Consider the following 243,793-nt stretch of genomic DNA (forward strand, 5'->3'; position numbering starts at 1 on the left):
TATCGCCATTAGGGTGGGCCAGGGGTGACTCTAGAATGTTTGTACGATATGGGTATTAAATGAAAGGTGGTAATGAGTATTTTAAAAGGGAGTAATCCTTAGTTCTATATGTGGACGCCTTTTCGAGATATCGCCATAAAGGTGGACCAAGGGTGACTCTTGAATGTTTGTACGATATGGGTATCAAACGAAAGGTGTTACTGAGCATTTTGAGAGGGAGTGGACATTAGGTCTATAGGTGGACGCCTTTGCGAGATATCGCCATTAGGGTGGGCCAGAGGTGACTCTAGAATGTTTGTACGATATGGGTATCAAACGAAAGGTGTTACTGAGCATTTTAAGAGGGAGTGGGCATTAGGTCTATAGGTGGACGCCTTTTCGAGATATCGCCATTAGGGTGGGCCACGGGTGACTCTAAAATGTGTTTGTACGATATGGATATCAAATTAAAGGTATTAATGAGGGTTTTAAAAGCGAGTGGCCCTTAGATGTATATGTGAAGGTGTTCTCGCGATATCGACCAAAATGTGGACCAGGTGATCCAGAAAATCATCTGTCGGGTACTGCTAATTTATTTATATATGAAATACCACTAACAGTATTCCTGCCAAGATTCCAAGGGCTGTTGATTTCGCCTTGTAGAACTTTTTCATTTTCTTCTACTTAATATGGTAGGTGTCACACCCATTTTACAAAGTTTTTTCCAAAGTTATATTTTGCGTCAATAAACCAATCCAGTTACCATGTTTCATCCCTTTTTTCGTATTTGGTATAGAATTATGGCATTTTTTTCATTTTTCGTAATTTTCGATATCGATAAAGTGGGCGTGGTTATGGTCGGATTTCGGCCATTTTTTATACCAAGATAAAGTGAGTCCAGATAAGTAGGTGGGCTAAGTTTAGTAAAGATATATCGTTGTTTGCTCAAGTTATTGTGTTAACGGCCGAGCGGAAGGACAGACGGTGGACTGTGTATAAAAACTGGGCGTGGCTTCCACCGATTTCGCCCATTTTCACAGAGAACAGTTACCGTCATAGAGTCTATGTCCCTACCAAATTTGAGAAGGATTGGTACATTTTTGTTCGACTTATGGCATTAAAAGTATTCTAGATAAACTAAATGAAACTGGGCGGAGCCACGCCCATTTTGAAATTTTCTTTTATTTTTGTATTTTGTTGCATCATATCATTACAGGAGTTGAATTTTGACTTAATTTACTTATATACAATAAAGATATTAAATTTTTTGTTAAAATTTGAATTTAAAAAAATTTTTTTTTAAAAAGTGGGCGTGTTCTTCATCCAATTTTGCTAATTTTTATTTAGCACATATATAGTAATAGTAGTAGCGTTTCTGCCAAACTTCATCATGATATCTTCAACGACTGCCAAATTACAGCTTGCAAAACTTTTAAATTACCTTCTTGTAAAAGTGGGCGGTGCCACGCCCATTGTCCAAAATCTTACTAATTTTCTATTCTGCGTCATAACGTCAACCCATCTGCCAAGTTTCATCGCTTTAACCGCCTTTGGCAATGAATTATCGCATTTTTTCGGTTTTTCGAAATTTTCGATATCGAAAAAGTGGGCGTGGTTATAGTCCGATATCGTTCATTTTAAATAGCGATCTGAGATGAGTGCCCAGGAATCTACATACCAAATTTCATCAAGATACCTCAAAATTTACTCAAGTTATCGTGTTAACGGACGGACGGACGGACGGACATGGCTCAATCAAATTTTTTTTCGATCCTGATTATTTTGATATATGGAAGTCTATATCTATCTCGATTCCTTTATATATGTACAACCAACCGTTATCCAATCAAACTTAATATACTCTGTGAGCTCTGCTCAACTGAGTACAAAAAGAAGCAACTAATTCTATTGTGGAGTCTGATATTGTATAAATTTTTCAAAATTCCATATAAATGTATGTGCAAGTGTGTGTATTGCAATATTGAGTGCTTCATATATCACTGAAGCATGCGTTGGGGGCAGAAGCGGCGTGACCTTTTTCTATTTTGGCTGACAGTTCAATCGCACCGTTTCATCGTGAAAAAAACTTTAAATGCTTACGTTTTGGCAATTATTTATTTAAGTATGCAGAACAGCAAATCAGAACGGATACGTCGACTAGACGAAATCAAACGAAAGGAAGTTCTGCAATTGTGCGTAATTCACATATTTGCTCAAAACTGTGTTTATACAAAGAAAAGGTGTGGCATGCAATAATGTAGTTAATTGCAATAAAAATAAAATAATATATTATAAAGTAAGAAGGAAGGCTTAGTTCGGTCGAAACCGAAGCTGTGTGATCTTATCTATATATATAAAAAATAGGCTAAAATGTGTGTTAGTTGGTCGTCGGTGTTTGAAGAGATGCGTCGGTCGATTTTCTTCAAACTTTCAGTTAAGTTGCGTATATCTCACGCGGTGGTTATTACATAGGTTTGGTTGCCATCGATGCATAGGGTCTAGAGATATAGGCCAAAACGTGTACCCGGGTACCCCTAGGATGTATTTATAGAATATGGATATCAAATGAAAACTGATGAGTGGTTTAGTATAGGGTAATTTTCATACCTCTGGGTGACTAGGGTCTCGAGATATAGAGCAAAACGTGGATCAGGGTAACACTAGGATGTCTTTTTACATTATGGATATCAAATTGAAGCTGTTGATGTGTGCTTTAGTACAGAGTAAATTCTACACCGCTGGGTGACTAGGGTCTCGAGATATAGGCCAAAACGTGGATCCGGATAGCTCTAGAATGTGTGTGTATTATGGATATCAAATGATAGCTGTTCCTGAGAGCTTTAAAGCAATTTTGATTGTGATAATCAATTTAGTCGCATCAACTTCGCAAAACTGATAAATATGCATGCGATGCCGAAATAAAGACTTTAATTAATAATACCCACATACCTATTTACATACGTCCTATACGATTTGCCTGAAATTTGGTATATAAATTTCCCTAAATTAGTATTTACGATCCTTTTTTTTCCGGGAAGTAGACCAGAGACGGACTGGGATTGGGATAAGGACTAGGACTGAGAATGAGACGGAGACTCGGAATGGGACAAAACACAAAAACAAAATATATACCACCCTCTGGGACAGGCAATAAGGGACGAAGAAGAATGAGAAGAACTTGAGAGAAGAGAAAAGGGAGAAGAAGACTGAAGAAGAGATAGAATGAGACGATGATGGAGATAGATGAAGCGAAAAAACAGAGGGATGAGTGAATAAAAGGATTAGGAAAAACTGAAGAGGGGGGGAGAGTAGAGTTAGATGGAGAAAGCATATTAAAATGTATGCAGATAGACCAAATTTAGGGCAGAACAACGTCTGCCTGGGCTGCTAGTATATTGTCACGGATATTAGCATCACTAAGCTATACCATCACTAAGGCGATGCTAAGGCCGTGCCAAGCAGTATTTACGTCAATAATCAAATCATGTATACACATATATAAGGCAGCCGAAAGAGATGTCACACACAGATGCATTTACTTATACGCCTATGTGTGTGCGAGAGACTGTAAACTACAAACATTCACATCAATAATTCAATCATTATGTATCTACATAAACGAATAAATAATTGCGTCTACACATATGTACGTAAACGAGCAGCGGAGCGGTAATGCACAAACACATGCATATATCTTATCTGAGTTGTCACAAGAGAGAGCAATAATTTGTGCACGTAGCTGTGGCTGGCGATTTTGTAGCCGAAACAAATTAGTAAGTTCTGGAAATCGAAGAGCCTAGAAGTATGCAGCGTAAACTATAAAAGCGGGGCAGGCGAGTAAGAAATAATTCAGTTTGAGTTGAGCAACCAATGAGTTATTGATTAAGCACGCGATCTGGCGGCCAATAGTAGAGTTTCATTTGAGTTATCAATCAGTTTGGTTATTAAGCCAGCGAGTAGCAAAGTATAAGTGTTATTGTGAAGTACTTTAATAAAGGCCATTTTTCCATTATTCAATATTGGAGTTATTTATTCAACAGTTTAGTGATTCGAACTTAGCAGATGATTGCAAATAAGAAGATTTGCAGAAAATTCGTTACAATATTATATAAAAGCCATACATTTAAAGATAAATATCACGAACACTAAATGATATGCAGCTGAAATGTCCTACTTATACACATGAAGATATCGTCTGCCGTAAGAAGCTATAAAACAGTTAATGTCATATAAACAGGTGTTCTTAGTAAATCTACTTAAAACTTACCGCTATTTAATGGTGCTTCTTACAGGATCTTTATCCGACAAAGGACCATCAACATCCTCAAAATCATCGCTGCAACAACAACAAAAACCGTTGTTTCACCCGAGCTATGCCGTCATCCTGCACAGGCACTTGTGGTCATGCAAAGCATACCACCTGAAAACTGTTCTAAAGTGAGGTATCTGGGCACGTTTTTGTAATAATTTAATAAAATATGCACTCCTATTACAATAATCAGGTATGGTATGGTTGAACTGGCTGGTCAATGAATACCCCACATCGATTAAAAGTGGCATTCACACCATGCCAGAATTTATGTCATATAATGACTCCTTCCTCTTGGCAAATAATATGTAGAAGTTTTTTAGAACCTAGCTGCCTCGAGATCTGAGGCTCTGCGCCGCCCCTAATAGCTAGAACCTTCACTAGGCCAGCGCAGGACACAAACACAGAACTTGTGCAACTGTTTCTTCCTGCGGGTCGAACTTCCATCTTCTGTTACTGATGAGGCCTAACTTACAAGCATGTGACGCCAGAAAGCAGTATCCAATTAGTATGACCACCGTGAGCCTTTGTCTTCTCTCTTCAGAGATATGAGCATTTATGTGAGTCAAGTAATTGTAAGAGTTGCTCCTGTCTCTTTTAATCTTTCTTTAAATGCGATTGGGACGTCTACCGTCGATTCATTGAGTGCAGCACCCTGCTTTGCCATCTCATCGGCTTTTTATTATCATATATCCGTTTATGACCGGGAACCCATTATAGATGTATAGTCTGGCCTGAACGAAGCTTCTTTACATTCCAGAATACTTCTTGATGAAGTATTGTGTAAGATAATTGTCTTAATTGCCACCTGACTATCAATATATATATTGATGCGGTTGCAGCTTAAGCACGCTTCCTCCAGAATTTCTACAGCTTTCCTCGTGACTATAATTTCCACCTGAAAGACGTCGCTGTAATCTGGGAGCCTGTAGGATCTACTTACTTGCGACACAGTAAAGAAAAGACCCGACTTCTTCCGTTAATTTGCAACCTACGGCATACATGTGAATACTATGTTCTGCTATTTCTGCACGCCGGCACCAACCCTTCGGTGCAATTTTAGCCTTAAGATCTCTTTCGCAGCTCAGGCACGGGACCATATATTCCATTTTCCCGACACAGACGGCGCTATATTGCTATGGCCATACGGTCTGCATTCAACCTACCCCGAAGCCTTAAGCCTTCTTGCAGTTGCAAACGCGATATTTTTTGCCATTAGGTCTGCAGGCGCAATGTGTAGAATAGCATGCAATATAGCTGTCGGGGTAGTTGTTGTGTAGTGTAGGCTCCCGTTATGCTAGTCATTGATAATCTGCGGACTTTCTTTAGTTTTAGGGAAACTTCCTTTTTTGTGTAGCTGTCCACCAAAGAAGTACCCCATAGTAAAGTATGGGTTTACCAATTACCAAAGAGAGAGCTTGGGTGATAGGTCCCACGTGCATCCTAGCAAACTCTTACACCTGTATGCATGCCCGGAGGCTTCCTCCGGTCTCTCCTCCATATAGAATTTGCACGACAACTTACTTTTTTTAGGTTAACCACACCAAGCTTAAGCTTTGTCCAAATAATGCCCTTATATTTCCTAGTAAATAAAAATAGATTGAGTTTTTGTGCTTTGGCGGCAAACCCAACATCAGACGCCTAAGCGTGTTCATCCCGAAGTACCTGAACCATCAGAGAACTGAACTGGTATCTGCATATGCCGTAAGTGTGACTGGAGGACCAGTCGAAAGAGCCTAAGCAATTGGTAGATAACCAGGGTCTGCAGTATTAGTGGTAAAACCCGACCTAAGTTTCCAAAAAAAATTGGGAAATATTCGATTAGCTTAGTTCGCTAATAGGTTCATAATTAACTAGCATCAAATAACAGGGTTAAAATTTCTGTATGAAATTTGACGTTGGACGTTACCCACCGTATAAAAGGCTGTATAAGGAATGAAAGAGTGAGCTCAGCAAGAAATATTAGAATAATTTTCAGTATTTATCGAAATTTCTTTAAATTTTTATAATTTAACTTGTCTCCTTTTTATCACATCCCGACCACCTGTGCTTTGATTTACTTGGCAAATGTTACTCCCAGAAATTCTATCGCGGAAATCGATCTTACCAAATGTCTTTACTTTTTCACGCAAACATTTTTATGTTGAGTGCTTTTCTGTGTTATATTCGCTGTTTCTCCAATCTCATTAATTCCATCGATACAATTATTTATTCATTCATCTACAAGACTATTTTAACTTCCAGGTGAATGTGTAGTAAGCAACACGCGGGAATATCCAATGCATGACGTGTGTGGGAAGAGATATTTCGTCCTGTTGTACCTTTTGGATTGAATTCACTTAGTTGTTGTAACTGTTTAAACATTTTCTTTGTACATTTCTCAAATCTTTTTTTTTAGCGAATGTGCATATGTACATAAGTACTACAGTTTGTAGTTTAAACTGTTGCGGCTTTTTATTTCACGGTTATAAAATTTCACAAGTTTTCAATTTCCTGTAGATTGACATGAACGATAAGACTGGGTTAGTTGAAATCAAGTTCAACAACAATGAAGTTTTATGATTACGAATAGGTGAGTATTTAAGTCATTTTAAGTGCGATAGTTTTATGAAGAACTGGCAGTTGATGGCTTTAAAATACACATATTTAAATAAGCAAGAGATCATCCAGTGGTTGAAATTCAACAACTATAAATGTGACTGAACATGTCCCTTCCTATCCTTTGATTTCCTTTCCCTCCCTTCCCTTTCTTTTCCTTTAGTTTCCTCTCCTCTCTTTTCATTTCCACTCAATTTCATTATATTCCTTTCCCTTTCTTTGCCTCCTTTGCTTTCTCCTCAAAATAAGACAAGAGTTGCATATGATCCATCAAACAGGAAAGGCGTGGACAGAAGTGCGAGGCTACAAAACTTCTAAGGTCATGTGCAAATCCGATGATATTAGATTCACAAAGTGGCTCATATCTCTGAAGAGAGAAGATTTAAGGCTCACGATGTGCATACTATATTATTATTATTAGGCCTGGAAGCACTGCGACATTTGTGTAGATCTATTGTGCATGATCTTTCAGCCTATTTTGTATGTGGAGCCTTTTGATGTATCTAAGTACTTCTTCAGCCTTTTTACTCCATATCACATATGGATTAAGAGTCACAACACTTGGATGGGAGAGTCTCTGCCTTGTCAGAGTGACGCATGCGCAGAGAATGTGAATCGGCGTTTGATCCTCCAGCTCACAGAAAGGATAAATTTGAGTATCGTAAGTACCCAGTGAGAGTTCGTAGGGCCTCGCTGCTTAGATTAATGAGTTTGGCTTATACTTTCATTGCCTGAAGTCTAAACAGTTTGTTAGTCAATCTAGTGACGTCTGAATTGTGTTGTTCCCCAGTTACTTATGGTTTCCCTGGTGTGTGCTTTTGTGAGTCCACAAAAGGGCTCTGCGCCATAGAATTCTGCTGGAGCACTTGCTTTGCTAGGTAATCTCTGATATCCGGAAACCCAACCTAACAAAAACTTGTTTTTGGCTCCCAGGTCATTAAGGATTTCAATGCAGTAATACACTAGCTTAGATGTAACTGTGTAGGAATGCAAGGCTCCCAGGTCCGCCCGACATAAATTAGATGCTCTTCGAGGATGAGCCTCTTCGTACGCATTCTTTACTGCAGAATTCTACTGCATAGATTTCTGCCTGAAATATGGTCGAGCAGCATCCCATTGGCATCGATTTCTTAAAGCTCGGCCCATAGATGCCAGCCACTATTCTTCGGTAATCGAATTCGATGGACCATCCGTGAACAAGACCTCTGAGTTAGGGTCATTATAAGGATTCCCTGTTTCACAGTGGGTTCTGTCCACAATGAACACTTCAACGTTCCGTGAGACACTGAGCTTAGGTGACATTACGTCACGCAGTTGTAATGTGAGATTTCCTATGCATTTTTTTATTACTTTCATACGCCCAATTATGTTTCCAAGCTTCAGCTCCGAAATATTTTGAAAACCTAGTGCGCCTAGTATTGCCTTTTTCTCTATCAGAATAGGGTTGGGAGGTATTCCCACCTCTTAAAGCGCTAAGTGCATCAACAGGGGACTTTTCATCGCACCCGTTATGCCAATGCAAACTAGTCGATGCAGTTTGCTTAGCTTTGCTGTTGCCGTTCTTTGCGTGCCCTGCTGCCACCACCTAGCTAGGAAAGCCTATGTGGCTATTGGCTTTACAACAGTATTATATGTCTAGTATACCATTTTTGGGGATATCCCCTATGTTTTGCAGTAGAGTCGAGTACAGGCGAAGGAAGCTCTTGTTGCTTTGTTTAGGATAGCATCCAAATGGGCATTACACGTGAGGGTTCTATCCAGTGTGAACCGTAGGTATTTTGCCTCCATTGAGAATTGTATTTTAGTTCGACCCAGAGATGGTGAAGGTTGTTCGACATAGCTTGTAAGCATACTAACTGAACACTGCCTTCTGACGTTAAATTCTTATAAGCTAGGCCTTGTCAGTAACAGCAGAATATAAAGTGCGAACTTTGGGAATAAACGGTTGAGTATGTTCTAAGTTCGCGTCCTGCGTTTGCCAGGTCAAGGATCCAGCTATAAGGGGCGGTTGACTTGCTAGATCTCGAGGCAGCAATTAAGCTAGGTCCTAGAAAACTTCTAGTATTTGCCAAGAACATGCAGTTGTTTTATAATATAAGTCTTGGCGCCTGATTGGGGTTCTACCGTTTTGTCGTCAAACAAATTGGTAACGTCAAGAACACATTCAATATTTGTGAGGCCTTTATTGACCGGCCTGCTCTATAGTTCCTAGAAATTTTTGTACCAATCAGCTTTGGTATTTATGTACGAAGTCTGTCAGATCTTTCATCATAGGCCGAACAAAGTAAACCAAAAATATATTTTGGAACTTAAAATATATAAATAAATGGAAGGCGTGAGGCCGAGTTTCTCTTCCAATTTGCGTCGTGCTCCTTTTAATTTTTACTACAAATTGGCAGGACGGACCTTCGTGTTCTACGCTGACCCCGAACGGCGTCTGCAAGGAAGATGGGTTTGCACTGAAACGCTTTTTATGGCAGAAATATACTCGGAGTGCTTGCCAAATCACTGCCAAGGGGCCACCCCGCTTAGAAAAACCTAGTTGAAACAAGCAAGGAAGGCTAAGTTCGGGTGTAACCGAACATTACATACTCAGTTGAGAGCTATGGCGACAAAATAAGGGAAAATCACCATGTAGCAAAATGAAAGTAGGGTAACCCTGGAATGTGGTTGTATGACATGTGTATGAAATGGAAGGTATTAAAGAGTATTTTAAGAGATAGTAGGCCATAGTTCTATGGATGGACGCCATTTTGGGATATCGCCATAAAGGTGGACCAGGGGTGACTCTAAAATGTGTTTGTACGATATGGGTATCAAATGAAAGGTGGTAATGAGTATTTTAAAAGGGAGTGATCCTTAGTTCTATAGGTGGACGCCTTTTCGAGATATCGCCATAAAGGTGGGCCAGGGGTGACTCTAGAATGCGCTTGTACGATATCGGTATCAAAAGAAAGGTATTAATGAGTATTTTAAAAGGGAATGGTCCTTAGTTCTATAGGTGAATGCCTTTTCGAGATATCGTCATAAAGGTGGACCAGAGGTGACTTTAGAATATGTTTGTACGATATGGGTATCAAATGAAAGGTGTTAATGGGTATTTTAAAAAGGAGTGATCCTTGGTTCCATAGGCGGAAGCCGTTTCGAGATATAGTCATAAAGGTGGACCAGGGGTGACTCTAGAATGTGTTTGTACGATTTGGGAATCAAATGAAAGGTGTTAATGAGTATTTTAAAAGCGAGTGGGCCTCCGGTGTATAGGTGGACGCCTTTTCGAGATATCGCCATTTTTATACCGAGATAAAGTGACTTCAGATAAGTACGTGGACTAAGTTTAGTAAATATATATGGGTTTTTGCTCAAGTTATCGTGTTAACGGCCGAGCGGAAGGACAGGCGGTGAACTGTGTATAAAAACTGGGCGTGGCTTCAACCGATTTCGCCCATTTTCACAGAAAACAGTTACCGTCATAGAATCTATGCCCCTACCAAATTTCAAAAGGATTGGTAAATTTTTGTTCGACTTATGGCATTAAAAGTATTCTAGACAAACTAAATGAAAATGGGCGGAGCCACGCCCATTTTGAAATTTTCTTTTATTTTTGAATTTTGTTGCACCATATCGTTACTGGAGTTTAATGTTGACATAATTTACATATATACAGTAAAGATATTAAATTTTTTGTTAAAATTTGACTTTTAAATAAATTTTTTTTAAAAAGTGGGCGTGTTCTTCATCGGATTTGCTAATTTTTATTTATCGCATATATAGTAATAGTAGTAACGTTTCTGCAAAATTTCATCGTGATATCTTCAACGACTGCCAAATTACAGCTTGCAAAACTTTTAAATTACCTTCTTTTAAATGTGGGCGGTGCCACGCGCATTGTCCAAAATCTTACTAATTTTCTATTCTGCGTCATAAGGTCAACCCACCTGCCAAGTTTCATCGCTTTATCCGTCTTTGGTAATGAATTATCGCAATTTTTCGGTTTTTCGAAATTTTCGATATCGAAAAAGTGGGCGTGGTTATAGTCCGATATCGTTCATTTTAAATAGCGATCTGAGATGAGTACCCAGGAACCTACATACCAAATTTCATCAAGATACCTCAAAATTTACTCAAGTTATCGTGTTAACGGGAGTCTATGTCTGTCTCGATTGCTTTATACCTGTACAACCAACCGTTATCCAATCAATGTTAATATACTCTGTAAGCTCTGCTCAACTGAATATAAAAACGTGTTCCTAAAATTTTGATGTTGTTTTTCCCGGGGCGTGAACCTAGGATCTTAGGCGTGGTAGACTTAGTTAAGAAAAATGAAAAAACAAAAATTTTTGTTTAACTTTACATCCTTTTGCGTAGCAAATGCACTTTAAGTAGTTAATTATTAAATTTCTCAAAAACTGCAAACATAATAAACCAAGCCGATTATAAGAAAGAACTGTTGATATATTTTTTCCATGCTACTTTAATGTAATGCTGCAGTTTAGAAATAGGTTCACGTACAAATAATCTGTCTCATCAAAACTTTAAACTCACAAAATGATTAAATAACACGCTGAGCCCGCATTTAACTTTGACAAATCGTCCATCTAATTCAAACAGACAAAACAACTTTAAAAACAAAAAATTGAATTCAAAAGAAAAAGAAAACAGTGAAATAAAATAAACGCTGCCGCAACCACTCAAGTAAAAAATAATAATAAATGACATTTTCCGCACACTTACTTAAATGTAAGTGATTCAATCATCTTTAAAAGCAAATAAAAACCCTATAAAAAATGCAAATTTAATGCGGGAACAATATTTTATTTACATTTCAAAATTAAGAATGATAATCATACACATATGTATGTACATAAGGAAGTACTTAAGTAAATAAGCTTGTGCGAATTTGAGCATGTGAGCGCAAACTGTACTTTCAAAATTCGAACATTCGGGATAAATAAGTAAATATGTAACCATTGTCGAACTGGTCCCAATGAAACCACATACTAACACAGCTTAATGCTATACAGTTTACTATCAGCACATAGTTCCCGTTTCGGGGCCGAGGTGGTGTAGATGAAGTGTGCTGGCCTTATTAATCGAAGGTCCCTTATTTAAGGAATGTCCCACATAGATAAGATAAAAATATTTTAGAAACTAATTCTAAAAAAGTCTCGCCCCGCGGTAGTAGTTTGAACAACCCTTCAATTGTAAATCTGTTTTTAACAACAATTCATCTGCCGTAGAGATGTCGTTTGGAATCGGCATAAAAGTTCCGCCCGCCAATGTGTATGTAAAGAGAAAAAGCAGCGCATGACAATTTGTAACGCTTATTTGGTGTTTTGTAATACTAAAGTATTTGCTGATAACTTTCATTTTTGGTCTAGTTGTTGAAGATCAAAAGGAAACAAATCCCGAAATTTGTGATAAAAAGCTCAAAATTTGTCATTAAAAGTTATAATAAATCGGGTGTGCGCATTTAAAGATATTCAAAGGTCAAAAAATATGGGGTTTCACTAGTATCACGCTTCTGTGGCTTAATATTGTTTTGCTCTCAGTACGAAGTGCAGCTTAAAGTTTTTTGCGCGTAGTAGCTCGAAATTTGCATCGATCTCTTACTTACTTAATTTGCGCTTAACCGTTTAAATGGTTATGGCCATCCAACAAGGCGTGTCAGTCGATTGTTGTTGCTGCGGTTGTATTAACAGTGCTTCGCTCCATTCAATGGGCACGAGCACTCACAAATTGTCATCAAAGTCCTTTAACGGAAGTCCAAGGACTCTGGCTGTTTCAACAGGGGCGGACCATAAGGAGATAGGTGTTAGAGGCGTTGGTTCCACATTACAATTGCAAAGATGGTTGGTGTCATATGGGAACACCCAGTCGCTTCTTCGCTCTGCCAACTGGCGCCAAGTGGTCACAACAAGGGAGTTTAAATCGTTTTTAAATTGGTTCTTCCAGCGGAGTGAGCTTCAAACTCTTCTTCTGATGCCATAGGCGTTTTCCCATTAAAATACTTTCTTAGCCGGAGTGTAATTTTTCATTTGCATACAAGTTTTACTATTTCGAAATTATGGTTTCCAACATTGGAAGATGCCAAGGCGCAAATTCACAGACTTTCTGTTCCGCCGATCTATTTAGTTCGATGAAATCAATGACGTCAAGATTCGCCAGTAACTGTACGCTTTATATAGAATATTGTTTCAAAGCGGTTAAGCTCTGCAGCTTGTATAATTTTCTCCAGCATCAAACTGAAAATTTCGTACGATAGAGGGTCACGCTGTCTGAAACCTCGTTTGTTAGTTTCGAACGGCTGGGAGAGGTCCTTCCTAATTCTAAATGAGCTAATTGCTTAGCGTTATTTTGCAAACCAAATTGGTGCGCTGTCGAAGGCGGCTTTAAAATCGGCGAAGAGGTAGTGTATGTCAACCCTTTTTGCGCAGCTTTTTTTCTTGGTTGATTTGCAGGGTCTGAAGTCTTATTGAAAAGGTCAAAACAGCCCATTCATGGTGGGTTTCAATCTTTCACACCATACTCGTAACAGGACCATGTACGCGATATTAAGAAGACTGATTTCATTATAGTGAACGTAATCTGCAGGAACCCCTTTCTTTTGGACTGGGCAAAGAGCACTTTGATACCAGTTGTCAGACATGCATTCGTCCGACCATATTTTGCAAGCTGTCGCATGCGCCTTACCAACTTTTTGCTTTGAATCGTTCCGGAGGCAAGCCATTAGTGCCCGTGGTCATCTAAAACTAGTTATTGTTATTCTGAGTTCATGGTATTCGGGTTGGGGACTTTAATTCTATCATCATCGGTTACGGAATCCACCACTCCTTTCCGGTACGTCGCTGTCTCCATTTAGGGGAGACAATTGTACCCTACATAATCTAGGTACTCTCTGGATATCGGTTATAAGGTCGTCGTTTTGTTCTAACGTGACTTAAAACCCTCCGATAACTGACTGAAGAAATAAAAGTGAAATAAGATCGCGGGTTCGAATCGAGCTCAAGGCCTAACAGTAATTATTTTATTATTATTATTGTTTTGATATATTTTTTCTTAATTGAAAAAATTTTTAATTGGAATAGAAGAAGCAAAAATTTAGACAACTGCCAAAGCTCGTTATATAGATCCATTTCGGGAACTACTAAATTCCTTCATCGGGAACGTTTACGCGCCGCTGCTATAATCATTCAGCTATGACAACGGTTTCTTGTTGGTCTTGATTATTTCTACTTCCCTCCTGTTTCTGGCCAATTTATTTACACGACATCTGTTGGAGAAACGATGTGAAAATTGGACTTGTTTCATGGAAATGATGCCATAGTGTCATATTTATTGACACCTTTTACCCGTGCTCTGGGATGTATTAAAAAATTTTTTCATTTAACAAAAAATGTATCATAACAATAATAATAATAAAATAATTATTGTTAGGCCTTGAGCTCGATTCGAACCCGCGATCTTATAAATCAGTAGGTCGATATAACAACAAAAATTGTTATTAGAACTGAAATATTTCTTGAAACTTTGTACCAAACTTTTTGGAAAAATTAACCTTTTTTTTGAGAATTTTGTTATTAAAATAATAACTGGTTGCGCTCTTGCGAGGAAATGCTTGTAAGGACTGAGAAAGTAGCTAAGAAGTAAAGCTTTTGGTCGACAAACAAAGAAACCTCCGTATATGACACTCGTAAGGAATGGTTAGATTAGAACGGTTACCATTGCGAAAATTTTTTTCCTATGTGTTTTTAACTTTTTTGTTAAAATTCAGAACCCTTAATAACCCCATAAAAAGTTTATGGCATTAATTCTACTGATTGGTTAGCAAAATTATTTTGCGTCGATAGGCAAGGAAGAATTTATTTCTTTAACTGTAATGTAAAACTAGTCCAAGCCTACTTCAAATTCCGTATTCAATTCAGCTCATTGCATGTATGTACATATGTATATACAAGAATAAGAATGAGACATGCTCGGGGTACTGCTTATGACACGAACTGGTACACACACGCTCAGCCAAGGGTGTAGCTTGAAGCGCCGCATCTATAATGCAAATAAGGAGACGTGAATATGAGGCAAAGAGTAAACGCAGTAGCGTGCAACACAGCTTCATAATAGTTGGGCGTGAGAACGTGCGCTCTTCTATATGGCGTGTAAAGACAAATTCGAGCAATTTACGTTAAGAAATTGAAATGCAGTGGTGTTGAGGAAAAGCCAGATGCTACAGGGGAATAAGAGAAAAGAAAAGAAAACACCCACAAAATGATACGACAATGCTTTGAAAATGCTGCATGAAAAATTTGAAACGTGCAACAAACCACAGTTTTAACAACAATAAATGCGCTTCAAATGACAGGTCGCATAAAAACAAAAAAAAAAAAAAAAAACAAGTAAGGAAGGCTAAGTTCGGATGTAACCGAACATTACATACTCAGCTGAGAGCTTTGGAGAACAAATAAGGGAAAATCAACATGCAGGAAAATTAACCTAGGGTAGCCCTGGAATGTGTTTGCCATGACATGGATAGCACCCTGGAAGGTATTAAAGAGTATTTTAAAAGGGAGTGGGCCATAGTTCTATAGGTGGATGCCTTTTCGGTATATCGCCATAAATGTGGACCAGGGGTGACTCTATAATGTGTTTGTACGATATGGGTATCAAATGAAAGGTATTAAACAGTATTTTAAAAGGGAGTGGGCCTTAGTTCCATAGGTGGACGTCTTTTCGAGATATCGCCATAAAGGTGGACCAGGACTTACTTTATAATGCGTTTCTACGATATGGGTATCAATCAAATTAAAGGTATTAGTGAAGGTTTTAAAAGAGAGTGGCCCTTAGTTGTATATGTGAAGGCGTTTTCGAGATATCGACCAATATCGGATGTGCTCAGGAACTTGCATACCCAATTCCATTAAGATACGTCAAAATTTACTCAATTTATCGTGTTCACGGACAGACGGACGAACGGACATGGCTAAATGAATTTCTTTTTTCGCCCAAATCATTTTGATATATAGAAGTATATATCTATCTCGATTAGTTTATGACGTTACGGGGTGCCGTTATGCGAACCAAATTAATCTACTCTGTGAGCTCTGCTCAGCTGGGTATAAAAAGAATAAAAGGGCGTACAAATCCATGTATGTACATAAGCTAGCTTTCTCACATGCACGTACACACACAAATATGTTTATTTAAATTCACAAGCGCATAGAACGTGCATAATACATCCATGACATTTGTATAAAGAAAACAATTTGCCGTATATGATGAAATTAATAAAATACAAAAAAAAAAAAAAAAAAAACACTAACTTGCAACGTGCGTATAAAACAAAGCATGGATAATTCACAATAAAGCAAATATGTTGACACTTTGAAATCACCCCACGGATCTATGTATGTATGTATGTGAAAAAAAAAGAAATCAAAATCATTTTAGATGGCTCCATCAATGTAGCATGTCAGTGTGTCAGTCATTCTACCAGCTGGTGAATCATTAGGGCACAAGCCACATACAACCTTGTCATCACTCATCTCAGCGTACAATCACCCCGAAACGACTGGCAAAGTTTTAAAATATCTTTATCCTCTTAAGCAGTATTTTTTCATCTTGGTTCACCCACTTCCTAAATCATAAATGATAAGCTGTTAATGTGTGCTACAGTGGTTAAATTTAACATAGCTCATTTCTTAACTTTGCCTAAGCGGACAGGCATGGAATATCTTTACTTTAACTCCATTATTACTTAGCATACAAATTACTTTCTGTTATTAAGACAAGCACTGTTTACCAATGATATATATAGTTTAATATAAGGCTCAAATCGAGCAGGGATAAATCTCACAGATATTTTACTGCATGTAACAAAAAGGCAATATGGCATTGCCAGTGCAAAGCAGCAGATCTAAGTAGAAAGCGACTTGATGAATCCATCTTATAATCTTTCATTTAGCTACTAATGCTCGGGTTGTCCAAAATATGTAGATTTACTGCAAAAATTCCCTTTGCTACCTTTAAACCTTAGAATTCTTAAACAACTACTTCTAAGTTAGTGGATGATTGCTTTGGAGTCCTAAACTCTTTGGAAGCCAAAAACACAATTTTGTTAGAATGAGCTTTCGCGCATAAAGACTTGAAAGTAATGAGAAAGCAGACTACCTAGTCAAGCAGGGTGCTATAGCAGCATTCTATAGTAAGGGGCTCTCTTCTGTGGACTCACAAGGTACACACTAGGAAAACCATAACTAACTAGGAAACAAATTTTTACACCTCCTAGCAATGAAAGTATTAGCAAATCTAACAAATCTGAGCAGAGTAGGCCGACGAACTATCACACTCTAGTCTATGATATCACCTAAGTAAGTTAAACCAAAAAATCGATCGCTTTTGTTAGCTAGAGAATTATACGCCAGGTGATATTCTCAGCCTGATTAGGGAAAAATATATCCCAAAACGATGTTCACATTAAAAGAACAAAATAATTAAAAAAAATTTTAAGTTAAAAGGTTTTATTGAAAACAATATTTACATTAAGTAGTAGTAATACTAAAAGCTAGAAAATAATGAGGTAGGTCCTAGGTACTAATCATCACAACCCTCATCTATCTAGGGCGTTCATTAGACAATTAAATAAAAGGGTAGTGCGCGTGAAATTTCTAAAAATGTGAGGCGTAGCATAACCTGATTAAGGTTCAATTGACTATCAATAGAAATTTGACGCATCCAATGCTTTTATTTGTCGTATTGTCTGTCAATAGTATCTAGATCACCAGAGAACTCCAGTAAATGCACGCCTAGGTAGCAATTGGTGCGTGAACAACTTGGTCTCGCTGCGGAGGCTATCTTCAGTAGCATAGAACTGAAGAAATCGCACGAGGGGAGTCACTTTTCCTAAAACCTCATTTGATTACTAAAGGCTTGCTAATGGTTTTCCTAATAAATGCTGGTTTTGTTGGGCATCGTGATACGGCCAAGACAACTTCTTTTCGAGATATGAAAATCAGTTTGGAAATCGATAAAAAAAGATCAGGTCCTTCCTATTTTCGGTGGTATTTCTACGATTAAGCGCATCATGAAAATCAGTTCCGCAGGATTGATAGGGCCGAACCCGGACTCAGTTGTCTTCATGTGGTATACGCTGTTAAGAAAACTGATTCCGCACTTATAAGAACGGCCTACAATATCAGTGGTGGGGCAAAACTTACTCCTAGTTGTACTCCGAATTGAGTAACCAGGATTTATGTCACCTCTTTATGGCAGCAATGGGCCTAACGATGTTACTTTCAAAAACGTGTTATGCTTACACTTGCTGTTAAATTTTTTATGACTTTGACATTGTGGCGCCTTAAGTCTTATGGGGATGACTTTGAACTCGGCGAGGCCTTAAGTTCTTGCACATAGATGGGTTGTTACTTTGTACCCTCAAAACTCAAGGCCTTGCATGACTGATGGATGATTTGACCTTGTCGAGGCCTTAAGTTTTTGCTCGTAGATGGGTTGCTACTTTTTAGCCTCAAAACTCAAGACCTTGCATTACTGTGGAAAGAAAGCTCACCTTTATCTAAATAACAACCGACATTATGTCTTTGAAATCAGTTATGTTGCGTGCCCCCGCTATCCACTAATTTAGAAACTAAATTTTAATATCAAATCAAACTATTTTTAGAAGTACATTGCGGCACAAAGCCCACAGTACAGACTCGCTTCATTTTGTTTATCGTATGCTAGCGTACTTGATGGTATTTCACGCTTTTCATCACTGATTTAAGTTTTAAGTGCTTTCTTCAGCGCCAAGTACACATACGCACACACTAAAACATACACATGAGTAACAAAAAATATATTAATTCCATAGCTCCCTTCATTCTAACTTTCCTCAACTTGACTGCTCTTGTTTTTACCATTCGTCGGTGTTCATGATTTGTTCATTTACGAAATTGCGTTGAGCATTGAGCTAAGTTAAGTTGAGTTGGCATTAAATGCTATCCACACATTTGCGGTTATTTTTACCGCTTCAGCTAAACCATCAACAACTCTTACTCCCTCTCTGTGTATTTCTAAGTTTGTATGTTGCGTTTATAAATCCTACTTAAACAAATTCAAACTCACTTAAACCAGATGAAGCAGCAATTTTGGTGGTAGTAAAATCGTTCAAAACATTTCTTTGATACGGCAAGAACAGAGTTTGCGTTTTATCAGCGTAGTCGTTAGGTGACAACTTCCGACAGTCTTCACTTACTAAACACCAAAGTGATTTTTTTGCTTGCCACCATACGACACGCATTTTTTTTAACTGCTTCTTAGATACATTCATTCATTCTTAATGTTACTTTGTTTGCCCAGTGTTTGGATGGAAGTGCATGGACAACAGAGATATAGACTCTCCTCATACATGTACGTCTATTTGGGCTTACTAATTCATGCAATTAGGTATATTGTAGGATTCCAAAAATAGTCAAGAAGTGATCTAGGAATGATACAGAAGTTGGCCACCTTATGATACTTAAAATAGTACTGAAGTTATTCTGCATTTGTTCCAAATTTATTCCGAGGTAGTCTTAAATTTATTCAGAAAATAATCCCGAAGGGATCTTGAAAATCTTCAAAATTGGTTACGAGGTAGTTTTGAAATGATTCCGAAAATAATACCAAAGTAATCTTGAAATAATCCTGTAAGTATCCCTGGATGAGTACGAAATAAGAAGTTGTCCTGAAATGATATATAAAACAAGTAAGGAAGGTTAAGTTCTGGTGTAACCGAACATTACATACTCAGTTGAGAGCTATGGTGACAACATAAGGGAAAATAACCATGTACGAAAATGAACCGAGGGAAACCCTGGAATGTGTTTGTATGACATGTGTATCAAATGAAAGGCATTAAAGAGTATTTTATGAGGGAGTGGGCCATAGTTCTATAGGTGGAAGCCGTTTAGGTATATAGCCATAAAGGTGGATCAGGGTTGACTCTACAATTTGTTTGTACGATATGGGTATCACATGAAAGGTGTTAATGACTATTTTAAAAGGGAGTAATCCTTTTCAGAGATATCGCCATATAGGTGGACCAGGGGTGACTCTAGAATGTGTTTGTACGATATGGGTATAAAATTAAAGGTATTAATGAGGGTTTTAAAAGGGAATGGTGGTAGTTGTATAGGTGGTCGACTTTTCGAGAAATCGCCATAAAGGTGGACCAGGGGTGACTCTAGAACGCGTTTGCACAATATGGGTATCAAATGAAAGTTGTTAATGAGTATTTTTAAAAGGGAGTGGGTCTTCGATCTATAGGTGGTCGCTTTTTCGAGATATCGCCATAAAGGTGGACCAGGGGTCACTCTAGAATATGTTTGTACGATACGGGTATCAAATTAAAGGTATTAATGAGAGTTTTAAAAGGGAGTGGTGGTAGTTGTATATGTGAAGGCGTTTTCCAGATATCGACCAAAATGTGGACCAGGGTGACCCAGAACATCATCTTTTGGATACCGCTAATTTATTTATATATGTAATATCTGCCAAGATTTCAAGGGTTTTTTATTTCGCCCTGCAGAACTTTTTCATTTTCTTCTACTTAATATGGTAGGTGTCAAACCCATTTTACAAAGCTTTTTTCTAAAGTTATATTTTGCGTCAATAAACCAATCCAATTACCATGTTTCATCCCTTTTTTCGTATTTGGTATAGAATTATGGCATTTTTTTCGTTTTTCGTATTTCTCGATATCGAAAAAGTGGGCGTGGTAATAGTCGGATTTCGTTCATTTTTTACACCAAAATAAAGTGCGTTCAGATACTAAGTTCAGTAAAGATATGTTGATTTTTGCTCTAGTTATCATGTTAACGGCCATGCGGAAGGACAGACGGACGACTGTGTATAAAAACCGGGCCTGGCTTCACCCGCTTTCGCCCATTTTCACAGAAAACAGTTAACGTCATGAAATCTATGCCCCTACCAAATTTCAAAAGGATTGGTAAATTCTTGTTCGACATATGGCATAAAGTATCCTAGACAATTTAAATGAAAAAGGGCGGAGACACGCCCATTTTGAAATTTTCTTTTATTTTTGTATTTTGTTGCACCGTATCATTACTGGAGTTGAATGTTGACATAATTTACTTATATACTGTATAGATATTAAATTTTTTGTTAAAATTTTACTTGAAAAAAAAATTTTTTTTAAAGTGGGCGTGGTCCTTCTCCGATTTTGCTAATTTTTATTAGCCGTACATATAGTAATAGTAGTAACGTTCCTGCTAAATTTCATCATGATATCTTCAACGACTGCCAAATTACAGCTTGCAAAATTTTTAAATTACCTTCTTTTAAAAGTGGGCGGTGCCACGCCCATTGTCAAAATTTTACTAGTTTTCTATTCTGCGTCATAAGTTCAACCCACCTACCAAGTTTCATCGCTTTATCTGCGTTGGGATGTGAATTATCGCACTTTTTCGGTTTTTCGAAATTTTCGATATCGAAAAAGTGGGCGTTGTTATAGTCCGATATCGTTCATTTTAAATAGCGATTTGAGATGAGTGCTCAGAAACCTACATACCAAATTTCATCAAGATACGTCGAAATTTACTCAAGTTATCGTGTTAACGGTCGGACGGACGGACGGACATGGATCAATCAAATTTTTTTTCGATCCTGATGATTTTGATGTATGGAAGTCTATACCTAACTCGATTCCTCTATACCTGTACAACCAACCGTTATCCAATCAAAATTAATATACTCTGTGAGCTCTGCTCAACTGAGTATAATAATTCTTAACTAATTCCGACATTGGCAACAGTGAAATCCTAACAAGGCTCGCCGATGTTGATTCGACAACAGATTACCTCTCAAACCCATTGACGTTCGACAGAAATTACAAGATGCAGATACCCTCTAGAACGGATTGGTCGGCCGACAAAGTTGGCAGGGAGGGGGTCACCTCACTCTGCACTGACGGATACCAAAATGGACTGCGTCGTCGGGGCAGGGGTCTTCTCCAACCGGATAAAAATCGCAATCCCCATGCATCTTCCAAATACAGCTAGCATGTTCCAAGCAGAGCTGCTAGGAATAGATAGGGCCTGCATCTTCCTGCTGCAGAACCAGATAGACCCGTGAGATTGTCATATACTCCGGCAGTCAATCGGCGCTCAAAGCGCTAAAATCACCGTACACATCCTCTAAAGCCGTCGATAACTGTAAGAGGGTGCTACGTGAAGCAGCTAACCAGGCAGCTATCACACTCAGCTGGGTACCCGGCCACAGGAACATTGACGGCAATGAAAAGCGGATAAAATAGCAAATGCTGGAGCATCATTACACATCACGGAAGCAGTCGCGGTGCATCGGCCACTCACATCAATTATAAGAGGCATTCTCATCTAACTTAGAAAAATAGCAATCCGTGATTGATACTCTACGGACACCTGTAGAATCGCCAAACTAATCTGGCCAGAGTACAACCAGAAAAGAACCGATCATCTACTAAATAGGTCTAGGAAGGAAATATACAGAATCACGGCCACTATTGCAGGGCACTGGCCGTTTGGCCCGCATGCGAATGGTTATCCCCTACAATGAGAGGTGTAAGAGCTGTAGACAGTAGAACCGGTTACTCAATTCCTCTGCGAGTGCCCAGCCTTCGCGAATTTTCGGTCCCAAACCCTTGGCAACTATGTGTTTCCGGACTTAAGAGCGGTGTCAAACTGCCGCATCAAGGACATCGGTAGGTTTATTGTTTTAACCAGGTGGTTTGAGTAAAACAATACGCAGGGTACATCAGTAAAAATATAATTGAATCCAGGAGAAAGTGCATCAAAATGGCGACTACAGCGCTACTTGGGCCCGGCTCCATAGCCGGGCAGCACAGCAACCAACTAACCAACCAATGCCGACATTGTCTCAAACTATTCACGAAATGGGCTTGAAATGATCTCGAAGATAATACCAAAATGTTTCCAAAACAAGTCTAGAATGGATTGCAAATAGTCTCGCAATGACTCTAAAATGATCTCGAAGTGCTCCTGAGGTGATTTGAGATTGGTCTCAAAAAATTATCGAAATGATTCTGAAAATATTCCATGAATTATCCTCAAATCAATTAGAAAAAAGTCTTTCTTACCAAGATCGTCCCTCGGCAGTGATTTGGTAAACACCCCGAGTGTATTTCTGCCATGTTAAAATTTTCAGTAAAAACTCATCTGCCTAGCAGATGCCGTTCGGAATCGGCGTAAAACATGTAGGTCCCGTCCCACCAGTTTGTAGGAAAAATTAAAAGGAGCTCGACGCAAATTGTAAGAGAAGCTCGGCTTAAAGTCTCTTCGGCGGTTATCGCGCCTTATATTCCATGCCGAAATGTTCACGAAACCGTGCCGAAATTCTTCCATAATGGTCCAAAAATATACTATATAATTCCATCTTCTTCAAAATTTTATTGAAGTCCGTCAATCCTGGACCAGGGGTGACTCTAGAGTTTGTTTGTACATTATGGGTATCAAATTAAAGGTATTATTGAGGGTTTTAAAAGGGAGTGGTGGTAGTTGTATACGTGAAGTCGTTTTCGAGATATTGACCAAAATGTGGACCAGGGTGACCCAGACCATCATTATTCCAAGGGCTTTTGATTCCGCCCTGCAGAACTTTTTCATTTTCTTCTACTTAATATGGTAGGTGTCAAACCCATTTTACAAAGCTTTTTTCTAAAGTTATATTTTGCGTCAATAAACCAATCCGAATACCATGTTTCATCCCTTTTTTCGTATTTGGTATAGAATCATGGCATTTTTTTATTTTTCGTAAATTTCGACATCGAAAAAGTGGCCGCGGTCATAGTCGGGTTTCGGACATTTTTTATATCAATACAAAGTGAGTTCAGATAAGTATGTGAACTAAGTTTAGTAAATATATATCGATTTTTGCTCAAGTTATCGTGTTAACAGCCGAGCGGAAGGACAGACGGTCGACTGTGTATAAAAACTGGGCGTGGCTTCAACCGATTTCGCCCTTTTTAACAGAAAACAATTATGATCCTAGGAGCTAAGCCCCTACAAAATTTCACAGGGATTGGTAAGTTTTTGTACGACTTATGACATTAAAAATATCCTAGACAAATTAAATGAAAAAGGGTGTATCCAAGCCCATTTTTAAATTTTCTTTTATTTTTGTATTTTGTTGCACCATATCATTACTGGAGTTGAATGTTGACATAATTTACTTATATACTGTATAGATATAATTTTTTTTTTTAAATTTGACTTTAAAAAATTTTTTTTTAAAAGTGGGCGTGGTCGTTCTCCGATTTTTCTAATTTTTAATAAGCATACATATAGTAATAGGAGTAAGGTTCCTGCAAATTTCATCATGATATCTTCAACGACTGCCAAATTACAGCTTGCAAAACTTTTGAATTACCTTCTTTTAAAAGAGGGCGGTGCCACGCCCATTGTCCAAAATTTTACTAATTTTCTATTCTGCGTCATAAGTTCAACCCACGTACCAAGTTTCATCGCTTTATCTGTCTTTGGTAATGAATTATCGCACTTTTTCGATTTTTCTAAATTTTCTATATCGAAAAGGTGGGCGTGGTTATAGTCCGATATCCTTCATAAAAAATAGAGGCTCAGGAATCTACATACCAAATTTCATCAAGATACCTCAAAATTTACTCAAGTTATCATGTTAACGGACAGACGGATGGACGGACATGGCTCAATCAAATTTTTTTTCGATCCTGATGATTTTGATATATGGAAGTCTATATCTATCTCGATTCCTTTATACCTGTACAACCAACCGTTGAGCTCTGCTCAACTGAGTATAAAAACCATAAACTGCATTTTTACTGCCTCTTTTTACCGCACTTTTACGGATATGCTTATAAGTTTCGCTTTTATTCGCTGTCGACCGCTCAAATAAGATTTGGTAGCATGGTCATTCCAAATAGGCTTTGCAAGAAATACGTCAAAATTCACTGCCACACAGCACATATGGTCATTTTCGCAGTGTATCGAGGAGGAAACTCTCTTACCGTTATCTTTTCAAATATAAGAAGCCGTCTAGGGACAATCCTCCTTGCGCACTTATATGTGTTCTTCCAGTATTATCGGGAGCTTTGATCAATAAGTTTTCTACCATTTCTTCTTGTATTCCAAACATTAATCATCTATCTGGTGTAAGCGATGAGACTTTTACCACTGGGTCGAGAATATTGGTTATAAATCAGTTTTTTTATTAATTTGATGGGGAAGTTGTTGTCCTCTAACGTCTCTTTAATTATCTTTATTTTTCTGTTATGGTACATCTTGTCGCTCATGGAAAGAACCCGCCGCACAAAGTTGTTGGCCGTATTAATAATTATTTTCGTCTCGTGTTGCGAGTTGAAGTTGATGAGTCTTCCGGGTGATGTTGGCTTCTCATACCAATCCATAGTGATCATGTTGTTTTTCTTAATAACAAGAATGTCCAAGAACGGTAGCTTTCCATCTTCTTCCACTTCTATTGTAAATTTGACAGCTCTATGGTTTCCATTTAGAAGTCCCAGCATTACTTCCATGTCTCCGTTCTGACTATGGCGAATAAGTCATCGACGTATTTTGTGAGCAATCGTGGTTTGTTGACCGAATCCTCCTCGAATCTTGTAAGCAGCTCCTCCATTACGATATCTGCTATAACGGGCGAAGCTGGCGAACCCATGGGCAACCCCGAACGTTGCTCATATATCTTTTCATTGTATTTGAAATACCTGTTCTCTTTTATGCAGAACTTCACCACTGTCAGAAAAATCTGAATCATTACTATTTTGCCGTCTTATGTATTGATGTTTTCCAATATTTTTGTTTACAGAAACTGTTTTTTAGCTTGTTTATGTTTTCTGTTTTATTATGTTCAATACCTTTGTTACATATAATTAGTGTTAAACGATTTAGTCTTCTAATCACAGTTAAAGAAGTAAGTAGTGATGTTTTGTTTTAAAATTTTTGTTTGTGTATAAAAAAGGGCTTTTTTCGTTTTGTGTATTTCTAGCTCCTGTTGATGAATTCAGACTGAATTCCAAATATTGAGTGAAAATAAATTAAAACAATAACATATTTATTTGTTTTATTTAAAACCGGCCTTGAGCTCAATAAAATTTTAAAATATTTTATATTAACGGCCAAAAACATTCTACAGAAAATCTACAACTAAAAAATCAAACAACCATTCTACCCGTACTTAGGCTTTTAACGCATAAATTTTTACTTTTTTAAATCGAAAATAATCACCTTTTAATCGAAAAGAAAAAGGCCAACTCTAAGATGCTTTTGAACCTAATTTTTTGTTTATGAATAAAAAGGTATTGATTTCTTTAAAAAATCTCATAATTACTTTGATATCTGAGTAAATAATTAGGAGATTTGTTCATGCGTGTACGTTACACGCTTTTGTGATAGTTAAACAGTAAAAGCACTAAACGCACACACACAAGTAACACTGTTCCTATCTTTATAATTGATGCATGTCCAATTATAGTTACGGTAATTACATGCTTCCTCGGCCGCAAAACGCATTTCTAAATTCACAAACACACACATACACATTCATTGATCTCAGAATTGGTAACCACGCGAATTATCAACCTTCACACACATATAAACATGCTTTCATATCTGTGTATCTATGCAAGTATGTGTAAGTAGTCAGCATCCCATAGTTCATAGTACAATGAAAATTGACTGCGCTTACTTTTCCACTTAAAAACCGCACAACGCCGGAAAGTACGCTACAATTTGGCACTAAACTTGCAATTTACGTTCGAAAGGTCAACGGAAAAGTGTCACAGATATTACTTAATGTTTCCTTGCGATGAGCGCACATCCATAAATATATTTATGTCTGTGAACGTGAAAATGAATTGCGCTCAAGGTCTTAGTCCCAAAGCTATTAACAGTTACGAATTGTATGCTGTTTGTTTCAATGAGCACATAACCTCTAGAAGTGTTTCTACGTTCATGTTGGCAGACTAATACAAAAACAAAATACCAGTAGAAAATTCGTATTGAAAATACCTAAAAGGACGTTGTCTCTAATGCATAACAATATGTTTTAGTGTTTGTATCTTGTTACTTTTGTGTTCACACATTAAAGGGCGGCACGTTTTAGCGTTTTCCACTGTTGTGTCTAGGTAGGTAGCTACTCGCTTTAACTGTAATTTGTTTAACCATGTGAGAAATATGTATTTGAAATTGCTGTATAGCGCCCAGTTTTCTGTAGCTTCCAAATATGTAACTGTGGATCTTAAGACTGCAACCTTTGACAAAGCCAAATGAAAATATATAAAAAATGATACACACGCCTGTACTCCAGAAATTACAATAGGTACGTCGAACCACAACGAAGGTAACATAATCAAAATTGCAGTCATACCGTCTTTATAACATGCCGATTTCACCGATTCAGCCGATAAATTGCCTATAACACCTTAAAAAAACGATAATATATTGATAAGAAATCGGTAAGGCAAGGTTGCAAAAGGAACGGCCAAAAAGAAAAGAAAATAAAAGAAAATAAAAAAAGAAGAAAAGGAAAGAAAAGAAAAGAAACAAGTAAGGAAGGCTAAGTTCGGGTGTAACCGAACATTACATACTCAGCTGAGAGCTTTGGAGACAAAATAAGGCTAAATCACCATGTAGGAAAATTAACATAGCGTAACCATGGAATGTGTTTGTATGACATGGGTATCAAATGGAAGGTATTAAAGATTATTTTAAAAGGGAGTGGGCCATAGTTCTATAGGTGGACGCCATTTCGGGATATCGCCATAAATGTGGACCAGGGTTGACTCTAGAATGCGTTTGTACAATATGGGTATCAAACGATAGGTGATAATGGGTATTTTAAAAGGGAGTGGGCCTTAGTTCTATAGGTGGAGGCCTTTTCCAGATATCGTCATAATGGTAGACCAGGGGTGATTAATGTGTTTGTACGATATGGATATCAAATTAAAGGTATTAATGAGGGTTTTAAAACGGAGTGGTGGTAGTTGTATATGTGAAGGCGTTTTCGAGATATCGACCAAAATGTGGACCAGGGTGACCCAGAACATCATCTGTCGGGTACCGCTAATTTATTTATATATGTAATACCACGAACAGTATTCCAGCCATGATTCCAAGGGCTTTTTTATTTCGCCCTGCAGAACTTTTTCATTTTCTTCTACTTCATATGGTAGGTGTCACACCCATTTTACAAAGTTTTTTTCTAAAGTTATATTTTGCGTCAATAAAACAATCCAATTACCATGTTTCATACCTTTTTTCGTATGTGGTATTTTTCAATTTTCGTAATTTTCGATATCAAAAATATAGGCGTGGTCATAGTCGGATTTCGGCCATTTTTTATACCAAGATAAAGTGAGTCGAGATAAGTACGTGACCTAAGTTTAGTAAAGATATATTGATTTTTGTTCAAGTTATCATATTAACGGCCGAACGGAAGGACAGACGGTCGACTGTGTATAAAAACTGGGCGTGGCTTCAACCTATTTCGCCCATTTTCACAGAAAACAGTTATCGTCACAGAACCTATGCCCCTACCAAATTTCACAAGGATTGATAAATGTTTGTTCGAGTTATGGCATTAAAAGTATTCTAGACAAATTAAATGAAAAACAGCGGAGCCACGCCCATTTAATTAAATTATTATTGAAATCATTACTGGAGTTGAATGTTGATATAATTTACTTATATACTGTAAGGATATTGAATTTTTCCTTAAAATATGTCCTTTAAAAAATTTTGTTTAAAAATTGGGCGTGTTTTTCATCCGATATTGCTAATTTTTATTTGGCTCCCATACAGTAATGTGTGTAACGTTCCTAACAAATTTCATCATGACATCTTCAACGACTGCCAAATTACAGCTTGTAAAACTTTTAAATTACCTTCTTTTAAAAGTGGGCGGCGCCACGCCCATTGTCCAAAATTTTACTAATTTGCTATTTTCCGTCAAAAGGTGAACCCACCTGCCAAGTTTCATCGCTTTATCCGTCTTTGGTAATGAATTATCGCACTTTTTCGGTTTTTCGAAATTTTCGATATCTAAAAAGTGGTTGTGGTTGTAGTCCGATGTCGTTCATTTTAAATAGCGATCTTAAGTGAGTACCCAGGAACCTACATACCAAATTTTATCAAGATACCTCGAAATTTACTCAAGTTATCGTGTTAACGGACAGACGGACGGACGGACGGACGGACATGGCTCAATCAATTTTTTTTTCGATCCTGATGATTTTAACTCGATTCCTTTATACAACCAACCGTTATCCAATCAAACTTAATATACTCTGTGAGCTCTGTACAACTGAGTATAAAAAAAGAAAAGTAAAGAAAATAAAGGAAAAGAAAAGGAAAGGAAAGAAAAGGAAATAAAATAAAAGAAAAGAAAAGAAAAGGAAAGAGATGAAAAGAAAAGAAAAGAAAAGAAAAGAAAAGAAAAGAAAAGAAAAGAAAAGAAAAGAAAAGAAAAAAAAGAAAATGTGTTTCATTAGTGTGTAAGTTATAGAAGCGATATCGGTTATTTATCGGAGTGTTATAAAACAGAGCTTATTGATAGGTTATTGATTCTTGCTATCGAAAAGTCATCGATTTACTACCGAATATTGTAGTCAAAAATTTATAGATTTGTTAACGATTATTTTATCGGAGTGTTACCCGTATTTGATTGAAAATTCTTGTTATATTACTTTTTGATATTTCGATTTTGTATCGAAAATTTGCGGAAAGGTTACCGATATTTTATCCAAAAAAAATAACGGCTTGATATCAAAATCAATTTATCGATTTGGTATCAATTTGTTGTCGGCGTGTTATCGATTTTTTATTGAAAAGTTACTGGTTTGTTTTCAAAATGTTATCACTATTATCAGTTTATTATCTATTTTATATCAAAATTTATCGATTGTAATTAATTGTATATCGAAAATTTTATGAGTCCTTTTAGACCTTTGTTATTGATAGCTCATAATTTGTTATGAAAGAGATACCGTTAAAACCACATTATAAAATCAAAAACTTATCTTTAACATGTTAATACCAAGCCTATACGAAACGGATAACAAGCCGATATCAAATCGGTAACTTAACGCCAATAGTTTACTTAATCTGCGGAAGAGAGAGAGAGAGAGAGAGATTGAGAAAATATGAGCACGAAGATAAATACAAAGAAAAAAAGGTATGCCGAATGCGAAGGCTATGACAGGGGCAGGCGAAAATAAAGGCAAGAAATAAGGAAAAAAACTTAAAGTCAGTTAACGAAAGAAAGAAAAGTCTAAGCGCGAAAGTGTGTGCGAAAGCTTTCCCACACATGGATGCCAGTAGAAAAAAAATTCATCTAGCGGAATGGGGGCTCAGAATACATCCGCGGCAGGTATGTTTATCGTAAGGGGCGTCTAAAATACCCAAACGATATAGAGGGGTTACCAGTGCAAATTATAGCTTCTCCAACCCAAATGTTAACCTCACCTACCCCTGGTGAATCCTGTTTCTTTAGCAGACGAGGCTCTGACGACCTCAAGCTTCTCATGAAAGAAGAGAGTTGGGGGCTGGATGGCCCTAGATGGTCGGGCTGGTAACTTACTGGTGCTTGTTACCAGAACGTACCGAAATTGTATGTATCTGCCAAAGGACAATTAACATTGATGAAACTCCCCAAAACTTTCTGGGATTTTTTTTGTCGCTACAGCAATAAAAACCACAGAGAAGGAGGACTCGCTGTAAATGCGCGTGTGCTTACCAAATCAAAACTAGGGCATCATTTCCGGAGCTTGGTCCTAGAAGGTTGTAGAAAATATCTACTAGATATGGAAATCAATGCAGTGTATCTAAGCGGAATAAGTAAGTGTGACCAAAGCAGTATAGATAATGGACGAAAATAACCAAGTGGAAAATAATTAAATAATCTCGCATAGCTCAACATCTTAAACGGGTATTCGAGTGCAAAAAATCTCTAGAAAGAATGAGGATATGGGTCACGTATGTATATCTTCAATGGATCCACTTGCATATGCGAAATGAAAAAGCGGAAATAAAGAAGGAGATGAGCTGGCTAAGAAAGGCGCAACCCTTGCAGCCTGCACCGTAGACGTCCAAATCAAATTTGGCGAGGTAAAAAAGGAGAGGCGTGGAACCAAAAGCCGAAGAAAAAAGCATGTGCATGTTAGACGGTAACGCAAAGTTAGTCTTATCACTAAAAGGAACTGACTGCAGGTTCATATTGGCATTCAGTTGTGGTTGTTGTTGTTGTAGCGATAAGGTTGCTCCCCGAAGGCTTTGGGGAGTGTTATCGATGTGATGGTCCTTTTCCGGATGCAGATCCGGTACACTCCGGTACCACAGCACCATTAAGGTGCTAGCCCGACCATCTCGGTAACGATTTATGTGGCCACATTAAACCTTCAGGCCATCAACTCCCGCCCTACCCCCAAGTTCCATAAGGAGCTTAGGGTCGCCCGAGCCTCGTCTGTTAGTGAAACGGGATTCGCGGCGAATAGGTGAGGTTGACAATTGCGTTAGGAGAAGCTATATATTGCGCTGGCAACCTGAAGGGTTGCCCTACACAGCCCCTAGAATCTGGTATTTTAGTCGCACCTTACGACAGGCATAACTACCGCGGGAATATTCTGACCCCCTAACCCGCTGGGGTTTGGCATTCAGCTCGCCAGTGATGGTAGAAATATAAAGACTATATCGCAGGACGAAAGGATAGAGCAAGTCCTATGACCAGGCTAAAACTCCAGTCATGAAGAGTGCCTGATATAACCGGTAACTGCATCTAAAAGCAGCAAGCTGTGTAGGTCGTAGAAACTTTCTAGTATTTACTTAACTAACACAATTTATAGCAGCAAACCCTTATATCTAGCTATCTTAATCCTTCGGCATGACTTACATAGCATACTTTCTCGTCTTCAATTATATTTATCCAACCAATAGTTTTTCATCATTGACTTCCTGCTCCATGGAATTTAATAGTAAACCATATTACAATTGAAATTTACACCACCTTCCGTGATATTGGGAATTTTATATTAAATTTGATTGAAATCCAAAGGAATGCATATCCACATCTGCAGAATTGATGCCGTCACGCCAGTATTACCTGGACCAATACACCGTGGAATTAATATGCAATAAAATCCGTTACCAATAGGCGTTACAATTGCATCTACCTACAACGCCGGCTAGCACTCATTGTGAAGTTATTTTGCTTTGTTTGTTATTATTGTTGTTAAATAGCGGTGCACAGTTGGTACAAGGAAATATAGTTGTAATGTCATACGGAAATTGCATTGATTAAATTGTTTGGCTGCTTCTGTTTATTCGATTGATGCCTAAGGTGTGGCAATACCAATAAACGTGATTCATGCGGAATTGACGAAATTGTTGGTAAAGAAGCAATAAAAAAGTTAAAATTCATGGTGGTGTATGCAAATGTGAAGTATATGTATAATAAATAAGTATACGAGAGTAAATTTAGTCGTTATTTCAATTATGCCTGAAATATTTAAAAATAGAAACTCTTGCAACTGTATAGCGAAAGTGTGTGCCTCGGCGTATGAGTAATAATTTAAGCCTGTATGGAAAATCTCCATTTAAAAACTTGTGCGCTTTTAGTGCATTCGGAAGCACTAGTAGTAATTCTTCTATCGCCTTTACATGCCTTCAACTGGTGAATTTAACATTTCGATATTTTAGGCGGTAGAAATCGTCCTCGCCGCATTAGCTTTTCTGTTGTTCCGAACTAGATACAAATTTCCTTTTTAGACCTAGTTGGTTTGTTGCTACTATTTCGGAAGTTCAGAAGTAGTTTGAAAATTTACAGTTTAGAACTAGTACTTTTGTTTGTACTATTTATTTGCTTCCGAACAAAACCGAAGTTCTATATGTTGCTTCTAATACGATGTTATCCCATTATTCGATAGTTCCGAACCACTCCATATATAAAAAAAAATAAATAAATGTAAGGCGCGATAACCTCGTAATAGATCTAAGGCCGATCTTCTCTTCCTATTTGAGTCGTGCTCCTCTTGATTTTCCCTACAAATTGGCCGGACGAGACCTACATGTTTTATGCCGACTCCGAACGGCATCTGCAAGGCAGATGAGTTTTCACTGAGAGCTTTTCATGGAAGAAATACATTCGGAGCGCTTGCCAAACACTGTCGAGGGGCGACCCCGCTTTAGAAAAATTTTCTTCTAAAAGTCTTTTTTTCTTCTTCTTAAAAAACCTTATTTCTAAAATTTTGATGTTGCTCTGCCCGAGGTGCGAACCCAGGGTATACGGTGTATACACGGTGGCCGCCACTCCATATATATCTGCCCCCATTTTAAGGTAGTTTTATCCAGACGAAAACTTTAAATATTTTAGCTTTAAATTTTTCAATATTTTGTATTGGAAAGCCTATTTATCTGTGCAATGTTTCGGTTTCTCGAAATTGTAATGTTTAATTTGAATTTACTCAAATATAATTTGCTTGTCATTGTCTTAATCTAATATATTAAATTTATCGGGAAATGGTTTCCTTGGTAGAACCCTTTTCCTGCCAAATCGCTTATCTATGTATGTGCTATGGAATATGCGTATGCGAAAGACTGTGAAGTATGGTGAAAAAATGCAAACTCAACGCCGAAGCTCCTTAAAGCTTGGAGCAATTTTTTTGTACCTAGAATATTTGTCAAATACTAATATCGCGCGGAGTCTAAAATTCCACCAATCCGATTTCTTAGATAACGAATTGATAATAGAATTTCATGAGTGCACACTTTCTTTTGAAAGACTTTCTACATTAGCAACAGTGAATAATGGTGATGTAGATTCCGTGGTTACAGATATAATGAAGATTTGAATTTTCGTTATTATTATTATTGACAGCTATATCAAGTTCTAGGAATATGAAATAGTCGGGTCAAGATACATGCGATATAGAAATCAAAATTGTATGGGAGGTGCCAGATTCCCTTTTTCTGTCTTGTAAGTATCATTGCACCGGTAATACAGCCCTCAGAGATATAGATTTTTTCATTTATTTCTTTGTATATCAGATGCCACGCTCCCTACATACCAAAATTACCACTGAAAAGCTCTATTTCCTACAAAGCGGTGTACACTTCATCAAAATCCGCCAAAAGGTGCGCCCAAGAAAGGAGTTGAAAAATTTACTTTTGGCGTATTTATATATAGATAGAAAGATATTTATACATACATATTTAAACATACATATGGGGTATTCCATCCCATTTCGACCAATTTTGAACCCGACCCCTTTAGAATTGGCTGAAAGTTTTTCTTCTTTTTCTAGCTTACGAAAGACGTTTTTCAGAATTGTTTCAAATTTTTTCATCCAACTCAAAAAAAGTTATGAATTTAAAAAAAACACCGTTTTTGTTTTCAAAATGCTATAACTTTTTCAAAAATTGACCTTTTGGTATCTTTTTTTTTTAAATTTGTTTTTAAATGTACTTTTCGGAAAAAATACAAAAAAATTTAAGAATTTTTTTTTTTTGATTTTTCTGTTTTTCGAGATTTTTCGAATTTCGCTTTTTTTTACATAACCAGGATTAATGACTGACACAGTAAACATGTAAGCTTAATCGTAGATTACCATAATATATAAAGAAAAGAATACTTAAAAATCATTTTCTTACATTTTTTGTTATATAAATAAAATTGATAAAAAAAAATTTTTATTTTTTAAAATTTTTTTTTTTCAATTAAATAAAAAAAAAAATATAAAAAAAATCGCCCATTTCGGGATTAGTGGGGATGATTGCAGAATTGATTGAAGTTTTTTATGAGAAAAAAAAATGGCGAAATTCGAAAAATCTCGAAAAACTGAAAAATTTAAAAAAAAAACTTTAAACATTTTTTTTGTATTTTTTTCCGAAAAGTACATTTAAAAACAAATTAAAAAAAAAAGAACCCAAACGGTCAATTTTTGAAAAAGTTATAGCATTTTGAAAACAAAAACGTTGTTTTTTTAAAAATTCATAACTTTTTTTGAGTTGGATGAAAAAATTTTAAAAAATTCTGAAAAATGTCTTTCGTAAGCTAGAAAAAGAAGAAAAACTTTCAGCCAATTCTAAAGGGGTCGGGTTCAAAATTGGTCGAAATGGGATGGAATACCCCATATATAAATACAATCTAAGAGTTCTGTGGATGTACACTTCCCTTGCTAACCACTTTTCGTCAAAAGTTTGATAGAATCGGTAGAGGCATTAGCACCAAATAACAGTGATTTAGCTATAGTAGTTTTGAATATGTGTGATACGGAAATTGGGGTTTGTATGGGATGTGCCACGCCCCTTCTTCTATTATTCAAAAATTTTTGTTACAACTTTGTCCTTAGGAATTTGAGTAATGTGATTTAATCGGTTCAGGAAATATGTGATATGGAAGGAAAAATTTGTATGGGAGGTACCATACTTTTCCTTCCACTTCTCTCAATTGATATAATATCAATTGGGCATCTGTCTGCCAAGTATTATTTGTTTTGTATTAATACTCTTAGAGATAATTGATGTTTCAAATGTTGGTATATAAGTCAGATGCCACGCCCCTAATTTTCAAAAATACCGCCTATTTATTGGTGCATATTTTATCCAATGCGGTAAAACGGTGCGTTCAAAAAAGGAAATAAAAAATTTGCGAGTGGCGTAGTTATATATAGTAAGATGTGTATAGTATTAAAAACGAAAATCCAAACTATCGACTTTTCAACTAGACACAATCTAGTTAGTATCGAAGTGGTACTTATATACTTTAGAACTCGCTCTGAACTAGAAATTTGTATTGACATCCCTACAGGGTTAGTATTCTTTCGTTGGTTCCCAACCAGATCGAAATTCATAGTATTGCCTCTAATACAATTTTATCCCCTTTTTCGATAGTTCCGAACTAAATTTCTACATTTGAAAGATCGATTCCTATTTTGAGCTATTTCTGATCCAGGCAAAAAAACCTAAGTTATAGACTTACGAGCTACAGAAAATCTAATTACTATCGTACTAGTACTTATTTGGTAATTTGGGTCTAGTTCTGAACCAGAAATTTGTAACAATAGTAATTGATCACGCTACAGGGTATATTTCATAAGTATTTGTATTAGTACTTACTTTTATATTTATTTATTTACTTTATTACTATACGAAGTTTTTGAATCAAAAATTTAACTCTATCCGAAATGCATAACTTTTAATGACTACCACTTAGTGGTAAAATTGTGTTGAGTGACATTATAAAGGCAATTTGGGAACTTTTGTAAAAAAGAATAAAATATTTACTTAATATTTAAAGATGGTTCCGTCTTCGGTTGTGTGAAAATCTTATAGCGCTCATGAATATAACTGAAATTTAGTATCTTCTGCCTTCAGACAAAAAGTCAGCGCATTTGCATTTTAGCAATCACGTCACTGTTGTCATCAATAATTTTGTAATATTTAGTAAGGCCAGGATAGGTTATCGTAGCTGCCCACGGCAAGGTCGTAGCTTACACTAAGGCCAGCTGGCCGATTTACCATATGGCTAATTACCATACCTCCTTTATATATATAAAAAGTTTGTACGTTTTGGAATGTATCACACAGGATACCGTCAATCTGAACTGAGCCGAGCTCCTCTAAACAGTTTAATAAGTATTTTTTCGAACATTCCCTGCGTGTTCTCATACAGCTTCGGCAGAAGCCATTCGTTGGGATTCACAAGCTTTTGTCATATACTTCAATCAGAAAGTTTCCCGTTAGTATCGCTATTAATGATTTTATCGAGAGATTGAGATTGATAAGAAATCTAGTTCCTTTCTCATTAACCTCACAGGAGGCTTTCAGTGCCCATCTGACATTTTCTTTCTCGGTATATGTAGACATGATGATTTATTTGTACATAACAAGAGGAGGACCCTTAACTTAATTATATCGATCTGTTTAGTGGCTTTCCTTGCTATTTCATCAGCAACATAGTTGCCAGGTACACCATTGTATCCTGACGCCCACATTATGGTGCACTGGCTAGTTCGTTGAGCGACTGTCTATTGCAACCATTGCAACTTTGGTTGGAGTAAAAAGCAACGGACGTAAGATTTTTAGATACAAGCCATCGAGCACCCGCCTCTATACCAAATAATTTGCTGCCTTAAACTTTAAACCCGACATTTTGCCCACGGCTGCTCCACATGCGTTTAGGGCAGCAAAGGCCTTTCTAAATCTGTCTTCGATATGCTTTATTCAGTTCAATTTAGTGTTTAAAATAACTCCGATATATTAAAACTCTGGTGTGAAGTCGAGCCTTACCCTGTTTAATTTTGGTAGTTTATAAGGTAGTATTTTGTAACGTCTGATGAGCAGAACCATTTCAGCCTTCGCAGAATTATTTTTGTTGACGTTGCAAGGGATCATACCTCTACGAGGTTTGATATGGTCTGCAGTTGCTGTTCCGGAGCCTGAAAATGTTTTTCGGTTGCTGGGAAACAAGGAATGCCTTTGGACGCGTGCAGTGTTTTGGAGGAGTCTTCCAAATATAATCGTTTAGTTTTTTAGGTTAGAGATTACTCCACACGTTTCAAAAAAAGCCAGTTCAATTAGGATTGGACTTCGGCCTGTGGATAGATGTTAGGAGCCTTCGTTATGTCAAGAAAGTTGTCTAAAGTGAAGCGCTTGAAGGCAATTCGTTTCTCCATCTTAGTGGTGACAGTGTGTAAAGCTGTCTTGACTATTTTGATCTTTGGTTTATGCGAGTTAGAAATCGGAAAGTTTTCTTTGTGCATAGTGTTACTAATGTCCAGCAGCCTTTCCAGGTTATTGAGGAGAAAAGACATAAGACTTTTATAGTCCTGAAATCATTCGGACTTTTATGTCAAGTTCGCATTCATTCAGTGTATATGTTAATGGAATTCCAGTCTTTTTGCAAAACTTCAAAAAAAAAAAAATTACAGATTTTAAGTTCTTTCTTTAACGTAAGGCAGTTCTAGCTTCAAGTTTCTTATATTCCTTTTTGATTTATCAAAAACTCTTAGGCGACTTTGAAAGGAGTTATTCTACAAAATATAGTTTCTCGAGGATCCTCCTAACAGAGCAATCGATTGTATAAAATATATATTGTATTTTTATAAGAAAACCTAACAAGACATATAAGAGAGATGACAGCAAACTTGTAGGAAGAAATGGCGTTGCACGCTTGTGCTCATACCCTGCGCTTGCCAGGCTAAGACTCCAGCTATTAGGTGTATTAAAGCTGTCAGATGTAGAAGCAGCAAGTAGCATAAGTCCTAGAGAGCTTCCAGCAGTTGTCAAGAGGACGGAGTTATAACATAGGTCCTGGTTTTTGATAGAGTTTTTTTCAGTTTGATCACTAAACAAACTTCTGGTTACATTACGGACTCATTCAGCCTTTGTGAAGTCCTCGGCCAGTTCAACTTTACCTTAACTTATAGCAAATTCAAAGCGAACCAAATGTATAACACAATATCGTGTGGCTGTAAGGTATAAAAAGATCTACTTACATATGCATGCAAGTGTACTTGTTGGAAGTTAAGTCCCTCTCACTTCTACTAAGCCCAAGCTGTTTAGTCATTGTTACTCCTACGCCTAGAGTTTCATATTCGGTGTCGAAATGAAATTGCCAAATAAAATGTAATTAGAATTTGTTTGGTGTTCGGTGCTCAGTGCCCGTTGACTTAACGAGCATTTCAACAAGTTTGTGGCACGCAACAACAACATTTTTTAAGCATGCTTGTAGGATACGCTTCATGTGTGCATATGTGGGAAAGTTTGCATAACTTTTAAACTCCGTTGCCAAGACTAAGTACATAACTGCGTGAACTGAAGTGGAGTATGTATGAAGTTTTGCATTGGAGCATTGGAGGCTGCATTTTACTCTGTATTTATTTTTTGTGGGACTAAGTGTTATGCTGGCTATTTAGTATATGATGACCTACCGGCGTATTAAGCTGTTAAATATGAATACCGATTTTATACCAAACTTTGCTTGTATTATGTACATCTGAAATATATCTACAATACCCGTTACTTACAATTGCTTGTGATTTGGTTTATCTTAAAAGGTAGGCTAAATTTAATCTCCAATAGTAACCAAAGTAGGCGGTGCCGCACCGTCATCCAGGAAAAGGTTTTAATTAGATACCCATTCAATTAAAGTATGTAAGACAGTGAAAATTGGTAGACGGAGAAAAATTTGAGGGTTTAAGCGGAGTAAGAGGCAGAGCCAGAATAATAGCTAACGGTTTAGTAATAGAAAGATGACTAAGAGAAGTTGCAGAAAAGTGAGTTCCCTTTAGCACAGATTGAGAAATATTGCACTGTAAGGTGGTTTTCGTCGAAGGCTGAAGTAGTACTCAGTCAATCCAAAAAAGGCACCTACATATTTCCTTTCCAAATGAATACATGTTGTTATGTTGCGGGTATTTGGTTCAAACGTACACACACACCGTTGCGAAGAGCTGTGACCTTATAGTTACTTTGGAGGGGAGCTGTAACTTATTTCTGGAAGGGATGCCAGGTGTAGGGTCGATGGATAACGTCCAGGCGCCGCTAAAATCGCTGGATGGGCGACGGAACAGTTGAACGGTGTATCGGTTGACGGGCGCCTAGCGGTTGATGGTATAATCGGTGAACGGTGATCTAGTTTCGGTAAACGGTGTGCCGGTTGACGGGCACCTAGCGGTTGTTGGTATAATCTGTAAGCGGTGATCCGGTTTTGTAGCAGAACCGATCAGTGGAGGGGGTTACGATGGCTGAACAGGCGGTTGATGGGGTCATTACGCAGCGAGGTGTAGATGACTAAGCGCTGAATTGGTGAATGTCGCTGTGTGGGATTGTTGAATCGGTTAATCGATTCCCAAAAACCCAGTGGTTGATGGAATTGATATCGGGTTAATTGTAGATGATGAATTCGTGGATTGTTGGATGATGGTGAATCGGCGATGACGAATAGGTAGATCGATTCCCAAGCAACCGGTAGTTGGTGAAATCGTTTTCCAGCGAATCGTAGCTGAAGTATTGGTGGGCTGGTGGAAATATACACAGGTGATTTATATGCTGGCCTAGGCTCGTAGGTACTCTGGCGATGGACCCACCTGTGTCTAGGAGAAGAAGACGGTAATAATTAGGTTCCTTCACAACCAATCCCCGGACACCCTAAATAGCAGTTATATACGAGAGAAAAAAGGAAAATACAGTAGAAAAATATAAATCCTCTTCTTATATAATAGAATTAAATTGATATATGGCGGTAACTGGATATCACTTATTTATATATTTATGCTTTATATGCTATTTGGCTGTCGGCGACCACCGTGGTGTGAGGGTAGCGTGCTCCGCCTACCACACCGTATGCCCTGGGTTCAAACCCAGGGCAAAGCAACATCAACATTTTAGAAATAAGATTTTTCAATTAGAAGAAAATTTTTCTAAGCAGAGTCGCCCCTCGGCAGTGTTTGGCAAGCGCTCCGGGTGTATTCCTGCCATGAAAAGCTCTCAGTGAAAACTCATCTGCCTTGCAGATGCCGTTCGGAGTCGGCATAAAACATGTAGGTCCCGTCCGGCCAATTTGTAGGGAAAATCAAGAGGAGCACGACGCAAATTGGAAGAGAAGCTCGGCCTTAGATCTCTTCGGAGGCTATCGCGCCTTACATTGTTTTTATGCTATTTGGCTGTCACATTAAATGCGCATTTGTGGCCCTAAGCAAAATTTAATTGCGAATTTTCGTGGTTCATTTAAGTTCTATTTTAAATAACTACAAAACAATAAACAATATTTACATAAAAACAACTTTAACTAAAATAACCGCACTTACAGTTAGTCATTGGACCTGTAATGCTTTTTGCGGTCGACATGTGCTTGTGAAATAAATGGGCCATTCCAGCTAAGCTTTGCCTTTTTGGCCTCTTCAATGTATTCCATGAGAAAATGACTTAAGGCGTGTTTTAGTCATTTGAGCAATTGATTAGCCCTTTTGACTGTGCCGCGTTTTGTTCCATTTCTTTACTGCTTTGTCGATTATGTCTAATCCTTTGCCTCTCTTTCATCTCGCCGAATGTAACTTTCTCCCTGTTTTGATTCTTTCTAGATTTGCTTTCATTCTAAAACCTTTTAAGTTGTTTCTGCTTGGCTTTCAATATAAAAGGTGACGCGTCATCAGTCTAATCTGTTTTCCTGCTCAATTGTTAAGCTGTTTTCGGCTTTGACTGTGCAAGTGCTTCTTATACTTTGATTTTTCTTCCACCTGAAGAACAATAGAGTGATCTGGCAGTTTGTTGAATTAGTTTATTCTATATAAGAGCAGTATACTGCAAATCCTACCCCTTCCATTACTATAGAATCTTTGGTGTACATGTGTATCGCCCCACCATGGGGCTGCAGCCCTCATGTCCTGAGGTGGATGTGGTACCAAACGATAGCCGAGGCATCGAGAACAAGTCAACTGAAAAGGAGGCAATTGCGGACGAAACTCTAACGACTTGCATATGTAAGCGTCACATCAACGAAATCTTAAATATTGCTTAAGAGGACTCGGGCAAAGGAGAGTTCATCTCATTCCGAAACATGGAGGAAATAAGAGAGAAAATCTCAATTTATCAACTCCCGAGGGATGATATCCTCAAGCAGGTAGTATTCGTGAGAAAAGATTACATTGAATGCAGCCAAACTAGAGAGTATCCTACAGTATCCTACACGTATACCCGAGCATACTCCAAGCGTAAGTATAAATATGTATCTCATAAATCAGTGCGCTGAGCTGAACCTTCAACGCGAATTCTACAAAAGGAACCACTGCCACACTTAGCGACAGTCATGTCACAATCAAGTATATTTCGACGTTCGAAATAAAGTCAGCAATCATCTTGGCGTGCGTGGAAAAATAAACCAACCAGGAACACACAATGTAGTACTTCTGGCCTGGATTCCAGAGAATGAGAGAAGAGTACTGGCGCAACACGCCGAGCTTAGGACAATCTGAGCTACTGTAGGAAAGTTGCAGTATAAATCGCTATAGGGGAATCATAGGAAGGTAGGTGAAATGGCTGAGACCCTGGTCACCCAAGTAGCTATTTAAAGCCGTTTTGATGCCATGTAACTCGTCTAAAAACATACGGAATGTTATAGTCAATGTATTACAAACAGCCAGAGTTGTTGATAAAATTAAGAATATCCGAGATTTCTATCACAGATAACCCTCTGAGATCTTCTAGAAACGGGGTTCCAAGGAACCTTAGCCGGGCTCTAACTAGAGCCGGGCATTTACACATAAAGTTTTATAGTGTCTCCTTGGCATTTGGATCTTTGCAGCTTCTGCAGTAGTCGTCATACGAAATGCCCATCTTTTCCGCATGCGTACCTACTGCCCAATGACCGGTGCAGACTGCTATCAGTTTACGTGTGTTAGCCCTGGATTTTTATAGAAGACTTCTCGTCCTCTTTCCATCATAGTTTGGCCAAATGGATTTTGATATTGCACAAGTGGTGATGTTATTCCATTTTGTTTGTGCTTTCTTCAAGTAGAAGCTTTGTATATTCCCTTTGGCTACTGCTGAGGGTATGCCTAATTCTACACGGGTTATTTCCTCGTTCATCTCCGATGAGCCCCTGCGTGCTAACTCGTTGGCCTTCTCGTTACCCTCAATCCCCCTATGACACGGGGCCCAGATAACGCGTAGTTCTAGATTGGTGGATAACTGGGATATGAGTCGCTTACAAGCCCGCACTAATTTTGACTTAATGTATGGCGAGGAAAGCGCTTTTATCGCTGCTTGGCTATCCGACAGGATGCAAATTTTACCAGCTACATTCAAGCCCTCCAGTGATTTGCAGGCTTGCCAAATCGCAGGGATTTCTGCTTGAAACACGATTCAGTGCGATGGGAGTCTGAATGATGCAGACAAATCTAGGGACTCAGAGAAGACTCCGACCCCCACTCCCGATTCCATCTTGGAGCCGTCAGTGTAGATTTGGATGTCGTCGACCCTTATGCCCGGGTTTCTCTTCCACTCGTTCCTGCTTGGAATGGCGGTATTACAACCGTACTCAAACTTCAGTTTGCGAGGGTAGTAATCTGTCTCGGTACCACATGTACTATCCGGAAGTTTCTTTAGGATACTACTATGCCCTTTCTGAGTATACTTCCAACACCCATACTCCCTGAGTCTCAGTGCGGTTTGCGACGATGTACAAAGTATATATATGCAAGTCGATCGGAAGCAGGTGCGATATGGGGTCTAAAGCAGCTGTGGGGCAAGTACGTCCGGCCCCCATGGTACCAACGCACGGAGTGCACTGGACATTTTACAGGCTAGTGAGATTGTAGCTCTTACTTAGAGCTTCCCACCAGACTATGGAACCATAGGTAAGCACCGGCCGCACCACCGCCTCGTACATCCAAAGTACCATGCTTGGCTTGAGTCTCCATTTCTTACCAAACATTGATTTGTAGGCATAGAAGGCGATGCAGACCTTCCGTACCCACTCTTCGATGCATACCTTCCAATTCAACTTTCAGTAAATTATTAGTCCCATATACTTGGTACTCGATGACAGGGTTAGTTGCTGGCCGTTTATGAATAGTAGTCTCAAGGCAGGTGGCTTGTACTTCCTCGTGAAGAGAAGCAGGTCCGTCCGTTAAGGCCACATCCCTGTGCCCACCTGCCGAGTTTATCCACGGCCCTTTCCATGATTTCGCTCATTACGGAGGGAAAAGGACCAGATACCAATATCGCCACGTCGCTTGCATACGCTACGATCTTAAACCCCCCCCCCCCTCTGCGTTAAGTTTTCCTAGAGCTTCATTTATGGTGATCAGCAAAAGCAGAGTTGAAAGCAACCTCCCCCCCCCCCCTGTGGTGTGCCTCTGCATACCTGCTTGCCAACACTAGCTTCGCCTAGCTCTGCTGTTATTTCGCGGTTGCGAAGTAGGGTTGAAATCCAAAGCCGTAGTGGCTCCTCAACCCCTGCCCTACCGAGGGCAGCCTCAATCGCTTCGGCTCTTACATTGTTAAACGCACCTGCCCCATCAACAATCGCAACCAGAGTGAATTGCTTGTGATGAAGGGACTTTTCCACTGTTCGTACTACCTCATGTAGCGCGGTTTCTGTGGATTTCCCTCTTAGGTACGCGTGCTGTGCCGTGGAAAGTGGAGTCTCGCCTAAAAGCTCCCGTATATGTATATCTTAGCCTTTCGAACGTTTTCAGAACAAAGGACGTGAGACTTATTGGCCAAAAATCTTTGGCTACTTCATGCCCCCTTCTGCCGGTCTTAGTGATGAAACCACACTGGTTTTCGTCCACGAGACCGGAATGTTATTGAGACGAATGTATGCCTCGAAGATCTCCTTTAGTTCCTTAACCAAAGATTTCTGAGTCTTCTGCAGCATAATAGGTAGAATACCATCCACGCCCGGTGATTTATATTGAGAGAAGCTATCTATTGCCCATGCAATTTTCTTCGCTAAAACGTTGTCTATGAGGCCAACAGGTACTTCCTGATGTGCCGTCTCTGTATCGCGTAGAGGAATCATAAGCCTTTTGAAAAAAAAAAAAACAAAAAAAACAAGTAAAGAAGTCTCAGTTCGTGTGAAACCGAACATTACATACCCAGCTGTACACTTCAAATGCTGTTGTTGTTTGTTTTGTGTGCTTAATAATGTTAAGCATTAATTAATGTTGCGCAGCCGCAATTTCTAACATTTACTAGAAATAGCTTATTACATGCATCTACGCACTTTTACAAAATATTTTATATAAAAGAAGGCGATTTAACCGATTTAGTCCATTGCTACTGAAAATATTTTCTATTAAAAGGCATACACGTGCACCAAATTTTTCGTCGAGTTATGGCTCCAGAAACGTTGGGAAATGCATTGTAAGAAAGGGGCAGTACCACGCTCATTTTTCAAGATCTGAATTTTTCCCATTTCTTGTTATAATGGCACAAAATACGATTGGTTCAAAACTATTTTTCGCTAAGATTTAACTTATTATTTTTTCTTACAACCCTTTTTAGAGTCATTTATATAAAAGTGGGCGTGGTCCTTAACCAATCTTATACATTTTTACCAGATATATCTCCTGCTATAAGGAAAACGTGTGTCCTCAATTTTGTTACGATATGTAAATTTTTCTTCGGGTTATGGCTCCGGAAACATAGACAATTTCTTAGTCATAAAAGGGGCGGTGCCACTCCCATTTTTTTAAATTTGAAGTTTTTCCTATTTATTGTTTTAAATACACTTGGGAAATGAAATACCATTGATATAAAGCTCTTTCTTGCAAACACATAACTTATTTAATTTGTCCTCGACCCTTTTAAAAATCTTTTATATAAAAGTGAGCGTGGTCCATAACCGATTTCGTAAATTTTTCTTCAAAGCATTTCCTATAGCAAAGGCAATCTCTCCGCCGAATTTTGTTACCATAGGTTTAACGATGTTTGATTTATGATTAATAATATTTGTAAAATTGATTTTATCACAGGTGGGCGGTGCAAAGCCCAGTTTACAAAATTTTTTCAAATTTTTATCAAGTCTCAATATCAGTCCACGCGTCAAATTTCAACATTCTAGGTTTATTATTTACTAAATAATCAGGTTTTTTTGTGTTTTCCAAAATGTTATATATAAAAAGTGGGCATGGTTATCATCCGATTTCGCTCATTTGCAATACCAATCTATTCTGGGTCCAGATAAGCTCGTCTACCAAATTTAGTGAAGATATCTCAATATTTACTCAAGTTATCGTGTTAACGGGCAGACGGACGGACGGACGGACATGGCTCAATCAAATTTTTTGTTTGATACAGATAATTTTGATATATAAGTCTCGATTCCTTTATACCTGTACAAACAACCGTTATCCAATCAAAGTTAATATACTCTGTGTGCAAAGCACGCTGAGTATAAAAATAATGAGCAGGATTAACCTGGTGTTATTGGGCCACTTGAACGAAGTGCGCTGCCACGACGTCCAATTATTATTATTAATACTAACACAGCTATTCTATTAGGATATTGCAGACTCAACAGCTACATGCAGATGACACCTGCCGGTTCTTTGATCGTTCAGTAGAGACGGCGTAACATATCATCTTGGAATGCGACGCAATCTCAAGACATAGGGCATTTCCACTTACAAATCCTCAAGCGAAGGGAACTACTAGGCTTCATCAAGGAAATCGGCTTGGATGAGGTACTATGAATGAGATAAGGGCTGATTAGACCAATGATCACAGTGTAATCTTCAACCATTATCTCTACTAAAGACTCAGACAAATGATATGAAACTGTAAAGAAAATTGTGATTGCCTCAAGGCTTACCAAAAACGTGTGCGCTAAAGTCACATTTTTTGTGGACTTTCCCATATACGCACTTATGTTCTTATGTGTCAAATAAAAGTGTATATGAATGTAAAATCGGTAATTTTTAAAGGCAATTTTTAAACATCAGTTTTACTATGTAACTTAAGCAGAAAAATACTCGTATTTAATATTTCGTTGTATGTTTGTAACATGTTTGTATTCTAAAAAATATATTTCAACATGACACGTTTTCACATATACATTCATATATATATGTAAGTATGTTAAAGCAGTATTTAAACATCAAAGGCGGAATTTTTTTTTCAATCTCAATCCTTCGCAAAGAGTTTTTTTGTAAGACATATATCCAAATCGATAAAATGTACCTTGGCCGGAGGTGTGAGCAGCAATTGGAATAGAAAATAGATCACAGGATAGTCAGAATTTCGACCCTAAGTGACACGGCCAAAACTTCCATTTACTACTTTAATATAAACTAGTATCGCCTGTGGTCTAAATTCGACCAACTTGTATTTTTTTCAACTCAGTCTATGCATCAAGTGTTGGAAATATAGCAAACGGGTCTAACTTACTTAAATTTTTCTTTAAAATTTTGAATTTGATCTAAGACTTTATACATTTGGTTGTAGTTTCTCAAATTTTGTACAAACTTTTCACATGTAATTAAAACGTTTTGGTATGGAGCTTCTTAAACCAAAATATAAAAATTATGTAAAATCAAATAAAACTAACATAAAATTATGGTGAAATTACTTGAAATTGAATTGAAAAATAGGTCTTTCCACACCGAGAAGGTCCCCGTTGGCGCGCTACCGAAGTTAGTTTTGCGAGCTCGGTTCCACAGTAGGCCTATATAACATATTTCGCCATTTACTTCAATAGTGTCATAATTCAAAAAACATGAACTTTTAGTTAAAAACGAAGAAATTTGCTAAAGGCCTATTTCACGCCACACGTTTAACCTTTCGCCGTATGAGTTAAATGAAAAACGGCGGCGACATCTGCCTATCACATTTCACGTGTGCGAAAATTTCACGACATTTGCTTCTCAAGTCTCTCAATTATCCAGAGCATTCCCGTGAGAATTGAGCGTGAGCCAGAGCTGTAAAACTCACTGGAAGACGGCAAATATAAAAAATGTAATGTTATGTTTTTGTAACTTTTTTTTTTTGTTCAGTATAAGACGTACTTTATCTAAAATGAGGATTAAATTTGCAAATGCAAAAACTTTTTCGCGCAAATTTGCCATTAATTGTTATAAATAAATTATTTAATTTCAACAAAAGTTAACTCATTATTTGTGATTACATGTTTTTTTGAAAACAACTAAGGGAGCGTACTCAAACTACGTGACCCATTTTCTACAACTTTTTATCCCCCTCCCTCCCCTCGGTGACCATCGGTAATATATTTTAATACCCCCTCCCCTTTAGTTTTCACGTAGTAGTTCATAAGTATGATTTTAAATTATTTCTTACTAACTTAAAAAAATTGTATTTGATTTATATTTGTTTTTATTAATTCAGCACCCGCCGCGTTACGCGAATCATGCGTGCATACATATAATTACAAGTTAATAATATTAAGAAGGAAAAATATATTTATAAACATATTCGAACAACAACTTAATTTATAAAGTCTTTTTCCTTTTTATTTCTTTTCATCTAATTCAACTTTATAAAGAATACGCTTCCAGCATCAAGCCACTGGGATACATCGTAGATTATGGGAGCAGTAGCATCAGGAGTTTCCTCAGACGTGACTATTTTTTCCTCGTCGACTGCCTCGATGTCTATCCACTCCGCGCTTTGCTCAGCGATACATAAGATCCCTTTTGGTCTCCTGGAGAGGACATGCAGGGGTCGCACGCGAGACACGTCGTCCACTGCATTACCATGCACGTTTTTCTGATGATTTTTCATGGAAATTTTTGACGCGAAATAAATTCCACGAAAAAATTGCAAGATTTTCTAGAGATAATTGACTACGTGACAAAGCCCCAATCCCTCCCCTCCCCCCAGTGACCAGGTGTAAAACCTAAAGAAACCCCCCTCCCCCCTATAAAGGGGCCTTGTAATTTGGGTACGTTCCCTAAAATAAAAAACAAAGAATCTGTTAAATAAAGTCTTATGTATTTACGTGTAAGTGAAATATGCCACAAAAAACGGGCCGGTCAAAAATTAATTCTATTTAAGATTTTTGGTATGCTACAAATTATTTTGGAACAATTTTTTAGGATTTTGGTAGAGGCTATTATAGGTAAGTGGCAACAATGGGAAACCATATTTGTATGTAGGTGAAACGTTTGTGCTTTCGAATTTAGCGGGGATACATAAAATTTGAAATTCACATTAGAACACTTAGATAATTGTTCCCAAAGATGGCGCGCTGTGCACGAAAATGAATTACGATATTTGTGTGAATTGTTCGAATTTACAAAAAACTTTTTCTATTAATTATAAACAAATAGAGTAATATTTGTTAACAAAAATGGGCATATGCACTGCACCTGATCAATACGAATCGATTCATATAACTTTTATATGATTATACGTATGCTAAGTATGCGAAAGAGCCTGTCAACTGATTGCATGGAAATTTTGTTAGCGTATTAATATATAAATATTACCATCTAAAGGATTGACACTTAGAAAAATAATTCATTTTATTTTTAAGAACCACACTCATGTACATAAATACATTTATTCATATATAGCCGTTATCTATACTACCCTATAGAACAAACAACTGATTTAAGCGTTCAAAATATCTAACCTGTGGTTAGTTGCGAATATTATCTGATTTTATTTGAAAAGTTTTGCCAAAATTCTCTGTGCAAATACATAAACAATTCAGTGAAATATCCTGAAATTTGAAACCACTAATTATGCTAATTGTGGGCGTATGTTGAAAACATGAAAGAGTTATACCTCAAGCATTGTACAGTGTGATAGCTAACTAAACATGTAAGCATAATTTTCAAAGAACACGTAAAAAATGCCCATCCTTTTTTTTTCAAAAAGTCCTGCTTTAGCTGTTTTTCCTAAAAATTGTCTCGTCCCTGTGAACGAAAGTTACAAAACATTTTTTCGAACGAATAGTTATCACAATTGATATTTTTATAAACCATAGCATAAAAAGTTTTGCGACAACTGAAGTCAATTTGAAGCACCTCAACGTTCTTTATTTGCTACAAAAAAAAAAAGCCGTGTGTACTAAGTACTCGTGAAGTTAGATGTGTAAATTTAAATCCGAAACAGAAGTAACTCTACCAGAAACAAATAATTCCGGATTTTTTTAAAAAGCTTTTTCGGTTGTTGTTTTATTATCAGCTTATTATCCATAGTAGTTTTTATATACAAGGTATCTGCTTTTTTTGGTTAATTATCGGTTTGTTTTCGAAAGGATACCGAAAGGATACAGATATGTCATAATCATCACCATCATCCTTATTCGTTGCTTAACCGCCTAAGCGATTTTAGCAGCTTCGTAAGGAGTTACGCCAGCTATCCCTGTTTCACGCTAACAAACGTCAAGAGAGAGCACCAAGGAAGATCAAGGCTTCTTTCAACTGCTTCGCCCAACTCAGTGGAAGTATCTCTCTTCCACTGCATACTGCGATGTCAACTAAAATTATTAGCCTCAGTGTATTCGTTCTTTCGCATAACTTGACCTAGCCAGCGGAGCCCTTACTCTTTAATTTGCTGCAGCGTAAGGCTCACATAGCTAATCGTTATAGCTCAATCGATACTCGCCATCGGCATAACATAAAATAAGAGTCATCTCATCTTCTCCTCATTCTGAAGAAGCACTTTTTGGCAAGAGTTGTTCTCGGTTTGATTTCTAAGCTGTCATTGTTTATGCTGTAAATGATGGTTCCTAGATAGATGAGGTCCCTTACAGTGCAATGCGTGAATATTCCGATTCTTTCTTGAATGGCTTACCTCAAAGGCCACTATTTTGCTTCTTTATCTAATCGGGAGGAAGCAGGGCTGACGTTGCGTTTGTTAAGATTAATCATATCAATATCATTAGCATACGTCAGTTGTTGACCGCTCGTATAGTAGATTTTACCATCACGTTTAATTTCTGCTGCTAGAATTATCTCTTCCGGCATAAGAGTAAAGAAGTCGCACTTAAGGGAGTCGCATGGTCTGAAGCCGAGCCTTATAAACTAGGCAGGAAACTGAAATTCAGACATGATAGCATACAAGCAACTTCTTTTCGCTCTGTCAAAGTCTGGTTTGACGTCGACGTCTTTTATCTTGAGTCTTCGCCAGAATCTGGTGCTTATGAAGATCTGTCCGATGGCAGGTTTATCAGGTTAGAAGCCGCACTAAAAAGGTCCCCCATATGTAGCAGGTTGATTCCACGGTCATTGGCGTGGTTTGCGGCATCACCTTTCTTGTGGAATGGGCAGATGTGTCATCGATTTTGTACTGAAGTTTTATCGGTATGGATGTTTTAATGGCATCTGTTTACTAACAAAGTCGCCGGTAACAATATATTGCTGATAAAAATCTGAAACACTCCGGTAAAAAATCGATAGGTTTTAAACAGCAAATCAGTATATTTTTTTTAAATCCCTTACCTTTCTATTCAAAGTTTGTAACAATAAGATACATTAACATTTTCAATTCTATATCATTTCGATAACTTCACCATAAAACGCTGATAACAACCTGGTAAAATTTCGATAACAAATCGATAACGTTTCGATAAAAAATAGATAACCTTTGCATTACATATCGATAGTTTTTCAATACAAAATCGGTAGCTAATCTATAAACTTTGCTATCGATAGCATATTTATGACTCTTCTAACGTAGCGTTACAATAACATAACCCCCCTGTACTTCCTTTTTTCACTTAAGCCTCATACTCTTACAAAAAGTTGATAACCCGTTTATACCTCAGCTCTAACGCACCCATAAAAAACCTTTTCTTTTCTTTATTTTCCTTTCGTTTCCTTTCCGTTTCTTTCTTTTGTTTTCATTTTCTTATCTTTCCCATCTTTACTTTCGATCCCTTTTCTTTCCTTTCCTTTCCTTTCCTTTCCTTTCCGGTCCTTTTTTTATTTCATTTCCTTTCCTTTCATTTCTTTCCTTTCCTTTTTTCCTTTCGCTTTCTTTAGTGAATAATCTTACGCTTCCTTCACATAGTATACCATTTCCGAAGACTACTTTTATGCTTACACGTGCCTTACGCTTACAGTCTGGATTCCACCCTTCCATGCGCATTGGCCTTTTATTCTTTGCACTATTTTGATACCTGCTAGGAGCTCAGATAGCAAAACGGAAAGGACCGTTCATCTGCCGAACAGGGCCATCACATATCTCTCGATACCGTCCATAATTCCGAGCCATGCATAAAGACGATTTGATGAGGGTCTTATTGAGCGTGATTTTTTCTTTAAGCTGCTTTCTCAGTTTCGATTATGGCTTGTAGAGAATTTAATTCAAACGTTCTCCAAACGCGCTCATTCAGAAACATTTTTCATTTCTGATCAGAAAAATGCAATAAACGCACCACCGCCGAAGCGTTAGGCAACTTTAAAAAGCCACACAATCCTTTTATGCAACCAAACACATCGTATTGTTGTTAGTGTAGGAATATTGTTTTGTTTATAGCCAAAATAACTATTATGTATTTAAATTATAGCCTTTGGCTAACATTTGTCTTATTTTAATTTTTTGTTTTTTGATTAGAAACTTTTAGCAGGAAAATTCCAAATTTTTCAATTGAATTTGTTGTTGAATAGAAAATTATAGTATTGGTTAACGTGGCCTTTGTTTATGTTTTGTTTAAAGCCAAAGCTGCAATTATGTTATTCAACAATTTAATGTTTTGTAAGGCTTGCGAGGAATTACAAATTGAATTACTTTTTTTGTTTGGGAAAATAAAAGTTTAGGATTTCAGAAGCAAAATGTATGCGGGGGCGTATGAGCAATATTTTCACAATTATTCACACTAGAGTATTATAACTATTATGAGGGTAGACCGTGTGTAGACCGTGTAGGAATAGCTGGGGAATTTTTCATTGGCAGTGTATGTCCACACACCACAAGGTGCGGCTGCAAGCGGGCGTCTGCCTTGGACAAAGCGGCTCGCTAAATAAACGTGCAAGCAATGCTTTCATCCCAGCTGAGCGGGTAGTGCGATGGGCTTAGGACCCGCCACATTAAACCACAATCTAATCAAGAGAAAATTAAAGGGTTCGGATAAGAAAACAACCATTAACTGATAACGACTCTAGCCAACGTCGAAAGGACAATGAGTCGAGGGTATGCAACCGGCCGTCCCCTTAAAGGGATTGGTGCAGATGCTCGGCTCGTTGACGTCCTCGCAAAAGCAAAATCTGCAATCACCACCATCCAAGAAATGCGATGGACAAGGAATGGCAAGAAAATTATAAATCAATGTGACATTTACTGAAGTGGCCGTGCAAAAAAGTGCAGTTTCGGCGTTAGATTCATAGTGGAATAGAGACTTTGTCGCCGAATACTGACGCTTATGCCTGTGGACGAACGCCTTGCCGCTATCCGAATTAAATCATATATTTTTTATATACCATTCATCTGCGCCCATGTACCGACAGAGGAGAAAGACGATCAGATGAAAAATGCTTTCTATTACCGCTTAGAACTCACATACGGGCGCTGCTCCTGCTATGATATAAAATCGTGTTCTTTTTGGCTCCACAGTCGGAAAGTCTAGCTTACGCAATTAAACCTCTACTAATAGGCTAAGGCTGATCGACTTCGCCGGTGCTAGGAACATGGTCATATCCAAGCAGATCGACCTGGTTGTAATAGGCGGCATACCTCCAGTGTTTTAGTTTCCAAAATACGCACCCGCCTCTGGGCGGCTAAAACCAAGGAACAAAAACCGCAAGGAAAGCCAGACGTCGTAAGGCTGCAATCACAAAAGACTGCCAATGATTTCGTAAATGGACTCGCAGACCTACTTTCTGCGAGTGCATACCAATGCACAAGCATTTCGCACCGATGTGGAAGAAAAACTAGTTACCGGCAGTCACTGAAAAACAACTGTTATGATGAAGAATTCCCCTGCCTACAGGGCGACGTTAAAAGTGTGCGCAACAAGAAAAGTATTTGAAAGAATGAAAAGAGAAGCGGGAAGCATTTACAAGAATAACGCTCGCAAGTGTTTTCCTAAAATTAGACAACAAACGTGGGTTTCAAGTCTGGGGCCAATTCCTGTAAGAGCTAAAACGGCGACATTGTAACAGATGTCCAGAATGTACCGAGATTATGTATGGAACACTTGTCTGCTTTATGAAATAGAGACAGCGATGTACTGCACAGATATGAGGAGCCCAATCCCGCAATCATTGATCGTGGAATTAATATCCCCCACCCGATTATGACGAATTCAGAACAGCAGAACCGGATTAAATAAGCCTGCGAAGCTGTTCAACTACGGCGGGGAGGATTTGGTAGGGTGCATGTATCTTTGCAGAATGAGTGCATACCCGACGATTGGAATCTAAGTGCTCTTTTCCCAAGCCACTAGAACGGGGATCCAGCAAACTGCGCATATATCGCGGAATCAGCCTTCTTAATATCGCTTATAAGTTCCTGTCAAGCGTATGTACGAAATATTGAGGCACACCGTAGAACGGCTGATTGGATCTTATCAGTGCGGCTTCAGGCCTGGTGAATCTACCATCTACCAAGTTTTCACAATGCTCAAAATCTTGGAAAAAATCCGCGAAAGAAAATGTATACACTTCACCTTTTCGTCGATTTCGAAGCCCCCGCAAAGTGCAACAAAAAAAAAACTCTCGCGAATGCATTCCAACTAATTTGGGAGCTTTTGCAAAATAGTAGAACTAAATAAGCTTTAATCCCATTTCTAAGCCTTGGGATGCAAATATGAAGTATGGGTTAAGAAATTTATATGTCCATACACCCGTTTATCGGTTAAACTTGGGGGGAATTCGATCCGTACGTAGAGCTTAGTAAGTATACAGCAGCAAACACGAAGTTAGCAGTGGCAAATTTTATCTTACTTACTGACTTAATTGTCCCTTAACCGTTTAAACGATTATAGCCTTTCAACAACGCCTGACTCGGTTCTTCATACCTAGGGGTCTTCCTCTGTTTCCATAGCCGAGTTCCGACAAGTACACTTTTTTGGCAGTAGCATCAACTTTTGTTTTTCATAACATGACCAAGCCATAGTAGTCACTGCGTTTGAATACGCTCGTCTATATTGATGCGTAGGGCTTGTACAGCTCATCATTAAACCTTTTTCGGAACTCGCTGCAAGTAACGGGTAAAGGTCCGTAAATCTTTCGAAAAACTTTTCGCTCGAGCACTCACAGAGCCGTTTATCTGATGTTGTCATGGTCCATTCTGCTGTTGTTGTTTTATTAACGAAAAAGACACTGCATTCACAGAGCCGTTTATCTGATGTTGTCATGGTCCATTCTGCTGTTGTTGTTGTATTAACGAAAAAGACACTGCACGAAGGCTTTGGGGAGTGTTATCGGAGTTAATAGTCCTTTTCCGGACATATATCCGATACGTTCTGGTAACAAAGCACTCTTAAAGTACTAGCCCGACCATCTCGGTAACGATTAAAAAGATCACATTGAACCTTCTAGGCCGTCCCGCCACCCCACCCCCTCTTTCCATGAGGAACTTGGTGTCGCCAGAGTTTCGCCTGCTAAATATGTGTATATTACACTCATATTTGTAACAGGATTGGGTTGCGGAAGCTACAAAACTTTGTATTGTGCTTATCAACCCTTTGAATCCCATCGCACAGTCTTCTGCAACATAAAGTAGGACGGGTAGGATAGCTGACTTGAAAAGCATGATTTTGCCGAGATAGAACTTCTTCGCGTATTATTAAATAACATGTTGCTGTTTTCGCTAATGCAAACAAGCAGGTAACATCAGAACGGAAACGAAAATAAATTGTTGGTAGCACTTTTTTGTTCTTATATCGTTTGACTACTAAACGCTGAATGTGTTTTAAAGTTCAAAATAAATAAGGTTAAATACTTGCAAATTGAATTGCCTTATTTTCCAATTTTTGTTTGAACAAGCAAACGATACAATATTGGTAAAATCAAATTTTGGCTTATAAAATCATATGCAAAATACAAAAACTAATGCAAACAAAAGCAGTAAAATACAAATTGCACATTTATTTTTGGCATCATATTAACAAGAACAAATATTAATATGTACATACATAGATGGGGTATGCATACTAGAGATATACGCCGCCGATAAACGCCGCCGCCGCCGCCGATTTTAGTCGTTTTTCGCCCGCCGCCGCCGTATGTCAAAAATATCGGCGCGGCGGCAGCGGCGGTGGCGTCCGGCGCGGTATATATTTTCTACTCATTTAAAACTGTTTAGGCCATTTATGTTCCTGTCGAAAATTGGTCGGATATGGGCGAGAGTGGTATCAACGGATGCGCATCACTGTCTGTCATAGGAAACCGATTGCGAAATTTAACTCTTTTTAACTGTTCATAAGTTATTAAAAAAAAAACAGGCGCTTTCGATGTCAGCTTAACACGGACCTTGCATCACCAAATTCACCAAGTTATTAAAACAAAGCACTCTTTTAGTTTTATAATAAAATTATATGCTCACTTTTCTTATTTTTTCTTTTTCAAAAAATTGATAATGAACAATGAATTCAAATAAAATGACCCAAGGCGAACATGTTTTCAAATTGTCCTCAAGTTGTTAAAAAAGGCAAATTACCCAAAAATTACCCGATTTTTAAAAAAAATTTACATTGCGATTGACTGACGGAATAAGAGAAACCAGTGATGCAAAATCCTTTAGTAGGTTCTAGGCACATAAACACTCCTTTGAAATGATTCTTACCTCATGCTTAAGTTGAGGATATATATACGTATGAGAAGGGTCTGAAAAATCACTTGGGCTTACATTTAAACACATGTTGTTTATTTGCGAAACTATACAATAGCGTCTGAAATGTTAATTTTGATTTTCTCACTTCATCCGTCAACACCCCAGTCTTCCGGTTTAACATTTCCTAAAGTTGGCGGCCCTTATGCAGAACTAGTCCCTTGGAGTGAATCACATTGTTTATAGGCTACCAATTAAGTTTAAATATAACCTACGCTTTACGTCTTCTTTTACAAATGTGAAACCAGGTGAGGCTTTGTCCTTCGCAAGAACACTCAAAGTGGTGAAGCAAAAGCTTTCCCAAGACAGTCGAACTAATGACCGTGTGTGCTACGACCCTAACGTAGTGGACAGACGAACTAGTCTGAAAACTGAAATTACGCGGTCATCCATTCTAAAATTCGTTCTGATTTAACGAAGACTATCGAAATTAATGTTGTAAACACAAACGTCTGCAAACTTTGGTCTACATTTTAAAAATTATATCCAGGGTCCTTGTAAAATTTTAATTATGTAGATGCGCCGAGGATTATACGATTTTCACCCACAAGTTACGCAATGACGTCCACTTAGACTGCTTATTATATCGAGGGCGGCATCCTTGGCCGAATAGTAACTCCCTAATGTTTCAAGGTGTTTCTCTGGTGTAGCTCGGCAGCATAGCGCGACAAACACATCCGTCAGAAAATCTTCGGAGCTACACCTAGAGCTTCTAGGAAAGTGACGTCGAGGAAGGTATATATGAGTTCGAAGTCGCAGTCATGTAGCTTCTGTGCTGGCATATGGTGTGAGGATCAGAAGGGGCATGGTAGCGACTGGTGGTCGGGATTGCTACTGTTCGTACATCGGGAATTGTAGCTCCTAATCATCGGGAATTGTAGCTCGGAAAAGCTGGATGCATCCTATACCACGAGAGTCATGAATATTAATAGACCATGAATAGCAACCGTAAGTCGCCTTTGTGCGTGACTGCCATGGAGCCACAAATGATTTAAAGAAATTATGTTCGCGACGATTGTTAGGAGTTAACCCCAGGTGAAACTACGCTCTCCATGAGATATACAGACAAAAGTGTTACCATTTTATGTATCTCTATTTCTTTTCAGCAGACGCTGCACCAATTCCAAAGAACGGGGTTGGGTTCGAAGCCTCCCTGGAGTAAGGGAACGAGGGACAATTCCTCCGCAAGGAGCTACTCCTGAAAATTTTTGAACGATCTGCGAGGTTTTGAGGCAAACATCCCGGATTTTTTCGAAATGGCCAAAACTTTAATTTCCTTAAATACATACAAATAAAACATTTTCTAAATACTATTTTTTTAAATAGAAAAATCAAGCCTTTTAAAGTAAGAACACCGGCGTATGCCGGCGCGCCGCCCACGCCGCCGCCGCCGGTATATAATAGAGCCTACGCCGCCACCGCCGATAAAGTGATCAGCGTAAACCTCTAATGCATACATAGCTAAATCGTAAGCTCACAAAATGAAGCGTTAGACAAAGCATTTCAAATAAAATATGTACACAAAACGACACATATTTAGGAGAACAACAAAAAGACGAACAAAAGCAAGATGTGAAAAATATGAGGCCTGCTGGCTAGCCAATGAGATCCGGCCATTGGGAACACTTTGATGAACAATAACCGCAAATATACATATGTATATATCAATGTAAATACATACATACATACCTAATATGCTACTGATAAGAGAAACAACAGCAAACACACGCACCTACGCGTACCATACATACATACGAATGTATGTATGTAAATCAAACCAACATACACGCTTAGCTTCAAGAATCTAACACAAAAGTAGGCAACACCACAAGGCACAAGACAACAAATTCTACAATGAGTTCCTAAAAGCCAAACTATGTATAGCGGCATGCGGTGACACGTGTACGCAACGCTTTGCAATTCGTTGAAAATGAAATTGGGTATGACGCAGGCGCTGTACCGGAACTGACAACAGCTGGTTGCCTCACTGGTTGAAGGCAAGTAATACAAAAAAATAAAATAAAAAATTCACACGAGGCTTTTTCTAGTTGTGGGTGTAGGGCCAAAAGCCGGCTTATTCACGGGACAGCAGCGCGTGATAACAAACGGCTTTCAATTGTCATTTGCGGTCTGAAAACGGCGCGCTGTACGAAATCAAAACAAACCGTATAAGAGAGCGCAATTGAGTAAGTAAGCAATATACAGTGCTGGACGGAAAAAGAAAGGCCAATCAGAATAATTGTTTTTCATTTTCGTGGTGCTTATGGTATTCAATTGTACTGCCTAAAAAGAAGAAGTTAATAAAAAGGAAAAGGCGTAAGGAGAAAATGAAACTAAAGGGAAGATAGAAGGCTAGGTTAGGTACGGTTGAACTGTCACCAGTATCTGTTTGACAACGAAACAGATAAACCCCTATTGAGAGCCAAATGTTATGTTTTATAATAACTCCGTAATCTTCGGCAAATACTATACGTTTTCTAGGATCTAGCTTAACTACTGCCTCGATATCTTGCAACTTTACCACCTCCAGTAGCTGGCGAGCGCAGGACGCAAATAAAATCCGTGCTCAAAAGTGTTTTACTTCAGCTCGTACTATTTACATCTATCTTCTCTTAGTGACGAGGCCTAACATATAATAATACTTCGTGACGCCACAAGGCAGTAGGCCCATCGTAAGACGTTTGTCTTCCCTCTTTAGAGGTATGAGTAACTTAGTCAAATATCGTAGGAACACATGTTGTTAGAAACGTCTACCGTAAATTCGTCGAGCGCTGCACGCTCCTTTGTCATCTTATCAGGCTTTTCGTTACCTAGTATGTGGTTTTAGCGAAGTCTTTCAATGCTTGTTAGCATACCATTGCCCTTCTTTATGAAGTACCGGTGAGAATATTGCTTTAATATCCGCCAGATTTTCAATTTACATATATAATACCGCGACTGCAGCTTAAGCAAACTTCCGTAAATATTTAATAATAAATTATTAGCGATAGGCTCCACGTGCAGCCTGGCATCTTCTTGCATGCATATAAAGCCACGACGGCTTTCTTCGCTATATCTTCCATATTTAGTTCCCACGACGATTTACTATATTATATAATTCCTAGATACTTTGTGTTGTGCTTCTCTTCTTACCCTACTAGCGTATACCTAGTCAGATTCGGGACCTTATATGTATATCCTAGTAAACAGTACCAGATCGGTTGCACAAGCTTTGACAGATTTCCAGGTATATACATCTCGCAGCACCTGATCCATCAGATAGCGGACTATTGTAAGACATCTACCAGTAGTGATGACTAAATCGTTATCTGCGCACGCCGTAAGTTTGACTGCTCCCACGTCGAGCGTCATTAGCAGTTGGTTGGTTACCAGCGTCTGCAGCATTAGTGATAATACCGCACCAATTGGCGTTCTTTTGTTCACAGATTTAATGGCCACGCATAAACCCCATTGTGAAGTGATTTTTTCTACAGCTTATCATGAAGGTGGTGGAATTAACATTGTCCATGAATGCTCATTTTGAGACATGGTTGAAAGTCCCTACAATGTCCAGGAAAATACCTAGGGCCTATTCCTTGTATTTCAATGCTTTCTTTATGTTCATGAGTGAAAAAACTAAAGAGTAGTTTTCAAAATTTCTCCTTCTGAATAAAAAAATTCGCTTTTTCTGATTAATTATCACCTAGTTTTTTTAACCACCACTGTACACAGGAGAGCAAGCAAGCTGGTCAAATGAGAGTTATATTTCTCAAATGACGAAGAGAACAAGAGAGTATAGCCCCAAACAGAGCGTGTTGCTCGCAAACAAAATAGAGAAGTGCGCTTTTAGGCGCAAAATACAGGGAAATTTTCAGATAACATGAAATAAACGCTTGCATATTTGTAGTCTTGTGTTGGTTTATATATATGCATATGTGTGAGAGTATTCGCTTGAAATTTGTTGTCCTTTGTCGGCAACGAATGTTAATGAAAAATTCAGTTTAACGGTGCACGCACGACCAAAAGGACATGCAAAACGGAAATCGTGGCAACGATAGTTAATTCAATAAGCGCGTATGAGCAAATTCAAAAGAAAAATATAATAATAATAACAAAATGAGTTTAAATTAAACTTAAAGTGAAATATATTTTTTAACAATTATTTTATTTTGCTTTTTGCGATTTTATAAATACAAGTACGTAGTGCAACAAAAAAGGCATTTGTTTAGTGCGATGTAAACGGAAATTAAATTAAATAAAATTACTTGCTCGTGGCCATAATTTTCCGCGCTGTTTGCTGCACGCTTTGTAGTGGTCGCTAGTGCGGTTACAACAAGTGCAGCGTATTTGCTTTGGCTGCAAAGCAAATTTTACAAGCAGCTGCAAACTCATAGCCTACAGCAAATACACCAGCGCCAACAATAACAAAAACAGCAGCTAAAATAATTGTGCAGCAGAAGTTCGGCAAAAGAAAAGTTGAAAAATAGAGTTAAAATGCCACAAAAAAGGTAAAGGCAAACGAAAGTTATGCAAATAAAAGTGCATTGTGCAGCGTTCAGGCACATTAACGGTTCTAAGACCTAAGTAGCGTTGTTTAATGTAGAATACACAAATAATAGTGAAAAATAAAAATAAAATTCACAAAATTATTGACTGCGAGAACAATTTTCCCTCGCGAATAGCAAGTGCAATAAAACAGCAAAAAAAATATATATGTATGTATATATGTAGAAAATATTATCGGAAATGAAGCATGCAACTTTCTCGTTGCACTAACCACACATAGAAGCATCAAAAAAGCAACAGCGCATAACCAACAATGTGACGTGAATAACAACAACAGCAAGACCAGCAAAATATCATCAAAAATAACGACAACAGCAACAAGATTTACAAACTGCTGTTGCATCCTGCTTTTACAACACTTCTTCTTCTTCTGCTTCTTTTACATTGCACCCCATCGCATCACCCACACCATCAGTATTTCACATCAATACAACAACCTTTAACGTGCGTCACATCAAAGTCGATGAATCAAAGAGAGGAAATTAAATTTGCATGTGAAAGGCGTTGAGTTGAGTTGATTTCTTGTACAACGTTGGGCAATCACATTTTGTGCTTTCGGCAGACACATGTCGCTTAAAATTGGGGATTTGATATTTTTTCATTCTCCCACCTTCGCTTGTAAAAAAAAAACTACAGATAGTCAAACAAAACTATATTTAAGTGTCCGGTTATGTTGTAGTATTGTTGTGTATAGAAGTAAGAAAAAGTAGAAGATAAAAATTGAGAGATTACGTTTTGACAATGATGCGGGAACTTTATGCACATAAAGAGGCTATTAGTCGTTCAAAGTATTGTTGATGAACATTGAACTATGTTCTAGTCTTAAATTAAGTTAGAACTAACTGCGTTGATGTAAGACACGCGGCACAGAATCTGACGTTCGCATTAGACTGTGCAACAGCAATTTTCTGGCGCATAATGATTTCCACTTAAAACGAAGCCATTCAAAAGCTGCTTTGAAGCCAACAAAGTCGGCTTCCAAATAAATTTATTAACCCCAGGATGCACTGACCAGGCTCAATCAGTTTTTAGACATTGGATTTCAGTCTTACGCAAAACACGAGAGGTGGGCCTTATGCGGTGTTGAGCATCGTGATTTCGTCATAATTAACACAGGACACAGCACTGCCTTTAGTGAAAGATTAGGCAGACTTTAGTTAAATTCGAATCGGCAGGCACACGTTAGTCTGAAAATTTATTGTATAACACCTGACAATAATAGGGGAAACATATCCTCTCAGACATTCTCAGAGCGCTCATAATTTGGGAATCCGATATGAATCCGAAATATGTGGAAAAAATATGAGTTTTAAAAATATGATACCATAAGAGTATTTTGTGCCTTCAATATGATGAAAATGATGTGCTATATGCCAAGGGTGTTCAGCAAACCAAGTAACTTTGGAACAAATATTATTATATAATTTCAAAAAAATTTATTTCACCTTAAATTTAAACAAAAATCGAACACTTTTGGAGCCCTCATAATTTAGGAATCAAAAATGAATCCAAAATGAAAAATTTCACACATGATCATTTAGGATTCTTCATAACTCCGATATGATGCAAATTATGATCCATATCCCTAAAGTATTCTTTTAACAAAGCAACTTCATAACAAATATTCATATTTTATTTTAAAAAAAATTGTTTTTCAATATTGTAACGAATTTGCTGCAAATCCTCTTATTTGCAATCCTCTGCTAAGTTCGAATCACTAAACTGTTGAATAAATAACTCCAATTTGTAATAATGCAAAATGGCCTTTATTAAAGTACTTCCCAATACACTCAACTGTGCAACGAATAGCTTGCTTAATAACCACACTGATTGATAGCTCGATGAAACTCTACTATTCAAAATAATACTGCTATTGCTCGCTAGATATCGTCTTAATCGCAACTGCTTGACAACTCAAATCAAACTGAATTACATTTTACTCGCTTGTGCCGCTTTTATAGTTTACGCTGCATACATCTAGGCTCTTCTATTTCCAGAACTTACCAACTATTTCGAGTGTTTATAGTTCTCATATAGTTTCTACTTGTTTACAATTTTCTACTTTTCAGCGTCTCTCAGATGTATGTGAGTTTGTAGTTTACAGTCTCTTGCACACACATAGGCGTATAAGTAAATGCATCTGTGTGTGACATCTCTCGGCTGCCTTATATATGTGTATACATGATTTGATTATTGACGTAAACATCGCTTAGCATCGCCTTAGTGATGGTATAGCTTAGGGATGCTAATATCCGTGGCACTGCCCTCCACCTAAGTCTGATCGTCCCGATCAGACAAATCTCTCGATCTAAACGCTGCTAGCATCGCCAAATGTACCACTCTTCTACTCCGTGGTTTCTCAATGCTTTGTATGCAGTAGATGGTATCACTGATCTTCTTCACAACCTTGTACGGGCCTTCCCAACTGCACCGAAATTTGGATGGAACACCTTTCCGCCGGTGAGGGTTGTATAACAGTACCAAATCTCCCGCCAAGAAACCTTTCGAATTATTTTCTTTGTCGTACCTGTGTTTCATCTTACTACTCATTATCCTGGCTCGTTCCCTCGCACTCTGTTGCTTGACCAATGAAGAACTACTTCGCAGAGCTTGCGCTGGACGGATTTCCTTTGCATAATCAGTATCGTTCCGACGCTTCACAACAGTAGTGTGCCTTGGCTTGAAACCACCCTTGCATTCTTTCTTCGTTTCAGTACGTCCGTTAGGGCTTTTCAATGCCAGTGTTTCTCTCACAGGTACCTTCGGTTTTGATTTGTTTGGCCCATTTGTTCCATCAACCTTTACCTTTGAATTTCGTGGCCTTCGTCGAGTCTTCTCCACCAGTACCTGATTACTGCTGAACCCTTTTTCCAAACTAAAGTTAAGTGGCACATCTTGGTTCTCATAACACATCACCCTTCTCTGCATATCGATCTTGATGTCATGGTCAACCAAGAAATCCACTCCCAATATAACTTCATCAACAATCTCCGTCACAACAAATTTGTGTAGAACCATGACCTTCCCAATCAATACTTCACATATCACTTCTCCCTGAACTTGGTTATACTCGCCAGTGACCGTACGCAACTTTGCTCCAGGTAACGGTTTTACTCTCCTGTTGACCAAGTCAGATCGGATCTAAGAATGAGATGCGCCCGTATCTACAGTCAGTACTCGTTCTTTGCCATCCACATTCCCTCTGACGGTAAGACTGCTTGATTTCCTTCCAATTTGCGACACAGATATCACAGGGCATTCAATAGCCGGGGCAAGTTTTCGTTCTTTACATTCGACACGTTCTTGCTCATTTCCGCCAGCTTTGCGTTTACGGCCACCCACATTGTTGGAACTATTAGGACCAAGATCGCAATGACGTGCAATGTGACCTGGGTTGCCGCACTTGAAACATTTAATAACTCTGGCATTCTTCTGTTGAGATCCCTTCAGTGCTTCCAATATTGCGTTAACCCAATCTGGTCTTTCCACTTCCACACGATGAGCTTTGTATGCTGGTTTACTCAATAATGACGCCGTTTCCTGAGTCAATGCATGGGATACCGTTTCAGAAAATGTTTGCTTTGGGTTCGCGTATGTGGCTCGCTTCGTTTCGACGTCCCGTATGCCATTTATAAAGCTTTGAATCTTCACTCTTTCCGTGTATTCCACGGGTGCGTCCGCATTTGCAAGATGAGCCAATCTTTCAATATCTGAAGCAAACTCCTGCAATGTCTCATTTGCTTTTTGGTAGCGGTTTTGCAACTCAATTTGGAATATCTGTTTCCTATGCTCGCTTCCATAACGTCGCTCTACAGCAGCCATCAATGTTTCATAACTGTTCCGTTCGTACTCTGGAATCGTCTGTAAGATTTCCGCTGCAGGCCCTTTCAATGCCACGAACTGTGCAGCAACTTTATCTTCCGCATTCCAGTTGTTCACTGCTGCGGTCTTCTCAAACTGTAGCTTGAAGACCTGGAAAGGAACAGAACCGTCAAAGGATGGTGTTTTTACCTTTGGATTACTCGCTGAAACTGCTGGGCGATTCACTTGCAACTCCTGTATACGACCTCTCAAAGCTTCTATCTCGGCATCAATTTTGTCCTCGAGCTGCACAATTTTTGTATCCTGTGCTTCCAGCTTTGATGTTACCCTTATCTCCTGTGCCTCCAGCTGCGAGGATATGCGGGCCTCCTGTGCTTTCAACTGCTCAGCGAAATGAGATGTCATATATGTCTTTTGCTCTTCCAGTTGAGTTTCCATCTTGGATGTAATCTGTGTCGACATTTCTGACATACGCGTTTCTTGTGCTTCAATCTTCGATGTTATGCGTGTCTCCTGCGATTCCAGTTGAGATGACATTTGTGACGACATTTCTGAAATGTGTGCCTCCTGTGCTTCCATCTTGGATGTTACTGTCGATGTTTGAGCAGTTATTGCAGCCAATATCATGTTCAAGTCTGTGCTCGTAACTGTCTGGGATGTTTCGTTTTTCTCTTCAATTTTTGTTGTTGTCTCGTCCCCATCAGGATAAAAGACAAACTCGTCCACATCAATTCCTTGCGATTCCATTACCTCTCGTAGCCGTGCTTGAAGTTCGATCTTATTGCCAGTTGTATTTAATCCACGGTTCTCCAACTCCTTTTTCAGTTGCTGGATCTTCAATTCACTGAACTTTGCCATGTCCTTGTTGTCTGCTGGAATTTATTCAACAATTCCTCTTCTGACACCAATTGTAACGAATTTGCTGCAAATCCTCTTATTTGCAATCCTCTGCTAAGTTCGAATCACTAAACTGTTGAATAAATAACTTCAATTTGTAATAATGCAAAATGGCCTTTATTAAAGTACTTCCCAATACACTCAACTGTGCAACGAATAGCTTGCTTAATAACCACACTGATTGATAGCTCGATGAAACTCTACTATTCAAAATAATACTGCTATTGCTCGCTAGATATCGTCTTAATCGCAACTGCTTGACAACTCAAATCAAACTGAATTACATTTTACTCGCTTGTGCCGCGTTTATAGTTTACGCTGCATACATCTAGGCTCTTCTATTTCCAGAACTTACCAACTATTTCGAGTGTTTATAGTTCTCATATAGTTTCTACTTGTTTACAATTTTCTACTTTTCAGCGTCTCTCAGATGTATGTGAGTTTGTAGTTTACAGTCTCTCGCACACACATAGGCGTATAAGTAAATGCATCTGTGTGTGACATCTCTCGGCTGCCTTATATATGTGTATACATGATTTGATTATTGACGTAAACATCGCTTAGCATCGCCTTAGTGATGGTATAGCTTAGGGATGCTAATATCCGTGGCAATATGAATAAAATCATAGTTTATAACTTGTAATGCTGTTTTCGATTTAAATCAGCATTGACGCTTTTCTCTATTCATCTCCGTAATAATCAGCATTTTAACATTGTAAGTATTTCTTGCTTTTTCTATATATTTAATTAGATCTGCCGTCTGTATGCGCTACTCTAACGGGTTTCCTCCGAAATTCCTGTTTCCCAACTAATATTGAGTATATGTTTCCTCATTAATGCGACGTGTCCAAAATCCGTCCCGAACTGGTCAGCCCTAAATATAAAGCACATAAATGCATAAGTGACTCCGAAAATAGTCATATAAGAAGAAAAATATGAGCTTTTATGAGTGCATTTGGAGTCTGATCGGACTCCTTTTTAGGCTCACATAATGTATGAAATAAGGCTCATATCGCACCACCATTGCCAAAAAGGAAACGCACTCATTCATAACGAGCGAAAGCGGTCAGAATAAGGTCTTCTTTCGAACTCCTTTTTGACGCCGAATGTTTTCTGGGAATGTCGGTATTCCCTACATTTATGAATATCCTCCAAGTTTTTCACCCAATTTTGAGGATGCGCATTGCCGTGCGTCCCAAACCTACCCTGATCTAGCTAATCTAATCCCATATAGTCATATGAGAAGCAAATTATAAGAGGTGTATGAGCCTATTAATAGTGATATCGTACTCGTATTTAGGCTCGTATAATGTATGAAACTAAGCTCATAATTACATTCATTTCGGAATCACAAATGAGCTCATAATGACCGTAAACCAACTGATATATAACTCCATTCTGACTACCTTTACTGGGATAGAACAGCAAGCACAAAAGTTGTAGTGGTGAAATTTTTTTTTTTTTTTTCGAAATTTGTACCTTTAGATTTTTTTATTTTTTGACTGAAGCTATGCAAACCAATCTTAAAATCATGATTGAAAAAATTTGAAAATACGATATAGTTGTATGAAAATTTCTGCGTTTCTATATGTGTAGATGTCTCCGAATTTGTTTGAGTCTTCAGTTTTGTAACACAATTAACTTAGGTTAAACAAAATATATGTTATGGCTCTTAAAGTCCGCCTTGATTTTTGACAATCTTTCTACGAAGGGTGGGAGAAGATTATCTTCCATATAGCCCTATTGCACGTGAACCAAAATATAAAAAAACACCCTTTGAAAAAATAGTGTTCAAAAATAGCACATCCTGGAAAACTATCGTAAAAAGAAATTTTCAAACCCCCCAAAACTTAATAAAATGCAAATATATTACACTGTGGTTCATTTGCCCAAAGTTAACTTAGGATAATCAAACATTGTTTCGTTAACCCACCCTTTAAAAATAAATTACACTGAAAGAAAAAACTGGTAAAATCAACCGAAATACGGGTCAATTCAACCGAAATTTCTGTCAATTTTTATCCATGGCAACAAGATGTTGAATCAACTGTGCACAAATCGTTGATTCGCAATTGACCGTTTTAGTAGTCAAATGAACAAAAAAAAGTTGTAAATAAATGTAAGGCGCGATTACTTCCGAAGAGATTTAAGGCCGATCTTGTCTTCCAATTTGCGTCGTGCTCCTCTTGATTCTCCCTACAAATTGGCCGGACGGGACCTACGTGTTTTATGCCGAATCCGAACGGCATCTGCAAGGTAGATTAGTTTTCACTGAGAGCTTTTCATGGCTTTTCGGAGCTCTTGCCAAACACTGCCGAGGGGCGACCCCTCTTAGAAATATTTTCTTCTAATTGAAAAACCTTATTTCTAAAATTTTGATGTTGCTTGCCAGGGGTGCGAACTCAGGGCATACGGTGTGACAAGCGGAGTAAACTACCATCACACCACGGTGGTATTTACTAACCGAACGTCAATTGGGCTACATCAAATATGCTGACACACATTAAACGCACCAAATTTTATATTTTTTAATTTATTTAATTTATAGTTTGGAACTTCGCTTTGCAAATAGAAATGAAAATAGTAGTCACAAAACTGATTCTTTCAGTTTCAGCTCAGCTCATTCTCAATTTCTTCTCTAGCATGTAGTTGCCACACTTGGTTGTTTCGAACAAAATTTGTAGTATAAATGTTTGACGTAACACTTTATAAAGAGTACTTGTAAGTTATAGAAAAGTAAAGAATCAAATCGCAGGAAGGTAATTCACCACTGGAGTAACTTTACATGTAATTCGGCAAGTTTAATTTTCGTAACACTTTAAGTTGAAACGATTCCAAAAAAAACTCAAGCTTTTATGTTGTCGGAAACATCAACATTAAAAAAGGATGTTTTTTATTATCTTATTAAATTCGTTCGCGTGAGTGAAAATTCGTAAAAACTTGAACAAAATGTTACTAACTTTGGAAAAATCCTATTCGTTCAAACAAACTTTTGCAACCAGAGGGCGCAATTTTGCATTTCGCTTGGACGAGAAGTTGCAAAATTGTACCCGATAGATAGGTGTCCCGGGATCTCATAATTTTGCAGAGTACATTCAAAAAAGTTTTTTTTGTTTTGTATTGTTAACTGAAAAACTAGTTTTTTGTTGTTTTCCATTTTGTATGTTTTTTCGATTTGATGGTTTTCTTATTTTGGTGTTTTTTTTTTAAACAAGTGGCACCATCGCCATAAGTACAAAGTAGAGAGCTCAGTGAGCGTAAAATTCTCTCTGAAATTTGCTCATGTATTGACAGTTGATCGCCGTTGAAATTACCTATAAGATCAGTTGTGTTAACAGAAAAATCAGTTAGATTGACCAGGAATCTGTCAGTTTTACAGAATTTTGTTAACTTAAGAGCGACAATTTCTCTTCCTTTGAAATGACTAAACTAATTTGTTCGTTTGTCAAAGAATTCTGTCGAATAAACCATAATTCGATAAATTTCACCGAATCTCCGTTAAGTCAAGAAAAACAGAACAGATTTGTAGATTTTACCAGCACCATTTCTTTCAGTGTACCGACTGCCAAGCCTAAAATGCAATTGTTTTTAATAAAAACTAAACATGCGGTTCGTTTGCCCAAGGTTAGCACAGGACAGTCCTTTTTTCGCTAATCCACTTTTGGAAACAAATTATCGTGAAAAAAAAATTATCTTGAAAAAACATCGTAAAAAACTGTAGTTAAACCACGCCAAGATTCCAAAAATTTTAAAATAAAAGAGCACAAAATTCTCTAGTAGTTCTTCATTTCCATTTATATTTCATTTACTTTAGCGTATTTCAGTTTCAAAAGCCAGGGTAGGCTAAAAAATGATTTGCGAACTCAATAAAACTTAAATACGACGTTTCTTGGCCTATTTTATTTTTTTACTTGGCTGAAAGATTTTTTTTCTAATTGATCAGCAATTTTGCTTACGGCCTTATGCTCAGAACACAAAAATAAATTGTTGCAAACAAATTTAATAAATTTTCATTTCACTTTACAACAGCAATTTTGCAATAAAGGAAATGTGGTATTTTTTGAAAGATGACGTAGCATAGATGCATTTTTATGGTCAAGCGTATGAGAAGTTTAACTTGTCAAATTTGCTTTTAATTTGAATTTGAAGGATAATCTGGTCGCAAAGTGTCCCCTGGTCACGTGTGCAGAATCTTGAAGAGTTTGGTATCTGAGGAGATATGAGTTCTAATAAAATAAGTAAAGTTTAATATTAATGGTTGGAATTTCCACCATTACTCCCTTCACAACTTTTATACAGGAAATTATTAGTTGATGCAACATATTGCCAAAAATTTACTTGGCCTTTTCACACTTAAAGTGCTTGCGTGTTTCAAGTGCAACCTCTTTGAATCGTTCGGAGTTTCCTCCGGTGTACTTGAGGGAAGTTATCTAGGCCTTTTGATCTTTACCCTATTCATAAATGACTTGCCACAGATAATATTACATACCCATACTATAATGTATGCGGTTGATGTAAAACTCCGCTACACGCACTGTCCCACCGATTTGAGTTCCTTGGATCTTCTTCAGGCCGATTTGCACTAGTTCCAATGTTGGTGCACAACAAATTTACTAGCTTTAAATTGATCTAAATGTACGCATATGACATTTCACAGTACCCCTTTGGAGCGTATATCTATTGCAAATGATCTAGGTGTCCTTTTTGATTCGAAACTGAGTTATAACATGCATATTTCATCTATTGCTAACAAAGCGTTGGGTGTACTTCCATTTGTTAAAAGTTGGGCTAAAAAGTTCGATGATCCGTACCACACTACGATTCTTTACACATCGCTGGTCCGACCAATTCTCGAGTATTGCTCATACGTTTGGTGCCCTGTTTCTCAAAATCCTATAAAGTGTTTTGAGTCAGTTCTAAAGCAGTTTTTGATATTCGTATTACGTGGCCTTTATTGGGACTCAAGTCTCCACCTTTCTCCATACAGAAGTAGACTTCTTTTTTAGCTTGCCGACTCTTACCGTTGAATATTATTATGTATTGTTCTTACATAATCTCACTATTGGAGAAATGATTCTGCTGACCTTTTCAGCCGATTGTTTTTTGCGGTTTTTCCTAGGGTTTCCGGACACTACGTTCCTTTTTATTTACCCCTTTGTCATCGAAACTTTGCTAAAAAGAATCCTCTGCCTATCTGGTGCTCGCACTACAATGACTTGTATAGCTGTATCAGTCTTTAATGTACTTTTGCCACTATACGCAATGCAATACTCGCCTATCTAATCTAAGAGATACAAGCTAATTTATTGTGTATTATGCCGGCATTATTTCTTCCCCAAAGAATCAGATACGATATCGTTTAAGGATGGATTGGATACATGGGTTCTTCAACCTGAATCATTAAAACGAAACAACACAGTACTGTGTACATTGCAATCTGGTGCAGTCCAGCAAAACAATACTTAAATTTAGAAATAAGTTTTTTAATTAGAAAAAAGTTTTCTTATCGCGTTCGACCCTCGGCAGTGATTTGGTAAGCACTCCGAGTATATTTTTGCCATGAAAAGATTTTCAGTGAAAGTTCATCTGCCGTGCAGATGCTGTCCGCAGTCTTCGTAAAACATGTATGTAGGTCCGGTCCCGCTAATTTATAGACGAGTCATGGGTTTATGTAATTTTGCATAAAAGAGTGTCGTTAGATCGTCAGAAAAAAAGGATTATTAGTTGCTATAGCTCCCAGTATATTTTGTTCAGATAAATAATATTTGACTGAGAGGGAAAAAGTTAAGGGTAAAGAAATTCGAGCCGGAGATGAAAATAAAATTAACAAGTAAAGATGGTTAAGTTCGGGTGTAACCGAACATTACATACTCAGTTGAGAGCTTTGGAAACAAAATAAGGAAAAATCACCATGTAGGAAAATTAACCTAGGGTAACCATGGAACGTGTTTGTAGACATGTCTATCAAATGAAAGGCCCCAAAGAGTATTTTATGAGGGAGTGGGCCATAGTTCTATAGGTGAACGCCATTTAGGGATATCGCCATAAAGGTGGATCAGGGTTGAGTCTAGAATTTGTTTGCACGATATGGGTATCAAATTGTCACAACCATTTTACAAAGTTTTTTCTAAAGTTATATTTCGCGTCAATAAACCAATCCAATTACCATGTTTCATCCCTTTTTTCGTATTGGTATAGAATTATGGCATTTTCGTAATTTTCGATATCGAAAAAGTGGGCGTGGTCATAGTCGGATTTCGTTCATTTTGTATACCAAGATAAAGTGAGTTCAGATAAGTACGTGAACTAAGTTCAGTAAAGACAGGTCGATGTTTGCTCAAGTTATCGTGTTAAAGGGCAGACGGACGACTGTGTATAAAAACTGTGCGTGGCTTCAACCGATTTCGCCCATTTTCACAGAAAACAGTTAGCGTCATAAAATCGATGACCCTACCAAATTTCAAAAGGATTGGTAAATTTTTGTTCGACTTATGGCATTAAAATTATCCTAGACAAATTAAATGAAAAAGGGCGGAGCCACGCCCATTTTGAAATTTTCTTTTATTTTTGTATTTTGTTGCACCATATCATTACTGGAGTTGAATGTTGATATAATTTACTTATATACTCTAAAGGTATTAAATCTTTTTTAAAATTTACTTTAAAAAATTTTTTTTTAAAAGTGGGCGTGCACCTTCTCCGATTTTGCTAATTTTTATTAAGCATACATACGGTAACAGGAGTAACGTTCCTGCCAAATTTCATCATGATATCTTCAACGACTGCCAAATTACAGCTTGCAAAATTTCTAAATTACCTTCTTTTAGAAGTGGGCGGTGCCACGCCCATTGTCCAAAATTTTACGAATTTTCTATTCTGCGTCATAAGTTCAACTCACCTACCAAGCTTCATCGCTTTATCTGTCTTTGGTAACGAACTATCGCACTTTTTCGGTTTTTCGAAATATTCGATATCGAAAAAGTGGGCGTGGTTATAGTCCGAAATCGTTCATTTTAAATAGCGGTCTGAGATGAGTGCTCAGGAACATACATGCGAAATTTCATCAAGATACCTCAAAATTTGCTCAAGTTATCATGTTAACGGACGGACGGACGGACGGACATGGCTCAATCAAATTTTTTTTCGATCCTGAAGATTGTGATATATGGAAGTCTATATCTATCTCGATTCCTTTACATATGTACAACCAACCGTTATCCAATCAAACTTAATATACTCTGTGAGCTCTGTTCAACTGAGTATAAAAATGATTGAAAGGGTAAAGGCGTAGAGATTGAAGAATGCGTTGAATACAGAGAAAAGTAAATTTTCAGGCTAGTATAAATATCGATTAGAATAATTCTTAGCGTTTGGCGTTTCTAAATCAATATGGCTGCAGATTATTTTTTCTAGTTTGGAATCATTTCGTTCAAAAAAATATTATGTTGTGCTATGAAATTGGATGTTTTAAACACAAATTTATTAATTTCAACTAAAGAAAACTAACTTCTAAAACATATATGACAAGATACTCAAAAGTGTAGACACCTCTTCTAAAACCTACTAGTTTACTAAGTGTTAACAATATATATTTATAGAAAGTGTCAAGACAATAAAATTAAACAGCATTGAGTACCGAATAATAAGTGAAAAGTGATACCATTTTACTGTGCTACAAAATTAATAGTTTTTTTCTATTTTGCATGCAATGGCAGTATGAAAAAATGGTTATGAAATAAATCGAGTGTTATGCATTCATTTGAATATAAACGCACTCACTTACATATGTTATTGTTTGTAGTTGTAATCGCACATTCAACATAAACATACACATACAAGCGTATAACAAATAGACTGACAGCTTTTAACATCCAACAAGTAAACTTGACTGCTTTTAGCTGTTTTCAACCAGCAATGTCTGTCTGCAGCAACCAAGAGTGTAAAAGTGCGAATGTATGCGTGCATTTGTGCATGTGTGTGTGCTAAGCAAATAAAATTTCACACGCTGCGGTTTCTGATTGTCACTGTCACTGCCAACACGTGCAGTTGTAGATGCAAAAGCAGTAGTGCGTGTTGCGCATAGCTACAATACCACCGATAAAACAACAAAAGCAACAAATATTCTACTCAACTTGCAACGAAAGTGAACAAAATATAACTTTATATACAAATAAACAATTATCTATCTGCGTTATCTTCAACTTACTGCATAGTCGCTTATATTTGTGTATCAACTCTCTAGACGCTAGCACATGGCATGCACCTGTCATTGCTGAAAAACCAACTAAGTATTATTCAAATCTAATATCAAGTTTTACACTAGACAACGACCATATAACCAGCAGTGATATCGCTATACTTAGCTTATGCTTAAGATCAACGAAGAGTTGCAAAAGTTTTCAACCAAAGCAACAGCATGCCGTTATCAGCGTCAGCTTCAGCTTCAGCGTCAACGTTCACATTAAAAACGCCAACGTCATCGTCATCGTACTCTTCTAGATTTATCGCTTATTCGGCAATTGTTTTGCTTTGTACATCCGGTAAGTGAAATGCATTCAACCACGTGCTCATATGAATAGTACACATACATACATACTTGAAAATACCCTGTAGGGAAAATCGATTCTCATGCTCAACTAGGATTAAATTATATGCATATTTATTTATTTATTTATTTATTTATTTACTCATTTTGAAATTGTTACATTTCTTACATACTAATGACATATATAACAAGTAAGGAAGGCTAAGTTCGGGTGTAACCGAACATTACATACTCAGTTGAGAGCTATGGAAACAAAATAAGGAAAATCACCATGTAGGAAAATGAACCTAGGGTAACCCTGGAATGTGGTTGTATGACATGTGTATCAAATGGAAGGTACTAAAGAGTATTTTAAGAGAGAGTAGGCCATAGTTCTATGGATGGACGCCATTTAGGGATATCGCCATAAAGGTGGACCAGGGGTGACTCTAGAATATGTTTGTACGATATGGGTATCAAATGAAAGCCGTTAATGAGTATTTTGAAAAGGAGTGATCCTTAGTTCGATAGGTGGACGCCGTTTCGAGATGTCGCCATTAGGGTGGGCCAGGGGTGACTCTAGAATGTGTTTGTACGATATGGGTATCAAATGAAAGATGGTAATGAGTATTTTAAAAGGGAATGGGCTTTAGTTCTATAGGTGAACGCCTTTTCGAGAAATCGCAATAAAGGTGGACCAGGGGTGACTCTAGAATATGTTTGTACGATATGGGTATCAAATGAAAGCCGTTAATGAGTATTTTGAAAAGGAGTGATCCTTAGTTCGATAGGTGGACGCCGTTTCGAGATGTTGCCATAAAGGTGGACCTGGGGTGTCTCTAGAATGTGTTTGTACGATATGGGAATCAAATGAAAGGTGTTACTGAGCATTTTAGGAGGGAGTGGGCATTAGGTCTATAGGTGGACGCCTTTTCGAGATATCGCCATTAGGGTGGGCCAGGGGTGACTCTAGAATGTTTTTACGATATGGGTATCAAACGAAAAGTGTTACTGAGCATTTTAAGAGAGAGTGGGCAATAGGTCTATAGGCGGACGCCTTTTCGAAATGTCGCCATTAGGGTGGGCCAGGGGTGACTCTAGAATGTGTTTGTATGATATGGGTATCAAATGAAAGATGGTAATGAGTATTTTAAAAGGGAGTAATCCTTAGTTCTATAGGTGGACGCCTTTTCGAGATATCGCCATAAAGGTGGACCAAGGGTGACTCTAGAATGTTTGTACGATATGGGTATCAAACGAAAGGTGTTACTGAGCATTTTAAGAGGGAGTGGGCATTAGGTCTATAGGTGGACGCCTTTTCGAGATATCGCCATTAGGGTGGGCCAGGGGTGACTCTAGAATGTGTTTGTACGATATGGGTATCAAATGAAAGGTGGTAATGAGTATTTTAAAAGGGAGTAATCCTTAGTTCTATATGTGGACGCCTTTTCGAGATATGGCCATAAAGGTGGACCAAGGGTGACTCTAGAATGTTTGTACGATATGGATATCAAACGAAAGGTGTTACTGAGCATTTTAAGAGGGAGTGGGCATTAGGTCTATAGGTGGACGCCTTTTCAAGATATCGCCATTAGGGTGGGCCAGGGTGACTCTAGAATGTGTTTGTACGATATGGATATCAAATGAAAGGTGGTAATGAGTATTTTAAAAGGGAGTAATCCTTAGTTCTATAGGTGGACGCCTTTTCGGGATATCGCCATAAAGGTGGACCAAGGGTGACTCTAGAATGTTTGTACGATATGGGTATCAAACGAAAAGTGTTACTGAGCATTTTAAGAGGGAGTGGGCAATAGGTCTATAGGTGGACGCCTTTTCGAAATGTCGCCATTAGGGTGGGCCAGGGGTGACTCTAGAATGTGTTTGTATGATATGGGTATCAAATGAAAGATGGTAATGAGTATTTTAAAAGGGAGTAATCCTTAGTTCTATAGGTGGACGCCTTTTCGAGATATCGCCATAAAGGTGGACCAAGGGTGACTCTAGAATGTTTGTACGATATGGGTATCAAATGAAAGGTGTTACTGAGCATTTTAAGAGGGAGTGGGCATTAGGTCTATAGGTGGACGCTTTTTCGAGATATCGCCAATAGGGTGGGCCACGGGTGACTCTAGAATGTTTGTACGATATGGGTATTAAACGAAAGGTGTTACTGAGCATTTTGAGAGGGAGTGGACATTAGGTCTATAGGTGGACGCCTTTTCGAGATATCGCCATTAGGGTGGGCCAGAGGTGACTCTAGAATGTTTGTACGATATGGGTATTAAACGAAAGGTGTTACTGAGCATTTTAAGAGGGAGTGGGCATTAGGTCTATAGGTGGACGCCTTTTCGAGATATCGCCATTAGGGTGGGCCAGGGGTGACTCTAGAATGCGTTTGTACGATATGGATATCAAATTAAAGGTATTAATGAGGGTTTTAAAAGCGAGTGGCCCTTAGATGTATATGTGAAGGCGTTCTCGCGATATCGACCAAAATGTGGACCAGGTGATCCAGAAAATCATCTGTCGGGTACTGCTAATTTTTTTATATATGCAATACCACTAACAGTATTCCTGCCAAGATTCCAAGGGCTGTTGATTTCGCCTTGTAGAACTTTTTCTTTTTCTTCTACTTAATATGGTAGGTGTCACACCCATTTTACAAAGTTTTTTCCAAAGTTATATTTTGCGTCAATAAATCAATCCAGTTAACATGTTTCATCCCTTTTTTCGTATTTGGTATAGAATTATGGCATTTTTTTCATTTTTCGTAATTTTCGATATCGATAAAGTGGGCGTGGTTATGGTCGGATTTCGGCCATTTTTTATACCAAGATAAAGTGGGTTTAGATAAGTAGGTGGGCTAAGTTTAGTAAAGATATATCGGTTTTTGCTCAAGTTATTGTGTTAAAGGCCGAGCGGAAGGACAGACGGTGGACTGTGTATAAAAACTGGGCGTGGCTCCAACCGATTTCGCCCATTTTCATAGAGAACAGTTACCGTCATAGAATCTATATCCCTACCAAATTTGTGAAGGATTGGTAAATTTTTGTTCGACTTATGGCATTAAAAGTATTCTAGACAAACTAAATGAAAATGGGCGGAGCCACGCCCATTTTGAAATTTTCTTTTATTTTTGTATTTTGTTGCGTTATATCATTACAGGAGTTGAATTTTGACTTAATTTACTTATATACAGTAAAGATATTAAATTTTTTGTTAAAATTTGAATTTAAAAAAATTTTTTTTAAAAAGTGGGCGTGTTCTTCATCCAATTTTGCTAATTTTTATTTAGCACATATATAGTAATAGTAGTAGCGTTCCTGCCAAATTTCATCATGATATCTTCAACGACTGCCAAACTACAGCTTGCAAAACTTTTAAATTACCTTCTTGTAAAAGTGGGCGGTGCCACGCCCATTGTCAAAAATCTTACTAATTTTCTATTCTGCGTCATAACGTCAACCTATCTACCAAGTTTCATCGCTTTAACCGCCTTCGGCAATGAATTATCGCATTTTTTCGGTTTTTCGAAATTTTCGATATCGAAAAAGTGGGCGTGGTTATAGTCCGATATCGTTCATTTTAAATAGCGATCTGAGATGAGTGCCCAGGAATCTACATACCAAATTTCATCAAGATACCTCAAAATTTACTCAAGTTATCGTGTTAACGGACGGACGGTCGGACGGACGGACGGACGGACGGACGGACAGGGCTCAATCAAATTTTTTTTCGATCCTGATTATTTTGATATATGGAAGTCTATATCTATCTCGATTCCTTTATATATGTACAACCAACCGTTATCCAATCAAACTTAATATACTCTGTGAGCTCTGCTCAACTGAGTATAAAAACTTACGCACTGATTTAACATTTGGTTAAGTAGCAATTTAAAAGTATTTTCAGAGAAGGAAAAATCCAAAATTGACGAATTTGAGAGCAAGTATAACTCTTTAAGAGCTCTAGAAAGACGAGCATTTGCAGCATAATTAGTTCTTGCCAATCCCACAAAAAAATACGCATATTTCTTAGGCATATATGTGGAATAGCAAGGAAAATGCGTTATAAAAGGGCGGGGACAATCAACAGCCCCACGGATTAAATTAAAAACAAATATTAAAGAGAGAAAATTGCTCCTGCAGTTCAAAGTCTTAAGATTGATAAGCAAACATCTGTATTCATAGGAAAAGGAAGATCAAAATGAAGGCGACGTAGAGCGTACTTAATAAATACTTTTTGAATTCTTTCAAGACGATAAATATGACAAGCATAAAATGGCCGCCATACAAAAACGGCATATTCCAATCTCGACCGTACGAAAGTAGTATATAGTGATTTTAAACTATATGGGTCAGTGAAATCAGAACTGAATCGTCGAGCAAAAGCCAACATCGAGTAAGCCTTAGCTATTGTATAATTTAAATGACCATGAAAAGAAAACTTGGAATCAAAGACCACCCCAAGATCAGTGACCTCGGACACAGTGCGTAGTTGCGTGCCCCAATATGGTAGGAAGGAGTAAACGGGATTTATAATAAGAGACATGACAGCATTTTTTAATATTTAACGCAATTTTATTATTTTTGCACCAATTAACTACATTATCTAGGTCCTTCTGAAGTTTATTTGAATTGGAGGAGCAAATAATTTTGTTGAAAATCTTCATATCATCTGCGTATAGCAGGAATTGCGAAGATTCAAAACAGCTGGCAATATCACTAATGAAAATCAGAAAAAAATAGGGCCCAGTATGATTCCTTGAGGAACGCCTGAAGAAGCTATGAAGGGATATGAGGTCACACCATCAACTACCACGGTACAACTACGCTTGGAGAGGTATGATTTAATCCATTTCAAAAAAAAAAAAAAACAGTATGAAAACCAAAAAAAATGTAATTTCGATAGTAGAATACCGTGATTAACTTTATCGAAGGCTTTTCAAAAGTCGGTATACACGGTATCTACTTGGGCTCGAATAGCAAAAGCGTCGGTGCAGTATTCCGAAAACACTGCCAAGTTAGACGTGGTTGATCTTTGCGACATGAAACCATGCTGGTCTACAGAGAATAGACGATTTATTGAGAAAATAATGTTGTCTTTTACAATACATTCGAAAATTTTTGAGACAGTAGATAATTTAGAGATCGGTCTGTAATTAACAACATTGTTTTTATTGCCAGTTTTGAAAATGGGAATGATAAACGTAATTTTCCATGCATCAAAGAACTCTCCTTGCGCGAGGGCTTTATTAAAAAGTAGCCATAGAGGGTAGGCGATAGCAGAACTGTTTTTGAAAAGGAGAGACGACAAGCCATCAACATCAGTCTGTGATGACAATTTTACTTGTTGAATACCCCTTTTCAACATCGTCTAAAGTGAGCCCGAGACCACCAAAATTTAACATAGAATCAGCAGGAGGAAGCCAATTATTACTCACGCCCGAGTCTGGGTCAAAATTTGAACTAAAAAGATCAGCGAAAGATTCGCAGCATCTGATGAAGGGTCTGCTTGCTTATCATTGAAGAACACAACGGAGGGAATACTTGAACAGGATTTTATAGATTTAACATAACGCCAGAAAGCTTTGGGATTCAATTTTATATCTGCCTCAAAGCTACGCACATATTTCTTCTTCAATCCTTGCAGTACTGCAAATACTTTTCTTTATGAGAAAGCAAGTTTGATTTTTTAAATTTTTTATAAAAATTGTTCCTTAAATTCTTAAGTTGTGTCAACTCCTTAGTAAACCAATAAATTTTATAAGCCCTTTTTTTGGCACTCGGGATGTTGTCATTACAGATAGTGCTTAAATTATTCTTAAATATGTCACAACAACCTGAGACTTCAACACAAGTAAATAGCATATCCCAGTCTATAGAATCAATTGCCATATTGACAACATCGACATCGTAATTTTTAAAGCAAAAGTTTGAAAAAGAGTTCCCACAATAAATATTAAACTCATAAAACTCCAAATGAATAACGAGCGGTACATGATGCAAACCTGGAGTAGAAAAAAGGTGGAGGCACTCCTGGATAGAATAATTTATATCGCTTAAAAAGATAAGGTCCAAAATTCTATGAAAATTATTGCAAAAACTGTTGGCTTGACTAAGGTCATATTTTGAAAAACTGTCAATCAAGTATGTTTCAGCAAAAGTATTAATAGATTTTGGGTAGAGCCCAAGGCCACCCTTTATATTAGACCATTCTAAAACCATCTTTAGCTAGACGCTCTTTTATAAGTTTTTACTGCATCTAAAAAATACCACTAACTCTGGAAGGATTGGGAGGTACCTTTTCGAGTTATTCAAAACCACACTGCATACATGGCTACGCAGCATACCTACGCGGCATTGCGCTGTCGTGGCACAAAGACGAAAAAAACACGCCTAGTTAGAAGGAAAACGTGGGAGACAGAACAAAGTGAGTGGAATGAGTTTCATTCAGACGCTAGGGTAGGAATGATAACCGAAACTTTTACGAAAAAATCGGACGGGTGGCGGAAGTTTTCAAGATCAGTGCAGATTTCTGCAGGAATGATAAGGGCGACTTGGCAACTGATGTACAGAGTGTGAGCAAGTATGTTTTGGAGGTAACCCTTTTCCCCATTGCTAAACAGCCAGGAATGGCTCGCCTTCTATCCTTCACCCTGATCGCTGATAATGGATAACTCTTTCCGGCACATGACTTTTATGAAGTGGGAATGGCAATGTTACGTATTAACACTACGAAATCATTCAGTCTATTTGAAATGCTCACGGATCGGCCAGTTTAATCTTATATCCCCTAATAGTATGGTAGAACGAGCACTTGTATCCATATTCAAGTTTAAGTGTGCTCTGCCCAATCCATAAGCAACGCCATCCAGCAAACAATGTTCATTATGGAGGAGCAACCTGCCATATATTGCTTATATGGTTCTATATGGCATACTGTGTAAAAAACTTAAGTCCAAGGTTTTCGAACAGACTGGACCACTGCAAAATTGTGCAGTGTTCACCATTAATTGGCACTTAGCCACCTAAGCCATTTTGGTTGTTCGGTAAAAAGTTGCGTCAACTACCTCTACTTCGCGATAACTGACGACAACTTTAGTCAACGAAGGAGCTCAAAGCTACCTTCATTTGCCTGTCCCAAATCAGTAAAGGTCGCTTTTTTCCCTTGCTTCTAAATGTGGTTGCAATTGAAAACCTTCAAAACCATCTCATCCTCTCTGGACAACATTCATGATTCTGAGGCATACATTAATACAAATATGATAAGCGACTTGTAGAGTGTTGTTCGTTGAGGGAGGACTTTACTTTTAAATTGCCTAGAATACTTTTTTCGCTGCTTGTGCTTGCGCGCAGATTGACGAAAGTCTACTAAAGTCTCGAATTTTTATCCGTTGACAGTGATGTGACTGCCAAAGCGCGAATGTTCCTATTCTTTCTTGGTTGAAAGCATTACTTCGCCCTGTCTTCTTATAATAGATTGTACAATCACAGCTTAATTTTGCAGATAACATTTTCTTCTCCAGCATTTAGATAAAGAAATCGCATGAAAGATAATCACCTTTTCTGAAGCCTAGTCTGGCGATTCTTTTGCATGCGGTTCAAGCAGCTCACTACTGCCGGTCGCTTGCGGCCAAGTATCCTCTGGGTAGCTAATATGAGAAGGCGACAACCTGGCTAGGCCACTATGACATAATCGGTTTAAGGGCTAGCCGGGGGGAGATCTCATCGGCAGCGTCTGTACATCTCTAGGTGCGGCTGCAAGCGGGCGTCTGTCTTGGAGCAAGCGGCTCGCTATATAAACGTGCAAGTAATATTTTCACCCCCGCTGAGCGGGTTGTGCGCTGGGCTTGGGACCCGCCACGTAAAACCATACTCCAATGAAATATAACAACAAGCCTCGGATAAATACACTCTCTATTGATGACGTCCATGGCAAACGTTTGAAGGACAATGAATTGAGGGCATGCACCTGGAACGTCCGCTCCTTGGATGTGATTGGTGCAGATGTCCGGCTGGTTGATGTCCTCGTAAAAGCAAAATTTGACATCACCGCCATCCAAGAAATGCGTTGGATGAAGCAAGGAAGAAATAAGATCAAAAATTGTGACATCTATTGAAGTGGCCATACGAATAAGCGCTGTTTCGACGTCGGATTCGTGGTGGGAGCGCGAATTTGTCGCCAAGTTCTGGCGTTCACACCTGTGGACGAGCATCTCGCCGCTATCCGAATAAAAGCAAATTTTTTTAATATATCATTCTTCTGCGCCCATGCGCCGACAGAGGAGAAAGACGATGAGGTGAAAGACACTTTTCATGAACAATAAGAACGCACATACGAGCGCTACCCCCGTCATGATATAAAAGTCGTGCTTGGCGAATTTAACGCGAGGGTGGGCAAAGAAGGTGTTTTTGGCCCTACAGTCGGAAAATTCAGCCTACACAATGTAACTTCTCCTAACGGACTGAGGCTGATTGACTTTGCCGGTGCTCGAAACATGGTCATATCCAGCACGAGGTTCATGCATAAAAAGATACATCAAGCTACATGGCTGTCTCCTGATCGAAATACTCACAGTCAGATCGATCACGTTGTGATAGACGGCCGGCATGCCTCTAGTGTTTTAGATGTGCGCACGATCCGTGGACCTAACATCGACTCGGAACGATCTCGTTGCAGCCAAAATACGCACCCGCCTCAGCGCGGCTAAAACCAAGGAACAAAAAACACAAGGAAAGCTAGACGTCGAAAAGTTTCAATCACAGCAGACTGCCAATGATTTCGCAACTCGACTCTCACACCTGCTACCTGAGAACACAACTCATACTGAAGGAATACAGGAGCAGTGGGAGCATATCTCCAAAGCACTTCGTACTGCCGCCGAGGAAAAAATGGTTACTGGCGGCCACGAAAAGACAACTGGTACGATGAAGAATGCCGCATTGCAACCGAAAGAAAAGACGCTGCCTATAGGGCTACGTTAACAGAGAGCGCGACAAGACGAGTGTGTGATCGCTATCGTGAGTTGAAAAGGGAAGCAAGACGTCTTTTCAGGAAGAAAAAAGCAGAAGCAGAAAGACGTGAGTGAGAGTAGCTTGAGCTGCTAGCCACCAGGAATAACGCCCGAAATTTTTACCAAAACATACGGCGACAGACGGAAGGTTTTAAAACCGGGGCAAACCCCTGTAGGAACGAAAACGGCGACCTTGTAACTGATATCCACAAAACACTTCTCTGTTCTCCTAAATGGAGGCAGCAATTCACCCCGCAGAGATGTATAACCCGATCCCGCAATCGATGATGATGGAATATATGCAGCCCCCCCCCCCCCCCGATTATGACTAATTTAGAATACCAATAACTAGATTGAAAAACAACAAGGCCGTGGGCGCTGATAGATTGCCTGCGGAGCTATTCAAGTACGGCTTCGAGGAGTTGGTAAGGCGCATGCAGCAGCTTCTTAGCAAAATATGGGCGGACAAGTCCATGCCCGAAGGTTGGAATCTAAGTGTTCTTTGCCCAGTCCACAAGAAGGGGATACTGCAAAATGCACCAACTATCGTGGAATCAGCCGTCTTAATATCGCATATAAGGTCCTTTCAAGTGTATTGTGCGAAAGATTGAAGCCCTTCGTGAACCGGCTAATTGGACCTTATCAGTGCGGCTTCAAACCTGGTAAATCTACCATCGATCAGATTTTCACAATGCGCTAAATCTTGGAAAACCCCCGTGAAAAGGGAATCGACACACATCACCTATATGCCGCTATGTCCCCGCAAAACTTATACGGCTGCGCAAAATGACTTTGAGCGACACCATCAGCTCAGTCAGAATTAGTAAGGACCTCTCCGAGCCGTTCGAAACTAAGCGAGTCTTCAGACCGGGTGACCCCCTATCGTGCGATTTCTTTTATTTGATGCTGGAGACAATTATACTAGCTGCAGAACTTAACCGCACTGGAACAATATTCTATAAAAGCGGGCAATTACTGGCCTATGCTGATGACATTGGTATCATCGGCCTAAACACCCGCGCTGTTAGTTCTGCTTACTCCAAACTGGAAAAAGAAGCGGTCAAGATGGGTTTGATGGTGAATGAGGACAAAACGAAGTACCTGCTGTCATCCAGCAAAGAGTCAGCGCATACGCGCCTTGGCACCCACGCAACCGTTGGCAGCCATAATTTCGAAAAAGTAAAAGACTTCGTTTATTTGGGACCCAGCATCAACACTAGCAACAATATCAGCACTAAAATCCAGCGAAGAATCAATCTTGCCAATAAATGCTACTTTGGAGTAGGTAGGCAATTGAAAAGTAAAGTTCTCCCTCGACGAACGAAAATCATACTCTACAAGTCACTTATCGTACCCGTCCTGCTATATGGGGCAGAAGCACGGATCATGACAACAGCTTATGAAGCGGCTTTGGGAGTATTCGAGAGAAAAGTTCTTCGAAATGGCGGGTACCGAAGAAGATTTAATGATGAGCTGTACACGCTATACGCAGACATCAACATAGTCCAGCGAATTAAAACGCAGCGGCTTCGCTGGCTAGGCCATGTTATGCGAATGAAAGATGATTCTCCGGCCAAGAAAGTGTTTCTATCGGAACCCGCCTATGGAAGCAGAGGTAGAGGGCGGCCCTACTCCGTTGGAAGGACCAGATGGAAAACGATTTAAGCTCCCTTGGTGTGACCAATTGGCGCCGGTTGGCAGAGCGAAGGAGCGACTGGCGCGCCTTGTTGGACGGCCATAACCATTTATACGGTTAAGCGCCAATTAAGTAAGTAAGGAAGTCTGGTTTCGAATGGCTCGGAGAGTTCCTTCCCAATCCTTAAATTGTTGCACAATGTTAGAAATGCCTTACTTGCTTCGCAGTGAACTTAAATTCAGACAAAGCAGGAAAAAAACGCTTATCATCACTTAGGTAATGTTTAGGTAGCGGTATTTATTGAAGATTCGCGGCAGTAGTAAATAACTCGCTAAAAAGAGGGTTGTTCTGAACAGCGGAGACACGTACCTCGGTTGTTCATAGTGTAGATACCAAAGCTGAATCGGTTGCGATGCATAGTGGGCTCACACTTCTTCGGTCATAGAAGTAGATTTTAATAATAATGGAGAGATACATTTCAGTTCAGATGCATACTGAAATTAAGCAGTATTAATTTTCTGTGCAGCACTTTCATAAGTGTATATAAAAATACATACTCAGCAGTGCATATAAAGTTTAAGTGCATATGTATATACATGTAAAAAAAAGCACAGCTAATACTTAAACAATAAAAATTTGTAATCATTCATGCCATTTTTGCCCAACTCTGAGCCTTTTTGCTGAGCAAATATTTTTTTCTCTACAAGGCATGTAAATAAGTAAATTTGTTTAGATATGCAAGTATGTAGGAAAATAAGAAAGTCTACACCAACACAGCTTATTGTGCTACTCAGCAGTTATATAAAAGAAAAAAAAATTTTTTTCAAATTTGCAGAAGAAAAAGTGAAAGGATAAGCACTGCAGCATTCTTGCTTCTCACCAACGTACTCACGGGAATTAATGTTATGTTTTGTTATGTGTGGTTTTTGCATAAGACATTATTCTGTTATTCGATGTGCGAAATAGTATGCAACACATTTTTCGTATCTTTTCATATGGGATTGGCTATTCTTGGATTATATGCAAAGTTTTAGAAATATTTGTTTGCACTTTAGCTCTGATTAAACTTTCGATTAGAGAATACTGTAACGAATTTACTGCAATTCCCCTTGTTTGCAACCTTCTACTAACATTCGAATCACTAAACTGCTGAATATATAACTCGAATATTCGATAATGCAAAATGGTCTTTATTAGACTACTTTCAAAATAACACTTCTATTGCTCGACAGATAGCGTGCTTAATCAAACTGATTGTCGTGCCTCTACTGATGCTGCCTTTTGTACTCTGTGAGTTGTCGTTCGCATACTTCTAGGCGTTTTCAGAATTTACTTAGTTACTGCTATAAAATTATAACTACAGATGCATGTGTATAGCTTCTCATATGCGCGTGTATATGTGAACGACACTTCCAAAGATAATTGTCTACTTTTGGGAGCATCCCAGATAGGATATATGCATGTGTTTGTGCGTCTCTTTTCCGCTGCTCGTATGGACATATGGGTAGACATAATGATTGATTTGTTGATGTGCATACGAGTCACTGCTGAGTATCGGCTTAGAGATGATAGTACCCCTTAGAGTTGCTAGTATTCCTCACAATACGTTTGTGCTATCATTGAATTCAAAAAAGGCAAAATGTGATGACTGTGTATTCTGTATACCAATAATATTCTTGCCGTTTCCGCCATCCCGGTTGATGTCCGTTAAGAGGAACATGCTTTTCGCGAGGTCATTGAATCTGCCTAGCGACCCTCAAAGCAGCGATATTTACAAAGCCGATGAAGCGCTGCTGCATGCGAATAAACGCTCGCCATAAAAAGCTATAGGCTTCAGTCGGGTTGCCATCCCTATGCTAAAAAACAGCCTTGGCAATGAGCGATTCAGTCACCTTCCGTTTGTTTTCATCTTGTATTTGTCTACTTTTGTCACACTTGAAAAATTTAAAAAGGCCAGGGTTGTGCCTCTAATAAATTCTTGTAAACCAGCAATTGAAAGATACTCATATCGCCCGATATCCATCCCCTCATCAGCAGTAAATACACTTGAGGCCGTTCTGATGCTTTATTTCACGGAAAACCTGCAATTTAACACCGCAACCACGCTAAATGCCATTAATGCACATGTAGGACTGTTAGGAGTTAGCAGACAGAGAAGGAGCTGCCATTGTTCCCCACACCAATGGCCGCACGGTAATGAAAACAGGTCTTGACTTTTGGGCTGAAATTAGTAATAAAATCCTAGTCTTTAGACATTTTTTCACCTCTTGTGAGTTGGAACTATCTCTAACTAAGTATTCGGCTACCTTATTTACGACGTTAAGATGGCAAATGTCAGCAATATTGTACATCGGTGGCATTAAGCTATTGACAGATGTAGCCTGGTAGAAGGCCTGCATCTATATAGCGTGATGTAAATCAAGACTGTTTTGCGTAGAAGTGAAAATTCTTTTCACATATTACGACCCTGCGGACGAACGCGTGGAATGTTGTAGAACAACAATTGCAGTATTTAGGAAAGTTGGTGAATGAGGCGAAGGAATTTGGTACTTCACTATTTTTTCAGGAACGTTGTAAAAGGACACCGTGTTTTCGCATTTTTAATTGACACTTTCCTTCTAGAACGGTTCTGATTTTCGAATGACACTTTCTCATTAACAACCGACTATTTGCGATTACAAATGGCGCTTTTGCAATTTCATTCGTTGCTTTCCCATTTACAATTGACTATTCTCATGTTGTAGTGATGCTTTAGCTTTTATAATTGACTTTTCTCATTTCCCTGTAACGCTTCCCCTTTTTCGGCTCACAATTCTCATTTACAACTGTTCTCAATTATAAATGAAGATTTTTTTATCTGATGCTTTCGCATTAACAATTGACTGTTCTCATTTTCTTATGGCGCTTTTGCATTTACGTCTGACGTTTTCTCATCTAGATATGAAGAATAGAGCGGGATTTTAATAGTGTCCACAAACGTGATTCCATCAAAAGAACACTGTGCAACACAACTAAGAGCAGTTGAGCTACAGTTGGAAGAAAGATGTAAAGGGGCATGGGCAGGGTATGTTTTGTCTATTTTGCGCTGGGTTTTGGTATTAAACGAGATTCAGGTAGAGCCAGAATCTAGTGGCTGTCGAGTGGTTGCCTACGCAAATAACCTAGAAATACTGGTCACTGTTATATTTCTAGATACCCAGAGACATGATTTGCTATTCGACCTGAACAAGGCGGTTACGTAGGCTCAGTCATGCAGACTGGCTGTCAACCTCGAATGTATTGTTGAACATACATTTGATAAATGTAGCGGACAAGGCGGCTGTATTCCGGTCATTAATCACGTGATACGTGATATGGGCTATGGGTTTTCTGAATTTGGGCATTTCATAATTTTACCAATTTAGACTTCAGAAAAGGCAGAATAGACTATTGTCTGCCGACAACTGCATCGAGTGCAAATTTTATAGAGCACATTTTCTGTCAGCCAACAGAAATTTATATGTAGGAGGACAAGGAAGATACACTTATATGGGGCAGTGGACTCCCTGTGGCCGAGTTTTTATCAGTACTTCGTAAGTCAAAACTTATACTAGCTCGACCTATCTTGTGTCTTTCAGTTGCCGTGGTTCAGGTTGAGGTACATGGAATAATAAGTAGTGCTAAGCGCCAAATAATGTTCTGAGCTTAACTACCGTGTGACATTGGAAAAGCGATTGCAACTAAGGAGCGAGGAAGACGGACTGATTGAAAGAAAACATAGATATATAAAAGTCGAAAGTTGGTCAAAGAAAGTATTATTATACAAAAACAATATTTCAAGTTGATGCCTTTACGGAAAATTTATAGATACACCACAGTGAAAACGAAAATATCAATGGCAATTCTTATCAAACTTCGTATATTCCTCTTTTTTTATTTTTATTTTCTGTAATTCAATTAAAAACTTATATCAGCTTTATAATTAAAACTAGGCAAACTGATCTCAAAAATACTTTTAACAAAATTCGAAAAATTGAGAACGTTTTCCGAATTTGTTTGAGTCTGCACTATTGTAGCCCGATCAATATTAATCTAACAAAGTACATGTTACAGCTCTCTGTTATAGTTTTGATTTATGAAATTTTTTTTGGAAGGTCCTGGTTTTTGTTGGGGTCGCCGAACAAACTTTTGTTAACACTATGGACACATTCAGTCTATGTGAAGCTCTCACCGACCGGCCAGTTCGGCCTAACCTAATGTATGAGGGATGACATGGCGTATGAGTAACATTTTTAGAATAATCATAATACTTCTTTATCAGTTACGCTTTTTCTCCATTTTACTTGCTTTTCTTTAATTATCAATTCTGCGCTCTTTGAGGATAAACTTTCTGCCAGACTAAGTGCTTTTATAATCGATATTAGTATGATTGCTTATCTGCCCTTTTTCTACAACATCCTATTATTTATGTACACAACACACGTCAGGAGTAGCAAAAAAATATGAATGAAACATTAAAAGTAGAAATAAAAAGCAATGCATAAATATGTAGACAAGGGAAGTGAAAAAGAGCTGACAAAAAATTACAACAATCAACAAATCTGTTGAAAAATTTGTATAAACAATTGACTTCAGTCTCAGTGCTACAATCGCTTTTATTATCTCTTTGTAAACGTTAACAAAGCCTGAGTGAATCGGAGGTAAACATGCACACATATACACGTATATACATTCTTCAATTTACATGTATGCATATCACTATGTAAATTAGGCAAATATAATATTACTCAAAACCCAGCAAAAAGCGGAAAAGTTAAATTTTTTTTTATATTTTAGACCATAATTTGTTTGACTTTTTTGACTTCCACCAACTATATCGAAAAAAATTAAGGAAGTCGAAATTCGGGCGAAGCCGAGCTTTATACATCCAACGTATACCCTCATATACATACATTTATATCGCACGTTTTATTGTAAATAGATGCAAATCAGAATTTTCATATTTCGAGATTTTATAATAACACAAAATAGCCGGCTGGTAAAATTATGATGTTTTTGTTATTGTAATGATAAGGACAATCCCCGAAGGCCTTGAGGAGTGTTGTCGATGTTGATGATCCTTTGCCAGATGCAGATCCGATACGTTACGGTAACAAGCACCATTAAGGTACTAGGCCGACCATCTCGGTAATGAAATTATGATTATATTTACATATATAGAATACTGAAATAGACAAACATGACAGCTATAGCTGACTTTGAATTTCATTTCTATAATTAAAGTGTATGAAAAAATTAAACTTCGCTTGCTTTTTTCTAAAAAGCAAAATTTTATAATACTTCTGTTCACAAAATAACGTGCGATGTGCTGGCGATGCATCTAAAGAGAAATATCACAAACATCAAACGATATTAAAGCTAGAATAAACTGACTTGTCTTTCGTAAGCATCTATAAAGCAGTTACTGTTATAGAGAAAATCAAATTTAATTAAATTTTTTCGCTTTTCGTTCGACTATGATATCAAAATTTAATGAAGAGCTTAATTAGAATGAGCGGTTCAATACCGTGTACAATTTTTTTTTTTAATTTTTGTACTTTGCACTAAAATATCTATAATGGTAATGTAGTTACATGTCATAAATATATTGCCAATTTTGTGATAGTTAAAACTTAAAGCATTTTTGTAACACAAGTTTTCATCACTTTTTCATTTAACGGGTTTGTATTGAATCTAAATATAATATTGTAACGAATTTACTGCAATTCCCTTTTATTTGCAACCTTCTACTTACGTTCGTATCGCTAAACTGTTGAATAAATTACTCCAATATTTAATAATGCAAAATGGCCTTTATTAAAGTACTTCACAATAACACTGATACTTCACAAACAATAGCCTGCTTAAATGAAACTGATTTTCAAAATAATACTGCTATTGCTCGCTAGATAGCGTCTTAAATCCACCTGATTATTGCGCCTCTACTGTTGCTGCCTTTTATACTCTCTGATTTCCTCGTTCGCATCTTCTAGGTGCTTCCATTTCCGGAATCTACTAGTTGGCCATCAGCTATCAAATTTCTCAGCTGTAACTACAGATGCACGATTTTATAGCTTCACTCATTGCATACTTTCAGGAGTATCTCAGATATATGCATATGGTTGTGCGTTGCTTCTCCGCTGCGTGTACGTAAATATGTGTAGACATAATGATTGATTCGTTTATGTAGATACAAGTGACTGTCTGCTTTATTGTTGATGTGACTTCATTTACTTAGCATCAGACTAGGGATGTGAGTATCACTTAGTGTCAGTAATATTCGGCACAATATGAAGGACTTTAATTCTGAAAAATTGTAAAGCAAGGCGTGCTGATCTAAGTTTTCTTCTGAAGGTATATTATTAGGTTTTCCGGTGTAAGTTTTTTTAAAGTGCGAAGAAAAATCCATTACTCCACTTTTCTAACCCCTAAATATGAGCAATGCGATGCCCACCTTCCAAAAGTATATTAGCTTTTATTTTGCGTTATCAAGCTAATTCGCCGGCTACTTTTCATTATTTTTCCAGTACTTATTAATTTGATGTCCAATTTCTTGAGATTTTTGATTTCGATTTAGACTATTTTTAATAATAAAAAACGTTTGTATCATATAAACGCGTGTACTGAATGAAAGCATACAGAAATTTCATATACCGAATTTCGTTAGGATAGGTAGATTCTTGTTCGATTTCTTGCTTTTATAGTATTGTAATGAGTTCTAGGAATTCTGGGTTGTTCTGCTTCTATTATCGTTCGAATCGTTGAACTGTCGAATAAATAACTCAAATCTTCAGTATAGAAAAATATTCATTATTTACAAAAATGACTCCCATTCTTCAATTTAATGAGCATCTCTTGGGCTGCGCTGCTTTTACCCTCTTAGTTCACCTCATTTACCCCTTTCTTAAGGGATCTGGACTTTTCACGAACAGCCTTCTCGAATAGTTGCTTATATATTTCTCATATATATGTATATCTGTAGTTTGTGTAAGGTCATATGTGCACTTGCATTGCCGTCTACATTTGTGTGAACATTCTCTTCGCTGTTAGCTGCTGGTTATGTGTGTGTAATATTTTTCGATGTCTTGTATGTATGTGTGTATGTATGGCTTGCTGTTGTTGTGTAGCATTTATTTAGTAGCGACTTAATGATTTATTGAAATTGCTAATATTCGACACAGTATTATACGGGTTAAAAATGTTTAAATTTTCTATTTCTGGCCGGTATCACGTAAAGTTTTTTTAATTTTACTGAACTTCTGTCTTTCGTCGCAAATTCAACTCACATATCAAATTTTATCACTTTATCGGTCGTCGGTAATGTTTTGTAGCATTTTTTTTTGCATCTTTCGAAAATGCGATATCGATATGCTTTAAAGTGGGAGTGGTCGTGCACTGATTTTGATAATTGTCACAATGTGTATACGTATATATTATCGAGGACAACTCACATGCCAAAATTCAACGACTTTTGAAGTTTAAGGCTTGATTGCGGACGAATTCGCCCCATTTTCCAAAATTTTTATTTTTCGTCATATTTTGATATCGAAATTTTGATATCGCCAACTTTTTTTTGTAAATTTTCACAATGTGTGAATTTTTATAGTTATTATCGAAGGCAATTCACAGGCCAAAATTCAACGTAATATCTTCAACTACTTTTGATTTAAGGCTTGAAAGACTTTGGCTTTTTCTCTTTCTAAATGTAGGCGGTGCCACGCTCATTTTCTAAAATTTTACTAAACTTGTATCGTTTTTAATAAAGTCAAGCCATGTATAGAGTTTAATCAATTTATCTGTCTATGGTATTTCGATTTTTTAAATTTTTCGAAATTCCGATATCGATTTTTTAAAGTGGGCGTGGTCGCCAACTTATTTTTTTAATTTTCACAAAGTGTTTGCATATATTAGCGAGTAACCTTACATATCAAAGTAATAGTAATACAATTTAAGCAGCTTGAATAATTTCCTCCTTCCAAATGTGTGTGGTGCCACGCCTACTTTCCATAATTTAACAAACTTTCCATTTTTAGCGACAAGGTCAACCCATTTATGGAACTTTATCATCCAATCGTCTTTTGCTGTCGAATTATAGCATTTCTTCCATTTTTCGAAATTTTCGATATCAAGAAAGTGGGCTCAAGCTTACTTGTAAAAGGACGGACGAATGGACATGTCGCAGTCAAAATATTCTGCGATTCTGTTAATTTTTGTATCAGGAAGTCATTTAAAATAAATAAAAATCTTAGGTACCTGAAACTTGCACTTTATTACACTGAAATTTTACTGGATACAAAACCGCACACATAAAATTATTCTAAATGTTTGAGGAAACAAAACCTTTTTTACGAAATTTATTCGAACTTTTTTTTTCGGGAACTAAAACTTTGTTAACCCTATTTTATTTTTTACGTATCTTCACATGATTGTGATCTTTTTTTTCCATTTACTAACCGGAGCTGAAATATCGATTTTCCTAAAATTTTACCATTTCTTCTAAATTTCAAAATCGGTTAAAAAATTCTCGTAACAATTGGCTTTGTTCACTTTGATACACAATTTGTCTATAGGCTGTGTTTGGGACTAAACTAGTTTGTCAGTTAATTTACAACTAGTTGATTTTACTGTAGGGTTGATATAACCACATATGTACATATTAACATGCCCTTTCTGACATTTGTTTGTATGTTTGCTGAAGCACACATTCGATTATTTGTTTGGTCATACAATGGTATTTGCTCTCAAATACTATTACTCATGCACTTGTAACTGTGTATTTGTGCGCTGTTTTTTTTTTTAGCGTTAAGGCATTTTTCACAAATTGTAGAAGATTATTGCGTTAAACGTACCCCAGAGGCATGGTTGTGCTTACATACATTCACAATTTTGATACAACTCACATATTTTCATAACGTCAATCGACAAAAGGGATATATGTCGCTGTTAAAGTAAATATATGTATATGAATATAATGGATTAAACTGGGTCTTTGGGCAAGCTGTTTACGTATGTATGTATATTCATATATTTTTATGCGAATATATTGACTTTCGTAGACTGCATATGCTTGTGGGTGTTTGCAATGTATGAAATCAAGCCACAGGCATTTACCACTCACTCGATGGTACGTGAGCGCCATGTTCCTACTCAAATCACATCCATAGCTTATGCCACTCGGGTACAAACGTCCATCCCAAATTGATATTTATAGCTAGCAAGTTGATATTTTGGGCTAGGTAGGTAATTTAAAAGTAAAGCCCTCTCTCGGCAAACGAAAATCATACTCTACAAGAAACTGACCATGACAACATCAGATGAAGTGGCTCTGGGATTGTTCGAGAGAAAAGTTCTTTGAAAGATTTATGGACCTATACGCGTTGGCCATGGTGAGCACCGAATAAGATTTAACGAAGAGTTATACGAGCTTTACGCAGACATCAACATAGTTCAGCGAATTAAAACGCACAGACTAGGCCATGTTATGTGAATGAAAGATGTCTCTCTGGGGAAGAAAGTGTTTCTACCGGAACCCGTCTATGGGAGTAGAGGAAGAGGGCGACCGCCACTCAGCTGGAAGGACCAGGTGGAAAACGATTTAGCCTCCCTTGGTGTGACCAATTGGCGCCAGTTGGCAAAGAGAAGAAGCGACTGGCGGGCCTTGTTGGACGGCCATAACCGTTGAAACTGTTAAGCGCCAATTAAGTAAGTAAGTAAGTTAATAGTCAGCCGATCGAACCCATGCAATTCTTAATAAGTTGTAAAATTAAAAAATGAAGCAGCCGAAGAAGGAGAAAAGTATTAATGTGTTGAATCACTGCAATATTTGGAGCAACATCGGGTAATCAAGTAAAATCTGAAGGCACTTACATCATAGCCAAATTGCGCTCTAACTTTCAATGACCTTAGTAAAAATTCCGAAATTAATTTCAAAACTCATTATACTGTCTTTGGTTAGAGCGAAAATGTAGGTTGTTTTGGTCGATGTACTTGTATATAATCTTAATATATAAAAAACACGTGTCACAGGTTTGAGGCCAATGGACTCCTAAACTACAGAACCGATTTTGAATTTGTTTTGCACCCCGTGTGTAGTTTGATCTAACTTGAAATATAGGATGGGTTATACCTCAGTTTATAGTCGCAATATTACTTTATTGCAATTTTTTTATTTGTTTATACGTAATGTTAAAATGTTACGTATACGCAGTGGCACTCATATTTTCAAGTGTTGCGGATATACTTCCGTATAATTGCTTGGTGTTTAATTAAACAACCTGCTTATCAATAAAAAATATAATAGCGAATGATATCAAGTATAGCGCAACACCAGGCCGGCGATAGGGGGGAGGGGTTTCTGAGGGGGCCCGCGATTTAGAGGTACTATGAAATTTTTTTTTATTCAGGAGAGTCTTTAGTTGTTCCATGTGCAATTTTAAGCCGAATTTCAAAAGCAACGAAAATCTGCATTTCGTTTTAATATTATAATGAAGTGTGAAAAATAAAAATCTATATATATAAAAAGAAAGGCTAAAATGTGTGTTAGTTGGTCGCCGGTGTTTGAAGAGATGCATCGGTCGATTTTGTTCAAACTTTCACACAAGTGCGGTGGTTACTACAGGTACAGGGTCTCGAGATATAAGCCAAAACGTGGGCCAGTGAATGCCTAGACAGTGTTTATACAATATGGATATCAAATGAAAGCTGTTGATGAGAGCTTTGGTACAGAGTTGTAATATATTATCCAGAGGCGGACTGGGACTGGGATTAGGACTAGGACTGGGACTGAGACTCGGAGTGGGACTGGGACTGGAATAAAACACATACCACCCTCTGGGATAGGCAATAAGGGATGCAGAAGAATGAGAAGGAATTTAGAGAAGAGAAAAGGGAGAGGGAGAAGGAGTAAACAAACGACATATTGCCTGCTCTCTAACTTCTCATTTACCTATTAGGGCTGATTACATTCATGACGGCGGTGTAGCCGCCACATCTGTCATATTATTTTTACACATGCTCTTATGAGTGCTGTTATTTTCGGCGCAACAGAGCAGCACGACAATCACTCACGAAAGCCGTTGTAGCCAAATTAAATCTAATTATATTTCTGGGAAGCGATAATGAGTGGCCTCCTTCTTCTTTTGTCAATAAAAACTAAAATAGAAGTAAATTACAGATAATAAAAGCTAAAATCATTATTTTGGGCATTTTGTAACCATAAGTAATATTTTTTTCTAAATTTTTCGTTAATATTTGCTGTCACTTATATTGATGGCTGCCGCTTTCAAAGTAATCGAGAAGCCAATGCTTGGTTACGGTTGTCGTCAAACTTTGCCTTATGTGGTTGTGGTCTGTAGACGCCGTGTTGAATGTGATCTGCCCTGTTGACTGTCGTAAGAGCGAGCTGAACTGTTTTTGTTGAAATAGATGCAGTCACCTACTTATAATTCGTGTGTGTTTAAAATTCAAATTTTCTGACAGCGAAAGACATTTATACAAACAAATCACACGTTTTCCATTGAATTCGTTTTCTATATTTTTTCAAAGCAAAATCTCTAAAACCTGAAATGCATTAAAGCTTATGCCGCCTTTTTCCGCCTTTTTGGAGCGTCTTGCCACTTTTTCGCTACGATGCGACAAAACTTTCAAATTCGAGATTTTCTTAATCTTAATATCGGACACATGTCAACATCGAATTTGCTTGAAAGCTCATACATAATATTCCGTGACTTTTTTGGCCCATCTATAAAAAGATTATATTTATCCCCCGATTCGCCTGAAGTTTGGTGTTTAGGTTGCCTTTTGCCTTGATTCCTTTTTCGGGTGCCTTCTATACAGGAAGAGAGCCAGTGAACAGACCTTTTCGAAAAAATAGGATGCGCTTTGATTTTTAACTAAATTAATATTGAGAACACTTGGCGACCACCGATATGTTTTTTTTTTCATACTTGAGCCAAAGATCCAATTATTTGATAAAGATCTCATGGGTTGTGAACGATATGGGAAAAAGGAAGGAGAAGAGGAATAGTTAGAGCAATGAGGCGAGGAGGAGGAAGTAGGCGAGAGGGAGGAAGTAAAGGAGAAAATAGGTCGTAAAAGTAGAAGAGAGAGATAAAAAATAAATTTATGCGAAAGAAAGAAAGTGGGAGAGGAAGCAATGCGAAACGTGTTAGAAGAAAGTAGAGGGAAAAAGGAGAAAAGGAGTGATGCAATGAAGTATTCATCATTAGCTATCATTTGCTTTTCCAACTTCTGAAATTAGTTTACCGCGACTGAAAGACCCCAGATAAAACCTAGTGTAATACAAACAAGTAAGGACGGGACTTTCTTCATACCTTTCATGAATGGGGCTGAACAAAAATCTTATCCCGTTCGTAATCTCCAAATAATCGTATGTATGAGATAAGAAATATATAGTGAACAGATTTACATACCTAAACGATTTTTAAGATAAATATAAAATAAAAAATGGCAAAAACCCGCTTATCTGAACAATCGGTTGTATGGGATATATATATTATATACAGCTCCGATCGAAATGATTTTTTCATGAAATCTTCTATGATATATTAAAATATATATCACGAGGTTCACGTTTATACTTTCTAAAATAAGGGAGAAAAGGCTAAAAATATTTCTATCTGAACGATCGCTTTAATGGGATTTAACTATATATAGCTCCGATCAAAGTGATTTTTTCAGGATATCTTCTATGATATATTAGAATATATATCACCAAGTTTCACGTTTTTATTTTGGAAACTAAGGAAGAAATGGCCAAAAATCTTTCTATCTGAACCATCGGTTGTATGGGATATAACTATATATAGCTCCGATCAAAGTGATTTTTTCAGGATATCTTCTATGATATATTAGAATATATATCACGAGGTTCACGTTTATACTTTCTAAAATAAGGGAGAAAAGGCTAAAAATGTTTCTATCTGAACGATCGCTTTAATGGGATTTAACTATATATAGCTCCGATCAAAATGATTTTTTCAGGATATCTTCTATGATATATTAGAATATATATCACCAAGTTTCACGTTTTTATTTTGGAAACTAAGGAAGAAATGGCCAAAAATCTTTCTATCTGAACCATCGGTTGTATGGGATATAACTATATATAGCTCCGATCAAAGTGATTTTTTCAGGATATCTTCTATGATATATTAGAATATATATCACCGAGTTTCACGTTTATACTTCATAAATTGTGGCTGGAATGACCAAAATCGTCTTATCTGAACGATCGGTTGTAAGGGAGATATATGTTAGAGTGGTCCGATCCTACCGGATCCGACAACTGTCTATTATAATACAAAAATACATCCTTGTGCCAAATGTCATTGAGATATCTCAAAATTTGAGGGAATAGTTTGCGTTCAAACATACAGACTGATGGACATGCGGACGGACGGACGGACAGACGGACATGGCTATATCAACTCAGTTCGTCGCCCTGATTAATTCGGTATACTTAGTGGTGAGTCTATCTTGTATATTTCTCAACGTTACAAACATCGGACCAAAGTTAGTATACCATTTCATGTTCATGAAAGGTATAAAAATGAAAAGAATTCATGGTCAGACTGCTCAGCAGTGGTCAGCACTTCTTCAAGAAGCCGTATTACAAATGTGATACATTTTATCTAAAAGCTTTTAATTTCACATAAAATTGCACTTCAATATTATAAAGTACATGTGAAGATTCTCGGTACCGCCCAAGCTCGCGTTGAGGTGGTCGCAAATTGGCCAAATTTATTGAATTGGTATAATTTATTTTTAAAAGCTACCCATAGGTGCAAGCCAAGAAAATTTAATACTCAATGGAAATTTTATACTCAATCTGTTGAGTAGCGGGACAGTCGCAGTCAGAACGTCTTAATTGTCTAAGAGCATACAAATTTTGAAAATGTTTCCTTAAGGGTCTTTCTTCCACGTTAGGGCACATCTCAACAAGCCGCGCATGTCGCTTTTCGCCGAGCTAGCTGGCGCCAATTGGTCACACCAAGTGAACTTAAATCGTTTTTCACCTGATCCTTCCAGCGGAGTGGAGGCCTCCCTCTTCCTCTGCTTCAATAGGCGGTTTCAGATAAAAGTACTTTCTTAGGTGAAGCATAATCTCTTATTTGCATAACATGGTCCAGCGTAGCGGCTTTATTTTAATTCGCTGGACTATGCTGATATCTGCGTAAAGCTCGTACAGCTCGTCATTAAATCTTCTTCGGTACTCACCGTTGCACACGTGTAGAGATACGAAAATCTTCTGAAGAACTGTTCTCGAGAAAACTTCCAGAGCCGGTTTATCTGATGTTGTCAGAGTCCATGCTTCTAAACCATATAGCAGGACGGGTACGATAAGTAACTTGCAGGCCATGATTTGTAGTCTAAAGGCTAACGTTGTTGTTTGTGTTAATGCTGGTACCCAAAAAAGTCTTTTAGTAATTCGAGCAAATGCGCTGACTCTTTGCTCGATGACAGCAGGTATTTCGTTTTTGATCTTAGTTTTAGAAAATATGTTTGAAAACTCTCGGCACCGTAAAAGCTTTAATTTGAATAACAGACAAGTTGCGGTTTCGTGAAAATTATTTTTTAAAAGCCGAACATTCACACAAGCTTAGGTAATATAAAATTGAACGAGAGTTCCATGGCCAGATTGTCGAGTGGCTGAAAATATGCTGTAAGCACCCTTTTACAGTCCAATCAAACTAGGTTATTCCCAGAGGTGAAAAAAGTATCCTAATTTTTTCATAAAACTGTGAACTTTATTGACAAACTCACCTCTTCAGCGGAGAAATTAATCCTGTTATTTTTAAATTTAAATGCTACCTTCGTCAGTTTACGATTTGTACACTCCGCTGAGCAGAGCTCACACTGTATATTAGATTTGTTCACATAACGGTACCCCGTAACGGCATAAACTAATCGAGATAGATATAGACATTCCATATATCAAAATGATCTGGGCGAAAAAAGAAATTAATTTAGCCATGTCCGTCCGTCCTTCTGTCCGTAAATACGATAACTTTATTAAATTTTGAGTATCTTAATGCAAACATCTCAGGTCGCTATTAAAATTAGCGAATTCGGACTATAACCACGCCACTTTTTCCATAACGAAAATTCCAAAAAACCGAAAAACTGCAATAATTCATGACGCAAGACGAACAAAGAGATGAAACTTGGTAGGTGGATTGATTTTATGACGCAGAATAGAAAATTAGTAAAATTTTCACAATGGGCGTTGCACTGCTCACTTTTGAAAGAAGGTAATTTAAAAGTTTTGCAAACTGTCATTTAGCAGCTGAGTATGCAATGTCCGGTTACACCCGAACTTAGCCTTTCTTACTTGTTTTTGTTCGAGATAAGCCAACTTCCAAAAACTTTAATTTTAAGTAATCAAACAGCTGTGAATATAATGGTAATTTAAAGCTGTGCACTAGAGCGCTTCACTAAAAAAAAATTAAAAATTTTGTCTGGGGTTACAATATTTAGTTTCCGGAGATATCAATAATTGTAACATATTTTTTCAGCGCCCTGTAAAAGAGCGAAATTAGTTTTTTAATTACAACTTTTCTAGTTTTCAGTGAATAATACATTGTTGGAAAGGTATTTACCCAGGCCATGATTCGTCTGAAAAAGTAATTAATCTATCTTACCACGTTCAGTTTTAATCGATGGGTAACTTTTATTCAAGCCTTATATCAAAACAAAATTACGATAAAATCAGAATAGATTCAGAGATCATATTAGATAAATAAACGCGGGGCGCGATAACCTCCGAAGAGATTTTACGACGACCTTCTCTTCCAATTTGCGCCGTGCTCCGTTTAATCCTACATGCTTTATGCCGACTCTGAACCACATATGAGTTTTCACTGATAAGTTCTTCATGGCAAAAATTCCCCCCGATAGTATGTCAAATCACTGCCAAGGGGCGACACCAATCAAAAACCTTTTTTATACACAGCGTGCTTTGCACACAGAGTATATTAACTTTGATTGGATAACGGTTGGTTGTACATATATAAAGGAATCGAGATAGATATAGACTTCCATATATCAAAATCATCAGTATCGAAAAAAAATTTGATTGAGCCATGTCCGTCCGTCCGCCCGTCCCTTAACACGATAACTTGAGTAAATATTGAGATATCTTCACCAAATTTGATACGCGAGCTTATCTGGACCCAGAATAGATTGGTATTGAAAACGAGCTAAATCGGATGATAACCACGCCCACTTCTTCTTATATATTACATTTTGGAAAACACAAAACACCTCATTATCTAGTTAAAAATACACCTAGAATATTGGAATTTTACGTGTGGACTCATACTGAGAGTCTTAATAAAAATTTGAAAAAAAAATATTTATAATGGGCGCGGCACCGCCCACTTGTAATGAAATCAATTTTAGAAATAGTATTTATCATAAATCAAAAATCGTTAAACCTATCGTAACAAAATTCGGCAGAGACGTTACTTCTGCTATAAGGAATACTTTGAAAAAAAAATTAGCGAAATCGGCTAAGGACCACGACCTCTTTTATATAAAAGATTTTTAAAAGGTTCGAGGACAAATAAAATAAGTTATGTGTTTGCAAGAAAGAGCTTTATATCAATGGTATTTCATTTCCCAAGTGTATTTATAACAATAAATAGGAAAAAAATCAAATTTAAGGAAACGGGCGTGGCACCGCCCCTTTTATGACTAAGCAATTTTCTATGTTTCGGGAGCCATAACTCGAAGAAAAATTCACGTGTCTTAATAAAATTGGGTACACAAATTTTCCCTATAGCAAGAAATAATTCTAGAAAATATAGACGAGATCGGTTAAAGACCACGCCCATTTTTACATAAAAGATTTCTAAAATTATATCTTAGCGAAAAAGATCTTTGTATCTATACAATTTTACTTTCTAAATTGAATTATAACATTAAATTGGGAACAACTAAAATTTTTGAAAATGGGTGTGGCACCCCCCCCCCCCCTCCCCTTTATGACTAAGCAATTTTCTATTATTCGGGGGCCATGACTCGAAGAAAAATTAACATATCGTAATGAAATTGTGAACACATATTTTCCTTATAGCAGAAAATATTTCTAGTAAAAATGGACGGGATTGGTTAAAGACCACGGCAACTTAGATATAAAACAAGTTTAAAAGGGTCGTAGACTAGAATAATAAGCTATAACTTAGCAAAAAATAGTTTTGAATCAATGATATTTCACTTATCAAGTATTATTGTAAACGGTGAGTATATAATGTTCGGTTGCACCCGAACTTAGGCATATTTACTTGTTATACTTGAAATTTAATTTAACCCAGGTTCTTCCTTTGTAAAGGTGAAACACAATAATTATATTAGCCCGATTTCGCTGCTTTTAGAGGGTGCCCATGACACTTTATTTTTTAGAACTCCTTGTGCCGTGAGTGCTCAAACCCGGAGCATACTTTTTTTACTCCATATATTGTTATAAGCTTTAATTAGCACACATACAAACAATTCACATCACCCTACCCATTTTTTACGTTGTCAGTTGTACTTATTCGCGTCTTGAACAAAAATTTTGATTCATATAAACAACTCGATATAAAAGAGCATTGGCTGCTTACTCTATACAATTTGTTATTACGCGGAAATTTATGGTGTCTATGTTTGTATCCTGTAAGGAAGGATATGAAAGAACATGAAGGTTGTGCTTTTAAAACCGTTACAACTTGTATTATAAAAACATTCAGACATACATACATTCAGGAATTTACATTTATTTCTAACTCATTTATTATCTGAATTATGCTATACATTCATCTTAAAATCACCTTGCAACTTGTTAGCTTCTACTTTGCAATGTCATAATTGCAATTTCATGTGCAAGTGTTATGTAAAAACATATGTAACTACTCATACATATAAGCTTGTTTTAAATACGTAAAAATCTTTTCAGAATGAGTGAGTGTTACTTTGTTTGAAAGCATTTTCATTATCACTGTTAAATAATGAAAAAGCTTCAAGTATGTTTTTTTAGTTGCAGTTTGGATGATTTGTTAGTTACAATTTGGTGTTGTTGTAATTATTTTATATGAACTCGCAATATGTTGTGAATACGTCAGCATTGCACAATGTACATACCTACAGATTTATATAACAATGTTCTTCTACAATGTCTAATATTTCAGGATCTAGACTAATTTAGTCAAATTATGAGTATAAAAACTAGCTAGGATGTGACTATTTTCGGCTATGTCGAGGACCTTAGACCTTTCATGAATGGATCTAAGCAACAATCTCATCCGATTAGTAATATCAATACAAAAGGTTATATAACACATGTCAATTATAGAGTAAAGACGTAAGCGAACTTAAAAAAAATGTTTATGCTTTTTGTTGTCTACGTGAGATAGCGCGCTGGCGGTGAAACGGTTTATCTGAACAACCGCTTATTTGGAATATATACAACACTTGAGTAAACCGCAGACTATGCTCTGCCTGAAAATTAGTTTGCCTACATTTAAAAACAGAGCTTCGCTTAACCTCTTCACAATCCATAACATTGACTTTTCACTTTTACTCTTCTTTTAGAATCTTCTTCCATTTGATATAATTCTTGGTCATCCTTTATTTTACTTGTCTACATCCCACTCCTTCGCCTGCTCCCCAAACCTACCCCCACTCCCAATTCCATTCCGAAACCCAATGCTACAAGCGGTTAACCTCACACTCCCATTTCCACTTCTTATCCTATTCCCACTGCCACTACAACTCCCTCCCAACTCCCATTCTCTCTACCTATCTCACCTCAGTTTCCTCATTTATGGAATCGCTATGACAAATTCCTCGGTATTCCTGATATCAGTATTACTGCGTGTCCTTATAAATAGATCAAATTTCATTTGGCCACACTTGCGTATTTTTTTTTGCAACCCCGAGCTGTACAGAAACAGAAATTAATTCAGGAGTAAGAAAAAGCAGAAACTGAAACTGCAAAATTATTTTAAATCGACTGTAGGTCTTGTTTGAAATTTAATTTCAATCAAGGGGAGGCACTTCTCATGAAGTCCGCTAAAGATTTAGACAACAAAGTATACTACATAGTAATAAAGCTAATAGTAACAACAAGAAACTTGTAGGATATGTTGAAAACAGATTGTCTCTATTGAATTAAAATTTTTTAAATTTTTTGTCACAGTGTTTATTTATTTTTGCAAACTGATAACAGTGCATACCCTAAACACGCATCACTTGACGCGCTGAAACCGCATTCCAACTTTTTTATCGCACACTAAATGGCCTCTTGGGTTAGGACGGCCGGCTAGTTGCTTGACTTTATTTATTTTTAGCGCAGCTAGTTAGACAGTTAAGCGCAATGACCGCCAAGTGGCCAAAACGTTTAAATGCAGAACACTGAATAATTAGTCAGTGAAAAGCGTGCAGTGCGCAGAAGGCAGTGGGTTGTGTGGTAAATGGGCGTTTGGGGCTTGGTCTCTTAAATTTGCAACTATGGTGGGACGTTAGTGACCAGCAAGCGTCACTAGGCAACCACATTTTGGTTTGTTTAGACATTTAGTGGAGAAAAGTTAATGAGAATATCTAAAATCTAACATCAATGTGTGTCCAAATTTGCGCTATGCGCCTGTATAAATATTTAAAAATCGCTGAAGCAAAGGACAAAGTTTTTTCTGACCGACCGGAGACTAAGTATTTATGTATGTTGATAGTGCTACGATATGCCTCCAGAATACTACTATTTAATAGTTTTGGGAGCTGTGTGTTCATCACTTAAGTTATCAGAGTCTAAACTTATAAATGTGCACGTTTATAACAATTAAAGAAAGTTAAGTTTGGAACCTGATCACCAATATCTTGTTTGAAAAAAAAAAAAACAACATTTGTCATCTCTGTATCGTGTGTGTGTGCTTTTTTCACTTCAGTGGGTTGCTTCTGCTCGCAAAATTCAGGGTCGAAAGAATGTCTCTAGTTTATCTGCTCATGTAAGAAAAATAAGTAACAAAGATTTTCAAAACAAATTGAGGGTAGATTAACCTCCCTTGGCGTCATCATTTGGCGCTCCTTATAAGAAGGTGGTATTAATCGTTTAAGCGCCTAATAATGTACAAATGAATAAACGCCGATAATTGAGAAAGGCTCAAAGAGCTCGTCCCATAATTCTGGCATTGGGGAAAATGTCGTGATCTGTAGACGACAGCGCAGTAAGAGAATGGGCTTTGCTTTTAACAGTTCAAGTTGCCATAGTAATTCTTCGCTAAATTTCCAAACTTAATTCCATTGATTATATTATCAGCATAGGTTAGCAAGTGGAAACTATTGTAATAGATGGTACCTGGAGAAGATATTAGATCTTTCAAATTTCCCTGGTTTCAACATTGATGACAGAGACAACAGCGTTGCCCCATTATCAATTGTCAATGTACCGCAGTCTGGTCTTGCGACAAAAACTTGCGAAAATAGAAACTTATAAAATTTGTAGTGTCTATGTTTGTGCCCCTCCTGTACTTGCTCATCTCAAACCTCAGCACTCCATTTGGAACCTAGTAATGGAGTTCTGCATGCAAACTGGTTAACGAACATAAACGAAACAAGTGGATAAAGCTTTTGAAGATCTGTATACCTCCTCCACCACCGGTGCTCAGTTTCCATCGTCGAGTTTAATAAAGACTGAAGCATCAAATGGTCAAATACTTACGTTGTAAAGAAGGTATATGACGTACTAAGGGCGTCAACCTACCACCGATCACATTAATTTTGATGTGTAAAATTCTTTGCTGACAGTACGGAGGCAGCCAGGATGTAAGCATAAGATAAGCGAAAGCTTAATCGCAGTATTTGGAAAAAGTATGCTATATGGGGGAACATAGATTGTAAGGATAAGTGTAGTCAGTAAGAAGAAGTGAACAGAAAGGGGAGCAGAAAGAAAAGCTTAGAGGTCTAAACCGAAGTCGCGACCGAAACCGGACAGCGTTTTATCATTTTTTTATCGAATCGTTAACGGTTTTTATTGGGATATAGAGGTGTTATCTAATTCTCACCGGTTTGTTATAGGTGTGATATCGAGAAAGTATATGGGGTATTCCATCCAATTTCGACAGAATTTTTTCATCCAATGTTTCATCCAACTCAAAAAAAGTTATGAATTTAAAAAAAAAACACCGTTTTTGTTTTCAAAATGCTTTAACTTTTTCAAAAATTGACCGTTTGCGATCTTTTTTTTTTTAATTTGTTTTTAAAGGGACTTTTTGGAAAAAATACAAAAAAAATTTTAAAGTTTTTTTTTGTAATTTTTCAGTTTTTCGAGATTTTTCGAACTTCGCCATTTTTTTTTTCTCATAAAAAACTTAAATCAATTCTGCAATCATCCCCACTAATCCCGGAGTGGGCCGATTATTTTTATTTTTTTTTATTTAATTGAAAAAAAAACTTTAACAATTTTTTGTATTTTTTCCGAAAAGTACATTTAAAAACAAATTAAAAAAAAAAGATCCCAAACGGTCAATTTTTGAAAAAGTTAAAGCATTTTGAAAACAAAAACGGTGTTTTTTTCAAAATTCATAACTTTTTTGAGTTGGATGAAACATTGGATGAAAAAATTCTGTCGAAATTGGATGGAATACCCCATATACTTTCTCGATATCACACCTATAACAAACCGGTGAGAATTAGATAACACCTCTATGAAAAAATTTGAAAAAATTATGAAAAACCTCTTTCGTAAGCTAGAAAAAGAAGAAAAACTTTCAGCCAATTCTAAAGGGGTCGGGTTCAAAATTGGCCGAAATGGGATGGAATACCCCATACACATACCTGCTATCGATTTACTATATAAATGTATCAACTTACTATTCAAATGTAATCGATTTGTTATCAAAAACTTATCGATATGTAATGGAAAAGTCATCAAGTTTTATCAAAAAATTATCATTATATTATACTAAATTTATCGACTGGTTATCGATAGTTCAATTATTTATTGAAAAGCTATTGATTTCTTATCTATATGCTACCAGTTTGCTAACGGCGTGGTAATCATTTGTTACCGAAAATTTATCGATTAATTATCAAATAGTTATCGATTTGGTATCGAAAATTACTAATTTGTATCGATGGGTTAAATATTTGTTATGGACGAAACATAGACCAAAAACAGTAGCTTTCTAGACTTAGAGCTATGTATGTTTAGACATCGAACTCCACGAGTACTTGGTACTCACGCCATGCTTTCCTGGTTTATAAAGAATGCTTGAGCTGATGGCACGGCAAGTCGAGGTTATTTCCACTCCTCTTTTTCGCACCTTTTTCCGATAGCAAAAACCAATGGGATCTTACTTTATCTTTGTCTGTAGGGTATAACATATCATGTCGCACAATATTCTTTAGTCTTACTGTGAAATTAATGATGAAGTTGGAAGTCCGTCATACTCGAGAACATATATAATCGATTTTTTATGCTGATGCCATGTAATGATAATCTCGTCATGTGTACCTGAATGACTCACTTTCCATCCACAGCTATCGTTGACGTGTATCGTGTTTCAGTCAGGAGGCAGCCTTTAAAGCGCAACATTACTTGATATTCTTAGAGTTTAAGAACCTCAATTTTAAATAAAAGATAGAAAAGACTACAACTAGATATTTTAGTGGTCGAAAAATTTATATATTTATTGACAAACTGATTCAAGAAGAGAGTCTTTGATCACCTCTATGAGAATCGAGCCTCGGATTTTCCACAAAGGCTTGGTTTTTCAGTGCGCTTTTAAACACCAGTCAAACCTGACTAGAGTTAACCCTGCCACTAATGCCACTTATGCTAGAAAAGAACCACAATTTTATGTTATCGAAACAAAGTGGCACGGTTATATTCTCATTAACTTTAACTGGAGTTTAAACTCGCACAGAAAAACCGCGTCATAGTTTGATAGATCCACATTCTATGCTTAGCTGCTCAGATACACTAGAATCTGTTTAATTCTAGAAAGAAACTTATCCTTTTCTCTCAGCGGAATATGCTTGAGTTGTCTACTGTCAAAAAAGTCCTTTTTATGCCATCTTTCACAAGCTGCCGCAAAATCTCAGCCCTTGAAGCTACCTATAACCTTTGAACAAAAAAACTTTCTAGTACAAATGTATGTTGTGCCGGATAGATGCGACTGTAATTGTGTTTTAAACATTAAAAACAACTCACGCGATGAGCCAACATGAAAACTTTTTTAATGTATCAGACTAGTAAATACGTTGAAATGAAAAAAGGCGGGAAAAGTTTTAACAAAAAAAAAAAACTACGTAAAACAAATGGCAAATAAATTTATAGAAAATACATACATGAAATTTCAACAAAACAATTTCATGGTTTCTCATTTCACTTTTTCTGACCATTTTCGTTGGATTTGCAATAGGATTTGAGTGGTGAGTGAGTTAGTGCGTTACTGACTATGTGATGTGGGTAGAGTTTAAAGTGCGAATGACGTGACCAAAAATAGTAGTGCAGACATTCAGTGTAATTTTGTTTAAGCAAATATGGCTAACATATAGAATAGGAATGTTACAGAGGTTCGATATCGAAAGGTCGGAACCACTAACTTTTATTCTTTTTTTTTTAATTGTTACCACGAAAGTCGAGGAAAAGACTAGCGGGGGATTTTATATTTATATTCTGAATTTAGAAACATAATAGTCTTTCCAAAGTCAGGCCAAAATTTGAATTGCCTACTAGTGAAAAAAACTCACCCTCCCCTTTCGTCATCTCTCAATTCCAGCCGATTTTAGTAGTTATATTTTATGTATAAACCTCTTTGCTCACGAAACGTATGTGCTCAGAAATAATACGCGATAGGAGCGAGAGCCGGCAAAACGCACAAAACCTGGGTAGGTAATCGAGAAGTACTCATGTAATGAAGTTTTTATTTTCATTTTTATCGACTATTTCTAATTCCAGGGTGGGCGGTCCTACCCACCATACCCATGGCTTTCGCCGGCCCTAAGACAGGAGCCGTATGCGGCTCTAAAGAAAACCCAAAAATTCATAGAAAAAGATACTCAAGAAATGCTTAGGAAAACTTACGTTTGCCAAATCTTTTTTTTTTATACTCAGCGTGCTTTGCACACAGAGTATATTAACTTTGTTTGGATAACGGTTGGTTATATAGGTATAAAGGAATCGAGATAGATATAGACTTCCATATATCAAAATCATCAGTATCGAAAAAAAATTTGAAACGCAGAATCAATTTGCCAGCGAGGATAATGCATGCCCATGTTTCAGGCATCACAAATGCGGTGTCAGCTCAGGTGAAAGAAGCATCCAACATCGAATTACGTTCACCAATGGATTCCTGCTTCAGCCTGACTACACCCGTACTAGTTCTAGCGAAACTCACTGGGAATCTTCCATCCTGCCATATCAACGCAATGACTATGCAGGCATTCCCAGACTTGGTTTTGGCAGACAAGAGGTTCGAAGACGTAGACCTCATACTTGGCGGAGACATATATCTCCACATTATAATGAGCGGTATAAAAAAGAATGTGCTAAACACACTCTTAGCCCAAGAGACAGTGTTCGGTTGGATACTAACCGGTCGTATCGAATCACCGAATCCAACGAAGAGCATCATGTCTTTCTACAACGAGGTTGCGTTAGACAACCAACTCAAAGCTTTCTGGCAGGTAGAAAATGTACCCAAAAATAAAATATTAAATGAAGATGAAAGGTACTGCGAACACCTATTTAAAGAAACAACGCAACGAAGTGAGAATGGAAGGTACACCGTCTCACTACCATTCCGGCACGATTACCCTAACAATATTAACTTAGGACCATCCCTGAAGCGTGCATGCTCTCAATTCTTCCGGAGTGAGGGGCGGCTAATAAAAAACACAGATTTAGGTAAGGAATATGTTCGAGTGTTGTCAGAATATGAAACGCTCGGACATATGGAAAAATTGAAAAGGAATATCCCATCCGACGATTCGGATCATTACTTCCTGCCCCACCACGCCGTTGTAAAAGCAGAAAGTACAACCACCAAGGTACGCGTAGTATTTAATGCCTCGAGCCCTACGGCCAACGGTAATAGCCTAAACGATATTCTCCTCCCAGGCCCAGTTCTACAAGCAGATCTACCCATATTAATCTTACGCTGGAGACTATACCGTTTCGTCTTCAATAGCGACATGGAAAAGATATATCGTAAAATTTGGGTGAACGAAAATCACACCAAATTTCAACGCATTGTGTATCGCACTTCCCCGAATGTCCCTATTAGTCTCTACGAATTAAAGACGGTTACCTTCGGAGTGAATTGCGCTCCATATCTAGCGATAAGAACGCTCCTACAACTGGCAGACGACGTATCAAATTCACACCCTACAGCGGCTAGCATACTGCGAGAATACATGCATGTAGATGACGTGTTAGCGGGTGGACATACGATCACATCGACCATTAAAGCCAGAGATGAAATTCGTCAAGTCCTACACTCCGCGGGCTTTCCACTTCGCAAATGGACATCCAATTCAGAGGACGTTCTAAGGGACATCCCCAAAGCAGACCTGCTCAGTGAAAACTTCCTGGCATTCGAAGATACCAGTTCAGTCAAATCATTAGGCATTCGATAGAATGCCCACTCAGATCTCTTCTATTTTAAAGCAGGGACGCTGGACAATCCAGAAAACATTACGAAGAGAGCGATACTATCAGAAATCGCCAAACTTTTCGACCCCTTGGGATGGCTGGCACCAATGGTCATTGTGGCAAAAATACTCATGCAGAGTATATGGTTAGAAGGCACCGCGTGGGACGAAGCAGTATCTACCAGTACGCTAGAACGATGGAAAACCTTCACCGACCAATACCATGAGATCGATAAAATAAGGATACCTAGATGGCTCAACTTTTCTCCAGGAACCGACATCGAAATCCATGTATTTTTTGACGCATCCCAGAAGGCTTACGCAGCAGCCGTTTACATGCGCGTGAAAACGCATAACGACATCTGGACAAACCTGCTGCTAGCAAAGACCCGTGTAGCCCCGGTGAAAACCCTGTCTCTTCCACGATTGGAACTTTGCGGAGCCGTGCTGTTAGCGGAAATCACCGAATCAATTTACAGGAACCTTAAATTGGGACCAGTGAGAGTTCACCTGTGGACGGATTCAACGATCGTCCTCGCATGGATAAGGAAACCGCCTTGTTCCTGGTCAACCTTCGTCGCACATCGGATCACCAAAATCATCGACATGGTCGGAAATAAGGACTGGTTGCACGTGAACTCAGAGTCTAACCCAGCAGGTTTGGTAGCAGAGGATTACCGGCGTCTGAATTGGTCAACAATTCGTTGTGGTGGCAGGAACCTTCTTGGCTGCAAGAAGACACTTCCCAATGGCCAGCACAAGAAAGTGACTACATCACCTCCGTAGAGGAAAAGAGGGCGAAGACCTGCGTAACAACAACAGTAAATACTACCGATGTTCTCCAACACTTTTCAGACCTACCTAGGGCTTTACGGGTGATCTCATACGTTATGAGGTTCTACCAAAGAACTCACCCCAAAACAAAAAAATCATTTCAGGTCGAGTCACCTTTAATCTCTCCTGATGAGATCAAATCAGTAACCCAACTCTTAATTAAAATCTATCAGAAACAACATTATAGTTCCGAATATAATGATCTAAAGGCCGGAAAACCAATTGCAGGGCAAAGTGCAATACTCTCACTTAATCCCTACCTAGACCAACATGGCATCATTCGGGTAGGAGGGCGACTCGGGGCGTCAAAGGACTGAGCTTATAATGAACGCCACCCAATCCTCCTCCCATACAACTGCCGGTTATCCCGTCTGACAGTCCTAATGTTTCATCAACAAAGTTTGCATGGGGAAAACCAACTCATGTTACGTCTGATACGCACCCAATATTGGATACCTAACATCAAAACCATGATTAGGGCAACAATTCACAATTGCAAAGTTCGCACTCTACACCGAAAGCGTGCTCAGACCCAACTTATGGGCATTCTCCCTCGCGAACGCACGACATTCAGCCGTGCATTCACGAATACTGGAGTCGACTTCGCCGGACCCTTCGACATTCAAAGTTACCGCGGCAGAGGGTGTCGACTATCCAAAGGCTATGTTTTCCTGTTCGTGTGTTTTTCCACACGAGCAATTCATCTGGAGGCCACTACTGACCTCAGCGCACCATCATTCCTAGCGGCATTTGCCCGTTTCATATCTAGGCGCGGATGCCCGAAAGATATGTACTCCGACAATGGTACGAACTTTGTCGGAGCGTCACGATCCTTACGATCAGAATTCAAGACCTTCATCTCACAAGCGCGAGAGAGCACTGTCTCGAAGTACAGCCACCAGTCACTCACGTGGCATTTCATCCCTGCGGACGCTCCCCATATGGGAGGGCTGTGGGAGGCGGGAGTGAAAAGCTTCAAAAGCCATTTCAAAAAGATAGCCTCACCACACAAATTCACCTTCGAGGAATTCCATACCCTCTTGTGCCGCATCGAGGCATGCCTGAACTCGCGGCCGCTCAGCCCGGCATCCAATGATCCGACGGACCTAGAGCCGCTCACACCAGGGCATTTCCTCACAGACAGCCACCTACTTGCTCCGCCAGAGCAGGATGCTAGTGAGAGCCCTGCCTCGATGATCAATCGGTGGCAAAAACTCAAAGCCCTCCATCACACTTTCTGCAAGCGATGGAAAACCCAATATCTATCCGAACTTCAAAAACGAGTGAAGTGGAAGCATCCCAAACAGTATATAAAAGTGGGAGATCTCGCTGTCCTCAAAGAGGACATCTTATCTCCCAACGAATGGAGGTTAGGTCGAGTTGTCAACGTACACCCCGGCGAAGATGACCGAGTACGCGTAGTCGACCTCAAAACCAAACAGAGTATATTAACTTTGATTGGATAACGGTTGGTTATATAGGTATAAAGGAATCGAGATAGATATAGACTTCCATATATCAAAATGATCAGTATCAAAAAAAAGTTTGATTGAGCTATGTCCGTCCGTCCGCCCGTCCGTCCGTCTGTCCGTCTGTCCGCTAACACGATAACTTGAGTAAATTTTTAGTTATCTCGATAAAATTTGGTATGTAGGTTCCTGGGCACGCGTCTCAGATCGGTATTAAAAATGAACGATATCGGACTATAACCACGCCCACTTTTTTGATATCGAAAATTTCGAAAAACCGAAAAAATGCGATAATTCATTACCAAAGACGGATAAAGCGATGAAACTTGGTAGATGGGTTGACCTTATAACGCAAAATAGAAAATTAGTAAAATTTTTGACAGTGGGCGTGGCACCGCCCACTTTTGGATGAAGAACACGCCTACTAAAAAAAAAATTTTAAGTCAAATGTTAACAAAAAATTGAATATCTTTGCAGTATATAAGTAAATTATGTCAACATTTAACTCCAGTAATGATATGGTGCAACAAAATACAAAAATAAAACAAAATTTCAAAATGGGCTGGTCTCCCCCTTTTTCATTTAATGTGTCTAGAATACTTTTAATGCCATATGTCGAACAAAAATTTACAAATCCTTGTGAAATTTGGTAGGGGCATAATAGACTTTATGACGATAACTTTTTTCTGTGAAAATGGGCGAAATCAGTTGAAGCCACGGAAATAAATCAAAATATTTCTTTGGCGTTTACTTAAGAACTGCGTAGGGCCCTATATATACGAACATGGAATGTAAGTGTATACGGCGTAAGTGGGGTTGGTGTGGTGAACGGGGGAATACAGAATTGAAAAGCAAGGGAGAGGAAAATATGGAATAAGGGGAGAGGAAAGGAAAGTAAAGAAGTCAAAACCGAATATAACAGCGAAGCCTTTTCCTACGGCGACTCATCGGTTTGTTATTGATGTGTTATCGGCAAGGTATAGATTATTTATCGGAGTGTTTTAAATATGGTATTGATAAGAAAAGTTATAAATAAGTTACCAATTTTCAATAGACGACTTATCGCTTTGTTATAGAATAGCCTTTAGCTTTTTATCAAAAAATATTAATTATTAATATCGCGAGTTAATATCGAGCTCAAGGCCTAACAATAATTATTTTATCATTATTATTGTTATAATATATTTTTTCTTAATTGAAAAAATTTTAGATTAGAATAGAAGAAAGAAAAAATTTAGACAACTGCCAAAGCTCGTTGTATAGATCCATTTCGGGAACTGCTAAATTCCTTCATCGGCAAAGTTTAGGCGCCGCGGCTATAACCATTCAGCCATCACAGCGGTTTTTTGTTTGTCTTCATTATTCCTACTTCAATTCTGGTTCTTGCCAATTGATATTCACAACACTGCGACATCTGTTACAGAATAGTTGTGAAAATTGGACTTTGTTTATGGCGATGATGCCATAGTGTCATATTTTATTGACACTTTTTCCCCGTGCTCTGGGATGTATTAACAATTTTTGTTGTTATATCGGCCTACTGATTTGTAATATCGCGGGTTCGAATCGAGCTCAAGGCCTAACAATAATTATTTTATCATTATTATTTTTATGATAAATTATTTCTTAAATGAAAAAATTGTTTAATACATCCCATAGCACGGGGAAAAAGTGTCAATAAAATATGACACTATGGCATCATCGCCATAAACAAAGTCCAATTTTCACAATTATTCTGTAACAGATGTCGCAGTGTTGTGAATATCAATTGGCAAGAACCAGAATTGAAGTAGGAATAATGAAGACAAACAAAAAACCGCTGTGATGGCTGAATGGTTATAGCCGCGGCGCCTAAACTTTGCCGATGAAGGAATCTAGCAGTTCCCGAAATGGATCTATACAACGAGCTTTGGCAGTTTTCTAAACTTTTTCTTTCTTCTATTCTAATCTAAAATTTTTTCAATTAAGAAAAAATATATTATAACAATAATAATGATAAAATAATTATTGTTAGGCCTTGAGCTCGATATTAACTCGCGATATTACAAATCAGTAGGCCGATATAACAACAAAAATATTAATTATTTATAAAAAGGTGATTACTTTGCTATCAAAATGTTATCGTTTCGTTATCGGAAAAATACCGATTTTTGCTGATTTGTTATCAAACATTTATGATTTGTTATAAAACCGTTCTCAAAAAACTATCAATGTGTTACGAAAGGTGATCGATTTGTTATCGACTTCCTGAAGAAAATGTATCGATTCTTTATCGGCTTGATGATGCAAATTAATCGATTTGATATCGAAAATATATCGACCTTTTATCGAAGTATTACCAATTCGTTATCGGCGTGTTGGAAATTAAAAATATTTGCCACCTGGTCCTTTCAGTGAAATGCTGGCCGCCCTCTCTCTCTGCTTCCATGGGACGGTTCCCATAAAAATACTTTCTTAGCCAAAGCATCATATTTCGTTAGCATAGCATGGTCTAGCCAGCGTAGCCGTTTGCGTAAAACTCATCACGAAATTTTCTTCGGTACTTATCTTCACCTACTCGCAAAGTTTCGTAAATCATTAGAAAAACTTTTCTCTCAAATACTCCCTGGCCCAACTCATCTGACATCATGGTGCATGTTTCTATGCCAGTGCTTGTAGAGCTTGATTTTTGTTTGCCGAGAAAGGAATTTACTTTTCAATCGTCTATCTGCAGCATGTATTATTTTTTTCAGCATCAAATTAACCATTAAAAAGTTACCTCTTCTACAAAAGGTAACCGTTCCTAAAAAAGTAACAGGTTGTTTTAAAATCAACCGATTCTAAAAAGTCAAAAGGTTTTAAAAAATGTAGTTCGTCCCAATGAAGTAAAAGCTTAGAGCAAAATTAATCAGTTCCGCAAAAAGGTAACAACAGCAAAGAAGTACCGGTTCCAAACAAGTAACCAATTCCAAAAAATAGCAGGCTTCAAAACGAAAACATGTAACGGGCTTGTTCAAAGATCTAAAATTAACAGCTTAAGTAACCGCAAGAAATTTAGGTAGTTGACCGTTTTAAGGAACGTTTTAGTGCCTCTCTGCTATAATTAACTAAACGCTTACCAGCGCGTGTCGTGTTTCAAAATTCGATTTTGAGTGCGGCTTCCATAAATTCACTTCTTTAACATCCCTAGCAAAGACGCACATACTCATAGAAATAGTAGAACATACTCATATGAATGTGGTCAAGTCAATGTTGGCGAAGTTTTTAAAAACAAAAAGTACTGAACAAAAGTACAAAAACAACAATAACAACCCTACAGATCGTACATCATTTGCGCAATTCTCACTCAGAAACAAATTCATACATAAATATGCTTAACCTCACACAAGCGTGTAAACTATATATATATATATATATATATATATATATGTCCATATTTGCACACTTTCACCCCCACTTAAAATTCAATTTACCTAATTGTTAGCATGAAAAAGTGCGGATAAAAATAAAACAAATACGACTGCACTTCCCTTGATTTGGTTAGTTTTATGGATTACTTTTTCTTTGCCTTCCTCCTGTAGTTTCCTGCCAAATTTACAAAACAAAAATTTATAATCAGGAATAATTGAGCATTTCATGAAATTCCAATGTTCGGTTATACTGTTTTATTGTAAGTTACTATCGAATTCTGGGGAAGGCTTATATATGTACATATATGGATATAGTTTAGTTTGAAAGCTTTTTTCTCTGAAATATTGTAAGTCAAAAAGGTTTTAGTTGTAAATTTGTTTAATGCCACTAATGATACCTCGAGTTAAATTAAGCCGAGTCTCGAATCGCATAGGAATTTTTGTCTTACAACGCAGAAATATATTCCAAATTTTTACAAATCACTGCCATAGACGATGCCGTTTGAAAAACTTCTCTTTAATGCAGTTTGTGGTTAGCTTCTCGATACTAGAAACTAGGACCTTCAGTTCAACAAGCCATAAAACTAATCGACATTTTTGACAGTATTTACTTTTTGTTGAAAAATAACGCTATAGCTATGGAGGGAACACTTATTGATGTGTAGCAATTTTTTTTTTTTTACGGTATGGAGGATTCTAGGCTTTGTTGTTCTGTCCGTAATGCCGACGGCGAATATCGGAGTACATATGTATAATGATTAGGGAATAAAAGGCGCTTCGCTGTTTAGGCAGAGTAAGGTGGAGGCAGAATAAGGTGGAGACAGAATCAGGTGGAGACAGAGGAAGGTGGAGACACAAGAAAGACTCTACCTCCTTTGGTGCTCAAACTAAGTGTCAGTTGTCGCAAAACATGTATAGTAATCGATTGCCAATCGACGAGTTATCGAAAAGTTACAGACTGGCTATCAAAACCCGATCGATTTAATAGAAAAGATATCGAGTTTTTGTCGAAAACTAATCAAAATGATTGTTTTTGTTTTAACCATAGTAATTGACAGTAAACTAAAACCAACATTATCAAATATCACCAAAAATTTAGTTGGTAAAGCAAACTAAAAATAGTATTTTATCAGACAAACTACCTTCGCTGTATAGCAAGCCAATGGTTAGCGCAGCTGGCCCTAAGCATATAGGCGATGAAAACTTAGCAAGCTTGGAAATTGATCTATCTACGCAGCTATGCAGGTGTTAGAAAATATATTTCTTCTATTTCAAGATAAAAAAAATGTTTTTTCAAAGTTACCGAAATGCTATCAAAAGTTATCTACTTGTTATCGAAAAGTTATCAATTTATTATTTACATATTATTGGTTATTAAATAAAAAGTTATCGAAAATTATCGACTTACTATCGAAAAATTATGAATTTGTCACAAATTTTTTTCTATTTGCTATCAAAGAGCAATCTATTTTTTATTTAAACAATATCGGCCTGTTATCATAAAAACATCGTTAAATTATCAAAAATGTATCACTTATTTATCTAATAATTCTCGATAAGCTATCAAAAAGTTATCGATTTATTATTGGAGTGTTACCAATCAGTAACCTGCGAATTGCCGGTTTTTAATAAATTTTTTATTGTAAAACCCGTTTCGTCAAATACGAATCCGTTACCAGAATTTACATAACTATGGTTCGGCCCTAGCCTCAAAATTCAGACAAAAAATCTGTGGATTTGAGTTTTTATGTACCTAGGGCCAGAGAGAGAGAGATGAGAGCAGATTTAAATACAGCGCATTAAAACGTATCGGAATACATGTGTCACATTACCAGGTTAGGTTAGGTTGAGCCGGTCAGTCTAAGAGGACCTCGCATAAACTGAATGAGTCTGTAGTGTTACCAGATCCGACAGTTTTTTGTCCGACGGTGTTATAAAGTTTAAAGTGCACTGAATGTAAAAAAGTGTGTATTCAAAAACAAGGCGGAGTGTTTGCTGTCATCAAAAGAAGAGTCTGCATTAATTTCAATGTAGAGGACTTATGATCCCTAAAACTTGTATAAATCCTTGATCTACGATTTAATCGCAAAAAGGTTTCAATTCTCAAAAAGTTGATTGAATTTTAATAACAACAAATGCAAATTTTGTAGCAATTTTAGTTCAGCTTGCCGGTTAACTATAATTGCCGACTAAATAAAATTTTATTAGCACCAAAAGGCCAATAATAGATATTCAATTATGTATTTCATGTCAATATGGGAAGTTTAGAAAAAAAATCTCTGCGGTAACACTTTGGTATAAACCAAAATATTAAAACGAAAAATAAAAGTAAAATTGTTTACAAACTGTTGGACATATAAACATTTTAACCGGATGCAGTGTATGAAATATGACGAAAAAATGCACACAAAAATTTGCCATTGCAAGCATCCGATATAGTTTGTATTTAATTAATGCATGAAAGATTACATTTTTTTTCAGCACACATTTAAAAAGAATTACGTCTACATAATTGAAAATACATGTAATTTTTTCCACAATTTCCGAGGTCTTACAACCTTAGACTAACAAAGTTGCTTCTATCATTAGAAAGAGAGGACTGTAGACTCATGACGGGTATCCTGACTGGACACTGCCTTCTGGTGTCACATGCCTTTAAATTATGCTTGGTCAGCGATAGCAGATGTAGGAAGTGCGGGTTGGAGGATGAAACGATCGAGCACGTTCTGTGCTCGTGCCCTGCACTTGCCAGGCTAAGGCTCCAGCTATTAGGAGTGATACAGCTGTCAGATCTAGAAGCAGCAAGTGGCTTAAGTCCTAGGAAGCTTCCAAGTATTTGCCAAGAGGACGGACTTATTTTATAACACAGGTCCTGGTTTTGATAGGGTTTTTCAGTTTGGTTGTTAAAAAAAACTTCTGATAACACTACGGACTTATTCAGTCTATGTCAGGTCCACATGGACCGGCCAGTTCAACCTAACCTAACCACAATCATAAAAAAAAACCTTTATAGGCCTAAAAAAATTTATTTTTGTAATTTAATAGATTTAAAATTTAATTTAATGAATTTTATTGCTACCATCGGGTTAAAACAGTTAATGTGGGTATTTTTTTATTTCGCTCAAAAAATAAAAATAAATCTTCCATTCTTTTTTTGCTCAGATAATAAAAGTAAAAAAAAATAAAAATAAATGTGAGGCGCGATAACCTCCAAAAAGATTTAAGCCGAGATTCTCTTCCAATTTGCGTCGTGCTCCTGCAATTTTTTTTACAAATTGGCGGGACGGGACCTACTTGTTTTATGCCGACTCCGAACGGCATCTGCAAGGCAGATGAGTTTTCACTGAGCGCTTTTCATGGAAGAAATACAGTCGTAGTACTTGCCAAACAATGCCGAGTGGCGAGCCCGCTTAGAAAAATGTTCTTCTAATTGAAAAACCTTGTTTCTAAAATATTGATGTTGCTTTAGCCGGGGCGTCAATTCGGGATCTTGGGTGTGGTAGGTGGAACACGCTACCATTACAACACGGCGACCGTCCAGATAATAAAAGTAGCTCATCATTAAATTCGTTTGACCTTTTGATAAGTTAGCCATAATGAGCAATTCGGTCTATCACGGATAACAGCCTATAAACAGAGCAAAAGAGGGTTTTCTCAGTGAGATATGTGTATGTATTTATTCATTTATTTGTAAGTCTAAACATAATACTCTAACGAATTTACTTGCAATTCCTCTTATTTGCCCTTCTGCTAAGTTCGAATCACTAAACTGTTGAATAATGGAAAAATGGCCTTTATTAAAGTACTTCACAATAACACTTATACTTTGCAACTAGCTGGGTTAATAACCAAACTGACTGATAGCTCAAATGAAAACTGACTTTCAAAATAATACTGCTATGGCTCCCTAGATAGTCTCTTAATCGAAACTGCTTGATAGCTCAAATCAAACTGAATTCCAGCGCCTCTACATTTGCTGCATTTTATACTCTCTGATTTCAACGTTCGCATCTTCTAGGCACTTCCAGAATCTACTAGTTGCCATCAGCTCTCAAACTTTTCAGCTGTAACTACAATTGCAGGATTTTATAGCCTCTCTCATTGCATACTTTCAGGAGTATCTCAGATATATGCATGTGTTTGTGCATTGATTCTCCGCTGCTCGTATACGTACATGGTACATGTGTGTAGACGCAATTATTGTTTCGTTTATGTAGATACATAATGATTGATCTATGAATGTGCATGATATCACTGTTTAGCATCGGCTTGTAGATAGCAGCACCTCTTAGTTTTGCTAATATTCGTAACAATACCATATTTACTATACAGAAGCATACAGAATGAGTGAAATTTCTACCATAGAATATATATGTATATTATTAATCAGTTTTAGGGATGGACTGTGGTACCGCGGAACGGTATTTTTGCTGACGGAATGGAGGGGATTTGAAGCAGCTCATGTATATTTAACACTTAACAATTAGCACAGTGTTGTCTGGGAGGTTGTAAAGGACGTGGTTCTCAGCGACCCACCCAAATTATTGGAGTTGGCGACATATTCAATCGAATTTTAAATTTTTTTCGTCGTTTTCAGTGGCTAGTTTTTATTTTCAAATGTTTTCTCACTTTTTTCTCACTCTTTTTTTTTTTAACTGCTATTTTGCAACGAAAATAGGTCTCGGGAATTTTAAGTCTCCCTTCTGCTCTGTTAGAATTAACATAATATATATTTAATATTAGGTAAATTGAATTTAATATTATATCTGCAAATAATTTTTATTCCTCAAAATTTTAATTTTCGGGATCATGCGGTGAATATTATAGGATGAATAGAATAGGACACATTTTATATAATTTCTGGACTGTTCGCGGATACTTTTAGGATCATTTGACACTTGTTTAAGCATTTGAGATAACTTCCAGATCGGTATTAATTTGAGAATGCCTTAGAGAATATTTCGGGATAACTTTCACAATTATTTCGGCATATATTTCGGACTATTTCAGGATTGTTTCGGAACTATTTAGAGATCATCATGGAATCATTTCTCAGCCATTTCGAAATAACAGCTTTCTTTATTCGGCTCAATAATTATCAGACTGGGTGCCGCCATCTTTTTCTGTTTCTATAGTCGGGTTCTGATAAAAATACTAGGGGGACTCATGATAGCATATAAACTTATAAGGTGTAAAATTATATCCATTTACACACGCGGTTATATGAACGCACTTAGTAATACTCTTGATAAACTTGATTGTTTTTCAGCTGTATTATTTCCAAAAAATTTTTTTTGATTGTTATACAAATTAAAAAAAAAAAAAGATTAAGTGAAAAATCAAAACTAAAACGCCTTTACTTGCTGATGTTGGAGATTTTTGATGAAAATGCCGTCTGTAATGTCTGCAAGGTTGCATTCCTTTGAGTTTACACAATGAAATGTGCGCATAAATTTATACAAATTGTGTAAATGATTTTTCATACAAAATTTGACAGCTCGTGCGTAAACTAGATAAATTTATACGTTTACACACTTTATAAGGCATTTATACGGTTACATGAGTCCCCCTACTTTCTTAGCTGGACTATGTTGGTGTCTACGTAAAGCTCATACAGCTCATGATTAAATCTTTTTCCGTACTCGCCATCGCCAACGCAAAAAATTCCGTAAATCTTTCGAAGAACTATTGTATCGAACACCCCAGGGTCGCGTCATCTGATGTTGTTATGGTCAAGGCTTTTACACCATATAGCAGGGTGGGTACGGTAACTTACTTGTATAGCATGATATTCGTTGGCAAGAGAGGACCTCACTTTGCAATTGGCTACCTTGACAAAGTAGCATTTATTGGAGAGTGATTCCTTGCCGAATTTCAGAGCTAATGTTGTTGTTTGTATTAATGCTGGTTCCCAAATAAACGAAGTCTTACAATTTCGTAACTCTGCCTGTCATTAGTGGGGTGGTTGCGAAAGCGCAAATGTGCAGGCTCTTTGCATGATGACAGCAGGTACATCGTTGGCTTTTGAGATAATAATGGACTATAAGGACATAAACTAATCGAAATTAAACTCCCTATTGAGCATATAAATTTCGATTGCAACAGCACTTACTTCTTTGTATTTCATTTTAATAGAAAAATTATTTCGGTTGTTTTACAAAAAAACTTTCATAGTTTTTCTGAGGTGTTGCATTTTTTGTTGACAGCTTTGCCACGTTTTTGTATTTGTCATGTATGTTTATAGAAAATCGGATATCCGTAAATATCCTGCAATGCAAATAATGTTGACAAATTCGAATTGTAAACAATGAAACTAAATGCAACTTTGGTTGAAAAAAAAAATGTAGTAATTTTTAAAAATACCAGTGGTATACGTGAGGGTAAAACCACCTTTTGACCTAATTTTCTAAACAACATTAGATAACTCCTTGGCATGTGAATCAAAAAGAAGTATTTCAGAACTGCCGCAAAGGCTCCATTTTATGATTATACGTACAGACTCATTTAAAAAGGTACACAATCCTGTCCAGAATAAAAATGTTCATGCAATCGATTGAGAGCTTAGAAAGATGAGGTGAAAGGAGAACTTATAAATAAATAAAGTCCATACATCTAAGATAATTACGGATGATATGTTAATGTCAGAAAGTAGCCTGTTATCATTCTGAATTTTAAGGAACCTAAGGGAAGTCTTAAAAATAAAATGCAAGGCGCGACGGCCTTCGAAAAAATTTTAAACCGACCTTCTCTTCTAATTGTGTCGTGCTCCTTTGAATTGTTCCTGCAAATTGGCGAAACGGGTCCTACATGTTTTACGCAGACTCCGGACGATATCTGCAAGGCAAATGAGTTTTCACTGGGGTGGTTTTCATGACAGAAGTACACTAGGAGTGTTTGCCAAACACTGACGAGGGGCGACGCCCGTTAGAAAAAATTTGTTCTAATTGAAAAAATCTTATTTGCGGAATTCACTTTACTAATGCAATGTGAGTGGCGATCTATTAAAACAATTTAACTTGAATAGAAACAAGTAAGAAAGGCTCGGGTGTAAACGAACATTACATACTCAGCTGAGAGCTTTGGAGACAAAATAAGGGGAAATCACCATTTAGCAAAATGAACCTAGGGTAACCCTGGAAAGTGTTTGTATGACATGTGCATGAAATAAAAGGTGTTAATGATTATTTAAAACGTAGTGGGCCTTAGTTCTATAGGTGGACCCTTTTCGAGGTATCGCAATAAGGGTGGAACAGGGGACTCTAGAATATGTTTGTACGATATGGGTATCAAATTAAAATTATTAATGATGGTTTTAAAAGGGAGTAGCCCTTAGTTGTATATGTGAAGGCGTTTTCGAGATATCGACCAAAATGTGGACCAGGGTGACCCAGAACGTCATCTGTCGGGTACCGCTAATTTATTTATATATGCAATACCACGAACAGTATTCCTGCCAAGATTCCAAGGGCTTTTGATTTCGCCCTGCAGATTTTTTTCATTTTCTTCTACTTAATATGGTAGGTGTCACACCCGTTTTTCCTAAAGTTATATTTTGCGTCAAAATACCAATGCAATCACCATGTTTCATCTCTTTTTTCATATTTTGTACAGAATTATGGCATTTTTTTCATTTTTCGTAATTTTCGATATCGGTCATAGTCCGATTTCGGCCATATTTTATACCAAGATAAAGTGACCTCAGATAAGTACGTGACCTAAGTTTAGTAACAATATATCGATTTTTGCTCAAGTTATCGTGTTAAGGGCCGAGCGGAAGGACAGACAGTCGACTGTGTATAAAAACTGGGCATGGCTTCAACCGATTTCGCCCATTTTCACAGAAAACAGTTATGGTCATAGAATCTATTTCCCTTCCAAACTTCACAAGGATTGGTAAATTTTTGTTCGATTTATGGCATTAAAAGTATTCTAGACGAATTAAATGAAAAAGGGCAGAGATACGCCCATTTGGAAATTTTCTTTTATCTTTGTATTTTGTTGCACCATATCATTACTGGAGTCGAATTGTGACATAAGTTACTTTTATACTGTAAAGATATTAAATTTTTTGTTAAAATTTGACTTAAAAAAAATTTTTTTTTTAAAGTGGGCGTGTTCGTCATCCGATTACACAAATTTTTATTTAGCACACATATAGTAATATGAGTAACGTACCTACCAAATTTCATCATGATATCTTCAACGACTGCCAAATTACAGCTTGCAAAAGTTTTAAATTACCTTTTTTTAAAAGTGGGCGCTGCCACGCCTATTGTCCAAAATTTTTCTAATTTTCTATTTTGCGTCACAAGGTCAACGTACCTACCAAGCTTCATCGCTTTATCCATCTTTGGTCATGAATTATCGCACTTTTTCGGTTTTTCGAAATTTTCGATATCGAAAAGTGGGCGTGGTTCATTTCGTTTCGATTTCGTTCATTTTCAATAGCGATCTGAGACGAACGCCCCGGAACCTACGTACCAAATTTCATCAAGGTACCTCAAAATGTACTCAAGTTATCGTGTTTACAGACGGAAGAAGAGACGGACGGACGGACATGGCTAAATGAATTTCTTTTTTCACCCAGATCATTTTGATATATAGAAGTCTGTATCTATCTCGATTAGTTTATGCCGTTACGGATTAACGTTATGCGAACAAAGTTAATATACCCTGTGAGCTCTACTCAGCTGAGTATAAAAATGTATTAAAATGGCTTAGTCATGCAAATCTATTTAGTTGATAGCTTTGGTACTAAGGGTACTTAACAAATGAGATAAATAACTAAGAAGAGCCGCTAAGAGATTTTAGCTGGTAAGGAAGCTTATTCACTCTTTCTTAGCTTGACTTTAGGTATTTTAAAAAATGACAGATTGTAAGTATGCAAAACCAGTGACCGCTTGTCTACAAAGCCCATCCAGCAGCCATTCAATAGCCATGGATAATTGGCAGCGAATTTTCAACTTATCGAACGCTTTTTAAGTAGCATATGGATGTCCGAATATAAATCGAAATAAATCGGTTTAAGTAATTTTGTAATTATTTAAAATGATTCCGAATACAAATGCACAGGATTTATATAAAAATAAAACACAGCAACAACAACTGCAAACGACAATCAATCAATTTTCAATTAATTTGCTGGAGACACAAAAAAAAAGTAATGCAAAAGCGTGAAGTACACACCAAAGCAAAGAAAATGCGATTTTTTTTTTTTTGTTAGCGCGAGAAAAATATTTATTGTGAAAGCTTTGTAATCGTACGGAATGAAATTCGTTTTGCTTATTTAGTAATTTGAGTGAATTTATCGTTTGATAATGGAGAGTTGCGACAAATGACCATGAATGTGGCACAACTGCAATGAAAAACCGAAATGAAAAACCCATAACATACAGCAAATGAGAAATGTGACAATTGCTTTTATGCTGCAGGAAATTTTGGGCGGAAAGTTGAAAGGGCGATAACGGTATGTGGTAAACTGTTTTTTTTATACTCAGCTGAGCAGAGCTCACAGAGTATACCAACTTTGTTCGCATAACGGTAATCCATAACGGCATAAATTAATCGAGATATATATAGACTTCTATATATCAAAATGATCTGGGCGAAAAAATAAACTCATTTAGCTATGTCCGTCGGTCCGTCCGTCCGTCCGTCCGCAAACACGATAACTTGAGTAAATTTTGAGATATCTTGATAAAATATGGTATGTAGGTTCCTGGGCACCCATCTCACATCGCTATTTAAAATGAACGAAACCGGACCATAACCGCGCCCACTTTTTCGATATCGAAAATTTCGAAAACCGAAAAAGACCGATAATTCATTAGCAAAGACGGCTAAAGCGATGAAGCTTGGTAGGTGAGTTAACCTTATGACACAGAATAGAAAATTAGTAAAATTTTGGACAGTAGGCGTGGCACCGCCCACTTTTAAAAGAAGGTAATTTAAAAGTTTTGCAAGCTGTAATTTGGCAGTCGTTGAAGATCTCATGATGAAATTTGGCAGGAACGCTACTCCTATTACTATATGTGTGCTAAAGAAAAATTAGCAAAATCGGATTAGGGACACTCCCACCTTTAAAAAAAAAAAATTTGTTAAAGTCAAATTTTAACAAAAAATTGAATATCTTTACAGTATATAAGTAAATTATGTCAACATTTAACTCCAGTAATGATATGGTGCAACAAAATACAAAACTAAAAGAAAATTTCAAAATGGGCGTGGCTCCGCCCTTTTTCATTTAATTCGTCTAGAATACTTTTAATGCCATAAATCGAACAAAATTTACCAATCCTTTTGACATTTGGTGGGGGCATAGATTTTATGACGTTAACTGTTTTCTGTGAAAAGGGGCGAAATCGGTTGAAGCCACGCCCACTTTTTATACACAGTTGTCCGTCTGTTGTTCCGCTCAGTCGTTAACTTGATAACTTGAGCAAAAATCGATATATCTTGACTAAACTCAGTTCACGTACTTATCTGAACTCACTTTATCTTGGTATAAAAAATGACCGACATCCGACTATGACCACGCTTACTTTTTCGATATCGAAAATTACGAAAAATGAAAAAATGCCATAATTCTATACCAAATATGAAAAAAGAGATGAAACATGGTGATTGCATTGGTATTTTGACGCAAAATATAACTTTAGAAAAAACATTGTAAAATGGTTGTGACACCTACCATATTAAGTAGAAGAAAATGAAAAAGTTCTGCAGGGCGAAATCAAAAGCCCTTGGAATCATGGCAGGAATACTGTTCGTGGTATTATATATATAAGTAAATTAGCAGCACCCGAAAGATGATGTTCTGGGTCACCCTGGTCCTCATTTTGGTCGATATCTCGAAAACGCCTTCACATATACAACTAAGGCCCACTTCCTTTTAAAATACTCTTTAATACCTTCCATTTGAAACCCATGTCACACAAACACATTCCAGGGTTACCCTAGGTTAATTTTGCTAAATGGTGATTTTCTCTTATTTTGTCTCCAAAGCTCTCAGCTGAGTATGTAATGTTCGGTTACACCCGAACTTAGCCTTCCTTACGTGTTTTTTTTGTGCGAATACATATAAATCAACATAAAGTTCAAGTACTTAAGATGATGAAAAAGTGACAATGCTAAAGGCGAAGAGTTGTAATTATGATGTACATAATTTGAGATATTCATGAAAACCAGCACTTTCATAGAATGTGTATCTGTTTGTCTGTACGTTTTCCATCGCTTCACCAAGAACTCCTGCATAGAAACAAGTGCCTCTTGCCTCGTTTTAAACCGATATTCCATCTCGTTTGTGAGGTCTAGGCCAAAATGGAGACCGCTGAATGTGTTTCACGAGAAGATTTTGAAATTTGAACCAGAATGTGCAATAAAATGTTTTCGTACAATTTCGCACACTCAGATCAAGAGAAAGCTAAATCAAAATAAACAAGTAAGGAAGTCTAAGTTCGGGTGAAACCGAACATTACATACCCAACTGTACACTTGAAATGCTGTTGTTGTTTGTTTTGTGTGCTTAATAGTGTTACACGGCTACGCAATAATACATATACATATGGTTCTATTCTGAACTAATTTTTCTTCGAGTTATGGCTCCCGAAACATAGAAAATTGCTTAGTCATAAAAAGGGCGGAGCCACGCCAATTTTTTTAAATTTGAAGTTTTTCCCATTTATTGTTAGAAATCCACTTGGGAAATGAAATAACAATAATATAAAGCCCTTTTTGCAAAGATATAGCTTATTTTATTCATCCACGACTCTTTTAAAAATCTTGTATATAAGCGTGGGCGTGGTCCTTAACCGATTTCGTTAATTATCCTTCATAGCATTCCTTATAGTAAAGGCAACCTCCCTGTCGAATTCTGTTACGATAGCTTTAACTATTTTGGATTTATGATTTTGTAAAATTTATTTTATTACAAGTGGGCAGTGCTGTACTCATTTTAAACAAAAATTTTCAAATTTTTATCAAGTCTCAATATCAGTCCCCACGTCAAATTTCAACATTCTAGGTGTATTATATACTAAATAATCGGGGTTTTTGTGTTTTCCTAAATGTTATATAAAGTGATATATGCTTTATAGACCGATATTTTCGAAATTTTCAGGTAACAATTTTTGCTTTATACGACCGATAATTTCGAAATTTTCAGATAACAATTTTTGCTTTATGGTGAAATGGTGAAATTTGAAGGTTCTAGCTGATAAAATTAGGCCAAAATTAGGAAAATTTGCTTATCTGAATAATCGGTTGTATGGGATACATACCATATATATGACCGATCTCATTCATTTCTTCAGACAACAATATATATGATATCCAAAAGCATATGGTGAGGTTTGAAACTTCAATCTGATAAATTGTTTGATCAGGCGGGTTTCGACAAAAGTCCAATCGGACACCTAACTATACCCGCTCACCAAATTTCATCAAGATTTCTCAAAATTTGAGGGACTAGTTTGCATACAAACCGAGAGACGGACATGGCTAAATCAACTCAGCTCTTCATCCTGATCATTTCGGTATACTTATTAGTGGTTCTATCTGCATTCCTTTAAGGACCTACAATTTTGAGATTCGTGACAAAATTAATATACTGTAATGAATTTACTGCAAATACTCTTATTTGCAACCTTATGCTAAGTTCACTGTTGCATAAATAACACCACTATTCAGTAATGCAAAATGGTCTTTATTAGACTACTTTCAAAATAACACTTCTATTGCTCGACAGATAGCGTGCTTAATCAAAACTGATTCTCGCGCCTCTACTGTTGGTGCTTCATATTCTCTGATTTCCTCGTTGCATCTTCTAGGCGCTTCCAGAATTTACTTAGTTACTGCCATATAATTAACTACAGATGAACGGGTATAGCTTCTCATATGCGCGTATATTTGTGAGCGACACTTCCACAATTACAATTGAAAACTTTTGGGAGCATCTCAGATAAGATATCTGCATGTGTTTGTGCGTCTCTTCTCCGCTGCGTGTACGTACATATGTGTAGGCATAACGATTGATCTATTGATGTGCATCAAGGCACTTCTTAGCATCAGCTTAGAGATGGGAGTATCCCTTAGTGTTGCTAATATTCGTCAGAATACCATTTCATTTTCATTAGAGGTATAAAAATTTGAAATTTCGAAGTTGTGGGTACTTTCGGGCTTCCCAATTCAATACCTAAATAAGCTCCGAAGAGATTTAAGGCAGTGGTTATCTTCCAGTTTTCGTCGTGTTCCTTTTAATTTTTTCTTATAGATTGGCATGATGAGGCCTACATATTTTACACCGACGGCATCTGCAAAGCAGATTAGTTTCCACTGAGAAACTTTTCATGGCAGGAATATACTCGAAGTGTTTGGCAACTTACACTATGGGGCGACCCCGCTTGGATAAACTTTTTCTAATTTAAAAAACGAAACCGAACATTATATGTAATTACACCCAGAGTGTGCGCATATATATATGTTAAGGATACATTTAAAGAGAAATATCACCAACATCAAATGATATGAAAGCCGAAATATACTACTTATACACATGAAAATTTCGTCTTCGTAAAGCAGTTAAAAACAGTTACTGTCATAGAAAAATTGTTCCTAACGAATCTCGTTAAAATTGAGTGCTTTTATTGAAAGCTTTATGAAGAGCTTAACTAAAAGAAGGGTTCGAGGCCCATATAAGCTAATTTTTTATAAATTTTCGTAGTTGGCATTTACATTTCTATAATGGTAATTTAGTGACATGCCAAAACCATAAGCAACTTTATTTAAAAAGTGGGCGTGGTTATTTCCTAATTTTCCTGAGATCTATACATAATTCCAAGAACCAGAAGTCTTCAAAATTACAAACTTGTAAAGCGGCTTCCAATTTAAGTGTATTTATTAGGTGTGGGCGGTGACGCGTTCATTTTCCAAAACATAACTAATGGTCATATTATGTATAACGCAACGAGTCATATATTCTCGTGTGAACCAAATCCATATTACATAAGAGCATTCAATCATCTCAGTGAGTGACAGTAAACCTGATTGCATTTGTGAAATTTTTGGTAGTATATAGTGGTGAATGCGAATGCCACTGACTGCGACGCAAAGAGTTACGGCGTCATATATAATCTGGACCTAAGTTTCTATTTTGCATAGTGTCGATTTTTTGGGACTTATGCCATATATAGTTTTATAGAGTGACTAGCAGATCCGGCAGACGTTCTTCTGCCCTTATTTTGGCATATCTGCATATATTTTAATAAGCTTTTTCCGTCTAACTCTGCCCTACCCCTCTACACTTTTTCCTAGTATTTTTATTCACTCCTCCCTCCGTGTTTTTCGCTTCATCTCCATCTTCGTCTAATTCTCTATCTTTCTCAGTCTCCTTCTCTCTTTTCTCTTCTCTCAAGTTTTCTTCATCTTCTTCACCTCTTATTGCCAGTCCCAGAGGGTGGTATGTATTTTGTTCCAGTCCCATTCTGAGTCTCAGTCCCAGTCCTAGTCCTAGTCCCAGTCCCAGTCCGTCTCTGGTATACTTCCCGGAAAAAAGCATCGTAAATACTAATATAGGTAAATTTATATACGAAATTTCTGGCAAATCGAATAGGACGTATGTAAGTAGGTATGTGGATATTATTAATTTTTGTCTTTATTTCGGCTTCGCATGCATATTTATCAGTTTTGCCAGGTTGACGCGACTAAATCGAATATCACAATGAACTTTAGAGCTCTCAGCAACAGCTTTCATTTGATATCCATAATACACAGACATTCTAGGGGTACCCGGGTCCACGTTTTGGGCTATATCTCGAAGGTAACCCGGTATACCAAACTTTATAAAGATATTTGAGCTCAAGTTATCTTGTTAACAGGCGAACGGACGGGAAGGGCTCAATCAAAATCTTTTTCGATAATACCGTTATGTTCAAGTACACACAGGGCATAAAAACTTTATCTAGCTATTTAGTCAAAACTTTAAAAATAACTTTGACGGTGAGTTTTATCCAATGGAATGTATGGATCATGCTCGTTTATATTCAATTCAATAAAATGTTTTATCTGCACTTGTTGCCATCGCCAACATATATAAGTTTGTTTTCACTATTTTATCTTAATCCATTGCTATGATTCAAGGAGTTGATAAGACAAATTCACAGACGCGGTGAGGATGGCCAAATTTCTGGGTATTCAAAAGGAACTGTTTTATTCAGCATTTTATTTCCCTCCCTAATGGGGAGTACACTCGCCTTACTATGTAGATTTGTGTTCTGGGGACATTAGAAAAGAGCCAGTAGCGACTCTGTGAGCATTGCTTTGGCAAGCCTGTATTTTCTTCCAGTGAGTAAGTATTAGGCCTGGCGACCAAATCGGAGACGCATAGCACGCAATCTGCCGGCCAAATTGTTTGTAAGTGTTAACGAGCGTCTTTTTATTTTAACCCCAAATGCTGTCGGCAAGAGATTTGATACTTTTACTGCTTCTCTGGACTTCAGGCACAATTGCGGTTGCATGCTCGCCAAAATTTAGATCCTGATCGAACGTCACAGCACATATTTTTGGGTGTAAGACAGTCCATGGTCATGTTGTAAATAAGGTTATACGTCAGTTTTTTCGAGGTCAGCTTTCGCGAGAGATCAGAGAGGTAGTTGTTTATTATATAACATAGCTCATCGGTCCGGGACGTGTTGCCAGCAACGTGCAATCATCGGCATAGGATACAGAGGTGACTACTTTTCATGGCGAAGGGAACCTCGACATGTAGAAGTTAAACAAAAGTGTGGATAGGACACCACCTTGTGGTACTCCTTACTTAATTCTTCTGGATTTTAATATTATGTTCCTGAATTGCACCGATGCTTGCCGACCAGACAGATCACTTGCGGTCTACCTTTTTGAGACTTGAAGGAAGGGCCTCCCTTTCAAGTCTTGCAGTAACGCGTCGTGATTGACTGTATCAAAAGCTTTTGCTAAGTCTAGCGCTACGAGTACTCTTCTTTTTTGATTCAATCCGCAATTTATCTGCGTGTTAAGGGCGTTTAACGCGGTGCTAGTGCTATGTACTTTTTTTTTTTTTTTTTGGTAAGCACCCATTTTCAAACGGATCTTAGGTGAATGAATAAGGCAAAATCTTTACCAATATAATGTTTGTATTAATTCTATTTTACTTCTAAAGTGTATTTATAACAACAAAATTAATAAACAAAAACCTTTTTGGAAATGGGCGTGGTTCCGCCCCTTCTTTGGAAAAGCACTTCTTAACGTTTCAGAAGTTATAACGCAAACAGAAATTGACTTATATTGACAGCATTCGGTACACATATTTTTTTTATAACCCCAAGCATTTCGGACTACTTTTATGTTAAAAGACTTTAAAGAGGACCGTAGGCGCATATAAAAGATAATATCTTTGCGAAAAATGTATTTATTTTAATGCTATTTTCCTAGCAAAATACCAATAAGAAAGAAATTGAAAAAATTAAAAATATTTGAAAATAGGCGTGGTATTGCCCCCAATATTGACCAATCATTATTCCACGTTTCTGAAGCCATAGCTGGAAAGAGAAGCGGTCTATCGTGCAAAAACTTGGTCAACTTGTTGTCCTTATAAATACCAATATTTTTAATGTGTCAAAAACTGAAATATTATGGTTATAGATGTTCCTAACTGAGTGAATAATGTTGAGTTACACCATCACATAGATTTATTGTTTCATCTTTAATTATTTTATATAGTTGTTGTCGTTGTTGTTGCTGCAGCGATAAAAACACTTCCCGAAGGTTTTAGGTAAAGCTTACGATTTCTTCTCGAACACAAACGAGATTTTCGAGACTCGAGAAAACGAGAACTCGACTTCTCGCGATATTCTCGTGTCTCGAAGTACTCGCAAATCTCACGAGCTTCGCGACATTCTTACTTAATCGTTGTATGGACAGTATTTATTAGGCCGGGTCGATTTGATGGGAGGCAAAAAAATCGCTCATTGGTCTGTGAAAATCATATTCTCGGGATCAAAATAAGAAACTTTGCCGAAGGAACCATACCTCTAAAACGAATTCTGATGTCCCTCCCCCCCCCCCCCCCTTTGGGTCGTAGGGGCAAATTTTGAAAAATCCCACTTTGAAATGCCTATGTTTTTTCTTTTTGGAGTTTATTTTTCTCTTTAGAAATTTATTTAGTCAGAACATATGTAAATGAAAAATGAATTTAACTTAGTAATAGAAAAGAAATTAAACAAAAATTATTAGAAATTAGCGTTTTTACAACCCCCTTTTAAAACCAAGGCATCACTGTGATGCATTTGCATGTCGTAAACATAGTTGTGTGGGTTTTTTATTAAACCGTTTTAAAAAATGAAGGTATCACTGTGACACAATTGCAGATCGTAAAATTGCTTGTGTTGTTTTTTTTTAAGCCACCACAAGACACAGCAGGTAGAATTGAAATTGCCCCTACCCAAAAGTTCGACCCAAAGGGGGGGGGGGGGGGGGGGGGGGCATCAGAATTAGTTTTAGTGGTATGGTTCCTTCGGCAAAGTTTTTTATTTTGATGCCTAGAATATGATTTTCACAGAGCAATGAGCGATTTTTAAATCGACCCGCCCTAGTATTTATATACTTGGTTTTTTTTACTTGTGACTTTTTTGTTGATTATATTGCTTCAATGTCATTTAACTCAAAACATATTTATTATACTTATAATTTTGTTCGCAATATTTTATTTTTTTAACGAGATATCCAGAACACGGCTTCTCGCGAGATTCTCGAATTACTCGTAATACTCGCGATCTTCTCGACTTTCAATTCAGTCGCTGCATTGGCAATATTCTATACATTTCGGGGTTTTTATTGTGGTTTTGCGGACATTTTGACTTGTGCTCCAGAAGAAATCGTAAGATCTATATAAAACCGCCAATGAATCGATTAAGTTGTATGTCGAGAAGCTCGCGAGCTTTACAAGTAATTCGAGATTCGAGAGTCTGTAGAGAAGGCGAGACTCATCAGCTCTAGTTTTAGGGAGTATTTTCGAGATTAATGATCACTTGCTGGCAATGAATCCGGTACATTATGGTAACAAACACTATTAAGTTACAAGCTCGATCATCTCGCGAACGATTTAATTTGACCACAATGAACCTTCCGGGCCATACTGCCCACCCACTTCCTAGGTCCACGAGGAACTTGGAGCCGCCAGGGCCTCGGCTGCTAAAGAAAGAGTATTCGCCACGGGTAGTTGAGGTTGACAATTGGGTTGCAGGAGCTATAAATTACGCTGGTAACCCTTTGAAATGGTTGCGCTGCACAACTCCTTGAATTATTTGGGTATTTTAGTCACCTCTTACCACAGGCATACCAGCCGCGGATACATATTAGGCCCCCATTCCTGTTGGGGATTTACTAATTTCATCCTCCAGTTCTGTATATGGATATCTTTATCGATCTCAATTAACGTATGCCATTACAACCTGCTGCGAGACGTGCAAGCCCTAGTGAAAATCTACAGCGGTCTAGTGTAGTTACAAAAACAAGATACGCTAGTTACATTACCGTTGATGTCAATAGTTAATGTGTTATTTGCCTGTTTTAATCTACCAATTTTTATTTCACTTTTTTACCATGTGAATTAATGCTGTTGTTGTTCAAATGCTGTTGGACTATCTTTAAACGTACCATGAGAAATTTGTTGGTTCAACAATTTAGAAAGCATTAAAAAATACTGACCGTTCTGTGGCACAATGACCAAACCTGCAACATGAAAACTCACGTAAGATTCGAAATATTCATGTACTAGTATATGTGTAAGCACATACATATGTACATAGAATACTCGCATGAGAGTTTGCCCGGAAGTAAGAGTAAAAATATTTCGTTCATAGTTTATGCGCGGACTTGCTAACGGTTTGTTATACACTTTACTTTTTTTTTTTTTGATGTTTTTTATTGCCTTTGTTGTTTTTGTTAGTGCCGTTGGTCATTGGAGTGGCGTTAGCCATGAAAAAAGTTCAGGTGTCCTTTAGTAGCAATTCATCAGTTGACATGAGGTGGCGAGGTGGTCGACTCGGGTAAATACGTGTAAATCTATTTGCAAATAAAATAAAACGTGACTATGCATGCACATATTCATGCACATATGTATAACCCGTATAGATATTACGAAGGTTTTTGCTTAGAAGCTAGAAACTGCAATTAAACAAGAGATCTTTGGACACCACATATTTAACAACTACCACCGAACTGCTGCTGATGGGACGCACAGAAGAACACTTGCTAGCATTGCCCAAAGAGCGCTGAAGCAATATATAATTAAGCTAGAGGTCCCTTTCAGAACTTAGTTGAGAAACGGAAAATTATTCGGTATTAAACTTCATGTCCAGTAAGCGCAGCGATTGAGATTCAGCAAAGCAAGTTGTTTAGACCCGAAGTGAATCAGTTTTTGCCTGTACTTCAAGCAATAACCATCTCATGCGCAAAATCATGCTGCAAATTTATCCGCTATTATATTATTATATTTACACAAATACTATTACAAAGAAATGTTGCACTTGTGCTCAAACCTCTTTCAGAATTGCGTATCTATGATTTTTAAGTAAATAAGCAAAAGCTGCATATTTTTCAGAACCATCTTCGGATAAACCAGTTGGGAAGGAGTCAAAACGTCAGCAAGGAAGGCAATTGCGATTTCATAGGACATCAAAATGTAAAAAGTGCTAGTTGAAAGCATTGCGAGAGGACATAACCAGAACAAGTGCGGTTCCTTAGTGCGATAGATTTGCGTTAGTATGGACCCATTATCGCTGCAGTGGCGTTAGTTCGTGCGCTAGTTCGCAGGTAGTGCGATTCGCTACAGGGAAATATGAATTTATGTGTTTTGTGCACTGGAAGTCTTTTTTTATTTAAGTCATTATTTGTCTCTTACGGTCGCAATTTTCGAAAGTAAATTTTCCAAATTAAGGTGTGCTCGGCTGCACTCTTTAACAATTCAAAAGCAATTTACTTTATATTTGAAATTTGGTGCATTCAAGTAATTGCAAGTAGAAATGATGAAGGTCACCGGTAAAAAGTAGTGAGCCAATGCCAATAATATTGTGTATACATAACCCTTAAACTTTAAGGTTATATTCTCTGCTTACAACATACAAACCAGAGGCGTCCAATGCTCGGTCTAATGCGATCCCATTCAATGAGCTAGAGCCCTTCTTTCTTGGAATGCGTAAGAAGGTCAGTCAGTTTGCTAGTCCAATGAAGAGCAGAATATATTTAATTTCAGCGGAGCCCGCAGATGAAGCCTTTGCTCGGACATTCTATGCGTATCCTCTCAAAAGCAGGCCATCTTGCTAATAGCTGACCGTTTTTCAGCTCCTTCTTTTAGCTTTGACCTGTATCTGCAGGTTTTTAATGAATTATAGTGCGCACCCCTTTAGGCTTTTTTCTGCAGGTAGTCTGCTTGTTTATAACCTTCATGTCCCTGATGCCTGGGAAATAATCTTAACAAAGCCTTGCTTTTGACTCGCATTGAGTGCTTGAGCATTCATCCACTAGCTTACAAGTAGTTGTGTACGACTGCAAGGCACGTAATGCTGTCTGGCTTAATGAGGATAAAACGAGCTATACCGCAAGCTTCAAGATTTCTGCCTGAAAAGTAGTGGGGTAGCACCCCTTTTGTAGCGATTTCTTGAAGTTCGTTTCATAGACACCAGCTTCCGTTTTCCGTCATCAATTTGTTTCCATCCGATAACCAGACCTCTAAGCAGGGTCAGTGCAAACAGTTCTGTCCACAATGGTCACCTTAAAAATCTGTTCTAAAAATGTGAGGCGTAGCATAACCTGATTAAGGTTCAGTTGGTCGAAATTTTACGAGTCCAACGCTTTTATTTAATTGTCTGATCAACGTCCTAGATTGATGAGGAGTGTGATGACTAGTACCTAGGACCTACCTAATTATTTTCTAGCTTTAGTATTATTATTACTTAATGTAAGTATTGTTTTTAATAAAACCGTTTAACTAAATTTTTTTTTTTTTTAATTAATTTATTTTCAAGTTTTTCGTGTTTATTTAATTGGCTATTATTTCTCATTCTCTTTAGTTCATTTAGTGACTCATTATTACAAGGACTCTTTCCTGACAATTTGTTACGATCTAAGTCTTCAATACATAATCCTTTCAAAAACTTATTCGACTCGGCGCAAAGTATGCTTGTCCCTCCTCGAACTCCAAAGTATTTTGATGTCACTTCTACCAGACTGTATGTAATATTTGTTCCAAATATGGGCCAAATTGGACCACAAATACGAAATTTGAAATATTTCGATCCATGCACCACCTATCGGAGTTTTTTCTTATTATTGCATTGTCATCGGGTTCTGAACTATATTCCAAGTTTCAAGCTTGTTGCTTATCGGGAAGTTACTAAAATTTTAATTAAAAAATTCGTAGCTAACGGCCGCCCGCTACACAGAGTCAAGCTAAATAGAACCGTTTAAAAAACATCATAAATCAATGCGAACTTTGAGGAGCTATAACTTTGCTTGACAAAATAGATTGGTCTACAAAACTGCAGACTCAAAAAAAAATTCAGAAAATTACACAGAAGATGGCACAACGCCGAAACCGGTTTGTCTCCAAATCAAATTTGATAACATATGACGGAAATTCTTTCAAACATCCACTCTTTACGGAAAACAAACATAACGCAAATCACAAAATAAAAAGTTCGAAATTTCGTAAAATTTTCAAAAATTTTGGATTTTTTTTCGGAAATGTTTCAAGATTTGTTTGCATAGTTTCAGTTATAAAAACTTTGTCCGAAAATATCAAAAAAAAAAAAGAAAAAATACTAAATTTATTGACCAAACTAACTAACTGCCTGTGTATGTCACTGGGCAGATTTTCGGGTACAAGTTCAGAAGAATTTTTGGGTCTGCAGGGAATTTCCCTTGATATAAGCAATATGAGCGATCCCGACCCATGAGCCAAGTACTGTGTAAGTGTGCGCAAAAGCAAGGTTTTGGGGTAGGTACGATGTTACAGGCAAAAAAGCTGTATCATTTACTGCACTTGGCGGATACTTCGATATCTATTGTTGTTATTGCCACCTTCCGGTTATTATTAATTTTGAATATCGATATAGACATCGATTCCGAATCGCTTTTGTAATAAATGAACGAAATTTATAATTCCTCGTTTACAAGTACATCTGGGTATAATTAACAAAATTAGTAGTTGAAATGGTAGACAAAATCACAAACAAGCACATCACAGTCAAAGGCCACACCTACCGCACAATGAAGGCATGTCACACGCAAAGTGATTCAGGCATGTTTACGGCTACATATTCGCACACACACACGCATACATGCAGATATATGCGTGCACATATGACTCTATTCAAATACTCGTTTTAAGGCATGTATTAGGCGTTTGAAATAATTCCCCAACCTCACCGCTACATATGGACATGGATTGACATAAATATACTCCTCTCTATATGCCCTCCCTTCTTGGCTATCCATCACAGTCGAATGTCTGATATTAGCGCTATGAAAAACCATCAATAACCTTATTACACGGCCGCTCTATTAAGGATTACTCTTCCACGTCGCCCCTGTGCTCTATTTACACCCACTGTCATGCTATTAACTCCTACGACTGATTGTCATTAAGCCATAACCATCAATTTATTCTCTTTCTTTCATTCGTTGTGTCTTTTAAAGGTTTGCGGTGATGTGAGAACATTTACCATCGCGTTTGTGTGCGCTCATTAATATTGACATTGATTCAATACGTTAAAAAAGGAAATATGCTTCAAAATGAATAGTTGACATTTAGATATTGAATTACCGTTATATCATTGATTTTAATTAAAATTTTATGCTTATATTTATGCGTGCGGTGAAAACACATTAGCGCATAAGAAGCATCCCTATAGGGAATTTCCAGCCCATTACTAACTCAGAAAACTTTTAACAAAGTTATAGTTCCCTTATTTTTCTCTGCAGTCTTGACGTGCTTACAAAAAACACATAAGGAAAACTAGGCGTCGAAAGGCTGCGATCGCAACATATTGCCAATGATTTCGTTTTTCGACTCTCACACCTGCTCCCTCAGAGCACAAAGCAAACCGACGGAATGAAGGAGCAGTGAGAGCATTTCTCTAAAGCACTTCATATTGCCACCGAGGAAAAACTTCGTTACCACGGGAAAACAACTAGCCGCGTTGCAACCAAAAGAATAGACGCTGCCTACAGGGTTACGTTTAAAGGTAGAGCAACAAGAAGAGTGTAAGAACGCTACCCGTAGCTGAAAAGGTAAGCAAGATGCCTTTACAAGAAGACAAAAGCCGAGGCAGACATTCACGAGTGCGAGCAGTTTGAGCTAGTCACTAGGAATAACGCCAGCAAGTTTTTCTTCTGGAGCTATTCAAATAGAGCGGCGAAGAGTTCGTTAAATATGGTCAAACGTGTGCACGCCCGACGATTGGAATCTAAGTGTCCTTTGCACAGTCCACAAGAATTGGGAAGACATCTCCGAGTCGTTCGAAACTGAACGAGATTTCGTACGATTCCTCTAATTTAATCGAAAAAACTATAATAACTGCAGAACTTAGCCGCTCTGGAACAAAATTCTATAATAGCGTGCAATTACTGGCGTATGCTGATGAAATTGATATTATCGACCTGAAGATACGAACCGCAAATTCTGCTTACTCTAAACTGGAAAAAGAAGCGGTAAAGATGGGTTTGATGGTGAATGAGGACAAAACGAAATATCTGGTGCCATCGAGCAATGAGTCAGCGCATATGCGCCTTGGTTGCCATAATTTTGAAATAGCAAAATACTTCGCTTATTAATGAACCAGCCACAACTAAGCTTTACAATCCAGCAAAGAATCACCCTTGCCAATAAATACTACTTTGGGCCAGGTAGGCAATTGGGAAGTAAAGTCCTCTCTCGGCAAACGAAAATTATGCTCTACAAGTCACTTTCCGTCCCCGACCTGCTCTATGGTGCAGATGCATGAACCATGAATACATCAGATAAACCGGGTGTGGGAGTGTTTGGTAACCTATTAGGGGTAATGTCCGCCAAGCGTACATTCTATTAAATTGTGCTCAGCGGGAAAATTTGCAGAATCTGCATAGTTTATCTGAATCTTAAAGCTGTCCAATTAAATCACAAAAGAAATTGTTGAACTAAGGGCTTTTGTAGCCGCTTGGTTAGCAGCTTTGATGCTGAGTTATCAAACCGTTTTAGCCCTGCAAGGTATACCATCTGCCGCATCCTTTATAGCGGTGAGTTCCGCTTGGATGGCGCTGCAATGATTCCGTAACGTTAACTTCCGGCTTACATCGAACTCCAAACAAAAAGCCCTCCACTTCAAAATTTTCGGTTCAACTTCGACCTATTCTTACGACAATTAACCAGTCCACTGCCCCAAATTATTTTATATCCCTACTCCTTCCTCAAAGGGACGACTGTTCCGAAGCTTGCGCAGGGGCAGTTGTTGGAACACTATATTCTATCTTCTTTGGAAGAAATCAAAGTTAGGAAGAATACTGAAATACTCCAGGTGAGAAAGTAACCTATTGGAAATTAAAAAAACAAAGATCATATCGAAAGATATTTTATTCGTATGGCAAACAAAATATTACTGGTGGGTTCTCACATGGTTTTCACCTCGTTCTTTTATGATTTGTATATGCTGCTCTCTTGGAAACGATGCACTCTGAGCTCCTGAGCAAGCTATGCTCGGTCAGGCAGGTAGTGTGCCTTAGCCACATATTTTTATATTCAGCGTGCTTTGCACACAGAGTATATTAAGTTTGATTGGATAACGGTTGGTTGTATAGGTATAAAGGAATCGAGATAGATATAGACTTCCACATATCAAAATCATCAGTATCGAAAAAAAATTTGATTGAGGCATGTCCGTACGTCCGTCCGTCTATCCGTTAACGCGATAACTTGAGTAAATATTAAGATATCTTCACCAAATTCTGTACACGAGCTTATTTTGACCCAGAATAGATTGGTATTGAAAATGAGCGAAATCGGATGATAACCACGCCCACTTTTTATATATATAACATTTTGGAAAACACAAAAACCTAATTATTTAGTAAATAATACACCTAGAATGTTGAAATTTGATGTGTGGACTGATATTGAGACTCTTGATAAAATTTGAAAATTTTTTTTAAACGGGCGTAGCACCGCCCACTTGTGTTAAACTCAATTTTACAAATATAATTAATCATAAATCAAAAATCGTTAAACCTATCGGAACAAAATTCGACAGAGAGGTTGCCTTTACTATGAGGAATGCTTTGAAAAAAAATTTACGAAATCGGTTTAGGACCACGCCCACTTTTATATAAAAGATTTTTAAAAGGGTCGTGAACGAATAAAATAAGCTATATCTTAGCGAAAAAGAGCTTTGTATCAATAGAATTTTACATTTTAAATTTAATTATAACATTTAATTGGAAAATACTAAAATTTTTGAAAATGGGTGTGGCACCGCCCTTTTTGTGACTAAGCAATTTTCTATTTTCGAGAGCCATAACTCGAAGAAAAATTAACATACCATAGTGAAGTTGTGAACACAAATTTTCCTTATAGCCGGAAAATATTTCTAGTAAAAATGGACGGGATCGGTTAAAAACCACGGCAACTTAGATATAAAACAAGTTTAAAAGGTTCGTAGACTAGAATAATAAGCTATAATTTAGCAAAAAGTAGGTTTGAATCAATGATATTTCACTTATAACCCAGCCAGCACTTTTTGAAATTTTTGATAATAAAATATTCAAATATCATACCCCAAGATGATTAAAAACGTTCCATTTTAAAAGCATTTTCTGTTCGAAAATTAACGTATCGTCGGGAGAAAAATGTACCATAAATGTGATTATTCCTGAATAATAATTTATGATTCTTATTTCGAAACGCTTTTTATTCATATTTGATATCATTGTAAAATTGAGCTTTAATAGTTTTAGAGTAATATTTGACTGCTTTTCATAGTCATTTTCTGATCATATTCGTGAATATATTTCAATCGTTTTGGTTGAGATTTTTGAATCATTTTTGAATGCCATTATAATGCATTTATTCTTCATATCACATTCAAAATATGATACTACATAATAATCTTATTTCATAAGGGGAAAGTATGCGGAAGTGAGCTATTCGAACCACAGCTAACTCGCAAACAAACTTGACCGATATGCACCTGCGACTACAACATCCAACATCAGCATTATCCTCTGCATCTTAAAATACGGATACGATACGGGATGTTGAAGCCGTATCCAGGTATGTCAAGATAGTTTCATTTACCTTGGCTTCAAATAGCTCACAACCTATGTATTGTGCGATCATTATGTATTTTCTGAGAAGCTGACGGGGAGAAATTGTTTGGGGAATCTTCGTTCACGAGCAGCATTACATTATTTTTGGCTTGAAAAATATCTTTTGTAAAAATAATAAAATTTTTATGTATTTTTTCTTAGCTTTATGATTGAAAAAATATGTGTATGTAAAAAAAAAAACAAGATTTTTAATTAAAAGTAAAATATAAACAAGTATAAAATTATTCAGTCAACAAATATATTCATAAAAGATTCAAAAGGCTGAATTAAAAATGATTATAAATTTCTGATCACCTAAAGCAAACACATTTCATTCAAATATGATTCCAAAACGTGATTGAGAAACTATATTCAGTTTTTGTTTATTGAAAGGTAAGAATATTTGAATATTCTGTTTGTTCATTTTTATGAAATATTAAAATTTAGTCATCAAAGGACTTCACAAATTATTGCAAAAAGTGATCGAAAAATGATTTTCAGTTTTTGATCATCAAAAGTGTTCATATTTGATTATTTCTTTTGTTCAATTGTATGATAACTCATTATTTAGTCAGAAAGAGTAATCAAATTGTATTGATATGTAGGGTAATTCAAAATTTATTCACCTAAATGCTGAGTGGGAAAGTTTTATTGTAAGAGGTAATGGGGAGATATTTTTTTTAAGCGGGCGCACAGTATTTCGTGTAGAACAAGCTAGCTGGATAAAAACAAAGTTCTTATTCCAAGAAAAGTGTAATGAGAAATGAAAGAAAACAAACAAAATAACGGGATTTTTGCTTTTTTTTGATATTTTTTCTCATATATATTGAGTAATTGAAGTAAGAAGGCAGAAGTGGCCGTAAAATGCATTGATTAATTTGCAAAATTCTTGTTGAATATTAAGCTTCATATTTATTTTAAGTGAACACTTTTATATAATTTTTTTGATGGATTCTAAGCTCGAAGGTAAGTAAGATTTTTTAATAGTAAGTCTTTCGCAATTAGAGTATTTTCAATATATTTAACATTCCGTTATTAAGAAGAAAAGCTTTTTTTTCTCTATATTTTTAAATTTAGGGACAACAAAGTTAAATACATCCGCAGACATCCGGGCTAAATTTTACATATGTTATAGTCACAAGTATTCTCTAATTTTTGAAAGAAAAAACCATTGCGAATTCTTTGCACATCTATTTTTAATTTTTTTTTTTTGTAGATTTAGTTATCTCTACATATAAAATAGGATGTATGTACGTACCAGCTCTGACAAGATATTTGAACCTTTAAAGCTGATCTAAAAACGGCAAAACCAATTCCCAGGTACAGGGAACAAACACGTAGCCATAAAACACACAAAAATAAACGCGCAAGGTCAACAAGAGCACACCAAAAGCAAAAAGGCGAAGATCACTGACTTCAACCTGCCACAACCTACCGCACCAGTCACCAAGGCATAAAAACAGGTACATACAAAGCAATCCTAATGCAGGTATAACCACACAGGAACGCTACACAAAACAACCCCATTTGGTAGCATCTACGCCAAAACTGTTGAGCGTTGAGTTTTAGCAAATCAAGAAGTTTTTGTTAGTTTATTTTCTACAAACTTGACGTATTCTTTAATCAGCAAGTGGAGTTGCGATGGAAGTTTTGGCCATAGCACATATAAGCAAAAGTTTACTTGCAGTTCTGACACTGATGAGCTTTTTTTATATTTTCTTTCGTTCCTCTTCAATTACAGGATGAAAAAGGTAACATTGTTTGGCAAAATCCTCGACCTTCTTCTACCATGTATTGTCGTCCAATTAAATTTATTTTTTCTAAAGAAACAAAAGATTTTATTGTTTTTGAAACGAACAAAATTTTAGAGGAGATAAATGCGTTGTTGCCAACAAAGTACATGCTCGAAGAATACGAAGTTTCCGTAAATCACAATATGCTTCTAACAATGATTGACGGAAAAGTTTGCCATGCTTTGACTGAAACGTCTTCCGCACAAAAGTGTAATATTTGTGGTGCCACTCCAAAAGATATGAATAGTGAGTTATGCGACTTTACGCCTAACCGAGATAATCTTGGTTTTGGTTTGTCTACTCTCCATGTATGGATAAGATGTTTTGAATGCTTGCTTCACATAAGTTATCGCCTCGAAGTAAAAAAATGGCAGCTTAGGAATGAGGCAGATAAAGAGAGTATAAAGCTACGCTCCAACGAAATCCAGAATAAATTTAAAAGTGTACTTGGATTAACAGTAGATAAACCAAAACCAGGTTTCGGAAATAGCAATGACGGAAACACTGCTCGTAGGTTTTTGGAAAAATCTGAGGCTAGTGCTGAGATTACGGGATTGGATGTAACGCTCATTAAAAGATTCGACACTCTCCTTCGCGCATTAGCATCTGGATACAATATATATATACAGAGGATTGAAAAATTTGCGGTCGAGACTAAAAAACTATACATAAATCTCTATCCATGGTTTAATATGCCTGTTACAGTTCATAAATTCTTAGTGCATAGTACTGATATTATAAAATCAGCAATTTTACCTATTGGTCAACTTTTTGAAGAAGTACAGGAAGCCCGTAACAAAGATTTGAGACGATTCAGGGATGATAACACACAAAGGAAATCGCGTGAAGCCACGAATAGAGATCTTATTAATATGTTGCTTATAACATCGGATCCTTTAGTTAACAGTTTTAGGGAGATACCTAAGAAAGAATTTAAAAGTCTGAATTCAGAAGTCTTAAATTTACTGTACCCCGATAATGTTGAGAAGTCAATAAATACCCCAGTTGTTTCAAGCTTACACAGTAGTGTTGCTGATGCTCATGACTATTTCACAAGTGACTCATCGAATGAAAGTGATGATAGCGAATAATAACATAATTATAAAAGATAACCTACCCTATAACTTTTTGCTGGATCTGGTTTTATTTAATTTAAATCTATTGTCTTTTCTACTTTGTATGATGCTTTACTTTTAAGTGTTTGTAATAAGCGATTTTCACATAATTAGTTTAATTATTTACATTGTTATTATTAATATTGTAATTCACTTTTACATTCCTGACTGGTACTATAAAATAATTTTGTAAAAATTGTAGTGCCAGGATAAATACTCAAATAAATACAAAATATGTATGTACATATGTACAGTCACTCACATAAATAAGTAGACACCCCTTTCTGGACAATTCTTACAATTTTCGCTTTCGCAAATTTATTTTAACTAATTTCCCATAAGAAAATTTGTCACGATCTACAAAAACTAAATTATATTTAAAAAATGTTTGAAAAATTCGACGATTGGATCTATGTCACTTATTCACATGAGTTACTGTATATGAAATAAGCAAATGTATGCAGATGAAGTAAAATTTTGGAAAAAAAATAAAAAAAAAAAGAACATATGGCTGAAAAAAATGACGTAGTTGTAACAAATGACTGCATATGAAACGGAAAATCTCATAAAATAATTTTGTCCAGCTAGCTTGTTCTACACGCAACACTGTGGGGCGGTGCGACGTTATATGTAGAAAAGTAATTTATCTGAAATGAAATGTGCAATTGAATTTCACGCTGAGTATTTAATGTTCGGTTACAGCCGAACCTTAGACACCTTTACTTGTTGTATTTAACATCCTTAACTCAAATTTTAAATATCCCCCGCAAGAAAACTTTTTGTGTAAATTTTAAATTGGTGTGGTACCTCTACATTAGACTATATATTTCATTTTAAATCAAATCAACTCTACTCGTATTGAACATATAAAAACAAAAACTTGTTCCTTAATATTGCAGGAAATAGCCATAACCTTTCATTTGACGGGATTATGTATTACCTAAGGCGTAGAAACTTCATCCCCAAATTTCTATCCAATAGTTGTAGATTTCAACCTAACACTCTAGCGCCAGGAACTATGTTAATACTCTGGATTAAAGCTGTCTTAGGTTTTCAAATTTTGGAAGGTTTTTCTTACGTGAACTCCCTACAAGGCTATTATGGTAGGTTGTAAATACATACATGTGGTTTATGTATTTATGACATTTTCGCTGCGTTACATGTAATTGGGGGTTTGAAAATCTAATTTTACAAATATGTATTCATACAGTCGCTAACAGTCGAAATGGAACAAGTCTTACTTACGATTATGCTTCCATGTTGCAGAAATAGAAGCCATGTGAAAAGCGCTCACACGGCCGGAAGGAGCAACTATAGAACGAATTTCGTCACAATTACCAATCCTTTTTCCAGACTTTTTATAGCCCTAAAATTTACACTTTGACGGAAAGTAGAGAATGAGAAAGTAACGAAGTGAAGTTTAAGCCCTTCTAGTGAGACAGCAAAGAGGCAATGTCTATACCAAGGTCTGCACTTCAGTTTGAGCATATATACGTGCGGGTTATTTTTTCAAGGTTGGATTTGAGTCACGTCATGGAAAAAAAACAACGATTTTTATTTTACTAAAGAAGCGTAAACTTAGCACACAAGCATGAATAGAGAGGCAGAGACAGTAGGCTGGAAAAATTATTTAAAAGTGATCAATACTCTTTCTTTTGTATTAAAAAAAAAAAAAACAAAAATATTAAAATATTTATATTACTGTGGCTTTATTAAATTCACTATGCTCCCAGTGGCGGCCACCGTGGTGTGATGGTAGCGTGCTCCGCCTACCACACCGTATGCCCTGGGTTCGCACCCCGGGCAAAGCAACATCAAAATTTTAGAAATAAGGTTTTTAAATTAGAAAAAAATTTTTCTAAGCGGGGTCGCCCCTCGGCGGAGTTTGGCAAGCGCTCCGGGTGTATTTATGCCATGAAAAGCTCTCAGTGAAAACTCATCTGCCTTGCAGATGCCGTTCGGAGTCGGAATAAAACATGAAGGTCCCGTCCGGCCAATTTGTAGGGAAAATGAAGACGAGCACGACGCAAATTGGAAGAGAAGCTCGGCCTTAGATCTCTTCGGAGGTTATCGCGCCTTACATTTATTTTTTTTTTTATGCTCCCAGTGCAATGGTTTGAGGAGAAAGAATGCACGCTTTTGCAAAATTGGGATGAGTATGAAGCGAGTTACTGAGTGAGCATAAACGTTGTTCGTTAATGTACATTGTTTGACAGCCTTTAACCGTTTCTTAGCGGAACCAAAATTTGTATGTTATATCGCCAACTACAGTATTATTGAGTTTTTTTATTAAAACTTATTAAATTTTATTTCAATTTTTGAGTCCCCGTAGAGATATCTTGACTTTGAATTTTGTTTAGCATCGCTTACCAGTCCCAAATCCGGACCAAAATTGATGTGTGTTATTTTTGACCTCGGTATTGCCATCTAAACAGGTCATACCTGAAAAATCGTTTATTCGATTTGTAAGGAAAATTATGTGCTGCAATTAAAAGTTGTCCCATTTTGTCTGTTAGGTAGTGTGCATAGTAAAAGTTTAATTCAAATCTTTAATATTTACTTTTGCACATATTTACGTAATACCTACATATAAATGAGTGCGGTGAATTTATTAATTCCACTTCCGCTTTTAATATACACCGATAAACATCTCAAATCACAATCCTTAGTCAAGAAAACCCCACTTGGGTGATGAATTACTTTGTTGACATTTCTTAAACTAGCAAACGGCGTACACACACATACACACACATACTTACATGTGTGGGCTTGTCTGTGCGCTTTAAATAGCTTTTCACATTTATTGTTTATATAAGAAAAATTGTTTTTTTCTCATTCGAATCCTCTTCACTCTACTGAAGAGATAATCACGCGTCTGCATAAGTTGGAACTCATTTATTCAGGCAGACATTTGCGTTTCCTGCCATCACCGCCGTTATTGCTTAATTCACTTTGCATCTCTTAATCGTTTCTTCAGACTTCCTTATTAGCATTTGTACCATAATTGTGTGTGTTTGTTTTAATGAGAATATTTTTTGCAAGCAGTAACTGCAGCAACTCAATAAATTAGTCACAGCAAATACTAATTTCCAACTAGAATTTTTTGAATGCACTTGAAGTAGTCCAGAGATGCCTTCCAGGATTCATGTATCATCGTAATAGGAGCGACTAGGATTCATCATAGCAAGCAGTGAATTAGTTTTCTCTTGAACCTCAAACAGTCAACACCGCTCGCGTGCAACAGATTTTTTTTTACTTTTTTCCTTAAACTTAAACCGTCATCATTATTAGGCGCTTAACCGCTTAGGCGATGCATTTGAAATAGTCCTGTCGTGTGAGCGTAGCGACTGAATCAGTTTTCGCTTTACCTCAAGCAGTTAACTCCGCTCGCGTAAATTCTGTGTAAAATTGTTTTCTTTTTCGTTGTTTTCCTTGTACACAAACTATCAGAATTAATAGGCGCTTAACCGTCCTAGTCAATTTATGTACACCACTGAACTAGTCAGATAAAGTTTAAATTAGGAATTTACAACTCATTCTTGCGAACGTGAAAATAGTAAAAACTAGCTCTAGAATAATTCTCAGCTGGTTGCTTCAGCTGTAGGGAAACTACAGTTCATATTATTTTTGTATGCTTGTGTTTTACATCAAGATTTAAATTTATTTCCTTTTTTTGTTTTCCAAAGTTGAATTTTGGTTTGTGTAATTTCCGTTGTGGTTATTTTTTTATTTTACTATAATTCATGTACTGAGCTGAAATCACTTTGCAGTTTTCTCAAGTCTAACTTTTTTGTTATAAATCATGCACATTTTTTTCTGTTAGTTGTTAAATACATAATTCTTTTCCCAGACGTCAGACAAGATTATGTAAAAATCTGTTCTCAATTTCAGCATTTTTTTTTTTCTTTTTGCTTCAAAGTTTCAATTTTACTTTTGCATGAATATTTTAATTTGATATTGTTTAACTTAGTTAATTTTGAAAGCACTTCATTTAAATAAATATCAGAAGTTGAATACCTTTAAATTTCACTATTTCGGTATATAGTGGTACTGATTCGAAAACAAAAGGTACATACATACGTATATATATCGCACACTAACTACAAAAGATTCACAACTTAAAATTTTTCAAAATCGGCTTTTTTCCATAAACCAATTTACAGTACACATCTCTAATTGCCCTTTAAATTTCGTTGGCATTATTTTCTGCTTTACCTGGAAAATTACCGTTATGCCAGTTTTGGTGTTGATTCCATCGCTTGCGCTCTATCAAGTAAAGAGTACTATTTTAAGTTGTGTCAATTTGCTTACGAACAAGTGAACAGTTTTTTTACGCATAAAGTGTATTATTTTAAATTCTGACTACCTTGTTGCAAAAAACTTTTAAATTTGTTGTGTATTAATTAAAATTGTGTCTTTTTATACGTAAAGAGTGAGTAAAGTTGATTGTATTATTGTAAAATTTGCCTTTTTTGATGAAATAATTGTGAATGTAAGAGTAGTAAGTTTTCTTAGAAATAGTCATAATTCAAAATTGCTATATATTTTGTCCGTAAACAAATAATTACAATAAAATTTCGTAAATTCGTTTTATAATGGAGGTATCCTTCTTTGTAAAACTGGATTTCAGTATAACATTACAGACGTTTTCACATGTAGTTAGTGTGCGATAGGAACATGTGTATGTACATTAGAGTGGTCCTTGAACATCAAATAAAAAGAAAATGAAGTGAATAATATCCCATTTTAATTGTCTTTGACGTTGCAGACACCTCAGGGATGTCCTATAGAGTTCAAAGTTAAAATTTTTCGATGAAGATTCAAAGAACTCAGATACCGTCTACTCAGATATTCTCTATATTATGTAGTAGATACAAAAAAATAAATTTCAGTTTTTGAGTCCACATAGAAAAATCTTGGCATTAAACACTGAGTGACCCGTTAACCACCTCCAATCACAATCAAAATTCATATGATACATTTAACATTGGTATTACCGTTTGAAGGGCTGAGACTAAAACAAACCGTTTATTTGATTCATATGTGCCACCGTAATGAACAAACTAAAGAGCGACAAGAAGAGAGAGATAGAGAAAGGCACAGAAAGATGGATAGTGAAGAGAATATACTAGTGGAGGAGGAGAGGTAGAATGAGGGTAAGAGTTAGAGGGTGAGAGAGAAATAAAGAAGAGTAGGTATAAAGAAATAATAAGGTGAGGGAGAGAGACAGAGGAAGAAAATCGAAATTGAGAGGGAGAAGGAAAGGGATAGGGAGATAGGGAGTAGTAGGGAGAGGGATAGGGAAAATGAAAGGTGAGAGATATTAAACCAGAGGGAGAAAGAGAGTGAGCGAGAGAGGGAGAGAGAGAGGGAGAGATGAATCAAAGTCAGTGCTGCGGGAGGAGAAACGTAAAAGAAGAGGTAAAGAAATTGTATTAGAGAAATGAGTATTAAGATAAACGGCCACAATAAAAAAGAAGAGGAAAACAAGATAAAGAAAAAAGAAGAGCAAAGGTTTGAAAATGGGGTTGGGGACAGATATGAAAAGAGGAGAGAAAAAATTGTAGCAAATATGAAAAACTTCATATTTTAGTAAAAAAATTTTTGCCGTTTCTGTTAGTTTATAGAACCATGGACTATTCGAACAATGTACCATTTATTAGGATTCGATACAGAGATATGATCGTTGAAAGGTTAGGATGGGCCTAAATTACCTTGAACTGTATTTCAATTCAAGTCTGTCACACATTTTCAGATTATGAATGAATCTGGAAAATAGTTGGATACAACGTGCGTTAAATAAAATAGGTCATAGTAAGGTAGTACTTGAAGGTGCTGGTACCCGCGCAGACAATTTTGATGTCCAGCAAATTGCAACCAAAACTTTCTGTTGGGCTCCCGTTAACTGAGCAAGTAGTTTTCTAGCATCACTGATTTCTAAGTGGCGAAGTACTTCTGTAGATACCAAGTGAAGAGATGAATGAGAAACAAGTGGTCCGGCTATGGATGAAGTTCTGTTGGCCAAGATTTAACAAAAAGCTAGAAACAAAATATCTCGATCTTGATTTCTTAGATCTCCGCTTTGTCGAACATTTCTTTGAAATAAACCGAGTTATTTGAACGAAAAAATAAAAAATAAAACTTACTTGGCAAAAAACCATTATGTCTATATAAATTTTAAGTTTCTGCACATACAACCCAAATCTACATCAACAAATGTTGGCGTAAAATGTGGCAAATGAAATATGTAGCTCAGCTGACTGCGGCAACACAAAAAAGCATCAATAACCGGAAAAGTGGCGCCACAACGACTAGCGTGCCGCTAAATGCATTGAAGGCATACAAAGATACACTCACAGCAAACGCTACCCCATCACTTTTGGCTCACGTCGACAGTAATTCACTTTGGCTAACCAATCGATGGAACAAAAGTGGGGAATCATTGGCGCCATTGTCTCGTACTAAAAATTCAGACATAAATGGGTAGAAATGGGCGGATAAAAATACCAAAAAGATACGAATGACAAAAGAATAAACGCAATGCATTTAAGCAATTTTACAAAGTACAATCTGATACAGAGTCAAATCAAAAGTAGCAACAACAAAGGCAAGCAAACTATGATTAAAGCTAAAATATTGTAAATACGAGGGAATAAACAATAGTTCTCTTTTGTGGTCATTCTCAAATAATTATCAAAACCAAAGGAATCCGTACACGATGGACAGTGACGTTACGCTTATAGCGCCGGAGATAATGCGACTCAAGTTCGAGTTGTCAATAACAAAAACGTTTGTTACGTAAATGAAGTTTTTACCACGTATGCTGCAAGGGCGTGCTGACTCGACTGAGTAAGCTCGAAGAATCTTTTCAGTATCAAAAACGTAGCTTGTATGTTATTGTGGATATAGTAACAGCTGTCTTATGTGTAACCTTTGCAACATCATCCATGGTTTTGGGAGTTTCGAGCGATTCAGCATCGCATATCGAGACGCAGCATATATGCACAGAAATAAGTTCATTACCACTCAGAGCTTGTCTCACAGTTGGCATTAGTAAAGATTCTTAACTATGTGAACCCTGGATTAATCTCGGCGAACGTAAATTTGAACATCTTTTGATTACAGGCAATGTTTGCAGGCATTCGTTTAAAATTAATAGAAAAATGTGTTTAAGTCATCAATAATAAATCAATAACAATGCGGTAAATTTTTGATAAAAAATTTATAATTTTTCGGAAACATATTAATTACTTTTCGATACCAAATCTATAAATTTTTGATAAAAGAACCATAAATTTTTAATGGGTAATCGATAAATTTTCGATAAAAAATCGATAAATTTTCAATAATGAGTCTATAACGATAGCTTCTATATAAACTCGTTATCTCGTCGATAATAAATCAGTAACTCATCAAAAAATGTTGTTGTTCGTTTATGCCTTGTCGATAACACAACTATCCAACCGATAACTCATCGATAACCGTAAATACTTCTATAACATATCAATAACATCACAAAGCGCAGCGTTAGCACACATAGTTTGTTTTGTGAAGTTTTTGGAGCTAATTTCCGCCCAAGAAGGCGATCAACCAAACCGAACTGTGAAATCAGCCTGCTTAATATCATATTTAAATTTATATCTAGCGTACTTCACCATGCATCACATGCAAGAGAAGACTCAGGATAAGAGAACCAAAGCTCACCATCTTTTTCTTGACTTCAAAGCAGCCATTGACAGCGTGAAAAGAAGTTGCTTGTATACTGATATGCTCGAAATTAAGTTCCCTCCAATTGGGCTCTGTCAAATGACGTTGAGCAACACCACCAATTCCATAAGGACTGAAAAGGACCTATCCAAGCTATTCGAAACCAAACCAGGGTTCAAATAGGGCAGCCCTTTTGTGAGATTTCTTTAGCATAAAGCTTGAGGAGATAATTCTAGCAGCAGAACTAAGCCTTGATAGTAGGATATATTATGAGCTTGCTATCATCAAAGAAAAAATCGGTGTATTTGCCTATTGGCAGCCACGTAACTATTGATGGATATAAATTCGACACTATGAAGGATTTCGTCATTTTTGAACCAGCATTAACAGCTTAAATAATATCAGCTAAGAAATTAAACAGAAAATAAAACTTGCCAACAGATGCTAATTTGGACTGGGTATGCAATTCAAAAGTAGAGTCCTCACATAATACCTATCCTGATGTACGGCTCGAAATCATGGACGGTGTCGAGAGAAGATGAGATGGCTCTTTGGCTCTCTCTCTGATTATACCTCTCTTGGTGCTCTCAATCGGCATCATCACCTATCGCGGAATAGGGATAGCTGACGTGACTTGTTACGAAACGGCAAAAATAGCAGTTCAGGACCAATTAATGATGATGATATGTTTAGCTGATAATGGGTATGATCGCTTTGATGCCAGGCCCCAATGTATAGCCAGAACTTGTCTGTTTTGCTTCAGCCTGGTGAAATCTGCGATATGGGACTGTGATATGTTCGCTATCTAGGATTACTTCAAGATATTAAATTACGGAGGACAAGAAATTTTAACTTTGATAATTATTAGATTATATACACTATAATGCAACCTTGGTTATATACGCTCAATTGTTATTTGCTTTCCACTTTCATTTTTAGATCGTACGATTCATGGTATGTATAACTATATGGATTATTATATTTTTTAATAAATTGTGAACCATTCATCTATAACAACGTGTTTTTTACTTCTACTGCTTAAAATTCTAACAATAATCTTAAGTAAAAGTAACTCGTGACCAAAAGCAAAAAATAAATGCGTAAAGATATTTTTAATTCTAGTCGAGTGTGCGAACTTTTGTTGCCCCTTTTCATTCCCTTGTACATATAATAATGTTGATGCTGCTTACAAAGCATCCGATTGATAACTGGACTTAAATGTTCTAAAGAATCATAAGCAGCAAAAACAAGTAAAATATTAGTCTGTAAGTGTACAAGCGCAAAAATGTAAATATAAAATTTTCGACAAAAATTGAAACAACCCCAATTGATGACGAATTCAAATATCCCATTGCTTACGTTCCATGGTTATAGTTTTGTCTTTTCTTTGAATACAATCCAGTTGACTCCTCAACGTCTGTTCGCATTTTACGTTTTGACCTTTTTCTCATTTTTTTTTTGTGTTATCTACTGTTTGCCCTTTTCTCTTTCCTAAGTAGCATTTTGCCGCAATTTCGACGCTGATAAATTTTTATTATTTGCTACAATGTTGTTTGTCGCACATCGCGTATATACATATGTACATGAGAGTGAACCATAAAAATTAAGGAAACGATTTCGTCTCATCCATTCAGATGGTTATAAGATGGTCGAAGATACAACAAACAAATTTCGGTACCTGTATACGGTCAAGGCGTGTCCCACAGGTTTCAAAGACTTTCTAAGAAGGCTCACCTTAACCGTCGGAATCAAAACTGGCACGTAATATCTTCGACTATACGACTATCGACACTATCTTCATAATAATAAGAATTTTGTATCCTGTGTGTGACCCTTTAATCTCCTCCAATCCGGAACAATATGCGTATTTCACGTCTTTGACCGGGATATGATCGTTCTAAGAGGTGAGACCTGAAAATATTGCTGCTTTTAATTTTTGAAGACAACGCTAATGTCTGTACATAAATTTGTGCTCTTGTTATTGTCGCAATGGATGGTGCCGGTTTTTCTCTTCATTTATTTATTAGAGTCGCATCACTTATTCCTTTTCGCAGTCAGTTAGTCGCCAATACTTAGCATGCTTTTCGGCGCAGAAAAAATTTAAAAATAAGAACATTCAGCATATTGTGAAACAAAATTTATATCCTCTATTGTGGGTTTTATAAAAAGAGTACAAATGACAGAACTAAAAGAGAGGAAGGTCATAACTTTAACAGTTTTTTAATTACTGCGCAGCAGCTGCAGACAAGGGGTTTCCCAATATGTTGAGACATACTGAATGGACTTCAGTTGGACACTGACCCATCAAAGCCGCAATATTCATTGATAGATGAGCCATGGTGAATCCAGTAATTTCAGCACACCGCCTGCTATCCATTTCGAGGCAAGAGGTAGGATCCGCACAGCGGTTGCTTAGCTGACTTGAACGCCCATAGAAAGGCCAGGAATACGCTCTGTTTCCCATATCCATATACATTCGGTTAATTCGTACTGATGCGCGCTTGGAGAAATGCGCAAAAATCACCAGGTATGTTACCCTGACCCGAGCCCAGGTGACGTTGAAGCAATCGCAAGTGCGGTCAGGCATTTAGGGCTTCAGTAGTTGCTTTGCTATCGACTCAGTTGAACTGGTCGGTCAATAAGGACTTCACATAGACTGAACGTTTCCATAGTTTTGTCTGGCTATTGGAGAACTTAATGAATTATCTTACCGTAGAAGCACTGGATGGCGTCCAATCCACCGCATCCTTAATAGTGGCAACTACCAAATGAAATTTTTTGAATTTACAAAATAGCGTTTTGAACTTTATAGTTGTCTGCCCTTCGTTGTTTGTTTTTCAGCACAGAAAATCCAAACTTTTGAAGAAACATTATGAATGTGTATTTGGCCATAGATCTGAATACATAGAATAAAATGACTTAATTTCGACCTAACTCGATTTCGCCGTCCAACATGATGAGCCCTCCATATCCATTGTAACGAAGGGAGATGCCAACTAGTAAACTGACAGTACCCTCACATACCCAGCCATATATGCAATAGTTGAGAAGTTTTAAGGCAGGTGCATTACTGTGACGTGGGCTTTTTGCTACGTTAGAAGCTTTGGCGCCAAATATGAGAAGGCAAAGGCAAATTTCCCTATTCCGTAATACGAGTTCCTTAATTTTACGCCTTTTTCATGGAGTATTACAGCATTTAAAAAATATTTTGTTTTTAAATTCTTTGTGCCCTCAACCCACAGTTCAGATATTCGTTCCAATTGCACTTACCCGGCTCTGCATTCGCATCTGTACTGCTTAAGAGAATCTCAGTATTTTCCGAGGACATCGTCATTGAAGAAAACAACGTTATTTGTTAGATGACCAGATAAAGTATGGAAAGTTATGAAAGAGAGGCGTATAACTCCGTGTGATACGCGAAGTCAAGTCCAAGAATATTGTGTAAGGCAAGCAAATTTTGGGGATGCCCTAGAGGGTTCAATGCGGTCACATTAAATTGTTCCCGAGAAGATTGGTGCTCGAAAATACAGTAGCAGGAGATCCTTCATTCTCACATTCATACACAACCCAGAGTAATAATCAGTTGGAAACTTTACTCCAAATTGTTAACCAGGTTATCTGAAGCATTAACATTTGTTTGTTACAGCGACATCAGCTCTTTTGGTCTTGTGCTCCTTCTTTTGACTGCGTTTACTATTTCTACCAGGAGACAAGATTAAAGAAGAAATTTGAAAACTTTTGTGGCGCCAGACTCACTGGCGCGACCTGCTGCCGAGCTGATGATGTTGGCAACATATTGCCAAAATAAATTTTTTTTTTTTTTAGTTTTTTGTTGTTGTTACTCATCTTCTTGTTTGCTTAACTCGCAGTTTTGTTGTCAAATTTGACTCTGCTTTTATGCGATGCCAACTTTTTTGAAATATTCGTAATAGCTGGAAGTGTTTTGGATGTTTCAGTGGCTTGTTTATATTGTACAAACTAGCGAGCTAACTGTTTTTTGACGATTCTTGTCATCATCGTAAATAAAGTTGTTTGCGCTGTTGGTTCAGTTGCATTAATGCTGACAATAATGATTCATAAATTTATCATATTTGTTTATGAATCATAAAGTAAAGAAGTACATAATATGTTAAATAAATCAAAAGGATGAACGAATGGGCCCATACATAGGCTAAAGGTCTGGAGTTTCTTAAAATTTGGAAAAGAAAATTAAAAGGTCTGTACAGGTCTGTGAATATCTGGAGAACTTTTTTCTTATTTTCAATAACCCGTAAGCTATTTTAGAATTACTCAGAACCGTTTGTTTTATTTATTCGCCTTATCGGACAAAAATCAAGAAGCAATAAAATAGGCGTGGATTCAACAGCGCAACAACAAAAATTGCAGGTCCGTCATAATCCGATCATAAATTTTAGAGAGGGAAATTTTGCGGATTTCGCTAATAATTTTTTACTTTAGTAACGAAATGTGTGCCCCTTTTTGGAAAAAGCCAAATTCGATATATCTCCACATAAGAAAAGGGAAACTAAAAGAAAATACAAAAGGAAAGGTAAAAACGAGAGTCAAAAATAAAACAGGAAATGGAGAATTAAAATTAAAAAAAGGAGAATGAAAAGGAACAAGGAACGCGAGGAAAAAGGAAAGTGGGAGTCCTTTGGGGATAATGGTAATAGTATGAGGTGAATTGAGTTACGACGGTAAAAGGTCAACTGGAAGAGTAAGAATAACACTAAGGTGAGATTAAGAGTAATAGTGAGAGTAAGACTAAGATAAGAGTAAGAGCGAGAAGAATTAGAGGAAAAAGGGGAAACCTTGATATAAGAATTAAATAGGTAAGGAACTTGAGTGGGTCGATTAAATCAAACTAGAAAGGCGCAGATCGGAGAGAAAATAGGAGAGGAAGAAGAGAATGAGACACATGGGATACTGGTGGATATATAAATAAAGTGCTAAGATTTTCTCTGGTAAATTAATGTTGAGCCGGAGCAATGATTGTTGGAATTGATCATACGGCTAAAAGTATTTGTTTTTCTACACGTCTCCAAGATTACCCAGTATAAAATAAATATCTTTATAAAATAAATTTCAAAATAAAGATTTTTTCAGCAATTTTTCATCTTTGAATCGTTCCTAATATGGTCCAGCTAGTACCTCAATGGTATATGTTGCCGGAACGTGTCACATCTATGTATGTATATCCGGCAAAGGCCCATCAACATCGATAGTACTCCCCTTGAGGAGTGCATTTATCACTATAACAACTACCCTTACGCTTATCCTTTACACCTTACGTTTACATGTAGGATTCCCCCATAGCTTATGCAAAGATGTTTAAACATCAACATGTATTTAAATCCACAAGATTTTCAATTCGCATCTCTATCACATGTGTAACTTGTAGGCATACACATGCATAACGCACAACACGTTTTACCTTTCAACACTTTTTCACGATTAAATTTGGCATAACATTATTTTATTTGTATAGATAAGATATTTTGATTACATATGCTAAAATGATGTTGTCTTTCAACAACAATGCGCTGTATTAAAACAAAAATATTGAATGTTTTTATATGTACATATGTGTGAACATGCAATTGGAAGCGTAAACATAAATTGAGAGTAATTGAACTTTATAAAGCCGTGAAGCAACTCAATTAAATTCAGAGTGTTAAAAATATGTATATGGGCAGTTCCGGAAAATGGTAAACAGGAACGAGAAACTAAAAGTTAATAAACTCAACGTTGTTTTGAATATATTTAGTTAAGCAAAATTGTTTAAGTTTTAGTTATTACTTTACGCTTGATTGCCCAGCTTTTGCCAGTACTAGGCGAAAGTACTTCGGTCACGACTCGCTTGGATCTCCCGAGGATTTATCCAAAGTTGAGATCGGTATCATTCGGAGCTTTATCGTTGCTACCCAACGATTCTCTAAGTAGCTAGATCTTAGCCACCGTTATTTTTGGTGTATGTGGTATCACAACGGACCTTCGTGTTGTCCAAGTGAGATATCCTTATCAGGGCAGCTACCACCTAACCTAACTTAACCTAGTTATTACTAGCTCTTAAAGGTTTATTAAATTAATTTAATCGAAGAAATGGCCTGGAACCTTAAAATTACATATATATTTTTTAATTTTGTAACTTTTAAGAGCATTTTCCCCTTAATTAATTTTAAATGTGCAAAAAAAATTAAGATCCACTTTTGCTGTTTATTACTTGCAGTATATCACATTTAAAGAGAAAGATGCGAAGGGATCAAATTGAGGTCGGTTAAGAGTAAAATTTTGTTTTATGTCTTGTCTATGTTCGCTCCGTACGTTCGCTAAAAAAACAAGTTTTTATACTCAGTTGAGCAGAGCTCACAGAGTATATTAACTTTGATTGGATAACGGTTGGTTGTACAGGTATAAAGGAATCGAGATAGATATAGACTTGCATATATCAAAATCATCAGTATCGAAAAACAAGTAAGGAAGGCTAAGTTCGGGTGTAACCGAACATAACATACTCAGTTGAGAGCTATGGAGACAAAATAAGGAAAATCAATCTGGGGTAACCCTGGAATGTGGTTGTATAACATGTGTATCAAATGAAAGGTATTAAAGAGTATTTTAAGAGAGAATAGGCCATAGTTCTATGGATGAACGCCATTTAGGGATATCGCCATAAAGGTAGACCAGGGCTGACTCTAGAATTTGTTTGTACGATATGGGTATCAAATGAAAGGTGTTACTGAGCATTTTAAGAGGGAGTGGGCCTTAGGTCTATCGGTGGACGCCTTTTCGAGATGTCCCCATTAAGGTGGACCAGGGATGATTCTATAATGTGTTTGTACGATATGGGTATCAAATGAAAGCTGTTAATGAGTATTTTGAAAAGGAGTGATCCTTAGTTCCATAGGTGGACGCCGTTTCGAGATATCGCCATAAAGGTGGACCAGGGGTGTCTCTAGAATGTGTTTGTACGATATGGGAATCAAATGAAAGGTGTTACTGAGCATTTTAAGAGGGAGTGGGCATTAGGTCTATAGGTGGACGCCTTTTCGAGATATCGCCATTAGGGTGGGCCAGGGGTGACTCTAGAATGTTTGTACGGTATGGGTATCAAACGAAAGGTGTTACTGAGCATTTTAAGAGGGAGTGGGCATGAGGTCTATAGGTGGACGCCTTTTCGAGATATCGTCATTAGGGTGGGCCAGGGGTGACTCTAGAATGTGTTTGTACGATATGTGCATCAAACGAAAGGTGTTACTGAGCATTTTAAGAGGGAGTGGGCATTAGGTCTATAGGTGGACGCCCTTTCGAGATATCGCCATTAGGGTGGGCCAGGGGTGACTCTAGAATGTTTGTACGATATGGGTATCAAACGAAAGGTGTTACTGAGCATTTTAAGAGGGAGTGGGCATTAGGTCTATAGGTGGACGCCTTTTCGAGATATCGCCATTAGGGTGGGCCAGGGGTGACTCTAGAATGTGTTTGTACGATATGGGTATCAAATGAAAGGTGGTAAGGAGTATTTTAAAAGGGAGTAATCCTTAGTTCTATAGGTGGACGCCTTTTCGAGATATCGCCATAAAGGTGGACCAAGGGTGACTCTAGAATGTTTGTACGATATGGGTATCAAACGAAAGGTGTTACTGAGCATTTTAAGAGGGAGTGGGCATTAGGTCTATAGGTGGACGCCTTTTCGAGATATCGCCATTAGGGTGGGCCAGGGTGACTCTAGAATGTGTTTGTACGATATGGGTATCAAATGAAAGGTGGTAATGAGTATTTTAAAAGGGAGTAATCCTTAGTTCTATAGGTGGACGCCTTTTCGAGATATCGCCATAAAGCTGGACCAAGGGTGACTCTAGAATGTTTGTACGGTATGGGTATCAAACGAAAGGTGTTACTGAGCATTTTAAGAGAGAGTGGGCATTAGGTCTATAGGTGGACGCCTTTTCGAGATATCGCCATTAGGGTGGGCCAGGGTGACTCTAGAATGTGTTTGTACGATATGGGTATCAAATGAAAGGTGGTAATGAGTATTTTAAAAGGGAGTAATCCTTAGTTCTATAGGTGGACGCCTTTTCGAGATATCGCCATTAGGGTGGGCCAGGTGTGACTCTAGAATGTTTGTACGATATGGGTATCAAACGAAAGGTGTTACTGAGCATTTTAAGAGGGAGTGGGCATTAGGTCTCTAGGTGGACGCCGAGATATCGCCATTAGGGTGGGACAGGGGTGACTCTAGAATGTTTGTATGATATGGGTATCAAACGAAAGGTGTTACTGAGCATTTTAAGAGGGAGTGTACATTAGGTCTATAGGTGGACGCCTTTTCGAGATATCGCCATTAGGGTGGGCCAGGGGTGACTCTAGAATGTTTGTACGATATGGGTATCAAACGAAAGGTGTTACTGAGCATTTTAAGAGGGAGTGGACATTAGGTCTATAGGTGGACGCCTTTTCGAGATATCGCCATTAGGGTGGGCCAGGGTGACTCTAGAATGTTTGTACGATATGGGTATCAAACGAAAGCTGTTACTGAGCATTTTAAGAGGGAGTGGGCATTAGGTCTATAGGTGGACGCCTTTTCGAGATATTGCCATTAGGGTGGGCCAGGGGTGACTCTAGAATGTTTGTATGATATGGGTATCAAACGAAAGGTGTTACTGAGCATTTTAAGAGGGAGTGTACATTAGGTCTATAGGTGGACGCCTTTTCGAGATATCGCCATTAGGGTGGGCCAGGGGTGACTCTAGAATGTTTGTACGATATGGGTATCAAACGAAAGGTGTTACTGAGCATTTTAAGAGGGAGTGGGCATTAGGTCTATAGGTGGACGCCTTTTCGAGATATCGCCATTAGGGTGGGACAGGGGTGACTCTAGAATGTTTGTATGATATGGGTATCAAACGAAAGGTGTTACTGAGCATTTTAAGAGGGAGTGTACATTAGGTCTATAGGTGGACGCCTTTTCGAGATATCGCCATTAGGGTGGGCCAGGGGTAACTCTAGAATGTTTGTACGATATGGGTATCAAATGAAAGGTGGTAATGAGTATTTTAAAAGGGAGTAATCCTTAGTTCTATAGGTGGACGCCTTTTCGAAATATCGCCATTAGGGTGGGCCAGGTGTGACTCTAGAATGTTTGTACGATATGGGTATCAAACGAAAGCTGTTACTGAGCATTTTAAGAGGGAGTGGGCATTAGGTCTATAGGTGGACGCCTTTTCGAGATATTGCCATTAGGGTGGGCCAGGGGTGACTCTAGAATGTTTGTACGATATGGGTATCAAACGAAAGGTGTTACTGAGGATTTTAAGAGGGAGTGGACACTAGGTCTATAGGTGGACGCCTTTTCGAGATATCGCCATTAGGGTGGGCCAGGGGTTACTCTAGAATGTTTGTACGATATGGGTATCAAACGAAAGGTGTTACTGAGCATTTTAAGAGAGAGGGGGCATTAGTTCTATAGGTGGACGCCTTTTCGAGATATCGCCATTAGGGTGGGACAGAGGTGACTCTGGTATGTTTTTGTACGATATGGATATCAAATTAAAGGTATTAATGAGGGTTTTAAAAGCGAGTGGCCCTTAGATGTATATGTGAAGGCGTTCTCGTGATATCCACCAAAATGTGGACCAGGTGATCCAGAAAATCATCTGTCGGGTACTGCTAATTTATTTATATATGCAATACCACTAACAGTATTCCTGCCAAGATTCCAAGGGCTGTTGATTTCGCCTTGTAGAACTTTTTCATTTTCTTCTACTTAATATGGTAGGTGTCACACCCATTTTACAAAGATTTTTCCAAAGTCATATTTTGCGTCAACAAACCAATCCAGTTACCATGTTTCATCCCTTTTTTCGTATTTGGTATAGAATTATGGCATTTTTTTCATTTTTCGTAATTTTCGATATCGATAAAGTGGGCGTGGTTATGGTCAGATTTCGCCCATTTTTTATACCAAGAAAAAGTGAGCTCAGGTAAGTACGTGGGCTAAGTTTAGTAAAGATATATCGGATTTTGCTCAAGTTATTGTGTTAATGGCCGAGCGGAAGGACAGACGGTGGACTGTGTATAAAAACTGGGCGTGGCTTCCATCGATTTCGCCCATTTTCACAGAGAACAGTTACCGTCATAGAATCTATGCTCCTACCAAATTTGAGAAGGATTGGTAAATTTTTGTTCGACTTATGGCAATAAAAGTATTCTAGACAAACTAAATGAAAATGGGCGGAGCCACGCCCATTTTGAAATTTTCTTTTATTTTTGTATTTTGTTGCATCATATCATTACTGGAGTTGAATTTTGACTTAATTTACTTATATACAGTAAAGATATTAAATTTTTTGTTAAAATTTGAATTAAAAAAATTTTTTTTTTAAAAAGTGGGCGTGTTCTTAATCCAATTTTGCTAATTTTTATTTAGCACATATAGAGTAATAGTAGTAACGTTCCTGCCAAATTTCATCATGACATCTTCAACGACTGCCAAATTACAGCTTGCAAAACTTTTAAATTACCTTCTTGTCAAAGTGGGCGGGGCCACGCCCATTGTCCAAAATCTTACCAATTTTCTATTCTGCGTCATAACGTCAACCCATCTACCAAGTTTCGTCGCTTTATCTGTCTTTTGTAATGAGTTATCGCACTTTTTCGGTTTTTCGAAATTTTCGATATCGAAAAAGTGGGCGTGGTTATAGTCCGATATCGTTCATTTTAAATAGCGATCTGAGATGAGTACTCAGGAACCTACATACCAAATTTCATCAAGATACCTCAAAATTTACTCAAGTTATCGTGTTAACGGACGGACGGACGGACGGACGGACATGGCTCAATCAAATTTTTTTTCGATCCTGATTATTTTGATATATGGAAGTCTATATCTATCTCGATTCCTTTATATATGTACAACCAACCGTTATCCAATCAAACTTAATATACTCTGTGAGCTCTGCTCAACTGAGTATAAAAAATTTGATTGAGCTATGTCCGTCCGTCCTTCCGTCCGTCTGTCAGTCCGTTAACACGATACCTTCAGTAAATTTTGAGGTATATTGATGAAATTTGGTATGTAGGTTCCTGGGCGCTCATCGCTATTTAAAATGAAAGAAATCGGACTATAACCACGCCCACTTTTTCGATATCGAAAACTTCGAAAAACACAAAAAGTTCGATAATTCGTTACCAAAGACGGATAAAGCGATGAAACTTGGTAGGTGGGTTGACCTTATAACGCAGAATGGAAAATTATTAAAATTCTGGACAATGGGCGTGGCACCGCCCACTTTTAAAAGAAGGTAATTTAAAAGTTTTGCAAGCTGTAATTTGGCAGTCGTTGATGATATCATAATGAAATTTGGCGGGAACGTTACTCTAATTACTATATGTATGCTTAATAAAAATTAGCAAAATCGGAGAACGACCACGCTAATTTAAAAAAAATGCCATAATTCTGTACCAAATAAGAAAAAAGAGATGAAACATGGTAACTGGATTGGTTTATTGACGCAAAATATAACTTTAGAAAAAACTTTGTAAAATGGGTGCGACACCTACCATATTAAGTTGAAGAAAATGAAAAAGTTCTGCAGGGCGAAATCAAAAGCCCTTGGAATCTTGGCAGGTATACTGTTCGTGGTACGAAATATATAAATAAATTAGCGCTACCCGACAGATGATGTTCTGGGTCACCCTGGTCCACATTTTGGTCGATATCTCGAAAACGCCTTCACATGTACAACTATCACCACTCCCTTTTAAAACTCTCATTAATACCTTTAATTTGATACCCATATCGTATAAACAAATTCTAGAGTCAGCCCTGGTCCACCTTTATGGCGATATCCCTAAATGGCGTCCACCTATAGAACTATGGCCCACTCCCTCTTAAAATACTCTTTAATACCTTCCATTTTATACACATGTCATACAAACACATTCCAGGGTTACCCTAGGTTCAGTTTCCTATATGGCGATTTTCCCTTATTTTGTCTCCAAGCTCGCAGCTGAGTATGTAAGGTTCGGTTACACCCGAACTTAGCCTTCTTTATTTGTTTCTTCATAACTTTGTATTTGCTGCAAACAAATTGCGAAAACCACACGATAAGAGAGAGTTTCAAAATTTCACGACAACGAAATTAGTTTTTCTTTGGTAACTTATCTATTTGATTCTTTATTTAAACGAGTGATATATTTTTGTAAAAATATTCACACAGGGTACTATTCATCCGAAGTCGTCAACCTATCACTTGACGTTTATTTGTTTTTAACTTTTGTCTAAATCCGGCTTCATTTATTCAAGCCATGTACCAAAAAAATTAAGATTCAATTTTATTTACTAATATTTCAGTATCTTCCAAACTTTTTTTTTAATGTTAAAATAAGGTTGAAGTGATAAAATACATATCCATTCGGAAGAACTAAACGGTAAAGTTTTGTTTCCTAATATTTTCGTTTTTACACATTCGTTGTTCTGGCAAGTAAGCAACGAAATGTTTTAGCTATTTTAAATAATTTCCTAAAATAAACGCGATACTACGTAAATAGTATTTGAAAAAAAGTAAATAAAAATTGATTAAATGCTTGGTTCAGCACCCACAGTAATAATAATAATAATAAATTTGATGAAAATTAAATATTTAATAATCTACGTGAAAGCTTCATTATTATTATTTTTATACTCAGCGTGCTTTGCACACAGAGTATATTAACGTTGATTGGATAACGGTTGGTTTTACAGGTATAAAGAATCGAGATAGATATAGACTTCCATATATCAAAATCATCAGCATCGACAAAAAATTTGATTGAGCCATGCCCGTCCGTCCGTCAGTCCGACCGTCCGTCTGTCCGTGAACACGATAACTTTAGTAAATTTTGAGGTATCTTGATGAAATTTGGTATTTAGGGTCCTGGGCGCTCATCTCAGACCGCTATTTAAAATGAACGATATCGTGCGATAATTCATTACCAAAGAGGGACAAGACGATACAACTTGGCAGGTGGGTTGACTTTATGACGCAGAATAGAAAAATAGTAAAATTTTGGACAATGGGCGTGGCACCGCCTACTTACAAAAAATGTAATTTAAAAGTTTTGCAAGGTGTAATTTGGCAGTCGTTGAAGATATCATGATGAAATTTGGCAGGAACGTTACTTGTATTACTATATGTATGCTGAATAAAAATTCGCAAAATGGGAGAACGACCACGCCCACTTAAAAAAAATTTTTTTTTAAAGTGAAATTTTTACAAAAAATTTCATATCTTTACAGTATATAAGTAAATGTACTGTAAATGTAAATGTTGACATAACATTCAACTCCAGTAATGATATGATGCAACAAAATACAAAAATAAAAGAAAATTCCAAAATGGGCTTGGCTCCGCCCTTTTTCATTTAATTTGTCTATAATACTTTTAATGCCATAAGTCGAACAAAAATTTACCAATCCTTGTGAAATTTGGTAGGGGCATAGATTCTATGACGATAACTGTTTTCTGTGAAAATGGGCGAAATCGGTTGAAGCCAGGCCCAGTTTTTATACACAGTACGTCTGTCTTTCCGCTCGGCCGTTAACACGATAACTTGAGCAAAAGTCGATATATATTTACTAAACTTAGATCACGTACTTATCTGAACTCACTTTATCTTGGTATAAAAAATGGCCGAAATCCGACCATGACCACGCCCACTTTTTCGATATCGAAAATTAAGAAAAATGAAAAAATGCCATAATTCTATACCAAATACGAAAAAAGGGATGAAACATGGTAATTGGATTGGTTTATTGACGCCAAATGTAACTTTAGAAAAAACTTTGTAAAATGGATGTGACATCTACCATATTAAGTAGAAGAAAATGAAAAAGTTCTGCAGGGCGAAATTAAAAGCCCTTGGAATCTTGGCTGGAATACTGTTCGTGGTATTACATATATAAATAAATTAGCGGCACCCGACAGATGATGTTCTCGGTAACCCTGGTGCACCATTTGATCGATATTTCGAAAACGCCTTCACATATACAACTAAGGGGCACTCCCTTTTAAAATCCTCATTAATACCTTTAATTTGATTCCCATATCGTACGAACACATTCTAGAGTCACTCCTGGTCCACCTGTAGAACTAAGGCTCACTTCCTTTTAAAATACTCATTAACACCTTTCACTTGATACCCTTATCGTGCAAACACATTTTAGAGTCACCCCTGGTCCACCTTTATGGCGATATCCCGAAATGGCGTCCACCTATAGAACTAAGGCCACTCCCTCTTAAAATACTATTTAATACCTTCCATTTGATCCGCATGTCATACAAACACATTCCAGGGTTAACCTAGGTGCATTTTTCTACATGGTGATTTTCCCTTATTTTGTCTCCAAAGCTCTCAGCTGAGTATGTAGTGCTCGGTTACACCCGAACTTAGCCTTCCTTACTTGTTTAGTATATGATGAACTTCCTTAGCACACTAATCCATATTTCGCAGATTTTTGAAGCTTTGTGGAAGAAACTTATATCGACTTTCATTTTTCGTACTTTAGCGAATGAATTATTATCGACCTCATTTAAAAAAATACAAATGAAAGAAAATTACCTTTTGCACCAAGCATGGGCCAAAGAAGATGCTATAAAATAATATGTCTTTTTTTTAGCCTCAAGCGCTTACGAACTTTCGCGATTCTGGAAATGCCCATATTTAAACAATCATTTGCATACTGTTTTTTCCCCTTTCAACTCCACCATCCCTCATATAAAATTGGTTATGTATATTGCACTAAACTTCATTAATTACTTTTTAAAACACCGCAGCTTCAACCGTTTCACAAAACAACCGCAAATTAAAGAGTTATTGTGTATGTCGCCTTCAAATGAACTTTAAAAAATTTGTAAAAATTAAATAAAAATTAAAATCACTGCAGCAAAAAATATGTTGTACGCGCGTGTAAATGTCAAAATACACCAAAAAACGATGTTGTACTCACAGTAGTAAGCAAATATTTTTATTTGAATTGATGCAGTTGGTTTTTATTAATTAGGTGTCTTTTTTTTTCTAAAGCTCCAAAACTCTTGCTCGTTAAAAAAAAAATTCAAAATAAAAATGCTCGTACAATTGGTTTTTGCTTTCCGATTGATATTTTTTTCTAAGCGAGTAGAAAAAAGTTTGAAGCTTTGGAAAAAAAGCCCATTATCAACTAGAGTAAACGGCAGACGTTGTCCTGCCCTTTATTCGAAATGTGAACTTCCCTTCCCTCTATCACTCTCTATATCATTTTATAGACTACAACTTTACCACTTTTTCTACCAATTCTTTTTCTTTCCTTTCCATATTGCCCTTATCTACACTCCTTCTCATTCTAGTTCTCCCTCTCACTCCCAAGCCCATTCCCAATTCCGCTCTTATTTCCACCCCCACTCTTACTCCCCCTTTAACTCTCTACATCCCCCATCAAAAAAACTTTATTTTACATATGGAAGCTATGTACATCAAATATTGGCTACCCCTTTCAAAAAATTACACTGCATTGAATACAATATTTGTTTCAATCGCACTCTCATTTGCCCTATCAATAATGCTTCCACTCCCAAGCCCTATACTTCCTCAACCTGAATATCGTCATTTATAGAATTTATATATCAAATATTGTATACCCCTTAAGATAATTACTTATAAATAGCAATTTTAAATTTTTTTGTTTCACTTTTACTGCGTCTTTCATTCACATTTTGTCACCCTCACTTCCACTTGCACTCTTTCTACCTCTCCCACCTAAATAATCTCATATACGAAAAATATATAGATACCAAGCAAAAATATAGCGAGCTTAAAGTTTCTGTTTCATTCCCATTTTCCGGTACCGTACCGTTTCAAATTTCTTTTCAGAATAATTTACAGGGTATATACTCTATTATGAATGGTGTGAGGCAAATATACTAGGATTTTACACAAAATGAAACTTCTATTGGCTTTAGGCGTGGTACAGCCCACTTTTCTAAAATTTTGTATAGTGAGAAAAATACCGGGTGACCACGCGAACCTGCCATGGAAATGTAGTAAAGATCGGTTGGGTACTTTGAATGCTTATTTATAAAATATATATTTTCTTTGTAAGAAGAAATTTATAAATTAACGTTTTCCAGAATCGCTGTTAATATGCCTCGCTGGTTGAAGAGGATATTTTCACTAAAGTTAAAGATGGCGTTGAACACAAACCGGTTATAAAATGAACGAATGTAGCCGAAATAAGTTTGATTGCTCTTTAAATTTATGTAATCGTACGACCAGCCATCGCTCTGCTGTTTTCTAATAGTCGTTTCTTTAATTCTAAAACTAAAACCATTTTTATTGAATAAATAAAGGTAAAACTTTTCACGGCGGCCATCGTGGTGTGATGGTAGCGTGCTCCGCCTACCACACCGTATGCCTTGGGTTCACATCCCGGGCAAAGACACATCAAAATTTTTTTCAATTAGAAGAAAACTTTTTTCTAAGCTGGGTCGCCCCTCGACAGTGTTTGGCAAGCGCTCCGGGGGTATTTCTGCCATGAAAAGCTCTTAGTGAAAACTCATCTGCCTTGCAGATGCCGATCAGAATCGGCATAAAACATGTAGGTCCGGTCCGGCCAATTTGTAGGGAAAATCAAGAGGAGCACGACGCAAATTGGACAGAAGCTCGGCCTTAGATCTCTCCGGAGGTTATTATTTTATTATTATTTTTTTTTAACTTTTCAATCGAAATGTTTTCTCGTGTTGTTGTTGTTGATGTTGTAGCGATAAGGTTGCTCCCCGAAGGCTTTGGGGAGTGTTATCGATGTGATGGTCCTTTGCCGGATACAGATCCGGTACGCGTACCATAGCACCATTAAGGTGCTACATCTCGGGAACGATTTATGTGGCCACATTAAACCTTCAGGCCATTCGCTCCCTCCCCACCCTCAAGTTCCATGAGGAGCTTAGGGACGCCAGAGCCTCGTCTGTTAGTGAAACAGGATTCGGCGCGGATAGGTGAGGTTGACAATTGGGTTTGGGGAAGCTATATATTGCGCTGGAAACCTTAAGGATTGCGCTACACAGCCCCTTCAATCTGGTATTTTAGTCGCCTCTTACGACAGGCATACCTACCGCGGGTATATTCTGATCCCCTTACCCGCTGGGGGCGTTTTTCTCGTGTCAGGCAGTGTTATTCTAAAAGTTTTTTTGTTTAAGTTTGTGATAAATTTCAAAGTTATATTACTAAATATTTAAATATACACATACATTTTTTTTATTCACATATTACGTCAACTAGCGTGAGTGCTTTAATTCAATTTAAAAGCTCATCTAATATTCATAAAAACAAATAGATGAGGACAAATTGCTTTATACAGCACAGCGGAGGGACACAATGTCGTATGGGTAACAAAAATATGTAAGAATGAGTCAGAAAGATGGTAAATCTCAGCTGAAGCTAGCACTTATACCCAAATGTGGTTGTAAGCTAAGATTTCAAGTATGTGAAGTCACTACCACATTTAGCATTGTCCTGGCCGCCGTTGTTTAGTGGTAGTGTGCTGGCCTAACGCACCAAGACCCTGGAGTGTATTACTGTCATGGACCGATTCTCTGAATACTAATATCCTTTAGCAGATACCTTTCGAAAACGGTATAAAACAAGAACATCTGAATGAAAAAGAAGTACACCACAATTTAAAAACAATGCTTGGCCTTATTTTCCTCGGAGATATATTTTGCCAAGTTATTATAGTTACTTTTCAAAATTTGTTGTCTTTTCGTCATTCACATTTTTCCCGAATTAAAAATTTACATTTAAGCACATACATTACCTAACCCAAGTTGGAAAATAGCTCTGTCGTTTTAACAAATACCACAATCGACCTAGGCTTTGTTTAGTTAGTTGATTATAACTTGGTCAATGGTCCTTTTCCTAGAATTCTATTCCGCGGCCTGGAAAGTGCGGACTATGCGGCAAATAATGTGTTCGACTGTTTCTCCTTGCACTCAAAAAACAGCATCTAGGCTTACCAATTCAGTTTTATGACTTACCTGTCCTATCATATGCCTACATTTTTTGGAATTTCGCAGTTTGGATTTTCTTATGTCTTACATTCGCTTTATTTTCCTTAAAGTGAGTAATATGTCTATTATGTTGCATTTGGAGAAGCTTCCTTCTTTATTAAATCTTTCATCTTCACATTTCAGTTTATACTTGGATCCTGCGGAACTTATTTTTAAGGCTCGAACTTCTGCATGCTTTATTTTAAACCTCTATTTTAATGCTGCAGTTAAGAGTTCTGTAGTGTGTTCCCCTAAATTAAGGCGACTCTATACTATGACCATACAATCAATACTCAACTTCTTTGGGGGCGTTCAACTATATTGCAGTCCCGTCGGCGTCTTTCTCACCCGATTTGCTAAAAACCCAGACACATAGTATATAAGCAACTTATATTGCATGGCTGTCAAAGTTACAAACAAGTATTTGTCTCACGATTGCTGTGAAAATCGAGTATGTCCAGGTCGACAACAGATTAAGAAAATTGTTCCGAATTCATATGTAAGCATGCAGAGCTGCCGATACAATTTTGAAATGTATTTCCTACCCATTTTGTCAGAAATCATTATCATATCATTTTCATATTAAATCTTTAGGACAGATTCCTCCACAGTTGCGAAAGTGCTTACCCTGGCAAATAATACTGCATATCCAGCTTGCCTATGACCGATGCCGTTCATAATGCCTTTCAAACTTAACGTAATACATTTTTACACTTCAAGAGACCTTGAGTAGAAACGATATTAAATAAGTTTTATATATACATATGTAGCCTAAGTTGAGTAAGACAAAGTGACTATTCATCTAGAAAACATTTTGATATGTAAACAAACAAAGATTTCACGATATGGGGGAGTGTAGTCACTACTCTGTAGTTTATGGGATATATGGAAACAATGTAGGTGGGAGAGTTAATATGGGCGAATTGAGACAGCAAATTAAGGAAAGGCATGGCAAGGAGTATTGGCGTGGTTTGGCAAATTTTCTGTGTGTGTTTTTTTTTTTTTTTTGGCATAAAGAGCCTCTCAGTGCAAATTCATCTGCCTTACAGCTCCCGCTTGGAGTCGGTCTAAAATACGCCATACAGCCAACTTGTAGGCACGAGACTAACCGGAAGGGAAGCTTGGCCTTAATCTTCTCGGAGTTTAATCGTATAATCAATTTCTTATCAAAAGTGATAACGGTTTGTTGTCGGTGAGCTACCTCCTTATTATCGACAATTTATCGAGTTGTTATTGAAGTCTTGTTAATGTGCTATCGACAGCAAAGCTATCGATGTTTTTTCGACGAGCTATCGGTTCGTTTTCGAGCAGCCATAGATAGATTATCAAAATATATCGATTATTTGTCAAAAAGTTTAAAATATGTTATCAAAAAGTCACAGATTTGTTATCGAAGCTCTATCGACTTGTTATCAAAAATTTATCGATATTTTATTGGAGAGTTATCTTGCTTATATCGGAAAGGTTCGATTATTTATCGCCAATTGCCTATATATTATCCCAATAATCCCAAAAAGTTACCAACTTCACACCGAAAAGTTATAGATTTTTTATTGGAGTGCTACCAATTTGCTATGAACGTATTATAAATTTCTTATCGGCGACTCATCGGCTAGTTATGAAATAGAGACCGGTAAAACTTCCCTACAACATCGATGACACATCTGTTATACGCCTATAATAAGACGATAATAAACAAACAAACAAAAACCCATGACCCGGCTGTCACAAATCGATTATTCGGCCATAATAGTTCGCTAACGCTAAAAATCTAAAATAAAACACTCGCCTTTGTTTATTTTTCATCCGAAGGAAGACCCATGCCGAAAGCCAGCAAATACAAAACAAGGCAGAATATTGCAACATATTTCCGTTTGGTAAAGCAATGCATTTATTTACTCGTCAATAGTACTTATGGCAATTTCTTAGTACTTTCTATGGCTCTATATAACGCAAATTTACTTTTTGCTTAACTTTCATACACCTCTGCGGGTATCCCATTAGTCAGCTGATTCTTCCAGCTTAATGGTCATCCCTTTGTGCCGCAAGATTCATAGCGCACACGCACTTCGCTTTAGGCTCTATTGGAATATTGAATTTTTGAGTTATTTCAGTACAATATCTGTGTTTTTTTTTACATGTATATACATATGCACTTAAGCTTCATGCTAAGTGCATAACTTTGTCTACACTTATGAAATTGTTGCGCAAAAAATTAGCACTAGAAAGTGTGTGTTCTCCACTTTAAATTTTGGTGTGCGTAATACACTACGATCGTAAAGGTTTGTGTCTCCACTATTTCTCCATGAACTAGTACTATGTGTAATTGTCGATGAGCGTTTTTTAGTTGCAAATGTAGATGTATAAACATGGAAAAAAACCCACGGCTAATATGTAGCAGTATACCTTCGTCCTCTTACCGGAAGCATGAATATGAATTTTTCTTGGTTTTGAGTTAAAAGGTTCATTGAGTTTATCATATCATTGAATATTCTAGTCCTGAATACCGTTCATAAATCGGCCCACACCTTTCACGATATAAGTAATGTGAATGTGAAAAAATTTATGGGTTTTTCGAGAAAATTTAAATTTTTATAAATGTGAAATATTACTTTTAAGGCGAAATAACGAAAAACTATGTAATGGTACTACAACGAGGTACCTTTAAAGCTTAATATTTGTATTAAAAAAAACATATGGCAACTCATATACTTTACTTTATGTTTTAATTCACTGTCTACTGTGAAACATCTTGTTATAAAAGAAGTCATAACAAATTACGGTGAAACACACAACGGAGTTGAGTGGCGCCAGGTCGTATGAGTAACAAAAATTGTCGTATAAAAAATTTGCACTGACACAACAACTATCAACAGCGTCATCATCATCAATAGCTTTAGGGCGCAAAATTTATGCATGCAGTTACTTATTTTTACACTGACAAAACTTCACAATGCCAGTCAAACAAATGTTTTGCTGATTTAATTCTATTTTGCTATAGCAAAATGGAGTCGATTGTAAAACCAAATATTTACGCAGATTTTATGAAAATTCAACTGCATGTAATTCATAGCGTAAAGCCAATAATAACGTTTTTGCATCTGTTTGGAATGCGCGCTAAATATTTCACCCGGTGAGCTCTTTTGGGATATAATCTGGGATTAGTTAGTTCGAAACTAATATCTTCAGGGTGGAGTTGCAAATTTTATCATTAATTATACATCAATTCTTTTTCTACATATTTTATAAACTATATAATGTAAATATTAAAAAAATAGTAAAATAAGTCTGGCAATTTTTTTAAACAATTTTTTTTTATTATTTTTAAAACTCAATCAGTCGTTGTGAAGTTCTGTGACTTTTCTCCATGACGGCAAATGTCTGAGAAGCGACTTATCTTACTCAATTTAATTTAATTAAATTTTCATAGGATATGTTCGAAGAAACGGGGCTAACTCTGTTAATGAAAATGGTTTAACAGTGGCTTCAGACTAAAAATACCTCACGGCTAGTCCCGGACCAATCACATATGTATCACATATGAATGGTCTAGTTTGCATGTTGATTTGTGCATGCATGTGTGAGTGTTTCATGCATATGTTTTTTCTTTACGCTTCAGTTTGCAATTTATATAATATATTTTCTACTTTTTCATTTGCTTACATTTCAAATTGTTTTTGTTACATTGCTGACTAAAAATCAAATATAATTTAATATTTTATATTTTTGTAATCTGACATTGAGTATGCAAATGAAAATGTTTACATACTCATAAATGACAATAACAATTAACTGCTTTATAGTAGTAAATTGTAAATTCAATTACTTTAAGCGAATTTTTCGAGTAAAGAGTGTAGAAAACTTGTCAAATTTATTGTAATGAAAATTTAAAGACTCTTCATTAATATTTTTGTTGGCTTACTCGAATGAATTAAATTTTATTTTGTTATGATTTGGATGGTAGTGCTGACATGTCGTGATTTCGATGCAAAAGTTAGAAAACCGAAAAATTTTACAAATTTTCAGAAGAAAAGAGAAACAAGTAAGGAAGGCTAAGTTCGGATGTAACCGAACATTACATACTCAGCTGAGAGCTTTGGAGACAAAATAAGAGAAAATCACCATATAGGAAAATGAACCTAGGGCAACCCTGGAATGTGTTTGTATGACATGAGTTTCAAATGGAAGGTCGTAATGAGTGTTTTAAAAGGGAATGGGTCATAGTTCTTTAGGTGGACGCCTTTTGGAGATATCGCCATAAATGTGGACGGGGGGTGACTCTAGAATGCGTTTGTATAATATGGGTATCAAATGAAAGGTGTTAATGGTTATTTAAAAGGGAGTGCGCCTTAGTTCTATAGGTTGACGCCTTTTCGTGATATCGCCATAAAGGTGGAACTGGGGTGACTCTAGAATGTGTTCGTACGACATGGGTATCAAATTCAAGGTGTTAATGAGGGTTTTAAAAGGGAGTGGCCCTTAGTTGTATATGTGAATGCGTTTTCGAGATATCGACCAAAACGTGGACCACGGTGACCCAGAACATCATCTGTCGGGTACCGACAATTTATTTATATATGTAATACCACGAGCAGTATTCGTGCTAACATTCCAAGGGCTTTTGATTTCGCCCTGCAGAACTTTTTCATTTTCATCTAATTAACATGGTAGGTGTAAGACCCATTTTACAAAGTTTTTTCTAAAGTTATATTTTGCGTCAATAAACCTATCCAATTACCATGTTTCATCCTTTTTTCATATTTGATATTGAACTATGGCATTTTTTTCATTTTTCGTAATTTTCGATATCGAAAAAGTGGGCGTAGTTATAGTCGGATGTCGGTCATTTTTTATACCAAGATAAAGGGAGTTCATATAAGTACGTGAACTAAGTTTAGTAAAGATATATCGACTTTTGCTCAAGTAATCGTGTTAACGGCCGAGCAGAAGGACAGGTGGTCGACTGTGTATAAAAACTGGGCGTGGCTTCAACCGATTTCGCCCATTTTCACAGAAAACAGTTATCGTCACAGAATCTATGCCACTACCAAATTTGACCAGGATTGGTAAATTTTTGTTCGACTTATGGCAATAAAAGTATTCTAGACAAATTAAATGAAAAAGGGCGGAGCCACGCCCATTTTGAAATTTTCTTTTATTTTTGAATTTTGTTGCACCATATCATTACTGGAGTTGAATATTGTCATAACTTACTAATATACTGTAAATATATTCAATTTTTTGTTAAAATTTTACTTAAAAAAATTGTGTTTAAGGTGGGCGTGTTCGTCATCCGATTTTGCTAATTTTTATTTAGTACACATATAGGAATAAGGGTAACGCGTCTGCCGAATTTCATCATGATATATTCAAGGACTGCCCAAAATTTTACTAGTTTTCTATTCTACGTCATAAGGTTAACCCATGCACCAAGTTCTATCGCTTTAGCCGTCATTGGTAATGAATTATCGCACTTTTTCGGTTTTTCAGAAATTTCGATATCGAAAAAGGGGCGTGGTTATAGCCCGATTTCGTTCATTTTTAATAGCGATTTGAGATGTGTGCCCAGGAATCGGCGTGCCTAATTTCATCAAGATACCTCAAACTTTACCCAAGTTATCGTGTTTGCGGGCGGACGGATGGACATGGCTAAATAAATTTCTTTTTTCGACAAGATCATTTTGATATATAGAAGTCTATATCTATCTCGATTATTTTATGCCGTTACGGACTACCGTTATGCGAACAAAATTAATATACTCTGTGAGCTCTGCTCAGCTGAGTATAAAGAAATTTCAATAAATATATTGCCTTCAATTTTTAGTTAAAAGTCATAAAGGTAGAATAATTTAAACGTGAGAAATACGGGAGTGAACTTGCCGCTTTCATATCGATAATTAAATTCCTGTAATGCTCAAAAAAGCCTTCCTCGATTTATTTTGTATGGGTTGGGCAAAGAAATGCTGGAAAAATACTGCTTATGGGCAGTATAAAACCATATATAGAGCATTCCATGGATAACCGTTTTTCGCCGATTTCAACTTGTTTTCCTTATCAACAAATTTAATTAGTATCAGCTTAAGAAAAAAAGTGTCAAAAGCTATACGATAACAAATAGTTTGTTATGTGACACACGTCATGCAATAAAAAAGATTAGTCATATAAGTTGATGTGATGCTCCTGATGCGATGTGATATCCTAAAATTTAGTGCGGTGATTTTTTTAGCTGATATGGCTTTAGATCGTATGATATGATATAAGCTGTGTTATATTGCGAAATTCAGATGATGCGATATGATGTATCGAAATGGGTTTATGCGATGTAATTGTGATAGTTATGCAAAAATTTAGGACGATGTGATGTTGTTCAATGTGGTTTTGTATATTGCAAACAAAAATTGTTACGAAAAAAAATTAGAAAATTTAACAATTACCAAGATTCTTTAGTCGCCACTTTTTATTCCAACATATTAAATAGCTGAAAAAATCTGAATGTTATTTTATCTGGGATTAGTTAGTTCAAAACTAATATCTTCAGGGTGGAGTTGCAAATTTTATCATTAATTATACATCAATTCTTTTTCTTCATATTTTATGAACTATATAATGTAAATATTCAAAAAATAGTAAAATAAGTCTGGCAATTTTTTTAAACAATTTTTTTTTTATTATTTTTAAAACTCAATCAGTCGTTGTGAAGTTCTGTGACGTTTCTGTATGACGGCAAATGTCTGAGAAGCGACTTATCTTACTCAATTTAATTTAGTTTCATTTTCATAGGACTTGTTCGAAGAAACGGGGCTAGCTCTGTTAATGAAAATGGTTTAACAGTGGCTTCAGACTCCAAATACGTCACGACTAGTCCCGGACCAATCACATATGAATGGTCTAGTTTGCATGTTGATTTGTGCATGCCTGTGTGAGTGTTTCATGCATACGTTTTTTCTTTACGCTTCAGTTTGCAATTTATATAATTTATTTTCAACTTTTTCATTTGCTTACATTTCAAATTGTTTTTGTTACATTGCTGACTAAAAATCAAATATAATTTAATATTTTATATTTTTGTAATCTGACATTGAATATGCAAATGAAAATGTTTACATACTCATAAATGACAATAACAATTAACTGCTTTATAGTAGTAAATTGTAAATTCAATTGCTTTAAGCGAATTTTTCGAGTAAAGAGTGTAGAAAACTTGTCAAATTTATTGTAATGAAAATTTAAAGACTCTTCATTAATATTTTTGTTGGCTTACTCGAATGAATTAAATTTTATTTTGTTATGATTTGGATGGAAGTGCTGACATGGCAGTCGTGATTTCGATGCAAAAGTTAGAAAACCGAAAAATTTTACAAATTTTCAGAAGAAAAGAGAAACAAGTAAGGAAGGCTAAGTTCGGATGTAACCGAACATTACTACTCAGCTGAGAGCTTTGGAGATAAAATAAGGGAAAATCACCATATAGGAAAATGAACCTAGGGCAACCCTGGAATGTGTTTGTATGACATGAGTTTCAAATGGAAGGTCGTAATGAGTGTTTTAAAAGGGAATGGGTCATAGTTCTACAGGTGGACGCCTTTTGGAGATATCGCCATAAATGTGGACAGGGGGTGACTCTAGAATGCGTTTGTATGATATGGGTATCAAATGAAAGGTGTTAATGGTTATTTAAAAGGGAGTGCGTCTTAGTTCTATAGGTTGACGCCTTTTCGTGACATCGCCATAAAGGTGGAACTGGGGTGACTCTAGAATGTGTTCGTACGACATGGGTATCAAATTCAAGGTGTTAATGAGGGTTTTAAAAGGGAGTGGCCCTTAGTTGTATATGTGAATGCGTTTTCGAGATATCGACCAAAACGTGGACCACGGTGACCCAGAACATCATCTGTCGGGTACCGACAATTTATTTATATATGTAATACCACGAGCAGTATTCGTGCCAACATTCCAAGGGCTTTTGATTTCGCCCTGCAGAACTTTTTCATTTTCATCTAATTAACATGGTAGGTGTAAGACCCATTTTACAAAGTTTTTTCTAAAGTTATATTTTGCGTCAATAAACCTATCCAATTACCATGTTTCATCCTTTTTTCATATTTGATATTGAACTATGGCATTTTTTTCATTTTTCGTAATTTTCGATATCGAAAAAGTGGGCGTGGTTATAGTCGGATGTCGGTCATTTTTTATACCAAGATAAAGGGAGTTCATATAAGTACGTGAACTAAGTTTAGTAAAGATATATCGACTTTTGCTCAAGTAATCGTGTTAACGGCCGAGCAGAAGGACAGGTGGTCGACTGTGTATAAAAACTGGGCGTGGCTTCAACCGATTTCGCCCATTTTCACAGAAAACAGTTATCGTCACAGAATCTATGCCACTACCAAATTTGACCAGGATTGGTAAATTTTTGTTCGACTTATGGCATTAAAAGTATTCTAGACAAATTAAATGAAAAAGGGCGGAGCCACGCCCATTTTGAAATTTTCTTTTATTTTTGAATTTTGTTGCACCATATCATTACTGGAGTTGAATATTGTCATAACTTACTAATATACTGTAAATATATTCAATTTTTTGTTAAAATTTTACTTAAAAAAATTGTGTTTAAGGTGGGCGTGTTCGTCATCCGATTTTGCTAATTTTTATTTAGTACACATATAGGAATAAGGGTAACGCGTCTGCCGAATTTCATCATGATATATTCAAGGACTGCCCAAAATTTTACTAGTTTTCTATTCTACGTCATAAGGTTAACCCATGCACCAAGTTCTATCGCTTTAGCCGTCATTGGTAATGAATTATCGCACTTTTTCGGTTTTTCAGAAATTTCGATATCGAAAAAGGGGCGTGGTTATAGCCCGATTTCGTTCATTTTTAATAGCGATTTGAGATGTGTGCCCAGGAATCGGCGTGCCTAATTTCATCAAGATACCTCAAACTTTACCCAAGTTATCGTGTTTGCGGGCGGACGGATGGACATGGCTAAATAAATTTCTTTTTTCGACAAGATCATTTTGATATATAGAAGTCTATATCTATCTCGATTATTTTATGCCGTTACGGACTACCGTTATGCGAACAAAATTAATATACTCTGTGAGCTCTGCTCAGCTGAGTATAAAGAAATTTCAATAAATATATTGCCTTCAATTTTTAGTTAAAAGTCATAAAGGTAGAATAATTTAAACGTGAGAAATACGGGAGTGAACTTGCCGCTTTCATATCGATAATTAAATTCCTGTAATGCTCAAAAAAGCCTTCCTCGATTTATTTTGTATGGGTTGGGCAAAGAAATGCTGGAAAAATACTGCTTATGGGCAGTATAAAACCATATATAGAGCATTCCATGGATAACCGTTTTTCGCCGATTTCAACTTGTTTTCCTTATCAACAAATTTAATTAGTATCAGCTTAAGAAAAAAAGTGTCAAAAGCTATACGATAACAAATAATTTGTTATGTGACACACGTCATGCAATAAAAAAGATTAGTCATATAAGTTGATGTGATGCTCCTGATGCGATGTGATATCCTAAAATTTAGTGCGGTGATTTTTTTAGCTGATATGGCTTTAGATCGTATGATATGATATAAGCTGTGTTATATTGCGAAATTCAGATGATGCGATATGATGTAACGAAATGGGTTTATGCGATGTAATTGTGATAGTTATGCAAAAATTTAGGACGATGTGATGTTGTTCAATGTGGTTTTGTATATTGCAAACAAAAATTGTTACGAAAAAAAATTAGAAAATTTAACAATTACCAAGATTCTTTAGTCGCCACTTTTTATTCCAACATATTAAATAGCTGAAAAAATCTGAATGTTATTTTATCTGGGATTAGTTAGTTCAAAACTAATATCTTCAGGGTGGAGTTGCAAATTTTATCATTAATTATACATCAATTCTTTTTCTTCATATTTTATGAACTATATAATGTAAATATTCAAAAAATAGTAAAATAAGTCTGGCAATTTTTTTAAACAATTTTTTTTTTATTATTTTTAAAACTCAATCAGTCGTTGTGAAGTTCTGTGACGTTTCTGTATGACGGCAAATGTCTGAGAAGCGACTTATCTTACTCAATTTAATTTAGTTTCATTTTCATAGGACTTGTTCGAAGAAACGGGGCTAGCTCTGTTAATGAAAATGGTTTAACAGTGGCTTCAGACTCCAAATACGTCACGACTAGTCCCGGACCAATCACATATGAATGGTCTAGTTTGCATGTTGATTTGTGCATGCCTGTGTGAGTGTTTCATGCATACGTTTTTTCTTTACGCTTCAGTTTGCAATTTATATAATTTATTTTCAACTTTTTCATTTGCTTACATTTCAAATTGTTTTTGTTACATTGCTGACTAAAAATCAAATATAATTTAATATTTTATATTTTTGTAATCTGACATTGAATATGCAAATGAAAATGTTTACATACTCATAAATGACAATAACAATTAACTGCTTTATAGTAGTAAATTGTAAATTCAATTGCTTTAAGCGAATTTTTCGAGTAAAGAGTGTAGAAAACTTGTCAAATTTATTGTAATGAAAATTTAAAGACTCTTCATTAATATTTTTGTTGGCTTACTCGAATGAATTAAATTTTATTTTGTTATGATTTGGATGGAAGTGCTGACATGGCAGTCGTGATTTCGATGCAAAAGTTAGAAAACCGAAAAATTTTACAAATTTTCAGAAGAAAAGAGAAACAAGTAAGGAAGGCTAAGTTCGGATGTAACCGAACATTACTACTCAGCTGAGAGCTTTGGAGATAAAATAAGGGAAAATCACCATATAGGAAAATGAACCTAGGGCAACCCTGGAATGTGTTTGTATGACATGAGTTTCAAATGGAAGGTCGTAATGAGTGTTTTAAAAGGGAATGGGTCATAGTTCTACAGGTGGACGCCTTTTGGAGATATCGCCATAAATGTGGACAGGGGGTGACTCTAGAATGCGTTTGTATGATATGGGTATCAAATGAAAGGTGTTAATGGTTATTTAAAAGGGAGTGCGCCTTAGTTCTATAGGTTGACGCCTTTTCGTGATATCGCCATAAAGGTGGAACTGGGGTGACTCTAGAATGTGTTCGTACGACATGGGTATCAAATTCAAGGTGTTAATGAGGGTTTTAAAAGGGAGTGGCCCTTAGTTGTATATGTGAATGCGTTTTCGAGATATCGACCAAAACGTGGACCACGGTGACCCAGAACATCATCTGTCGGGTACCGACAATTTATTTATATATGTAATACCACGAGCAGTATTCGTGCCAACATTCCAAGGGCTTTTGATTTCGCCCTGCAGAACTTTTTCATTTTCATCTAATTAACATGGTAGGTGTAAGACCCATTTTACAAAGTTTTTTCTAAAGTTATATTTTGCGTCAATAAACCTATCCAATTACCATGTTTCATCCTTTTTTCATATTTGATATTGAACTATGGCATTTTTTTCATTTTTCGTAATTTTCGATATCGAAAAAGTGGGCGTGGTTATAGTCGGATGTCGGTCATTTTTTATACCAAGATAAAGGGAGTTCATATAAGTACGTGAACTAAGTTTAGTAAAGATATATCGACTTTTGCTCAAGTAATCGTGTTAACGGCCGAGCAGAAGGACAGGTGGTCGACTGTGTATAAAAACTGGGCGTGGCTTCAACCGATTTCGCCCATTTTCACAGAAAACAGTTATCGTCACAGAATCTATGCCACTACCAAATTTGACCAGGATTGGTAAATTTTTGTTCGACTTATGGCATTAAAAGTATTCTAGACAAATTAAATGAAAAAGGGCGGAGCCACGCCCATTTTGAAATTTTCTTTTATTTTTGAATTTTGTTGCACCATATCATTACTGGAGTTGAATATTGTCATAACTTACTAATATACTGTAAATATATTCAATTTTTTGTTAAAATTTTACTTAAAAAAATTGTGTTTAAGGTGGGCGTGTTCGTCATCCGATTTTGCTAATTTTTATTTAGTACACATATAGGAATAAGGGTAACGCGTCTGCCGAATTTCATCATGATATATTCAAGGACTGCCCAAAATTTTACTAGTTTTCTATTCTACGTCATAAGGTTAACCCATGCACCAAGTTCTATCGCTTTAGCCGTCATTGGTAATGAATTATCGCACTTTTTCGGTTTTTCAGAAATTTCGATATCGAAAAAGGGGCGTGGTTATAGCCCGATTTCGTTCATTTTTAATAGCGATTTGAGATGTGTGCCCAGGAATCGGCGTGCCTAATTTCATCAAGATACCTCAAACTTTACCCAAGTTATCGTGTTTGCGGGCGGACGGATGGACATGGCTAAATAAATTTCTTTTTTCGACAAGATCATTTTGATATATAGAAGTCTATATCTATCTCGATTATTTTATGCCGTTACGGACTACCGTTATGCGAACAAAATTAATATACTCTGTGAGCTCTGCTCAGCTGAGTATAAAGAAATTTCAATAAATATATTGCCTTCAATTTTTAGTTAAAAGTCATAAAGGTAGAATAATTTAAACGTGAGAAATACGGGAGTGAACTTGCCGCTTTCATATCGATAATTAAATTCCTGTAATGCTCAAAAAAGCCTTCCTCGATTTATTTTGTATGGGTTGGGCAAAGAAATGCTGGAAAAATACTGCTTATGGGCAGTATAAAACCATATATAGAGCATTCCATGGATAACCGTTTTTCGCCGATTTCAACTTGTTTTCCTTATCAACAAATTTAATTAGTATCAGCTTAAGAAAAAAAGTGTCAAAAGCTATACGATAACAAATAATTTGTTATGTGACACACGTCATGCAATAAAAAAGATTAGTCATATAAGTTGATGTGATGCTCCTGATGCGATGTGATATCCTAAAATTTAGTGCGGTGATTTTTTTAGCTGATATGGCTTTAGATCGTATGATATGATATAAGCTGTGTTATATTGCGAAATTCAGATGATGCGATATGATGTAACGAAATGGGTTTATGCGATGTAATTGTGATAGTTATGCAAAAATTTAGGACGATGTGATGTTGTTCAATGTGGTTTTGTATATTGCAAACAAAAATTGTTACGAAAAAAAATTAGAAAATTTAACAATTACCAAGATTCTTTAGTCGCCACTTTTTATTCCAACATATTAAATAGCTGAAAAAATCTGAATGTTATTTTATCTGGGATTAGTTAGTTCAAAACTAATATCTTCAGGGTGGAGTTGCAAATTTTATCATTAATTATACATCAATTCTTTTTCTTCATATTTTATGAACTATATAATGTAAATATTCAAAAAATAGTAAAATAAGTCTGGCAATTTTTTTAAACAATTTTTTTTTTATTATTTTTAAAACTCAATCAGTCGTTGTGAAGTTCTGTGACGTTTCTGTATGACGGCAAATGTCTGAGAAGCGACTTATCTTACTCAATTTAATTTAGTTTCATTTTCATAGGACTTGTTCGAAGAAACGGGGCTAGCTCTGTTAATGAAAATGGTTTAACAGTGGCTTCAGACTCCAAATACGTCACGACTAGTCCCGGACCAATCACATATGAATGGTCTAGTTTGCATGTTGATTTGTGCATGCCTGTGTGAGTGTTTCATGCATACGTTTTTTCTTTACGCTTCAGTTTGCAATTTATATAATTTATTTTCAACTTTTTCATTTGCTTACATTTCAAATTGTTTTTGTTACATTGCTGACTAAAAATCAAATATAATTTAATATTTTATATTTTTGTAATCTGACATTGAATATGCAAATGAAAATGTTTACATACTCATAAATGACAATAACAATTAACTGCTTTATAGTAGTAAATTGTAAATTCAATTGCTTTAAGCGAATTTTTCGAGTAAAGAGTGTAGAAAACTTGTCAAATTTATTGTAATGAAAATTTAAAGACTCTTCATTAATATTTTTGTTGGCTTACTCGAATGAATTAAATTTTATTTTGTTATGATTTGGATGGAAGTGCTGACATGGCAGTCGTGATTTCGATGCAAAAGTTAGAAAACCGAAAAATTTTACAAATTTTCAGAAGAAAAGAGAAACAAGTAAGGAAGGCTAAGTTCGGATGTAACCGAACATTACTACTCAGCTGAGAGCTTTGGAGATAAAATAAGGGAAAATCACCATATAGGAAAATGAACCTAGGGCAACCCTGGAATGTGTTTGTATGACATGAGTTTCAAATGGAAGGTCGTAATGAGTGTTTTAAAAGGGAATGGGTCATAGTTCTACAGGTGGACGCCTTTTGGAGATATCGCCATAAATGTGGACAGGGGGTGACTCTAGAATGCGTTTGTATGATATGGGTATCAAATGAAAGGTGTTAATGGTTATTTAAAAGGGAGTGCGCCTTAGTTCTATAGGTTGACGCCTTTTCGTGATATCGCCATAAAGGTGGAACTGGGGTGACTCTAGAATGTGTTCGTACGACATGGGTATCAAATTCAAGGTGTTAATGAGGGTTTTAAAAGGGAGTGGCCCTTAGTTGTATATGTGAATGCGTTTTCGAGATATCGACCAAAACGTGGACCACGGTGACCCAGAACATCATCTGTCGGGTACCGACAATTTATTTATATATGTAATACCACGAGCAGTATTCGTGCCAACATTCCAAGGGCTTTTGATTTCGCCCTGCAGAACTTTTTCATTTTCATCTAATTAACATGGTAGGTGTAAGACCCATTTTACAAAGTTTTTTCTAAAGTTATATTTTGCGTCAATAAACCTATCCAATTACCATGTTTCATCCTTTTTTCATATTTGATATTGAACTATGGCATTTTTTTCATTTTTCGTAATTTTCGATATCGAAAAAGTGGGCGTGGTTATAGTCGGATGTCGGTCATTTTTTATACCAAGATAAAGGGAGTTCATATAAGTACGTGAACTAAGTTTAGTAAAGATATATCGACTTTTGCTCAAGTAATCGTGTTAACGGCCGAGCAGAAGGACAGGTGGTCGACTGTGTATAAAAACTGGGCGTGGCTTCAACCGATTTCGCCCATTTTCACAGAAAACAGTTATCGTCACAGAATCTATGCCACTACCAAATTTGACCAGGATTGGTAAATTTTTGTTCGACTTATGGCATTAAAAGTATTCTAGACAAATTAAATGAAAAAGGGCGGAGCCACGCCCATTTTGAAATTTTCTTTTATTTTTGAATTTTGTTGCACCATATCATTACTGGAGTTGAATATTGTCATAACTTACTAATATACTGTAAATATATTCAATTTTTTGTTAAAATTTTACTTAAAAAAATTGTGTTTAAGGTGGGCGTGTTCGTCATCCGATTTTGCTAATTTTTATTTAGTACACATATAGGAATAAGGGTAACGCGTCTGCCGAATTTCATCATGATATATTCAAGGACTGCCCAAAATTTTACTAGTTTTCTATTCTACGTCATAAGGTTAACCCATGCACCAAGTTCTATCGCTTTAGCCGTCATTGGTAATGAATTATCGCACTTTTTCGGTTTTTCAGAAATTTCGATATCGAAAAAGGGGCGTGGTTATAGCCCGATTTCGTTCATTTTTAATAGCGATTTGAGATGTGTGCCCAGGAATCGGCGTGCCTAATTTCATCAAGATACCTCAAACTTTACCCAAGTTATCGTGTTTGCGGGCGGACGGATGGACATGGCTAAATAAATTTCTTTTTTCGACAAGATCATTTTGATATATAGAAGTCTATATCTATCTCGATTATTTTATGCCGTTACGGACTACCGTTATGCGAACAAAATTAATATACTCTGTGAGCTCTGCTCAGCTGAGTATAAAGAAATTTCAATAAATATATTGCCTTCAATTTTTAGTTAAAAGTCATAAAGGTAGAATAATTTAAACGTGAGAAATACGGGAGTGAACTTGCCGCTTTCATATCGATAATTAAATTCCTGTAATGCTCAAAAAAGCCTTCCTCGATTTATTTTGTATGGGTTGGGCAAAGAAATGCTGGAAAAATACTGCTTATGGGCAGTATAAAACCATATATAGAGCATTCCATGGATAACCGTTTTTCGCCGATTTCAACTTGTTTTCCTTATCAACAAATTTAATTAGTATCAGCTTAAGAAAAAAAGTGTCAAAAGCTATACGATAACAAATAATTTGTTATGTGACACACGTCATGCAATAAAAAAGATTAGTCATATAAGTTGATGTGATGCTCCTGATGCGATGTGATATCCTAAAATTTAGTGCGGTGATTTTTTTAGCTGATATGGCTTTAGATCGTATGATATGATATAAGCTGTGTTATATTGCGAAATTCAGATGATGCGATATGATGTAACGAAATGGGTTTATGCGATGTAATTGTGATAGTTATGCAAAAATTTAGGACGATGTGATGTTGTTCAATGTGGTTTTGTATATTGCAAACAAAAATTGTTACGAAAAAAAATTAGAAAATTTAACAATTACCAAGATTCTTTAGTCGCCACTTTTTATTCCAACATATTAAATAGCTGAAAAAATCTGAATGTTATTTTATGGAAATAGAAAGCCTGCACCTATAAATAAATACATATACTTTGCGTAGTTTATCTCCGAGCGGATTCAGACCAATCTTCTCCTCCAATTTGCCTCGTGTTCCTCTCACTTTTCAATACAAATTGGCGCAACTCGACCTACATATTGTATGGCGAAACCACTGCGAAGCTTTTCATAGCAGAGATCACTGCTGATTGCAAAAACTGTTTTCTAAATTTTGGATGTTGCTTTGCCCGTGACTTGAACCCAGAATCTTCAGTGTGATAGCCAGACATGCTACCAACACATCTTGGTGGCTTAAACTGGAAAATATACAATTTGTGCCGTACCATCCGTAGAGTGCTCCACTTATTGCGTATGCCTATGAGCCAAAACAAAACTGCAATTGAATTGGCCATTAGCTCAATATGCACACTGGTCGGTCTTATATGTAGTTGGTGACCAAAAATACTTCCAGTAGAGATATCAAAATAAAAGTTTGGTCACGGCTTTACAAATATGTGAGAATTATTTTTTCAAAAATTGGTGCGGGTGATACCTTCATACCGACCAACAACCACCCACTTTCACCGCATGCATATACATGCGCGATAGTTCACATTGTTAAGATGTGTCTATCGAAAATACAATGTTTAATAGGATTAAATAAAGAAATTAGGGTTAATAAAAGATCTTGCATACATAACAATGACAAAACAACAAACACACACAAATGTTTACATTTTAATATCGTCGACTGGATAAAGTAATGTCGTATGTTACATGTAAGTACATATAACATACGACAATAATTTATCAGTGTGACGCTTTCAGAAAACTGTCGCAAAACATAGTTAGTAGCAAAAAGTGGCAGCTCATATTAACATTTTAGATTCCCAAAGCTTTGGCTAATGTTAAGATATAAGTCGCAGCGTAAGGTTCGGTGAGGGACTCAACTAAAACTTTAGCTGAAATTTAAATATTTGAGCAAATAAGCACTAATAAAGGCACTGGTGAAATTTTAAATAACAAAAAAGAACAGAATAAGTTAAAGACACCAAAATTATTTCAAAATGAAGTAAATATCTTTGACTTCAATATTAATTTTTACGTATTTCAATACATTGATAATTTATGTATTTTTAAATAGCTTAATCTTGCACTTTTTTTCTAACTTGCTCACACTGCAAAATTCACCCAATACCATAACCTCACCTTTGAAAGTATTCTTAAAGAGTATAGTTTGAATACAATAAAAACAAATATACCTTTTAAAAGGCTGTTCTAATAAGAGATTCTAACAACACATTGGAGACAAACTTTTCAGTTTGATTTTTTTTATTTTTGGCCTATGGAACCGACCACTGTGCTATGGGACGATCAATTCTAACCGATCACAAATTAGCTAGATATCTTCGGGGGAATTCCGAAAACGAAAGACGCAAGCCGAATCAACCTCAATGAAGATAACTTGAACTTTCACTTATTAAACATAAAACTGAATTGCTTCTAATTGATATACCGAATTTATAGACCTTACAGATATAATTTCCTGCCCTGTGATGTTTTTTAGTTCCACACAATGAAATAAGCTGAAAGTGAAGCTTTCTCACCAACTATAGGAGATATAGCTGCGTTTAAGCCCTTGTTTTCGATGTAACTCAAGTAAAGTAGAAATAAAATAATTTTAAAAAAAAATTTCAAGTTAAACGTCAATCTAAGGCGTTGATCAGGCAATTAAATAAAAGCGTTGGGCGCGTGAAATTTCTATTGATAGTCATATATAAGACCAACTGAACCTTAAAAAGCCAGCAGGCTAGCCGGCCTGTCAAGTCAAGTTAAATAAAACCGTTTAAAAATGCTAAAAATCTTTCTGAGCTGCAGTTTAAGCGTAATCAACAAAAAAACAATTTTAAGAGAAAATTTTTTAACTTAAAGTGCACGATAAAGTCGTCGTGGGGTGGCACCTTAGGCACGCTCCTATATAAATTTATTTTTATTGGTTAAAAGTTTCAGGACCACTATTTGTATTTTAATTTCCTTGCGCGAGTACTTGGTCAAACAAATACTGAGTAATATATCATAAAATAACCAAGCTTTTGGCTGAGAAAAGAGTTTGAAAATTAGGGATGTGATTTCTTACAATTTCTTAGAGTTTCCTAGATTTGTGTTGTGTTGCGTTTCGTTATATCAGCTGAATTGGACTCGCAGTCTACTTATTTTAAAACATTATAGTTACGAACTAAACTAACTTTTGGTTTCTTTCTTGTGTCTTGCAGGAATCAAAGCTAGTTGGGAAGAGTGGTGGACATATGATGGTATTTCCGGTAAGTTTAACTAAAATCTAACGCTAACAAATAAGGAAGGTTAAGTTCGGGTGTAACCGAACATTACATACTCAGTTGAGAGCTATGGTGACAACATAAGGGAAAATAACCATGTAGGAAAATGAACCGAGGGAAACCCTGGAATGTGTTTGTATGACATGTGTATCAAATGAAAGGCATTAAAGAGTATTTTATGAGGGAGTGGGCCATAGTTCTATAGGTGGACGCCATTTAGGGATATAGCCATAAAGGTGGATCAGGGTTGACTCTAGAATGCGTTTGTACGATATGGGCATCAAATGAAAGGTATTAATGAGTATTTTAAAAGGGAGTGGGCCTTAGTTCTATAGGTGGACGCCGTTTCGAGATATCGCCATAAAGATGGACCAGGTGTGACTCTAGAATGCCTTTGTACGATATGGGTATCAAATGAAAGGTGTTAATGAGTATTTTAAAAGGGAGTAATCCTTAATTCCATAGGTGGACGCCGTTTCGAGATATCGCCATAAAGGTGGACCAGGGGTGACCCTAGAATTCGTTTGTGCAATACGGGTATCAAACGAAAGGAATTAATGAGTATTTTAAGAGTGAGTGGGCCTTTCTGGACCTGGGGTGACTCTAGACTTTGTTTGTACGATATGGGTATCAAATGAAAGGTGTTAATGAGTATTTTTAAAAGGGAGTGGGCCTTCGTTCTATAGGTGTTCGCCTTTTCGAAATATCGCCATAAAGGTGGACCAGGGGTGACTCTAGAATGAGTTTGTACGATATGGGTATCAAATTAAAGGTATTAATGAGAGTTTTAAAAGGGAGTGGTGGTAGTTGTATATGTGAAGGCGTTTTCCAGATATCGACCAAAATGTGGACCAGGGTGACCCAGAACATCATCTGTTGGATACCGCTAATTTATTTATATATGTAATACCTGCCAAGATTTTAAGGGTTTTTTATTTCGCCCTGCAGAACATTTTCATTTTCTTCTACTTAATATGGTAGGTGTCACAACCATTTTATAAAGTTTTTTCTAAAGTTATATTTCGCGTCAATAAAACAATCCAATTACCTTACCATATTTCATCCCTTTTTTCGTATTTGGTATAGAATTATGGCATTTTTTTCATTTTTCGTAATTTTCGATATGGAAAAAGTGGGCGTGGTCATAGTCGGATTTCGTTCATTTTTCATACCAAGATAAAGTGAGTTCAGATAAGTACGTGAACTGAGTTTAGTAAAGATATATCGATTTTTGCTCAAGTTATCGTGTTAACGGCCATGCGGAAGGACAGACGGACGACTGTGTATAAAAACTGGGCGTGGCATCAACCGATTTCGCCCATTTTCACAGAAAACAGTTAAAGCCATAAGATCTATGCCCCTACCAAATTTCAAAAGGATTGGTTAATTTTTGTTCGATTTATGGCATTAAAAGTATCCTAGACAAATTAAATTAAAAAGGGCGGAGCCACGCCCATTTTTAAATTTTCTTTTATTTTTGTATTTTGTTGCACCATATCATTACTGGAGTTGAATCTTGACATAATTTACTTATATACTGTAAAGATATTAAATTTTTTGTTAAAATTTTACTTTAAAAAAAATTTTTTTTTAAAAGTGGGCGTGTTCCTTCTCCGATTTTACTAATTTTTATTAAGCGTACATATAGTAATAAGAGTAACGTTCCTGCCAAATTTCATCATGATATCTTCAACGACTGTCAAATTACAGCTTGCAAAAATTTTAAATTACCTTCTTTTAAAAGTGGGCGGTGCCACGCCCATTGTCCAAAATTTTACTAATTTTCTACTCTGCGTCATAAGTTCAACTCATCTACAAAGTTTCTTCGCTTTATCGGTCTTTTGTAATGAATTATCGCACTTTTCGGTTTTTCGAAATTTTCGATATCGAAAAAGTGGGCGTGGTTATAGGATATCGTTCATTTTAAATAGCGATCTGAGATGAGTGCTCAGGAACCTACATACCAAATTTCATCAAGATACCTCAAAATTTACTCAAGTTATCGTGTTAACGGACGGACGGACGGACATGGCTCAATCAAATTTTTTTTCGATCCTGATTATTTTGATATATGGAAGTCTATATCTATCTCGATTCCTTTATATATGTACAACCAACCGTTATCCAATCAAACTTAATATACTCTGTGAGCTCTGCTCAACTGAGTATAAAAAAAACTACTTTTTAAGCTAAATCATGTAAGCCAGTGAATACTTATTTTCATTTCAATATATCACAAATTGTTATTTATACAAACAAATTTGTACATGTTAATAATATTTTAATTTTAAAGTAATCACGATAAGGTTATGAGAAGCGATGCTCTCTCTTACTCTCTCATAATTTCAGTACATTAATATACATATATCTTCTACTAGGAAAATAACAGTTGTCATTTTCAGCGAGTTCCATTAATTGTTTTTTTCTTTCTTATTAACATGCTTTTATTAGCTTGGCCTGTATGTAACGGAATCTTTGAGCTTAATTTTCACCGATTTCTAGAAGTCTGATTAATTTGAAACTTTGCATACATATCAAGGACCGATGACAATGCATTAATGTGATGGTGTGGTGACATAAGGTCAACGGCCATAAGGTCAATTGGCCTTATTACCACTTTGAATGGCCATAAGTTTGATTGAAACTTTGCACAGATATCAAGGCTCGATGACAATGCATTAATGTGATCATGTGGTGACACAAGGTCAACGACCATAAGGTCAATTGGCCTCATTACCACTTTGAATGGCCATAAGTTTGATTGAAACTTTGCACACGTATCAAGGGTCGATGACAATGCATTAATGTGATGGTGTGGTGACATAAGGTCAACTGCCGTAAGGTCAATTGACCTTATTACCACTTTGAATAGCCATAAGTTTGATTGAAACTTTGCCACGTATCAAGGCTCGATGACAATGCAATAATGTGATGGTGGGGTGACATAAGGTTAACGGACAAAAGGTCAATTGAACTTATAACCACCCCAAATGGCCATAGATTTGAAACCTTGCACATAATGCGAAAAACGCATTCCATTATTAATGATATAAGTGGATACATGGCACATCTACGAAAGAGCATACTGGAGTCCTTTTTTAACACGCTTTTATTAGCTTGGCCTGTATGTAACGGAATCTTTGAGCTTTATTTTCACCGGTTTCTGGAATTCTGATTAATTTGAAACTTTGCAAACGTATCAAGGACCGATGACAATGCATTAATGTGATGGTGTGGTGACATAAGGTCAACGGCCATAAGGTCAATTGGCCTTATTACCACTTTGAATGGCCATAAGTCTGATTGAAACTTTGCACACATATCAAGGCTCGATGACAATGCATTAATGTGATGGTGTGGTGACATAAGGTCAACGGCCATAAGGTCAATTGGCCTCATTACCACTTTGAATGGCCATAAGTTTGATTGAAACTTTGCACACGTATCAAGGGCCGTGACAATGCATTAATGTGATGGTGTGGTGACATAAGGTCAACGGCCATAAGGTCAATTGGCCTTATTACCACTTTGAATGGCCATAAGTTTGATTGAAACTTTGCACACGTATCAAGGCTCGATGACAATGCAATAATGTGACGGTGGGGTGACATAAGGTTAACGGACATAAGGTCAATTGAACTTATTACCACGCCAAATGGCCATAGATTTGAAACCTTGTACATAATGCGAAAAACGCATTCCTTTATTAATGATAGTAGTGGATGCATGGCACATTTACGAAAGAGCATACTGGATCCCTTTTTTAACACGCTTTTTTTACCTTGGTCTGTATCTATGTAACGGAAGCTTTGAGCTTAATTTTTACCGGTTTCTAGAAGTCTGATTAATTTGAAACTTTGCATACGTATCAAGGACCGTTGACAATGCATTAATGTGATGGTGTGGTGACATAAGGTCAGCGGCCATAAAGTCAATTGGCCTTATTACCGCTTTGAATGGCCATAAGTTTGATTGAAACTTTGCACACATATCACGGCTCGATAACAATGCATTATTGTGATGGTGTGGTGACATAAGGTTAACGGCCATATGTTCAATTGGCCTTATTACCACTTTGAATGGGCATAAGTTTGATTAAGACTTTGCACACGTATCAAGGCTCGATGACAATGCATTAATGTGATGGTGTGGTGAGATAAGGTCAACGACCATAAGGTCAATTGGCCTTATTACCACTTTGAATGGACATAAGTTTGATTAAGACTTTGCACACGTATTAAGGCTCGACGACAATGCATTAATGTGATGGTGTGGCGACATAAGGCCAACGGCCATATGGTCAATTGGCCTTATTAGCACTTTGAATGGCCATAAGTGTGTATGGCCACTGCAATAATGTGATGGTGGGGTCACAAAAGGTTAACGGACATAAGGTCAATTGAACTTGTGACCACCCCAAATAGCCATAGATTTGAAACCTTGCACATAATGCAAAAACCGTATTCCTTTCTTAATGATAGAAGTGGATGCATGGCACATCTACCAAAGAGCATACTGGAGCACTTTTTTAACACGCTTTTATTAGCATGGCCTGTATGTAACGGAATATTTCAGCTTTATTTGCACCGGTTTCTAGAAGTCTGATTAATTTGAAACTTTGCATACGTATCAAGGACCGATGACAATGCATTAATGTGATGGTGTGGTGACATAAGGTCAACGGCCATAAGGTCAATTGGCCCTATTACCACCTTGAATGGCCATACGTTTGATTAAAACTTTGCACACGTATCAAGGCTCGATGGCAATGCAATAATGTGATGGTGTGGTCACATGAGGTCAACGGCCATAAGTTCAATTGGCCTTATTAACACTTTGAATGGCCACAAGTTTTATTGAAACTTTGCACACGTATCAAGGGTCGATGAAAATGCAATAATGTGATGTTGGGGTCACATAAGGTTAACGGACATAAGGTCAATTGAACTAATGACCACCCAATTCCCATAGATTTGAAACCTTGCACATAATGCGAAAAACGTATTCATTTATTAATGATAGAAGTGGATGCATGTCACATCTACGAAAGAGCATACTGGAGCCCTTTTTAACACGCTTTTATTAGCTTGGCCTGTATCTATCTATGTATCTATGTATCCATGTATGAATGCAACGGAATCTGGAGTGGAACCGAGAGCCCCGTTAATGCAGAGCTCCGAACTCCTTTGCACCTTTTGAAGTATTTTAAGGTAGGTACTTTTAGCTAGTGCAGGCCACCAGACCAAGGCACCATAAAGAAGAATCGGGCGCACAATGGCTGTGAAAATACAGTAGGTTACCTTAGGGGAGATTACCCAAGAGGTACCAATTGTCCTCTTGCAGGTGAACAGCTCTTATGCTGCCTTCTTGGATTGCTCCACTATATGGTCACTCCATAGTAGCTTTCTTTCCAGAATGACTCCCAAATACTTGACTTGATCGCTAAAAGCTAAGAACGTAACCCCAATTCTTGGCGGTGTAAGATTGGGTACTTTGTACCTCCTCGTGAAGAGAACAAACTCGGTTTTATCCGGGTTGACTTCCAAACCTGTGGCGGGTTGTACTTGTTGGTTGTCCGTTGGCGTAACTGGAACCCAGGCTCTAGCCCTTGGTGGTGAGGGGTATCACGCGCCTCCACTACCTTGAGGCGCGCGCCCGGATATACCACCCCTTTCAGCGTGAGGGCGGCCCTATAGAGGTTGACCGACCTGGCGTCGTCACAGGCAATTAGCTTGACATTGCCCTGGAACCACCCTGCATCGGTGTAAGATGGCGGTGGACCAGCGTTGTCTTTTTAACCTTAACGGCCACCGTAGCGAGCGCGGCCTCAATCCACTTCCACTGTTGTTTCGGGATCCTTCCATCTTCGCTGCTCTCGTCTATAATGCCAATGATCTGCCGACCCTTGGAAATTTCGGCGAAAGACCGCGTCCAGCCTCCCTGCGTCTAGGCCCTTTTCGGTGCTGTGGGGTTGGATTTATCCATGGACCGCTGGCGTTTAGAGGTTTCATCACTCTCGACTAAAACATTTAAAATTACTTGAACTAAAAAATTAAAAATAAATAATAGTTTAAAAAAACTAAAAAAACACGTTTTTATAGCAAACCGAACTAAAAAATAGAAAATAATTTTCAATTAAAAAGAGTTTATGCAACTGTAGTAGAAGGTCAAACAATCGTTTATAGTTAATCACCTCAAAATAAAATTCTAATAAAATTTAAGTTATTAACAGAATAATTTAATTCACAGTAAAAAGCGTGTGGTTGATATTGAATGTTACAATCATTCTATTGGCAGCTATCTGAGAGGAAAGATATGAAATGTAGTCAAATGCACCCCACGTTTTTTAATTTGAATTAAATTAATCTGTTAATAACTTAAATTTTATTATAATTTTATTTTGAGGTGATTAACTATAAACGATTGTTAGACCTTCTACTACTGTTGTATAAACACTTTTTAATTGAAAATTATTTTCCATTTTTTAGTTCAGTTTGCTATAAAAGCGTGTTTTTTTTAGTTATTTTAAACTGTTATTTATTTTTATTTAAAAACAAGTAAGGAAGGTTAAGTTCGGGTGTAACCGAACATTACATACTCAGTTGAGAGCTATGGTGACAACATAAGGGAAAATAACCATGTAGGAAAATGAACCGAGGGAAACCCTGGAATGTGTTTGTATGACATGTGTATAAAATGGAAGGTATTAAAGAGTATTTTAAGAGGGAGTGGGCCATAGTTCTATAGGTGGACGCCATTTAGGGATATCGCCATAAAGGTGGATCAGGGTTGACTCTAGAATGCGTTTGTACGATATGGGTATCAAATGAAAGGTATTAATGAGTATTTTAAAAGGGCGTGGACCTAAGTACTATAGATGGACGCCTTTTCGAGATATCGCCGTAAAGATGGACCAGGGGTGACTCTAGAATGCGTTTGTACGATATGGGCATCAAACGAAAGGTCTTAATGAGTATTTTAAAAGGGAGTGGGCCTTAGTTCTATAGGTGAACGCCGTTTCGAGATATCGCCATAAAGGTGGGCCAGGGGTGACTCTAGAATTCGTTTGTGCAATATGGGTATCAAACGAAAGGAGTTAATGAGTATTTTAAGAGGGAGTGGGCCTTAGTTCTATAGGTGGACGCATTTAGGGATATAGCCATAAAGGTGGATCAGGGTTGACTCTAGAATGCGTTTGTACGATATGGGTATCAAATGAAAGGTATTAATGAGTATTTTAAAATGGCGTGGACCTAAGTTCTATAGATGGACGCCTTTTCGAGATATCGCCGTAAAGATGGACCAGGGGTGACTCTAGAATGCGTTTGCACAATATGGGCATCAAACGAAAGGTGTTAGTGAGTATTTTAAAAGGGAGTGGGCCGTAGTTCTATAGGTGGACGCCGTTTCGAGATATCGTCATAAAGGTGGACCAGGGGTGACTCTAGAATGCGTTTGTATGATATGGGTATCAAATGAAAGGTGTTAATGAGTATTTTAAAAGGGAGTAATCCTTATTTCCATAGGTGGACGCCGTTTCGAGATATCGCCATAAAGGTGGACCAGGGGTGACCCTAGAATTTGTTTGTACAATATGGGTATCAAAAGAAAGGTGTTAATGAGTATTTTAAAAGGGAGTGGGCCTTAGTTCTATAGGTGGATGCCGTTTCGAAATATCGCCATAAAAGTGGACCAGGGGTGACTCTAGAATGTGTTTGTACGATATGGATATCAAATTAAAGGTATTAATGAGGATTTTAAAAGGGAGTGGTGGTTGTTGTATAGGTGGTCGCCTTTTCGAAATATCGCCATAAAGGTGGACCAGGGGTGACTCTAGAATGCGTTTGTACGATATGGATATCAAATTAAAGGTATTAATGAGTATTTTAAAAGGGAGTAATCCTTAGTTCCATAGGTGGACGCCGTTTCGAGATATCGCCATAAAGGTGGACCAGGGGTGACCCTAGAATTTGTTTGTACAATATGGGTATCAAAAGAAAGGTGTTAATGAGTATTTTAAAAGGGAGTGGGCCTTAGTTCTATAGGTGGATGCCGTTTCGAAATATCGCCATAAAAGTGGACCAGGGGTGACTCTAGAATGTGTTTGTACGATATGGATATCAAATTAAAGGTATTAATGAGGATTTTAAAAGGGAGTGGTGGTTGTTGTATAGGTGGTCGCCTTTTCGAAATATCGCCACAAAGGTGGACCAGGGGTGACTCTAGAATGTGTTTGTACGATATGGGTATCAAATTAAAGGTATTAATGAGGGTTTTTAAAGGGAGTGGTGGTTGTTGTATAGGTGGTCGCATTTTCGAGATATCGCCATAAAGGTGGACCAGGGGTGACCCTAGAATTTGTTTGTACAATATGGGCAGTATTCCTTAGTTCCATAGGTGGACGCCGTTTCGAGATATCGCCATAAAAGTGGAGCAGGGGTGACCCTAGATTTTGTTTGTACAATATGGGTATCAAAAGAAAGGTGTTAATGAGTATTTTAAAAGGGTGTAGGGCATAGTTCTATAGGTGGACGCCTTTTCGAGATATCGCCATAAAGGTGGACCAGGGGTGACTCTAGAATGAGTTTGTACGATATGGGTATCAAATAAAGGTATTAATGAGAGTTTTAAAAGGGAGTGGTGGTAGTTGTATATGTGAAGGCGTTTTCCAGATATCGACCAAAATGTGGACTAGGGTGACCCAGAACATTATCGGTTGGATACCGCTAATTTATTTATATATGTAATACCTGGCAAGATTTCAAGGGTGTTTTATTTCGCCCTGCAGAACTTTTTCATTTTCTTCTACTTAATATGGTAGGTGTCACAACCATTTTATAAAGTTTTTTCTAAAGTTATATTTCGCGTCAATAAAACAATCCAATTACCTTACCATGTTTCACCCCTTTTTTCGTATTTGGTATAGAATTATGGCATTTTTTTCATTTTTCGCAATTTTCGATATCGAAAAAGTGGGCGTGGTCATAGTCCGATATCGTTCATTTTTCATACCAAGGTAAAGTGGGTTCAGATAAGTACGTTAACTGAGTTTAGTAAAGATATATCGATTTTTGCTCAAGTTATCGTGTTAACGGCCATGCGGAAGGACAGACGGACGACTGTGTATAAAAACTGGGCGTGGCATCAACCGATTTCGCCCATTTTCACAGAAAACAGTTAGAGCCATAAGATCTATGCCCCTACCAAATTTCAAAAGGATTGGTTAATTTTTGTTCGATTTATGGCATTAAAAGTATCCTAGACAAATTAAATGAAAAAGGGCGGAGCCACGCCCATTTTTAAATTTTCTTTTATTTTTGTATTTTGTTGCACCATATCATTACTGGAGTTGAATCTTGACATAATTTACTTATATACTGTAAAGATATTAAATTTTTTGTTAAAATTTTACTTTAAAAAAAATTTTTTTTTTAAAAGTGGGCGTGGTCCTTCTCCGATTTTGCTAATTTTTATTAAGCGTACATACAGTAATAAGGGTAACGTTCCTGCCAAATTACATCATGATATCTTCAACGACTGCCAAATTACAGCTTGCAAAAGTTTTAAATTACCTTCTTTAAAAAGTGGGCGGTGCCACGCCTATTGTCCAAAATTTTACTAATTTTATATTTTGCGTCATAAGTTCAACTCATCTACCAAGTTTCGTCGCTTTATCTGTCTTTTGTAATGAATTATCGCACTTTTTCGATTTTTCGAAATTTTCGATATCGAAAAAGTGGGCGTGGTTATAGTCCGATATCGTTCATTTTAAATAGCGATCTGAGATGAGTGCTCAGGAACCTACATACCAAATTTCATCAAGATACCTCAAAATTTACTCAAGTTATCGTGTTAACGGACGGACGGACGGACGGACGGACATGGCTCAATCAAATTTTTTTTTGATCCTGATTATTTTGATATATGGAAGTCTATATCTATCTCGATTCCTTTATATATGTACAACCAACCGTTATCCAATCAAACTTAATATACTCTGTGAGCTCTGCTCAACTGAGTATAAAAAAATGTCATAAACTCTGTAACGATGCAAGGCGATCTCAAATACGTTATCGAACATTTGAGAAATGTAGACGAAAATTTCGAAATTTTTATTTAGAATTTGGAGAATTTGTTTATAGCATGTGCCGTTTTGTAGCCCAATCAATTTTACAAAATATAAGTCCTTAACATTTTTTTTTTACGAAGGGTATTTTATATTTTATTCCTCAAAAAAGGCACATCGCTATATGTTTTGGATGGCAGAAAACCTCGAACAATCTAGGGAAAAAAATGTCAAAAATTAATGCGAATTTTGATGTCATTTTAAGAGGTAATTTATTAAACTAAAAATAATTGAACTGCAGCGGAGCATACTCACAATCCTTGGGACTTTAGAACAAAAATCCAGTTTTCGTAAACTTTTATCGAATTTTAGGAATTTATTGGTCATGTTTTTTGGATTGATTTCCATAGCCTCAGTTAAATAATTCGCACGAATTTTTTATGGAACTGTCGAAAATAAAAAAGAAGAATATAATTGATAAACCACGCCAAATATTAAATAAATAAATGTAAGGCGCGATAACCCCCGAAGAAATTTTAGGCCGATTCTCTTCCAATTAGCGTCGTGCATCTTTTAATTTTTCCTACAAATTTGTGGGACGGTACTTACATGTTGGTAGGTAGGTTGGTAGGCGGAGCATGCTACCACCATACCATGGCGGCCGCCAAATATTGCTACTACTATTTTAATTTTCGCAACTGTATGTGCAATTTACATATGAGTTTGTTCATATGTATACGATATTCATATTGATTTCCTACGACAGTTCTTGTCAAATCAATCAAAATCAATTTATATCGACAGATATTAACGGTTGTCAAAGTGCATGCAGATGAAACGAACTGCAACTATTCTTTTTTATACTCAGTTGTGCTCCACATAAATATATAAATAAATGTAAGGCGCGATAACCGCCCAAGAGATTTTAGGCCGAGCTTCTCTTCCAATTCTCGTCGTGCTCCTTTTAATTTTTCCTACAAATTGGCGGGACAGGATCTACTTGTTTAATGCCGACTCCGAACGGCACCTACAAGGCAGATGAGTTTTAACTGAGAGCTTTTCATGCCAGAAGTACACTCGGAGTGTGTGCCAAGCACTGCCGAGGGGCGACCCCGCTTAGCAAAATGTTCTTCTAATTGAAAAAGGTTGTTTCTAAAATTTTGATGTTGCTTTTCCCGGGAGGTGAACCCAGGATATTGGGTGTGGATGGCGTAGCACGCTCCACATACAGACTTTGAAATATACACATTTTGTTATGAAACTTATTGAGACAGCTGCTGACTTTAATAAATTATAATGCTTCAGATGAAAATGGATTCTATTCAGCCCTTCTATTGTTCAACTAACTTTTTTAACATAGGCGAAATCGAAGCATAACTTCCATTTCATTTTATGCATCGAAAATTTCAAAAACGCTTTAATTCACTGAGTCATCATCACTCATTGGCGCTTAACTGCTTTTGCTTTTTAGGTAAAGCTTAGCAGATGACTTCCCTTTTCTCAGCTACCAAAGATGAATATCAATAGAATTAATATTTGGGCTGGGGAACCATGATTAAAAAGGCAAAGTGAAGGGTTTCATTCGTTGAGCTATGTTAATACTGGCATAAATCACATACATTTCATGGTTGACTAGATCTTCGTCGATTCAAGTCATTTTTAAGCCATCACATATTAACTGGCATCGTAAGTTAGAAGCGCAGATGACATAAAGCACTATCCCATCTAACACAGCACGGATACTCAGTATTGATACCGTTAGGATTAAAATTGAAAAGTAAGGGAAAATTAAGATTCTTCTCCAAGGTCAAACAAGGTCGAGCAATTTTGTTGTATTGCAAAAAACTAGGAAAAAATATGTGCCTACATATATCAGCTAGACGTTAAGAGAGAATACCGAGACTAAATGTGTATGTGAGGACAAGAGACCGCTTGCGAAGTGAATAGGAATGACAGGTGGATTTGCGTGCAATGAATAGGAAATTATATATTTCCGGTATACAAAAAAAAGGATAATAGCAAAAGTGTGTATGTCAAAATCTGCAAACATTCATAAACATAACCCAGCAAACAATTTTTGTTTTCTCATATCACCTTCGAACAAAATCATGACCAAGTATTACATATATTCAATTGATTAGATAATTGGTTTTGCTTAGGTGTGACCTAACTTCAATTATGACCATGTCAAATTTTCACAATGTCAATAATGGGCAAAACATTTAATTTCGCATGGTTACAATTTCAATTATGGAAATTATGACCATTGTGGATTTATAAAATGATCAAAAAGTAAACTTATATTACGCAAGTGTCTATAAGGTCATTACATTTGTTTCTCACCTGCACCTATCTAAGTGTTGGCAGCTGGTAAATTTACAGTTACATTTCATTATTCACGGCATATTTTTATAGCCAAGTGAAAAGAGAAATTGGTGCATGCCGGTAAAAATTGTGCGAGAATATTGGAATGCAAAAGTTGTGAATATGGAATTTTAAGAATTCGAATGCATAAAAATGTATAAGGGTCCTGGGAAGTTAGTATGCGAAGCGGAGGGGTGACATATGGTCAACGGTCATATCTTATGTTGATTTTAGACCACTCCAATGGCCACATAGTCAAAAAAAGGAATATATGAACGTCAAGCTTCTAATGGTAAAAATGTGCACGATATTGACCTTATGACTATCCTGCTTTTCCGAAATCGTCATAAGTCAACTATTTTTTTCTCAAGTGGCCATTTGTTATTCCAATTTTTTTGCCTGCGCCGCTTCTTTTTCTAATCCTTGTTTCATAAAAGTGCAAAATCAAAATAAAAGCTGGGCAAGTGAGGATTCTCTTGAAAAAAAGAACAACTTTAACTTACCGTTTAACTTATTCTGCAGAAGTTTTTCGTGTGTGAACTGATCTTAAATTTCTGTATATGGTTATTATGGTCTTTCTCTCGGAATTTTCATAAGGTCAAATTGAAGCTTTCTATATGGCAATTAGGCCAAATTAAGAAAAGTTATAGCATCAATTGACTTTTTGCCATTGGCGTTATGTCAAATTACCATGCGAAGCTGCTTTATCTATACGCTGGTCTTATTCCAGTGAAAAATATGATTAAAAATTGCGCCGGTGAAGATTTATATGAGTTAAGCATGCAATCTATGCTGCAAGCTTATTTGTTTTTGCGTTGTTTGTGTTACAGTAAAAATATGGTTATAGAAATGTTTACAAGATCAAATGGCATTCCTAAATAGCCACAAAGTCAAATTTAAAAAGCTCACTAAAGGCCAACTGACGCAATGATCGTTTCAAGTGGTCATAGGATCAATTGACCCTTTCTGCCGTTTACCTTATATCACTCCACCTTTTTTCTTTGCGCTAACTTGGATATGAATAAAATTTTACGTGAATGACACTTTTTATTTAAACATATGAACTTTCACGGGTATGCAACAATAAAAACATTGCTTTGCTTTTCATATGTGCATGTGTGTGTAAATCCTAGCCAGACTGTGAGTTGGGCGATGTTGTTGGCAAGCAACCATTCATGCGATTGTAAATCCATCAACTGACATTGGATAAACTTGAGAGCATTGACTGAGTGGCACGCTGCCACCCTGGCGCTTCTGCATGCGATTTTGCCATTGACAGCATTAAAAAAATGGAGTAATTAAAACTGGCTATTTAAAGGGCGAAAATATGGAATTTTCACTTTAAGACATTTAACATATTTTCCTACTCAGCTGTATACACTGATTACAGTCACTGTTTTTCAAAAAGTGCAACTGAGTATATATTGATTAGTTTCAGTTGAATTTTGGTTTCTTTGTGTTTTAATTCATTTTACATAGAACTTTCGTAGCTGTTGAGATTTAAACTTAAATTCATTTTTTTTTTTAAGTTTTACAACAAGCGAGGTTTTTCAAATTCAATGTATGAAACCCAACTAGCTACATGTTGAATATCGTTACACTTATTATCGCTATGTATAGACCACTGGTAGGTAGTATATGCAGAATGAAGTACAGTTCTACTGACGGGTTGGTTTTTAAGGCCCATATTATATTTTTGATTAATCCTGTTGCCCGGAATAGTTAGGCTACTGAATTATTTTTTAATTAAGAAAATCTATCTCTCTTTCTTCAGTTATTGTCTTTAATCCTTTAATAACTTTTAAACTTTACTTTCTTTCTACTTTTAGGACCAAGCTTTTGGGGCCTTATCAATCCGCAATGGAATATGTGCAATAAAGGGCGACGTCAATCACCAATAGACGTTGTTCCAGACAAATTACTCTTCGACCCTTACCTACGGCCGTTACACATTGATAAACACAAGGTAAGATATTTCAAGTTAGTAGATTTATAATTTTAAAATCTCTTTATTGTTGTTGTTAGCTTTCCAACCCTTTTGAGTCATAGTAGGACTGTTGTTGGAAAAAGTTGTCATTGCGCATTTGAAAAGATTGTTTTTGGTAAAATTCACCTACAGCGTGTTAAATTCTTGTTTGTTATCTTTGCACTTGTCCGGTCGCTTCTTTCATAACCTGCACTGTGTTATGATTCTCATACTTGTTTGCTTTTACACTCGTCTAGATCATTAGGTATAATCAGATTACTCCTAATCAACTTTGCACTGTAGTGCTGCCTTTTAGATTTTCCTATTTTATAAGTAATGGTACAATCCCACTTAAGATAAGATCACCCCGATTCCTTTATGAACTGGAACCCACATATTGGATATATCTATAGTGTCGGTAAATACAGCTAAAATTTTTCTACATGCAGCTATTTTCTTTGAGCTAGTCTGTGGGGAGCTGGAACTTTTATTCCTGCCCAACTTCAAAAAAATAACCAAATTACAAGTTATATTGCGGTCCTCGAGAAATTTACAGGCTTACCAAGTCGCGAGGACTTTTGCCTGAAACACACAACAATACGATAGAAATAAAACCACGGATTAGTTTAACAGATAATCAATTCGCAGAGTCAAAATACATTGGGTTTAAATTCAGATAAAGTGTTTCTGAAAAAATATTCTGAGTTTACGCGATCTTCAGTAAAATGCTGGAAAAGGTCGTTTTGCAAAACTTTTCTGCAGACGAGATAGGATGATATTCCATTTAGTAAACGATATATAATTATAAAGCGTTGACAACTTTCATCAAAAGCTTCAAACTCGATTCTCTGAGTACAGGTTTCCTGGTGTTCAAACTTTTCTCACGATATTGGGTATACAGGATATAAACGTAAAAAGTTGTTGATTAGTTATTAAAAATTTATCGACATGTTATGGAAAGTTATCAATTACATATCAAAAAGTAACCGACTTGTTATAGAGAAGGTTTCGATTGCTTTTCGAAGTGTTACCAATTGGTTATCGGGATCTTATCAATTTGCTATCAAAAAGTTATGGATTTGTTAATAAAACATTATCCTTTTAATATCAAAATGTGATCGATTTCTCATAGGAATGCTACCCATAGCTTATATCAAGTCGTTATGAACGACTTATCGGTTTTTTATGAAACAGATATCGATAAAATGTCACTATAAAATCGTTGAAACATCTATAACCCGGTTATAAAAAGCCGATAAGAAACCAATAGGAAAGAAAGCGCGACAATAGCAACCAGATAATAAAACGATAACTCACCGATAATAATTCACTGGCGATAATAAAACAAGAGCTTAACGGTGTCGGTTATTGCAGTTATGAAGCCGACAAAGCTCTTCTTAAAAGGCCCGAAACTATTTGCTTTTGGTATCTTGCATCTACTGTGATTTAACTTTGACTGCTGAGTGATCACTAGATAACTCAAAAACAGTACTTTTCTAGACGTTCAGCTGTACGATTGCACATCGAACTTCACGACTGCTTTGAGTACCAAGCCTTTTCTATTGATTTCTTACCAATTACCATCACTAGTTTACCTTAAAACGATACATTTAAAATGTTTTCAACTAACGCAATATTTCTAGCTGTATTTCAAGAACTACAGGGTTCATAATTTGGCAAGTTTAGTTCTTGAGGTATGTTAGAGTTTTTTATTAGTGGTAATCTTCGAAAAATAGGATTTTCAGCGCTTAAACCGTTGTTAGTGATTTCTCTAAATTAATTAAACAGAAAAAAAATAAAAAAATATTATTGAAGCTGCAATTTTATTATAGACACGCCCCTATGTAATTTAATATCCATGCCGATAGAAGAAATAAGCAACAAACACAATCAAAATGTTCCTCAAATAAATTTGATTTCCTTTTCTTTTCAATTTTCAACGCATCATTTTGCTGATTGTTTTCTTGTCTGCGCTCGACTGTGATTGCTTGATGGCATAACTTTGTCCGGCGATGACTGCCTTGCAACGACTGCAATGCGACTGCCTATTTGGCTAACTGACTATTTTTGTGCTTTTTGATTCGTTGTTTTTGCCTGACTGTGCTATCGCTCAGGTTTCCGGTACACTACACAATACAGGTCAATCGCTCGTCTTCCGCGTCGACAAGGACACAAAGCAACCGGTTAATATCACTGGCGGGCCACTCGCCTATCGCTATCAATTTGAAGAGATTTACATACACTATGGAACAGACAATAGTCGAGGGTCAGAGCACTTTATACAAGGATACAGTTTTCCTGGTGAGGTGAGTAGCCAACGCCTGAAAATGTGGCAAACAAACATTTTTTTTTTTTATTTAACAAACATTTTTCGCTTTTCACTGCTAATCCGCAATTACATTTTCCATTCACTTCCATTCTTCTCTTTTAAACACTTACAAAACCACACGCATACATACAGATTCAAATATATGGCTTCAATAAGGAACTCTATCACAATATGTCCGAGGCGCAACACAAATCGCAAGGTATTGTTGGACTTTCGTTGATGGTGCAAATTGGTGAAACGCCAAATCCCGAATTACGAATGTTCACTACCACATTTAATAAGGTTTTGTACAGAGGTAAGTACGTTGTAAATTTGCACGCTTCATATATATGTATGTATGTACGTATTAGATATGATTTGAATATTCGCCTTCTCTAACGCAAAGTTTAGCAAGGTTTCAAGAACGGGACAGATCGAGGAATGAAAATGGTGACCTGGTCGCGAACGTACAGAGTCTGCTAAAGTTGCGGAGGGAGAAATTCCACTCATTACTAGCTAAAAAGGGGATTCAAGGGGTTGGTAAGCTTTATAGCTTCAAAGCTTCCACAACCCAATTGTCAACCTCAACTACGCGAGGCGAATCCTGTTACAAATATGAATATATCATACACATGTTTAGCAGGCAAGGCTCTGGCGACCCCAAGTTCCTCATAGCACTAGGGGGTGGAGCGCGGTATGGCCTAGAAGGTTTAGTGTGGTCATATTAATCGTTCCCCAAATGGTCGGGCCAGTACTTTATGGTGCTTTGTTACCGGAACGTACTGGATTTATATCCAGCAAAGGACGATCAACATCGATAACACTCCCCAAAACCTTCGAGGAGTGTCTTTATCGTTTATATAACAACAACAACAAGTAACTAACAAGGGCTGCTTTGGACTTAGTAGGCAACTGGAGAGTAAAGTCCTCTCTCTACGAACAGAAATCATGCTCTAAAATTCGCTCATCGTACCTGATGTATGCTTTGGAATCATGGACGGTGTCGAGAGAAATGAATATTTATGGCTATGTCTGCGATGGGGATGGCGAGTATCGAAGGGGCATTATGATGAGCTGTATGAGCTTCTTGCATATATGAAGATAGTGCAGCAAGAAAAAGCCCAAACACTACGCTGGCTATGTAATGTTATGTATTTTGTGGTAGAGTACGGGGAGACATCCACTAAGTTGGGAAAGGCAGGTGGAGGAAGACTTCACCACTCTTAAGTCCCCCAATCAACGCCAGTTATCTCGAAACAGGTACAGAAACTTGCATAATAATACTTTAGGGAAAGAGTTGGTCCTCGCTCTTTTAACCGTAAAAAAGTGGCGAATTTTTTTCCTTTGCAACACAAGTAAAACTATAACTTCATCCACGTAACTACCCGAAGGTTCCCAACTCAAAGGACTTGATATCGGTTAGTCCTTGTTCTCTTTACCGGAAATAAATTGTAGGATTTAGCCTGTGCAGCATAAATAAAATTTTTAAGAATATGTCGATATCTGGCTCACTTCCCGGAAACAAAGTACGAAACCACATCACATAGGTAGCTATCCGAAAGTCCTAGACTCGAGAAAGATGTCCCGATAAACATAAATTCTTTAAAAATCGAATGTTTATCAGCCATGAAAAGCGTCTCTCTTCATCGAATTTAGCAGATGCCGTTCGGAGTTGGCATAAAAATTAAGGGTCCGCCAATATATCGGATAAAATAATAACCATCACATTTCCAATTAGAAGAAAGGTTTGGCCCTACTCTTCACTAATGTATAATGCGCTAAATAATTATCTATATGCGGCTTTTTAAATTAAACCTATACTTAGAATCGAAGTTCATTTAGGTCAACAATATAATAAGAGAATTATGTATCTACCGTAACTACCGTGCCCGACAGCCATTATCCTGCTCCAAATTTGGGTTTCCCTCATTTAAGAAAGGTTTCTTTATTCCTTTTATATTTTTTTCGGCCTATTCCTATCTATTATTCGCTTTAATTCTAGTCAATTCTCACTCCACTTCTCACTCCAACTCCCACTCGCACTGCCGGATTACTGTAGCGTTTTCCAAGCGAAAATAGTAGCCGTAATCAAAGCAGTAGAAACCCTGGAAGAAAATAGCCCAAGCTGCAATCGTGTTATTGACAGTCAAGCAGCAATTAAGGCAATAATCTCGCATATCACAGCATCTAAATACGTGTTGGGGTGTAAGCAGTCCCTGGAGAGAATCGGGACAGGGAGAAGCATACATCTATATTAGGTCCCAGGGCATATGGGAATAGATGGGAATGAAAAAGCGGATGAACTAGCTAAAAAGGGCGCATCCCTTGAAGCTTGCTCCGTATACGTCCCAATTAGACTTGGCGAAATTAAGCGAAGGCGAGAGGTGCACATGATCGACCAAGCAGGAAAGGCGCGGGTTCAAGCGCAGGGCTGTAAAGTGTCGAAGATTATGTGTAGGTCTTACAACCTTAGACTAACAAAGTTGCTTCTTTCATTAAAAAGAGAGGACTGTAGACTGATGACGGGTATTCTGACTGGATACTGCCTTCTGGCGTCACATGCCTTTAAATTAGCCTTGGTCACTGATAGCAGATGTAGGAAGTGCGGGCTGGGGGAGGTAACGATCGAGCGCGTTCTGTGCTCGTGCCCTGCGCTTGCCAGGCTAAGACTCCAGCTACTAGAAGTGATACAGCTGTCAGATCTAGAAACAGCAAGTGGCTTAAGTCCTAGGAAACTTCTAGTATTTGCCAATAGGACGGACTTATTTTATAACATATGTCCTTGTTTTTGATAGGGTTTTTCAGTTTGGTCGTTAAAACAAGCTTCTGGTAACACTACGGACTTATTCAGTCTATGTGAGGTCCTCATGGACCGGCCAGTTCAACTAACCTAACCCACTCGCACTCCCAGCGCAACAAACCCCACCACGCAACAGAATTTTTATTGTTTGGGGGCGTGGCCACGCCCAATTTTTCACAGTTTTATTTAACAAAATGTTAAATATTTTTTTCTTTGAACGCTTATTTGCATCCGCCGAAACTCTTTTTTTTTTTCGGATTACCTTAATAAGTATTTCCATATAGAAAGGTGTACATTTGTGCAGGTAAAAGATAAGTAGAAAAGCTATTGAGCGTAAATTTTTTAATGTCAACAACATGCGCTTCAATTGGCACCACACCAAATACACGCCAACGCTCATACAAACAAATCCACGAGAGCGTGTTTGTGTGTGTAGGTGAATGCGTGACGAATGGTGAAACTAACAAGGCATGGAAGTTATTTCCGGTCAACAAATGGCAATAGCAAAAGTAAAATTCAAATGCAAGTGAACTCAAGTCATATGGCTTTAGGGTTCATAAAATTATGTTCAAAGAGCGAACGGTGATGAATGAAATATTGTTGGGTGCAGGAAACTTACGCAAGACATGAGTGAGGCTGACCGGTAAGGCTTTTTACAACATTTGGATGATATTTAATACGCATAAATTTACAACGTTTGTATCTTCATGAATATGTGCAAAAATTAAAGTCTTTTTTCACGTCGTTGCTATCTATTGTGTACTTCACTTCAATCTAGAAGCAAATTGAAAGTGTAAGATCTATGATATACTAATTCTTATTTAAAATGTTTTTTCTTCTTTTCTATTTCTATTTTATCCTTCGGTTCTTAACAGTACATTTGACAATGACGTTGGGAAATATAAAACATTAAAGCTCAATTCAAAGTTGCATTGAACATTATAAGTATACCCAGCTGTAGCTTTCAAAAGTATAATAATTTACCACAACGACTACAGTTTTTTTGATATCTACTTATTGTTGTTTTTTATTTTTTTTCTTCAGCAGTCCAAAGAAAGCAAAGTTATATTAAATAACATCAAAACTCCGAAAAAAATGCATGGTCAATATTAGTTAGGTACATATGTCATTTTGGAAAAATCCTAAGCTTCTGACACATGACTACATTGTGTTGACTAACAGCTGAATCTGTTGCTTCTAGCTTCCAATTTCCAAACTTTGATCTATTTCCCTTTTCATGAGAAGACTTTATTTGTGGTTGGTCGGTTGCTGTACTGCCCAGACAGTGAGATCGGTACTAAGTAGCGCTAAACACTGTTTTGATTATTTTTCTCCAGGAATCTATTAGTTATCATGTATGACCATAACCTGATCATATTTTAACTCAAACCATCAGTTGAGATCAATAAACCTATTGAAGTCATTTAGGGAGCATTTTGATCATGCTTTTAGATCGAAAACGGGTGACACTTTCCTTGCAACCCTTCTATCAGCAACACTTACACCTCTCGTTCAAAGGGATGCCCATTATTTCCGCGTGTGGGCCGAATGGGTTGCGTCCTGTAATTGTGAATGTTATCCAAAATATTTATTTCGTAGAAAAATTAAGTAAATCATCTGTTCTTTCTGGGTTGTAGTCCTACAATTTTTTATACCCAGCTGTACTTGTACACTGGGTATTATAACTTTGATTGGATAACGGTTGGTTGTACAAGTGTAAAGGAATCAAGATAGATATATCAAAATCTTCCATATATCAAAATCAGCAGTATCGAAAAAAATTTGATTGAGCTATGTCCGTCCGTCCGTCCCTTAACACAATAACTTGAGTAAGTATTGAGATATCTTCACCAAATTTGGTACACGAGCTTATCTGGACCTAGAATATACTGGTATTGAAAATGAGCAAAATCGAATGATAACCACGCCCCTTTCTATATTGTAACGAATTTACTTGCAAATCCTCTTATTTGCCCTTCTGCTATGTTCGAATCACTAAATTGTTGAATAAATAACTCCAATATTGAATAATGGAGAAATGGCCTTTATTAAAGTACTTCACAATAACACTTATACTTTGCAACTTGCTTGCTTAACAACCAAACTGATTGACAGCTCAAATGAAATTCTACTATTGCCCGACAGATTGCGTGCTTAATCAATAACTGCTTGATAGCTCAAGTCAAACTGAATTCCGGCGCCTCTACATTTGCTGCCTTTTATACTTTCTGATTTCAACGTTCGCATCTTCTAGGCGCTTCCATTTCCAGAATCTACTAGTTGCCATCAGCTCTCAAATTTCTCAGCTGTAACTACAATTGCACGATTTTATAGCTTCTCTCATTGCATACTTTCAGGAGTACCTCAGATATATGCATGTGTTTGTGCATTGATTCTCCGCTGCTCGTATACGTACATGGTACATATGTGTAGACGCAATTATTCTTTCGTTTATGTAGATCAGGCATAGGCAAATTGGAAATGCAGATGTGTTAGTGAGAGCGCGATAATCGCGCACATTACTTGATGCATCGGTTTGCTTAGTTCATTCGCTTATTAGCAAGCAACAAGACAAGATAGTTTGTTGTTATATTTTTAATGCGCACAATGGGAAGCAAAAGGTTTATACAATTAAATACATTGTATTTGCGCAAAAGGGTTGGTCAACATTAAATAGTTTTCGCTTGTACGCATTGAAAAAATAAACAAACGATCTTTGCTTGTTGCTTGCTAATAACATTCGTTAATATTGCGAGCGACGCACACAATCGACGTTGCTCCGCCAAATGCTCAGTGGCTACTAAACTAAAGAGAATAAAAATACTTGTGAATTGAGTGTGCACAATTGTGCCGCTAAATGCCGATGCCTGATGTAGATACATAATGACTGATCTATGGATGTGCATGATGTCACTGTTTAGCATCGGCTTAGAGATAGCAGCACCCCTTAGTTTTGCTAATATTCGTAACAATATATATAACATTTTGGAAAACACAAAAAACCTGATTATTTAGTAAATAATACACCTAGAATGTTGAAATTTGACGTGTGGACTGATATTGAGATTCTTGATACAAATTTAAAAAAAAAATGTAAAACGGGCGTGATACCGCCCACTTGATATTATAAAATAAATTTAACAAATATTATTAATCATAAATCAAAAGTAGTTAAACCTATCGTCACAAAATTCTGCAGAGAGTTGCCTTTACTATAAAGAATGCTTTGAAGAAAAATTTACGTAATCATTAAGGACCACGTCCACTTTTATATAAAAGATTTCTAAAAGGGTCGTGGATGAATAAAATAAGCTATATCTTTGCAAAAAAGGAGCTTTATATCCATGGTATTTCATTTCCCAAGTGGATTTACAACAATAAATGGGAAAAACTACAAATTAATAATATGGGTGTGGCACCGTCTTTTTATGACTAAGCAATTTTCTATGTTTCGGGAGCCATAACTCGAAGAAAGGTTAACGGATCGTGATAAAATTGGGTTACCAAATTTTTTCTATAGCAGGAAATATTTCTAGATCGGTTAAAAACCACGCCCACTTTTATATAAAATATTTTTAAAAGGGTCGTATACGAAAATAATAAGCGAAAAATAGCTTTGTATCAATAGAATTTTACTTTCTAAATTGAATTATAACATAAAATTGGAAAACGCTAAAATTTTTGAAAAATAGGTGTGGCACATCCCCTTTTTTGTGTAAGCAATTTTCAGTGTTTCGGGAGCCATAACTCGAAGAAAAATTTACATATCGTAACAAAATTGGGTACACATATTTTCGTTATAGCAGGAAATATTTCTAGTAAAAATGGATAAGATTCGTTAAGGAGCACGCCCTCTTTTATATAAATGACTTTAAAAAGGGTCGTAGGCAAAAATAATAAGTTAAGTCTTAGCGAAAAATAGTTTTGTATCAATCGTATTTAGTGCCATTATAACAAGAAAAGAGACAAAATTCAAATCTTGAAAAGTGGACGTGGCACTGCTCCTTTCTTACAATGCATTTCCCAGCGTTTCTGGAGCCATAACTCGACCAAAAATTTGGTCCATATGTATACTTATTAACAGGAAATATTTTCGGTAAAAATGGACTAAATCGGTTAAATCGTCTTCTTTTATATAAAAGATTTTATAAAAGTGCATAGAAGCAGGTAATAAGCTATTTCCAGTAAGAGTTGGAAAATTTCGTTAATAACCCTGCCCTTCTTTTTATACTCAGTTGAGCAGAGCTCACAGAGTATATTAAGTTTGATTGGATAACGGTTGGTTGTACATATATAAAGGAATCGAGATAGATATAGACTTCCATATATCAAAATAATCAGGATCGAAAAAAAAATTTGATTGAGCCATGTCCGTCCGTCCGTCCGTCCGTCCGTCCGTTAACACGATAACTTGAGTAAATTTTGAGGTAACTTGATGAAATTTGGTACGTTGGTTCCTGAGCACTCATCTCAGATCGCTATTTAAAATGAACAATATCGGACTATAACCACGCCCACTTTTTCGATATCGAAAATTTCGTAAAACCGAAAAAGTGCGATAATTCATTACCAAAGACAGATAAAGCGACGAAACTTGGTAGATGAGTTGAATTTATGACACAGAATAGAAAATTAGTAAAATTTTGGACAATGGGCGTGGCACCGCCCACTTTTAAAAGAAGGTAATTTATAATTTTTCCAAGCTGTAATTTGTCAGTCGTTGAAGATATCATGATGAAATTTGGCAGGGACGTTACTCCTATTACTATATGTACGCCTAATAAAAATTAGCAAAATCGGAGAAGGACCACGCCCACTTTTAAAAAAAATTTTTTTTAAAGTAAAATTTTAACAAAAAATTTAATATCTTTACAGTATATAAGTAAATTATGTCAACATTCAACTCCAGTAATGACATGGTGAAACAAAATACAAAAATTAAAGAAAATTTCAAAATGGGCGTGGCTCCGCCCTTTTTCATTTAATTTGTCTGAGATACTTTTAACGCCATAAGTCGAACAAAAATTAACCAATCCTTTTGAAATTTAGTAGGGGCATAGATTTTATGATGTTAACTGTTTTCTGTGAAAACGGGCGAAATTGGATTGGTTTATTGACACGAAATATAACTTTAGAAAAAACTTTATAAAATGGTTGTGACACCTACCATATTAAGTAGAAGAAAATGAAAAAGTTCCGCAGGGCGAAATAAAAAACCCTCAAAATCTTGGCAGGTATTACATATATAAATAAATTAGCGGTATCCAACAGATGATGTTCTGTGTCACCCTGGTCCACATTTTGGTCGCGATCTGGAAAACGCCTTCACATATACAACTACCACCACTCCCTTTTAAAACTCTCATTAATACCTTTAATTTGATACCCATATCGTACAAACGCATTCTAGAGTCAACCTGATCCATCTTTATGGCTATATCCCTAAATGGCGTCCACCTATAGAACTATGGCCCACTCCCTCATAAAATACTCTTTAATGCCTTTCATTTGATACACATGTCATACAAACACATTCCAGGGTTTCCCTCGGTTCTTTTTCCTACATGGTGATTTTCCCTTATGTTGTCACCATAGGTCTCAACTGAGTATGTAATGTTCGGTTACACCCGAACTTAACCTTCCTTACTTGTTTTCTTTTGGGTGAGTCCGTGAATTGGCAGTTTCGAATATCGGTTTTGTTGAGAAAGGTAAATATTTTTTTTTTAATGATGTAAGTGCTCGATGCATCGGGATTGTGATGTCTAATGAAGCACCGTCATTGCCGTATAATTTCCTGTGATACGGTACCCATGTGAGTAAAATCGCCTCAGAGGACGTAAATTGTGAATACAATGCTATGAGCGCTGCTTGGCTGTCTCAATATATGCATACCTCTCGACCACTTACAGAATTATCCCATAATAAGCACCAGCTCCTCTCTTCTCTAGTAGATCTGCTTGATGGATACTAGCTGGGTTGGATGGATGGAGCGTGGGATGCCTAGGCGGTTATTTGATAGTTTTTGTCAAAGTTCAATGTTGACCAGCATCTAAACTCTCTAAGTGTAAGGGCTGAGCTAAGACTAGTTTTTATTATCGACAGTGTTTTTTTAGGATAAAATTTCAATTACAATTTCATATTGCCTATATTTCTTCTTATCCTTTGACAAACAGTTGAGAATAACCAAAGCACCCAAAATCCTTATAAAAGCAAGCATGCAAAATATGCAGAAAAATCTCCATTTGCTTGATTTTCAACAGCATTTATTCCATAATCACCTTTAGTGCTACCAATACGAATGGAAACTAGCAAATATAATAGCAACTACAACAACAATAACACAAATAAAGTATATTTACCTTTACGCTTGATGTCCACTTTTGTGCCTGTGCAAAATTATGCGCTGCCAAATGCAATAAAAACGCCCGCTCATAATACAATAACATGGCAGCAACAATTGCAATTGCCACACTCTCTGCAATCGCCTGCCACTTTAAATGGCCAACAAGTCAACGACGACGACCGACTATATGGCATGGCATTCGTGTCATTTAAGACTTTACCTTGCTTTACCAACGCCGCTCAATCCTTGTAAATGAACTGAAATACAGACAAGTCAATCAGCAAGGTCCAACGAACCTGCAGACAAGCAGTCCACAAATGTGGCGTTCGAGTTGTTCAGTTTCATGTTACAGGAAGAAATAGAAACAACCGAAAGTGGCAGTTAAATTTTTTTCATTACAAGCTTTCTTAATACGTCGTCATGCAAAGTATTGGGTAACGTTTGAAATGAGCGAATGAAATGCCATATGATGCACAGTGGGATTTTTCGAGAAAATCTTTACAAATTAAAATTAACCTAACCTAACCTCTACGGTGCTGATATCCAATAATTGATACAATAGGTGGGATGAGGAAAATTAAAAGGGGAGGTAATGAGAATGGGTTATAAAAAAAAAATGGCAAGTGAGGGTGAGCATATGAATGATAGGGGAAAAAAGAGGGGATGAAGAAATAGAATGAGAGATCAACAACATAGCGATAGATGCGCGGGAATGTATGTGGAAGAAATAGAGACAGAAGAATATGAGAGGTAGATGACAGACGGTTTCAGAGAGGTATATAGCTACGAAAACTGTACGACTTTGTCTTGTACTCAGCGTATTTTATCCTGGGTATTAAAGTTTTAGCCTACGCGGATAAAGTACTAATTGGCATGTACACCGACGCGATCGCCTGTATCGTGAGTTTGTCACTTTGTTAGCTAAGTATTAGGATGGAGACCGCAAAACTTGGCGTAATCCCCACAACGTCAAAATTACTTTTCTAAAGCTCCAAAGGTGTATCTTTGTGATAATGCCAAGGGCTCTTTCGAAACTGGCACAGATTCAAATGGGCTTAGAGAGCTCGGTATTCCAGGTTAGGAACAAGTGTACAAATTCTAAAGGCCGGAACTTATTGCATGGATACCCAAGAAATTAGTTTAAACGACCGTAAAGAACGCAGCTTTTCTGTATCGAGAGTCGTTAGAGGTGGAATAATATGTGAAAAATTAACGATTTTTCGGTGATGGGATGTCAGGGCGGCTAGAATGTGATCTGCAAGTGCGACTAGAAGGTGATACCGAGCGATTTCTTTATCTTAGACGTGGTCATTAGGTAATCATAGGCTTCGGATTTCGAAGCAATCATTTATAGTAATTTTTAATGAGTTATATATTACCAGAGTATTCAATTCAAATTATAAGATACTCTGGAAAAATGAGAAGCTCACTCATAGATTCAATATCTCAGATCTCACTGGCGGCTTGAAAATGGCGTGTGGATAAGGAACGGCCACATTCATATATTTTTGTAGATATTTCGGACTCATCAAATATGTTCAAATCAGATCGGTACCTAGGCAAGTAAACTTTAACTGCAGTTGTATGTTTGAAAATGCATGGCATTTCCCTGATTTGGCATAAGTAATAAATAACAGGTCAACGGAATGGATGATGAGGCTAAAGAAAGATGCAAGCATTTGTAGTCCTGCTAAGTTTCAGAAAGCTTGATCTGTAACTGTTTTTTCTTCAGGCACAGATGAAATAGTTGCAACATTTAACGGGCGCTTGGCGTCCATGCGGAATGAATGGAATTTGAACACAATATCTGGTGTAGCGGCTAATATCTTTCAAGAGCAAGAGAACGTGCGATTGTTCAGCGCGCTGTCGAAGCGAAATAATATTTCGTTAAACAACCCTTTTCGAGAACTTCGCAGAAAGTAAGGATGTTAGGCCCAGAGGCTTCCCGCCTTTTGGAACCCTTGTCAGTTTGTTTGTAAGAATTGCATTGATTCAAGTACTGTGGTATTAAAACAGCGCCAAAGCAGACTTGCGGCTTCAGCGCATTGACTAGCGGCATAGTCTTCAAACAAGTCAGAGAGATGGGCATCAGTTCAGCGATCCGATCGTTACGATATACTTATCCTCATATTATTGGGCACATCTCCACTTCAATTAGTTTTTATGACTATCAAGGGCCAAGAGTATAAAAAATCAGCAAAATGGAGTTGCTCAAAGCAGTTCTTATACACCAAAGAGCGTATCGCAATTGTCCGATAAATAACCGTAATATCAGGTGTTTCTCGGCGGACGCCGATGTGTGGTGGTAGCATGTCTGCCTACCACACCGAAGATCCTGAGTTCAACTCCGGGGCAATGCCACATCAAAAATTTGGAAAACAAATTTTTTCAATTAGAAAAAAGTGATTCCAAGCGGAGCTGCCACTCGGCATTGATTTGCCAAATACCCGAGTGTATTTCTGCATGAAAAGCTTCTCAGTGAAAACTCATCTGGCACGCCAACGTCGTTCGGAGTCGGCTTAAAACTTGTCGGTCCCGTCCAGCTAATTTTGGAAAAATTAAAAGGAGCACGACGCAAATCAGAAGAGGAGCACGGTCTTAAATCTTTTCGGAGGTTATTATCAGGTGTTTCTTACTGTTTCACTACAGGTGTTTCTTACCACAACTTTTTCAGCGTATTGTTCACCACATCAGTTGATATTTTAACCATTCGAGTCGACAATATCACCACAGTGCCTATTTGTTTCAATATGGGTGTATATAGTATATGAAAATATGCCTGGAAAAATAAATGTTTGAGTCAGAGCACGATTTTCAAAAAATAAAAAATAAATAATAGAATCAAGCAACTGAATATACAGCTGAGCGTATGACACAAAAATTGGAAAACTGCAAAAACGATAGGAGGTAGTTAGCAGACTTAGGCCCGTTTTTTCAGTACAAGTTCAACTCAGTTTTTCAGTTAAACCACATTTAAACTTATTCTGAAATTTTTCAATCTACTTTAACTAAAGTTTAAGCTGAGTTTAAGCAACCGATCTGGCAGTGGTAAACTCTAGATAACCTATCAGTTATTTGCTTTCGTTCGAAATGGCGTCGAATATACCCAACAAGCATTTGGGCTTGAGCTCCATTAGAGCTCATGTTGATAACTAAGCAAAAACCTAAAGAGTTGTTTCGAAAAAGTGGCTCAACTCGAGAATCATAACGTGCTCAGCAAAAGACGGAATTTTTTATAAAGCAAAAAATCCTATTACTTAAGTTGAAAAAATTTAATTCCGAACTTGTGGTTCTCTAACTGGACTCAAATGTAAGATTCCATACTACAGTATTTTCGCAAAAATAAAATAAAACATATACAATTTATTTTTCATTAACAACGCTTCATTACTGCTATAAACCAGGTGTTTATTTTTCACAATAAACAGCTGTGGATTTTAGATTTTTTTCAACTCCACCTCAACTCGATATCCAATGTGGATATCAATTGGAGAAATTTGTTGAATATTCATTTGAGAAATGTACATTTCTCTAAATCTCTCAAAGGTTGGATTATAGTTTGATAATGATAATAACGTTGGAGATCAACTCGAGAACTCTAAATTTTCCAAAATTTCTTAAAGGTTGGATAGTGACTGGAGAGTGGATTCGGATCTCAACTCGAAAACTATGTGTTTTAAGAATAATTAAATAATGAAGTTGGATATCACCTACCGAACTAGATGTATATTTCGCTGGAGTAGTTTTTTTTTCATGTTTGTTGGGTAAACAAAGTCCAACTGTTGCCGTATCTACAAATTATCTAGATAATAAAAACGCAACGTTGGCGCACAAAAAAAGCTACCCCAAAGGCGACCTTAAACTTTGAATGAAAAACTGCTCAGTAGTTTAACTGTAGTTTAAATTTGACTAGAGTTTAAGCAAACTTAGTTTAAGCTTAGCTCAACCAACTACAGAAAAACCGGGCCTTAGTGGTATAATGCTAAAATTCAACATCACCCTCACAATAAACCGCGGCAGCAATAATTTCAAATGTGTTACCATTGCTCGAATTGGTTAGTCGTATGAATATTTCTAATTTCCACGGAAATATAATTTAAATTTAGTGTTTGTAAATTGTTAATACTGAAGAGGCCAACTCACATTATTTTCTTTTTCTTTTAGGTTTTTCCACGCCTATAAGACATATATCAGTACGTTCACTGTTGCCAAATACCGATCACTACATCACCTATGAGGGATCCACAACGCATCCCGGCTGTTGGGAGAGCACCGTATGGATTATTATAAATAAACCAATTTATATTACAAAACAAGAGGTGAGTAACAATAAAAATTAATTTAGTTAATATATTACCAATATACACACACACACACATGTACGTCCTAATTAGTGTGCGTTTAATCCGCAATCAAATGCGTGAATTATATATAACAAAACGCAAGCGAAGGCCACCAAGACTCAAAAAATAATCAAAGTCACAATGAAAAAAAGAGTCAACAAAGTAAACAGACAAAAAAGCGTTCGAAAATGAGAAATATGTAATTATTATGAGCTTAATTGTTGACCAATTGAACACAATTAACCGCAACAGCAAATTTGTTTATATGGTAGAAAAAAGATGATACAAATTTAATACTGCGTACATACATATAGTATTCAATTGACAGATAGAAATTAAATATTCATGCAAATAAACACAAACACTGATCAGCTGGTGGTTGTTTTAATAAAATTACTATAATTATTAAATTTCACAGTGGGACTTCAATTGACACTTGATTGGGTGCAATTATCTACTGCGAGTATTTGCTTATTATCTATACAGGGTGATCCGCAATTGCGATTGAATACTTCGCCCACGTAAGCATTCCTTGAAGAATGACGAACAAATAATATTATATAAATTTTTTTTGGGTTTCATACAACTTTTACCCAAAGTCGATACTCGAAGCCCTCATATGAGCCGATTTTCGCTCATAGTAGCAAAGTATGAACTTTTTCTGAAGTTTTGGGGCGTTTCAGTAATACTTTTGAATTATTCTTGGACTCGATTCGAGACTATCTCGGGATTTATTTGAAACAGTTTAATGATCACTTCAGAATTATTTTAGGTATCGTTTAGGGACAATTTCTGATTTTTTTTCTCGAGACCATTTTGAACTCATTATTAGAAAGTTACAGGGTCATTTTAGTACCACATTGGGAATGATTTTGTTATCATTTCAAAATTATTTCGAAATCAGCCCGGAACAATTTCATGATCACTTCGGAATAATTTCACCCATAATTTCGTGGTAACTTCTGAATCTTTTCAAGGCCATTTCAAAACCAAATTGGACTGTTACAGAGTAATTTCTGATTGTTTTTAGGTATTCTTTCGGAAAAACTTCTGGATCATTTCGAGAACAATCCCGAAGTGATCTTTAAATCGAAATAATTTCGTAAATAACCCAGAAGTTATTCTATAACATTCCCAAATGGTTTCGAAATAGTTTGAAAATTATCCAAACGGTTCCTAAACTGCTCCAAAGCGGTGGATTCGAAATGATTCGTGAAATAATCTCAAAGTGATCCTGAAACTGTTACAAATTGTTGGGTACCAAACAAACATTGCAAAAAAAATTAAAAAAATTCGTGGCAAGATTTTTGTTATAGGTTCTAAAGGTATTTATAGCACAGTACTTTAATTTGAATACAGATTTTCCAAATTGATTCAGATTGTCGAGATATTTTGATCTAAAATTGCGACAAACGCCTTTTTCTGGTACATCACAGACCGACAAAAATCCCAACAAATTTTGTAGCCAGAAACAGGACTATACTTTCTCGTAGGCCTGTGTTGAACCTGAATCTGGCCCAAAACAAGCCCGGTACTTCAAGCGTGTGAGATATTCGAACCTTAAAATGCAAAAAACTCCTTTTAGTTCGATATATTTGAGGTCAGGCCACTACTGGAAAATTTTATTTATTTTTAAGATCATTATTTCTCCTAAAAGTACCACTTCTACCCTTTAAAATGGTGCTTTTATAAGAACTTTTTTATGCTTCTGAGAAATTATCCATTGAATTCACTGAGTTTGCCAATTTTTGTCGAAAACCATAAACAAATATATACATATGTCTTCTTTATTGAACTTTTATTAATATGATCGAACTTCCCAACTCGGGTGAGGGAAACAAAATTTTTCAAAACGCAAGAAAATTTATCTAACATTCTTATTCGTCTTGGTCGTGGGAAAAGTACTAAAGTGCAGTTTTAGATCACCCTGTATAGTCAAGTTTTAAGCTATTGCATAGATTTTATCAAAAAAACTGTAACGGATATTTGTCAAAAAAGGTTCGGTGTTAGCAACAGCCAAACACATAAAATTGGATCTCTGTCATAAAGTTAAAGTTAAAGTTAAAGTTAAAGTTAAAGTTAAAGTTAAAGTTAAAATTAAAGTTAAAGTTACAGTTAAAGTTACAGGTAAAATTAAAGTTAAAGTTAAAGTTAAAGTTAAAGTTAAAGATAAAGTTAAAGTTAAAGTTAAAATTAAAGATAAATTAAATTTAAAGTGAAAGTTAAAGTTAAAGTTAAAGTCAAAGTTAAAGTTAAAGTTAAAGTTAAAGTTAAAGTTAAAGTTGAAGTTAAAGTTAAAGTTAAAGTTAAAGTTAAAGCTTCTTATCGGTCACCACGCTTAAAAAGTGTAACTTTAATTAATATCAAAGACAAAACTTGAATATCAAAGAAAACAAAATGTTGCATAAATATTATAATTGCATAAGTTGATGATATGCAACAGCTTTACCGCGGCAGTCCCAGAGTGCCACACGTCCTTTTTTGTGTGTGTGAGGCCTTTGCCATCAAATAGGCATAAAGCAAATTTGTCCAAATTAACTTAATACGGAGCTTCGAATACAAACGAAATATTTTTTGTAGTACAAAGAGAATGGATAAATAAAATTTGAGGAATAAAAATTTGAGGCAGACGTTCTACGAAGCTTTGCAGGATGTCTCTGGTTTACATTCGAAAGTATCTAACAGGTGCCGCTGTGGCCTTATCAGTTTTTTCCTTCAACATTAAATTATCTTTTTGTTATGCAAACAGCGTGTCCAAATATCCAACCGATTTTCAGGACGGTAGCTTCACGTGAGCTTTCGTCATATCATAAGCAATTGATAGTTTTAGGACAGTCGGCGGATTCCCATCCCATCAATATAACTTAGAATTTGTTCGGTGCTGACTAGTGATACTCGTATTATATGTGTGCTGTATATCATTCCCTAAAAAAAATTTGGAATATTTGGGCCCACGAGGAGGTGTACAGCATACACACACAAATGTAATAGCTCTCGAAAGTACACAGCCTTTGAAATTGGACATGGCACGCCGTCCTACAAAAAAGCTCAGTTTTTCTCTAGTCGGAATCTGCTCGAGGCAAATATCCACCGCACGCTTCTGAGAGTGAGAGTGCGGCTGGGAGTAAATGAGGGAAACGAAAGGGATTTGAAGTGGAAATATGAGAAGAAAAAATGGAAGAATGAGGAGTTGATAAAACAAAGGGAGATGGTAAGTCCGAGGACTATGAGAATTGGTGGAAGGATGGCAACTGACGTGTGGAATATTCTTTAAAACAACATTTTCTAAATGGTGAAGAGTTTGAAGATTCGAATACCCCAGCGTAGGTCTTAGAATAGGTCAACGGTAAGACATGTCTTTCGCAAAAGGCAAATAAATCTCACACACCTGAAGGTACGACTGACCACTCCCGCTGTAGTTGGGATAAATTTTCTGGCTAGTACCGTAATACTTTCCTATACCTTGGGGAATGTGTTTGCGGTAACAACAAAAACATACACTAGCACTATTTCGAATCATAAAAATTGGTTCGATAGGTTATAACGAACTCGCTTTTAAACTATACAAACATCGAACCAAAGAATTGGGAAAAGCATGAATTAAGTTTTATGCAAAATATTATAGGATGAGTGTATGCTTCTACACTCTAGCGCTTCTGGGTTTGTTCATTGCCGTACATCTCTTCGCTAAATTTCATCATGCGATCCTCGTCCATAAAAGATATTGCTGCATCTTCTCCCTAATACTCAGCATATATCTCGGATTGCAGTACTCTTCCCTTGGTATTTAGCCTTAACCAGCTGTATTCTACATGCGCCCTTGGCCAAATAGCTGATCCATCCCACGGCGTATAACCTCCCGCAGCGTGCTAATCAGAGGCCGATCTAGAAGTTCACCGGGCAAGCTTTCGGGTTCGATCTGGCGGCACTTCGGGCCTCCGACTCTTCAGCACTACACCAGCCGGATTTTTTGTCAACCCCTATGAGCTCGTTCGTGCCTTTTCCCGGGTCTAATAACAAGGACTGGTCTTACCGTGACTCCTTTAGGGGAGATAGCTTCCTTTCGGCTTTTTTAGAGAGCTGATCTCCTGATTAGTAATTTTTTTATTATTACTTTTAAAATTCATTTTAGAAATAAGGTTTTTCAATTAGAAGAAAATTTTTCTAAGCGGGGTCGCCCCTCGGCAGTGTTTGGCAAGCGCTCCGGGTGTATTTCTGCCATGAAAAGCTCTCAGTGAAAACTCATCTGCCTTGCAGATGCCGTTCGGAGTCGGCATAAAACATGTAGGTCCCCTCCGGCCAATTTGTAGGGAAAATCAAGAGGAGCACGACGCAAATTGGAAGAGAAGCTCGGCCTTAGATCTCTTCGGAGGTTATCGCGCCTTACATTTATTTATTTTATTTATTTACTTTTAAAATTCTTCATGCTACAATTCCACGAGCAGCAGAGAGAGGAAATGTCAGCCCGAAAAGATATTCGCATTGTCCGTGTGAGGTTAACTAACATCGAAGGTCGACCGGTGTTCGATGCACTCTATTAGAGACCGTGCTATTTGGATCTTCGGCACGGGTCATAGATATCTTGATACTAAAAAGGTGGTTGGTCTATTGTGATAGCGCCTCTCGTAGTTATAGGAAACAAAAACGAAGCTCACGATGATTCCATTCCTTTAACCTGATTCTGGAGAAAATTGCTGGTTTATGCATTTGAAATTTATATCATGTACCTAACAAATCCGACTGCAGATCTGCCTTCTCGAACTTGGATGATTGAGAATAAGACGACATGTTTACTTTTATTCGGGAAATAATCCGTGCGTTCGCGTCTTGGCAGCCATATCGTTGTTGAGAAATAAAAACGGAGAAATGGGAAGGACTACGTCCATCTGAGAACCAATGATAACAGCGAAAATAATATCAGCCTTACAAATATTTGGCTAAAATCGAGAAGTGAAGTCCTCTAAACACTCTTGCCTTTAAGTATTCTATTGGACATCAGAATGTAGTAGACGGGAAGACCTCCTGAATAGGGGCAAGAAGAAATAGGCCATTGGATATTCTCACTCGCCACCAGTTATTGCTAACACATCTTTACGGGGAAGCATATGTACATATGTACACTAACCTGGGTCGATTTGTATGGACGAAAGTTAACCTATATCGCGCCATCGAATTTTCGATAGGATTTGGGCTCAGGAAAAAAAGTTCCACTACGCGTACCCAAAAAAATAATTTTTGAGCCTGCAAAAAAAAATCGATTTTTCGACCAAAATTCTTCTAAATCTCCATAAAAGAATTTTTTTTTTTTCAAAAAACTGCATTTACCAATTTTGCATTTGCCAATTGACACGAAAAAAATATATAAAAAATGATTTGGAGCCTTGAAAATGAAAAAATGCATAAAAAATCAAAAAAATCGTTGAAATTTTGCAGGCTCAAAAATTATTTTTTTGGGTACGCGTAGTGGAACTTTTTATCCTGAGCCCAAATCCTATCGAAAAATCGATGGCGCGATATAGATTAATAAATCGACCCAGTCTAATGTACACTTACTGAACAATTTTTCTTTAATGGGGTTTTTTTTATGATTAATCGAACAAGAAGTGGCGCAAGTGATGAAATTAAAGAGTTTTTATGCCTTCATTACCACACTACTGGCGCTCCATTTAAATATAATTACGTGTTAAGTGGTTGTAATTTGTTTAAAGTATTTTATGGATGATTGTTTTTTTCATCATATTTTAACAACAATTGCCATTTCATTAATGTTTACAATCAACAAGAACAAAAAGGCATTTACGCAAATATACATTAAGCTATATATATGCATACATACCCTGTAGGGAAAATCGCTAATTCTGAAAAATTGCGATAAAAGTGCAATTCGACATTAGGACAATGTTCTAGAGATTGCAATTTATCTCTCTCTTTTTATACTCAGCTGAGCAGAGCTCACAGAGTATACTAACTTTGTTCGCATAACGGTAATCCGTCACGGCATAAACTTATCGAGATAGATATAGACTTCTATATCAAAATGATCTGGGTGAAAGAAGAAATTCACTTAGCCATGTCCGTCCGTCCGTCCGTCCAACTGTAAACACGATAACTTGAGTAAATTTTGAGGTATTTTGATGAAATTTGGTATGTAGGTTCCTCGGCGCTCATCTCAGATCGCTATTTAAAACAAACAAAATCGGACTACAACCACGCCCACTTTTTCGATATCGAAAATTTCGAAAAACCGAAAAAGTGCGATAATTCATTACCAAAGACGGATAAAGCGATGAAACTTGGTAGGTTCGTTGACCTTATGACACAAAATAGAAAATTAGAAAAATTTTGGAAAATGGACGTGGCACAGCCCACTTTTAAAAGAAGGTAATTTAAAAGTTTTGCAAGCTGTAATTTGGCAGTCGTTGCAGATATCATGATGAAATATGGCAGGCGCATTACTCCTATTACTATATGTGTGCTAAATAAAAATTAGCGAAATCGGATGACGAACACGCCCACTTTCAAGTCAAATTTTAACAAAAAATTTAATATATTTACAGTATAAAAGTAAATTATGTCAACATTCGACTCCAGTAATGATATGGTGCAACAAAATACAAAGATAAAAGAAAATTTCAAAATGGGCGTAACTCCGCCCTTTTTCGTTTAATTCGTTTAGATTACTTTTAATGCCATAAGTCGAACAAAAATTTACCAATCCTTGTGAAATTTGGTAGGGATATAGATTATATGACGGTTACTGGTTTCTGTGAAAATGGGCCAAATCGGTTGAAGCCACGCCCAGTTTTTATACACAGTCGACCGTCTGTCCTTCCGCTCGGCCGTTAACACGATAACTTGCGCAAAAAACGATATATCTTAACTAAACTTAGTTCACATACTTATCTGAAGTCACTTTATCTTGGCATAAAATATGGCCGAAATCCGACTATGACCACGCCCACTTTTCCGATATCGAAAATTACGAAAAATGAAAAAATGCCATAATTCTGTACCAAATATGACAAAAGAAATGAAACATGGTAATTGGATTGGTTTATTGACGCAAAATATAAATTTAGAAAAAACTTTGTAAAATGGGTGTGACACCTACCATATTAAGTAGAAGAAAATGAAAAAGTTCTGCAGGGCCAAATCAAATGCCCTTGGAATCTTGGCAGGAATACTGTTCGTGGTATAACATATATAAATAAATTAGCGGTACCCGACAGAAGATGTTCTGGGTCACCCTGGTCCACGTTTTGCTCGATATCTCGAAAACGCCTTCACATATATATATAATTTGATACCAATATCGTACAAACACATTCTAGAGTCACCCCTGGTCCACCTTGTTGCGATATCTCGAAAAGGCGTCCAGCTATAGAACTAAGGCCCACTACGTTTTAAATAATCATTAACACCTTTCATTTGATACACATGTCATACAAACACATTCCAGGCTTACCCTAGGTTCATTTTGCTAAATGGTGATTTTCCCTTATTTTGTCTCCAAAGCTCTCAGCTGAGTATGTAATATTCGGTTACACCCGAACTTAGCCTTCCTTACTTGTTTACCTTTCCTACAACTACGAATTACTATGCAGAAATTTAAATCTAACGCGATTTTCGGTGGAACGTATTTCTGTGCTTCCAAGCCAAATGGAATTTCCAAATATTGATTTCAACAATTTTCTTTCAATTTTCCATATGCTCCTAACTTTCTTATGACTCATCTGGTGTTACGTATATTGTTATGAACTGCCAAAGTTCTACAAAGTACGTCAAAAATACAACCTCTTTGACGCTGCAGCTTTGTTCACAAACTAAAATCTTTGGTTAATAGTTGCCGTTTACCCTGCAGGGGTTATACATACATATATGTATGGTATATCTACATAGTGAATGCATTTACATGCAAATGAAGTTTATTGCCATCAAATGTAGGGCATAGCGGAAACCGATAAAAATTCAATATTAAATATTTACACTTGGAAGTGATTCGGCCAGTCAGTAATAAAACCGAAGGTAATAAATAATTATTCCTCATACCAAATGCATAACAAACAAGTAAGGGCAGAACTGTCTTCGGCTGAGCCATAGGCTTCATAACTTTCGTGAATAAACCTGAGCTTATCATATTCGTTAAACCGAATAATCGACTCTATAATATATGTAATACCTTAAGAACCGATGTACCTAAGTGACAACTAAATAATTGATTGCTAATCGTCAAACAAAATTTTCACGGTTCTTGTTGTTTACACAAGATAGCTATGACGACGAACCTCTTAACTGAACAGTGCTTTGTATGGGGTATATACTATATATGCAACCGATCTATATGATTTTCTTAGACAACATCCACATGCTGTAGTATACCAAAGCATATAGTGAAAGTTGAAGCTTCAACCTCAAAAATTGGGGATGGAATTACAAAAATCCCCTTTTTCTAAAAATCGGTTGTGCGGTGTAGAAATCCACGCAAGTAGGGAAAGCTTCTCACCGCCGTTCACCTTGGAATGGCCCGAGCGATACTTTTTCATGCGGCTCAAGTAGCTCACTACTTCCGGTCGCATGTGGTCAAGTATCCTTTGGATAGCCACTTAACATCCGTTTAGTGGTGAACTAATGTGAGAACACGATAATCTGGGTCGGTTTAAGGGCTAGCAGGGGGTTTTCATCGGCATCGACCGTTCACTGCAAGTTGCGGCTGCAAGCGGTCTGTATTGGATCAAGCGGCTTGCTATATAAACGATGTTGGTTATTGTCCTCGTCAAAGCAAAATCTGACATCACGGCCATCCAAATAATGGGGTGGACCAAGATAGGAAGGAAGAGTATTACAAATTTTGACATCTACTGGACGGGCATACAAATAAGCGCGAACTCGGCGTCATATTCGTGATGGGGGATAGACTTTGTCGCCAAGCCCGCCTGTGGACGAACGTCTCGCCACAATAAAAAATGTTTAGTATATCATTCAGCTGCGCCTATCCACCGACATATGAGAAAGACGATGAGGTAAAAGACGTCTTGTATGAACGTTTATAAATAACATACGAGCGCTGTCCTCGCCATGATATAAGACCTACTTGGCGACTTTAACGCCAGGGTGGTCAAAGAAGGTGTGTTTTAGGGGCCACAGTCGGCAAGTTCAGCCTACATAATGAAACTTCTCCTAATGGACTGAGACTGATTGACTTTGCGGTGCTCGTTTTCGAAACATGGTCATATCCAGCACGAGGTTCATGCATAAAAATATTCATCAAGCTATATGGCGGTTACCCAATCGAAATACACGCAATCAGATCGACCACGTTGTGATAGATTGACGGCATGCCTCCAGTGTTTTAGATGTGCGCTCGATCCGAGGACTTAGAAAAGAAAAAGTACAGGCAGAAAGGCGTTAGTACGATAAGCTTCAGCTCCTTACAATTTTTAGATTCAGAAGAGCACTAGCTGCTATGCAGGGTATAAAAGTTCAAATGTGTTTGTGAATGTGATTGTATGCGGATTTGTTTGTTCATTGTGGAGCTTTCAAATTAATTTATATGATATGCAAAATTGTTATTTGTAGTTAAAGTTTAAATGTAATTCAAAACTATATCCTGACATAACTAATTCGGTTTCAAAATAAAAGTTTTGCTATTTAGTATACTAACAGTTCACAATGTATGTGCATTGTTAGTGCCAATCGGGAACAACCCGACTTAAATTCATTAATTTAAATAAATAATTTCAGACTTCAGCGCACTTGGTACAAGTGTGGCTAAAACTGTTCCGCTAGCACAAGTTCGGAGATAGCAATTAAACAAATAATGCGAAACTATCGACTTGCGTTACTGCGACTATCTCAGAACCACTTATGATTGAATCAGTTAAGAACGCATTCAAAAGGTCCGAGAAGGGGGTCAATGCCATTTCGTAGGTCATCACAATATTGAGTGTCAGTTGAAAGCACGTAGGGGGACAGAATTAGAAATACTACTATGGGAGTTATGCGCTGGTTCAGTAACAAATCGTGCGATTCGCCCCCTGCGGGTTCGGGGGCTTAGAATATACCCGCGGTAGGTAAGCATGTCGTAAGAGGCGACTAAACTACCAAATTAGTTCATGGGATTCTGTAGCACAACCCTTTCAAGGAAGGCCATTTATAGCTTCCCTAAACCAATTGTCAACCTCACCTACACGTGGCGAATCATGTTTCTTTAACAAAATCTTCGGGGAGTGTCCTTATCGCTACAACAGCAGCAACAACATTCACTCCTTAATTTTAATTAACCGCTTTTACCACCTAAACGTTTCTTTGGAAAGAGCGGTGCCTCACATATTTTCAGAAGTTTTAACTTGTTTATTATTTAAGCATTTCGTAAGTTGGTAAAAAATTATTAACACCGAGATTGGAAATTAGATTGCTCGTTGCGCTTGGATAAGGACTATCCAAAAAGTTCGTGTGAAGGTTTTGAAATTACTTTTAAATTTTTATTTAATTTTTCTCGAAACTTTTTTTTTACTGCTAAATCCTTTAAATTTTCCGTACAATTTAGCGGGCGACCCCGCTTAGAAAAACTATTTTATACTGATGTTGTTGTTGTAAAATAGTTACCCCAGCGGGCTATGGTTTAGAATATACCCACGGCAAGTATGCCTGTCGTAAGAGGCGACTAAAATACCAAATAGATTTAAGAGGTTGTGTAGCACAACCCTTTCAAGGGGTTTTCAGCGCAATATACAGCTTCTCCAACCCAATTGTCAACCTCACCTATCCGTGGCAAATCCTGTTTCACTAACATCCGAAACTCTGGCGAACACGAACTCCTCATAGATCTAGGGGTGGGAGGCGGTATGGCATAGAAGGTCGCATGTGGTCATACCAAATCGTTCCCGAGATGGTCGGGCTTGGTACCGGAGGCCTTCGATGTTTGTACTTATCGCTAAAACAACAACAACAGGACCTTCGGTGTTGTAGGTGGATCATGATATTACCACACCACGGAAGCTGTCACAGCAAAACGAAACCCAAAATATAAAAAAAAATTCTAACTTTACAGTAGATTTCCTGCCTTCACTGGGAAAACTTTCATTTCTTTGTAGCTATGGTGTAAAAAATATTTGCGTAATTTAAATTAAAAATATACATTACTTTTTTCGGAAAATAAAAAAATATTTAAAGCTTGCCGATGAAGAAAAAATATTTTTTGAGCATCACTAACGTTCTTTTAAAATTAAAAAATGTTACGGACAGCACTAAATAAGTTAATTTATAAATATTAAAGGCACAAACAACTTATCAACTTAAATTGTTAATACATCCCTGAGCACGGGGAAAAAGTGTCAATAAAATATGCCACTATGGCAGCATTGCCATCAAACAAGTCCAATTTTCACATTCATTTTGCAACAGATGTCGCAGTGTTGTGAATATCAAAAGCAAGAACCAGAATAGAAGTAGGAATAATGAAGACAAACAAACAACCGCTGTGATGGCTGAATGGTTATAGCTGCGCCGCCTAAACGTTGCCGATGAAGGAATTTAGCAGTTCCCGAAATAGATCTATACAACGAGCTCTGGCAGTTGTCTAAATTTTTTCTTTCTGCTATTCTAATTTAATAATTTTTTCAATTAAGAACAATTTTATCATAACAATAATAATGATAAAATAATTATTGTTAGGCCTTGAGCTCGATTCGAACCCTCGAACTTATCATGACGTTTCTATGAGAGAAATATTAAATTGTTCAACACCAGTATCTTGCTTGATAACAAGTCTTAATTTTTGGCATATAGGCCGAGGTCCACTAGTACCACAATTTTATTTGTATGAACGATTTACTTTCAAAAATCATGTACACACAATTTTTTCCTACCATTCCGAATCATAAACAAATATCAAATTTTCTTTCAATATTGGTTTAAAAAATCCACGTGTACAATACCATCGGTTATACTCGTACATATGAAACTTTCTAATTGCACATAATATAAGACTCCGAAAAGAAGATGGGGAAATGCAGAAAATTTTTGGGAGCGCTACTAACTGATATATATATATTTTTTTCAAGTCCTGAAAATCATGCGCTCAGCTTCGTTTCAACATTGAAACATTTTCAGTGGTAGTTTTATCGTTGAATGCGGAAAAATGAATGGAGAAAAAACCTCAACTCCTCTCAAAGTTCGTCTTAAAGGATTACGGCTTCTAAGGCTAGATGCCACTTTTTTTGACTGAAATAATTTTTTTCCTATATGGCACGATGTCCTCAAATAAACCCATTGACTATTTTTGGTAAGAACTCACTCTGAAGGTAATTTAGCCTGTTAAGAAGACGCACTATTGCCTTCTTCTTAGGGAAATTATTTTAGGTTATGCAACATATCAGTACATGCCGCTCCTAAAATAGGTGCAGTCCACGTTTTGCTCTGAGAATGCGAATTGTATTGGTGAGAGCGAGAGCATGGGCATCCTTGCAGAAAATTTAAGTTAAAAGTGCAACATGCTTTTGGAAAGCTTTTGGAAAACATTTTTTTTTTTTTTTTTTTTTGTTTTGATTCAGAAATAGTTTGAAATATCCTTAAGTCTCGTTATTCATCAAGTTTAGCTCGCTTCGAAGGGTAACTGATATTTTTACATGTAAATGCACATAAAATTTGGTTTGTCAAAGATGCTTCAGGTTTTATTTTTTACTATTTCACTAAGTAATTTTTTCCAGAGCAGAAGTTTATTTATTAAAATTTTTTTTTGGTGCAGAAAACGTGAATCCAGAAAGGAATTGCTACAACTTTTGTTTAAATAATTAATATTAAAAATAACATTTATTGAAAAGTTACTTCCTATGACATATCCAAAATGGTAAAACTGAAAACCTAAACATGTTTGGACGATGAGTTAATTATGAAAAATCTATTTTACGAGTTGCGTTTCTCCATTGTAATATTTCTCACAGGTAATCACAACATTTGTGCGACAGTCATGCGCAGTGTTTATTCGTTGCTGCCTCGCTACCGACTGAATGATAGAAGGTAAGAATATGTGTGAAGCTAGACTGGCTCAATTGAGCTATGGCTCGCCGACCACTGTTCTACTTCAGGGCACCTTTATGCCCGTGCTTTCTCATGTGCGTGAGCTTACCCACAGTCGGCACTTCTATGAGCAATTGTTTTCTAATAAATAGCACATATGTGAGCGTGTGTATAAATATTTTGAATCAAAAGCCACACTCATGCTCATGCGCCCTATTTCATTTGGCATACTCTTATGTTGTGTGCTCAATTCATTTACAATATTGCACAGCACATGTGTGTGAGCATTTATTTTCCACACGAAAGTGTGCTGAGCTACGAGCCCTTCTTTTACTTTTTTTAATAATTTTTTTTTCTATCTCTCTCCGCTTCTCAAATTCCCTCTCACTTACTCCCTGGGCAAAAGGCTGCTAATTTTCAAAATTTCAAGCAAAGTGCATCAGAAATAAAATGTTTTATAAATTATGCGTCCTAGTCCAGCTTCCGGAAAGAAAGTACCACAAATATTAATCTATTCGAAAGTTTAACTGAATATTAAACTTTAAACCAATCGCGCCATGGGATACAATAGGTCGGACCCCGGTCCAATTTTCGGAATTAAAAGGTTCTCAAAAAATGAGGTATAGTCTGCACCGCATTTCAAGCAAATCGCTCCATTAATAATATTTTCTAGAATAATTCGGCTGTGGCCCACTTTCTAAAAAGAACAAGTAAGGACGGGACTGTCTTCGGCTGTGCCGAAGGCTTCATACCTTTCATGAATGGGGCTGAACAATAATCTTATGCCGTTCGTAATCTCCGAATAATCGGTTGTATAAGATAAGAAATATATAATGAACAGATCTACATACCTAAACGATTTTAAGATAAATATAAAATAAACTAGATTGCATACAAATAGACAAACGGACAGACGGACATGGCTTAATAAATCAGCTCTTCATCCTGATCATTTCGGTATACTTAATGGTGGGTCTATCTATTTTCCTTTAAGGACTTACAATTTTCGGTTTCGTGACGAAATTAATATACCATTTCATTTTCATGAAAGGTATAAAAATTGCATTCATACTCTTTTAAATACAAAGATTATACAAATTTTGTTTTCTAAAACACTAACATATCTCCATTTTTTATGTATCTTTACAGTTATATCAACTCCGACGACTGATGCAAGGCTCCGAGAGTACACCAAAAGCGCCATTAGGTAATAATGCGCGTCCAGTACAAGGATTACATCACAGAACTGTGAGGACAAATATAGACTTTAAGCGAAATAAGGTGAGTCATTTGAAAGAAATTTGCACATTTTGTTATTCTCATTGAAATATAACTAAATGAAAATATGCAAACAAATTACCTCCTTAACTACTTTTGCTCATTTAAGTAACTACAAAAATCGCTTTGGTTCACATTTTTTTCTTTACAGAATCAAAATTCATGTCCGACAATGTACAAGGATATGTACTACCGAGCGAATCGTTGGTCACCGGATACTGGTTTATTGATTCGTTGACCCATTAGAGAACATATGCAAATAAATTATAATAATAATAGTAATAATAGTAATATAAATAATTGTAATCATAACAATAGTAACTGTACAAGTAATGATGACAACATTTTCGATAGCTGCTCTACCAACTATAATGGTAATGGTTATACTGTGTACTGCAGCAATGGCGTTAGTGGTGGGTCGAACAACAACAAGAACCATAACACGGTTATAAACATTGACAACAGTGTTGTCAACAATAACAATGCAAAGAAATACTCGCAAAACTATAAAGTACGTCAAAGTAATGAACGAAATTGCTGCACTAACAACAACATTGAAAACAGCTACAGCAAAACAAGTGACAAATTTAATTGTAACAACATAACAAATTCAAAAACAACAATATGCTCTGAAGCGTCTGCGGTGAATGACTGTAATTTTCACTCAGCAATAACTGTACGCCGAAGTAATAATCAAATTCATTATTGCGAAAATCAGACGGTGCACCACAGCAATGAAGTCGATAATGTTTTCAAGTTGGCGCAGCGGCTACAATTGGTTTTGCCAATTTCACAGTTGTCGATATAATAAAATATGCCATTGGAAAATTTACGCGCCAACTACAACATTGCCGTCCATAGCGAAAAGGCATTAAAGCTTACTTACTGCCTTTTATGAATTTTGTTGGCCATATATTTCTGCGACCATATTTTACTCAATAAGGTCCGGTTTTTCAGTACAAGTTCAATTCAGTTTGTCAATTAAACTACGCTTAAACTTATTCTGTATTTTACTTTAAATGAACTTTAAACTGAGCTTAAGCGGCCGACCTGGCAAGGTTAAACTCTAGTTAACCTATCAGTTATTTGCGTTCGTTCGAAATGGCGTCGAATATACCCAACAAGCATTTGGGCTTGAATACCATTAGAGCTCATGTTGACATACTTCTAAAATCTCAAGAGTTGTTTCGAAACAGAGTCATAGCGTACCCAGCAAAAGATGGAATTTTTTATAAAGCAAAGAATTCTATTAGTTAAGTTGAAAAAATTTAATTGCCAAATTGTGGTTCTCTTACTTGATTCAAATGTAAGATTCTATACTAGAATATTTTCACGAAAATAAAATAAAATATATAATTTATTTACTTACTTAATTGGCGCTTAACCGTCTAAACGGTTATGGCCGTCCAACAAGGCGCGCCAGTCGCTCCTTCGCTCCGCCAACCGGCGCCAATTGGTCACACCAAGGGAATTTAAATCGTTTTCCACCTGGTCCTTCCAACGGAGAGGGGCCGCCCTCACCACTGCTTCCATAGGCGAGTTCCGATAATAACACTTTATTGGCCGGAGCATCATCTTTCATTCGCATAACATGGCCTAGCCAGCGCAGCCGCTGCGTTTTAATTCGCTGGACTATGTTGATGTCTGCGTATAGCTCGTACAGCTCATCATTAAATCTTCTTCGGTACTCGCCATCGCCAACGCGTAGAGGTCCATAAATATATATATATAATTTATTTTTGATTAATCACGCTTCATTACTGCTATCAACCAGGCGTTTATTTCTCGCAATAAAAAGCTGTTGGTTTTGGTGGTACCACCTTGGAGATTTTTTTTTTTTTTCAACTCCACCTCAACTCTATATCCAATGCAGGATATGAACTGGAGATATGTGTTGAATATTCTTTGAGAACTGTACATTTCTCAAAATCTCTCAAATGTAGGATAATAGTTTGCTAATAATAATAATAATATTGGAGAACAACTCGAGAACTATCTGGTTTAAGAATTATTAAATAATTACGTTGGATATGACCTCTGGAGCTAGATATAATTCCGCTAGAGAAATTTTTTTCCATGTTTGTTGGGTAAACAAACTCCAGCTGTTGCCGTATCTACAAATTATCTAAATAATAAAAAACCAATGTTGCCGCACAAAGAAGCCTACCCCAAAGACGGCCTTAAACTGTGACTGAAAAACTGCTCAGTACTTTAATTGGAGTATAAATTTGACTAGAATTTAAGCAAACTTTGTTTAAGCTTAACCAACTACTGAAAAACCTGACCTAACTTTAAAATTTATCAAAAAAAATTCAAGTTGTAATATAAATAAAAATTTAAAGCTTGTTTTATATTTCGAACTTCTTAAATTTCCCAATCAAGAACGAAAAAAAAAAATTCCAAAGCAAAAAAGCAGTATAAAATAAATATTACTGCTTTTGTTATTTGAAAATTGGTTAGATATAGGAATGCTATATTTTAACATTAAAAATATTTTCAAAGTGTTAAAGCTGTATAAGTCAAACTATTTTATGAAAAAAAGTTTAAAAAGGCAGTAGATTTTATTTTGCTGCTTTTAGATTTACAATACATGTGTTACTTCGGGATCCGAAAAGTATTACTTACCAGAATCACATGATAATGGCTTTATATAGAGTCTAAAAGAAAACTATTTATGTAGTTAAAACAAACGTTGAACTCGCACTTTATATTTCTCGGATTTCACTTTTTACACTTTACTGCCTTTTTGCTATGGACGGCAGTACAGCACAGATACCAATTGCAATTTATTTTATTCTTTCGCTGGTCAACTTCACACATTCGTCATTATTATAATTATATATATAAACGGTAAGAGCAAGGGGTCATTTTTTGTAGATGGGTTTTTATATACATTTGGTTAAATTTTTAAAAGAGAATAATGAAAAAAGTGCAGAAAGAATGAAGTTCGAAAAAAGCTTTATATCAGAGCGAAGATAGCCAACCGCCTCCGATTCATGCAATATCATCTAGCATCCTAACAGTCCCTACAATTTTGGCCGTCGTTCAACAAAGCAGTCCATATATCTATTATTTGCGATAACTGACGTTCTGATGAAATTCTATAAATCTTTCACTGAAAGTTTTCTTAAATCTGTAGATCATCGGATCATATATATACATAACAGCCCTCCAAATTTTTTTTTGGTAATTCAGCTGACTCTTTCGATACCACATGTGAGGTCAATACATATTTTCGAAACCGTATTTTTAAAAATATCATAGAAATTGTTGTTTTAATTTTATTATACTTCATATGAACTTGAATTCGATTTTAGAAAGCACGGAATGTACTTTTGATAAGTAAAATGTGCCTTAAAAAACAACAAATCTACTTCTGAAAGCGTCAGACGACGTTTTGACGATATCACATTTGTATTATTATTGTTTAGATTATTCGTTACGATATGCAGGCTATCAGTGCCTAGCATTAGGAGAGCACTGAAAACAAGCCCGACGGTTGCACTGTATGCCATTTTGCATATTCCACCTGTAGACCTCGTTGCAAAGAACATAGCGTTAACAACTGCCACGATGCTCAGTGTCTCGTGGCAACTTGATCGCAGATCATATGGCCATAGTAGTATAGCGTCATCAATTACAGGACAAACGGACTAACTGATTCCCTATCTGCGCTTCGAGGGAGCTCTTAAAGCCACAATAGCTGTGGATGGTTGGCGAAAGGGTGCTCAAATGACGGACGAGGCGATACTGGTTACAAATTAGTGGAAGAAGTAGGGTCTGCGGTATACTGTGCTGATCCGGAAAAAAACAGATCCTACAAGCTTCCAGATCATTGTAGCGTTTTCCAAGCGGAAATATTAGCCGCATCCAAAGCAGTAGAAGCACTGGAAGAGAATAGCTTAAAATACAGCCGTGTTAACTTTTAAATTGACAGCCAAGCAGCAATTGAGGCAATAATCTGGCACAGCACAGCCTATAAAAGTTTGTTGAAGTGTATACAATCACTGAAAAGAATCAGGCCGTGGAAGAGCATACATCTATATTGAGTCCCAGTGCATATGTGAATACATGGAAGTGAAGAAGTGGATGAACTAGCTAAAGACGACGCATCCCTTGAAGCAAATGGTCCCAGCTCACCCCAAAAACAATTGCGACAAATTATTACATACATTATAGGGAAAACCATACAAAATTATACCGGACATATTCAATATATGTCCCCAAAATATATAAAGTTCCGAACAAATCGCCGAATATTATCGAAAACTATCTGTAAGTTACCCGGAGATAGTTCGCAATGATCGCAAAATTATCTGTAACCCCTGAGGAAAGGGGAGTTTCAACCCGTCGCTTTTCCAAAATTTTTAATAACCAAGATAACTAATGTAATTGGCCACCATCAGTGCAAATTTGTGTCAAATTGTTGTTTTGTGGCGGCTACCGTATAGTGATGGTAGCGTGCTCTACCCTCCGACAACGAAGATACTGGGTTCACACCCCGGGCAAAGAAGCATCGAAATTTTATAAACAAGTTTTTTTCAATTAGAAAAAAATGTTCTAAGTGGGGTCGCCCCTCGACAGTATTTGGCAAGCACTCCGAGTGTATCTCTTCGGAAACTATCGCGTCTTACTTTTTTTTTTTTTTTTTCTCCAAATAGTATTCGAAAAAATTTGAAAATTCGTCAAAATTAAAAAAAAAATTTGAAATTATTCTGATGAATTCTCCGCATTTTTTTGGGTATGCAGTCTAGCAACCCAATCAAAGAAGTATTTTTTAATGTAAAATATCACTGCTCCTAGAATCGCAGGACCCCTCACCGTTTTGAAAAAATAATAACCAGTAGATCCTAAAGTATTATACTCATATTGAAGAATATTTAACTTTACAAAAATGGCCCACTTGCTCGTAATTACGTTTTTATACTTGCTCATATTTATTTGCATTATTTGCCGCGCATCTTATTTACAGTTCTGAATTCATTTCTTTTAATAGTAAATTAAAATGCATTTCGATTCAGTATGGCTATGTTGTACAAACAGAAACAATAATTAATTAATCACCGGTACAAATAAGTATGGATGTCCTGCAGTGAGACCAACTGTATAATTGTAAGCAAGCAAATCACCAAAGAGTTGCTATATCCAAAAGATCATCTGACAGCCGCTTTTCTCATTCAGGCTTTTAATATTTGTAATACAGGGATGCGCAACCCTCTGTTTATAGTGATTAACGAAAAAATTCATAAATGTAGGTAAATATAAAATATATTAAAAGCCACCGGATGACTAGTTAGTAATCTGCTTATATGAGGGGGCTCATCAATTCGATCGCTGGAAACAAAAATGATTGAAAAACTTTAAAATTTATTAACTCAAAACACAAGTTACTTTTTTGTCAGGTGTCGGCTTTAGCTATATGTGATTGGTTTCGCTAAGAAAAAGTTGTCCAGTGTACAAATTACAAAAATTTGGTGTCGATACCATTGATTATCGGTCCATCTCAGTATTCGGTAGATGCACGAACTATTTCAGACGTTTCCGTATATTATTCTAAAGCAGTTTTTTTCAAAGAAATTTCGATGTAGTAAATTTCCAAATTTTGTTGAGGGATATGATGATATTTCACTCAGTAGTCCATATGTAAAATAGTATTGCACTAACTACCTTAAGGGGTGTGTTCCTTACATTGGATAAGAGAATTGTGTATCTAGCACAGGCGTCAAAATAACAATCAGTTGTAGTCATCTGATCCTTAATATATTTAACTTAATATCTGAGTCTCAGCTTTTGCCTCTTTCTATATGTCGTTGAAAACATGGGACCGGATGAGTGCTAAGAACTGGGATTCACTTTTATACCAGAGAAGTCTACAATTGTTTTGTCGGTCCGCAGGTTTCGAGTTCAGGTACTCTGCATCAGAGTCGTGCACTCTGCCCATAGAGCTATTACAACTGTGCAACAACCCTGCAAAAAATGTATCCTAAAAAGTGGTCGGCGATTTATACCTTTACATTAAGGGCATAACTTATCCCTTCCAGACCCTTTTGGGTATATTTTGGATTAAGTAAGATTAAATTGGCTGGTCAATTAAGACCTCACATAGACTGATTGTGTCCATATGCTACAGGAATTTGTTTGACGACCAATTTTAAAAACCCAACTAAGTACCAGGACTTATGTTATAGGAAAAACTCTGTCCTCTTGGCGAATACTAAAGGTTTTTCGTGCCTAGCTTAATAGTTCAGGCGAGATCTGGAAACTATGCCGCTCCTAGTAACCGGAGCCTTGACCTTGCAAGCGCAGGATACGAATCCAAGGAAGCGCTTAACCGTTTCTTTCTGCAGCTCGTATATTTAGTCAATTTGATATTTTCAATACAATAAGAAAAAAATATTTTAAATATTGTTTGAAAAAACTACAAAATCGGTAGTAATTCCCAAACCGGTAGATGACAGTACCCATAGGCGAACAAATAAGACTTGTTAACTGCCCGAAGGAATTCAAGGAAATAGCAGCGCAATACAAAGCTTTAAAGCGCAATTGTAAACCTCACCTACCCGAGGGGAATCCTCCATGTTCCGCAGAGAAATAGGGGTTAGGGTGGGATGCCTAGAAGGATCTTTATCCAACAAAAGACTATCAACAAAACCTTCGAGGAGTGTCTTCATAGCTACAACAAAACAACAACAACAACAGTGCCCATAGGGCGTGAAGAGAATCTATCTGGCTGTACCCGTTAGAGTAGAAACCGGACGTGTCGAACAGTACATGTAATGATTTAATGGAGAACAGAAAAAGGGAATTTCTGTATACGTAGTGGTATAAAGAGGACCCATTCGACACTATCCGTTGATCTCTACATAGAACATGCTCAAACAAAAGTGATCACTCTAACTCATATAAAAAGATCTAAACTGGCTACACATAGTGCGACTCATCATGGATTCATCATAGATTAATCGCATTTTTTGCAGGGTATGCAATCATAATACTTAATTTTGTAGTTAAAATTACCAGTTTTGATACGTCGCTATGCTGCTAGTAAATAAATCAGATGTCGGCAAACAGTGAAACAATTGATCGCACTCAATTCACACGTGTCCTTATTCTCTTTCGTTTAGTAGTCGCTGCGCATTTGGCACAGTAACATCGAGTGTGTGCGTCGCTCGAATGTTGCCCATTGTCCATATGAATATTAAAAGTACACAAAATACATTTTATTTGCCCAAAAGGTTTGGCCAACATAAAATTTTTTCCGCTTGTAATTGTGCCTATTAAAAAAAATAATAATAATGAACGATCTTGTCTAGCTTGCTAGTAAGCGAATGAACAACGGAAAACGATGCTTCAAGTGATGTGGCGATCATCGTGCTCTCATTAACACATCTGTATTTTCATTTTGCCGATGCCTGAAATAAATAACCAAGAGCAAAGCAGACAGCCACACATACATGTAAAAACCAAAGCTAAGAGCGAAGAACAAAGCAAAACAGCTTGACTGTATGTAGCTTAAAAACCAAATACGATATAAACAAACGAGAAATGTCTTAGCAACTGTTCGAAATGGCTGTTCGCGAAAAGTCTAGACCATAGGAAAAGTATATATACAAATTAACTAAGAGCATAAAAGCAGCGCAAGCTAAGTAATAGTAAGTCAGTCTGGTTTTTAACGTTGGAAGTGAAGTCCATGATTAATTTAATTCTGAAGTACTACTATCATAGTTTTGCTTTACTGAAGATTTGAGTTATTTATTCAACATTCCAGCGATTCGAAATATAACCGAAGGTGCAGAAAAATCAAAAATTATTTGCAATATGTATAGCAAAATACTTTGAAGAAGTATCTATGACTTTCGAAAATGAAAATTTTTATTTTTTCACTTTCAGCAGTAAGTTTTTAAACTATTTTGTTTTGCTTAAAAACCACATAAGCCCACACCTTTCTGTTTTTAGATTTTCAGCAGAAAGTTTCTAAACTTTTCGGACTTGTTTTGAAATCATTAGAGTCCACATGTTTCTATTTTAAAGATTTTTTTTAGCCTTTTGGTTTTGTTTAAGAACTTCACCCGTATAAGTTCTGAAAGTTACAACTCATATTCAGAAAACTACCAACTTAAGTTCTGAAAATTGCAGCTAAAGTTCAGGAATGCCAATTTAAATTCAAAAAATTGCAATTTGGATTCAAAATTTTTATTTAAAATTCAGAAAATTACAATGCAAGCTTTTAATTAAAGCTCAGAAAATTACAACAAATTTGTCTGAAACAGATGAATGGCTCAGACCCGAACTTTTAACCATGCACCAATCGCCATCCTGTAATTTTTGTGACTTTTTGAAGTATCTCGGCTATAAAAAAAATTCTCAACCGAACACATATGCAGTACATTTATAAGGTTTGTGTCAAAAATAAAACATCTTTCGAAACTTCTTTTACGTTCCTTTCGGTCTTTTGCTCAGAAATTTTAAGGAACAAAATAAAGTCGGCCAAGACAGAAAAAGGACTGACCCTAGAAAATTCGCAATTTTTTTTTTCTGACTTGAGTGTTGGGCGTTACTCTGCAGGGTGCTTACATACAACTAACAAGTAGAAAAATCATATATGTAAACTATAATCGTATAAAAAAGCTCCTATAGATCACTACATTACATATATACATACATAATGTGTAAATTAAATGAGCTACCAAATATTAATAATTATTAAGTCATACTCAAACATAAAGAAAAGCAGCTGGAAACACAAAAACTATGTACAGCAAAATATATTGAAAAAGGAAAGCAAAGTTAATAAAAAATGCATACATACATACATATAATAATAAGCAAACTGTATGGGCGGACAATAACTACAACATAACTAGCAAACATAACTTACCAAATACCATACATACTTACATAAATAGATACATATATACTTAGTCAAATGTCACAAATACATAATAAGCATAAGTAAGGTAACCACAAAACAAAGGAAAAACGTACGTATAAGAAAGATCTATCATTTATTTAGTTATTAGAGAGCAACAAGCTTTAAGGCCGAAGCACGATGAGTAGATTGCGTGTATTTTTATGGAGAAGGGCAGATCGAGGGTTACCTCCGCCATCTGACATGAAACAGCTTTGTTGCAGGCAGAGCAGAGGAAGAAGAATTTGACATGTGTTTTGGCTATGAGTGCTTTCACACTTTGCAAGTGAAATTATTTTCCCAAATCGTTGGTACTTTTCTAACATTTTTCACAGTTAAAAACTGCATTTTAACAAATGAATGGAATAGTGGGAATGTTTCTAACAGTGCTTCGCGAAATTTTGTATGTGAATAGTCAAGGAGAAATAAGCTTAAATTGCTAAGTCTGAAATTCCTTTATATTTACAAATGCAAAATTAAAAGCCCCGACACATAAGCAGTTTTTCATATAGATGAGTTTAACACAAGCTTGTGCATTATGAGTAGATTGCAAGTATTTTTATG

At 36.8% G+C, this 243,793-nt stretch overlaps 1 protein-coding gene across 1 annotated transcript; it reads left to right on the forward strand.

Annotated features, from left to right (window-relative positions):
• The first annotated feature begins 73,840 nt into the window (after positions 1-73,840).
• Positions 73,841-234,559, forward strand: CARPA (Carbonic anhydrase-related protein A). Its single transcript, XM_067779682.1, has 8 exons — positions 73,841-73,964; positions 189,774-189,821; positions 204,096-204,232; positions 206,347-206,538; positions 206,694-206,856; positions 219,848-220,002; positions 234,193-234,324; positions 234,473-234,559. The coding sequence occupies exons 1-8, from the start codon at positions 73,841-73,843 to the stop codon at positions 234,557-234,559; spliced, it is 1,038 nt and encodes a 345-aa protein (XP_067635783.1).
• Positions 234,560-243,793: the final 9,234 nt, after the last annotated feature.

The sequence above is a fragment of the Eurosta solidaginis genome, chromosome 4 (assembly GCF_040869045.1).
Source record: "Eurosta solidaginis isolate ZX-2024a chromosome 4, ASM4086904v1, whole genome shotgun sequence".
NCBI classification, from domain to species: Eukaryota; Metazoa; Arthropoda; class Insecta; order Diptera; family Tephritidae; genus Eurosta; species Eurosta solidaginis.

Excerpts from the sequence above, each read along its gene's own strand:
- CARPA (XM_067779682.1), top strand. The coding sequence starts at position 73,841 with ATGCCGTTATCAGCGTCAGCTTCAGCTTCAGCGTCAACGTTCACATTA. Across the intron at positions 73,965-189,773 it reads TGTTTTGCTTTGTACATCCG|GAATCAAAGCTAGTTGGGAA; the intron begins GTAAGTGAAATG and ends TGTGTCTTGCAG. Across the intron at positions 234,325-234,472 it reads TAGACTTTAAGCGAAATAAG|AATCAAAATTCATGTCCGAC; the intron begins GTGAGTCATTTG and ends TTTTCTTTACAG.